Source organism: Ambystoma mexicanum, chromosome 1p (assembly GCF_040938575.1).
Source record: "Ambystoma mexicanum isolate Mex_15411 chromosome 1p, UKY_AmexF1_1, whole genome shotgun sequence".
Classification (NCBI taxonomy): domain Eukaryota; kingdom Metazoa; phylum Chordata; class Amphibia; order Caudata; family Ambystomatidae; genus Ambystoma; species Ambystoma mexicanum.
In genome coordinates, this window is record NC_090921.1 from 1,054,883,164 (window position 1) to 1,055,171,521 (window position 288,358).

The following is a 288,358-nucleotide window of genomic DNA, read 5'->3' on the forward strand; positions in this document are numbered from 1 at the left end:
GTCTCAGCTTCCTGCAGAAAACACACTGCAGCATCTCCAAATGGTAAATTCCTCTTCTGACCCGTGACGAGGGGTCAGGAGACAAAGTTACAGTCCCTTTGTTGCCTGTGGGCAGAATCATGCCCGCACCCCCTCCCCAGAGCCCACATTTGAACAGACCCGGTTTATTTATTTATTTATGTATGCATTGTTTGTCTGATACTTGTATCTGAAAACAATGCATACATAAATAAATAAGCCGGGTCGTGGCCTGTTCCCGCTCTGCGTACAACGGGGTTAATTTATTTATGCATTGTTTGTTGGATACACGTATCCAACAATGCATAAATAAATAAACCATGTCTGTTCAAGGTGCAAAACCAAAGGTGCGAGAACAGAGAAAGGAACAAGGGGATAGCAGTGAATTAAGGTGAGGGGGCAGGCGGGAAAAGAAGTAGAGTAACAAGTGAGACTGAAGACCAGTGGGAAAAGTAAAAGAAAACAAGAGAGTGAGAAAGAAAAGTGATGAAAAGAAGTGATGCAAAGAGGGGAACAAAGAGAGAGGGAGATAAAAGAGGAAAGGAAACTGGGAAGGAGAGAAAAGAGCAGATTGGTGAAAAAGAGTAATAAATCTGGGAAAGCTATGGTATGCAGAGAAAGAAAGAGGAGAGGGAGGTAGGGGATACAGAAAAACATAAGTTAAACAGAGAGGAAGAAAGGCAAGCAAAGGGAATGAAGGAATTAAAAAATCAAGGCACAAAGGGAGGGAAAAGAACGAAAGGAACTCTGGGGTGAGAGAAAGTTAGAGCATGGAAAATACTTGAGAGAAAAGGGCCCAGGAATGACTAACAAGGTAGAAGAGCAGATTAATGGTGAACGGTGAGGGGCGAAAAGGGGAGAGGCAAAGTAAGGAGAAAACTGGGAGGCAATGGAATGTGGTAAGGAGAGGGAAAACGGGAGAGCAATATTCAAATGAAATAGAGAAAAGGAAACGTGAGAAAGAAAATAAGATGAGGAAAGATAGGGACACAACAGAGTCGAGGGGTGCATACATTAGGGAGAAAATTATTGAAAGACAATAAAAAGGAGGAAAAAAACAAGACAGGGACAGAAAACGATGATGTTACGGAAGAAAGAATGAGAGAAATTAGGTAAGAGAAAAAGAGTAGAGGAAAGTCAAAGGTTAGACTGGAGAAGAGGGGTTAAGGAATGAGAGCAGAGGAGCAGAGGAAAAAAAGATGAGTGCGAATAGAGAAGAAGGGGAAGAGAAGAAGGAGATGAGAAATGGAAGGAGTGGAAATATAGGGGTGAGACTGGTGAAGAGGGGTGAAGGATTGAAAGAGGAGAGGAAAGGAAAGACAGCATGAGAATGGAGCAGAGGAGTGAAGCAATGAGAGCAAAGAAAGAAAGGAAAGGCAAGAAGAAAGGGCTGACAGGGAGCCTGGAGAAGAGTTAACTGACAAAGCGCTCATCGTAAGACTCTTCTTGAAATAAAGTAAAATGACCTAACAGCAGTCTGACCTCATACAGGCATAGACAGACTCATTGCACTGGCATTCAAGCACTACATGCCGGTTTCTTTTCGGTTTTCCTTGAATCTTGATTGTCCCTGGAACCGTGTTAGTATTTTGATTGGCTGAAGTGTTTGGTCGCACACATTTCCTCTACAGCCTATAGTCTCAAAATGTGCCACCTGTTCATTCCTCTTCCGATGTGCATAGCATTCATGACACAGAGCAACAGCCAGGCATGAGGGATAACGCCAGCAACACATTGAGAGTTGAGTTACACAGCATAGCCATCCTCAGTCACTGAGCCCATGCTGCCACCCCCAGGGCCTCCGGCTCCAGTTTACCTCCACTGTGGTCCTTTGTTAGGTAAGTGAGGCCCACTTTAAAGGTTCTGCATGATTGCTCTTGCTGGGCTACCTGAACAACTACTCCAAAGAATTTTGCGAGGTGTTGGCAGGTGTATCTCACAAACAATGCATACATAAATAAACCTGGTCGTGTGCTGAGCAGAACAGTTCTTGGGTCACAAGACCTCACCTGCATACACGACGCGGTCCATTTATTTATTTATGTATGCATTGTGTGCCGGGTGCACCTGCTGATGTATCTATTTAGTTGTGTACCATGCAGACTGTGTTATGGTATCTACTTACAGTTATATAGGTCAGACCAGTTTTACTTGTTCGTCTTTAGGCCATGCCCATCAAGCCATGGACCACACCATAATGCAAACTACGCCCCTAAATGAGAGTCCTGAAGCTCTGGGGCCTGTTCTCTTCATACAGCAGGCAAAGAAAACGTCCAACCTGGAAGGACTGCAGCTGGGAGCTGGGTGCGCAGTTGACCGGCGCGGTGACCTTACGCTGTTATTTAAAACAAGCACGCAGGTTTTTGCGCGGTGACCTTACGCTGTTATTTAAGACAAGCAGGCAGGTTTGAGCTCCTTCCTGCCTCCAGCTTGGCTTCAGTGTACTCCTGCACCGGCGCGAGAGAGACGAGAATGGCGGACCTGCAGGTTGGCAGTGTGCTCGTGACCGGGTCGAACCGTGGCATCGGCTTGGAACTGGTCAAGAAGTTTTTGGAGAGCCCCGTTCCTCCAGACTGGGTCTTTGCCACCTGCCGGGACCCGGAAGGACCGAAAGCACAGGTTCGGGGGAAACTGCTTCTGTTCATAGAAATGTCATTTCAAGATAAGATGTCTAGCATTTCCGTAGAGATAAACAGGTGCAGAGACTTCTCTTTGCCAGTGTGCCCTCAATAGCCCTACAAATGCTGGACCGGTCCAGTTCTTTCCACAAGATGCACGGGCTTATTCCCAGAGAAAAAACTGCCCTGCAGGTTAGACGGACCCTCGGAAACTGTTAGCAATATTACTGGCCGACTATCTATCGCCCCCTCCACAGCGAGGCTACGCCACTTCATTTCTCCAGACAGTGTCTGACTCTGAGGGGGAACATTTTGAACTTGGAGGCGGGCTAAATAAGGTGGGTAGCGGGACCCTCTGCTCTCAGTCATAGGGTCACACCTTCTGGGGAGTGGGGTACAGGGTGGCGGCGAGGGATACGTGAAGAGGGTCAGGACGGGATCTGGCACCGGACACGTAGAGAGAGGGCAGTGAGAATTGGGGCGCACAGGTGTTACAGGAAGAAAAGTAGGCATCGTGGCTGGAATTAGTGGACTTTTTCTGCAGCTACACCTGTATTTCTTTTTCTAGAGAGAATCAATTGCATAAGTAAAATTATGCCTCGCAATAAATGGAGAGTTACAATAAACACATAAAAGGTGCAGATTCTGGCTCAACATGCAAGTTTTGTTTTACTAATTAACATAATTGATCTAAGTGTAATTTGTTACTAAACGTGTAATTCATATCGGTTCTTTGCAATTAGATCCCTATATATATTTCTCGTTTGCATATTATCTATCAATCGTTGATGAACCGCTGCATTGTCTTCGGTGTCATGAATTTCAGTTTTTTTGTTAATTTCAAGCTATATATTCTGCTGGCAGCGTTGGATAACATGTTGCCATTGCTTCCATCCTGCTCTGGCAGCCTCACGACATCATTCAAATGATCTTTCCTTTAGTGTATATGGGCTTCATTATGAGTATGGCAGCATCAGCAAAACAGCCAGTATTTGCAAATGCCGCCTGTTCTACCACTCTGCCTGCTTATGAGTTGAGAAACCCACAGGTGTGAAAACCCTTTGCTTGTGAGTTAAGTTACTACTGCCACAAAAAGTGGTGATCATTGTGCTGGCGGTGTTACAGGGTCCGCTAATACTGCTACTGCCCAGTGAAGTTATATGGGATTGCGCAACGAGGATTGGGTGTTGGGGGGGAGGGAGGCTCTTTCAAGGATGTGTGGTGCTTGAGAGAGGGAGAGGTATAGTGGTAGCCGAGCAGGAGGGGTGGGGCACATTGTTGTGCCATCTCATTTTGTTTTTTAATCATCAGCTCTGACCCCCTCAGGCACCCACTGGAGGGGGTCGGACCCTGTGATTAAGAAAGAAAAGCAGAGGGCACATCAAAAGAATTGATGATGTGTTTGGAGCCTCTGGGGCTAGTCGGGGGTGGGGGCGAGGGGGATCCCAGCAGAGTCCTGGCTCAGGAGCACTTTTTGAAGACTGCCAGGGCTCTGACTGACTCCCACAACTAGCCCTATGGGCACTAAACACCTCATGCAGCACTTTAGCTCAACAGAGCCTCATGGCTAAAGGGCTGCCTGCAGGATTGGAGCTTCTGATTACTTCCGGTTAGAAAAAACAGAGATGCCCGACCATGCAGGCAACCCTTTAACCACACTGCTATTTTGAGCTAAAGGGCTGCCTGAGGGTTTTGGTACCTCTCACATAGAAACAAAAGGAGGAGCGGTGGGTTGCCATCAGTTCTTTTAGTGCACCCTCTCCTTTTGCTTCTTAATAACCACCTTCTGCCCTGCGTGTGTCGGAGTCGGTGATTAAGAACAAAAGGAGAGCACACCAGTGTGCCCTGCCCCTCCTGACTCCTTGACTCCCACTATCCCCTTATCTTTTTCAAACCCCCCACACTTAGGCCATGCCCCCTTGTAAGAGCCCCGCGCTCAAACCCTTCGAGCGCTGGGTTTAGCGTTACCCCTTCATTTAACGGTAATGCAGTTTTTGCAGTATGAGCAATGCTAATATCGTCAAAATCGTAATAAGAACCTTATTACGAGTCTTTTTTGAGTATGCATGGGAACATTTAGGTGCCATCTTCAGATGGTGCAATATGGCGATTCGTTGCACAATTTCATTTTGAAGGATGGCAGTTTGAAAACACAACACTGGAAAACTACATTTAATTTTGATCCAGAAAAAAACAAGTTAAAATATTGCCTTTTCATTTGGCTGAGGGTCAAGAAAGTTGAAATCCTTTTTTATACGAACCCAATATTTCTGATAGTTTACAATGCGAAATTGTGGTATTTTATTTGCACTTCATGAATTGTGGACTGTTTTGGGATTCGGGCAGTGAATGCGACAGAAGGCTGACAGAGGGGCTGGTGGCACACCTCCTCTCTTCTCTGCTCAAAATACTTGTTTTGGATTTGGTGTATAAAGTTGAGCACCTTATGACCGAAACCAATGGTTCAGAGATGAGAAAGGGGTGCTGGGAAGCAACGTATCCCATTGGCATAGCAACTGGCAATGCTTGTAGCATGCATTCCCCAAAGTACTTATTGTTTTTAATCAGCGTTCCCTGCCATATGAGCCAATGAGTGCTTGTTTAACAACAGTCCCGTAAGCATCACGCCATGCTTGTCTAATTTCCGGGCAGCTTGGTGACCTGCTTTGTTCCTCGCTCACTCTTGCTGCAGAGTGACATTTCGACACCATGCAGAGATATGAAGTGCTCCCTCTCCCTCACGCATTAATTACTCCTGCTCACTCTCCCTCCCCAGGCCAGCAAATGGAGCAGGGACTGGACTGGTGCTGGCATGACGGTCTCCCAGCAGTGCCTGGAGGAGCTGCAGACCTTCCTACCCCCTAAACCCGTAGCCACCTACCTCGGGATGGCATGTAGGGCAGACCTACCGCTGTTACTGTGCATGCTGCCACTTACCTTCATCTTCTTCACGGAGGAGGTGGTGATTAGCTGTGTGACCACCTCCCCACGCTCGGAGACTCATTCCACATGCACTCTGATTTCATGGACTTGTGGTGGCTCTCAGCGTCTTGCGAGCTGCACGTAGGCCATGGTCAAGAAGACTTGTGGCTGAATCCACATGGATGTGAGGGCCTCCTAGTCAACCCTATCTTCCTCCTCATGGCGTTCTACTTCACCATCAGGATGAAGGCCATTTATCGCTTTAGCGAGGTGCACACGTTTGAACAGCCGTACCTCGACATCTGAGTCATTGCATTTGTCAACCTGGTGAGATTATGCCTGTTCCACAGTGGCAAGAAGGCACAGGAAGTGGACACGGGCACTCGCATAGCCTCAAAAGTGGGAGAAGACACGTAGCGGCACTGTGGCCACTGTACAGGAGGAGAGAAACTTGCTTTTCTGGAAAATATGCAGTGATTCTTTTATTTTTTTTATTATACATATAGCCAGGATAGGCTTTATATAAAGCAAACGATTTACAAACACATCACATTTTATCAAAACAATTAAGCTATAACCACAAAATATTTAAACTAGACATCCATTCAAATGTTGACCTTCTTTACACACAATTCATTATTCAGTTAATATTTTTTAAATCTTCATAGTTTCTACATGCAACTTCATCATGAGATATATCCGGTTAGCATTGTTTCCTTCCATCAATTTTCGCCACAGTGTTATCTGGATCTTCCCAGTTACTATATTGGAGTATGCTGGCATAGTACATGTTCTTAAAGTTGCTAGCCTCTCACATACACACAGTATATGCTCCGTAGATGAGCGCCCTGAGGCCCATGGCCGAGTGGCGCAATAAAATAAATAGATAAATAGGTTGATTCAATTGTGTTCACCCCACATAAATGACAATTGCGCTCATTGCACGGTTTTCGCGCTCGTGCTCCCACTATTTCCAACACTTCAGAGCGGTTAAATTTGCATAGCAAGTAATTGCATATGCTGTCACTATCAATGTAAGCATCAATGTAATTATACCTAGTAGTGCGGTTCAACCAATATGCTATAAAGGGACCACTGTTTACCTGCGATCCAAGCTTAACCAAATCTCTTTCTTGGTATAGATCTTTTAGATTTGCATTTAAGCAGCGTTTTAATAACATCTGGGAACAGGGAACACTTAATCTTGGATCATCAATTATCCAACTCTTATGTTTTGCATACAAACAGCCAAGAGCACCAAAATGTGTGTGGTTATCAATGCCACTAAAGGCATGCATGAATATGCTCATTATTGTACCGTTGTCAAACCACTGCAATTTCTCATAGATCATCACCAATTTATGTTCTATAACTCCAGTTAGTTTTGAGATGTCAAGCTCTAGGCGGAGGAATTCATTTGGTAGCGTGTTTGGCATTCTGAACAGCAGTGTCAAGATCTTAGCTTCTAGATTAGCAAATTCAGTTATCAAATTATGACCCCATACCTCGACTCCATATAGTATACAGGGAACGATCTTGGAGCATTAAAACCATAGGATGGTTTTAATGGAGATGCCACTTTGCCTGCTGATGAAATTACTCAGGGTAAATGCAATGTTCTTGCAGTTAGTTTGATTTGCTTTCCATTGCTGGGCCCAACTCAACTTGTTGTGAATTATGATGCTAAGATATTTATAGCATTCCACACATTATATCTCTTTCTCATTGAGTTTCCATTTAAGACACGCTGGCGTTTTACGCTTGGTTTTACTCGAAAACGCCACTATCTTCGCTTTCTTGATGTTAATACGAAGACCAATGCTGTTGGCATACACTCGCAGCGCATCCAATAGGGCTTGCTGGCCCTTAGGAGTTTAGTCAACCAGCAAAAGGTCATCGGCATACCTGAGCCAGCTATAGCTTAGTGAGCCACATTTTACTGGACGGGCTTCCATCAGATTTAATGTTGCGACCAAGTCAGTCAGGTATAGGTTAACACAGCCAAAATACAACCCTGTTTTACAACACGGGCTGTGGGATGGTTCAGTGACATGGCCCACGCTGTTAGTTCTCACTCGGACTTTAGTGTCCGCGTACAGCAACTGAATCATTTGCAACAGGCCATGAGGAATATTCCATTTCACTAGTTTGTACCATAGTTTATTCCTCCTGACTGTGTCGAAGGCGGCACTAAAATCAATAAAAGCAGCGTTACTGGCAGTTGATGTCTTTCCCAAGTGTATTCTATGGTGGAAGTTAGGCAAATCAGGTTGTGACTAGTACTGGATTTGTCCCGGAAGCCAGTCTGGTTAATGGGTAGGATGCCATGTTAGTTTATCCACTGATTCAGCTCATTTAAAAGTACATGAGCAAACATTTTAGCAGGGATGTCTAACATCGCTAACATATGATAATTTGCTGGTGACTTCCAACAGCCTTGTTTGTATACTGGTAGAATGGTACTCTCCCTCCATGAATCAGGTATTCAGCCACTAGTACCTATTGCATTAAACAATGGACGAAGAGCTTTGTCCCAGGTGCATGGGGATAAATCCATTTTTGGACCATCTTACTTTTTCTTCTGGTGGGAGTGTGCTTAGGAGAAAGTTGTGTGGTTTTGTGGATTCCAATAAGGTGTCGAGTTCCGCTGTGTTGAGGGATTTCAGTTTCTTTTCTTGACTGGAGCTACATTTTTGTGGGTGGCACATACCAAACGGTTGGCACCTTCTTGTTTTGCTGCCCTTCCCCCTACTTAAACAGCCCTCCAGCCTCTTTTCCTTTGCAGTTGGTGAGCAAATGCAAATGGATTTAGGTTACCTGGTTTAAGCCCCATCCACCTTCTAGCCTGTCTCTTCCTTTCTGTCCTTAATTCCTAGATCAAGGATGTCTTTCGCCTGGGGGTCCGAAGTGAAGGGCAGACGAAGAAAAGGGCAATTCCTGTTTGGAACCGGGGGGACCTAGGACCAGAACCCCTGCATCCCTTGACATCAGGTAAGCTATCTGAAGGTGTTTCACCCCTCTCTCCCAACTTCCCATTCCTTCCATCACCACTCAACGCCAACCACGCTGTTCACCAGCAACATCATGGAAACTGCATCGCAGCAACCTCATCCATGTCACCATACACCTCATCACACTCCATCATTAAAATAAATGGATGCTCACCAATGTCCGCTCAGCAATCATACATTCAGCTGACATTGCCGACCTCATCACCACAAATTACTTGGATGTCATCTTTATTACTGAGACCTGGATGACATCCACCTCTGCCCACATCCTAGATGTCCTCATCACCAACGGTTACAGAATTCTACAACAAGACTGTCCAACCAAGATCGGCAGAGGCCTCGCCATCATTCACAAGGCATCATAGCCATGCACCCAACTGGATGTCTCCAACCTTAGCTCTTTCAAAAATCTATCCAGCCACAGCATGCTCTCCCCAACATACCCAGTCCCTTTTCATCTGATCTACAGACTATCCAAGCCCAACACCTCCTGCATCAAAGACTTCCCTATTCTGTTCCAGGAATTAAGTGATCAGTCAATTCAAAAATGAGTACTGCTACTTGTAAACCACTTTAGGTGCTCCCAGAGAGTAAAGTGCTACCTTTACTAGAGAATATGTATACTGGGAAGATTCACTGCACAATCACGGTGAATAAAATGGGGCACAGCAACTGGCAAATAAATTGCAATATCTTGTTTCAATGTAAAAAGCATTTGAATTCATTTAATAATACAAAAAATGACAACTTTCAGTTTTTCAGATTGAGTAAATCATATCTGTGTATTGTTCCACATCATACACAAATTGAATTAATAGTACAAATTCAATCGGTTCTTATAAACACAAATAATTTTTTCAAACAAAATGTATGGTAAACATGCACTTTGTGTGTGTAACACTTTCAATAAAAATACACATTTGTCATAATATTCATAGATGAGTCCCAATATTTGAGTTGCCACAAGTTGTTCAATATTAGTGTAACCATGGTGCCCTCTTAACTACGCGTTTCGGGCATTCAACGCCCTTCTTCAGGTTTTAAATATTGGGTGACTGTTCTTTTTATTTAACCTGCAATTAATTATAAAGAAAACAAAGTGAATATTTAAAAATTCATATCCATAATTTCAAATACTAGGGAACATTAAGGTACTATGTAGCACTAAACTTTTAGTTGGACTTGGAGTGTAGTCCAAATGTTTATTCATGTGGATTAGGTAACCACTAAAAAATATATATGTATCAGTGTCAAATAATCAAAATACAAGGTGTGGCTCAGGGGGAGTAAGCGCCATGTCATAGCGCTGGGTCCCCCTGTCGCCACAGACCATTAAATGTATACTGCAATAAATTACAAAAAATCAACTTCTTGCTTACCCAAAACAAATGACAGTAACAAGACTGTACGGGATAGTAGTGAATAACCAATGGCGTCCCATCTTCAGGGGCGGTTATGGCGGTGCTGTCCTATAAGATGTATTACACGTGCAATTAGGTAATGACTGAAGCTATACACTATCTAGGAGATTCATTATTTTGAGTGGAATTGCCTACCTGTAGTTAACGGTAGCACTCCACGCGTGTTGTGTCTAAAATCGTTTCAATGTGTGCTCGATCACTCGCTGGTGCTGCTGCTTTCGGCAGGGTGTCTATACAGCAATAATAAGACAAAACAAAGTTTCAGGTGTTGAATTTTCCTGATGCTAATTATTTGGTACTATGAGGCCCATGTAGGACATGTACCTTAGTTGCTTTCTACAATCATCACGCCGCTCAAACAACTCTTCCTCCGTCTGTGCTTCTCTGCCGTCTCGGGTAGAGATGCTGTATTACCGCGAGACTACTAACTTAAGTTATCCTTCTATTGTGTTGATGGCGTCTCAAACATGGACGCCATCTTAGATTGGCTTCAGAAGTGGATATATGTATTAGATAAATCCCGCTTTTAAGATCGTCCCCAATAATACAGACTCAGATGTTTAAGCCAAGTAGGTGCTTTACAACGATCTAACGGGGCATCTCATATGACTTGAAAGACTTTTTAATTTTCATTAAACAAAGCCTGCACTTTTACCTATTGCCAGTAACTCGAATTTAGATCAGATATCTAATTTGATATTTTATATTGCTGTTCATTCGAGGCGAAACCTTACACCGCATAATACACATTGTGTCTCCTTACGAAGTGCATAAAGTTGTTACTATGGTAACATATTTTGAAAGTTCAACCATACACAACTACGTTTTAAATACATAACATGGGGTGTCACCCCTTTTGTATGAAATATGTTGAGAAATTACACGAAAACAAAACCTTCTTAAATATGCAAATGATACCATTGACATTTTGAAAATATAAATAACACGTCTACCAATCTGGATAAGCTCAAGCTAACATGTTGATTCTCACATTATTTTACAAAATTAAATTTCACAAAAAGCAATTCAAATCCCAATCGATGTTCATTCCCCGAGGATACATAGTGTCTCATTTTTCAATCTAAAAGATCTCTTTGTTGTAGCAGTTTTGTCAAACCCCCCGCCCCCTTCTGGGAAGTTTAACAGATTCAAGAAAAACAAATTTCATTTGTGCAATCGTATGTCTTTCTGCAACAAAATGTTGGGCAACAGATTTTGTGGAAAGGTTCCTTATATTTGACTTGTGTTCCCCCCCCATCTCACTTTGGCTTTCCTACTGGTAAGTCCCACATAGTACATGCCACAGGGGCATTTTATACCGTATATCACATTTTTTGTATCACAAGTAGATGGATGCATCAATGGAATTTTTCTGCCATTGTATGGATGTTAGATGGAGTTCTCCTTTCAATACATTATTGCAACAGTTACAGTTATTACATGTCAGCGTGCCTTTGTCTTTTTCACTTGTGTTTTTTTTGTGAAATCAGATTTTATTAAATGATCTTTCAAGGACCTACTTTTGCTGTACGCAAAAAGTGGAGGATTTGGGAATAGTTCCTCTAATGTGGAATCCAATGCTAGTACTTCCCAATTTTTCTTGATGATATTTTTAATTTTGCCACTCTGTTGGGAATAAGTAGGTACATAAACCATCTCATCCTATTTCTGTTTCACTTTCAGTTTTAATGCCTCTGGTCTTGGAATATCTCTCACTGTGGAGTAATGCTCTGACAGTATTTGTTCACTATAACCTCTCTCGATAAATTTCCTTTCAACTCACTCGATTTGGTCACAAATTCTTCTTCTTCAGATATAATCCTCTTATAACGTAAAAACTGACTCAGTGGTATGCTGGTAATGGTTTTCCTTGGGTGAAATTGTGGCTAGAAGTGAACTATTTCTGTCAGTTTCCTTCGTGTAGACTGTGGTTGCCAATTTATCAATATTCCAATATATTTTGACATCCAAGAAATCAATATCTGTCTTGCTGGTCTTATACGTAAATTTGATCCTTGGTGCTAGTTCATTCATATATTCAAAAAAATCTGTGATTTCATCTTCGGTCCCGTGCCATACACCGAATAGATCATCCTCATAAAGCATTTCAACTTGTTCCTCCATCTTGGGTTATTTATAACTTTCGTTTCCTCCAAATGGCGCCAGGCTCATCAGTAAGGAAAGACATCTGCTTGAGGAACTACTTTATTTAGGCTTTTAGCCAACATGGAGGCATCCATATAGCTTGGTTCCTAGAACCAAGCTATGCGGTGTAGTGTTTTGGGTGTGGTGGCCTAGGGACTACTTTACCTGGACTATTTTACAGTGGCTATTTAAACCACACCCGAACAAGACAGCACGCTTCGCGTTACTTTGCTTCTAGCAACGTGACGCTCACCGTGTCCAGCTTTCTCACGAGCCTGGTGAATTCTGGATCTGCAGAAAAACCAACAACATCGTTAGAAGCAGAATCTTACCTGCATTCATCATCCTTCACTGCTCGCAGGTCCTGGGCAGCTCTGTTGGTGGAGTTTGCCGCCCGGATCGAAGGACCTGAGAAAAGGAGAAAGACATCATTAAAGGAGGTAGTGGAGACATTACAACCATAAAGCACTTAAAGACTTACCTGGTTGGTTGCTTTTCGGCTGGCATAGCTCCGGAACTCCATCTGCGCTGGGAACTCACCGCAACCTATGAAAAGAGAAAACCACAGGTCAGTGAGGACAAGACATCACTGCGCTATGCAAAGCGTCTCCTTACTGCATCATAGCGCTATAGCGCACCATCATCTTCCGGTGAGAACCAGCATATCCAGTTCTCCAAGCGGGCTAAGGAGATAAAAAAAGAGACATTTAGAACAGAGAAAAGGCATGCAAGAATTACGACGACATTAATCGCAATAAGACTTACCTAAAAGACACTACAAGGGCAGTAGTCGGTGAAGTAACTGGACCGTCCGCGCCCACAAAAGACAACGCGCCCCTGCCCAGAGAGCAGGACGGAGAACCCACTGATTCCGACAACCAGGTGAGAAGAGAACCTGGAGGGACTGGGAACACAAGGGAGGTGGGGGAAAACTTACCTTGGTCGCCCAGTCCTAATATAGTCTTCATTTCCAGGCGGAATCCCATCGACACCGAGACCACACCAGGGAATCATAGGGAAGGGCACCAACGACCAACTGGCTGGGTGGCGTCACCGTGGGTACCAGGTGAGCGGAACACCTTGGCAACCCAGCAACCAAGCCAATGAAGAAAGACCTCTACTGCCTAGTAAACTCATAGCACCTCTCACAGCACATGAAAGAACCAACTCACAGAAAAGGTAATATCCTCAACCTCATCACTGCACTGCCCAACCTCTATCAAAGCTCTCATATTCCACTCCACTGGTCAGACCATCTGGCAATCCCCTTTGAGATTAGTCAAACCACACCTCTCAAGCAAATCAAGCAATCAATTCTTCAGATCCATCAAGAACTTCCCAGTGGAGGCTCCCAGGAGACCTCACCAAACTCCACCCCACATGGGCTGATGTACATTTGATGAACCAGGATTTCGATTTGCTTCTCCAGGAACTCAACACAACCCTCACAAGCATCAACCACCATGCCCCAGTGAAACGGCACACCTTCAAGCCTAAACCTTCAGCATCCTGGTACACTCAAGAACTCACAACGAGCCATCAGAAAACAAGAAAATAATTGGATAAAATCTTGCAGTGCATTCGACCTTGCCATGCTCAAGGAACTCTGTGCTACAGGCAGGTGATTGATCAACACTGCCAAGGTCAACTACTACTAAAACACCATAGCCAAGGCCAACAATGAAAGCAGGGCCCTGTTCAAAACCATCAAGCACTATATCGACCCTCTGCCTGACCCACCTCTAGCACATTCCATCAAAAAATCCACCACCATCAGCTCTTTATTGTCAATAATATCAACATGATCCACCAACACATAGACACCGATGCCACAACTGATAGCACACTACACATCTCATCTTGCAAAACCACAACCACCTGGACAACTTTCAAGACAATAGGCCTTATTACAACCCTGGCGGTAGCCGTGCCTGTAAAACCGGCACGGCTGCCGCCGTAGTTGCATTTTTTCCGGCCCCTGGCAATGGGGAAGTCCAGGGCCATTCCGACCTTGGCGGACCCTGTATGTCCCCAATGCCAGGGGCCGGAATCCATTACTTTCCATGGGGAGGTCGGATGCACCGGCACAGTTTATAACGGTGCCGGTGCATCTGACAGGCTGTGCTCGCGGGTGCCTTTCTGCTCGCCAGGTCCTCCCTGGTGGACATAAACGCACCTGCGAGCACAACTCGTAGTTTGCCGGTCCGGGAACTACGTTACCGGCATGCTTACCGGTACCATAGTTCCCAGACCGGCAAACTTATAATGGGGCCCATTAACTATGGAAGACCTCACTGCCACCTTACCATCCCTAAAGGCCACATCTTATGCGGACAACGTTCTCCCTGCTTCGGTACTCAAGAACCTTCCTACTGAAGCACTCCCCCTTACTTGACAATCAACAGCTCCCTTACTCAAGGCACCTTCCTCTCAACCCTTAACACTGGACAAAGCTTCATGTTTCTTCAGAAACCAACACTGGACCCTGATGATCTCAGCAACAAAGGCCCCATCACCCATCTTCCCTTCCTAGGTAGGATCCTTGAGAAAGCAGTAGCCACACAACTCCTCCAATACATCAAGGCCACTAACCTCCTTCAGTCCTACTAATCTGGCTTCAGACCCAGATGCAGCACAAAACCGGATACTATCAAGGTGATCGATGATGCCCTTGAAATCCTCAATGATGGCCATCCTTGCCTCCTAGTTCTCCTTGACCTCTCAGAAGCATTTGACACAGTAGACCACCAGACACTCACTGACAATCTACATTGCTGCATGGGGAACAGTGAGATCTTTCTCAGCTGGCTCAAATCCTAACTTGCGAATTGCCAACATTTCATACAAATGGATTCATCACCTCTGGAGTCACGCAAGGATTCATCCTTTCCCCCGTGATCTTCAATCTTGTCATGGAACCTCTTGGAACCCTCCTCACTCCACACAATATCCACATTCACCAATACGCAGATGACATGCAGATCTACCTCACAATATCATCCATCGAAGACATCCACAGGCTGAAGGCCTGACTCACATTGATCCAGTCCTGGATGTCCAGTCCTTACTAAGTTCCATCCCTCTAAGACTGAATTCCTACTGCTGACCAACAACACCAAACACCCTGACATCCAGACCTGTCTCTTGGCTATGAACCTGGAGGGATTCACACGCCAGCTGGCCACCTGTGCCAAGTCCCTTAGGTTCAACATCAACAGACACTTTGCTTTGAAAGACACAAACCGCCTGGTACCAACATTCTCTCCTGCAAAAAAATCAAGCCCTTCAGCCCAGAAAACAACTTCAGATCTGCTGTCGAAGCCTTGGTCCTCTCCCACCTCAATGGTGGTAAAGCCCTTTTGGAAGGCATTCTGGCAACTACGCTGGCACCCATGAAATGTGTCTTGCATGCTTCAGCAAGACTCATTAAAGGGCTCAGCAAATTCAACCACTTCACCCCCATCCTCATAGAATTGCACTGGCTCCCGCTGCATGCATGTATCCTCTTCAAATCCTGTTGCTTCAGTGACAAGGCTGTCATCCTGAAATCCCCAAGCTACCTTACTAAGAACACGGTATCTCCAGAGGCCTGCGATCCACCAGAAGTAAGGACATGTGCAGACTTGAATTATGACAGTGCAGGAAAGAAAGAACCAGAAGACAGGCCTCCTGTCTATGCTCCAATGTTCTGGAGCCTCCTCTCATTCAACATCTGCCTTGCCCCATCCCTACTACATTTCAGGAAAGAGCCGAAGACCTTTGTCTTCACGGAATGGCTCCTCCTTAGCACTTAGGTCCACATACACCTGCACTCACCACCCTACCTGAGACCACCATGATTGCTTGTAGATCCCTTGCTGCCAATTGCTCACTCTCGCCCTCCCCTTTTATCTCCCCGCTCCTTTTTTCACTACTTCCATCTCTGTGTTCTTCCCCTATAATTGAAAAGTGCTCTGTTGCATCCTAAAGCTAAGGCTGTGCCCAATAAATACCCTAATGATAATGCTCACACTGAAGCATGAATCACAAGGGGAATCATAAGGTGGTCACTCCAGAGAATGTGAACTGGAGGAGCAGTTGTAATTATATATATATATATATATAGTTGATGCAGAAAATTGCTTCCAATGTCTATCCAGCAACACAGGTTGCCCCCTTCACCATTTGTTGTAGGTACATGCTGGCTAGGTGGGAGGGTAGGGATTAGCTAGAGTTGCTAATCTTCTCTTAGAGCCAGATGTTAAAGTCTTCTAGCAAGAAGGATCAGGTGCTCAGGTTCTACAGCAATACTGGCTATGCTGTCTGCAAATTTCTCTGTAGGGGTCGGTTTTATGTGAGTGGTCTGTAAATGAGTAGCAAGGATAGGTTGGTTTGGTGGTCCAGTTCTAGGTGGAGGAAGAGTGATTTACACTCTGGGATGTTTAGCGACATGCCTCTATGAATATTGGGTGTTCTACATAAGCTATGGCTGGGTGGCCTCCACCAATTTTTCCTTCTCAGTTGGCTTGACTGAGTTTGAAGTTGCCAAGACGGGATTTGTGTGTAACTACAGTGAGAAACCTGAGGGTATTCTGACTCCTACTCCCCTTGGATCCTCTACGCAGGTGGCCAGGGAAAGGCCATCACTTTTGGTTCCTGCTCCTGGGGTGGAGGAGCGAAGGAGGATAACTTGGGTGGAGGGTCCCTGCTGGCTGGGGTAGATATGCTCTTGGGCGAGACGTGGTATCACATATTTTCCCTTCAGGAAGAAACCCCTATTCCAGAAGCAGTTATGGGATACTGTCCCATAAACTGATAGGAGATATAATCCTAGACGTAGCAGAAGGAGTAGGAACAGCACTAAAGATAAGTTAGGAAATACCTGTTTTTCCCCTTTCCCTAGTAACAGCCAATCCAAGTCCTCCCCAACCTTTATGGGCTGTTACAAGCCATGTCCCCCTCATTATTGCACACTCTGACAGTACTGAGATGAAGAAGAGGAAACTGAGTAATGAAGATTACCCCTCTTGACCACTTAGATACTGAGACGAGGATGCTGAATCCCAAACATTGGGAAAGTCAGGGATGTTTGCCTAACTATGGTCAGGTAGATCTAGTTAACTTGACACACCTGCAGCCTGTTAGAGGGCTGCAGGAAGAGAGGCCAACGAGATCTGAGGAGGAGAACCCACGAGGAGAGACGTAAAGGAGAAGCAGGAAGACCGGCATGGCAGAGACCAGCAGGGGACCCACTCTTCGTGGGTCTGCCGTGGTGGGGCTGGATGCCAAACCAGGACGCCCCAGAGCTCAAAGGAAGCTGGCTGTGTTCATAAAGAAGTAGCAAGGCGGGTAATGCTCACATTGGCGGTGTGCCCCGCTCCAGAAGAGGAGCAGAGATCACAGTAGAAGCCATTGGTAGAAGTAGAAGGCCACTGGTGAGTGTCAAAGGAACACACAGGCACTGGGGAGCTCCCAATAGGAACACAGGCAATGCCTGTCCATATATTGAATGCCGAACTATATGAAAACTTAACATTGCAAGAAACCTAGGTATACTGAATATCGAACTACATGACCCAAATCCTGTGATATGATATGACATTTGTAACGCGCCTATACACAAGTGTTTCAAGGCGCGACGAGGCAGGGAGGGGGGGACAAAGGGAAGACAGACAACAATCCTACTAGGCCAGGTGTCATTCAGATCGCGCAAGTGCATGGGTGAGGGGAAGGGAAAAGTGCAAGGGGAAAGGGGGAGGGAAAAGTGCAGTACAGGGGTAGTAGAATAACAAGATAAATAATAAGAGCCAGCTGGTGGCAAGTGCAAGGTAAGTGTAGAAAAGTGCTGGGAAGGGGGGCTGTAGGGATATAGAGACAGTCCCGCAGTGCAGGGGTTGCCAGGGAGGCAGTGCAAAGGGAGAGTGGCAGGGCCAAGGACTGAGATCGGTGAGAGTAGCCCTGTTGCAGAATCAGTGCAAATTCATTCAGGAATTTAGCAGGGGAGAGGGGGAGAGAAAGCAGAAGCAAAGAGGAAGGTTTTGAGGTGCTTCCGGAACCGGAGATGGTTCTCAAGTTTCAGGGAGGTAGGAAGGCTGTTCCAGAGGGAGGCCCCTGCCGCAGAGAGAGATCTACCCCCAACTCGTTGCTTGGAGAAGCAGCTGACTCTGAGGGAGTTGGAAGCGGATGAGCGAAGAGCTTGAGAGGGAAGATATTTAGGAAGAGTTGAAGGTATTTTGGCCCCAGGCCCCAGAAGGCTTTGTGGACAATGCAGAGGGTTTTGAACTTAATCCCCGTAGCCACTGGGAGCCAGTGTAGAGATTTCAGTCCTGGAGAGATACGGTCCCTGGGCTTGAGGCCAATGACAAGTCTCTTTCTGGATGAGTTGCAGAGGGCGGAGAGTAGAAGCAGGCAGATTTAGGTAGAGGCTGTTACAGTAGTCGAGTTTAGAGAGAACCAGGGCTCTGGAGACAGTGAGCTTCTGGGGGAAGGAGAGGAAAGGAAGAATACCTCTGAGGAGGTGCAGCTGGTAGTGTGACTTCTTGGACACGTCAGATATGTGCGGAGAGAAGGAGAGTGTGGAGTCGAAGATGACACCGTGGTTTTTTGCCTTGCAGGTAGGAGCAGGAAGAGGACCAAGAGAGGCTGGCCAGAGAGCTGCGGGGAAGGATGGAGTGGGTGTGCCGATGAGTAGAATCTCAGTCTTACTGGCATTAAGGCAGAGGTCATTGGCGGCACACCATTCCTGGATAGCAGACAGGCAGTCCGAGATGAGGGAAGGAGAGGAGGAGGCCGAGGGTAGCCTGAAAATGAGCTGGGTATCATCCGCATAGCACTGAAAGTTGGGGCAGAGAGCGGCGATGCGGTGGGCAAGGAGTGCCAGATACTGGTTGAACAGCCAAAGAGAGAGGTTAGATCCCTGGGGGACACCACAGGTAGAGAAAACGATGTCAGAGAGGAAGGACCCCAGTTGGACCTGGGAGGGTCGATTGGAGAGGAAAGAGGTCAGCCACGCCAGAGCCTGACCAGTGATGCCCAGGTTATCACGGAGACGGTCGAGCAGGATGGCATGGTTGACAGTGTCAAAGGCAGAAGAGAGATCAAGTAAAATGAGAACACACAGAATGTTAGAGTCAAGGTTGGAGAGCAGGTCTTCACGGATGTTCAGGAGAGCAGTTTCTGTGCCTCTGGCAGCTCTGAAGCCAGACTGATGGTCATGAAGACTACCAACAGAATCAGCGTGGAGATTAAGCTGGGAGATGGCCAGTTTCTCCAGTAGCTAGCTTGCCCAGGAAGGGAGTAATGGAGATTGGGCGGTAGTTAGCCGGACAGGAGGGGTCGGAAGAGGGTTTCTTAAGAAGAGGATGCACAAGGGAGTGCTTAAGGGGGGATGGGAAGACTCCAGTGGCGAAGGAGTGATTGCAGAAGTCAGCCAGGGCAGGAGCCAGGGCAGGAGCCAGGGAGTCGATGTGGTCCTTGATAGTTTTGGAGGAACAGGGGTGCACCTGATTTGACAAGACTTTCATAGATCGGACTTGTCTGGAAACCTCGTCAGCAGAGTAAAGGGGAAAGGCAGAGAAGGAGAGAGGAGGGGTGGCTGCAGAAGGGCCAGAGGAAGAGCAAGGAATAGAGGGAGGGAGGTGAAAGGAGGAGAGTGAGGACAGGATGTCCTGAGTTTTAGAAATGAAGTGTGAGGCCAGTGCCGTGCAGAGGGCCTGGGAGGGGACAGGAGAGGTAGAGACTGCAGCAGGGTTGGCCAGTTCCTTGCAGATTTTAAAGAGTTCAGGAGAATTGTTTGATGCCGCAGAGATGCGGGCTTGGATAAGGGCTCTCTTCTTGGTGAGAACGGAGAGCCGGTATTGCCTTTGGAGCAGGCGGCAGGCCAGTTTGTCAGAGGATGAACATGAAGCACACCATTTCCTCTGTGCCACCCTGCACTTGCGTTTTAGGGTGACGAGATCAGTCATACCAGGAATTACATTTGGCTTTGGGCTTCAGGCGGATTCTCAAGACAGGGGCAAGGATATCAGATATAACGAGAGTGGAGAGGGCTGTGTCAGGGTGGGAGTCAGCCGAAGGGGGAGGGGGAGGTGCGAAGGTGGCGGCGAAAGCCTCACTGACACGCGCTTCATGGGTCGGATGACCGAGAAGGAGAGTGGCAGTGATGAAGATGGCTTTGCCTGAGGGGTAGGGAGGGTGAGGTGTGAGGATAGGAGAAAGTGATCACTCCAGGAGAGAGGAGTGGAGACAGGGACAGAGAGGGGAAGGTCAGAAGAGATCACAGCATCAAGAGTGTGCCCTGCAGAATGCGTCGGCGCAAACGGGAGAATAGAGAGTTAGAGAGAGTCGCAGATGTCGCGAAAGTGTCCAGAGGTGGGACAGGAGGCATCCAGGTGGATGTTGAAGTCTCCAAGAAAGAGGAGTTGAGTGGTAAAGGACAGGAGTGAGGAGGAGAGATCTGCCCACTCGGAGAGGAAAGAGGAAATTTGACCGGGTGGCCGATAGATAGTAGCCACAGTAAGGGAATGGCTAGGAGAGAGAGAGTCGGCAGACAAGGCATTCAAAAGAGGAGTAGGTCTGTGTAGCAGTGACAGTGGCAGGAATCCACTCCGGGAAGATAAGGGCAACACCCCCCTCTCCCCGCAGCACGGTTGGGCCTAGGCACGGAGATGATCTTGTAGCCGTCAGGTAGGAGTGTGTCAAAGCTGGTGACAGAGCTGGCCGGGAACCATGTCTCAGTGAGACCGAGGACATCAAGGTCCAGTTCCTCAAGAAGGCGACAGATATTGCTGTCCCCTTCCTTCTGCTGTGCAAGCCCCCAACATACACAATTCCCCTATTCTTGTTTATTTTTTTGCCATGCAGTGGCACCTGCTCCCCGAACACAAAGCTGCCCTCCCGCAAACAATCCAACAGAGAAACCGTAGCGCTCTCAAAACCCCCTCAACAGCACCAGGTACAATCCCTTACAATAAGTCTTCCCCCGTTTTCTGACAGTATTTATTTACTGTCTCACCTAATGTAGTTATCCTTGTTACTGTTCCTCCACCTGAACAATTCTAGCACCTGCGACTTTCTGACAATCGGGGACATGGCACTGAGTGTGGTGTTATGGGGCGTGGTAAAAGACATCAGACAAAAACATATAGGGAATGCTGAGTCCTCTGCGGTTCTCGTCTAACCGATAAGGAAGGGACAGTGCTGATTTTCAGATCTTTAATTGGCATGTTTATTTTACTTATTTGTTTCACTTGTGCATCCATTGGGTCCATTGTTTCCAAATCTTAAATATTTAGCTCCTTGTCTTTATTACACAAATATCCCTCTTTTTAACTGTAATGTCAGGAGGAATATTTCTGCTGATACAGACTGCTGCATTTTGGTTAAAACTAATATAGCCACCCTCTTTAGTAAAATCTGTCACTTTTTCTCAACTCAAAGAGCCATCTTACTTGCTTTATAACCTTGGCCTACATGCGAAATACAGTTCTTTGCTGCAGACACACTACCTCCTGAGCTATTTTACTCAGGGTTTGGAACTTACTGGGAACTCTGCAACAGTTACATTAATCCAGTTAATTATATTATTTGGATTGGGTGGGATTGGAATCTGTAACTTTCAGATCTTAAACAAGTAATTAACAAATTAATAAGCGCTTAAAGAAGATACCATTTCCCAAAAGTGACTTCATAAACTATTGTTCCAGCTCAATGGGTTTCAACTTCAAAATACAGGGGAGACCAGAGACACATCAAATAAATTCTGAGTTTTGCTTCAGCTCACTCCTCCCCAGCAAACCAGCAGATGAACGTCTGTCCAGGACATAAAGGGCAGGGACTTGGTTTGCACTTTCACACCTTTGCTCTCTGTGCACTCAATCAAATAAGTGACCGCAGCATTTGTTTTATGATCCTTTTAAAGGATAAACTGAATGATTACAGGCACAGTCAAAGCAATACTTCATGTATTTTGTAGGGTAAACTATTCTGCTTTGAGTGATAATTAAACTATTTGGCCGAATATCTCATTTTCAGCTGAAATTAAGCTGAATACTTGCTCGAAGCCGAATTTCAGTATGCCCCTACTTATGAAAGAATTGTGCTGTTTAAATAACGCAGGCATGTAGCAGCAAAATAGAGCTTTGATATTTTCATCAAGTCTTTTGGAAAGCTGTTTTCAGATCACTTTGTGCTGGAGGAACAACAAGACCAGGTACAGCAAGTTGTTTTTTTAATTTTTGTTTTTTATGTTTTTTTTCACAGTCGGGGTTCGCCAATTGCAATCCTCTAGTTTTTGTTCGGTTGGTGGTGTGTGCTTTTTGAGTCTACTTGATGACGTATCTGTTAATCTTGGGTCGGGGTCACAAAACAGTTTGTTTCAGTGCCACTCGAACCTGCTTGGGTGCGTCGAGGTTTGTTAGTTCCAGGGGCACCTCATTCCAGAGCCCAGAGCAAATGCCTGTCTTCCCATCACCTGCCTTTTCAGTGCAGAACTGTTAGGTTAGTGTTGGCTGATCTTAGGGGTGGGTGAAGTGCTAGCGAAAGATGATTTTCTGGAGATACCAGGGGGCTCTGCTTTTTTTAACTTTTGTGTATGAGGCATAGCAACTTGATACTGATGATTAAACATGCTGATGGTGTGCGCACCTTAGTTGGGTTTCCTGAGGTTGATGGTCTTTCAGGTCAGAGAGTTGGGGTTCGGATGCAACCATTGGCGTCTTTGGAGTTGGTACTTTGGGATGCCTAAAAACAGAGCATGCCTACCACAAGACTGCCATACCACATCATCCATCGAAGGGGGGCATCTTAAAGGATGTATTAGAGTATGTTTTGAAGTTGATGCAATTCTACACTGACCTTTGATTCTAGGGTCATGCCGGCATTACATGTGCATGGCATGTGACGCCCAGGTTTTATCACATTCTTCTGTATTTCGATTTTTCTCCTGAGAAGGAGAGGGCTGGCCTTGGAGGGGGAGAGGTTGTGGGATTGGGGGGAGGGGTTGAATTTTCTACAAAAATGATTGGGACCGGATTTCAGAATTGGAAGTGTAGTTGCTTCCTATCACCTGTAAAAAATGAAATTGTGGAAGCACAGTGTGGGTCGGTTTAATGTGAGGGGCGGGGGTGAAAGGGTCTCTCTGGTCTATGGCGGGTGGGACCTTGTGACAGAGGGCCTCATTACAAGTCCGGCGGTAGCTGTGCCGGCAAAACCCGAAAGGCTGCCGCCGGATTTGTGATTTTTACCGGGGCCTGGCTTGCCGGAAACACTGGGGGATTGCAACCCCGGTGTTCCTGTAAGTCAGACTCAGACGCTGGTTAAATGTTACTCCCCATTTCCATTGAGTGCCATAGGACTCAATAGGAATTGGGAGCGCGGAAGCACCGGCACCATTAATGACGGTGCTTCCATGAAACTCTGTGGGCAGGTGCTGTTCCGCCTGCCAGGTCTACCCTGGCGGGTAGGACAGCACTCGCACACAGAGTTGTACTATGCCGGTCTGGTAACAACGGTGACGGTAGGCTTACCGGCAGCGTTGTTACCAGACCGGCATGGTTGTAATGACCCCCAGAATCTTTAATTTTCTCGATCTTCTCAATGAAGAATGTGGAGAGGCTGAGCTCCTTAGTCGGGGAAATACAGGATGGTGTGCATTGGAGGGATATTAATGAATGCACACTTTTGAAGTGTTCTTGGGTCGTCTGGCGGCTTCCAATGCCTTAAGTACAGTAATGCTCCTGTTTGGCTGTGAAGGTGGCCCGTGGTAGGCCATGAGGGTTATTTTTAGGCCAGCTTTGATGGCGGGGTCTCTGGATTTGTTCCAGGCTGTTTCTGATTTTAATAACTGAACACTGTGATCTATTGTATCTTTTAACTTAACACACATGTCACCTGTGCACAGTAACTGAGAATGTATACAATTTGTGTCCAATAAATGACCATCAACAACCCTGAGTTCCAATAAACAAACTCTCATACCCTTGTGTATTCTTTCTGGGCACTTATAGCGGTCACTCTTCAAAAGCAGCTCTGATCCCCAGGACCTGTTTCTGAATCTCAGAACGAGGCTTTGCATTCCCTAAGCATGCACCATGTTCTTTTGGTTACAGGAATTGAAGGCCCTGGCTTCAGAACATTCCAACCTGATGGTGCTTCAGCTAGGTAAGTCCTACATCCAAGATGTTTTGTGTGCGGGGGGAATGGAGTACGGATAAGGGGGGAGATCATTTAGGGGAAAACGGGAGAAAGCTGCAGCTCAATCTATAAGGAGTTTTGGTGAGATTTCCGACATGTGATGTTGTCATTGGTCTTTCATTCTGAAGCAGCGTTAGTTCTGTAATGTGTAGCTCTGCATGAGGTCCTTCATACTGTCAGACTCCGAGCACTCTAGTGTCCTGTTGGAAGGGGAGAGCAATCTGTGCTATGTACGTCTGCATGTTGGCATTGTCCGTTTTGGCGCTGCACCTTCAGCGCAGCTCCCATTCCGGTGTGCGCCTTTGGCAGTGCCAAACAGGAAGCTGGGAGCTATCCACACTGAGATAGCAGGGATAGCTCTTCAAACAGTTATATCCCAGCACAGAGACCTATCCGCGCCGGGATGTTACTGTTTGCTTAAATATGTCATCCTCAGTACTAATAAATGCATTGCTTTGGATGACAGTATATTTAAACCAAACACCACACCCTCTCTACACAGAGATGTAAATGATTCCATGTTTGTAGTGTAGTGCTTTTTCCTGCACTACCGCGTGGGCACCCTGTGCGTGCATCCCTCAGCTGACAACGAAGATTCCGGGAGAGAACGCAGAGGGGGAGCGTAAACGGTTGGAGACGACTGGGAGAAGAAAGAAGGCTGGCGTGGCTCCATACCATATTTACTTATTAAATCTCATTTTAAATATATATATATATATATATATATATATATATATATATATATTTAAAGTCTCGGGCCTCATTACGAGTTTGGAGGTAGCCATGCTGTTTTTAGCAGCATGGCTACCTCCAAACCTGGGTCCAGGTCCGGGTCCCGCAATAGGGACCTTAACTGGGCCATTCCGACCTTGGAGGGCCCGGTAATTTCCTTTCGCGGGACCCAGCCCCTATGCGTCCCCGTTCCCGTTTGAGCCCACATAGGGCTCAATGGGAATGGGGAGGATGCTAACATCGGGCCCGTTAATACACAAACAAGAAAACATCACCAAGAAGTTATCTTAGTTCTTCTTACAAACATTTATTTTAGTTTTAACTCAATGGAGCAGGAGGTCCAATTTTACTTTGTAAACCAATACAACCTTTTTAGAAGTTTAACTAAAGAAGTAGGAGGCCAAGACGTATATGACCATAGGGTCTCAAGTATGATAGCTGGAAGGTTTTAAAATCAATCAACTGCAGGCATAGTTATGCCAAACCTTTTGGTTTGCTGAATTATGTTTTAGCAACAATACCAAGGTAAAACTGTCAAAAGGATCATATATCTGCTTACATTCAAAGTCTGAAAAGATTTTAAGTATTAGAACGCAAGTCTGAGTAAGCAGCAAACAAACTTTTTTTTAGAAAAATAAAAAAATTCACAAATTATGATGCAGAAATACCAGCATGTTTACATGTTCTGTAGATAGCCTGCTCCTAAAAGGTGATAATATGTAGCCACTGCTACTAAAAACACATTCAGAAGGAACACTAGTTGCTGGGATGCAAAGTACTGCCTAGCACCAGCAACTGCATTCTGCCATTCGAGACTGAGGAGCAGTGCCTGGCCACACACTGGACGACAACACTTTTTGTCATACAACATAATTGAAATTAGAACGTACTATTTATTGCACAGGCTTGTTACTGCCTTGCAAGGCCACACACGGCAATCACTTAACCACCAAAAGTGACCATGATGCTCATTCAAAAACAAATCACTTATATAAATACAGGTCTCTAAACGAAAACCATTCCCAAGAGACAAGTAAGGGAGGATGGATCATTGGTCGAAGTGTGCGAAAAGAAGTAGTGGAGCTATGCTTCCTGCTGACTTGAACCACGCTCCCCTAAACCCCATCGTCCCACTCCCTCCCACACGCAATTCAAAACCCCAAACAAGACACCTGCTGTTTAAGGGAATGTTGAGTGCAGTGCATTCATGCATTGAGGTGCAAATTTCAACTTCTACCTACACATTTATTTTAAGATGAAACCATTCCGGATTGGTTTCTTTTTAAAATAAAAGCATGGGAAAAGTAAAACGTTTAAAATAAAGTATAGGAGCACCGCTCCCGCCCACCACAGCAACACAACTGAATTGAAACACGGGTTTTCAAGGAATAGAAAAAAAAAAAACACATATAAACTGAGCTTTTAACTTTTGTATTTCATGACCGTAGTATTAGCATTGGCAACGCAAAGATCTCTGTTCATATAACATGTGGGACCCAACGGTAATGAAATACAAAAATAAAAATTAACATTTGTGTGTTTGCTGACAGATTGCCATAGAACTTGGCCAGGCCCAGGGATGAAACGACTGGTTAATTATAAGGCAGGCTTACCTTTAGGTGTGAGGTGCCCTGGGGTGTGCTGAAATCGCACACTAGCAGCAGAATCTTAAGAGGTTCTGTGTCACTCTGCAGACTTCAGGGAAACTCAGGCACATAAAGTGAGCGCTTTACTCCAACACGACCTGCGCACTAGTGGTCGCATGCATTTAATGTAGAAAAGCACAGGCACAGCTGAGACATCACGACCCTTACCCGGGTCAGACAGCAGACGCAGACTTTCTAATAGTTTCTATACTTTTATTTAAAAAAGAAACCATTCCGGAGCGGTTTCTTTATAAAGTAAAAGTATAGGAACAGTGAAATGCAAAAAAGAAAAGCATGGGAGCACTGCTCCTGCACACTTCGACCACTGCATGTGGTACAGACAACAGGTCTCAGAACCTGACAGACTGTCAGTCACCCCAACTATTGGGAACATTGGTGAATGTACGAACCCTAAAATAGGAAGTCCACCCTCGTACCACTTAATTGCAACTCAATAGGCACATCTCCTTTAGCTCAGTTTGGGACACTATCACACACACCCCTTCTCGTGCTTCCAACTGCATTGCCATTCTTTTTTCTCCCGCAGCACTAGTAGAACCCTCCTCTATTTACGACCTGCTCATTAAACATGTCCTTCATTATCAGTCTATGGAGCGTGCAGCTCAGGGGACAGTTTGTTACGAGCTGGTGCTGACAACTTAGTGTGACAGCCAAATTTCCTTGCGTGATGCACCCAAATCGGTTCAATTGTTTAAAAATATAGAATTTCAAATAATAGTAGATAGATAATAACAACACATTTAAGTAGCAATCACACGTATTAAGGGGGCATTAATCATACAGCACTAGATTTGAACAAAGGGGGAGAAGCAGGACAGAGGGAAAGAAGGCCATGAGAAGGGAGGGAAGAAAAAGAGGATAGCGGTCCTGGTTTGGGGGCTGCTTACCTTCCTGGAACCTTGGAAATCCGTGGCACAGGCAGTCACAGCACGTAGAGTTTGGAAGTGTGACAGCAGGGTATGCAGCCCAAACAGTGACACGTGCACGATTCAGGAATGTTCCAGCCTGGGCCCGGGCAAACTCCACCTCCTTCACTCCCAGGCTGCTAAGGCCAGCCCAGCCCAGCCTGGGCCTGGGCAAACTCCACCTCCTCCCACTCCCATGCTTGCTGAAGCCAGCCCAGCCCAGCCTGGGCCCGGGCAAACTCCACCTCCTCCAGTCCCCCAGGTTCAGTGAACAACACAGCCAGCCCAGCCCTATTTGCAATGCATTAATTGAAGTGCACTGCAGTACACGTGGAAAACAAAAACAGGCTTGCTGAAGCCAGCCTGGGCCCAGGCAAACTCCACCACCTCCAGTCCCCCAGGTTCAGTGAACAACACAGCCAGCCCAGCCCTATTTGCAATGCATTAATTGAAGTGCACTGCAGTACACGTGGAAAACAAAAACAGGCTTGCTGAAGCCAGCCCAGCCTGGGCCCGGGCAAACTCCACCTCCTCCAGTCCCCCAGGGTCAGTGAACAACACACATCCAGCCCAGCCCTATTTGCAATGCATTAATTGAAGTGTATTTACTCGGTTTACCGTTACAAACACAGTAACGGTTATTGAAGCAAAATGAAATTAAACGGTGTTTATACCGGTATACCGGTTTACCGTTACAACCTTATCCCCATGGGCTCCCTGGAATGTTGATGATCCTGGTTCTGTTCGGGGATTAGATCGGGGATTTGTATATCCTGTGGCAGGTTTGACTGGATAAGTGCCAGTTAAGGACAGATATATCATCTGCATGGGTGCAGAAGCCAGTGCCAACTTTGTGTTTTCTTGGTCTAGGAGCGGGACTGACTGCACAGGCATTGCAGCCTGTCTCATGATTGTGCTGTCGCTGGATAATGGAGGGGCGGATGCTACAACGTGTTTTCCCTTTGGTTTCATCCCCTCTGTCTGACTCCACTCCTACTTAATCTTAGAGCTTCCAGAGCTCTAATATACTCTGTCTCCTTTTCAGCTGTTTACCTTTATAAGTCGATTGCTAGTGCATGTACATGTGCTCAATGATATTCTTACTGTGTGTACCTTCTGCTGGCCAAGGTGTAAAGATGTTCCCTTTGGTCCCGTCGGACCATTCCAAATTATATTTCAAGATCGTTTCCCGATGTCGGAAGATCCCTGCACATGTGTTTGATTGGTGTACACATTTATGGCACGGTCAGTGTCACAATGCAATACTGAACAACAACTAATAACCACAATAAAGAGAGCATGGTCAATTAACAAAACAGATCTCCTGAGGTGGCCCCCTATGGCGCACGACAACCAAGAAAGTGATGGGTGGAAGGTTTTGAATAGACCTGAACCACTGGCAATGCTCTGGGCAACCTTCCACACCACTGTTTTTTGGCCTGTCTGCGCCATTACAAAAGGGGTCCAGCCAAATGCAAATCAGTCAGGTTCTGTCACCAGTGGAAGTAGCCCAGCCTGAACTGCTAGTCCAGGTCCCCTCTGCACAGAAGCACAAGCAACCCCAGACATGTTCCGGCCTTGTTGGGCCTCCTCATTGAGGGCAGCTTGGTTCCCTGTGGTGCACCGAGCAAGGGACCCACGTCTGGGCATACCCTATTTCACATAGTGAGACAAACGACAACTAAAAAAGTGATGGGTCTTGTTGGGCCTCCTCAGTGAGGTGGAGCTTGGCTCGCTTTGGCGCGCACCCCAGAGTTACCACAAAAACACAGAATGAACAAAAAACTAAATTCACTGTGCTTCTTTGCACCAAGTCAAAACGCAATACAATTCTACCCAACACAATCTTCTGCTCCACACCCTATGCCCACTCTCCACACTCGCACTACTCCGCTCTCACCTCTGATCAAATACACCTATTTATATTTACAATTATATTTACACTTTTTACAACAAAATGAAAATGCAACACTTTCATACATATTTCTTTATTTTTCCTGCCGCATTCCCTTACCCGTGGAACAAAGGGTTGCAGTCCTCGCTAGTGTGGGCCTTCCCACTCTTAGTTAAACAGGACTCAACGAGAAGCTTTAAAACTTCAATAACCACAATTACTACTTCTGTGATGTCACCGCTTCCGCTCACGGAAGCCCTCTTCTATTTCTGCTAAAATCAAAAAGTTTATACTACGTGGTTCACTCCTAACACACTGTAATTTGACACATATACTCACTATCTCGATCATCATTCTTGCGTCAGGTGCATTTCATTTTCTATGTTCTCCCAAAGCCCTCCGATGCCATCTCTCCCGTCAGGTAGTCCTGCACACCAGGGGGCATCACTACCGCCTTCAGTGATTGGTCAAGCAGATGGATAACGCTGCCACTTTCTGGCCTCCTAGTGATATGCGCAGTTCCTGCTCCCTGCAGGAAGGCACATCATACCCAGGGAATGCGGCAGAGGGGCTTTGAGGCCAGCGAATCCTTAGGGTCACCAAATGTAGGGTAAGACCCAAAAATCAATAATAAAAGTAATCCATAGAGTCAATAAAGTACACAGAAGCAAGAAATAAAATGATTTACATGCAACCGCCAGTCAGGAATAATTGAAAAATCCTTCAAAGCACACTACAAAAGGGTGGTGTTTTATAGTAGAAAGTAGAGTGACATCGCAAAACATTATTTCAGAATGCTTTGAAAATATTGTTTGCTGATTGGTCAGTCAAGACTGCTCTAAAGGGGAATCTATACAAGGCCTAGCCCTATTGGTTTATCCTACTCTCGTGACCAGTCTGTTAGTTACTTCATAATGATTACATGGTGAGGCCATCTAGTTTCCCAGACTTATGATGGGACAATCATTATTTTATTATGCTGCACTTGATATTTGGCTTTTAATTGGTGGAGCGCCTCAGGCCCTTTTGGGGTATGCAGCTTTGGTCACTATTGACCAATGAATTTGTGAGGTGTGCCAACAATTGTGTTTTTCGCATCCTGTTCTCATGTCAATTAAACATTGGCACCATCTTACCATTCTCACCCTTCGAGCTGCCTCAACGGGCACCATATTATTGCTACCTCTGATTGGAAACATGCAGCTTCTCCCATTCCTTTCTCATGGTTATGTGCATGACCTCATGTAATGCTCATAGGACCCCTGCTCCCGCACAGTGCCTCCGTTAGAATTATGTGAGTTTTTATCTTTGTATAGACATGCAGCCTGGTAGCTAAAAGATTTCTGTAATTCTTTGAGGTGTCCCAATCGACGAGCAACCTGTACTGCATCGTCTGTCCCAAGCTATGGCCGTAGGACCAACCATAGCGCTGGATGTTGAATTCTCTTTGGGCCGAGGACTCATGGTATTTATTGTATGTGTTTCCACTCCCAGGTGGATGTTCTCCTACAGGGGGTGATGTGCTTCTTCTGTTTGAATGACTTTGTCCTGTGCATGTCTCTGCACATTTTCTTGTTCTCTCCAGGTCTGTGACCTTGTATTTTGTTAGTTTTAAGCACATGGCAAAACCTTTATCATTTGTTTCACTTGCTGAATGTGTTAGACCGGATTGAGCTTTCTCCTTTGCAGCCAATCCCTGCACTGAATTCTACCATCCCCCTGCTGACCCTGCTTCTGGTAGCAACATCTGATTAGGTCATGTTTTCTTGTGCTGCTCCTGGGAAAGCGTTTGACCTACTTCTTAACCAATTGCTGCGTGACTTTACACCGTGCTCAAGGCTGCTGATCTATTAACGCTTGCTTTATTCAATACATGCCTACTCTATCATCTGTTGCACACCCTGTCTCTTGGCCTACTCGCTTGTATCTACAAATGGGTGTGTGTATCAAGTTGACTCCTGGCATATCATTGCTGGTTGACGGTGTCTGTCATCTTTCTGTGCAGCTACGCTCAGAATGTACGTGGGTGATGTGGTTCTCCATTTATTTCACAGTGAAGGATATGGTGGGAATGACAGGGCAATCTGCTTGTGACCTTGACCTTTGGTCTGGAAAGTGTACTCTGCCTTGTGCTTTCTGTTTTTTTAGTTTATATTTCCTCTCATGTGTGGGATGTAAGACGTTCATCCCAACACACAGTGCAACGCCACCACAGGGAATTTCTCCCTTCCCCTTGTCTTTCTTTCACTTTGATTTCACAATTTAACAGTTTCAGTCTTTCTTTTTGAGGGTCCTAGACCCAGGGTTCCCCATCTCCAGACTTGGGAAGACTTGGTTCACTCGCCTGTCGTGTACTGCCATGAGGAACATGACTTGTGTTACTCTTTTCTCATGGGTGTGGGTCCCAGACCCATATTTCTCTACTGTTGGAATCTGGCAGACCTGGTTCACTCTCCTGCCAGGTACTGCCACGAAGAAGATGACTTGTCTTTTAATACTGATGGGGGTCCCAGACCCTTCCCTGGTGGTCAGTAGGGGCTTCTCTGCTACTGTGATGAAGAGGAGTGAATGCTTCCTGCTCCTGTCATAATACCCTGGCATTTTATTGAAGGTTTCTAGGGACAACACTCTGTGCTCGACTATTGCTGGGCTGTGCATCCCCTCTGGATTTCCTGGCCACCTCTTACCTGGTCTGGGGTTTCAGCATGTTATCGGGACTTCCTGGGATGACACACACACTGTTCGGCTGTCTCAGCAGTCTGCCTCCAGCACAGCTGAGGAACAGCATTCCCAGCTGACATCCTACTTTGATCGCATCTCCCTACTCCTTGGGATGGCTGAATTCCCACAAGCGCTCTGTTGGGCGAATGCGGCCGACTGGCATAATTCCCAGACCTTCATTTCCCATGCGAACATCCAACAGAAAACCATCCATACACACACCCCCACCCACAACACCCCCACAACACACCCCCACCACCCTACTTACCTTTCCTTCCTTCGCGTTGTGTCCCTGCAGCGCCGGTTCCCTTTCAGTTCCGTGATCGGGAATCGCAGCCCCGGCTTTTGTTTTTTTTTGGGGTTTTTTTTTGCTCGGGTGAGCTGCGGGGGTGACCCCCGCAGCCCCTGGCTTTTTTTTTTCTTTTGACAGGGGTTTGGAGGTGTCCCCCACAACCCCTGCTCACTCTAGTGAATGGGGGTGTTGTGGGGGACAACCCCCCCCAGCCCCATACCGACCCCACCTAAAAACCTACCACAAAAAGTTTGAACCTTTGGTAGTTAGAACTTTTTGTGGTTTGTGTTTTTTAGGTCTTTTGGTGGGGTCGGTAATTTTTATTCTGACATTTCTTCTGAAACTGACACGGCTACCCGTTATTTGCTCCTCAGAGTTAATCCTTTGTTACTTTTTATAAAATGTTGCCAGCCTCGTCCGTCTTCGCAGTATGAGTCTGTTGGTCCTTTCCGCTGCCTTGTCTTCATGGCTCTGCAGGGTCTACTTGTCTCAATACTTAGTTGACTTGTAGTTTGGCTGATCTTCTTCATCCCAGTTCTTGGGTCTCTTGAACTGTCTACTAGACTGGTGGCCCTACACACATACATGGGGTGGTGAGGTATTGTGTTGGACTGGATTATGTGTGGTGGTCTATGAGGAGAAGATTGAAGGTGATCATACTGTGTTCTCCCTAGATGTCCGCCTCTGTCCCTAGAGGGGGCGTCTCTCCACATTAGATCCTACTGCTGTGCACCACCCCCAAGGGGACTATCGGGTACTGGTCTCACCTCTCTGGCCTCATGGGAAGGGGCTCCCCCTTGGGGAGAAGTGACAACAACTAAGGATTCATCACAATAGATTCAGAGGATCCAGAGGAAGAGCTGAGAGAGCGGATGGACTTAAGAATAGGGAGCAAACCAGTGCAAACAAGGAGACCACGAATGAGGTCAGAGTACAAAACCCAGAACATGTCATGTCCACAACACAAACGTTGGATACGTTTGAGACAAATGTACTCAATAAGGGTTTATCCTTTGCACCTACAACGACTTTAGATTTTTGCACAAGTACAGATTGATCTGTACAAGTTTGTAAGGAAATTAAAACTAAAGAAACCTTTCCACAATGTTGACAAAGAGCATGCCTACACATCTAGTATGAAGATTACACCAAGCACATTCACTATAAGCGATATAGAGGACACCAGGTTGCTCCTGTCCCTTGATGATGGTACTAGTGTTCCAGGCTCATAAATAATTTTGCGACTTTGAGATTGATTCAGATACTATATCGGATTCCAATCTTAAGATGAGAGATAGATTTACACCGACAACTGCACCTGACTGCATCATTGAGACGTTTTAAAGGCAAAACTCTCAGGCCTACATCAACTTATGGATAGAAACACCTTCAAGCATACATCTAGGGTACAAGACAACCTATCCACACATGAACGTGTAGCATTAAATAATGTATCCAATGATCAGTCAACTGTCATAAAAGAGACTGATAAATCTGGAAACTTGTTATCCTCAACAGGGAAGACAATATCAAAATGGGGCTGAGGCATCTTAACACGCCTAATTGTTACAAAAAACTAAATAGGAACCCTACCACAGAGATTCTAGAAGAGTATAACAAGATTGTTTTACAGTGGCATAGGCCTATTGGATGAAGATAGAACATACGTTTTGGCAAGATAAACCAATTGTACCAACAAACTATTTCCTTCTGAAAATGCATAAACCATTTCATGATCTACCAGATGAAAGGCCTTAGTGGAGCGGGCTGGTTAACAGAGAATGCTTCAAAATATATATAGTTCAGTATCTACAACAATTAGTGGTCAACCTGCTATCATATGTGCGAGATTCCAAACATATAATTCAAATACTATAGAATGGAAATCCACCTATTATTTAGCTAGCTTTGATATCAAGGCTCCTTAGGTATCCATTGATTAGCAATTAAAGTTTTTGAATATCACATCAAAGACGTGTCTGACACTTTATATTTACATCTGCAATGCATGAAAGATATTTTGACTTTTACAATGAATAACATTGATGGGTAGTTTTACACATCCTTGGCCAATTTGTTTATGGCACAATTTGAGCTAACACACGTGTTATCAGAGAATCAATTTGTACAGAATGTCTGTAGATGATGCCGATACAAAGATGTTTTCGTGATTTGGCTCATTTGCAGAATTTACTGAATTCATGCAATACATTAATGATAATAAATTTGGAGTAGAACTGGTGGGACACATATGAGACAGCATTTTGGATTTGAACATCTATATAAAGGATAATCATATTCATACATACACCTTCCACAAAGCAACCGAAGTGAATTCAACTCTCATTTATAGCAGTTGTCGTCAGAGACATGCCATTAAGAATATTCCTGCTGGGGAAATAAGGGCCAGGCGCAACTGCAGTGAGCATTTTGTTTTTTAACAGGAGTTAGATGTGGTAAAAAAACAGATTCAAAAGAAGGGGCTATAATGATACATGCATCAAACAAGCTGCACAAAAATTAAATAACAAATTAAGAGATCTCTCAGTGGACAGCAAGAATAGGAGACTTCAAAACGGATACTGTGAGAATCGTCACAGAATAGTAATGGAAGCAGTCCACTCTTTGTATCTTAAATAAACATTGGCACTCGCTGTTTATGGATGATAATTTGAAAGAGTATTTAGGTAGAAAACCTACCATTACTTTCAGCAAAGCACCAACCATCAGGAATATGCTATGTCCCAGTTACCTACAGCTTCTTAAATTTTGTTCGATGTTTATATATATATATATATATATATATATATATGCTATGGACAATACTTTCAGATTTTCTAATAAATGCTTGGATATCCATATCAACCCAATTTTTTAAGCTGTCAAAGCAAATGTGTTGTATGCTATTGTTTGCTTATGTCAGAAACTAGATCTGGGTAGCACAATTTGTGAATTACGGTTTCGAGTTGATTGATACGAAGCAATTGACATTTCTGGATATTGATCAAGCTAAACGGTCTGTAATTTGCAAATTAAGATACATTGTCCATGGGCTTAACACTGATACAGAATTCGAAGTGCTTTTGTGAAGAGCCGTCCAGTATGCAATATGCTTAGAAATGTATTGACATAGAAGCATTGTATGGAGACATAAGAGAACATCAATAGGAACAATTGACATAAGATTGGCAGTATTCACTTTTAAGTAGCAATGGCATTGGTTTGATTTCACATATGTTAACTCTAATGGCAATGAATGACAGATGGAGATTAGAGGCACCAGTAGTAGTATTGGAACACAGGAGATTATGATTGTACAATTGAACACGATTAGCAGTCACTCAGGGAGACTGATACTATTTAAGTTGCACTAGTTGGCAGGTATAATTCATGTTTACAGCATATGGAAACTTAATAATTACTGTCTGGCATTCCATCTAGTGTAGCTCTCAATAGCTTTATTTTTATTGGCCATAAGATTGTTTTTTTTTTACATATAAGTATTAGTCATCAAAGATTACTCGGATATATCTCACATAAAATTGAGTTTGTTTACATCAGACGTGAATTGTGGGACACTTCAAGATGTAATGCTGTCATCCAGGTACTAATTAATGAGAAACAATATTATCACAGCAGTTGCAATATGACGGCATGACACTCTGATTGTACAATTGTACTCAATTAGTAATTGTTCAAGGAGACTGATACTACCAACGCTGCGTTAGTTGGCAGGTATAATTCATGCACAGGGCATATAAGGATTAAATAGCCACTATTTGGTATTCCTTCTATGGTAATGGCCACCGGCTTTAATTGGGCACACACTCATTTTTGAGATTAGCCATCAAGGATCACTCAGATATATTTCATATAAAATGGAGTTTGTTTACAACAGTTGTTAATTTTGGGACACGTCAAGACAAATGACGTCATCGAGTTCCTATATTTTCAGAAGTAATATAATCATAGCTGCAATGCAATAGATCATGACGACATGACACTATCTATCAATATTGCTTGCACCACAATACACAATGATTGCGTATGTCATGTGGAGATTATCATGATTCATGTTTAATTATACATTATGAGTAGAGCCAAATAGTTTATTCCACTGGGCACTATGATATGTGTATGTATCATCATGGGGAAAGGATTATTTTATCACAATATGGAGTTTATTTACATCATATGTCCACTGTGGGACATGTTAATACATGGGGCCTCATTACGAGGTTGGAGGCAGCCATGGCGCTATCAGCGCCATGGCTGCCTCCAAAATCGTTCCGACTCCGGTCTGGTGGATGGAGCAATTACCGGATCATTCCGAGGTCGGTGGGACCGGTAATTCCCCATTCACCAGAGCCATTCCCCATTCGAGCCCCCACAGGGCTCAATGGGAAGGTGGCAATAACGGTACCGCAAATTGCGGTACCGTTATTGACCCTGGTATCCCTTTGCGGGTCCCAACCTTAACACCTGGTAAAACCAGGCGTTAAGGAAGGACCTGCAAAGGAAACTTGTAGTAGGGCGGTAAGGGATTACCGGCACCGGCCCACCCGTAATGAGGCCCATGATGATGTCATCGAGGTCCTAAATAATGGGAGGCAATATGGTGGCACCACGTGGAATGCAAGAACTTATATTGTTTTTGCTGAAGGGATCTATCCTGAAAATAGCAGGTATTACTTACGTTTGCCACCTACAAATATATTCCCACCTTCAGTTATTAAGATTCAGTTTGTAGGAATGGAGGGTCAATGATTGTCCTATCCGCTTGCTTCCTTTAGGTTGGGTACAGGACATAATGGGCTATTGAAGCCTTTACGCAATCTATCAAATACATGCAGTGCCACGGGGCATTAATGGAATCATTGGAGCTACTTGATTTTGGCACCATATTAAGATTTCTCTAAAAAAGAATATTCATATTTACAGGTGATATTGGGCCAGAAGAATAGATATTTGAATGAAGCTTGGGAATGTGTTTTAGACCAGTATTCTGGAATTGTACCATTACATATCCCAGTCGTGTGGGGTCGATCTATCAGATTAACATTTGTCACTTGTTTATGTTCTTGAGTGTCTGGTCCTTAATTGTATTACATTATAAACTTCTAATGATTGTTTGTTCTTTTTCTTGTTTTTTAAAATTTAATTTGGTATGGCAATTCACATGGTATTGTCCACTTCATTGTCAATTGTTGTCTTCCTTTCTCTTTACTCTTCTGGAGAAATTACCAGGAACCATTGAGATGATCAAGAATATAGACACTAGAATATGAATGTTTGTACAATCTGCCTTGAAAGGGCATGAGTTAGAGCGAAACTGATGGCCATACAGTCAACATGTTTACCTTGGCTTTTGTTCACTTTACTAACAATCTTCAAGAACATATATCTTGTGTTGTATTGTGGCAACAAGTACTCGCTCGGCCGCTTCTGGACTGTGGACTGTGCCTGTGGACTTGGCAGCTTTTGTTGGCTTTCGTTGGTGCCCGTAGTGTGTGGATTCTTTGGAGCTGTTTCCAGTGCCGTGACAAACATTGTGGCTCCTTTAAGAGACTCATAGTGGATTGAGCAGGAAGTAAGCAGGAGGTTGTTGGCCGGTGGCAACTTTTGCGGCAACTTGAATAATTGGCCGTGTTCCAACTGGTTTTTTCCTCTTTCCTAGGTCCTGCCCTCGTATTGTGCACCAAACAAATTCCTTCCCCATATATACGAGTATGCACGCGCACTGCACGCGCGCACTAGCAACAAGTACTCACTCTAAGTACTGCTTGCCTGCTTCTGGACTGTGGACTTGGCGGCTTTCGTTGGCGCCTGGAGTGTGTGGATTCTTTGGAGCTGTTTCCAGTGCCGTGACAAACATTGTGGCTCCTTTAAGAGACTCATAGTGGATTGAGCAGGAAGTAAGCAGGAGGTTGTTGGCCAGTGGCAACTTTTGTGGCAACTTGAATATTTGTCCGTGATCCAACTGTTTTTTTTCTCTTTCCTAGGTCCTGTCCTCGTATTGTCCACCAACCAAATTTGTTCCCCATATATACGAGCACACACGAGCATCGCGCGCGCAGACTCGCAACAAGTACTCGCTCTAAGTACCGCTTGGCCACTTAGCCGAGTGGCCGGTGAAATAAAATGTGTTCAGGTGAAGATTGTGATATACGTGTTGCATTTGACAGCATGAATCTACGTGGAAGATTATATTCTTTAAAATCCGACATGCCGAAAGCAGTGGGAGTATGTAACAGCGTGGAAAAAATGGCAAATCGTAAGAAATTACACATGACTCATAAATCGATTGTTCTCAATCCTTCACCTGTTTTGCTTCATGGTGGAGGTGATGCTATCTTTAAACCTCAAGGGCTGTCTACCCCAAAACCCACTAATACGTGTAAGAGGCAAACTGCCAATAGTCACAGTGCGACCTGATGTTGATTCATCAAAATACCAGTGTTTTTCAGGGGGAGTAGGAGGGCCCAGGGTTCTCCAAGTGTTATCGGATAACACCATTTTAGCTTCTCCCCGTCCTATCCCGACCCGTAATTGGGGACACCAGCCAACTAGTCTACAGACAACAGTCTCATCAATTGAAAGTATAGACAAACAGGAGGTTTCATTGGATGCAAGTCAATGTGAATCTCCTATTTCTATTCGTAGCTCACAAAATAACCACAGAAATGTGTCCACAATAGATTCTTATTTTAAAGATCAATCTATATCTTCAGTATCCTTTGTGCAGCCTACACCGCGACGCACAATAGTGAGACCTTTGGGTGAGAGTATAGAAACACAATCTCCGTTGATCCAAACAGCATTGACTGCTATCAATACCACCTTATTGACGCTTTTCAAATTATTTGAAACTTTTGATACAAAAATGTCTAACCAAGAATCAAAAGTAGATTTTTTGCTAAATTGTTTTCAAAGTAAGGACAACTGGCCCAAATGTTCTAACCAAATCCCACCTCAAGTTGAATGCACTAAGGTAAATGCGCCTTTTGTGGCGCAAACTGATTTGGGACTGGATGTGATGGATAAGGTGATGCTGACTGCATTACCGGTGATTAATCATGCTGCCAATGGATGGCGTAAATTTATCGTCCCCTCCCGTGACTAATGCATCCTGGACCAGTGTGCTGGATTCGCCAGCAAAAGGTGATGAGACAGACTGTGGCCTGCCGTATCCACCGGTAGGGGACGGACCACGACACAGTGGTGACACTCAATTAATTAAAAAAAAGAAGGGTGTCCGAATGATGGCAAAAAAATCAAAGAATATGCCGTCTGTAAGAAATGCTAAAGCCTCGCTAAATTCCTTTTTTTCTTAAAATAACTCTAAATAAAACTAAAATGCGTGATATACAAATGTGCAACAATCCAATAGTAGAACAAGTGACCGTTGCTCCACAGGCAACTAAATGTTTAGCTGCTTCCATTCCCCCCGCCGGCTCATGAGCCGCTGGACAACTTGGTATACGAGCTTAAACGTGCTGCAAATCCGAGCACTCATATGGATTTACATCATCAGGCAGCACCGGTGCCTAAAACCTGATCTAATGAGGCGTTACGCGCCAAAGAGTCAAATAATCAAAGATCAGTAATGTTGATTTAACTGCGTAAAGCAGTTGATTCCTATTTGGACGAACGCGTGCTAGGTGTGAATGTCGAACAAAATAAGCATGGGTCTGGAATACATGCCAAATCGGTATAGTGGGCTAGTACAGTGGCTGAGTGTGTGAGTTCGCCAAGTAGAATACACAACAATCGTCAAAGCTTAATGCAGCACATTGCCGCTCAGAAGGTTAATAGTCTAAAGTACAGATCTAAGGCACATATAAATTCCTCTATAAACAGCAACATACCAAATTTCAGTTCCAGTGTGCCACGACATTCATTCTCTCTATAGTCGGACTGTCATTCTCTAATTTTGAAATGTCGGGTGGGTCCTTATGACTCATATAATTTAAACAGACAAAGTGTCCTTAATATCTTTGGTGATGTTATGGATCTTGAAGATTTAGTAGCTCGCGACATTGCCCAAGTTGAATACCTTTCAGACACTGTCACCTCTATCGTGAGACTGTGGATACCCTCGGGAGTAGTGTTAAATGCTATATGGAAAGCTAAAATGTCTTTATTTGAAATGGGGTTTTTAATTGCTCAGGACCCAGAACATGTGGCATTGAGAGCAGAGTCACATAAGTTACAAGATAAGATCTATGTGGGCTCTCGCAATGAGGATCACTCTGGATTGGATCCGACATCCAAAATATAACCATTAACAGCCCTTCGGCCGTCCTCATTTAGGGTGCCTAGTTGGAACTCACGAGGACACTGCCGTCTGCAAGCCTCTATTAAAAAGTTTCCGGAACAATATGACATAATTGCTTTACAAGAGACACGGTACACTAAGACTCCAACATGGGACAATTATGATCTGGCCCTTCTGCCGGCAAGAGCGAGCTTCCGAGGTCGCCCCTCCTCGGGGCTCTTAGTAGCTGTAAATATAAACCATGGCCTTGAAATTGAAGCATGGAGAAACATCAGAATCTATATACAACTGGTGAAAACTACATGTCCACAAACACATTATTGCATTTGTAAATGTAAATCGTAACCCTGGGTTTGACAGATGAAGCCTTTTACCAGGGTTTGGCAAAATTATTGGACTTGACAACTATGACAGTGGGAATCACGGACACTATTTTAGTCGGGGATTTAAATCTAGATTGCCTATCCACCAGTTCTAAACCTAAGATCAAAGATGTTTCTACTTGGTCCAATTTTATGAATGATAGGAATTTTTGTATGGTAAATGGTGCAGTGGAGGGAGATATGCCACCAAAACACACATGGCATCGTGAATCGAGTAGAAGCACGATTGTCTACATGAACTCAAATCGCGAATGGATGAAGCAACAGGTAGTTGTCAATAATACAAAAACTCGACTTAAATGGTCACAAAATAACTTGCTGAAATTCTCACTTTCAGTCAACATGTCTGCAAATTCACATATGTTAATTCACTATACAGATCTTTTCGAACCTTTTAAGAACACATTTCTTCCTAACCAAAATAAGAGTTCATATTCACTCCTTTGATCCCGAAATTAAACTGCGCAAAAGTGAGTATCATAAAGAAAGAAGGTCAATAGTGGCTGTGAATTTAAACAACCCCATTCAAGCTTTAAGGACAGCCAAATACAAATATCTAAATTGGATATGCAGCCGATGCTCCCTGTTCTTTCAACATGACAGTGAACAAATACTAAATGCCTTAAATTCTAAAAACTCAACAGAAATTTGGAGACTCCTTAACCATCGAGTGGACTTGAACCAAGCATATGTTCAAACTAGTGCAGTACTGGAAGAGGTATAGATAGCCCAGTATACAGCCTTGTATAAGGATTCTGAATTTAAAGCAGACGAGTACACTAGACAAACAACATCAAAATAGTCAATTGAATGCTCCCCAGCAATTCTGGAAGAGCTAATAAAAAAACTAAGCTTTTCAAGAGCGGAGGGCCCTGATGGGTTGCGCAATGTTTTATTTAAAGAAGACCCAAGATATTGGGCAAATATCCTCTACGCAATCTTCAAAGAAATCATGGCAAGATGCATGCTACCAGCGTCTTGGAAAACATCAATCATTGTGCCCATATATAAAAAAGGCGATCGCACTGACCCGAAAAATTACCGCCCAATTAAATTACTAGATGCACCTGGTAAACTTTTTACTAAATTAATTCTAGGTGAATTTAATGCTTGGACAAAGTCACTTGGCCTGAGGGACCCACAACAAACTGGGTTTGTGGCAGGACTAGGAACAAATGTCAACCTTTTATCACTTAATGTGATAAAAGCACACTGTCACTCTACCAAGCAGCCAGCATTCTTTGCCTTTGTGGATTTACATGCGGCTTTTGATTGCTCATGGACAAGTTGAAAAAAAATGGGTCCCCCCCAGCCCTACAGGACATCGTCAATGCATTTCATTCAGATACATCTATCTGCATCCGTCTCACATTGGAAGGATTATTATCTGCCCCAATTTCGACAGCTTGTGGGCTTAAGCAAGACTGTTTACTAGCATCCGAAATTTTTAACTACTTCATACAAGATCTCCGATACTCCTTTTTGCATATAATGTCCGATTCTCTGATTCTTAATGGGGGAAAAAATCACAAATCTAAATTATGTGGATGATATTGTTCTTATCTTCAAAACCCTGGTAGGTTTGCAAAATTAGCTTTGTGCTTTCAACTCATATTTGGAGTCGAACCAATTACTTATCAATACAAACAAAACTCAAATAGTGACATACCTAGCAAATAGGAATAAGAGGAATACATATAGTTGGACTATAAATCAATCCATACCTGAACTTGTTAATAAATATACTTATCTGGGCATGGTTTTTGAAGGTGTAAGCAATCCAAAGGGCAAGTGGAAAGCATGGAGCAGAAATTAAACACAGCTATATCACAAGTAAAGATTTTATTGCATCGATATGGCAAATTTACGGTAAAACCAGCTATCATTTTCTGGAACATGAACACTATTCCAACAATCTTATATGGCACGGAAACTCTACCGAGTTGGCAAATACCAAAATTGGACAGAATGGAAGCTAAATTTTGGAGGTTGGTGTTGTCTTTGCCACAGTGTGTACCGGGGGTGTGACTGCGCTATGAATTGGGTTTGATTTCCCTGCATGCTCTTCACTTGTGGCGACTCTGTGCTTTGTTTTGCAAATGTTTGGTTGTAAGCCAAGTGATTGCTAAATATATGTTCTCTTCAAGCAGCAAATTTTCGAAAAGATGGATAGAGAAAACTCTTATATGTCTGTCTGATGCAAATGTATCAATTGACGTGCTGGTGACAAACCTGGACAAAGCTAAAGCTCTAATTGATCCATTTGATTGGATAACTACGAGAAACGTGTGCTTAAAGTATCGTCAGATCTGTAAGTTTAAATTTTTGGCATAAAAAAGTTAAAATGACAATCATACCTCTTGAAGTCTCCATCTGTGGCATTCAGATCAGCATTCTTAAGATTGCGTTTTGACTTATGGGCCACTAGACAAGTCCAAGCCAGAAGGCATCAGATACCCCTCAATACAAATTTCTGTAGATTTTGCATCATTTCGGATACAGTTGAATCATTGGAACATCTAGTATGCCATTGTCCAGCATTAAATGATGCAAGAACAACACATTTTGCAAATGCAACTCCAATTTAAAAAAATGTCGAACAGGAGTTACGTTGGTCTTTTCTAATATGTTCTAATAAAAACATAATACAGATAGCGTTGGTAAACTTTCTAGAATCGTTGAATTTAGAAAACTATAACAATTTTGGTGACAAAAAAACAAGTATAGTGTAAATGTTGCCAGTAAAAGCAAATAATGGACTGTAGTATCTCCAGCTAATCATAACACCATATAAACTGCTATATATGACCTTTTTAGTATTATAAAGGATACTAACAATGAACTGTTTTATAATAGGGTAATAACACAGATTGGAATGTTATACACATGTACATGCTTATTTTATTAATTTTCTATTCTTATCTATTGTATTTTACTTTCTTTTTGCTATTATTTCATTGATGTACATTTTTGTATTGAAAAGCTGATTAATTTTAGCTAACACAATAATAATAAAAAAAAAGTATTGTGGCTTTTACATGTGTATAAAGATTACCTTTTTGCAAACAAGATATTCAATTAAACATATACAATGATAGCGATTTCCATATTGTAGATGCATGTCAGTGACCTGTGGTCAGTAACCACAGTGAACAGGTGCTCTGTAAACTCACAAGTGAAATTGGCGGCAATCCACACTATTTCAAGGGACACTTACTCCGTCAGAGTTATCTTGTTCAGTTTCCTGTCACATTTGCACAATACGTCTGCCGTTAGAATGCAGCTATCCCCACGATAGAATTCTGTCTAGCTGCACACATCACTTCTCTCTCACATACTCTCAAGACTACCCTCAGAGCCCACAGACTACTATAAGATGCTGCACAACACCTCTGCCATTAGAATGCAGCTATACCCCACAATAGAAATTTGGTCTAGCTGCACACATCTCTCCCTGCATACTTCCCTGACTACCGCGCTGCACCCACCCATATGCCTGCTCAACATGGGTGACTAGCGGGGACTTGGCAACCCCTGCCTACCTTCGTAATTGGCTAAAATGCACACACGCATTTTATAACTCTCTGATGAATTTCCCATGCTTGTACTTTGGTCCCTGTGTGTGTTCAACCTACAGCGTGTTGAGACCATACCAATGATGAAAGGCACTATACATTTGTCGAAATAGAAAGTATATTGTGCCACCTATTGTAATAAATATATTGATATTGGCCTACGCCAAGCTGCTCGAAAGTTGCTTGCGAAAGAAATCTGTGATGCAAGGTCCTGACCTTAAATCCATGTAAGCCGCCATTTTAGGTCAAACCGCCATTTTAGGATTCGTTGTGTAAAAGTCACCCTGTGAGCTAAAATGGTGGACGATGTCATTGCAGAATATAACATGACCGTCTTGACCTCTGTACATAGCTAATGTATAATTTGCCTGCAGGCCACTTGTTGAGGTCGTGAACTGAGACCTTGTCCTTCGTTGACCTATGTGTAGAAGGATTACTCGTGCAATGAAACTAATCCACGAGCATATGTTCAGACAATGTATTCAAATACTGAACGAAGAACATCTGTTTAACTACATTGTATTAATGTTTAAGAAGGCCTGCATGGAAACCTTTAGAATACACAGTTAATGCATACGCTTGTTGATACATGTATTAAAGGCAAACCAGTTATATGCGGTTATTTGAGACTTGGCACAAACCCTAGATCGGTGATGTATTAAAAGAAATATTAACCCGAAGTGGGGCTGGACATCGCGCCCACCAAATGTATAAAAAGCTAATGCATTCTAATGTACAGGCTCTCACTGAACACACTGAACCACGCAGGAGTTCGTTGTGTTGTACTGAGGGCCGATAGCTATCTGATTTTGCTCTGTTTTTGTAACTGGATTCAGTATAAAATAAAGTACTTTGTATGTTCCTTGTAACCCGTGTTCGGTGTATTTCCTTTTGGGGTATTTTGGGGTACTTGGCCTCGATATTTTATTTCTGTTGTCACACATTAAGCTAATGATCAACTAGAGCTCGCCACCATCACCATTGCACCATCCTTGTTTTGCATTCTACACATCGATTCTTTCACCAGGTTCCAAATACGCCTGTGTTACACGCATGCTGCGGGATTGTTTGACTGCTTGCAAAGCCTTTTCATCACATATGGTCCCTCTAGATTCCACTGTTTTACTTGTTAGCTGTCCTAATGGTTCAGTGAATGTCCCTAGGTTCTTTCTAAATCCTCTGCAGTATTCCACTAGACCTAGTAACCTCCCCCTTTCGGCCATTGTCAGGGTTGGCGCATTATGTGCAGAATGACATTTTGCTGGTTCTGGGGACCACCTTGTTTTGACAAATCGTAGCCAAAGAATTCCATATGCAGTTGTCATTTTGCTTCATTCAGCACTATGCATATTTTCTCGAGCATATGCTGTACTGCATATACGCGTTTTCGGTGATCTTCCTCCGTTGATGCTTCTACCAAGGTTTCATCACTAATGATTAATGTCACTTGACATCCTTATGATAGGTCTCCGATCGTATCCTGGGAAACAGCGTCCACTCATGCAGTTCTGAAGGTCTAATATTTTACAGGCCTTACTTCATTATGGGTGCTGAATGTGGTTACATATCTTGATGCATCTGCGTCATGGAGCTCCATTAATAGCCCGCTCGTCGATCAAAACTCGGAAACATGCAAGCCCTGTTGCGGTCCACCACTGTGTCTTTAAATGTTGGGGGTTATGTGTCTGTATTCTATTGGCACAATTTGGCATATTAACACAGAGCCATATTCCTCACTGTTTGTTTGGCTTGGTAGTGACAACATTTGGGGCACCCATGGTGTCGGCACTGCCACTTTCTTTATATGATAGCCATGCCTTCCAACCGTTGAGACTCTGCCCCCTCCTAAGCACGGAGTGTATTCAATGATGGGCAATGGCTACCAGTTGTACTGTTGAATCAATATGTCGGGTCACCCGTTTACCTCTCAGCTTGGCAATGCCTGGGTACAGATTTGGGTAGTGAGCTTTGATCGCCCACAGGACACTTTTTCCTATGTTCCCCATTACGTCTATCAGATGCAGTACTTTGCCGGTGGTGTGGTCAACACAGCGACAAGGGCTTCTTGCTCCCCTTTATGTGTCTAGTTGGGCTGTTCTTCAGCACTCTCAGTGGTGGTCTTCACAGCCCAGTGTATAGGTGTCTGTTCACCATCAGCTGCATTTGTGGCTGTGCTCTTGAAGGGGCTGCCTGACTCAGTATCGTGGTAATGATAAGCAGGTAAGTGTCGTCATCTATCTCCATTTCTGCTGCCACATGCTTTACTGTCCCTCAGCCCGGGGACCACCAGGGCCAGGAGTCAGGGTCAGCAGGCTGTCATGCCCAACACCGCAATAAAGACGTGAAGGCAGAACGACGGTTCAACACGTCTTTCTTTCACCTTCAACATCGGGCAATTCCCCTTCCTCTTTCACGTCAGTTCCCTCCCCGCTCCTGACGTCCCGCCCACCTCCCAGGACTACATTTCCCAACATGACACATGGAGCGTCAGGTTCTCGTGATTTTCTTCACTTGCATCATAATTAATCATCCTCTTCACTACACAGTGGACTCTCCCTCATGGTCTCCATTGCTGCCGGCCGTTCCCCTCCAACAGTGTACCTGTTATGATGCCTACCCCCGGGGACCCAGACCAGGTCCAGCAACCCCGGAAGCAGGCATCAAGTTATTCCAAGCAAGCCCAACAACCCCTGCTAGGGGCTATTTGGGTGCCGTCCTGGCGTCTATGGCGCCAGGCTCATATGGAGAGTCAGTCCTGACGCTATAGGCGCCAGGCTCATAGATTAAAACTTACCTAATGCAGACCATGCTGCAAGAGCTCCAAGCCAAAAGAGGCTTCGAAGGGACTACTTTACCTAGGGACTATATTTTACTCGGGTGGGGCTGGGGAGGAATACTTACCTGGGACTACTTTGTAGGCTATTTAAACCACGCCCGAAGAGCAGCACACGCTTCGCGTTATTCTGCATCCAGCAGCATAACGCTCACTGTGCCTGCAAGTCTGCATCCAGTCTTCTGCCACGCCCGCCTCGAGCCTGGAGCTCCTAGAAAGAAGGAGAAAAGGTTAGAACAAGCAAACCCTTTGATCCTTACCTGAATTCCGGATCCATCGCGCCTTCGAGCTGGAAGAAAGAAGTTATTTTATGCACGTCGCCTCGCCTGCTGCAGTGCCGCGCTGAACTCACCGGCCTTTGCAGCATCTTCACATTCCACCGCATCCTTCTGCATGTTCCCGCCGCACTCCGGCACCTAAGTGGAAGACAAGAACAGCAAGGTGAGCCAAGGGGATACACAGAGGCAATATAGTTACCCCCCATAGACTTACCTGATTTTACCACCGGGGTACTATTCCTCTTCACAGGCCGGCGCAGCTTCCACTGCATCCTCGCCGAACCCCGGCCCCTAAGGGGAAACAAAAGGACAGCAAGGTGAAACAAAGGGACAAACAAGGGAAACCTCCTCACCACAATAGACTTTCCTGATTTTACCGCCGGAGGCATTATTCCCCGAGACTTCATACTTTCTCTCAGCGCCTGAATAAGGGAGAAAGCAACAGGTTACATATTGACATTATTTTATCGAACTGTGTTGGATAATACAAATCCTTACCTGAATATTACCAGTTGCCACGAGGAATTCTTCGCTAGGGTCAAGCTGCAACCTGCAAGGAATCGGACAAGAGTGAAAGTCAGACATTTGAACTCTTAGGAACTACATACTTACGGCGTCTTGCCGGGAATCTCAGAGTCAATACTGTTCTGGAACTCACCAATTCCTTCGAGCCAGTGAGGCAACTGGTTATCTACGTGCCCCTGTGCTAAATGCAGGATGGAGAGCTCATCTTTCCAAACCATCAGGTGAGACTATAAGAGGGGACATCAAAGGTGATCAGTGGGGAGAACAGCAGGAGTGGGGGGGTTAACGCTCAACTCCACAGGTGGTTAATTCCCTTTCTCCATTTGCAGAAGAATATTCCTACGGGCCAAGCAAACGAAGCTAGGTGGGCCAGTCCAGTCCGTCATCTCGGCACTACGCATCACATTGGTGGAGACCGCAGCTGTCCAGTTCAGATCGATGCCCCTGTGGGAGCCAGGTGAGCGTAACACTACCACAGACCACCAATACAAAATGGTGTCATTTCTCAACCCTGCAACAGTGATGATTGTAGGCAGGACATTGTCCTTGACGTGGGTGCTGACAGCTGCAATGTAGCCATGCGCATAGTCTTACTCGGTTGTCTGTGACCTTCCTGGTTCCGGGCAATTACTGTTTGTTCTGACATTTCGTTCCCTGGTTTACTGTTTTCTCTAGGTCTGTTTTGTACCACATTTCCTTGCCATGGGCATAGGGCATGACGGGCCAGGGGGGACAAATCCCCCCCACAGTTTTAAACAGTGGGATATATTAGCAATTATCCCCCACAATCTCTTGCTAAAACCGAGCGTTCAGATGTTAAATTAATCACTTCTAGTTGCTTTGTTTGCATCCAAATTGTTCTGTGTTTCACTCAGCATGCTTCATGAAAAATAATCACATTGCTGCCTACAGCGCTACTACATTTTTACCGAGACAAACATCCTCGGCTGGCCACAACAGCTTCTGTGTGAATGAGATGTGCCACCACGTGTGCAGCTGCAAGCTGGCTGGCTCCATTACATGATGCCATTGATGCCAGTTCTGCTTGCGCCTGCGCATTGTACTTGGGGCCACCCAGGGAACAAACTGCACTTGCCCTGCTTGCATCATCATGCCGGTGACAAGTGCGTCACAAGTCTGCTGCTGCTGACTTGCTTGTTGTCGTCGACAAGGCAGCGAGGAGGCAGCGATGTGTGCTAGACTGTGGCTTTCACTGTGTGTTGTTTTGTACAGTCGGCACCCAACGTATCTGGATAAGGGCGTTCCCTGCTGCACCCCAATCAGCTGGTCGCAACCATTACACAGGTATGCTTGGAATAAAAGGCTTACTTTAATTGTAATGGCCCTTTCCATATCTGTGGTTTCCTAGTAAATGAAACTGGCGCTCCAGCTCTTCCAGGGCATCCATGCTCCGTCTCATGACGTTCAGCCTCAGCCAACTCCCAGGGAAACCGAACCGGAACCGTTCCCACCTCAGATGTACATCGGGTAAAGCGGCACTGACACACTGACGTTTGTTTACAGCTAAACCTAAACGACAGAAGGAAATGCCCAGTTTGTGAACGGCGCTTCTTATACGCTCGCTCTGGTGAAGTGCTCTTAATTCAAAAGCACAACTCTCAGACACAGATCTTAATTGCCATGATACAGGCTCTTTTCAGAAATGCCAACATCGGCATATAGATAGATCGATGCTGTTTCTTCGGCTAAGCTCCACAGACAATATTTTAGCCACATGCACCCTCCCCCTTCATCCTTCTTATAAGGGTAAAACAGAAATGGATTGCAAGTTTCCATGGTCACCTGCTGCTTATCATTTGCACCTGTTTGCCAACCTGCGCCACCAATCATCCAACATGCCCTAAAAAGTGACATATACTGATGGCAGGCCATTGGCTGAAGATGTGTCCGGGCTCGTGGACTGTGCTGAGAGTCGGGCTGGATCGTTTTGTTTGTCTCACGTCGCGTTTGTCTGATTTTCCGAGACTCGAGCTGCGAGACGAGCTAAAGATTAGTGTGGGATTGGGAAAACAAAAACATAGACCGTTCCCTTCCCTTGGAATTCAAAGTGACCCAGATTGAGGGCAGTGACCACGCACGCAAACGGAACCTATGGGCAGTTTTGACATAATAGCACGCAGGAGTGTGAAAATCCTTGGTATTACTCCCCTGGGCTGGTCTGGATCAGGAGAGAATCTCTCGCAAGATAGGGCTGTATATCTCATGAGGAGCTCTGTGGGAAGCCAACAGGGTCTTGATAGCTTCATGTACAACGCACTCCACAGGAAATCCACTTGTTTTTCCTTTTTTTGTTTTATTTGACATGCAAAATGAGCGGATATTCCTGGCAGCTCACAGAATCTTTTCTCCTCCAACCACACCACCTGGAATGCTTCACACCTTTATAAAATTACACTATTGTTTCGCTCTCAAAAGGTAGGCCCTCTCGCGCTCGTGCTGGCTCTTGGTGGAATTCAGAGCTATTTTACGAGTTAATCTCGTTCTCTGGACTGTTAAAAATCAGTTTATAATAGCTTCAAAGAAAGCATGTAAAATAAAGGCACACATTCACAAGAAAAGCACCGGAACAGACATACTGCCATCCAATCCATCCAACATTTTTAATCGCTAGATAATCTCAAACTAGGAAAGGACAGTACAACTACTTTACATTGTAAGATTAATGTTTCATATCTCATCACCACCATACCACTGACTGCATTACAGAAAAATCGTTCAAAGCCTGGCATTTAAAAAAAACATAATTGCAACCTAAAATGCAACCCACGACTGCCTCAGCGGCCCCCAGGGTAGTCACTGGACTGATCGCCATTAAAGCATCTGCACGAGGCAGGCCATGCTTGATCATTCAGTGCATGCGTGTTGTGCATATTTTTTTAATGAAGTATATCATACTTATTGGTTAACCAGCTAGAGACAGGATGAGGGCGCTATTGTAGAGTTACACTTGTGTGGTTTATAGGTTGAGCGTCACCTGCTGGCAGCAGAATAGAACTGTATTTTAGTCTTACTCAATGCAGCAAAGGTTGCACACCATGGATCAGCGCCATTTTTGTTTCAATGCTTGTGTCCATACTGTACCACAGTTCACTGCAGCCTAGTGTGACATGGCATGGTCATGTGCAGCGCCAGATGACTCTTGAATTGATCATGCATGCAATGGTGCATTATCAGGCATATTGTAGTGAGGTGTGTTTGGGGGATTCTTGCAGATCTTGTCATGGTCTAACTCAAGAGGAAGCAAGCGGTGATAATGTCAGATGCAAAAAAAAAAAGTATGGCGCTGTGACTGGTATTCAACTTGTGAACAAAGAAGTAACGCTAGAATGATGACGGAGGTGCCGGGAGAGGAAAGAGCTTACGGGAACTCTCTAGCGTACCTGACTCAATTTCCCGATTTTTCAACAAGATCTTTATACTTGAGATTCAGACTAAATTTAATGGACACCAAGGAACGTAGAAGCCTGTACAATTCTAATACAGAGTTAATGTGTGGCTTTTGTAAATCTTGTAAAGAAACACTAAAACATCTAACTCTGTTTTGTCCGAACTTACGCTCATTGAGAACACGTACACTCGGTTCTGTATTTGTGAAAGTTCAGACGGCTTGTGCGGATGATTGGTGGCAGTGTATGTTTGAGGGCTCCAATCGCACACTTCTGTTCGCTCTAGTAACATTTCTTGAAGATCTGAAAAATCGTTTGAAAGAATGCGATCCTGACTGAGCACATTACCCCCCTGAAATTCGTATCCATGGAGTGTTGGAATTGAGAATCCCGGTGGCCATAAGAGGAATGTGATTATGTATATGTGGGCGATAGGATGTCTAATAAGTTAAGAAGGGGGGATTGTGGAATTGGTTTTGCGTTCTGTGTCTTGATTTTATTTTTTTATTTTTAAAGGTTGTAAAAACCGTATAAAAATAAATAAATAATGTTAGATGTAGGCTCGAACAACTTTTACATGTAATTGCATTACACTTACTGGTGCAGCTCTCTAATTGCTGTCAGATGTGGACGACTTTTTCCCCTCTACTTTACGTGCACTATGTTTGTTGTAGCTACTTTTCTAAGTTTGGCCCAGGTGTCCACTTGGTAGATTTGTTTGTCTTAGTATTGCCTATCCAGAGTGCTGAGCTGTGATTTACATAGACAGGAATGTCACCTCCTGGCGAGGCAGCACACCTTCTGGCATATGTTAATGGCGATAAGCCAGAGGTACGTTGATCTCATCACCAGAAAATGTGTAGAAGATTAGGTTGCTTGAAAGGGAGACATTTGAGAGAGTAAAAGAGAGAAATGGAAGCTTAACACAAAGGAAGTGGCTCCAAGAAAATTACAAGATAGCCGAAGGGTAGGAGGGGCCATTTTTCATCATCATTATAATTTGTATAGCGCCTTTCCCCATTGGTATGGACCCAATGCGCTGTAGGTTGAACGCCCTCGTGGGGCCGGAGTTCAGGCATGGAAACATTCATCAGAGGAGTTTCAAATGCGTGTGTGCATTTTAGCCAAAGCGAAGTTGGGTAGTGGCCGGCCAACACCCTAACAGCTACCCATGCCAAGAAACAGCTGAGGCCCGTGCCATACCAGGCAGGGATTTATCCACGCTTCTAAATTATTATTATGCCATAAAAGATAACCAATGTGGAAGTTCTCCATGAGGATGGGGCTCGGGTAATTTCATATGCAGGGCATCTGTTACAGCAGGCCACAAATGGGCGATGGACAACCCCTCCCCCACACCCATAATAACTGCTGTGGTTTGTGTCTGTAGTAGTTTCCCCTGCTCCCCTCCACCCCCTGATTTTATGGGTCTCCTACGTCCATGTTCTTTGCCCATGCCGTGTCCATTAATTTCCGTAAACCCAGTGTAGGGTAGCTCGGTATAAATGGTCTCTCAGCTGTTGGGAATAGGCACACATATGATTTGTGCACGAATTTCATGCTGTGGGACATGAAGCTGCTTGGTGTCGTAAATGGCCCACCTTCTCATTTTCCGCTCCTTTGGCATTAGTGAATTGGAATCACTCAGTCTCCGGATTACTTTATGGTTAAAAATAATTTGTTGGTGTGTTGTAATGCATTATACTGGCATCCAGGATAATCTGGCAGGCGTACAGGTCGCTACACCCATAATGCAAAAGGTATTTTTCTCTTCTTGATTGGAGCAACCATGTCTGCTGCTTTTAAAAACATGTTTTAATTTATTTTGCCACAATCTCCAGCAATGCCCTACTGAAGACATTTTTGCAGAAGGAATACATTATGGTAAAGTTGTGGGATTCAACTTAATTTGAGCACTCTCTTTTAGGAAAATAATCACAAGAGTCAATGCTAAGGCAGGCTAGAGCCCCGGCCAGCCCCTGGCAGAACTGCACCTCTCAAGCACCAAGAAGTGAAGTCTATCCATGTGGCAAAACTGCAGACAGGAACATCCCAGGAGCCAAGAATGGGGTGGCAGTTGGTACAAAGGAGACATGACAGCTGGGTGGAAGGCCGGGTGCGGTGGAGCATGGTTAGCGGGCTAGTGGGGCTGTGAAAACAAGAAAGATACTGTTGAGACCGTGCCACACGTAAGGGTTAACCCCTCTGCCCTTCCCAAGACTGGAGGATCCCCTGTACCCCAGCACCTACCAAAGAGGGAGCTCCCGAAGGCGGCTCCACTAACAGTAGAGAAGCACGAGCTTCCAGGCTAACGGACACTTTGGGTCTTGTAAGGAGGAGGGTCTTTTATGACTGCGCGCACAGGTAAGAGGAGAAGCAGAGAAACTGAGTCCAACTTTGAGGTCACAAAGTTGGTCATCATAGAGGACAGTATGTACACACACACACACGCGCGCACGCACGCGCCATGGGAATCAGAAGTAGAATCCCATGAGTGGGGCTAGGCAGAACAAGCCTAAGGTGTGTGGTTTGGGCGGTGGCTTTGTACTCCAGAGGCATCCATCCACTAAAAAGAAGCAAGGCAAAGGCAGAAGTAACTAATAAAGGCGGCGGCTCATGCCAGAAGCAGCTGCCACTAAGAATGGGAACAGCACTGGCCGCTGGACCAAAGAGTGACTGAAGCATATGCTAGAAGAGGACATCCGCGACCGGTTAGGCGGGCCCTGACAGGGAGGCAAGAAGATGGCGGCCTTGCATGCCAGAAGCGGCCGCTTAGGAAATGACGTGGAAGAAGGCTACAGGACGGCTGCAGCAGCCACGGAACCCAGGAGCAGCCACTGGTGAGGTGGAGCAGGAGTTCGAGAGCAGCGTAGTGCAACTAGTTGATGGGAATAAGCGCATTGCGAGGCGCATGCAGGTAGGCACGCGCAGCTTAGTCTCACCAGCCACAGAGCCACTCACATATGTGCCTCATCCTCAGCTATGCAGCTACTCACTTCACTGTTCCCGTGTTTACTTCTTTACTTTCAATATTTCCCTTATGCTTTCTTTCTCCCCCTAATATGGCACCCATAGTTATTTCTGATGTTTATCTGTCCTCAAGCTTGTTATTAATTATGGGTGCTACGCCTGACATGCTCTTGCTTCATTGTCTGGGGTCCCCATTGTTCTGGTTCTGTTCTCAAACACAAAATGGCCCCTCTTCTCTATTAGCCACTAATATGCCGAAGTTATTGCATTAGAGTACAGTGCCAAGCCTGTAGGGGAGTATCCATACTCCTTCCCTAACCATGGAAGCCGAATGGAGTACGACCCTCTCACCCTGGTTAGCACAGGTTCCTGAAAGTCAGCCAATGGGGTGGGGGAAGAGGATTAGGGAGAGGTTGTGGATAGGTAATGGGAACACCGGGAAGAGGACTAGGGATTCTTGTTTGGATGGAAAGGGGGAACCAAGGTAAAACACTGTTGTGTACACCACCCTTACCAGTGTACTCTGAAGTCATATACCGTAAGTCGTAATCCTTTCCTAGAATAACCGCTCTTAATTGTGGTCCTACTGTCCTGTTCCTCCTAATACCAAGCATTAGACCACAACATAACACATTAGCTGCTGAACTAATCAGCTAGAATTGGCAAAGCATGACACTTGCATTCACTTAGTACTGACACAATCATGGCACATAGGCTTACGGACCGCAACACTGAGATCTTCAGCTAGCATTAACAAAAGCATAACAGGTAGACCTGCACACAGAATTGATGAAGCACTCCCCAAGACACGTGTATGCACCAAGGAAAACAAACCTAGGTAACGTAATGTTCTGTTTTAGGCTGGACACTAAAGCAGTCTGTTGCTTCAGAGTTTTGGGCCACCTTATCCGCCATAGACATTGGTTATTCATATGAGCACTGTGTTGTCTTGTTACTTAGCTATTGCCCTGGCACCCTCAGGAGAATTCCCGGGTGTAGTAGATCATTCGGTGGACTGGATCTGTGTCTTTGCACGCTTCCGCGCAGTCCATGAGCCGTTCTCTGCGAGTAGTGGGTCACCAACCCTTACGCTGCCCAATACGTCCTCCAAGCGGTGGGAAGGCAGCTCCGCCTGATCCCAAGTTCAGCAAACGCCAATACGCTTCCTTGCCCATAACGTGTGCAGCAATAATCAGCACCCGGCGGGGGCGGGCTGAGAAGGATTTCCTGGCGGCGTGTACGTTGCAGCCAGGGATCGTGGTCTGTGGTCCTGGGCGCCAACAAGGGCTAACATGCCCTGGAAGTGCGGACACTTCTAGGGCATGTTAGCCCGTTCTTGATGGCTCCTGCAACAGAGATCCCCATGTGTGTCCAAACCCCCACAATCCTGATATACAGAGAGGGAGAAATGGCACATAAGGAGGGACACACAGCTTGTAGGTGTTTGGGTATTTGGCCATCCATTGACTGTGCATGGCCATGCCACTCCCTATGGGCATTATCACCCAGTTCCTGCCCATCTCTGCCCAAAACACCTTTTCATGGGAACTTTGAGCTCGCTTTATTCAAGCCTTACCATCAAACGTTGCCCTCCAATTGCCTGTCAGTGTTTTTTCATAAAGCAGTCTTCTGAGAGTTAATGGCTTAATTGAAGCTGTAAACTCACCATCTGAGATTGGGGCACACTTAATGATTACAGTTAAGGTCGCTCAGCGAATTTAATTGTTGCAACTGCAACACATGGGGAGTTTAAGGTCATTAGTTTGTAGTGTGTTTCTCGAAGCTACGAGCTGGGGTAGATCTCTCTCCGCGGCAGGGGCCTCCCTCTGGAACAGCCTTCCTGCCTCCCTGAAACTTGAGGAGAACCATCTCCGGTTCTGGAAGCACCTCAAAACCTTCCTCTTTGCTTCTGCTTTCTCTCTCCCTCTCCCCTGCTAATTCTTCGCTGAAACTGCACTGAATCTGCAACTGGGCAACTCTCACCGACCCCAGTCCTGGGCCCAGCCACTCTCCACTTGCACTGCCTCCCTGGCAACCCCTGCACTGCGGGACTGTCTCTGTATCCCAACAGCCCCCCCTTCCCAGCACTTGTCTGCACTTACCTTGCACTTGCCACCAGCTGGCCCTCTTTATTTATTTATTTTATTCTACTTACCTTGTACTGCACTCCCCCCCCCCCCTCCCCTTCCCCATGCACTTTCTCCCTTCCCCCTACACGTGCACTTGCGCGATCTGAATGACACCTGGCATATTAGGATCGTTGTCTGTCTTCCCCTTGTTCCCCCCCCCCTCCCTGCCTCGTCGTGCCTTGAAACACTTGTGTATAGGCGCGTTACAAATGCCATATCATATCATATTAGGCACAGCTGACTCAGCCTTGCATTTTCCAAGATGGATAATAAAGACCAATTTTGGTTGTATACTTGTCATTGTTAAGAGACCTGGGATCCATGCCTTTGGCAAGGAGTGTTATGTAAGTGATATCATTAAAGGAATAACAAGAACTTGGCGGCAATGAAAGGGCGGCGGTCAGGGCAGCAGGTTCCCCTGTACCGAAGGTTCGGGGGCGCAGAAGTGTGACGATAATGCGCTCGTGTTTTTTCTCAACTGGGTAACTTGGCATAGGGACCGTACCAGTCCAGCTACTGGTTGATGGTGGTGTCAAGGTGAGTTTTGTGAAGTTAGGTAGCGTGCCCCCCGTTTAAATAATTGAATAGCAACTTAACCTGGTCATTTGGGATTGATGTTTTGAATGTAATGACTAAACGGCTATGTTATGTCACAGGAACAAAAGCCTGGCAAAAGGGTCGCCAGTTTAAGGTTCTGTATCAGGTGACAGCCATGTTGATGATGGAGGAGAACAAGCACCGAGTGGTACTGGTGGGTGGGTTCGTGCATGCACGGAGACAGGGCCCAGTAAGGGGCACGGTTGTATCTAATACAAAAAGAAGTGAGGGATAAGAAGATGAAAAGAAAGCCGAGAGAGAGAGAGGGAGAAGAAAGAAAATGGAACCGTGGGGCTGCCAGTTAGTAGGGGGTGGCCAGAGCAAGGTAGGTTGTAATGGCAGGTTGCATTAGTATAGCCGCATGGTCCAGGTAAACCAGGTGCACCATTAAGAAGGGTGTATTTGCTGACCCATGTAAGACATGCGTATTGGAAAGAGAAGTTCGAAAGGCTTATCAGTTGGGATCGGGAGACAAAGGATCAGTCCAAGATGGAATGGGGGCAGTTGGTGATGTCGACAAGACATTCTGGGACCTCTGGGTAGTGTGTGCTCATGCCAGGAGTTAGGTCCAGGTGCCAGCATGGCCGCATGACCAATACCCTAGGGTGAGAGGGGCCAGGGGTGTCCCAACACCATGGGCAGTTGGACAGAGGCCTCCCCTGCGCAGTGGCCTTGGGCAGCGCTCCATACAGGGTAAGGGGGAGTGTATTACCATAGAGTGGCAAAGGGCCACTCGTATGATGACCGACAATGGCCACCTTATGCCATGCATTGTCTCTAACGCTTTCCCTCTGTAACCTGTAACACCTTCTCTACAATGTCATATACTGTTGTATACATCTACTCCTGTAATAATGTTATAACCTGCACCGAATGTATACCCTGTACAACCTGTATAACATGCATGCACCAAGTGAATATCCTGTAACAGCACCACAATGCCTCCGGGCCGCTGGACGCTTTATAAATCCTAAATAAATAAATGGCGAAAGGCCACCTAGAATTGCTGTGACGGACCAATGGCCACCCGGAAGTGAGTACGGGATATTGGACAGGCACTGTCAATAATGGGGGAGGGGGGCAGTTGGACCGCGCATTGACTAAGAAGTGGCACAAGGGTATGTTCCATAAAAGTTATGGGAGTTACTTCCCGGGAATGGTAATGGACCACCGGGAAGCTAGGTAAAGCTGGCAGAGACAGGTGTCCCAGCGGTTGATGAATGGGAATGGCAAAGGGCCACCCGGGAGCAATGGCTTACAGCCGGTCCATGGGTAACAGGTGGTTCTGCAATAACCCGTTAGTTGAGTATTAGATGTAGTGACTGTTTTTATGGCAGGTGGGTGACCATTGTTACGGCAGGTATTTGGTGTGACATACGGAAGAGGAGCGCCAATGTGGTCTGGCTGTATACTCCGGCCATGCAATGGCATCATTGCTGCATTGTGCGCGCAGGCGGGTAGGGAGGACGGCTGCACTAAGTATAAGGCTAGTACACCCCAGAAGGGATCAAGATCTTGGGGCAGACACTCCCAAACAACTGACATTGCGTGGCGGCACACAAAAAGGGCAAGATGTGCTTAAGGAGCTATGGTAAGTAGTTTGGCCTGAAATTGGTGGGGGCATTGTTATGGGAGTGACTGACCTGGCACTCTGATACCTGAGGTGTGGTGTTCTCGTAAAAACGCAAACAGAAGTGATCCATGCAAAGGTTATGGGAGTGACTGATCTGGCAGTCAGATACCAGAGGATCTCAGGGCAGGAATGTTTGGTAACATACGGCACAAGGTTTTCCTCTTGGATGTGTTTACAGCTCTAAAAGGGGCATGAGGTGCGAAAGAAGCCACAGTGAGTGTAGGTGCATGTGGATACGGTCTGAAGTAGGTGGGGGCATTGGGGCCAGCGGTGGGGCCACCCCCCCCCAAAGCGTGGCAATGATACCGGGCGGCCCTAGCCAGGGAGGAGTTTTCGTTGCAGTTCTGGCTGCGAGCGGGAACCAATGGCCGCGCACAAGCCAGGTTCGGGGTTCGACGGACACTGACCCCCTTGAAGGCAGTTGAGACTCCTTGTCAACTGAATGCAGTGGTCCTGGGTTTATTTTCTTCAGGTAAGGGCGTCGGAGTTACTGCCTGGCAGTTGGCAACCAGAGGCAGTCGTCTGCTATGTAGCAACCAGAAGTGACACGGGTCACCGAGGACAATAACATACTGATGAAAGCCTGGGAATTGGAAAGGGCCACCAAAAAGGTGCTGTAGGCCAGTATGCTAAAGGAGGCTGGGACCGCCCCCATTTTGTTTGCTGACTCCAATAAAATGTGATCTGTTTGTTCCAAAAATATAATTCTCTGTGGTTTCTTTTGTAAGTGCTTAGTGCCTGTGGGTCTGTGTTAGAGGACCAAAGTAGGGGATGGCTTGTCATTTTTCAGTTTGCATTTCAAGCACAAAGCGAGAAGCAGGGGAGCACAGGGCAGTGCACTTTGGTCTGTCACATCTTGTCATGTCTGTTTGTTATTAACAGACAATTTGAAACGGGAAGTGATTAATGGTTGATGTTTGCAGACACCACAAGGATTGGAAGATTGCGAGTTACCGTTGTCTGTGGAAAGTTCACTGAGAACTGTGCAAAAGTTGGGTGTTTAGAAATGAGGGGTACAAAACAAGCTTCCGATTGTGTTGAAATAATGATTGAAAGAACTGACTTTACCATGCGACTTCTTTCTCTGTGTTTCTTTAAGTCTCAAACGTACTGTTGTAATACCATAAGGATATTTTAAAGCTTATATTATGTTGAATACTGGTACTAGTAGGCTACTATTCAGAGCCGGGAAAATCAAGTTATATTTGCTCAACCTGTTTCCATAACCATGTATATGTTGACACTGAATGATGTGATTTGTATGTAGGCTTCAATTCATTGTCTCTAGAAGGAGTCTTAGTATTTTCACTTTTAACACCCACATCTTAACAAATTGGTGTACCAATTTGAGCTAGGAAGAAATGTGGACCTGTGCCTAAACAGCGAAATCCAGGGGTTCGTTAATTAACCAAAGTTTGGGCTCCTGGGCAAATCGTATAATCTCACTCTGCCTTCTCTTCTGCTAATGGTTTACTAGACTCTAGTGTTGCTCCTTGGATGATAATAATAGTGACCAATTCATATATTGCACACAAGAATGTTATTTGCGCTTGACTTATTCATGTCACTATCAAACACTGAGATGACTGTCCCTGTAATATCAGTTTCTGTGATGTTGCTTCTAATGATGTCAAGGAATTTTCAAAATAGGGGCCCACTCACACAACCCTTCCCTCTAACCCCACTTGCGCAATGCGCAAAAGCCAAAATGTAAACCATTTACGGTATGCCTGTACACTTCTATTTCAGGACTATTAATCACCCAGAAGATATATTAATAGTTATATTTCGAACACCTGGCCCAGTTATACAACAGTGTAAATGTACTTCCTCAGAATTGTATTCCATCGAAAGAGAGCAAGAAGAGAAATGTTACATGTCTTCTTTTTATTATACACAAATAGATATACACATCTTTTTGAATTCCACCATCAACCATATGTGCACTGTGATGAGGTCCTCTGCTTGGATGTAGATGCCAAAAGAGCCTTGATCTTGGGGGCCTTGAACACCCCTATGCTCTTAGATGGCAGCCCCAGGGAGGCATATGGGGGATCCCTGGGAGCTTGCACTGTGATTTGTTCACTTAGCAGAGGACTGTCACAAGAGAACTTCCCAATCCACAATCCCCCTGTTTCCAGATAAACCCATACACATTAGCAGAACACCTACTTTTCCCTCCTGGGACCTGAACCCCTTTAAAGTCAGGACTAGAGAAACTGAGGAATACAGCCAAGTCCTTCAGGGAATTCATCTGGGTCCCTTTAAATCTGGAAGAAAATAACACAGACACAAGAATCCTGTGGAAGCCAGCTCTATGACGACCATGTGTCTTCCTACACCAAGAGGCCTTCACGGACCTGCTGCTGCATCTGCAAACTTTCAATTTGAGAAACCGATAAAGTTTGAGCCCCACGATATCGGCAAACCAGATGACAGGTCTGTGGACCACGGCGCTCCAGAATGCTATTGCGAAGATCAGACAAGGCCAACAATAGCCTCCTAACATCTGAAGGAGAAACTTCAGAGTCCCCAAAGGATTTTCACATAGGACGCTTACCCATTAACCTTACTGCCAGGGACGGAAATGTACAAACAGTCGGGGCAACCCAAGCAATCCCGTTGGAATCTGAGATAGTGTACACCCTTATTGTGACCCTGCCACACGAGCAGGATCAAAGGGAAGGAACCAGAGACTAGCCAATCACAACCAAGCGCCATCACGAGGAATCAGGTCAATGGGCAGAGACAACGCGGTGAAGGGCCAAGAAACTATGAAGAGGCATACCACACAGCCCAACTTGTGGGTTGTTGAAGCAGAGGAAGAACATTCTTTGGAGAGAGTTGCCGAGTAGACAGGGGAAGAGGTGCAGAGACTGGAGAGGGAGACCAGGGAAGCAAGGGTTGTAGAAGAGGGGGTGAGGAGCTATAGGAGAGAAGGAGCTGGAAGAGGTTGTGAAACATCAAATGTAAAAAGTTGGAGAACGATTGGAAGGGAGATGTGGATTATTGGAGGTAGTTGGGAGACAGAAGGTGGAGGTTGGAGATTTGCCGAAGGAGAGTGGAGGATTTTGGACAAAGTTGGAAAACCTGAGAAGGTGGAAGGCGGAGAGTTATTGGAGGAGAGTGGAGGATTGTTAGGGGCAGTTAGGAGACATTAGAAGAAGGAAGGCTAGGAGAGTTGTTGGAAGGAACTAGAAAGTTATTGGATGAGGTTGGGAAAGATCAAGAGGAGAAGATTGGGAATTTTCTGGAGGAGGTTGGAATGATATTGTTGGTGAATCAACAGAGGAGGCAGTGTTGGTGGCAAAGAGGTGGGGCAATATCAAGACAGGAGGATGTGAGACTAAGCGGACATAAGGAGCTGGAGAAGGAGTGGAACCCAGGAAAGGTGGTTCTGAATCAAGGGTGAGACCCTGATCTGAAGGGGTGAATCCCAGATAGGGTGGAGGAAGGAGCACATCACGTCATAAATCTTTCCAATTTGGGGCACTCCAAACCCCACCTCACCACCAGAATGGCTCAGATTTCTATCAAACGCTCCTCAGACATCTGCCGTCTCCATGAAGAGCTTGATTTGGATGTACTCAGTCTCACCGAGACTTGGCTCATGGCCAGCTCTGTCACAAGTTTTGATCTTCCTGGAGTGGTTCCCTGCTTCTGTCATTCCTACGAAGGCCTACTCCTCCTTTGAATGCCTGGTCTGCAGGCTCTCTATCTTGGCTGGCCTCTCTCTCACTGTGGCCACCATCAACAGGCTGCCTGGCCATGTGACCCTCTTCCTCTCCGAGTGGGCTGACCTCTACTCCTCTCTCCTTGCCTCGAACTCACAACTTCTTCTCCTGGGAGACCTCAGAATCCACTTGGATGCTTCTAGCCCATCCTCTGGGCTCTTTCGCAACCTCTGCAGCACTCTCTCTCCCTATATTCTTCCCTCTGGCCCGACTCGCTCTGCAGGACACACCCTGGAGGTTCTGATCTCGTCAGACCTCCCCCTCTCCAACCCTCTAACTACTGCTCTCTCTTGAGCTGACCACTCTTGCTTCCTCTCACTTGTCGCTCTCTGCCCCTCAGGCTAAGCTGACCCCAGCACTGCCACCCACCTTCTTGGTAATTGGCCCATGAAGCATTTGTCATGGGAGGCTTTCACTGCTACTTTCTCTCATCCTCCTACACCTTTGGCTGACATGCACTCTGACACAGCCCTCTCCAACCTTCACCTCTCAATCTCTAACACTCTGGATATCCTTGCACCTGTCATGAGAATTCATTTGAAGCCTGCATCCAAGTGAAACTCTTCCGACCTCACCACCCTTAAGCGCAAGTGTAGGGTGGATGAGAGGAAGTGGAGGAGGGCATCAGGACAAGCTGGCCTGCCACCTGCTCCAAAGGCAATACAGACTCTCTGTCCTAGCTAAGAAGAAAGCGTACATCCAAGCCCATGTCTCGGTGGCCTCAAACAACTCGGCTGAACTTTTCAAAGTCTGCAAGGAGCTGGCCAATCCTGCTGCAGCCTCCACCTCTCCATTTCCCTCCTAGGCCTTCAGCATGGCTCAGGCATCTCATTTCACCACTAAAACTCAGGACATCCTGTCCACTCTCTCCTCTTCCTCTTCCTCTACCTCCTCTCCGTCTCTCTCTACCATTTCAGGCCCCTCCCCAGCTGTATCTCCTCTTCCTTTCTCCTCCTTCTCCCTGTTCACTCCCAACAAGGTTTCTAGACATGTCCAATCTATTAAAGTCTCATCAAAGCAGATGCTCCCCTGCTCCTCCAGAACCATAAAGGACCACATCGACACCCTTGCTCCACTCTTGGCCGATTTCTGCAATCACTCTTTTGCCACTTTATCCTTCCCCTCCCCCCTTAAGCACTCCTTTATGCACCCCCTTCTTAAGAAGCCTTCTGCCAATCCTTCCTCTCCAGCAAACTATCGCCCGATCTCTATCTATTTTTCTGGGCAAACACCTTGAAAAGCTGGTCATCTCCCAGCTTAATCTTCATACTGAATCTGTTGGTTGCCTCCATGACCACCAGTCCGGCTTTAGAGCAGCCAGAAACACGGAAACCGCTCTCCTGAACTCCAGTGAAGACTTGCTCTATAATCTAGACTCTAACCTTCCTTCTGTCCTCATTCTCCTCGATCTATTCTCTGCTTTCGACAGTCAACCGCGCCATCCTGCTCAGTCTTCTCTGTGATAACCTGGGCATCTCTGGTCAGACCATAGCCTGGTTGACCTCTTTTCTCTCAGATCTGCCCTCCCAGGTCCAGCTTGGGTATTTAATTTCTTCTATCTCTCTCTCTCTCTCTACATGTGGTGTCCCCATGGGTCTAACCTCTCTCCCTGCCTCTTTAACCACTACCTGGCACCTCTGGCCTACTGCATCTCTACCTTCTGTTTTAACTTTCAGTGTTACGCGCATGACACCCAGCTCTCCTTCAGGCTCCTCTCAGCCTCCTCTGCTCCTTCTCTCATACTGTCTGTCCGCAATACAGGAATGGTGTGCTTCCAACGATCTCTGCCTTAATGCCAGTAACACTGAGATCCTCCTCATTTGGACCCCTGCTCCCGCCTTCCCTCTCACTCTGGCCACTCACCCTGCGCCCTCTACCTGCACCTTCATGTGAGGCTAAGAACCTTGGTCTCATCTTCAACTCCACCCTCTCCTTCTCTCCTCACATCGCTGATGTCAATCAGAAGTCACACTACCAGCTGCACATATTCAGAGGTATTCTTCCTTTTCTCACTTTCCCCCAGAAGCTCACTGTCTCCAGAGCCCTGGTCCTGTCTAGGCTGGACTACTGCAAGAGCCTTTTTCTAAATCTGCCTACCTCGACTCTGCGCCCTCTGCAACTCATCCAAAACGGGCACTGCAAGATTTGTCCTTGGCCTCAAGCCCAGGGATCATATCTCTCGTATTTCTCCAGCCCTGAAATCTCTCCACTGGCTCCCTGTGGCTGCAAGGATCATGTTCAAGACCCTCTGCATTGTCCACAAGGCTTTCTGGGGCTGGGGACCACACTACATCCAACTTTCTCTCCCGTAGCATCTTCCACCTCAAGACCTCCACTCGTCCACCTCCAACTCCCTGAGGGTCCGATGTTTCTCCAAGCAGAGAGGGGACGGGGTAGATCTGTGCCATTGGCTGGAGCCTCCCTCTGGAACAGCCTTCGTGCTTCTCTCAATCTTGAACCGGACCATCTAAAGTTAAGGAAGCAAATCAAGACCTTCCTTTTCGTTTCCACGTTCTCTCTCTCTCTCCCTTGCTAATGCTCCTGTCTGCTGTGCATCGTGGTAACCTGGCCACCAACTGAATGTACGGGCCCAGGCTCCTGCACAACCAGTTGTCCTTGCACTGCCTCCAGGCCTCCCAACCACTTAGGAACCGTATCTGCAGCCCTACACTCCCCAGACTATCTGCTCTTATGAGCCACCTCCCTGGCAGCACTTATTAATTCCTTTACATCTCCCCTCCCCCTCGCACTTCTCCCCATCCCTCCCCCATACTTGCATGATCTGAATGACCCAAGGCCTAGTAAGATCATTGTTTTTTCTTCTTTTGTCTCCCCTTCCTTGTCTTGTAATGCCTAAACACACTTGTGTACAGGCGCATTATAAATGACTTATCATATCATATCCACAACGAAAGGTCTTCTGTTAGAGTTCGTGGAGCACACTTGTAACCAAGTTGTCTAGACTGAGTGGAGCGAAAGCTCCCATGAACCGCCCACCAGAAGAAATATCTGAGGGGGCTCTGACTATATACTAAACTCCCTTGAGTAGCAACAATGGTATATTAGAGAACTGGAACTTTTGTATGTTTTTACTAAACCACCCATAAAGCACATTCCTTGGTGTCTGTGCCTTTTGTGTGTATACCTTGCCTTCATATTACTACACATAAAAGCCTTAAGCAATGTAAGGACACTACATAATTCACTCTTTTCTGCAACTCCAATTCTGTAAATACCTGGTGTTACCCGATTCTGTGAATACCATAAAAAGAGGTGCTCTTCTTCCCCAGTAATCCAGGTGGTTGGAACGCCATCAATCTTGTGCATGTCTCCAACAGGACCCAGGTTACATGGTAAACCTCATTGCATCTACACGATTGTGTTTCGACATTATTGAATTTTCTCCCTTCAGCATCCAACACAGGTTTTGACAATCCCCAATATATTAATGTATCAGCCTATTCGCTGCCAATTCCACTGTAGAGGATATGTTCAATCTTTAATATCTTAATTCTGTAGGGAATAATATTAAAATTCTCACAATGTCACACTATCTACACAAGAAACCATTCCCCCACAAGACCTCAAACACTACCCAAAATTTTTCTAAATGAATTAACGGTTTGTAAATAGAGATACTTGTAACAGCATCCGTCATAGTTATCTATAATTCGTTCACAATACCTTTATTGCAAACTGCAGTGCAACTACCGCTACCATTTTTCAGTTTTTTCATGGATGAGCCTTCTGGTTTATATCTGACATACTGGGCCTCATTACGTGTCCGGCGGTAGCCGTGCCAGAAAAACCGGGAGGCTGCCGCCGGACCGGTAATACATTCCACCTCCATGATTGCCGTAATCACCGGGGCATTACGACCCCGGTGACCCGGTAATTCTGGAGGCGTAAATCCCCATTCCCATGGGCACCATGGAAACACTGATTCCGTCTATGACGGAGCCAGTGTTTCCATGTCCGCCTGCAGGTGGGTGGTGTTACTTCCGCCAGGTCAGACCTGGTGGGAGTGACACCTCCCGCCTGCAGGTCTCGGGATCAGCCGGTCCGGAAACAACGGTGGCGGCGGATTTACCGCCACCGTTGTTTCTGGACCGGCTGACTCATAATGAGGCCCACTGTCTAGCTCACTAATTGAAACCTACTCTGATCACATCCCAATATACCAAAAATATCTTCAAACAAAATGTCACTAACAATATTCAACACAATTCCATTTTTGTCTACAGGTGTAATATCTACTTACTTTCACCATCGAAGTATGAATCACATCCTGTTAAATATTCCTCATTGTACACTATGAATCAGTCAGCTAAAGATCCAATCCTGTATCAATCAAATAGCGAATCTCATTGTCCTCTCGCATAATAAGTACATTAATCCTCTATGTATACTGGACAGCATATTAACCATGCACACAAACAACATGCACAGACAATAGTGGAGGAATGATTTTGTGAACCATATCTTCACAAACACACACACCAAAAGGACACATACCCCACACACATACCTCCTGCATCCCCCCACGCACATAATGACCCCAGACCTCGCACTGCCCACATACACACAGAAGTGTGATGGTGCAAAATCAACAAAACACTCAAGAATTGGTTCTAGTTTGGCCCATTTTATTTCACACTTGGAAGGTTTGACTCATGGCCTAATGAGTTGGAGTTTATTCAAAAGGGACTGCTGGGGAAAATATTGTCAGGATTGAGGAATAGCACAGTAGAAGAAAAACGGTTTTACAGTACCAAATGTATGAGTCTAAAATAGGATCTAACAGCCAAGTCCTGGAGTACAGCATCCGGCTCTTCCTTGTAGCACTTTCCAGATTTCTTGCTGAGTTAAATATTGTTACCTTCTCACTGTGGCTCACCTTTCTAGGCTTATTGTAGTCATTACATTATGTGCCTACCAGCAGGAATGTTTTATTCCCCCTTACCTTGTGGAATACCCAATACTGAAATGTCTCAACCTGCTGGGGACTGCTTGTCCGACTGAAGTTGTTCTACCACAGGAGCCCAGGGTTACTCTCCTGGAGTTGAGCTCACAACAGTCTCAGTCTTCTTCGTCTCTGGTTCATTAGCTTCTGCCAGTTATGGATTATAGACCCCTCCCTTGAGATGGTAAGCAACAAATCTAGTAGTCTCTGGCCTTGGCAGGATCTCTGCAGCACGATCTCCTTGCTGTCTGTACTGGCTCAGTAAATGAGATGTAGCTCTCAGTAAGTTGCATTTCCTCTCAGCCTGCTTCACTTTCCCGCCTCCTACACCCTCTCTTTAGCACACCATCCTAACTCCCATAGGGTCTGTCATTCTCTGTCCCTTTCTATACTCCTTTTCATACCCAAAGTGCCTAAAAAGATGAGGGATTGGACACACAAGCTCTGGAATTTGAGGCACCTATATTTCAGTGAACAGTGTGGCATTCTTCATGAAAATTAATCCAAAACATGTATGTACATTTCATACCCGCATTTACAAATTCATAATGAAGATGATGATACATCCTTCAAAATTGCCTTAAGGAAAGAATAAGGTTATGTGTAATGTGTTACAGAACCAACATGATTATAAGACTTTAATAGATAGTATATTCGTTCCAATCCATCATCAAAAAATAGATAAAGCTTTGAATTATTAGTTTTGATACAGCTCCTATCTGTGAAATTGAATTCACATTCATTGAATTTTCAAATGTATTTTACAATATCAAATTTCCTGTGAAATTTAATACTTTGTGTTTTTTCAGGTGCAATTCACCCTTTTTCAAGAGACAGCATTCCAAAATCATTCTAATAAAACAATTATAGAATAAAATGTGTAATTTGTATAATGTTAAAATAACCTTGTATACGTGTATAGCCATATGAGTAGAACATATTCCAGTAACCTCAACAATTCTAATATGCCTTTCAGCCGATATATCACAATACGTCAGCAAGTAATGGTATATATGAACAAGTACTCCAAGTTGGAATCTACAAAAGTCATCAAAACATAAAATCTGTATACATTCCACATCTTAATCCATCATCACTCATAATCTACATAATATATGTACCAAATAACCTGTACATAATGCCCCAGAGTCACAGAACATTTCTGGAGATTCTGTCTTGATGCTTTCCAATGATTTCTACCAAACCCCATATATCTGTGAAAACACAACGCTGAGTCACTCAAACTCTCCTTCGGTACTTAACAATAGAAATAGAGGTTCCAGGACTCCACAATCTCTTTTGCCTCAACTGAGAAGTAATTCTAGTCGACCCAAGACAAAGAAAGTTCCACAGTCCAACCGTCTCCAAGTTTCACTTGCTCTAAATATGTATCCTGGAAGTACGTCACAGGTCATGTATCTACACTATTGAATTATATGTTGGAATGCATCAGACGTCCTTCCAAAGAGAATTGTGTCATATTTTTTACCATGCACACTTTTGATAACTTCAGACTTAATCTCATTAGGTATGAACATTCATATGTTTTACCGCAATTAAATATGGTATCTCCTAGAATTAACTACTAATTGAACTCTGGATCCTGGGAATATCATAAGCCATTTTAGATAATAGTGTGATAAGAAAACCTCTGAACACTGAATCTCATTATTGTCATAGTCCAATAAGCTCTTACGCACAAGAGATGACATTTTGTATATATTCAGCATTGTAATTCAACATCCTGTATACAATACCATATCAAATAATGTATCATACAAATATATGTAAGTCACTACTATGAATAAATGTAGAAGAATTATACAGTCTGCCAAATAGCCTCATAAAAACAGGTAAAGTCCCATTCTTATTTGTGCCTTTAGGTATCAGTGAAGATAATCGATCTATCCAAAACATTTCACATTGAGAGAAGGTCTTTGGATATTTTTCCCTCTTCTTAGTACTTTTACTTGTTCCAAAATTGCATTAGCCTCATATTATGGTGGAATAAATGAAAATGAATCGCCACTGGCGATTTCTCCTTATTTGTCTGGGCATTAGATTTGTGCTCAGATCGCCTCAGTTTCGCCTTCCTTGTGGTGAGACCCACATAATAAATCCCACAGGGGCATTTAATGGCATAGATCACTTTGCTTGATTCACAAGTCATTGCCTAGCATAAGTAAATGATTTTGCCTGTATAAGGATGTTGAATTTTCTCACCTTTAATCAAATGATGGCAATATTGATAATTTAAACATAGAAAAGTACCTCTACGTATCTCTGTCTTCTCTTACCAACACATTTTAATATAAATGCTTCTAATAAGAAAACATTGGAAGTTCAGAAAAGCCTTTCATTTAAGTTATGAAGTCGGAGAATGTTCCAATGTTTTTTGATGATCCATTTCATTTTAAATCACTTCTACTAATATGCTATAAAGCATATTAGTAGAAGGTCTAGATGGTTTTGGATTGTAAAAGGGACATTCTCGACTTCCTTATAGCATTGTTTTGAGCTTTAATCAAAATATCTCCTTTGTCCTCTCTGTCTCTGAATGTATTCAGAAAAAGTTAATTCTGTGATTGTAAATCTTAATTTATGGAAACTATTATTTTGACCCGAACTAACTGACTGTATGGTTTGTTTAGGATGGAAACTCATGGCATGCATTATGTTATTTCTATCTGTAGGTTTGACATGTAAGTGTGGTCCAGGGGGATTACTGAAAGACTTTACATTAACATCAAGAAAGTTAATCACATGCTTACTACAAAGGTTAATTTAAGGCGTTCATGAACTAGATTTAAATCCTCAAAAGCTGATTTAGGGAATCCACTGATCCATGCCAAATTATAAAGATGCCATCTGTGTATCTTTTATACAATTTAAGGTGAGGTTTACATAGTGTTACCTAAAATACGGAACGTTTCAAAACAATACATAAAAATGTTGGCATAGTTTGGAGCTAGTTTCGTTGTCATAGATGTTCCAGAAAGTTTAATGTAGGGTTGGTCCTTTAAACAAAAACATGTTTTTTAAGATGAACTTCAATAAAGTAATCACAAACACTTTATTAGCTCCTATATTTAGCAATTCCAGTTAAACCATTCAACTGTGTCTAAGCCAGCTTTGTGATGAATAGATGTATTTAAATTGGTGACATCTAAGATCACCGGAATATCTGTGGAAGAGTCGATTTCAATCTTGCCTTATTCTCTCAGTAAGTGCCCTGTATCTTTCAAATATGTATCTGTATTCTGAATAAAAGGATAGATAATAACATCAGTGTAAGGAGCCATAGGTTCACGGCAAGTCTCAGTATCAGCAATAAATGGTTGCCCATCAGGTTCTGTGGCATGTTTATTGATCTTGGCCAAAATATAAAAAACTGGCATAAGAGTATGTGAATTATACAGAAATGTTTGTCTTGGTTTCTGATAACCAAGCCAATTCTACGGCCTCATCTAGTGCAGTTTTTATTAATTCAGAACCCTCTCTTGTGGGATCATTTTCATCTGGAAGATGTGTGATTGTCTTTTAATTGTCTCAAAAACCCTTGATCATATTTCTCTGTGTCCATTATAACTAGTGGCTCATCCCTTCCTAAATTCTGAGACCAATCTAAAATTATTTGTTGTTGATTTCCTGTAAGAAGGTAGCCAGGTTGATTGTAGACAGAACATTCTACAGCCAAACTGTCTCACAGTTTGGCTTGCTTTTAATATGGTTCCAGGAAGTACATCATAGGTTATTTTGATTCAGAATAAAACAATTTAGAATGGTAGTAGTATCTACATGCCGCCATGTTGAAAGTATCTAAGCAATTGAGCTGTATGTTATATTACTTCAGATTTCCATGCAGAAAGGTCTGTCACGTATTTCAACTTGCACAAAAAAGACATTTTCCAAGAAAAGCATGTTTCTTTAACTTAGATCTACCCATTTCTTGAAACCACATTTCAGCTTTTGTGAAGGACAACCCTAACAAATACCCAGTGAACTTTGTACCCCTTTATCACAAGGTATACTTTTAAAGATGCTATTTGCTTGTCCAACAACTCATTTTAAAGCCGAAGCTTCGATTGTGCTGACATCAGTGATTGGCAACCTGAGTGGCCAGTTCATGTGTGCCAACTTTTGATTTTTACTATGGGGGCAGAAATTCCCACACCCTTGCGGTGAATTTGAGCAAGCAACCCGTCCAAACCATCCTCTAGCTGAAAGTGTACATTTCACAGCACCTATTTTTTTTATGTAAGGAGTTGTAGAAAGCCATACGATTTACAGCCAGGTTTAGGCATATATCATTTCAACAAGAAAATCACACAACCTACTAAGCTACCCTGGTAGCGTTCTACTTTAGGATATGCCACACTTCGTTCAAATAATTCAAGATAAGATATGAATGCCTGATTGTGGTCACCATTACTGCATTGCTAGTAGTAGTAGCAATAGTTTGACATTTATATAACGCCTTTATCCCGTTAGCATGGCCTCAATGAGCTCGTGGTGGGGACGCCCTCAGGGGACAGAAGTCCAAGGTATGGGAAATTGTCAGATAGATTACAATGTGTGCGTGTGTGCATGCATTTGGCCAACATATAGGGAGTTAGGAGGGCTAGCCGAGCTCCAGTTAGCTACCCTTCAAGGTCAGGCATGTGGATGCATGTTGAGGTGGTCAGGCGAATGCGCAAGTGCAAGAGACTCCTTCTGTGTCCAGCTAGACCATATTATGTCGTAGGCCGCCTTTGCATTCTGATGGCAGAGATGTTGTGCTTTGTGTTTTAGTCTGGTATATGAAGACGAAACATTGTGTGTCCAGGTAGACCCCAATTTCTGTCGTGGGTCATCACTGTATTCTGATGCACGCAAGTGGGTATCTGTGTCTGTGGCAGAAGGCCACCAAAGTGGCCCATGAATACATACCTTGATGCTCAGGTGGAGCTTTGTTTTTGAAGTAGCTGTGTGATCATATCTTCTGTATAATAAACAGCCACACATTGAAAAGGGTGAACATCTCTATGGGTCAAAATCAGATTCCTGCCCCATCACTAAAGAACTAATGGGGCAGTTTCCCTCGCCCTCATACACAGTGACTTTGAGTGATAGGTCATCTGTTAAACTGACTTTCTTTAACTGCATATTATTTTAAGCCAGTTCTTATCACATTGAGTTGTGGTACTTATAAACCTGGCTTTACAGTCTGAAACTAAAAGTGCAGTCACTGTACAGGAATACTGAATGAAGTGTATTTATAGGAAGGACTTCAACATCTGAGCACTTGAAGGGCACAACTCAAGAGCTGCTTGCTTTCTGAATATTATACATGGTGTAACGAAGCAGAGGGTCAATCCTGTTCCTCTATAGCCATTCTGCCATCCTGGAAGGGGTTGGAAAAAAGGTGTCTCTGTGACATGTAGCAATTTGGCCACACTAGTCAACACCCCTCGACTGACACACAACTATGCTATTTAAAAAAGAATATGCACTAAAAAGTGAGCTTAAACTTTAAAGTGCATGCTGGGGGTAGAATGGCAGGGCTAAGAAAAGATAATATTAATTGCTGGATTATTGGAAGGCCATGTGCCCCACAATCTCTAATCGAGAACATTTGGTTTCGGGATGCACACATGCATGGGCATTAGCAGTGAAAGATTTGCTCCTGTAGAATTGGTACAGACATTGGAAGCTACACCTAAACCTACACCATTTCCTTCTCGCCGTCTCCCTCCCTCCCCTCCCTTCACCCACCAGTATTGTAATTTCAATATTTGGCAAAGTTTTACCTCCATGTACCTAACCCATCTACACCCAAGACTTAACATCCTAAACCTTTTATACTTGAATGATGCCTTCCCAGGTGGGCTTAAGATTCTGAGACAGGTTGTAGCTTCTATGGGTACTGGGGCTGTAAGTGCAGTGTTTCCTGTGAGTTCTTCAAGCCCAAAGTTTGAAAGATGACCCTTCACTTAGGAGGCGGTATAGGGATTGCATAGAAAGGGGTTAGTGTGGGCAGATTCTTTCAAACCAAGGATGTATGGATGCATGGTTTATGACTAATTGAGCATTGGACTCTGACATCTGTGTGCACCCTGAAATCGCACATTTGAATTCTGAGTCCACTTGGCCCTTTGTCCTTCGAAGTTGATAAACTGAGTACCTTGAAGATCCTTCTCTTTCTTATCGATCAACCTGTGGAACTCAATACCCAGTCGACTTTGCACAGAGGAGGACCACCTAGTCTTCAGAAAATCTCTCTAAACCTTACTTTTCACTAGAATGCAAGAGACAAACTGTCATGGCACCGACTAAAGACCATTCGAGGGAGAATGTTCAATTTGTAGGGTGGGACTCGCAGACTAACCAGAATGACTCAAAAGAACCAGCATGGTCCTACAACTCCCAAGGGATGGACCACTCAGATTATAACAACATAATAGCCATACAAAATCTGCACCAAAGACTAATCAGAGCACATCCCCCACCCCCCTCAAACTAGTATTAAAGGAAACTGACCCATTTGGGTCAGCCTCACTGACATGTGCAATACGTTTCTGCAGAACACTTAAATCAAGAACATCTTGGAGATTGGAACCCATTCCGTTCTATCGCCCCAACTTTATCTCCTCCTCAGACATAAAACACGGACACCACACCACAATCATCATAAAATGGAATCTAGAAGAGTAATAACACCCCATCAAAATGGATATCAGCACAATTCACTTAAAGAGTTATCTATTAAATATTGACTTTAACAGCCTTCTCTTTTTAAGCACAACTGGAATTATACAGAACATTACTGAACTTTTCAGGATGTGTTATAGGGTTAACCTGTTCACTGTAAAACAAAAAAGCTTGGTGCTTTTAGAAAATGCATTTATTTATATGTGGAAAGCGCAAGAGGTGAGATGGCTTGAGCAACAAGCCTATCTTCTAAAGCTTCTGCTTGCAAAATTGTTTTTCAAAACAAATGATCTCCCAGCATTGCTATGATAAGTACCTAGCAATGTTCTTGCATTACTATGGAAACATAGCAGTAAAGAGTGCAATAATTTAACATAAATGCAAGAGAATTATTTTGAAAACATTGATTTAATTGCAAACTACAGAGTATGCAAAACATAGGCTGCAAACATATCTGATGTTTATGTAAACAAAATAGACAGGCTAGTATAGATAAAACACTAACCAATGTTGAATGCTTAATTAGGACACACTTACTGCCGAAAATGTTATGGATGAAGTACTGATGTCCTATTTGGCAAAGGCCATCTGGTTCAGACATGCCAGATAATGCGCAAGCAACCGATAACAAGACTGGCTTCATTTTAAATGTAAACAAAAAAGATTGTCAGTGCTACTGTTTCTACTGAATACATGAATGGTATCATGTGTTAGAATTAGGATTGGGAAACAGGAGTGGGATTTATCCTTTTTAAGCCAGCTGTTTCAGAAAGTGCAGGGGGTTCCTGACATTTCACCAAAGGCTACGACACTGTGGACCAGAAAGCAGGGCCTGAAGGACACTGCTGATCCGCAGGATCTTGACCAGCCTGAGGAAGGAAGCAATCAGAAAACTTAATGATTAGTCCAAGGTTGTAATTCTAGTCTTATGGCTTCAAAAGCGTCACTTTGCCAAGCTTTCGGAATTCTTATTTGTAATGCTTCCTTTAATAATTAGAAGGCAGAGCTAAATTACGAAGCTGAACTGCTGTGAAAATAAGAAGCAAATTGCTTTCAGTTGCCTTCACCGGCAGAAAGTAAACTGCTCATGGCTAAAAATGTGCACTTTGCCAATTCTTTCACAATTCTAATGTTTTACTGTTTCACTATGTTGGGGGCTGAACTAAGCAATCTTTACCTACTTTTTCCAACATACACTTTTGGTGCTCAAAGTATGGACTTGTATTCAGCCATTCTATGTGTGGCTATCGTGTATATATGTTATGGGGGATGTGCAAGTGCAAAGAATATCACCGACCCTACTCTTTATTAGATAGGGGTGGATGCATTGGGCCTTCCAGGGCAAGCAGTGCCCTTCTCTTGCTATACACTGTGGTGTTGTCATATGTGGAATGCTCACCAAATGTGCATGTAGAGTATTGCAAAGCCCTCAAATGCATTCACTTACTCTAGGGTGAGATATCTGCATCTATAGGCATTGCTGGTTCCATCTGCAATGCATTGTTCCATTTATTAATTATGGTCTGACCTCAGCAGCGAACCGTTGAAACATGTAATGTTGACCACATGTTATGCAGATGTAATGTTTAGTCTACGGGACTGCAGTGTGCATGTAATGTAAATGTATATTGTTATAGAGCCCTCACCTGCTGCAATCAGTTGCTCTAGGGTTAGTCACGTTTATACAATTTGCTCACTTCACTTTTTAGTGCAGCGTCCCCAGATTAATTGGAGGAGTACTACAACAAAAATCCAGGGGGGCTCTAAATGTCCATCAGCTCCATTGATATTGTCCTCATTGAAAGAATACTTTATAAAGCCACACAAAAGGAAATTAGAACAAGATCCGGAGCTGTCGGATGCTGAAATCTTGCAGGCTATCCAAGACCCCTCCCCGCTGAGTAAAGCTCGGAAAATGGACCTGAACTCCCAGAGGCCCAATGCAAGACTGAAATGGCATGCTCACATTGGAACTAATACAGACCTGACTACAGAGACAGAGAGCCCAGCGACCCTACGTGATAGTATGCCGAAAGTAATAGCAAATCCTTAGGCTGCACGGGGCTCAAGAGATAAAGTCAGCGAAGAACCCAAAGACCCCCAGTCCTTAAACCAGTGAATGAGCCAGTGATCGGCCAAAACTCAGACACAGCAGCGCGAGACAGGACCAAATCTATCCGTAGACAAGCACAAGCTGAAGACCCTTACGCATGGACCCGACCGCACATTCAAAGTAACAACAGTAGAATCTGGGGAGAAGTCCCTGTGATAACACAAGACCCAGTGACACCAGCGGAGAAAAGATCGGACAGACTATCACAGCACCAAACCGAAAAAGCTCCAAACACCCAGCATAAAAACAGACGGCAAAGTGACATCTCAGGTCTCTCAGAAAAAGAGACCCCTTCAACAAAAAAAAAACAGACTTGCTATCAATTATGTCTGCATTTACGATAGCAATAAACCCATCTGGAAAACTCTACAAACAAAACAAATCTATTAACGAGGCATTGAAAGGCTACATTGAAGGCTACCTAACGGCAGTAGATCGCAATTCAAACAATATACAAGTGAATTTGGAAGAAAAAATCGTAAATCTAGGGGAAGATCTCATGAATAGAGGCAAATTGACCCAAGCCGTCAAAGTCTCGCACTCCATTGCCACACAGACCGCAGAGGTTGAAAAGCAAAAGGACTTGGCACCAATCTTCTCAAAAATTCTATCAAAGCCCTCAGCTCCTCCAACATCTTTGAACCCAGTACTTGTGCCCACATGGAATCCTAAGCAGCAGAAGAAGTGCTCTCCACTCAGCACCCCATGCAATATTCAAGCATGCCCACCTGAAAAACCATCCAGAGGTGTACAGGCGCGTCTTACCAGCCCCTCGGTTGACATACCAACGAAGTCAAAGGAAAAAAAAAACATACCTCAAACGGAAAATATCCAGCCTCGGCCTGTTCCGTCACTCGTTCTAAAAGGGAGCGATGACTTGGCCCCCCCCCTCGGATCTGCTGAACTTGTCGCTGATTCCGGATCCTTTAGAAGTGTTTTTCCACCAACTACAAGACCAGTGGCTGAACTCTCAAAAACGCTCAACGCTCCCCCCGAGCAAGTGGCGCAGCCCTCACAGACAGAGAAAAATCAAAAGGCTGAAGCCTCTCTTCGCCGTGACCAAAGGCCTCACTCAAATACGGCAAGTGCTATCACTGAGGCAATAAAAACCCTAAAGCAAACATAGCAGGCTTCTAACCACAGAGTGGAGCTGGATAGTGACTCAAGACACAAGCGGAAGGTTCAGTTGGGTAGATTCTGAATATCATCGTACAAGGAGGCCCACAGACTCAAAAAGGCTGAATCCAAGAAAGAGGCAAAGCTTGCAGGAACGTCACTCTTCAAGCTTGAACAAATTTCTTCAAGAGACAGCTATACGGTCCTGAACAGACGGACGGTGTTAAAAATAATGGAGAAAATCGATAAGCTCCACCACCTATCGACGGACGACGTTGCTCTTGTAGAACCTTACCATAGGGAGCACAGAGCCAAGGCATACCTGCATATAAGAACAAAGGTGCTAAGAGAACTGCCCCAAGAAGTGTCGAAAGACCTGCACCGTCTAGGGTTTAAACTACAACAACTACAGACCCGCGCCTCTGCTACAGTAGAGTCTGGAAGAGAAAAGAGGGGTACATCGAGAATACGCAAGGATCACTCAAGATCAGAGGTTGCCCCAAAAGATTGCAGATGGGAAGAATCCCGGAGGAGAAGAGATAGAGAGTGGAGGGACCAGCCAGCCGATCGTTCCCAAAATTGGATCTACAGAAATCACTCAACTGCGACTACTCCAAAAAGACCGGTGGAACGACCCCAGGATGGCCAATGTAGGAGAGCTGAGGTGACACCCCCCAAGACAGAAATAAATGAAGCAGGGGCAAATAAACTATGAAAGTGGATCGCTGATACCTTCGGTTGCAAGCAGAAGAGCTAGCAGCGAGCGCATGATGCCGTCAACTAAAACAGGCAGACGGAGAACCCGTTGGTTCACTGCAGCAAGAGCGCTCTGCAGATGGCATCATGGAATACAAGGGGCCACCACCATCTTACCAGACTGAGTGACGTAAACCTAGGCTCATTTGATCTGATCTGTTTCCAAGAAAAATGGTTACTGGAAAAACCAGCATTGGATGGTTTCATAATCGAAGTTTCGCCAGCAACCAGGCCCATGTTGGGCAGACCATCAGCGGGATTACTGACCGCTATACGCATGGGCTCAGGGATTTCCCCAAAGGAAATAATTAAAGAAGAGTACGGCATGCTGGCTATCCTAACCACATGGCATCACCAAGATCTGGGCCAAGACTCCTGGGCTAGTTCTGATCTAGCCATAATCAACTTGTATTGGAATCCAGTTAGAACATCCACCAAAGACTTCTGTAACTTAGTAGCCAATGCCATTGACGAAATCAGAATCGACCGTGATGTGCCCAATATCATCGTCTGTGGAGACCTAAATGCAAAATGTGGGGTAGCTGTAACAGATGACGGTGCCCCTCCCAAACTGGCGATGATTGATGAAAGAGGTTGTGCTTGGTCAAACCTAATGAACCCGAGAAAGCTATACAATGTGGCAACACTGCAGGATTGGCCATCCAAATTCCAACTTGGTAAAGGGCGAAATCGTCTTCTAATTTGGATTACATTTTCATCACAGAAGGCCTGATTCCGTTCTTCCTCTCCTTCAAAGTCCAAAAAACCAACGAAAGAGACCACAACCTCTTAAACATGTCATGGGGCATAGCATCTCGAGAACGACTCCACTATTTTCCCGACATTGAGTCCAACAAACAGCAAAACCGACTACGGTTAACGTCCGAAAACATAAGAACTTTCAAGGACAAATTATGCAGGAAACAAGGACTCTTAATTAGAGGCATGGCAGAGACAAGACCTGAATACGTCTCCATACTGGCCCCCCACAAAGTGAGTTTTGCCGGAAACAAACAGAGCCAACAAAAACACATCCACACATATAATATCACGGTGGTCGTAAAGTGGAAAGAATTAAGAAATCTAAAAAGACTGGCACTGAAAATTAATACCAAAGAATCTTGGGATGCCTACCACATCGGAGCAGCAGTCTACAAAATGTGGCTAAAGCAACAATGCCAGACTTTATATCAGAATGATGCCGAAGCCATGCAAAACGCCTGGGCCTCAAGGAATACGATAGACTTTTGGTCACTCCTGAAGAGTGTAAATGGCCAGAATGCACAACCGCTTTCCAACTCGGTCGCCGAACAAAAGTGGATTTCGTATTTCACTGAACTCTATCGCTAGCCTTCTACTGCTGTGCCGCAGCTGCTACCTATGAATGGCGAACCCTGGATCGACTTATCAAACGTGGCAAACATCCTCAGAGTAATTACCAACTTAAAATCATCAAGAGCCCCGGGCCCCGACGGTCTGACAAATATAGACCTGAAAAAACATCTGAGTGCTTGGGCCGGAGCGATTGGTGAGCTATTCAATTACTGTGTCAAACAGAAACAAATCCCCAAGACTTGGACGGAAGCAGTTCTGCTACCGATTTTCAAAAAGGGGACAAGAGACAGTGCAGCCAATTACAGACCAATTGTCTTATTCAACATCATGGGGAAGATTTTTGCGTCTCTTCTGTTGCGGCACTTCAAAGATTGGGACAGGAAATCTCCAGCCGCAGACATGTTCCAAACTGGCTTTCAAAAAGGCGCCGGAACATCGATCAACCTCCTAATCCTCAACATCCTTAAAGCCAATGTGAAGGGAGGGTCGCCCAAAGTCCATATGGCTATGGTGGACCTGTCTCAGGCTTTCGACACGGAGGACCACATCAAACTATGGACTAAGCTAACAACTTGGAAGTGCCCTGGCCCGATGTTAGAACCGATAATAGCTCTCCATACAACAACGTCCCTCCGAGTTCGCCTAAACAAACAAGGAATCCTCTCTGACCAGATTTACACGTAACGACGAATCAAACAAGGCTGTCCCTTGGCCCCAGCTCTGTTCATAGCCTTCATCAGTGACTTTCAGGAGTCAGAAAAAATGGTTTGTTCCTTCCCGCCGAAAGTGTCAAGACTGTGGTACGCCAATGACTTGATCCTTATGGATCAGACGGCAATAGGTCTGCAAAGACAACTGACCAATTTAACCACAAACATGGAAAGGAACAACCTGCAAATCAACAAAAAAAAAACCAACATTTTGTTATTCACCAAATCGGCCAAGGAAACCCAGAACATCCCGTCCTGGTTTCTCTAAAAGACTAAAATTGAAGTAGTAAAGGACTTCAAATACTTGGGCGTCCTGTTCGCCAACTCTCTGAACGACAATTCCCTCCAGGGCTCACTATGGGGAAAAATAAGAAACTTGACGGCCCAAACCAGTGCAGTGGATAAAAAATTTCGGTAAATTTTCATGGATACCAGCACTTCAGTTCTACAAGGCTAAAGTAGTGCCAGCGATAACCTATGGTATGGCGGCTAACCTAAATCTGCCATCAGAGATCTGGGCAAAGTTGGAGGGCTTTCTGTGGAAATCAGTGCTTGCCCAAATCCGCCCCTATGCCAGCAATTCGGCGCAACCTAGGCCTTCCATCATGCGTGCATGATTGAATCTGCTCCACACAAGGGAAATCGTGGCTATTCGAGCACGTTCGACTATATCAAATTGTCGGCTGTGTGGAACTACAGACCAGGTGGAAACCATTCGACATGTTCTTATGTCATGTCCAGCACTAACAGCTGAAAGACAATTGTACCTGGCACCACTTACTTCTGATGTCTCCGTACTAGATGAAGAAACTGGTTGGTTTCGACTGATGGCAGGCGATTCTGCTAGATGGTCCCGGATGGCAGCTACATTTTTATTAGTGGCACTAAAAAGAGCCAACTCGTCAGATACCATCTTGCCCCCTGTGAGCCTAGGACTCACAGCATGCACTTAGTCATGCTGAACCCGCACAACCAAAAGTGGTGCCTCGAGTACTCCGCAAGTACTAATAATGAAAGCGTCGAATTTCTTTTGTAAAAAACAATATGGTTAAAAAAAATAATAAAACATTACAGCACTTGTCATTTCTGCCAAAGAATTGCCATTTGCAGGCAATTGTAAATACATCATATAATGTCCTTCTCCTGTAGCGCAATGTACTATGTATCATGTATGTACAGACAGGGTTCGGCAGAACTCCCAGACTACCTAAAGAGGCCATGACAATGGCAATTTGTGTCACAGATGGGCTCAAGAGAACACATGTCTTCCTCTTGCTCCCACTTTCTCCCTTTTTCTTCCCCTCACTTTCTCTTTCTCTATCTTCTAAATCCCAGGTTGGTCTCTAGAGATACTACTATCTAAAGTTCTGTGTGCCGGGTTTTGATGGCCTACGGGTGAACGGCCTTTCCAGCTGTCACCCTCTGGGAACAATCTTGGCCGTCCCTAAACCAGGTCCACCAACGCAATTCAGTATAAGAATAGATGCTTTACAGACACTCCGGCACCAATTGGTCCTTCCCTTTTGCGCGCTTGTACTCTTCACCATCTTCTGCCCACTCTCCTTCATCTCTCGTTTTCTAGCACTCTTCCTGTATCTCCCGCCAATGTTATCTCTCTCACTTTACTCCCCCTGATTCTCAACCACTACTCTCCCCTCTCCGCTCCACCGACACTCACCCTCCACACTACTACTCTCCCCTCTCCACTCCACCAACACTCACCCTCCACACTACTACTCTCCCCTGTCCTCACTCCAACTACCCCTCTCTCCAGACTACTGCTCCTCTCTCAAAACTACCACTACTCTCTGCTCTCCACACTACTACTATACTCCCCCACCCACACCATCTCCTACAGCCATTCTCCTTTCACTCTCCCAGTCACATTCTCATTCACTCCCTACTCTACTAATCTTACTCCTGGCATGCACACTCACATCCAGGTATCACTTTCTCCCACCAACCACTACCTCACCTTGCACACACCTCCAGCAATCCTCCTCCAGGCTCCTCTGCACCATCCTTCCTCTGCTTGGTCTGTTGGTCCTCCATTTCATTCCTTCAGCTCACCTGAAAACTCCACACCTTCCTGTTTCCAGTTCCCCTTTGTATCCTCCCTTTTTCCCCTCAAATTGCTCTCTCCCTCACCTGGATCCCTGGGCCAACTACTAGCTTTCTGTTCGCAGGGGAGGTGTTACAGGTAGGCAGACCCATAATGCAGAGTTTAAGCCACTCATTTCTCGTGCGCAGATCCGTCTGCATTTGGAGATGGTGGCCCGCGACAAATGCAGTCAATATCGCTGTTCATGTTATGGCTTTCTGAAGCGTTTGGTATTCTGGTTTGATATGGGGCCCGCTCTGCGGCCCTGCTGCAGTTAAAAAACTGTCCCTGAGCTGGGATTGCTGGTTGCTGTGTGGGCCGCTCTGCATGTTTGTTGACATTAAAGTTACTGTCACACTGGTCCATGTCGTTTAGAGTGTTTGGTTTGCCATTCCGCTGTGCGGTTTGGTCTGCAGTGTGTCACTGCTTCACTGTCTCTTTCTCAGGAAGGTAGGTCACCCGTTTATCCATCACTAGGCATGCTGGATGGTGAAGCCCTACGGGACAAGAAAGAGACTGACGAACATTGTGCAGTACAGGCATGGGGCAAGAAAAGGTGGTACTCATTTCATGCAAGCAGTCACAAGTCACAGGGACTGGAGCCCTCCCAACTTCCACAACGCCCCTCTGGGGCAGGACTGGCTGCCGCCCCAGATTGAGATGAGCCCCCATCCCCTCTTGACAGGATCACGGTCCTGACCCTGTCGCACAAGGCACTGCACAAATATCACATTCCATATTTGGGTGGAATTCTCAGCATCTTAGTCCGAGCATATTTTTATAGGTGGACTTGGATTCTGTGCCGTTGTCTTTGGCTTTTGTGCAGAATTTTATTTCATGCCTCATGATCCTGTTGTGAGCTGGTATGCACATTCGTTAGCCTCATAAGTGTGTATGATTTGCACAATGCTCGTACTGGACATGTATGAAGAGATCAACTATATTTTTTCCTAAACTGTGAATATCTTTAATTTGGCAGATCTGATTTTTTAATATATGTGGTGTGCACAAGTTCCAGGTAAGGAATCGGTGTCTATCAAATATTTGGAAACCTTTCTGAGATGTGTCCAGAAAGTCAGTTTTCTGTGGGTCTATGAAACACCCAAAGCAAATCATTACCTTCAACATTTATTTTCTTTAAAAAAAAAATGGATGGTGTGCAACATGTTTGGTATGAGCGTCCGGATCTGGTCGGATCAGTTTCTGTCCAAACGTAGTGAACTTTCATGAACAAGAACAAAAGTACACAACAAAATGAAGTGCTTCACTATACTCACTTTAACTATGCATGTATGTGAGCTACCTAATGTTTAAAGGCAGACGTATGAAGTAGTTGTATGGTGTGATTTATGGTGACATTTGTGTGTAATGGATATATAGGAAATTGTTAATTTGCTCAGACTGGTACCAACGTTTGTAGAGTTGGCCTATTTTAACTCTTTTGTAAAGATGATTTGTGGAGAGAGAGAGAGAGAGAGAGAGAGAGAGATAATTGTTTTAATGTTGTCTACTTTGCTGTGGCTCCCTATTTTTAGGTACTTGAATTACAAGTTAATAAAACTGCCTTTTGCTCATATGACTGACTTTATAAAGGTGGAGCGGGGTTGCAGTATGGGGGGATGTGTCCAGGGTGCTATGCATTCTAGTGTTTCACCCTGGGTGCATATTCTCTAGAAAGTGCACTGGAGGTTACCACTAACTGTACATTAGTAATCAACTGATGTCTAGGGGCTTTTCTCTCTCCTACAGATTTGCTCCTTTGATGATTAGCCATGAAAACCTGCAGAAGCTTTCCTGTTACAGGATGCAAAGGGGATACCACCACACACGTCATAGCATAAGTCCCACACCTCATTTTGAAAAAGAATTGGGAGTCTGGATGACAAATAGGTCCGAAGAATACCTGGTCGATTGGATTTCAGTACAAGTAGCACAGGTGGATTTTCAATGGGGATTATTCAAAACCTTGACATTTTGGACAGCTAGGTTTTGCCATCTTAACTGGTTTGGTTGGTTGTTCGAGGGTATGTTAGTTCGAGGGCTGGGTTGGGTCAAACAAATAGTATCCAGTTAGGCACAAGAAGGCTATAACATTTTTTCTTTGTGGTAAGCCATGTTGTAAATTGTGGTAAGCCACGTTGTAAATTGTGGTTAGGTCCACATTCATAATGCAGGGCATCCAGACCTTCCTTTTTGCTTCCGCTTTCTCTCTTCCTCTTCCCTGCTCATGCACCTGACTGCTCCGCGCACAGGTCACCTAGTCACCCTCTGGACGCGTGCCCAGTCTCCTGTTTATCCAGTTACCCTCGCACTGCCTCCGGGCTCCCCAGCAAGGGCCTTTATCTGCAACCCTACAGTCCCTTCTCTCTGCACTTATGAGCCACCCACTGGCTGCACTTGTGAGTTAACAGCACTTCCATCTTCCCCTCCCCCCCCTGGCACTTCTCCCCTTCGCTCTTCCCCGCACTTGCACAATTTGAATGACACAAAGCCTAGTACGATTGTTATTTCCTCCTTCTTTTGTCCCCACCGTTGTCTTGTCGCGCCTAGAAACACTTGTGTACAGGCGCATTATACATGCCACATCATATCATATCATTGCAGGAAATCAGTTCGTGGAACGTATAGGGCTTTTGATTTTCTATGATTTTTGAGACAGGCTGGGGTAAACTCAAGTTTGACACCGAACAGCAGTGGTTGTGGGTTGTGCCTGTATTACACAGTTTCTCTCGGAGGTAGTGTGGCAGGAATGTTCATTTCGCCCTACCTGCTACCCAACATCCCCGAACAGCAAACATTAATGCAGCAAGTAGAAAGGGTGCAGTAGAGCTATGTGTAGCCCACCAAGCACCACAAATCCTTATTCGATTGGTGGGGTTCCAGCGGCGACTTTCACCCACCCATATTTCATTATAGGAAGTTTAGCCATCACTAAAACATTTTTTTTAGGTGTTGAGGAGATCAACCTACAGTGAGTGGGTGTACAGGGTAATCCGGTGGGTGTATGAAATAGCAGAGATATCACATTGATGGGGCATGGGATGAGCGTGATGACACATTCACACAAGGAACAGTTGAGCTGCACTGGACAACTGGGGAGCTGCCCAGTAAACATCAAGTCAATGGAGGGTGGAAATGAGATCTGAACCTTTTGATGATAGATGGAAATCCTCTGTAAGAAAATCTGGAATGTTAACTAATGGACCTGTAGACTTTTTAGGCTGCATGACAAGTGTGGATTCATATAATATGCTATAAGTGTTGCCATTGGGAGTTATCCAATTATCGTTGCCAATTGAGGGAGTTTTCTTCGCGACTTCCTAATGAATCTGAGAGGTGCACACTAGGATATAGTTAGTAAAGGGATGGAGGTGAAGACTAAATGGTCAAATTCCCAAGTCGTCCGCCATTGGCCAATGGAAGAGCCATGTTGTTATGCACTTTGTTGACCATTTTGCACTTGCCTCCAGTAAAGTGCTGATCCCTTTGATGTTACCTTAGTTGACGTAGCAAGGGGTTGGGGACAATGAGTCTGGAAGCAGAACAAGCTTGCGAAGGCTTTGCACTCACATTGCATCTCTGTGTATCATTAGATGTCACCAACCACAGCAGCATACTGGAGGCAGCGAAGAAGGTGGAGAGCAAGCTGGACGGATCTGGGTTGAACTTGGTGATAAATAATGCGGCCATGATGCATCGTACCATGCTACATGACTCCACCCGTGAAGACCTGATGGAATCATACGACAACAATGTGATTGGGCCCCTGCTGGTGAGCCAGGTAATTTCATGGCATCATCAGTCTGTCTTAAAAAGCCAGTTTCAGCCTCACCGGACAAGTCATATTTTCATGGAGTAAAAGGGAACTAATTCTGAGCAAGATTAGAGCGGGAAGTGCAACAAGTATGCCCCTTATAGCCACAATGTGGAATTCTCTGCATTATTCAACAAATTAATCAGTTAGTAATTAATTGCAAAAACTATGGTCACTGATTACTAATTATGATCCTGCTAATGCTCTTGAATATCTCGGTTTTTTCCACAAAATGCCATTAAAATTGAAAGGTTAAGCTGTATTGATGAGTAGCCAGAAGGCCTGGGTCCTTGTGTCTTGTAGATTGGACCAGCAAGTTCCCCCTCACATAGCTACAATTTTCCTGGTTTGGGCTGAGGCAGACTTTGAGGTCATAAGGCATCAGGTGGGAGTCCTAGCATTGGGAGGGCCCCAAATCCAAGCTCTCATAACTTTGAATGCAAAGTGGTCTTCTATAGTTCAATTCTGCCATTTAGGTGGTGTTGCCGTGTCTGGCTCTGCGAGGGAAGGGGAGTGTTATCAATTAGACAGGCAAGGCAGATGGAAATCCTGTGGTAGGGATGCCTGCAAGCCAGAAGTACCCAAATCTTGAGTGCTGGTGTGGATTGAGGTAGGTATTGGTCTCATGAACCTTGAGTATGTGGTTTACCCAGATGGGAGAACCCACGGTCGATCACTTGCAATGAGTTCTGTAAGGAATTAATAAGCTGCTGGTTTGGAGATGTGATGGCTGGAGCAATGAGCAGCGGTGTTCAGTGTGCTGTCTGTGTGTGATAGTTGATTGTGTGACTAGTGGAAGGTGGAGAGAGATGTAGTTGAGATTTGGTGAGGGGGGGATGGGTAAGCAAGAGGAATCCTTTTGGGATCATGGCTGTTGGTACAGAGCTGTTGGAGTGTTTGTTTATGGTATCTGTTAGTGATAAATATGTCTGTTCCTTTTTGTTTTAGGGTGAGGGGAGAACAAACTAAATGAGTATTATCTCTGGTAATTCATATCTGGTGCCTTGTGTGCTGGCCTGTTTGTGAAAGTAAGAGCAAATTCCATTTAGAGGTTGAAAGGAAATCAATCAGATAGTCTGATCTCCCATAGTCCTTGGCTGACGAGTAGTAGTTGGATTTATGGCCTGTTCTGTAATTCAGTGTAGGCGAGGGTTCTGTCTAATTGAGGCTCTAGAGACACTGGGTTACGGTGGACTGAGGACGTTGTGGCCTTTGTGGCACTACTGGCTAAGGCTTGGCACCTTCACAAGGGCAGCGTTTCTGGGTCGGTGCGTTCTCAAGAGTTTGCAGTGAATACATTTGCATGTGGTGGATTCTGAGGCTGCACTGTGGAAGGATATGTGGGCAGTTTTGAAGTGCATCTTCCACCTGATCGGGAGCCAGTGTGATGTTTGCACGGCTGCAGTGATGTGCTTGTCTCTTTAAAGTCGCAGAAGTCTAGCTGCTGTGTTTGGTTCTCTTTATAGACTGTTGAATATGTAATCTAGGAGGCCGAGGTGGAGGCTATTAGTCTAGTATAGTGTACTTTTTTTCTCTGCATTCGTATGAGGTAGGGAATGATTTGTTGGATCATTCAGAGTTTAAAGAAGTTTCTCCTTGCCATGGCTTTAACGTGTGGTTCGCGTGTGGTCAATGTCCATCAGGAGTCTGAGGTTTCTGACCATGATCATAGGCAAAGATCCCACTTCTTCAGGCCAGGGGAATGGTGTGGGGTTTGGTGGTTTGACGACACAAATCGTACATTTGGTTGGATTAAGTTTATTTGTCATCATCCAGAAGTTTATGGTGCAGTGATTTTGATGCAGGTTTGTTGGGAGCTTCTAGAAGATTTGGATATCATGCAATTATTTATTTTTATTTTATTTATTACATTTGTTACTCGCCCAGACCCTAGGGTATCACGGCGAAAGATACAGGAGAGTTAACTCATTATTATACAATGTTGCAGTTACAATACAAATAATACATTTTTCTTTATACATAGGTTACAAGATATCATGTAGTCATATACCAGATTCCAATTGGTCAGTTAGCCCTTCCCATTTTGTTTCAGCCTTATTTGCAGATGTTGTTGAAGCATGTGAAGCCTGAGTTATGGACAAGTTCCAGGATGGGGGCTTGAAGAGGTTAAAACACCTAGACAACAGACTGTATGCTTGGGGCGCTCCACCTATGAGTTTCGGGGAAATGTCCTGAAGGGGGCCATGTGCGTTTGTCCTGTCAGTGATGAATTAGGTCATGCAGTGCAATTGCAGTTCCATTTAGTCATTTTGATCTTTTTAGGTGGCCCTCGTTGATGATGGTATTGAAAAATGGCTGAGATGTCCAGTAAGATAAGTGCATTGTACAAATTGCCATCCAGGTTGTTTTTTATGGGACCCTGCATAGAGCAGTGTGGATGATGTTCCTCTTGTTGGACTAAATCTCTTTGTGATTCATGGATGAGGTTGTTGCTATTGATATTACTATTCTCGTGAACGATGTATTGGAGATTGGTCAGTAGTTGGATGGGATGTTGGCATTTGCAATGGGTTTCTGAGGCAAAGCTTGATGCAGTATGCTAAGAAAGCACAAATGATGATGCCTTGTTCAATGGAAGTGTTAAGGGCCGTTTGGAAGGTGGGCTCTAGTGTGAGTTTTTTTTAAATTTATTGTGGATGTGGGTGACTTGTCTTCCAGACAGCCTGCTGGATTGCTAGCATTGACTGTGGTTAAGAATTATTGAGCTGAGATGGGACACATGGCTGACTGTGCTGGAGTGGGTGACCTTGGTGCTCTTTCTATTTTTAAGGCTGGTGGTGTTTGTCCTTTCTTATCTAGGTATTCCTCGGGTGGTTGAAAGTGTGCTACAATGGAGTTGCAGATCTCTTGCAATGGTGTCAATCATGTCACTGGCTCAAGTGTTTTAGAACTTGTGGATCATTTTGAAAAAATCCTTCTGGCCCTGTTGCACTGACTCTATTTTTGTACCCATAATGAGCCTTTTTGGCCTAGAACATTCCCATCTAAATTTGGAGCTGTCAGTGGTAGGCTACTTTCTTAATGAGTGGTTTTCCCTACAGAATTTCTTGAATATCCAGATTTCTGTTTTGAGAAGATTACATTTGGAGGTGAACCATTTGTTGACTTGTCTCTTTTGAAAGACGCCTGTCCATCTCAGTTTCATTCAATGGCCTGATTGATGTTGGGAGGGCTTAATTGACTTGGGAGTGGTGGTGCTTGAGTAAAGATGCTGAAAACGGTGGCGCGGTGGTCTCCCTTGGGTAAGAAAACTGGGTAGGATACCGTGGTGAAGACTAATTGCAAAAAATATCATGCAGTGTGTGTCCAGCTTTGTATAAGGGTCCTTTAATTTGCTTGTGGTGTGAGGTGTCAAAGTAGAAGAGAATGATTATGTAGCTCTGTCGTCCCTTTTCATACATAGATTGATGTCTCCTAATATGGTGAGGTGATGGCAGTCTTCCAAAAGATTAACAACCACATCAGCCAACTGTGAGGGGCCAGGAATGCGAGGCAGACAATTGCTTGTAGTTTTCACAGTATTAAACATTTTATTTTAGATAGAAAATGCAAAGAAAACCTAACTAAGCCTGCTCTACCAAGGAGTTCACTACCTAGTCTAGGATCTAAGGGGAAATCTCCTAGCATACACAAACATGGACCTCACACTAAACAACAAAACATTCAAAGAAAAGGACAAACAACATAAATATAAGATTGCCGAAAAACCAGTGACTTGGATACCTTCCACTTGTCCTGGGTAGATCTCGTTGCCAGGAATGTCCAAAGTCAATTTCTCCCAAAGCAAAGTTAAGTCTCAAGTCAAAGACACAAAGGTACACCCAAACAAAAATTCACTGGTAACAGCTTTAAAAGTTCCCTTTCCAATCTTCACAAAGAAAACTGCACCAATGGTAATCGTGGATAACTTCCTTCCAGGATAGACTTGACAAAGTTCAAAACAAAAGTACCACTTCTGCTTCAACAACTGTCCTTTTTGTAATCTCTGCACCGGCTTTGGTATAGCTTGTCAGGATGATTCTTCTAAGATGTTTGCTTGCTTTCTCTTCGACAACTCCCTTCTGCAAATAGCACTGTGAAAGCAAACTCCTTGGCTTCAGTCTACTACTGCGTCAACTAAATTCAACATAAGGTGCTCAGAACATATTAGACAACCACAGTTCTATTGGATGTACTGCAACTTGCTACTTTCAGAATGTTGTCAAGCAACTTAGACAATACTCTTCGACCTCTACAGGTAGGCAAGCCACTCTTCTTTCCAATGCCATAAGAAAGAGCAGCCTCTTTGCCTCTTCTCTCTGTCTTAGCTACCACTAGAATCTGTCTTGGCTTCGAGACTGCTTCTCTTTCTCAGCTTCAACAGTTTCAGCTTCACAGATTGTTGATCAGCTCTTCTACCAAGCACCCAGCTCCCTTCCCCAGATTTATACACACCTTCTTGTTTCCAGTATTTATCCCAAAGCTATATCGCCACTCTTCCTGCGTTGGATAACCTTGTCACCCTTGTATCAGAGGCCACTGGGTTTGTAACCGCGTCAACAACTTAAAAACATCTGTGGTTAGGTCTTAATAGGGCTGGTTTCTCATTAGAAAGGGTCTGTCTACTGGCCTGGGTAATGCGTGTTCTTCTCGTGACATCAGCAATTTCCGCAACTACAAAGTATTTGCTGTGAATGTTACAAGAGTCAGGTTTCGCTAGAAAAACAAAATTAGGTACACATGACCACTCTTTGATGATGAATATCAACTTAAAGACTTGCATTCCCTTTATTTCATAGAGAGTTCTGCTTTAACAGGGATCTGGAATCACAATCACTTATACTTGATCCGTCTTTGATGTAAGTGTTCTTGTAACAATTCAGGAAGGTCAGCTGCTACCTCTCGAGTGATTACCGGCAACGTTCTCTGTCTTGATGGGAGACGTGCGACCACTCCAGTAAGGGTTTTTATACAACAATGCAAAATGAGGCTTTCCTTCAATGCGAGCACTTTAACTTGTGCTAAACTCTCGTGGGATACATTTCCTTTATTGTGGTGAAGATTTCCTATGGCAACAAACAACTGTTACTCGCTCCGACTTCTACGTGAGTGTTAATTTAGCTGGTTACAGTTACCGGCAAGGAGTTTCTTGTGAATTGGAATACGGAGCTTCACTTCAGCCTCGACCACAGAGGTTTTTCCTTCTCTCCTACTTCCCTCGACTTGCTTCTGCACACGGGCCTTGGGTAGCTGCACGACCTCGGCTCTGCATTCACAGCAATTAGGCTTACCTGGAAAGACTTAACTTCTTCCAGTCTCTTCCAATGCAGCCACAGCCAAACAGGATTTGGAAGCACAGCACCAACTAGTAACCTACAGGTGAAATCTGCTCTTCTCTCGTTCTGGCGTCCCTTAAGTGGTCACACTTCCTTGTGAATTGCCAGCCTTGTGCCCTGCTCCTTCGGGTGCTAGTACTGCTAATCTTCCATCTCTTGCTTCTTTTTACTGCTCCTTCCTCCTGCAGCCTTTTATGCTTCTCAACTGGGGCAATTGGCTTCAGCTGCAGGCCCTTGGTGTTAAATACCTGACTTGCCTGTCCTTTACCTCTGCATGCTTCTTCAGCCCTCTTCCTCGTCAGTCAGTGAGGGATTCTGGGACATGAAGTCTATTTTTAAACAACTTTATTTTTGAATCAAGAGGGATTACAGGATTTAACCTTATCAGAGACAGATGGCATAGAAAAGGTCACATTTCCATCATTCCTTTTGGTATACCTTTGGCACTGGGGAGGATATTTGATTGTAGGGGTACAAAAAGCTTGTTCTTTGGATACAACACTTTGTTGGGTTACACCCTTGGAGTTTACCCTTTCATCCTTACTAGGGGGTCGAGATATATCAAAGTGACAATACGCCAGTTCCTCCTTTAACCCATTGGTAAGAGTATCTCTGAGGAGAAATACATTGTCTCACCCTGTGAAATCTGCCCACTACCCTGGGCCTTGTCTCCACCCAGGTGATCCTCCCACAGTACACCACCCCCAGGATTGGGATCAGGAAGTGTCTGCCCTCTCCTGGCCCTCTGGGAGGAGACTTTAGGCAGGGTTTTGGTGGGGGATCTGCAGGATTCCCCACACAACCTTTTTTGCAAAGGATAGGTTTATACAGGTGGTCTTCCCATGAAAGCAGCTCAGCCTCAATGTGTAGGAGTAGTGTTTCACAGTCTGGGTGTTGCCAGGCGATTACATTTTAAGGTTAATGCAGTATTTGTAAACAGGTGCAATTCTCTCTTGGTCATTATACTGACAAGTATAACTGCTGCATAGTCCTAGGTGAGCCAGGTCTCTGTGTTGAATAATGGATCTTTTCTGTCCTCGCAAAGAATATCATAGATGTCTGAGGAGTTATAGAAGGGATGTTGAAGAGAAGGCATTGGGTTCTGATATTTTCCTTGTCACTTCCGCTTGTCTAGTTTGCCTAGGTTGTTCCTTGCTTGTAGTAAAGGATTCCGAAGTGTTTGGGGTGTTGACTTTGTACTTTAACAGACTAAGCAATTCTTCTTCGGATCAGGTCAGTCATTTTAGTTTCAGTGATTGCTGGTGGCAGACTAATGTTTTATGATACATGGTGTAATTTGCAAAGATTCTTGGTGGGACAGTGTTTTGGGCTGTTTGTCCATACAGTGGCAGTGGTCCAAAGGTCGCTTCTGTACATTTTTGCAGGGCTAGTGTTGTTTCTCTGGAGGTCAACAGGCTTGCATTGTGTTGATGGCTTTGTTATGAATCTGTTCCTGGTGCTCTATGCTCTCTGAGGACGTATCCGGAGATGATAAGTCTGAAGTCTTGTAGGTGGGTTATTAGGGCTACAGGTACTGCTTTTCGTTGATTGATTTATTGATGTCTTGAAAGAAGACTCCATAGCTTTCCTGTTTCTCGCTTCAGGTCGTACTGTGTAATTTTTTCACCCATTGGCCATGTTTTGAATTTCTCGTGTTAGCCTGGGAGCTTCCAAATGAAACTGTTATGATTCTGCAAGGTTAGTTGGTTGTTTGCATGCTTTGGGTGGTTTGGTCAGCATGATAGAAGAGGGCCCGTGCTCATTGTAGGGCACGAGGGGGCAAGGTTACAGTAGGATATCAGGACAGAAAAGCACAGTAAATAAATGTGGGATACCAAAGAGCAAAGTCACAATAGGGTAGCAAGAAGCACGATAACTGTGGGGCAAACAATGAACGTGGGACAAAGGGAGCAGAGTCACAGCAGGCAACAATTAATTAGCGTCACCAGGGAACACAATCAAGTGAGCAAACAGTCAATACACACAACAGGGAGCAATCTCATGGAGGGACAACAGTTCAATATGAAACCCGGGAACAATATCACAGTGGCACAATACTTAATAAGGGCAATCGGGGTCATAATCAACATAATGGTTAGCAATTCACAGACAACAGAAAGCAATATAACAGTGAGGAACAAATTCATTTGACAACGGGGAGAAATGGCAAAGCAGGGCAAGCAATTAATTGCAGTGGCAAACCAATGAGCAAAATCACAGAAAAGGCAACAGTAACAGTGATGCAATTATTGATAGGAGGCTGAATATCATGGCATTTTAGAAAGACGTGGGACAGAGGACGGGTCTGGACCCACAGGGAAGGGCCAAAACAGTGTGTTGACAGTATTTGTTTGAGGATGTTATTGTGAAACATCAGTACAAGGATAGGTTTTCGGATGCAGAAACATACTTGCACCCAGATGTGGACTTGGTAGATTACAAAAACTGTAAGAGAAATTAGCTACGGGGTTCTGTATTATGAATGTGGCGGTATCACCGTGTTGGTTTTTAGTCAGTTCAGCAGTTACTAATCCACATGCGCTTTATGGCGGTAATGGTTTTTATTTGATAGATCGCTATTATCCAGTCTATTTTTGTAAAGTTGAACAATGTTTTGTGGTATGCAAATAAGATATAATAATGTGATGGCCTTTTTCTGACACGCTATATAGAATGAGATCGGGTGGTCTTCAGGGTCGTGATATTGAGTTCCTTTTCACCCAGTAGAGGAGCCAATTAGTTCGAAAGGATAGGATCAATTCCTAAACTGGTCCCACCACTTTGGGTTTTTGACATGTGTTTATTCATTAATGGGATTTATGAAGCACAAACCCAGCTGGGAACCAACCGAGCGCTCTACAAAGGGGGCGCACCCACGAGGTTACAAGTAGGGTGCAGAGGAGCTGGGATAGGTGGGGAGGACAGGGCAGATTTGGCAAAAATAGCATTGGGGAAGAACATGCTGGTAGAACCGGGGGCCTTATTGACCAAGAACAGAGTGGGGCATAACTGTGCACTGAGGGGTAACAGGGGCAGAGCTCTGCACTGTGAGCCAGATTGGGGCAGAACTCGACTCTGAGGGGAACATTTGGACACATCACATATCAGCACTGATCGTTGACTGGGGCAGGAGACTCTGGTGCAGATTATGGGATAGCTCATTAATAAGGGGTAAATTGGAGCAGAACTGGACACTGGAGCGGTACTGGGCAATAGGATGCAAATTGCCACCATTTGTGCACAGTAGGGGCAAAACTGGGCTTAACTCTGCACTGAGGGGAGAATTGAGTCTGACCGCCGCATTGAGGGCCAAATGGGGGCAGAACCAAGCAATGTGGTGGCAATTAAGGCAGAACTAGGCACTGAGGGGAAGGTTAATCCAGAATATAGTGCTGAGTGTACAATTGGGGCATAACCGAGCCCCGAGGGACGAACTGAGGTAGAACAATTCAATGAATGGCAATTGGGGCACAACTGATGAGGTGCAATGAGGATGATGAAGAGGAAAATAAGGAGGATGAGTAAGTAATGAGAAGGAATAGATCTAAAGGTAATGTGCTATGAATGAGAAGGAGTGAGGCGTGAAGAGTATGAGTGAGGAGTAGAACCAGTGAGCAGTTAGGAGCATGGTAACATTATAATGTCCTAGTTTGAACTCTGCAAATAGCAGTCCATCAACATCGATAGCTACTGGTGTGCATGCAGCCTGTCAGTTCCTTGATTAACCCTGTGTTTCATTTTAGAATCAGTGTTTAGTTTTTGATAACATCAACCACATTTTAGATACGTTATGGTCATTTCTCTCTAATGATGTTTTAGTGCAATAGGACCAAATGCAAGTGTGCATGTAGCCGATGAACAGCAGTAAGCAATAGGGTGGCCAGCGAAATGCAGCAACTCTAGCTTTGCTGATGTACCATAAACCAGCGGTGCAATGACATCTCAGTCATGTGTGCACAGCGCCTTAGCATGATAGGCATTCATATTCCCAAGGACACCAAGAATGGAAGCGTGTGACATGCCACATGCCTTTCTTCAGATCGAGGGTGCCAGAGGACCATACACCGTGCTCAGATAGCCCGCAGATGCACCATTATGTCTCCAGTGCACAAAAGAGTCTGTACTTTAGTCTAGACTTTCAATAGGAAGATTTCCGCTGTCACGCCAACAATAGAAAGTGATGCGGTAAGGTTTCATCCTAGCAAATCTGTGCTAACATCTCGTCTCGCTCTTTCTCTGTTCTCTTCCCCTCTACCAGGTGTTCCTACCTCTGTTAAAGAAGGCTGCTCAGGGAAACCCTGCAGCAGCATTGAGCTGCAAAAAGGCTGCTGTGATCAACATCTCTGCTGTGCTGGGATCCATTGAACTTGTGCCTGAGCTACTGGACTTTTGTCCGGTGATCCCTTACAGGCTCAGCAAGATATGGGGCATCCAGAGCAGCTCGCTCTGCTCAAGACACTGGATCTCTTCCAGAGAACAGCAATGTTTATGTTTCACATGTTTATGTTGTTTCAAATCATGTACCCTGTTTCTTGACTGCTGTGTACCACTTCCGCACCTGCGCCTTCTGACTGTTGCATTTCAGACTGCCACCAAACACTACTCCACCCACAATAAGAGAAGTTGTCACAATGTGGATCTCCCCACTTCAGCTTTGTGGGATGAATGGGTCCTTGTCTAAACCTCTGGTGCCCGACACCTCAATTGCTCCCACAAGTCGACTTTTGGGTATTGTGAAGATTCATCTTGTCACTTCTGCCCAGGGGGAGCCCTTTTCCATGAGGCTAGGGAGGTGAGGCTGCTACACAATAGTCCCCCTAGAAGTGGTAATATTTGGGAGGACCTCATAGGGAGGGACTCCCCTCCCGGGGATAAGGACATCCACCTGGGGAAAAGCCTCCCTAATGCCCTTCGACATAACCCCCTACCCTCATGGTCACCCTTTTCTCCCACCATTGATAGTGGAACCATAATTGTAAAGACATGACTGTGGCAAATATAAAACATACTGGGAAGAAGAAGAACATGAGAAGCATATAGGAATAACCGTATGCAAAGCTAGCTAAGTACTCTAACAAGGTGGCTCACTGGAGGCATGCAGAGTGGCAAAGAGACTTTCCAAGATGGTGTTGCTGTTACGCCACAGTGGAGTCAACACTATTAAGTAGAAATCAAGAACGGACTAAAGAGATCTCACTGCGGAAGCCAGGAGTATACAAATGAGACTGGGGAAGTTCAAACTCGGAATACTGTAGAGAAAGCAGTTGTGTCTCTACAGGCAGGGACAAGAAGAACAGGACGTTGCTGGAGCGTCCTGGGAGCCAGCAGGGAACTGGCTCACTAGGTGGTGGCATGACCTCAAAAAGGTGGACTGTCGGGTCTAGAAACAGATCTGTGTGATCCGACCGTGGCTTCTTTTACTGCAACGGAAAAGTTTGCATGGGAAATGCACGAACACAAAATGTTCGTACATTTCCATTGTGGACCTTATTATTATTAAAAACACTATAAAACACACCCCCACCCACACGCACACCCTACTTACCTTGCGCCAGTTCCCTTTCACTTTTGTGAACGGGAACCGGTGCCACAGTGTCCTTTTTTTTTTTTGCAGGTTTCCCCCTTCTACCTCTGCTCACTATACTCTGTAGTATAGTGAGCAGTGTGTTGCGGGGAAACTTTTGGTGTTCAAACCTTTGGTGTCATGCATTTAGTATAGGTCGAACTTTTGTTTTCGGTAATTTCTACTGGTACCCTAGAAACAACGTAGAGACCACCAGCCTGCCACAGAGCCACGCAGTAAGAGGACACAGCTCCTGTGAAGAACCAGAGCTGTGTCTCCAAGGTACCACAGGTAATAAGAATGGCGGGAAGACTGGGTGGGGTCCGGGAAGAGGCCCAACTCAAACAGAGTGCATCGTGAGTCATCTCCCTTGTTACAGTGGTCAGCCCAATACCGCCACTGCTCATGCAGAGTGCATCAGGAATCATCTCCCTTGTTGCAGGGGCCTGCCCAATACCGCCACCGCTCATGCAAAGTGCATCAGTAGCCCTCTCCCTCGTTACAGTGGTTCATCCAATACCACTGATCAAGCAGACTGTGTCGGGAGAAATATTGATCTACTGCTGGATTTTTGTCCTGGAACTTATTGTTCTGTTTTAACAGCCTTGATAAAGACCTGAAGTAAGGTTGTAACACGTGTCGGCTGTCCACTGTCCATTGTCACACATTTCTTCTCATGCAGGTTGATTTACATGGATGTTACACCTACACTGTGTATTTGTCTGGGGTATTTAATTATTACTACACATAAACGTGCCCATCCGCAACAGTCCAGCGCATTAACAGGTCTACATTACACTTGTATAGATGCAATGTCTTGATCACATTTCATTGGTACGTCTCAACTTATCCTCAAACACTTTTAAAAATCAAGAGGGCCTTCATACGTCGATCAAATATCTTCTGCTGTTGTTTGCAAAGCTTTTCTGGAATTAGAAACTGTCATTCAGTACAAACCATAAGCAAACCACAACACAGCTAGTGGCTCAAAGCACACTTGGGCAACTAGACTGTACAATGGCAGAATTCTTTCAGGCTCTGGAGCAAAAACAAATCGTCTACATTACTAAATTACAGAAGTCAATATGCACCATTAAAAGCTGTTCCAACACAATACTCAGAAAATGACTAAACTGGAGATGCACCAGAAACAATTTGAAACTAGAAGCCCTTGTAACAATGTTCATTTTATTGGGGTACTGGAAATTGGTGAGTGATCAGCTAAGAACGTATGAATTTATTTATTGGGAATTTATAAATCACAAACCATGGACAAGGCCTTTTCATAGCGTTAAAGGTAAGAGGAATCCGATGTTCACACCTATTGGCAACATTCATAGTTGCAAATGTTGGTGTCTCAGCAATTCTCCATACACACGTGTAGATCCCTGCATGGCGTTTGATTCCAGGAGGTACACTGACTATGCACTTCCAGGGATCAGAAAAGCAAAACACCTTGCTCCTTTGCAACTACCGTCCTAGCCAAGCAGATCAAGGAGTCCCTGCTTGACATCTTTTGAAAGAAAACCACTGTTGGAACCCAGAGACTTACCTACTGCCTGCTACCCACCGCATGAGAGCAGCTGGAACCATACATCAGAAATGGGATCTGAAACAGCCACGTGAGTCAATCTTAACAGACGGTTGCCGAGGACCAGGTCTCAACATGTGCTATAACATGGAATCTCTTTTTGTCAAACAGCTAACAAGTTGTCGCTTGGAGGAAGGGGGGTTGGTGGCTCAAACCCAACAGAATCACTATTCATGTTTTTCCCACTCTAGATAGGGACGATGCACGAAAGGCTATAAAAACTGAATACCTAAAACCAATGATTATTAGATTTAGAATCTTATGAATTTATATTAGTAGAAGGAATCACAAGGGGTGTATGGGACTTGGAGAGGGGTGGGTTTTCTCCCACTGACTCTCCCCTACCTATGCAGTGTGGAAGACTTGCTGAGAGGTGGAAGCTAAGGGGTGATCACCAGCTTGAGCGGCAATTGGAGACCGCAGCAAAACCTGAGCAAGGTACAAAAAGTAGTTCTCAGAGTAGATCTTCATCAGTGCTATGGTCTTTTCTCGTCTTGATTAATCTCTGCTCTTTTGATTGGCCTTACTGCCTACCAACTTGCCCCTCTGCATTCCACCTTCAACTCTTCTTTCCACACTCTGTTCACTCTCTGCTTCTACATCTAGTTCTCTTCCATCTATTTCCTTTCTTCCTTTTGAATCACGCCCTCTGTTTCACTTCTTGTGCATTATCTCTAAATGCATACATGGGGCCTCATTACACGGTAGGCGGTAAACCATTTATTAGCACCATGGTTGCCGCCGGTACCATACCGGTACCACCATGTAGGAAAAGGGAATTACCACCCCATTCCAAGGTTGGCGGGGCAGTAATTCCCCCTTTCTCCATGGCCCTTCCCCATTCCCATTTTTGCCCCATAAGGCATAATGGGAATGGGGAAGGAGCTAATTACGGTACCGCAAATTGCGGTACCGTAATTAGCACCAAGGTCCCTTTGCGGGTCCCAACTTTAACGGCTGGTTTACACCAGCCGTTAATGTCGGGTCCCGCAAAGGGATCTCGTAGTAAGGTGGTAAGGGTTAACAGTCACCGGTACCCTTACCGGTGACCGTTAACCCTTACCGCCTTCCGTGTAATGAGGCCCATGGTCTTCCTTCCCCCTATCTTTCTTCTCTTGTGTCCTAAATTCCCACACGTTCACTACACTTTCAATCTCTTCCTCTTCTAACAGTCTGTTACCATCTCCCCCCTCCCCCTCGATCCCCCAATACCCACTTTGTGGCCTACCCTTTTTGCTCCTTTTCTTCAGTGGCCCCTAAATACTGGAATACATTACCATTCACTATTCTCTCTTCTCCTTCTTTGGGCTCATTCAGATCGTCTCTGAAAATTAATCAGCTGTCCTTATGATGTTTCCTTTGTCTTTCATTTAATCTTTCTCATGTTATGGTACTTTTTTTTTTTCTCGTTCATCGGTTTTGTCATATGTTCTCTATGAACTCAATACATACTAACCAATATACTAAAGATGGTGAAATGGGTAAATGCAGTCATCAAATTCAATGCTCAAACTTCTTGCCTCCCATAAGCCTTAGCAGGTTATGGTAATGCCTGAGTTCCACTCCACCCCTTTCCCTCATCTGCCAAATTGCAGATGCTCGTTTTCTTCCTCAAGGAGTACAGTCATCTATTTTTGAGAGAGGGCGCGAGAGAGAGACAGTGATAAAGAGAGGTGGCATTGCAAGCGAGAAAAATGTAACTGGTCTGCAAATGGCCACGGGTAGGAGTGCATGGTTGCGGGTAGTTCTGCCTTGTAAGGCCTACTCCCACCCTCCCCTGACTATCCGACTTCCCTCTAAGACCTTTTACCACCTTATTCACCACACAAACCTGCCTAGTTTGTCCCTGCATGCCTAGCTATTACCACATCAACACTAACTGAGCCACGACTAAGTTCTCCACTTTATCCCTGTCGCACTCTTCTACATCAGCGGCTTATCAGACCCAAAGCACTGTAGTCTACCAGTTCCTGGGCTCTTCCCTATGGATAGCATAATCCCACGTTTCTCTGTTAAACCCTTAGAAAGCACATTGGCACACGTACTTCCGACCTGCACCCATCAGTGCACCACAGGTTTCGCATCTGACTTTCCCACTCTTCCACTAATGAACACTAACCCATATTTCTTACAGTGCCAACCATAGCGAGGCCACCAATAGTGGCAGCCAGTTTGTAGAGGAGCATCTGTGTGCATCGGCAGGAGGTCCCGCCCCATACCTCCCGTGTATTGGAAACATGAGATTGTGCCATGTCTAACACCAGCCTTAATACCAATACTGCAGCGAATGTTTGAAAGAAGATACTCATAGAGGCAACCCTATCGAATGTACCCTGGACGTGATGATAACCTACAGGAGGAACATCCTGAAGGAGCATGAAAGGAAGCCATGCAACCAATAAATGACATCATAAAGAAGTGTACACGACGTCCCGAGATATTGGCTGAAGATGATGTATGGATCTTCAAAAAAATGATTAACGAAGTAAAGAATCGAGTGAGCTTTTCAGTGTAATGAATGACGATTACACGTGCACAAAGTGCCGAAGAAAGACAACTGTTCAATAAATGTACAGACGCTGAAACGCAAGGTAGATTAAGTCATCATAGAAGCTGGCTATAAGTAGTAAATAGAATGCAGGCAAAGCTGCCATTGTACAGAAACTGGACATTGGTATCATGAATTTAATAAGCCAGAACCATGAAGCAGGAATGGAAAACTATGTTGCAATAAGAAAAGCGGGATTGTGGAGCTGCGTGGTGAGGCTGTCTGGCCTGAAGTCAAGATTCTAGGAAACAAGGTCAGCTATCTACAATGAAAAAGAACAAGTGCGTAGAGGATGAATCTTCTCACAGCAAGGTGCAATCAAAGATACAGGAGATGCCAAGTTTTAATTCATTTAGAGGATTTAAGTGCTGCAAAATGTACCGGATTGTGGTCTTCTGTCACGTGAGTGAGCAAAGGATGGAAATAGAGTTGAACTTGAAGTTCCAGACATGATAAAGCGAGTGCCTTTATTCCCGTCCCGTACATTCTCAAAGTAACGGATACTTTACAAGGCCAAGTACAAAGACCATTTCATGGCAGAAGGCATGGGCGATGAGAGATGTTGGGTTAATTGCGTGGTTTAGGTAGCTTCATGACCTACCTCCCTGCACCTGGGTCTTGGCTTACGTGCTGCTAAATGAACCCTATGTTCCAGGCATGGCACACGCGTGTCAACCAATTATATTAGTCCATATAACGAAGAACCTTATAGTTTTAAAACCAATGAGAAACTGTGTATTTAATGTTTCATAAATAACGTATTTGTTAGTGGTAGGCATAAGTTGTCCACCTGATAATGGGCAGCCAATAACAATCCTACCTCTTATAGAAAATTATACTTAGATGTTTCCCTTAACCAGTCCCAACCTCCGATAGGTTTTCTATTATTGCCACATAGTATGATGTCACTCTGACTAATTATTGTTATAAAAAGTATGTTTTTGCTGAGATCTTTGAGAGACTGAGCGTACGTCTGTTGATGTTCGTTGTAGCCTCCCTGTTTTAGATAATTGTTAATAAAACAGTACTTTGCCCTCTTCCTGAGTTGGTTCCATTATTTGGATTCAGAATTATTCTGGTGTGATCCCAACCATTTCATATGCACGTTCATAAAGGGCCTTAAACTCATGTTCCTGTTAAGATATTTCTTAACAGGAACACTCACATTACATTACAACGTATGTTCTGAGTTTCATAAAACTACTGACTTTATTGATCCCAGGAATATACACGTGAATTATTGTAAATACAACAAGGCCTAATAGCACTGTCATCACCCACATCTGCATATATGTTTCAAGTCGTGATTATCGCGTGGAGTATGAATACCTCCGTCCCTAAGTACCACTCAGGGAGAGTGAATACACTCACTAACAAATCTTTGGGGCCACAGGTGGCTGGAACAATGGCACCGGGTCTCCAAGGCTGAAAAGGAAACGGAGTAGGTAAGTACTTAAGCAGAATGTGTCAATTTGCAATGAACAAATAACCAACTTTAACCTACCCAATAAGAGACTGTAACTGGCGCTGAAGTGGGAAAAGATAACCAAAGCTCCCGCAGTGCAGGAGGCATTTACACACCCAACGTGGTGCAAGGGAGATGACAAATGGTTCCAGCAGCCAGTGGGGCCCTTCAGATTTTAATGCAGGGCGACCCACCAGCAGAGCAGCGAAACTAGTTCCAGAAAGGCGTTGCAAATCCAAATGCGTGATGTTCAAGAGGAAAGTTCAAAAAGAAGTCTGTGGAGCGTTCCGAGTTCAAAACCGGGGAAGCAGTCCGAGGGCAAATCCAATCACGTGATCCAAGGTGCAGAGAACAAGGGTCCAGAAAGCCAGGATATCCAAGAAGCAAACGAAGCAAGTAACCTGGAACGTCACACGCTGGCAAAAGCACAACTGAGAAGCAGCGTGTATGGCATCGTGAACATATTTATACTTGTTACCCAGGTAACAGATCACATGACCGCTTGCATTTCCTGAACGTAACTGCAGGCGCTCTCCGAGCATCCTGCAGTCGCAAGGGCAACCACCACTGAGACCGCAACTTGAACCACACTGTAATGGTCTCTGCTGCGTCGTCCGACGCCTCTTGTGACTCAAGGTACCAGTAGTAGGCGTGACGGGGCCATCATGTAAACGGAGTCGGCAAACAGCGAGTGACTGGGGGTAAGCCGACTCCCTGATTGTGATGTGGATACATGCATGACAGAGCCCCCCTCAATGACCCACGTCCACGTGGGAACAAGGGATGATCGCGATGAAAACGAGCAACTAGAACCGGGGCATGCACATTAGCAGTAGGCTCGCAGGACCGTGCCTCGGGACCATACCCCTTCCAATCAACAAGATACTTTTGCTGACCCCTGCAGATGTGGGAGCCCATGATGGCATTGACCTCAAACTCGTCAGGGCAGAACCCTGCAACAAGGGCGTAGGGGGTAGCAACAAACGAGTGGAAGGAGGGCAGGGCTTCAGAAGGGAATTGTGAAAAACGGGATGGACCCGCCAAGAGTCGGGTAAGGCCAGACGATAGGAGACAGCATTAATAACTCTGGTGACCTTATAGGGACCAACATATCTGGGCAACAGCTTATGACAACCAGGGATGCTAAAATGTTTTGCAGATAGCCATACCATATCGCCGACCACATAGACCGGAGCTGGGCTCCGTTTCTTGTCGGCCAAATGACACATTGCCTCCTGGGCTTCTTGTAGATGGGCGAGGGTTGAACACGACATGTCTGTGTTCTCAGTTGTTTCTAGATGGGCAATGGCAACAAGAGTTTAACATAGAGAGAGAAGTGCTTGGTCTACTTTTATTTTCACATTTGTTTATTGGCATTTTCAATAATGTCAAACAAGTTGTGTGCGATAGTGCCTTTTTTAAATAGCAATAGTCATATGTTTAACTTAACGTCAAGAAAATACAAATACAAAACAAAACAACTGTAACTGTCTCCATATTCTATCAGTTTCATATATTGTCGTCCGCTTCGGGGGAGGGTGGGAGCGAGGGGGAACCATCAAGCGACTACAAAAGGGGGAGGCCTTGCGACCCCGAGACCAATCGATGTGGGGATTGTGTTCCCGTAACCAGGGAACACCAAGGAGGATCCCGAACTGAGGGGTGGTGATTAAATCAAATGTCACCATTTCCCTGTGGATTTCGTGGATGATCAATGTGAGCGGTATTGTTTGTTGTTTGATTGGACCTGAAACCAACTGGGTACCGTCCATCGCTTGCACAGGCTTGGGTTGGCTTTTGTTTTGCAAGGGCAAGTTCAAGGAGGTGGCCAAGGCTATGGGCCTCATTACACAGACGGCGGTAAGGGTTAACGGTCACCGTTAATGGTACCGGTGACCGTTAAACCTTACCGCCTTACTACGAGATCCCTTTGCGGGTTGGAGACTTTAAAGCCTGCTTTTTGCAGGTGTTAAAAACCAACCCGCAAAAGGGACCAGGGAGCTAATTACGGTACCGCAATTTGCGGTGTGTAATTAGCACCTTCCCCATTCCCATTATGCCCTATGGGGCAAAAATGGGAATGGGGAAGGGGGAATTACCGCCCCACCAACCTTGGAATAGGGTGGTAATTCCCCTTTGCTCCAAGGGGGTGACGGTATTTTACCGGCATGGACGTGTAATGAGGCCCCATGTCTATGTAATTGCCAGTGGCTCCTGAGTCCAGCACTAGACAGACTGTGTGTTTGGTACCATCAGAAGACAGAAGGAGGCATGTAACACTAATGAGACAGTATTCTTGGGATTCGGGGGCGTCCTGATTGAGCTCATCCGTGCCCCCTTCTCTAGGGATGAGCTTTCTGAAAACCCATGGGTCTTTTGGGCCGTTTGGGACATTCGTTCACATAGTGACCGTTCAGGCCACAATAGAAACAGGCGTTGGACAAACAGCGTTGTTCCCGTTCAGTGGGAGTCAGGGGACCACGCATGCCTCCTATTTGCATGGGTTCCCCTGATGCTTCAGCCAAAGGGAAATGTGCCGGAAACAGGAGAAAAGGGGACCTACTACACACTGGACTTCATTACGAGGCTTGCGCTCTCGTAATGAAGGGTGCCGGTACGGGACAGGCACCGTTCATTACGGGATGCGCAATTAGGAGGTTCTCTCGCGGGACCCGGAACAGACGTCTGGTCAAACCAGATATCCTTTCCGTGTCCCGCAAGGGGACCAAGGAGCAAATAAAGGGCCCGTTATTCACGGGCACATTATTAGCTCCATCCCCATTCCGATTGAGCCCTATGGGGGCTCAAATGGGAATGGGGAATGGTTCTGTGCATGAGGAACTACCGGGTCCTCCAAGGTCGGAATGACCCGGTAATTCCTCATTCACAGAACCTGATATTGGAGCCCGGTATGGAGGCAGCCATGGCTAATAGCACCATGGCTACCTCCATACTCGTAATGAGGCCCTCTGACTTCCGTTCCGCTCTACCGGTGTCTACCCATAGGGCTAAATACACTCATTCTGGATATTGGACGGGTAACGTGGGTACTAGGGCATCCTTCATTGCGTCACTAAGGTCTCTCTAAAAAACCACAGCCTTTTTTTTCAGGCCAGGCAGTTTCAACAGATAATTGATTAAACCGTGTTATGTTTTCGATTAGACTATTCTTTCCTTGTGCTAGGTCCAGTAGCTCAAGGTCCTAGGTTTGCACTTTATAGCGTGTGACAAAAACCCAGGTCATCTCGGCCACCAGTTGGTCAAAATCGTACAGAACTGGGTTATTACTTTCAAGGAGGGGGTTAGCCCATGCTGCTGCTAGGCCACTTAGATGCAATAGGGTAAATGCAGTCGTGGTGGTAGAATTAGGGAAAGCCTGGAGCAGACACAAAAGGGGCCTCATTACGAGTTTGGAGGCAGCCATGCCCTTAATAAGGGCATGGCTGCCTCCAAACTGGTGTCCGGGTTCCTTGAATGGGGAATTACCGGGCCGTTCCGACTTTGGAGGGCCCGGTATTTCCCCATTCAGGGAACCCGGACCCAGACGATCCCCATTCCCATTTGAGCCCCCATAGGGCTTAATGGGAATGGGGAGCATGCTAACAACGGCCCTGTTAATGACGGGCCCGTTGTTAGCATGCTAGTTCCCTCGTGGGACCCGCAAAGGACATCTGGTCTGACCAGACGTCCAGAGCGGGTCCCACGAGGGAAACTCGTAATAGGGCGGAATTGGTTTAACAGTGCCGGCACCATTACCGACGCCGTTAAACCCATTCCGCCAGGGTCGTAATGAGGCCCAAAATGCAGCTTACATTGATTGTGGAATGTACATAATTTCCTGGGGTCTCCATGAAATTTTTCTGGGGTGGTCAAGGGGAACGGGGTAGTGACATAGATCAGAATTTGGGGTTATACGGTCCCAGGTGCAGCTGGTTGGGCAGGTGTTTTCCTGAACTCTGGGTCAGGAGGAAGGGCATGGCGTTCACTTTCTATGCCGTCTAACCGCTGATGTATGGCAGTGGTGGTGGCGGCGGACATATCCGCCCTTAACACCGTGATAGCCTGAACCAGAGCAGCCACTCCATCCCCTGATGCCATATCCATAGTCCACACGATAGTATCAGCTTCTCAGTCTGTCAAGTCGTGATTATCGTGTGGAGTATGAATACCAGTCAGCGAGAGTGAATACACTCACTAACCGATCTTTGGGGTCACAGGTGGCTGGAACCATGGCACTGGGTCTCCAAAGCTGAAAAGGAAACAGAGCAGATAAGTACTTAAGCAGAATGGTTTCATTTGGAATGAACAAATAACCAACTTTAACCTACCCAATAGGAGAATGTAACTGGCACTGAAGTGGGAAAAGATAACGAAAGCTCCTGCAGTGCAGGAAGCATTTACACACCCTACGTGGTGTAAGGGAGATGACAAATGGTTCCAGCAGCCAGTGGGGCCCTTCAGATTTGAATGCAGGGCGACCCACCAGCAGAGCAGCGAAACTAGTTCCAGAAAGGCGTTGCAAATCCAGATGTGTGACGTTCAAGAGGAAAGTTCAAAAAGAAGTCTGTGGAGCGTTCCGAGTTCAAAACAGGGGAAGCAGTCCAAAAACCAAGCCTGAGGGCAAATCTAATCACGTGATCCAAGGTGCAGAGAAAAAGGGTCCAGAAAGCCAGGATATCCAATAAGCAAACGAAGCAAGTAACCTGGAACGTCACACGCCAGAAAAAGCACAGCTGAGAAGCAGCGTGTATGGCGTCGTGAACGTATTTATACTTGTTACCCAGGTAACAGATCACATGACTGCTTGCGTTTCCTGAACGTAACTGCAGGCGCTCTCCGAGCATCCTGCAGTCGCAAGGGCAACCGCCACTGAGACTGCGGCTTGAACCGCAACTGTAATGGTCTCTGCTGCATCGTGCAACGCCTCTTGTGTCTCAAGGTACCAATGGTAGGCGTGACAGGGCCAACATGTAAACAGAGCGGCAAACAGCTGAGTGACTGGGGGTAATCCGACGCTGTAATCGTGATGCGGATGCATGCATGACAATATGGGCCACAGCAAGGACTACTCCAACACTGCCAAACCCACATTCACCCCACTGGTAACTCCAACATACCTAGGCCTCACCACTGACAGTGCCACCATTGTCATCCCTCCCTGGGCCCATCAAAGAAAATGACAACCCTAACAGTACCATGGGTCTCACCAATGTCTATATCCACTACACCAACCAACATATGCCCCACAAAGAAGCACACAAGCACACTATAAAGCCATGTTGGTCACAACAACTTACCAGAACAACAGCAAGGAAGCTACCACACTGTGAATCCACTGTGAATCCATGTGAACCTGACTAAATATTGTACTAATAATGTCAACCTATCAAAGAACTTCCCACAAATATCGATTCAAATGGGTCCCACCAAGGAAATCATCCAAAACCTGTTTAATCCCCCAAGGCTTTACCCCAGACATCACCAACTACTTGTGCCAGGTAATCCTCTACAGAGAGTCCTATTAAGGACTCAATCAATTACTTCGACCTCACCTTCTCAGTCTGTTCGTCCTAGCATATTGGGGAAAATCCTAACACAGAAATGCTCATGAGCCGCAAGCCTCCTGCTGTTGTATTCTTCTTGAACTCTGTTTGGTGTGATAGTATTCACAAGCCCATTACATGCTCTTTGGATGAGCCAACCTCCATCTGGTTGCACTGACTGCACTAGTCGCCCTAAGTGAGTTGTGTCTTGAGTTTTCCTGTCAGACACTGAACGTGTGATGTATTATTGCTGCTTCGGTCCTTTTCACACCAGTGTATTTCAATTTCTTTCAAGAAGCATGCGCACACCTGATATTAAATACATAAATAATAACTATTGGTGTCCCCCATGCAGGTTGCCTTGAACATGCTCACCCGGTGCCAAGCTGAGACCTACAGGAAAGATGGTATCTTGAGCGTGGCTATCCACCCCGGCTGGGTGCAGACTGATATGGGAAGCATGGCGGTAAGTGGTCATTTCATTTAACAGCATGTCATCCTGCCCACCTCCGCCTTGACACCAAGGCTGAGTGTGCAAGGGGAGGAGCTAGCAAATGAGGGTGACTGAGATGTTGGCCAGCCCCTCCTTGTGAAACAAACAATGTCTAACCAATTGAACCACTTACTGAGAGGGGTCTTGCTCTTTATGTCATTGCTGAGCCTGGAAAAGGTATTCAGTGAGAGCATGATATTGACCTTCTTTTAACTTAATTTAGATAAATTCGGTGTGTGGGTTCATAAATTATCTGCCTCAATGTTTGTGCCATTTTCTGGGAGATTTATGCTCTCAATCAGCTTAGGAAGCATGATCAACAAGTTGTCCTGACAGCGAGGATCGCTTGTTGCTGTAAAACTGTCAGGTATCTGTGATGAATAACGAGGATCACAGGCACACTTTTGGAAATGTGCCATACATCTCCCTGAATGTTCAGGAGACTCCTTTGCAGTCTGACAGTCCTTTATTTGTCTCCAATTCTCCTGAGAGCATTCATGTCTGAAGATTTAGCAAGTCAACTACTCCCTACAGTACTTTCAGATTTTATTAATGTCTTAACAGTTGTGAGTCAGAGTAGACTCTGAGGAAATTGGGGGATCCTAGTTAGATAGAGCTTGACAAGGGGTGCATGTTTCAAAGCCCTGCCAGCCTTTCTGTGGCTCTGACCTGCTTGACCCTCATCGAAGAACAGGTCCTCATCAGGAAAAAAGTGAAATCCTTTAGTCGACCCTGGCATGCTGCTCTCTTGCCCCAACACCCAAGTTATTCCAGTGGCTGAGCACATTTGCATAATCCTACCCAACTAGATAACGACTTTCAGTCACAGACATATGAAAATGGTAAATGGGACCCCTAATTTTCTATATTTAGGCAGTGACCCATGTGGCATGTTCTTTCGATCCAATGTCAAGTCATTGGCATGTGATGTCCATCTATTTCTGGCATTCACTAGTTTTCAGCAGAACATTTTGCTCATGGTTTGCATAAATGGGATTAGGTATTTTACTTACCGAGCCAGGGTGCTCTCAAGCAGAATTGATTAGAATTTATGAGGATTCTTCATGGCACAGCATAGTGCCTTATTAGCCACTGAGCACAGTGAGTATACGGTTATAGTGGCCAGTAAGTCATTCCCTCTTTGGCAAGGCCATTGTATGTGGCACTCATTGAAATAATTTAAAAACAGTGATTTCTGACTAGTGATTTCTGACTAGTGTATTGAAATGTAAGTACAGAACCTTCAATGGCACATTCGCGGTCAGTGGTTTCTGAATGGATGGGCCTTCTTACCCTTGGGGTGTGTAAGTGAATAACTGACATCCAATTAAATGCAGCAGGACAAATCTGCACATGCAGCGCTGGATAGCATCTTCCATGGTGTTTTCTTTAAAAGCCTATTGACATTAGGAAAGTGAGCTAATATTATACAGTTGTCAATTGGCATTCCTGACTTTTTCATCAGAAAAGCTATTAATCAGAAAACATACAATATTACCCAATTCAGTGCTTAATTTGTGCTGGTGTTTGCCGGTGGGCAACACCGGCTCAGTTTTTTCGGCACCGGCACTCTTTCTGGCCCTTCATCACGGCTCGCTGAGCAGCAGTGCCCAGGGGATGAAGGCATTCATCAAAGAAAGTTAACACGTAGAATTTTCTTTGATGAATGCAATTGCCGATCCAAAATCCTTAGAGGCGAGCGAGGGGCCGGGTTTCAAGCCCAAGCCTGGGCCGTCTCACGTCTCAGGGCTGCCTGTAGGCCCTTTCTACTCTGATCTGCTCTTCATGATCAGGGTCTGCAGGCAGCGAGTCGACGCGAAATACCAGGGTGCCAAGTGAACTGATAGTGAAGGAAGATGTTACTTTTTTACAAAACATTGGGAGCGGGCCTCAGCCGGCCTCGCTTCCAGTGTTTTGTAAATAAAAGGAACATCCTGCAACTGCTCGACCGCCCTTGACGGGCGGTGCCGAGCACAGAGCTGCAGAGAGACAGGGAGAGAAAGTCAGAGACAAGCAGAGCAGGCTGCAGCCCTGCTTCATGAAGGAGACTGGCTATTGGGAGCCCATCTATGTGAGTGGGGAGGTTTGCCATTTGACCTCAGCTCTGTTCGTGACGAGGTCCCGTCGATGAAGTGTCCGGCATCGATGCGTTCCAGCGAAGGAAGGGTTTTCGTTCCAGACCGTGATGAGGGAGCGTTGTGTGTCGCAGGTCTGTTTTTTTTTTCTCTAGAAATAATTTGCAATGGTAATAAATGCTAAATTAATGTGATGCACATTCTGTGAAACATATTACAGTTTAATTTTCATAAGGTATGTGTTTCAGAATATCTCTTGGCTAACACTGCAGTTAAACTGCAGATAGTCATCTAACAAAAGCTCCCATCTATTTTTGCTTAATTAGTAAGTGGTTCTGGATGCAACATTTCTGCACTTCATGAAAATGCCACAGGCAATTGGCTCACTATGGAGGAGGCTGTGTGCGCAGGCTGCGGCAGGAGGGTGGATGGATGAAGCGAAGGGCACTTTACCCTCACCCCCATGTGCACTGATCCAGTGCTTTGCTTTGCTATTCGTTTAGGCATGTGGCTTTTCTAAAGCGCTGCTTAGCGGGTGGGCGCTTCACGGTGTGCGACAGACGCACATTGTTTGCAGCCTGGAGTACAGTATTCCTTGATTGTTTTAAGAGCACCCCAGCGCCCCCAAAACACATCTACGTGCATATGAGATGCTTGGCCTTCTGGGGTTTCGCTGCAGCATTTCTAAAGAAAAATATGCACGGATGAGAATAGCGATAAACGAATAAACAGAAATATGTTAATTGAATAGCATTGTGCCAAGTACGTTCTCAACCTCAAACGCATGAATATTATGTACACGGACATGCTTTAGGGAGAAAAAAAATGTCTTTAAAACATTGAGCTGATGTCGAAATGCAACATGCACACAGTCTAGAATAGATGCTGACACTGGATTACCCCCGTAACCTTCGATGGATGTAAATGATGAGATGCCATGGCAGGCCATAGTCTGACATTTAGTGGTAGTCGCAGGGTATAACAAGATTTGTTTTCGAAAGTCGAAAACGGATGTCGACAGGGTGTGTTAGTAGTATCCCTAGTGTGACGTGTACTGTACCCATGGTCCTTCACGCGCCGAGGTCCCTCAGATTTTTTCTTTCTGCCATCGTGGTCGGTGGCAAATTGCAGAGTTCTTTTCCAGGCTGATGCCTTTGACTAGTTAAAAGTTTATTCGTAGAGTTCTTGTTCTTTCTTAACTGTCCGCTTTTGCCGCAGCGTCATCCAACTGCTCGACGGAAAACTCCATCATCAATGATTTCATCGACTACCAGACATGCCCTTCACAGGCTTGTTCGGGCTCGGCCCTTACAGTAGGGAGAGAGGGGGAAGGTCTTTTCATACGGACACCTTTTAGAGAATGCATATTCTGCCACCCTTTTTCCCTTGTTTTCGCCTAACTGCCCTTTCTATTTATAATGGACAAAGCACCTTTTAAATGTTGCCCTACATGCCATAGAAAATTCCTGTGGAAGGACACACACTGAGTGTGCAATTACTGTCTCCCTATGGACCACCCCAAAAAGCTTTGCAAAGCCTTCAAATATTTCTGCCCGAAAACTCTCAAAGACCGGCGGACCAAGCGCTGGGCTGTCCATGCAATACAGGCCAAAGCCTCTATCGATGTGACAGAGGATTTCAGCTAGGGCAGTATCGGTGTCCTTAGTGACGCTGAAGGCGACGAGGGTTCGTCAGAACCCCATGTGCGGGCCCCCGACTCCAATAAGCAGGCCTGCGGCTCTGTGACGGTGACGACACCTGGCAGCCATGGCACACACACACACACGTCCAAACACACAAAGCACATAGCCCACGCATTACATTCGACAAAATCGTCGAATGTCGAGGCCCACGCGATGTCTGCAGAAATAGCCTCTAAATCTTCCATGTCCTCTGGGCCATCGCTTACGCCTTCGCCTCATGAAAGGCCTCAAAAACATTTAAAAATAATGCAGGACTTGCCGGGGTGTTCAAACCTTTGGTGGCATGCATTTATGACCTTTTTGATAGGTCGGAACTTTTTATTCGGTCATTTCTTCCGATTCCACCAGTGCGAGAGGATCATCTAGATGGGGGTCCTCGGGGAGGGGAAGTGGGACACCGAAGGTTCAGACGCTGTATCCGCTGCCTAGTGGCACCTTTTCTCCATCCTGCCTGTTAGGATACTTAAAAACTCTACCACCCCTTTTCCAACATGAACACTTTCTCACAGCGTGAACAACAACGGACTAATACCCGAGCCATTTACCTGACATTTCCCAACACAAGGGTCAGGTAGAGTCAGACAATTGCCGACAACTACACACTCCTGACTACCCTTTCCCTTCCCCATTGGGTTAAAAGGCAGAGCACAAGAGCACACTCTGAGCATGGCCGAACGCACGAGGAAGCAGCTATTCCAGGACGGCAGTTCAAACAGAGAAGAAAGGCGGCGAGAACTGAAAGGACATCAAGGAGGGAGTTTCCCTTGCCCTTTTCAACCCAAGCCTGCGAAACCTCAGATGAAAGAAACATAAGACCGGAAATCGCAGCTGGCCCATGGTGTGACGGATGTCAGCGGTACTTGGCACGCTCCCACACTGATAGCCAGGGCAGGGAGACGAGGTTGCTATCATGGTACCATCCTTGAATCCCGTGGCAAAAGGAATCACCAACAAGTTTAGCACAGCCGGTGAGTTGGAAGAAGCTGATAGTCACCCGAACTGTGTTGAGCTCAAGGTTGCAATGGCAACAGTAAGAAGATAAGTAGACAAGAGGTCTTTTGTTTGTGAACACATTGGTACCAGAGACAGAGTGGTCCGGCGCAACATGGGCACCCAGTCGAAGGTCTCTGACTGGTACCCCTCTTATGAACAAAGAAACTGTATTGAATATTGGGAAGAAAGAAAACTACAAGTACCGAGAGGCCATAGGGAAGGCTGGTATAGAGAGTTAAGGTGTTTATACAAGGGTTGGAACAAATCCCTTGTACAATCGAAAGTCCTCAACCCATTATCAAAGTTTTGACATTGTGAAACAGGCGTTTGGGCCCGGCTGAGGGAAATGCTGTGCGAACTGTGAATGTGTATAACCCACGCTTGCCGTATACAAATAGAGTGACCCACTGAGATGAAATCACCCTTCGGAAATCTCTATTTGAATTGGCAAAATGCGTTGGAAGGTCTGAGCCCGGACGAGCGGGACCTTACTAAAACCAAAGGGGTTGTTTAAAAAAACATTAAGACTGGTGAATAAGCAAATAAAGGTGATTGTTATAGAAAGGCGATAGTAAACCCGACTGAGGGAATCAAGAGCCAAATTGTGAAGAAGCTTGGTGAATAGCATTGTGATGACAAGTATGAACCCGACAGAGGGATGTCCACAGTGACTGCTTGGTCTGAGCCTGACTGATGGAGACTGACTACTGAGTGAAGGATCAGAGCCCGGCTGAGGGGTATCCAAGGGTGAAGGGTAATCACCTAATGCAAAAGGATAACGGAAGGAACTTTTAAAAAAAATTGTTTCATTATTTTGAAGTACCAGGCCCTCTGAAGCAAGAGACTTTGCATGAGAAGAGACTTGGACGCAGAAGGCCCTGATACTGAGAAAAGGGACTGTAAGCTAATGGTGGAGAAGCCTAGGAGTGTGCTGTGCTCGAGAGTCCCGCCTTGTCCTGTGCTACAAATGTGGAGAAGGGAGACCCGGTCATAGTATCCTGACTCATAATTTTGCAAACACTTCTTTCTTTTCTTGGTAACATTATCCCACACTCTTTTGTAACATAACGGTAAGGATTGGCAATAGGTTTCTTAGTATAGACGCTTTTATTTGACTAGACTCCACTTGGATGGTATTATTATTATTTGATCATCGTAGCTTGCTCACATCTTAGATTTAGGTTTAGATTAGGCGTTTATGAAACTGTAAAGTGGGTGAGATAAACACCCTTGAACTGTGATCACTTCTGTCTGTCTTACTTTGATGCCATGCCTTTCTTACAGATGACTTGGAACAACATGTTGAAGTGGTTCCAGAACCCCTAAAATCACAATTGCTAAACACCATTTCAGAATACAAGCAGGTATCTAACTGCATACTCAAAATAATCTTGATGCATCAGACAATGCAGGCCGCATCATCGCAGAGGGCACACTCATCAAACACTGCACCTGGCTCAGACAGTCTGGTTTTAAATTCGAGGCTCGGACAACACTCCTTAACATGCCGGTGGAACCTAATGTCCTTTTCGGTAAGGCTGTGGGAGACACCTTCAAGAGCGTGAAGGAAGTGTATGACACTCTTAAATCCCTCTGCCAATTAACTAACAAGCCCTACGTACAACGGGGCTCCTGAAACTCCAGAAGGTTTTGGGTCAGGATTCACGGATACACTCAGGGCGGACAGTCTTCATCTTGGGGCCCATAGCAAGGACAATCTTCCTCTTCTGGTTTTCAAAGAGGAAATAGAAGTTCCAGAGGAAGACGCAGAACATCAGCTGGGAGGGGCTGCCCCCCTCCCAAACAATGACGCACCGCTGCAGGTCACCTCCCATGCCACCCCAGTAGGTGGTCGAATTTCACACTTCACCCACGCATGGGAGGGGATAACGTCAGACAAGTGGGTGTTGTCCAGTGTGGCGGGCGGGTATTACATCAACCTTTTACAAAAGCCACCCAACCGCCCACAAGACACAGAAATCTGATGCCAGAGGTGAGGCGGCACACTATTAGAAGAAGTAAAGGCACTGCTGGAGAATGACACCATAGAGATCGTCCCAGCAAACCAGGTAAACAAGGGTATTTAGATCTGCACCCTGCGAACAAATATGTCAAGTCACAAATGTTTTGCATGGTCACGCTTCAAGAGATAATCCCGCTCCTAAAACAGGGGCACTATATGGCAATATTGGATATGAAACATGCATACTTTCATATTTCAATGTTCCCTGCGCACAGAAAATATCTGCAATTGAAAATAGCAGGAGTACACTACCAGTTCAAGGTACTCCCCTTCGGCATTGCTCCAGCGCCAAGAGTATTCCCAAAGGTGCTTGCAGTAGTGGCAGCACACCTGCGCAGACAGTCAATCCCCGTATTCCCTTATCTGGATGACTGGCTATCACCAGGGAATCTCCTCAAATGTGCAGACAAAACACACAAAAGACGATGGACCTTCCTTTCAATTTGGGTTTCTCCATCATCAAAAAGAAATAAAGTCTAGTCCCTGACCAAATAAAACAATTTCTGGGAGCAATTCTAAAGACAAAAAAGGAGCTGGCTTTCCCATCAAATGAGAGAGTACAAAACATTCTGTTGCAAGTACCTCACTTCAAGGCCGGTCGCCAGATAACTGTACGCAAAGCAATGCGCTTGCTTCGGATGATGGCCTCATGCATTCACTTGGTTCCACACGCACGCCTGCGCATGCTCCCAATGCAGGAATGGTTTGCGGAACAATGGTCTCAGGCAAGCGGTCAGTGGGACGATCTTGTGGTTGTTTCGCTAACCCATGTACACCCTCTTCGCTGGTGGTCCAGCGACAACCTGCTAAAAGGAAAACCCTTTTGAGTTCTACCAACACAAGTGATTCTAACTACAGACGCCTCATTTTCCGGATTGGTGGCCCACTTCCTTCAACACACAGCCCACGGCCATTAGACACACTCTACAGCGCAAAAACACATTAACTTCCTAGAACTTCTGTCAGTTCTCAAGGCTCTTCAAGCTTTTCAGCAGCATCTTTCAAATCAAACAGTGCAAGTCCTCACAGACAGCACCACTGCCATGTTCTGAATAAACAAGCAGGAAGGAACACGCTCTCAAGTCTGTCCAAACTATCCTTTTGGAAGTGGGCACTCAAGCGGAACATGTCCCGGGAGGATAGCTCAGCGGCAACGTGCGCGCCTTGGAAGGCAGACGACACGAAGCAACACAGGTTCGATCCCCGGGTCTGCGCTTAAAAACCTCTGGGTGTTTAAGCGCATTATAAATACGCAACTAAGACAAAAAAAAAAACAATTACGCATCCAAAAAACAAACAATTCCTGTAACAGCGCCTCGATGCCTGTGGGCTGTGTGAGCGCTTTAAAAATGTAAAATAAATAAATAAATGAAATGTTCCTAACCTCTCAACACGTTCCAGCTGGAAGACTCTCTAAGCAGATACCCTCTACCAGAAGAACACCAGAGCAACATGAGTGGCAACTCCACAAAGATATCCTAGATGGAGTCTTCACCCAATGGGGTCATCCCCCGTTAGAATTGTTCGCCACCAGCCTAAACGCGCAATGCCCAGACTTTGCATTCAGGTTTCCCCAACCAGGATCCAAAGAGAATGCCCTATGGATGAACTGATCAGGGAAATTTGCTTATGATTTCCCTCCAATGCCACTCCTCAGCAGGATTGTGCACAAGATGCACCAGGAACAAGCGACTCTAATCAGGGTTGCTTCTATGTAGGCGAGACAACCTTGGTTTCCACATCTGCTCAAACTCGCAATGTGCGACCCAATTAAGCTCCTATGCCCCTACAACATTCTAACACAACACGACACAAGGGAGCATCCCTCCACCCTCAATCTTTGAACTTGGCAGCTTGGCTCCTGAAGTCATAGAATTTGGCCACTTAGATCTTCCACAAAGGTGTATGGATATCCTGAAGGAGGCACGGAAACCCAACACCAGGCACTGCTATTTCAAAAGATGGAAGAGATTTGTGATATGGTGCAGGTCACAAACCCAAAACCCAACAGAATGTTCCCCTGCCAACATTCTACATTACATGCTTTACCTACTAGACTCCGGCCTAGTAATCCACTCCATCAAAATACACCACTTCACAAAACAAGTTGTCCTGGCGGAATGTTCCTGTCATTAAAGCATTCATGGAAGGGGTAAAGAGGCTATACCCTCCCATCTCTAACCCTCCACCGGATTGGGACCTTAATGTCGTGCTCTCCAAGCTCCTGGGTCCGCCCTTTAAGCCTATGCACAAGGCCAGCCTAAAACATTTCACTTACAAAACTGCATTCCTAGTAGCCATCACCTCTATAAGACGAGTCAGTGAGCTACAGGATTTGTTCGTGCAAGACCTTTTCTTCATAATACACAAAGGCAAAGTTGTCCTCAGAACACATCCTAGGTTTTCACCTAAAGTTCATTTCAAGGTTCGTTCCATGTTAATCAATCCATAGAACTTCCTACCTTCTTTCAAAATCCATCTAACTCAGCTGAAAGAAGCCTCCACACACTTGATGTATGGAGAGCGGTCTTGTTCTATGTGAACAAAACTAAACCCCTAAGGAAAACAGACCATCTCTTTCTTTCCATAGCACCTGCGGGAGAGGGCGATCACATATCAAAAAACACCATCTCCAAATGGATAGTCAAGTGCATACAGCTGTGCTATTCCCTATCCAAAAGAATTTTACCTTTCACTCCCAGGGCTCACTCTACCAGAGGTACCAGAGCTACCTTAGCCTTCATTGCAAATATCCCTCTAGACACCATTTGCAAAGCTGCTAAATGGAGTTCCATGCATACTTGCACACAGTATTATTGCATTGACACTCACTCTAAAGCAGATTCACAGGTGGGACAAGCAGTTCTAAAACATCTATTTTCTGCTGTACCTTCTCGCATCCCACCTCCTTCTCCAGAAACTGCTCGCTAATCTATGCAGAGCATGTGATCTAAGCAGATCCACGAGCCTCAAAAGGTATACATTACTCACTGTAATCGTATTTCTGATGCTTGTATCTGCTTAGATTCAGATGCGCCACCCTTCCTCCCCTACTGGAGTTGAAGGTGCATAGATGTTTTCTGGTTTATCACTGTTTCTGCTTTATCACATCTGTACTCGCGCTACTCTTCATGCAACCTCTTGTCAGAAACAATCTGAGGGACCTCGACGCGTGAAGGGCCATTGGTACAGTACACGTCACACTAGGGATAGTATTACTGACACGCCCTGTTGACGTCCATTTTCAACTTTTAAAAACAAATCTTGTAATACTTTGCGACTACTACAAGATGTCGGACTATGCAGAGCATGTGAATCGAAGCAGGTACAAGCATCAGAAATACAATTACGGGGAGTAATGTATCCTACATATATATGTAGCCATAAAATGCCAAAAAGCTTGAAATTGGTTGCTCAGCCTCGGCTGCAGCGGATGCCCCGAGCATGGAGAAGCTGCTTTACTGTAACAAGAAACCACACAGTGTCTCGTAGTATCAGAAAGATTTTGTGATACGGTTGACAGGTGCACCTGTGCAAAAGTTTATTCAATCCAAAAAATCATGTATCCCAACATCACGGAAATACATAACGGCAGAGCATTGGCACTGCTCCCTCTGACTCCGTAATGCAATGCATTTGACCCACGCATCACGGCTTCGTCAGGAAAGTTATCACAACAGTAAAAACAGCACAGAGCATTAAAAAAGTCTCAGTCACTTTATCTGATGTGCAACGAACATAACTCCAATAACAGAGATTTAAAAAAGTACTAATAATTGTAAATGAATTAGCCCAAATGCAAACCTTTTCTCCAGGAAGTTGTCTTTGTCTTAAAGGGTATTGCTACTTTTTACACAACTTAATCAACCCAAGGCAGACATTTTGCAAGCCTGGCAGGACAACTACAAACCTGGTTTCACCCTTATTATGGATCATCAGTGCAGTATAGTCCTCACAGCCTTGTGGGTGGAGCGCTTAGCCATGTTTTCACAAGGCTAAGAAAGTTATGGTGGGTTTAAAAAGGTTTGAAAAAAACCCTTTCACCTGAAATGTGAAAGTAGGAAAGTCCTTTTGAGCCAAATCACATATTCCACAACGCCTCCTAGTAGCCATAGCTGGAAGTTCACCTCCAGTTCTGAACCACAACAGCAAGACTTTATGGGTATTCAAAGGAGCCCAAATGCAAACTCTTTCTCCAGGGAATTGTGTTTGTTTTAGCACTGAAAATCTTCCACGAGCTGGCGCAGTGACTGCGGCCTGTTCAAGGGAAAAACTCCCTGAATGGGGCGCTTTCCAATCAAATAGGACGCCGCCACCGCACCAGCTCACTAGCATGGCTACAGTGGTGCTCTATTCAAGTGTAAAACTCCCTGCTGGCATGCCCGCATGGGGTGGGGAGTTTTTCACTGAAATAGGGCACCAGCTTGGGGAAGCTTTTCAAAGGCTTCCCCATGCTAGCTAGCATGGCGGTGCTCCATACAAGTGTAAAGCGCCCAACTCTGTGTTTGCGTGGCAAGCCTTTCACTAAAAAGGATGCCACCAACACGCAAGCTGGCTTGATGGCGAAGCCCCATTTAAGATAAAAGCTCCCCTCCTTATTTGTATATTTTGTATTTTTATTACAATTATAGAGCCCTTTTCACCAAAAGCACTAGTACAGTTCAATAAAAAACAATTGGGGGTCATTCCGACCCTGGCGTTAAGGGTTTAACGGCGCTGTAAAAGGTGTTGGCGCCGTTAAACCCTTAACGCCTGATTACGTGGTCCCTTTGCGGGACCCGACCTTAAAGGCTGGTTTTAGCAGCCGTTAAAGTAGGGTGCCGCAAAGGGACCTCGGTGCTAATTACGTTACCGCAATTTGCAGTACCGTACTTAGTGCCTTCCCCAGTCCCATTGAGCCCTATGGGGCAAAAATGGGAATGAGGAAGGGCCATGGTGAAATGGGGAAATACCGCCCCGCCAACCTTGGAATGGGGCGGTATTTCCCCATTCCACCATGGCGGACTCGTTACAACACTGGCACTAACCATGGTGCTAATAGCGCCATGGTTTAGCGCCGGGGTTGTAATGAGGGCCATATGAGCAAAATTAATGAAACATTCCAGATGAAACACAGAAAAGGGGAGAAAGATACATTTTAATTGTTAGAAAGAGCAGATAGAAGGTGGGCTTCAAGATTAGACTGTGAAGGGAGGAGGAGGAATGAATAGAGAGGAAGGGAGTTCCATTGTTTCGGGAGAAGAAGAACAAAAGAGCAGAAGGAAGAAGATGCACATGGAGGTTTACGAACCGAGAGAAGGAACTGACCCTGAGAGCGAAGGGGAATAGAATAAGATAAGTGAAGAAAGATACGAGAAGCAAGACCATGGATACACTTAAAAACAATCGAAAGAAAGTGATACACAAGACGAGACTCGAAAGAAGAAGAGATATCGAAAGTAAGGAAGATGTGATCAAAGATCTAGGAGGAGGAGGGAAGAGAAGGCGGGCAGAAGAATTATAAAAAAGAATGAAGAGGAGCAAGATGGGAAGCAGGAAGACAGAAAAGAAGAGATGAAAAATAGTCAATACGAGAAAAGACCAGACAAGAAAGAAGAAGCTTAGTAGCATGAAAAGTAAGATAAAGTTGAGCATGACGAATATTAAAAAGAGCATAACAACAAGATCGAGCAGTGGAAGAAATGTGTAAGGAAAAAGACAGTGAGGGGTCAAGATTACACGCAAGTTGCGTGCAGAAGTAGAAAAGAGAAGAAAGGAAGGGGGAAGGGAAAGAGGATGAAGAGTAGGGGAACCGCAGTGGCAGTGAAAAACAAGATTTCAGTTTTTGAGGGATTAAGATGAAGAAATTGTGAGGACATCCAATTTTAAACAGCGGGGAGACAGAGACAATAGAATGTAGAGTATCATCACTAGAAACACAGAAAGCGAGAGCGAGTACCGGACGAGTACTGTCAGCTGTCCTGCTGCTGACTCTGCCCAGATTGCTTGCTGACTATATCCCTACTAATCGACTTGGGTATATCATTCTTCAACAGACTTCACTTCAAAGGACTTTGATTGAACTTTCATCTTGGTGTGTTACGCTAAAAGTTAATATTTTTTGTTGTAGTCACGCCCACTTAGCATCTGACGCTACATATTCAACTTCTGCGCGCGCACCGAGAGCGAGTACCGAGAGCGTACTGTCAGCTGTCCATTGACCGCTGCTCTGCCGTGTTACTCGCCCTTTTTTTCTTTCTTTTTAATTTTTCCTTCTATCTTTCATTTTGCTCTTTACTTGATACCCATGCGTGCATGCGTGGCTTTCATGGTTTAAAGCATGTAGGTCTGATAGCAAGACTTAACCTAGCGTATCTACGCAGCAAAACTGGGAGTGGGCGGGCCTTCTGCGTTTCCTCTTTTTTCTAATCTAGTTCTCCTTCAAACGCTTGCACAGGCATTTGTGCAACATTTAGTGGCCACGCCTTTATCTTGAATATTGTGTTGTGGATATTCGAACACGCTCAATCGTTATCAATTGAAGCGTGTGCCCTTTCCTGACCTCGGCACTGTGCCTTCGTGTTCTCACCCACAAGAAACTTCAATTGAAGTAACATAATTACTGGTTCAAATAACAGACTTCAAAATGATGCGGTTAACAACTGGCATGCCGCCTCCTCCCTTATGCTGTTCTTACTGCATGCCTCTAAACATACGCCCGGGGTTCCAACTGTCCTCCCTAGGTGGTGGGCCCCTGAGGCATTCAGGTCCTATAACCCAGCAAGGAAATGGGCATTCACCTCCAATACCCCAGCAAGGAAATTGAGATGCAAACAACCCTTCCATTAACATTAAACAACTTCCAGTTAATGTGCTGCAATCGGCTCGTTCTGTAGTTGAATCTAATCAAGTGCATTTTCTTTCGGATAACACTATGCATGAGCATGTTGCTGAGCATATGACTACTCATGATGAGGCCAGTCTGTATATTTCTAATTCTGTTCCAGTTTATGCAAACGTTTCACTCTGAGGCATCCCAATCCATCATACCTCCCTTCACTTATTCTCTCTATTCTCATGTTCTAAAAGACTCTTCCAACTTGGCTGAAGCTGCTGCTTTTGCGGATAAGCTTGAATCTCGATTCCAGGGTTTGGCCCCTAATTTGTCACTTCCTGTGGCTCAGTCAACTCAAGCTCCCACTATTTCTACCAATGAGGTAGCCGCTGTGCCTGACCCCATGGAAACCAGACTATCTATAGCACCAGAATTATAGCTTACTGATTGTCCCAATGACATCATTTCTCCATCAGACTCAGCTGCATCTGCTGCTCCTTCCTTTGCTAAGCCGATCCTGCGACCTTCATTCAGCTTCCCATCGGTCTCCAACCCAGTATTGGATGCGGCTCTCATGGCCATTAACACTACCATCTTTACGCTAACTAAGTTTTTTGAAGCTCTTGAAAGTAGAGCTACTTCTCAAGAAGCCATGTTATCCTCTCTTACTAATAAATTAGACTGGCTAGTTCTGAATTTACCGAGTATGTTAAAAAGTGTTTTGCCCGACTCGATACCTTATACATTGACTCAAGTCCTTCCAATGTCTAGGCTGAACGATACGCCATCTCCTGAGATCGCGCTCTCTCCTCTGAGACCAGTTGAAATGTTACCTGATGATAACTTGCCTTCATCCAATGATGAATGTATCTATGTCGACACTCCTGATCAATCCAAAGTGGAGTTACCACTTTATGATGTTTTTTGCCGACCATCTCAGAATAAGCACAGAAAACGAAAGCGGAATAGGAAGCGTACCTCTGTTCTTGGTTTTGATCAAGACTCGTCTATTGAGCAGACGAAAAGGAAAAAATTAAAAATCTTCCCATTTCGAAAAAAAAAAATTAAAAATGTAATCTAAAACTAAAGCTTTTGTGGCAAATCTTTCCATTGCGGAGCCTCAACAAGATCCGAGTCCTCAGTCGACAAAGAAATGTTGACTGATGTTTCTCCGGCCGATCCACGCCCCTGCATTCCTGGTCTGGCGTTATATGAAGGTAAGATACTGTAAAATCCTACATGTAACCTTGTTAAGGCTACTATGCCGTCAATTGAATGTAGCATTGCTAATAATACCATGACTCATGAACAATTGATGAACTTTTCTGTTTACTCAAACAATATTGTATCTTTCTATGATGCTATTCATCAGACTCTGCACAAAACTAATTTGCCTCCTGCTGTTCAAAGCCCTATGTTATGTGTGAACTTAAATTATGATGGTACATCTTTCAGAACTCTTGAACAAAAACGGAATGACCTTATTAAACTATTACCTTTTGCTAAAGGTTCTCCGGCCAAGTCTGAAAAAGATGACAAAATTGAACGTCCTCAGTCATCTTTGACAATACAAGACCAGGTTGCAGAAGTGCATGGTAGCCTTTCACCCTCCGCAAATGAGGAGGGGAGTCTTTTGGATAATTTGAGGGACGAAACTTTGAGAATTACCATGATAGACAGGGTTTATTCTGATCCCTTCCCAAATTGAGCCTCCCTGCTGGCTATCTTCCATGTTATTCCTGCCTTACGGCATGTTAACTCAAATGACATTCAACGGGTATCTTACCCAAAACCAGCTCATCAGGATATTGTCGATATCGTCATTCCTTCGCTAATAATTAAAAATGATGTGTGGCATCAAATACATCTCTTGCTTGATAAAGGCTTAGCTTTAGAGGTGGTCCCTACATTGGTACCTGCACAAGGCAATCCAAATAAAGCTATTCACTCACAGTCTGGCGCAAACAACAATCCTAGTACCAATTCTATTATTGGTACACATACGTGCTGTAACTGCAAGATTGCCCCGACTAATCCTCCTCAAACCGTGATTCCAAATGGGCTTGGCTTTCTCATACTCGTAACAAGGAAGTAAAAAACCATTAGCAAACTGACTTGTACCCTCTCCATGAGTACTCACTAGCTTCATGGAATACAAGAGTGTTTTCTCATCTAATGACATCTAAACCAGTATTATTGAACCAATATGATCTAGCCCTGTTACAAGAAACTTGAATGATGTCCCCTCTAGTGTGGCAAGATCATCAGGTTGCCCTAATACCAGCCTCTAAAGCAGCTAAAGGTAGACCTGCTGCCGGTCTCCTAATAGCAGTGTGCTACGATTCGCAATTAACCATTGAGTCATTGTATTCCCCTGATCATGGTATTCAACCAGTTATCATACACACATTAAATAAGAATCATCCTTTCTATCCTATGATGATGCTAATAAACATATATTGGAACCCATTATCACCAGGTGAAGCACAATTTATTGACATAATTGAAGAGATCTTAGATCAGACTCTATTGAAACATAATATCTCAACAACAATTATTGCTGGTGATTTCAATATGAACCTCTTTACAAATTATAAGCCCGGCTCTACATCAACGATAGAAAAATTGTTAACTTTGATGGAAATAAGACAATTCTACAGTTTAAATGGCTCCTTTAAGACTGATACTCCACCCCACGCTACCTGGTCAAGAGGCTCTTCTTATTCCAGGCTTGATTATGTTTTTATCTCAAATAACACAAACAAGCTAGTGTGCTCCTTCCAAGTTGTCCCAACGCAAGTAAGTGACCGCAATCTACTTCAAGTTCGTTGGTTTCCCCATTCCACAAAAACAGCTACATATTTTAAAGGGGAATTTGAGACGAACAATGCGAACAATCGGATTAAATGGAATCCCAAACTCATCACGTGGTTGCACCAGAAAGTAATACACTCATTAAAAAACAAAGAAACACGTGAAAACAATTTTTATAGTGAGTTTATCCAGATGATTTCACAAACAGAGTTGGCAATAAGCCAATGTTTAATCATAAACATATATGGAATACATCTATACCTAACCTTAAAAAAGAATTATGAAGAGCAATAAGAGTGCTTCCCCCTAGTGGGAATAATTCAAACAAACTTTCACTAAAAACCAATTACAGACATAAAATTAAACAGATGTTATGTATACAAAAACAAAACGATGCTGAAGTTATGCTCCAAACTCTATTTACAAAATCTACAAGTGAGATATGGCAGATAATAAATATTACCTCTGGAAACGCTCAGCGATCCACACAATTAAATGGTATTGATGAAATGACCTGGAGAACACATTATCAAAATTTACTTTTTAAAATTGCAATACCATCTCAAACTATTAATTGTAACTTATGTGATCTAGATAATTTTAAATTTGACTCTACAGATATATTGATAATAATCAAAAAACTTAGCATGTCAAGAGCTCCTGGGCCTGATATGCTCACTAATTTTATAATCGAATCAAATCCAGAGGCTTGGGCTGAACTTCGTAATAAAATATTTTAAAAAATTGTTAAAACTATGAAGATACCGCTTTCCTGGCAGGCAGCTATAGTAATTCCTATTTTTAAACAGGGAGATTGAGCCAATCCTTTTAATTATCATCCCATTGCGCTTTTAGATGCTCCAGGCAAGATTTTAGCTAGGCTTTTAATACGTGATTTTACCAAATGGCTTATTGAAAAGGATCTCATGGACATACAGCAATCTGGAGTTGTCCCGGGAATTGCCACAGGTCTAAACCTTATAATAATATCAGCCATTGAAACACAAGCAATAAAAAAAAATAACTAGTATATGTGGCTCTAGTCGATTTTAAACAAGCCTTTCACTCTGTTTCGAGGCATATTCTATGGAATAAACTTATAAAGGCAAAGTGTCCATTGTATATTATTTATTTAATACATCAGTTTTATTCTAACACGACAATAAAAATAAAACTTTCAACTGATGGACTCTTATCAGAGTCTATTCAAACCAATGTAGGTCTGAAACAAGGTTGCCCTTTCGCCTCTATACTATTTAATTTTTATATCAATGATTTTTATCAGGCTTTGAAGACTGTTCGATCCTTTTCCCCAAAGTTAGGCACTTATCACATACCATATCTATTATATGCGGACGATCTTGTGCTCTTTGATAGGACACCGATCGGTCTCCAGAGAAAGCTCACAGCCCTTACAATATATGCTGAAGACAATAATCTGGAGATAAGAAATCTAACATTCTAGTGTTTAATCATTCCACTAAAAAAGACAAGTATACATTTAATTGGAAATTGGCCAATAAATCTCTATCCCAAATACTCCACTATAAATATCTACGAGTTAACATAAATGCACATTTCTCTGGGAGGCCGTACAAAGAAGAGCTTACATTAAGAATGAGATTACTTGCAACTCAAGCCAAGGCACTCCAGAGAAAATATGGGAGATTTTCATTATTACCTGCACGCATGTTTTACTTACAAAAAGTCATTCCGGTCATTACCTATGGCAGTCAAACCAAAACAATGGATAAACCGGTTAGATGGGACTTACTAGAAGGGATATATTGGAACGCCATTTTACCAGTGCCCATCTGTACTCCAATAGCCCTCATTCGATATAAAATGGGTCTGATTTCTCTAAATGTAGCTGTTTCTTGGGCAATGATATCCCTATACAGGAAAGCTCGATTGTCTACAAGTCTATCAAAAAATCTATTTCCGGTTATAAAAAATCTTCTAGAAACCCTAACCCCCACTCCAATAACAAAATGGAAAACTACTTGTGAAGAAATCCCAAGGGCAGCAACCGTTTCCAGTGAATTGCTAATGGAATTTCCTGACAAAGCAAAGTTGAAACTCTACAGGAAAGACTGGATTGAAACAAGCGAAAGATGCTCCGGTTATCAAGCATATAACGCAGATCTTTTTTAATTAAAGCATTAAATGAGGTACTGCCCTATATTAGAATTTTTCCTGATCGGTTATATGCAGATACATTCCTATGCTTTAGATTGAATTCATTCCCAACAAAAACAAGAATTGCATTATATTCAAAAGAAGTCAGGTTGTCTACTTGGTGTAGATTTTGCAAATTGCCTGATAAGCAAGAAACCACTGCGCATTTAATCCCTGAATGTAAAGAACTAGATGAATTGAGGAAGACTCACTTTTTAAAATATTTTAAACAGAGAGTTACTTTGACAAAAGAACAAATGTGGAATGAAGTTGTTAATCCTACCAACACTTCTCTCATTATTGTCACAATGAAATTTCTCTTACAGTTGAACTTATAGTGTGCTTTGTAATATTTAAGTTACAGGCATAGGCTTGATTAATGTAACTCGAATTTAATTTCGTATATTATTGTCATTGGTCACTATTATAGCTCCAATTACTTCTGTCATTTTATTACCTCTCGGTTTTATGATGATTTTAAAACATTTTATTATTCCTTGATAAATGCATTGAACAATTTCTGTTGTTTTATGACACGAACACTACGATCTAATAGTTATTTTCTCAAACACTAATGTGAACGTATAATCGTTTTAATTTGATGTTGATGGTCTTATTTGTAATTGAAAAAGTTGTTTAACAACTAAATCTATTTTTCAATAAAAAAAGAAAAAAATCTGGGTATCATTGGCATAAAGATGAAAGATTAAAAGAGGAATTGAGAGCAGAAGGGGCAGCAGTGTGAAGTGAAAAGAGCAAAGGATCAAGACCACATCCTTGAGGAAGACCATAAAGAATAAACCCTGTGCTAGTGCATCTGCACAAGGGCGGGGAGATTTTCACACCATCTCTTCTCGGAGGTAGAATGCTGGTGGCCACCTGTCTAAGAGAAATGCTCCTCCCCCTTTGCTTGGGAGAGCCTTCATTTTGCAAAGAAGTCCACTACTACTACTGCGGCTGGCGTGGCGGCGGCTACTGCTCCATTAGTAAATGGCATGAGTTTGTCGTCATGAACGACCGGCCACGTCGGCCCTGCCTATTGCCGGCCCTGATGCCTATGCAGGAGTCCCTGTAATAAGACTAGCTCCTTGAGCTGCCACTGACCCACAAGTTGAACCATCCTATCCCCATGCAAGAAACTACCTCTGAGCCATTGAGCAGAGCTTTGATCCATCAAACCACTAATTGAGTCATTCGAGCCAGCCACATGAAGGACATATTCTCTTGTCTCCTATGTTACTGCGCATTCACTGCGCTCTCAATCTCTTCCTCTTATAACGGTCCTTTACACTCCTGTGTGGGCTACCCTTTTCGCTCCTTTTCTTCTGTGACCCCTAAATATTGGAATACATTATCTCTCACTTTGCTCTTTTCCTTCTTTGGTCCCGTTCAGATCCTCTGTGAAGACTCATTTGCTGTTCTTGTGATGTTTCCTTTGTCTTTTATTTAATCTTTCTCATATTATGGTACCTTTTCTTGCTCAGCCGTTTTGGCAAAGTGCTCTACAAATTCAATACATACTAACCAACAGGCTCAACCATTTAGATCCCCTCCCTCCATCCCCGCTTCCCTACTCTGAATCTGTTATATGAACAGGCTAGTTTGCGGGCCTACCTCTGGTGCAGTTATGCAGGGACAGATAGGGGAACGCAGTGGTCGGCTTCCTCTATTCTTTGCTCTTATAACAGAGACTGGATCCAGTCTGCTCCAGACAACAGTACCATTCACTGGCACCGGTGCCAGGGTCAATTGCACCACATGTTGAGTGGGGATCCACCATGATCTCTGCAGGTAGCCACGTGCTTTTTAGAAACCACATCATTCTATGCTCTTCCCCTGCTTACCATGGACATAGAAGACAGCCCACCAGTACACATCCATAGAGGTAGTGACATAGTGTTGCAAATACATTTATTGTTTTTTTGAGGATGGAATGTTGAAAAGATGGGCATTCTAAAATTAGGGGAAACGGTTCGAATGCATTAATAAAAGGATGGGTATGAATTGATGACTCTGACAATTACAAGATGGCTCTGTGTGGTGCAATTGAACATCAAGTTAAATACTAAGGAGAACTTTGGAATTCTAAGAGAGAAAGGAATAGCAATGTAATATAATAATCCTGATGAATGCTATTTAATGGTAACTGTGGAAAAGCTCAGTAAGAGCAAAACAATAAAGAGAATGGTGTTTTTTTTTTACAGAGCAGAGTCCTGAACCCCCTTTTTTGGGTATGATGTATGTGCACAGAGATGTGCATTTGTTGTAGCAGATATAATGGTTTGCATAGTCATAATGTTGGCACCCATGTCCCAGGTCATTTCTTTTTCTTCTTGCTTGAATGGGCAAGCGTAGAGCGCGTAATATGGAAGGCAAAACAACTCACTGTTGGCGATGGCATAGTACAGACAAAAACAGTGTTACATTTGCCTTAGTTTTGTTTTTGCACCATTGCAGTGAAAACTACACATTGTGCCCTAATACTAATTATGTGCAAAGTTGCACTCGAGCAGAATTTCCATAATGAGGTCCCAGAAGCATCTTCGGACACCAGTGCAATACCTCATCCAGCCAGAGGTGAAAGGGTTTACTTGGGCTCCTCCCCTCAGCTGTCCCTTGTTCCCCAAAGATCTGCTCCAAGACAGTGAGATCCCCTACAGCAGATAGGGGGCTTCTGTGGCGCAAGTCAGAGGTTAAAGGGGATGCCGTCCCCGCTCCAAAAATAGTAGGATATGTGGTCAGCTTGCTCTCCATTTCTGCTCCGGTTTTATTTGATCTTTTGGAAAAGCATGTAAGCTATGTGTTATAGGCCAGTGCCAGGGCCATTGCAGGAGCTCAGACAACCAGCCTCTGCCTTCCTCTTGACTCAGGAATCAGAGCCTCACTCACACAGCTAGAGCATTGCATGCCACAGAGAGAGCGAATAACTGGTAAGGTGGCGTAGTGCTATGTTCTCTGTAAACCAGAGAACGCTGCTGATGTGTACTGCTCGTGACGCAGCCACCTGCTGGAGAGCGCAGTAAATGACAGCGGGCGTCCCCTCTTAAACCATAATTAACTTTCTTCACACACTAAACATATTACATATACTTATTAAGGAGTCTTGTCATTTTTGAGGGAGCTTTCCGTTTTCTCTGCTAGGATACCTCTTTGCAGTAAACAAACAGATATCCACGCTGTTAACAACTCAGGCGGCTGTATGTTATTTCAATTATTTATAGAGCTTCATATTGTACAAAGGAAGTCACAGAGCGTAGCTCAAACATGAATAAAATCTTTATAAATGCAACACAAAGACAAAGTGTTGAGCATATAAGTGAAACACAAAGAAAACAATTGGGTTGAGTGACGGTTACAAAATTCCAAACAGTAATGACAAATGTGTATGATCTTAGTACAATCACGTAAATGACCAGCGAAGGAAAAGCCAAGGTTGACTAAAGCCAAAATTATTTTTAAAAAATCAAACATAAATTATTGACAATACTAATTGTGTAATCCTTCAGGGTATATAATACCTTGAAGATTGAAGCAGGATTAATTCAAAATCATGCCTCTAGTCTACCTATGTGAACGTATAGAATCTAAGATTCAACAATGCTACTTCTAATCACATGGGCATTGATACATGTTTCGGCGTGCCAGTAGTAATGGCATCCACACACGCCTTCCTCAGGGCAGGAATAAAAGTACCCTAGGGGATGGCGGGGGGGGGGGGGAGAGAGGTTAGTTTTAGAATGGTAAGGACTAAGAAGTTTGAGATACTAAACAGTTTATTGATTTAACTGCCCTTAAAATTCATAGAAACCCCACATATCACTTACCCTGTACTTCGCACAGGGTTGTGTAGTGGTAGGTCCAAAAATGCAGATTCCTCCTGTATGGGGGACCACTCTTCTCTGAGAGTTCGCCTGATAGTTCAAAAGAGTTCTGGTCTAGGGTTAAACAAATCGACGTATGATTTTAATGTTTGCCCCTACCAAAAACGCGCATCATGTGTGAAACAACTGCAGAGTGCGCACGGAAACGTGAGTCACTGTATACGGTGTAGGCATTTGAGGCAAAGAACAAAAATGTACCACGGTTATGTTGGGGGTGGTTGTTAAAAATTCCCAAAGTTGTGTGTTTGGTTGTAGCGAATTTGATCGTCCGAATCGCTGCTTGAATTCGAAAAAGTAACCCATCTCCTTCGACCTTGTCCCTGCTTCTGAGATGTTTGCTGCAGTATCATTTGACTGTAAAAACAAAAGTGGCCTGGCAGCAGTGGTCGAAGTGAGCGGGAGCGGTCAGGAGCGGTGCTCCTATACTTTTTTTAATTACCTTTTACAGCTCCTATACTTTTATTTTAAAAAGAAACCGTTCCGGGAAGGTTTTGTTTTAAAAGAAAAGTGTAGGAAGAAGTTGAAACCTTCACTTTCAGTGCACTGCACTGAGCGTTCCCTTAAACTGCAGGTGCAAGTGTTTGGGGGGGTGTATTGTGAGTGGGAGGGGTTGTGGCAATGGGGTTTGTGAGGAGCAGGGGCAGCCCAGCAGGGAACATAGTTCCACTACTTCTTTTCGTACACTTCGACCACTGCCTGGCAGCATTGTAATTAAACTGCCAGGCCGCATATGGTGCGATGTTGCGGCGGTCTCTTACTTTACACAGAGACTGGGACACAAATACTTGTGTTTCAGAAAGCAGCAGACGCGAGCTGGGCTCAAAACATGAATTATGCAAGGACGTGTCTCACTCGTTCGCAAGCATGTTGCTTGCCTTGCAAAACCGACAGAGGGTTTCCATGGTTACACGGCAAACAACGGGAACAACCCCCGTGCTACCTTTTATGTTGTTGTCTGACCCATTTTTTTTCTTCTTCTTGAAAATCTGGTGACCCCCATCTCCACCTCGTCTCCAGATGTGTTCCCCGTGAACTGGAGAACATGGCGGATGTGCGCCTCTCGTGACGCAGCTAGCGCTGGAGAGAGCAGCGAATGAGAAACACGCTGGGTGTTAGTGGATTACTGCTGTGTCCTAATGAGTTGGCTTCCTTTATTTTGCTCACAACATATGCCATGCAATGACGGCAGACGTCCTGTGTCGCAACACTTGGGGCCTGATTGCAAGAGTGGCGGGGGCTGAAAACCACCTGGTAATTAGTATATCGGGGTGTTTACCATTCTGCCCACATCCAAGTTTCGTTACTGAGGTTTTTCTTTCCAGCTGCTATTGTGTGGAGGTAAATAGCACTAAGTGTGTTACTGCACCTACAGTAGAGAGACGCTTACAACCTGCAGATAACAGGTTTAATTCTTGGTGGGAAGACTGAGCTGCCTGAAATTGGCCTCTGAAAGTAGTTTCATTGAGTTGGGGTCAGTGCTTTAAGTGGGGTAAGAAATTGAGGGGGGGCCCTCGTTTGGGGGCGTGGTTTTCATTGTGGGCGTGGCCTAAAAGTGCACAAATCATAGTAAGGTGCGCAAACAAATATATAAATGTATGTGAGCATTTATATGTTTGTATGCGTACTACTATGGTGTGTGTACTTTTCAAGCCATATTTTATAAACATAGCAATGTTACATATTTCTATGTTTATAAAAGGTGGCTTGAAAAGTGCACAAACCATAGTAAGTTACGCACACTTGTGTGCTTACCTTACTATGGTTTGTGTACTTTTCAAGCCACCTTTTATAAACATAGATATTTGTAACATGTTTCTATGTTTCTAAAAGATGGCTTGACCGTAAACAATTCAAGGCATCTTTTATGAAGCGTTGATGACGGATAAAACAAACCGCAAGGTGGCTTTGTCCGTCGACAAAGCTTTATAAAAGATGCCTTGAATTGTGCACGTTTCAAGCCGTCTTTTATAAACATAGAAATATTTCTACCTTTATAAAAGATGGCTTGAAACGTACACAGTTCAAGGCATCTTTTATAAAGCTTTGCCGACGGAGAAAGCACCTCGGGCTCTGTGATCTATCTGCTCAGAGCACATAGATCACTGAGCCCGAGGCTTCTTTCACCCTCTGCGAACCCGCGGGCTCCGTGATTTAATCTGCATATTAGATCACGGAGCCCGCGGGGGTCAGTGACCTGGGGAGGGAAAACAAAGGGACAGTAACTCCCTCTGATGACCCTGATGAGGGGTCATCAGAGGGAGTTACACTAACTGACAGAAGTGCCGCCAGCCTCAGCATCGCTCTGGCTGGCTGGCACTTCTGTCAGCTTGGCCGACATAATGAAGGGCGCATCTCCCGTCGCGGCCCGCGGCCGTGGCGGGATAATGCATCCCGCCAATGTTGTGTGGGACGGGGGGCCCCGGCTCAGCCCCACTTTCTGGAGACTGCCGGGGCCCGGCCCCGGCAGGCCCCGGCCCACTTAAAGCACTGGTTGGGGTAATAATTATGCCTGCTATTTTCAATGCTGCAAAGCCACGAGGCGGCTCCATGGTTGTGTAACATAGGAGATGAACGTGTGGTTTTCTCACTCTTGCTCTTGCAGGCGCCACTCACCAAAGACGCCAGCGTGCGGGGAATGCTACGGGTGCTTGCCTCGCTCTCGGAGAAGAACACTGGAACCATGATGGACTGGGAAGGGAACACTCTCCCTTGGTGAAGAAATGTGGGGCGCAGTAACTTTGTAGTGACATCCGGAAGAAGGACTGATGCATCAACTGCATTGTGTTTAGGGGTGCACCGAAAAGTACATTTTGTATTTGGCTGAATATCGACTTGTTGAGAAGTTGGCCATAGCTGTTTTTTTTACGAATAAAGTTGCAACATGATCAACTCACTTGATGAACTAAAAGCGCTTGTTTAAATATGAATACCCATTCTGTTTCATTGCCCCCCTTGTAATCCAGAGCATGTGTTTGTCGGTTCATTAGAATAAAACATGTTTATGGCAGTGCAGTTAGTTTTCCTTTCTTTGTATCCAGGGATGTGGATTCAGAGGGGCGTGAAAGCACAACTCTGGGCATTAATTCAATTAACACCCTACTGACTTCCCAGGCGCTACTACTGCATGCAATCTTTTTGTATGCTTATTTCCTCTTAAATATTGCAGGAGAGTGTCATTTGTGATGACAACTGCAGTCCTAGAAGGTTAGGGGGGCGAGACTTTTTATAGTGCTCCGGCGCTGCTTTCCACCTGTGGTACTGAGAGGAGAAGGGGAGTGTGTTGTTTATGAACAGTGAGAGGACAGTCACACACACTCACACTCACACAGACACCTACAGACCTCGTGTTCATTCTGGTCGTAGGAGCAAGACGAACTAATTGTGTAGTTTTCTTATTTCTCGGTTGAGCCTCCTTGGGAGGGGCAGTGTCCAGACCTATATATAATACGCACACACATGCATATAGACCTATATATAATACGCACACACATGCATATAGACCTATATATAATACGCACACACATGCATATAGACCTATATATAATACGCACACACATGCATATAGACCTATAATACGCACACACATGCATATAGACCTATATATAATACGCACACACATGCATATAGACCTATATATAATACGCACACACATGCATATAGACCTATATATAATACGCACACACATGCATATAGACCTATAATACGCACACACATGCATATAGACCTATATATAATACGCACACACATGCATATAGACCTATAATACGCACACACATGCATATAGACCTATAATACGCACACACATGCATATTTTATTTATTTGACTTGCTTGTAACTGTATTCAGCCAAATGCATTAAAGTTGATGACTGGAAAGTGTTAGTCTGTATTGCTCAAAAGTACACCTTTTTAACTCTCTAAATGTGGGCACTTCTTTCCTGCTATTAACGTTACATTTTGACACTGCTTATTTTTTTGGGGGGGGGGAGCAGGGCTCAGCCCTGGCAATTATTTCAGAGCCCCAGCACTTATTGTGCCAGTCTCAGTTTGATTATGTTGTAATGTTTTGGCAAGTTTATTATTTTAACTGTCAGTCAATTGTAGTCACACAATAAGCAACAGCCGTGTGCATTCGCATGGGTCTCTGCATCCTGGGGTGATCCATTGCTGTTCATGAACCCGATGACCTAGGTGTGCAGGGCAGGACTAGTTACCCATTTTTATGGATAACAATAAGTTGGAGGGTGACAATGCTCATGCTGGCCATGCCCGCACACCTCTCCAGTCATCCTGCATGGCATCGGTGCACCTTCTCCACCTTAATGACCAGCAGCACTGCCACAGCAGCGTGGAGCTGACAGCATGCCAGTCACCAGCCAGTAGCCCCAGTACAGGGGAAAGGTAACGTAAAAGGCCCCTGTTCAAGAGGAGTGCCTTTCACAAGTGCCAATCTATCTAAGATCTTGCTGCAGTGTTTTACAAACAAGTTCATCAGTTCAACAATCGTTTTGCCTGCATGTGTCCATCATTGTATCATGCCAACACGTCTGCTCTTCTTTCTGTAGACAGATGGTCAACGTGTTCCACCTGCCAGCGATAGAATCCGAGCAAAATGTCACCGATGATGTGTTTGAAGAAACCCTAAACATGTATCTTACTTCGAGAGACAACTCGTATGCTATGCCGATTGGTGTCTGTACATTTAACATATGCTGTAGTCAGTGCACCCATCGCCCTCTAAGAACAGGTGGAAATTGCAGCTTTAACCCGAAGTATATTGACACTGTCGGGAGCAGCTGTAGGTGGTGTGAACAGTGGACAGGGAGCAGTGCGCTCTGATGTGTCACATGGATTCCAGAAAATATGTGGGCCCTGTTATGTCCTATTTTACAAATTAAGCACTGGTTGCAAATCATTGCAATATATGTCTTAAGTGCTGAAGATACTGTTATTGCCAGCATCGGAAGTGTGATAGTTTGAGGTGGTGTTACGGGAACGTTCATCTTTATCAGGGAGCTACATAGTCTGCAGGAGGCACACTCCCCCACTGAACTGTCTTACATGGTTTGGTCATTTTTGGCCTTCTGGTAGCAACACATCTCTGCAGCAGGCGCATTACCCCCTAAGCCTTTCGGCTGGGTTTGGAACTGAAGTCTCAGCAGCAGCAGCCGACACATTAGGTCCCTTAATCATTGAACTGGGATTGGGATCTGTAACTTGCAGGTTATGTAAAGTTATGAATTAAACCTTGTGGAAAAAAGGCAATTTTCCTGTTACGGGTTCCCCAACTTTTCTTCTAGCTCACTTTCCCCATGGCCTTCCTGGGGCCAACTAAAAGAGCACTCACTGCAGTCTGTGTGTACTTACTCATGTTATGTTATTAAGTATTTGTAATGCGACTGTCGCCACCTTGTGGTTTTACAGTGCCTAGCCATGTCCGAATTTAGTATTTTTAAAATGTTTTAATTTATTTATAATGTTAGTATATTGTGACCCCTAAAGGACGTTAACATCATACACTAAAAGGTTCAAAATAAATTTTAAAAAACAGGTGCGGGTAAGCACACATTCTTTTGACAGGGAGGAGGGGACAGGAGTACACCAAATCGAAGTACAAACAATTATATTTTTTATGTTTTATTATTTCATGATGAATAGCAATTAAAAAAACATATACCAACATTACAGCTTAAACCAAATCACAATAACATACACATTACACATAGACCCAACACATGTATACAAGGTGCAAGCTAATTGCACCTAATAATAATTCTGAAATTTAAAAGACCGTTGTGAACCACACTTAATGACCTCAACACATAAAACATATATCTATATAACTCTGTGATTGCATCAACCTAACCCTGCATGTTTCAGTCCATAGTCCTGTGAATGGGGGACCTTCCCCAGGGCTACCAGAAGTCAAATGTAACGTGGAGCTGGACAATAGTACACCCAACACCCCAACTCCACGAGCTCCAATAGAAGGGGGAGCTCGGGTCTGAGATTGCAGAAATATGTAGCTTCGATGCAAGCATCTTCAAGCGCAATTGCAGGCAAACAATCTACCATGCATGTCAGTTTATGTGGGTATCACACATCAGTTATGATAGGCTTTGTCAATTCAATTGCTACCTCCAGAGTAGGTCATTCCATAAAACATCAGGGACCAATTTGACTCTTAGAATCTTGCACACATTAATGGCCGAAGAATGTAAATCTATAAATGTTAAAGACCGCAGTTGCCCTTCCAGTACATTGTATCCAGCCAGTCTCCTATTTATTAATTCTCATAGTGCAGTCTCTCCTCCATTGCTGTTTCTAGTAGGCGGACCTACTAAAACCCACGACTTTCCGCGGAGCGGAACACGGAGTAGGGCGCAGAGTAAAAGCAGTCTGCAGTCCGCGAGGCCGCAGGGGCCGTGGGGGTGTGGGCGCCATGGACACAGACCCAGACGTCTCTGCCCCCTCTGCCTCCCCCTCTCCCTCGGACACTGAGTCAAAGCGAATTCTCCGTAGCAGCAGCAGCGTGTTACAAGCTTCACGGCCAAGAAAACAAATCCCTTTCCTCGCCTCACCGTCAAAGAAGATGAAAGGCAAAGTCATAAAAAACATCTTACTCACAAACAGCGCGGGCGGTGTGGCCTCCTCGATGAAGCCGAATTGTCCTCCTAGCCTGCTCGCTGCAGGCACGCCAAACACCTCGCTTCCACCTCCTCCACCGCCATTGCCGCCGGCGATATGGGACGCGTCAGCAGCCGCGGCCGCTGACTGCTTGAAGGAGACACCCGGTGTGGATCATGGCGGTGCCGGTCTCCAACTCCACAATAAAGGAGATCGCTGTCGGACTGGCCTGCAATGGCAGCAGGTCGGAACAAAGCCAACGACGCCCCTCCCACCCGCAGATTCTGTGTGCCTGCTACCCTGCTCCTCGCAGTCATCGCGGGAAATGGACTGGAGCTCGGGCCGGAGTCCCACTTCGGCGAGAGGGACCACCTCTGAGGCCATCAGAGGACGGCCCGGGAGGGCCCTTTCTCCGGCCCTTTCTTCAGACCTCCATGGGCACACAGGCGACGAAACCACAGTCAGGATATTCTCTCGAAACAAAAACGCAAACACTGCAAATACATTAGCCATAATGTAACCGACTATCCATTACAAGACTGCGGAACCTCTTATGAGGGTTTGGCTGATCAGCATCTAAACAAAATCCAGGCAACGGCAATGATACACGCCGAATCCACTATGGAAGATGTCTTACCCCCCAGGGGTAACAACAGTGACAGAGTGATAGAGTCTTTTTCAACGAACTTAGATCACCAACAACAAGACACCAGCCATCCTATGTTTACCCTATCCACGCAGGGTGCGACAATCACTTCAACAAGCACAATCCTGGGCTCTATCCCAAACAGGGGACTAGAAGACCAAGGACAAAAACACATCTTTCTTCTACCCTGCTTTCAAGGAAAATCCCCTACAATAAAAATCAAACTGGCAAAAAAAAGGGGCTAAGCCAAATGAAACTTTACAACTGAGAGCAGAGCCTGGAATGAAAGCTAAAAGAAAAAAAAATCCAAACCAAAATTCAGCAAAAAAATATGATACTGCAAACCAAAATCTCTCTAAGCCATCCATTTCAAAGGCCCTCTTCAACCTTTTTAAAAAACAACAATGCAAACGCAAACTTAATGTAGAAATGGAACTTTCGGACGTGGAAATTCTGGAGGTCTTGGAAAAATCCTTTCAGGCCCCGAAGTCAAGAAAAACAACTGTCACTGACACGGGAACATTACTGAAATTTCCGATGCAATCACCTGTAGCTCCCGTCAAGAGCCCACAAGCAAGCAATTTGTTTTGCCCTACCCAGCCCCCTATAGCAGGCAATCTGGGTTCAGGGGACCAGCAGCAAAAAACTCAAAGCTCAGGGACATTGACAGAAACCATCTCTTTGGAACAGGACAAGACTTTTGAGCAGCCCAAAAATCTCCAGCATCCAGTCCATCAGGAACAACAAACAAATGAACAAATTTCGCTACTGTGTCCAGCTACCGCCAAAGAACCAACTTTCATCAACATCATAAGACCCCCTGGGGGTATAGATGCCAAGACGCCAGCTATTTCAGCCCAGAGCTCATTGGACAAACGGCATTATGATGAGAGACCAATTCCCCAAATGAGCTCACAACCATGGGCTTGTATCCATCTGGACAGCTATCATTCAGGCAGGCAGTCACTACCAGCGTACTCTTAATCTGATTCCTTTAACTCAAGCTGCGATGACCAGTTAATGTCACCAAGAGTTCGAAAATCACTACATTGTTATCCTCTTCCATCAGAAAAGGCACCTGACTTCCAATCTCAACTGAGGGATCCAAGAGCCGCAGCATCAAAAAAAAGACTATCGTCCGAGACATCAGGAGACTCAAGCAAAGGGTCGCCTAAAAAGAAGCCTGACTTGACCACAATAATGTCGGCAATCACCATTGCCCTATCGCCTTTTTGTAATCTTTACGAAGCCATAAATGACACTGCCAAAGACAACACCTCAATTTTGGTGACAATCCAGTCAAAATTGATCTTTCTGAAAGGGTACATAACTGCAGTCGAAGCCAAAGAGGTTCAGCTAGCAAAAGGCACGCCTGCTAATCAGGCAAAACCAACGACGTCAGAAAAGGCATCCCAGACAAGAGAATCTGGTAATCATGGAAAAGTGGCACCAATCTTTAACAAACATCCAAGTAGAGATCTGAGTGATATTCTAACAGCTCTGTCAAGTTCGATGGAATCAAAAACAGGTACTGGTCCTTCAAGAAAACTAAATCCGGCATTTCAACTGGCAAGCACGAAGCCAACATCTCCTGTGAAACCAAAGTCAACAGGGTTCAGCAAATAGGCCAGTAAAGAGAATTCAGCAGTGTTCAAAAATCAAGAAGCAAAACCCCTGCAATCAGGGGATCCTACTGAATCCCAAGTATTCATTGATCTAAGCAATTCACCAAAGTCAACGGCTGAATTTCAGGCTTCAAGCAGCCTCATGGATCTAACTCAACACTTAGATGCAGAAGATTCCCCCATGAGCAACATGATACAGAGAAACCCAAAGACACCCACAAGCACAAACAGGGAAAACCGCCAAGAATTGAGGCCCTTACCAGGAATAAAACCCGAAGCCCCAGAGGATCCATCGATGAGGGACGGATAAACATTGCGTCAGATAAAGCACAAGATCACAAGCACCCAACAGCCAAAGCTCATCAAACACACATGTCGAACGGAACATCGCAGAAAAAGCAGCAGAAATTTCATTCAGAGGCAAACTCGCCAAAAGAACAAGGTGTTCCTCGCAAAAGCAATTCAGAGAATGTTTCCAAAGGGACCAGAATTTTCAAGCTGGAACAAGCTTCACACATCTGGATACATGATCCTGAATAGAAAAACGGTGTTAAAAATCTTGAGCAAAACAAAATCATTAAGATTGCTAACTACGAGAGACTTCCGGCTAATTGAGCCATACCATAGAGAACAGAGGGCAAAGGCATTTTTACATATAAAAGCTCGGGCGTTGCAAACAGGCATGGAAGAAGCATACAAAGAGCTCAGTCAAATTGGCCTCATACAGGCCCTACAAGCCACTCTTCCTTTTGAAAACCAAAGACTTGCACAACAAAAACAACATCAGAAAGAAATCAACTAGCGAAAGCAATCATCCAAGATCGTACAGAGACCACCCTGAGAGGTATACATCATCCAACTTCCCAGCAAAGTCTCTGCAGGATCTGCTTCACATAGAGCAGGCCAAAACTAAATACAATCAACGCCTCCAATCAGATACTACACCACCAAGAAAGACCAACAATGACAATATTCGCCGCAAAGACATGTCTCCAAAACGTGACAAACCCTGTTACCCGAAAGGTCCATGGGAATGGCTAAAGACTGCAGTTAATGGGAAGTCCAGTAGATAGCAACCAGGTTGGGCTAACACTACACTAACCCAGGATACATCGGAGACCCCCACGCTATCTATGGCCTCATGGAACACCAGGGGACAGCTACATCTGACAAACAGAAACAACCAGATCCTGGTGGGGTTTGATATCATATGCCTCCAGGAAACCTGGTTGTCCGAGAAGCCTTCCCTAGACGGGTATGAGATCGAACTCTCAGCGGCCAAAAGAGGTTTATTTGGGCGTCCGTCATCCGGCCTCCTGCTTGCAGTGAGAATCGGGTCAGGCATCAAGATCTTGAAAAAATTGACAGAGACTTACAGAATGCTAGCAGTCCTTACATCATGGTCGTCCCAAGACCCCTGGTCCAAAAAAAACAACACAGTTGAACTGGCGATAGTAAACTTGTATTGGAATCCCCAACAAACATCAATCACAACCTTTTGTAATCAAGTGACAGAGGCGATCGACAACATCAGAAATGACTCAAACACAGATCACATAATCATTTGTGAGGACCTAAATGCAAAATGCGCACAGGAAAACGCCAGCCAGACCAAAAATAAACCCAAATTGTCATCAGAAGAGAGTGGCATAGCTTGGATGACCTTTATGAATTCAAGAAACTTCCATAACCTGGCATGGCTAAAACCTTGGGAAAACATTGTACCAAAGTGGGAACGAGAAAACTCACTGGCTACACTCGATTACATCTTTGCATCCAAAAACCTACTACCTCTGGTCAAATCATTCAAAGTCACACGGACAAAAGAAAGTGATCACAATCTACTTGCAATAACTTGGTCATCAATACACCATGAGAGCAATATTTTTCTCCCGTTACTGGAAGCTAACACCCAACGAACCACACTTCATCTAACTGCCATGAACATCAAGACAATCACCGATAAATACGGAAAAACCATAGCAAGCAATTCAAAGGATTGCGATCGACCAGATTACCTCCCTTTCCTACTACAGTTCAGGTCAGATTCTAAGAACTGTAAGGGCCCAGGCTGAAAGCACTTGCATGAGTTCGACCGAGCACTAGTGGAAAGAAGAAAAATCCTGAGAAAAGCTAAAAGAAGAGCAACAACTGAACAATCTGCCTCGGCCAAGGCTGACTGCCTAGCAGAAGTTAACAGCTACAAATCCTGGCTAGACAGTCGCAGGAGGTTAATGTACCAAAATGATGCGGAAAAGATGTTTAGGACATTAAGCACTAAAGAATCTAGCGACTTCTAGGCACTTATTAAGACTGCAACAAACCGACAGGAAACAGAAATTGCAAACTCTGTTACGGAGGAAAAATGGACCAAATTTTTCAAAGCCATGTTTGCTCCACCTATTGGCCAGCTCGAAACGCCATCAGAAAAGACCGGTGACCCATGGATCAGTGTATCAGACGAAGAAGACATCATCAACGTCATTAAACACCTAAAAACTTTGAGAGCTCCTAGTCCTGACGGTCTCAGCAACATCGACCTTAAGCAACACCGGAAGCCTGGGCCAGATTTATAAGCACTATATTCCAGCATTGCGAATCAGTAAGAGCCATACCAACATCATGGACTCACTCGACAATTGTCCCTCTGTTCAAACGCGGTAACAGGGAAGAACCGCAGAATTACAGGCCAATAGCCCTGTTGGACATCATTGGCAAAATATTTGCAACGTTATTGCTCAAACATTTCCAAGCCTGGGCAAAAGCTTCACCACCAAACGACCCATTTCAGATGGGCTTCCTAAAAAACGGCGGAACATCCGTAAACATCTTGTTGCTAAATTTAATCAAAGCAAAAGTCAAGTAGGGCTCGCCACCAGTGTTCCTGGCCTTCATAGACCTCTCGCAGGCCTTTGATAGAGTGGACAGGAGCCTGCTCTGGTCCAAACTCCACAAATGGAAATGCCCAAATGAAATATTGAATCCAATTAAAGCACTCCACACAGCTACCAAACTGTGAGCTCGACTTAACAACCAAGGAGCACTGTCTGAGGAGATTCCGGCAGAGCATGGGGTGAAACAGGGCAGTCCTTTAGCCCTGGCCTTCTTTATCAGCTTCCTCAGCGATTTTAAGGACACAGAAGCCTCAGTCCGAGCATTTCCACCAAAAATAGGAAACATCAATACGTCTTGCCTCCTATATGCAGATGATCTAATTTTGTTAGACCAGACAGAGATTTGGCATACTACATAAATGCAAATAATCTGGAAATCAACAAATCCAAAACAAAAGTCATGATTCTATCAAAAAACCACTCCTACAACAGACGCAATAGAGGTTGGTTCCTGGAAAACACCAAGATTGAAATAGTTGAGTACTACAAATATCTGGTTATAACGATTGACAGCTCAGTACAGTAAACAACCATGCAAACCATTCTATGGGGCAAAACCAGGAACCTAGCCGCACAGATGAGATCCATTGATAAACAATATGGAAAATTCTCGCTGGAGCCCGTAATCCAATTCTACAGAGGCAACGTTGTCCCGGCTTTAACTTATGGAATGGGTGCGACCCTGTCTATGCCGACTTCAATCTGGGCTAAATTTGAAGGTCTACTATGGCGCTCAGTCCTGGGCTTACCAAACTCAGCTGCAATTGCAAATATTAGGCGTGACCTAGGGCTTCAGTCCTTACTCGCATCTGTCGAACAGAACTCCATGCAAATCTATAGAAAAATCCTTCTTCCTGACACTCTCCCGATATACAAATCGATTGCTGCAGAGCTCTCAACCGGCCATATAAACATCTTTAAAAAATGGTCACTAAAGCAGAAAACAAAACTCAAAGAAACAGCCTGCACCGAAGAAGAACTGGTTGGGAACCCTCAGAGAATAAAACGCAAAATGGAACTCATGGACTAGATCGGTACAATCGATAAAGCCCAAGCAAATAAACTGACCACACACCTGCCTCCAACTTTTTAACAAACCAAAAGTTCCCCTGCTATACTGTTCCAAATTTCCAGATAAAAGGTTAATGAAGATCTTTTTGATAGCACGTTTGAACTTAATGCCCACACGTGAAATCCTCTGTATTAGGCTTCAGTCCGCGTCCAAAGAATGTAGACTATGCAGGTCAGCTGAGGAACCGGAAAACCTGAAGCATCTACTGTTGAATTGCAAAGCGCTAAATCAAGAAAGAAGGGCCTACCTTTCGCCTCTTGGGATGCCTGCCACACCAAATGGACCATTACAACAGCAACACTTCTGACTATCGCTTTTGATAAAATGAAAGCACAAGAAACATAGAGGAGGGTAGGTTGTAGAGCATAGAAACTCTCATTTTTACTTTTACGAAGAAAACCCCTAAATTCAACTCGTCTTTGTAGAAATCACGAGTTGATTATATACAAGTAATAAAAAGAAAATTCTAAAAAAAATAGTGCTCAATGGTCAGCATCTAGAAAGATACTCCAAACGGCACAAGGTTGCCAGAGCGCAAAATCGCCAATAGATCCCCGTCATGGGGAGAGGTCCACAAGCCGTGCTCCATATATTGCAGCCGGTGGCTTGAAACGTATCACGTGTGAAAAGTCACGTGATTGTGGCTTACGGGTGGTGCCAGACCTTGGTCTGTGCATAAGGAAGGATAAGGTTGGGGGAGGCGGTGAAGGGAAAAGGTGAGGTTGGGGTGGGAGGTGATGGTGTAGTGGAAGACTACAATAAAATGAATGGCAGAGACAAAAGGGATGAGGATAATGGGGTATGGTTGTGGTTGGAGGGCTGCGTGATTAATAAGTGATAGGTTGTGGTACTCATGAGACGAGGAGTGAACTATGCGCAGTTGGTTTTTACTACTGTGGTGGTATTGTCTAGACCAGCCAAAGCATGGGACCAGATGATGTTGGTGATTGGTTGTGTTATGGGCATGAGAAAAGGGGTCACGCGGGCCCTAGTATTGTGGAGGATTTCATCAGGTCAGTTTGAAAGAAATCCCCCTGCCTCCATATCAGGGGAGAGAAGTGGGGTTTGCCAAGACAGCTGACAGAAGTGTTGGCACCAATGATTGGACGTGTAAAAGTGTATTCCTGTGGCCAAATGAAGGGTGTGGGGCGACAGCCATTATAAAGCCGCTTCTCTTTTATGTCGGTCTATTCCGTCTCCCATTGCAATTCTCTCGGTGTCCTGGCTGTTACAAGAGAATTTATTTGCCTTCGAGTGACAACACAACACAAGTTTAATCTCCCGAATATCTCTTCCAAATGCTTATTAGAAGCAGAATTTTACAGTACACCCCTATGTGTGAAGACGGCACTGTTATCTTTTTTGGGTAAAGAAACCTTAAAAACGTGCAGAATGCTTTTGAAAATTGTCTTTCTTTCATACTACCAAGATCACACGAGATCATGCTCAACAACCACAGCAAAGCTATGTGTCACGTGAGCTGTGTGCCATGGATCAGTGCTTAACAGAGCAGTATAATGCTTTAAGTGACACAGGTGCCATACGAGGGTGCTCAGCATGGCAGGACTATGTCTCGTCCGGCCAAGGTGCCATAGGTCTGGGCCTAACACATCAGAGCTTTGCCTCATGTTTCCCAGCTTCCATAGGTAGCTTTAAGGCAGTGCTTCGGTTCACCTAATCCAGGTGCCATAGGCTGGTGTCTTACAGAGGCCCGGGGGCCCGGGGCCCCTCTGTAGGCAGAAGAAGGCCTGCCAATTTTAAAATTGTGGACATTCTTATGTTACCGAAAGGCTCTTTGCTTTTATGAAAATTGCCAGGCTTGGGTTCCGTGAAGGCATACTGTGTTGCGTGACTTGGCCTGGGGCCACTCCCTCAGCGCTGCCCCATGCTCCAGTCATCCCCGCTTCCCCAAGCCTCCCACCTCAAGGAGGAGAGAGTTCCCAGAGTACATTTCTTCAGGTACCAGGACACTATTTTCTTCCATCTCCCTCTAATGAGTGTCTTGGAAGGAACCCTCCCACCAAAGCCACCTGCGGCAGAGCGGGAAAAAAGAACGCGGCATGCATGATCTCGAGAGACACACCACGGACACAACCCAGAAGATTGAATATTTTCAGTTTTGGGGTCCCATTTTGTTGTTTTTATTTTTCAGGAAGCAATGGAGATGCCATGGGTTCCAAAGAGCAATTTGTGTGGGATAATACTCGGCTGCACTTTTTGTACAAGAAGATAATGTCATGGAGTTTCTAGGGTGATCAGTGTGGCATGAAGTTCTCTTTTTTGTGGGGGCGGGGGGAGGCCTAGCTTCAGGTAGAATCAGAGCTCAAAGCCCATTGCATTTGAAGTTTGGAGTGCATACATTTTACGAACCTGCCAACCATCATTTTTGTTTGGGCACGAGCCTCTGGTTTCTAAGATGAAAATATACAGAGGTCCACTTTTTCGGGATTTTAAGTAACTACTGGTGTTGGGATGTTTTCGGGGCAGACTTTTTTTATTCCAGCAACTACCCCTCCTATTTTCCAGGGACATGTTGGTAGCCCATTTTAATGTTGCAGGTTCTCTATAATGTGTGCTTTTTTCTGCCTGCGATCACCCTCTCGGTAAAGAGATCCGGGAGTGGGACACAATTCTTGTGGCGTTGTCTCATGCGCACTAGTGATCTTTTACAAGTTGCTTATTACGTGTTTCCTTTACAGTAGCCACAGGGTCCACCTTTCCAGCGCTGGTCCCTCCCTCCCCCAATCATAGGGTTTGAGTTCACTCTCATAGCCGCTTAGAAGCACTTAGCGCCTACCCCTCTTTGTGTCTACCCGGTTGGACTTATGCTGACACATGACCCAGCAGAGCAATGATCACAGTATTTTGGGCTTCAGCTTTACAAAGCAGATGTAAGTCTCATGTGACTCTGGTGTCCCATACTGGTAGCATTCACAGTTACCCCTGATGCCTTACACACCAGAACTGTGTCTCCTGTAACCCAGGGGTCATGGCTGGGATGGCTGCTTACTAAGAGCCAAGTCTCATGAGCCGAGGTGGCACAGGGTACCACCTTACACAGTCAAGCTATGCACAATGCTGCAGGCTGTTGCATGACACTGAGCGGCTCCGTCACCCAGGAGACATGGGCTGGTTCCTTTCCCAGCAGGCCCTTGTCTGATGTCAGCTGGTGTCACAGGTGTTCCTTACACTGCAGAGCACTGCTTTATTTGATCCATTGGCCATAGGCTGCAGCTTAGACAGCAGATCCTTGCCTTGTATTATGATAAAGCTGCTATAAGGTCCTCCTTTACACAGCAGGGTTTAGCTGGTGAATCGCGTTCGGAGGTAGGTTTTATGCTATGGTGCTATGGTTTATAGTGATTGTTTCGAAAAAAAAGTTTCGAATCACTAACCTCTCGAAACAGAAGTTTCGAAAACAAAAGCTTTGACAAGCTATATTTAACATGAAAAATGCATTTCTTTTGAAACCAATCCATCGACAATAGACATGGACTAGTTTCAATTGAAATGCTCTTTCACATGTTAAAAGTAGCATTTCAATGCTTTTTTTGTAACTTTAAAACGTTACATGGAGCTGTCCAGTGCTGAAATTTCAGCACTGGGCAGACCCTTGTCACGGTTTAAAGTTTCTGTCTATATTGGGAGGGTTCCCCCAGACCCCGCAACCCCCATGCCACCCCTAACCCAAGCCCCAACACTAACCCTAATGTAACCCTTAAACTAACCAAAACCCCAACCCTAACCCCATTTTAACACTTAAACTAACCCTAGCCCCAACCCTAACCCTAATTTAACCCCTAAACTAACCCAAGCCCCAACCCTAACCCTATTTAACACTTAAACTAACCCTAGCCCCAACCCTAACCCTAAACCCTAACCTAATTTAACCCCCTAATGTAACCCTTAAACTAACCCAAACCCCAACCCTAACCCTGGCCCCAACCCTGCACTAATACTTACCTTCATTTAGATATCATATTCAATTGTTTTTCGGAAGAATGACTATTCGAAAGGGTGTATCCTCAGGATTTGCATTTGAAAGGTTGTGCTTCGAAAAAATGACTGGATACCTATGGTATCATTTGTCAAATGATTTGCCTTTAACTGCAGAGCTATGCCCCCGCACTATCCCTGAATCATAGACTAGTGACGTAAAGAGCCGACCAATGTCTTATGTTGTTCTGGTGTCAAGCACTTGCCCCTCACACAATGGGGCTGTGTTTCGAGTCATCTACTTGTAAATGGCTGCCCTCTTAAGGCTAAAACACACCTAGGGCAAAACTAAAGACCAGACGGTCCAGAGTACATTCCTACCATTAAACAACAGTTATGTATCACTATAGGACGGTGCAGGAGGGCATCATTAAAGCAACACAATGATTCCACATATTTCTCATAAGCACATGTAGGCTGTCCCTACAGGAAGAACACCCTGCCCCTTATCCTATGCTTCTCTCCCTAGGACGCGGATGGTGCAACGCCTCCCTAAAAGGGCTAGCACAAGGAATCGCCCGATCCACTTCAACATCCAAACGATAAAAAACAGATACAGGTCATAAATCTCCCTATTCCAATTTAACAAGCCCACAAACAAAATAAATGTGTCTTGTGCACAAGTGGCATGAACATATCCTCACATCTGAAATTTGACTCTTTGTTTTAATCACCAGTAGGTTGAGGAATGTTCTGTCAACTGTTAACCTGATTCTGCTATTAAAATTTACTCATAAGCTCTCTATCACGAGCTACGACCTCTAGAAGTAAGTCCAACTTTCTGGAGGTAACAACACTAATTATCTGACGTGTACAAAGGTGTTGGTTTTGTCATCGTCCTCTGCATGAGCTCACTCGTGCTTGTTATGGTCGACTGGTTTTGATAATCTTGGCTGTTTGAACCATCTTCTTCAGGCCCTTATATGCTTTACTATGAATCTCAGGGATACGTGGAAAAGGATCAAGCACCCGCGTAGACACAGCTGGAAGATTTGTGACATGTGGCATGTGTGTATGAGAAATATGTGAAATTATTGTGTTGCTTTAATGATGCCCTCCTGCACCGGTCTATAGTGATACATGCCCTCTTAAGGCATCAGTGCTTTGACTCATGTTGGCCAGCTGGCATTTATTGGTTCCTTAAACATAAGAGGTGTGGCTCACACAACTCGGGTGTCGTAGACTGCTGACCTACACAGCAAAGCTAGGTCTCATGTAACCCAGGTATAATGTGTTGGTTACCTGCACAGGTGTATGTTGCGTACTCAAGTGCCATAACCTGCTGCCCTACACAGCAGTACTAAGTGTCATATTACAAATCACATCACAATGTTCCATTCACATAAGTATCCTTGTACCTTACACCGTAGAGTGATGTCTCAGCTGGCCCTATTGATGCAGACTGACGATTTACAGGCCGATTCATGGAATAAATAGCGCGGCGCAAGTGGGCAAAAACGTGCGAATCGCAGTGGAATTGCAAAAATCGCAGTGCAATTGCGAAAATCGCACGAAAAGCAGCGCACATCAATTTATGGAAGGGCGTGCGCGAAAAAACCATCTGATGTGCACTAAAAAAGTGCGCGGCGCACGTTGGCGCACAGGCCATCTAACGGCGTGCGCCAGGTCACAGCGAAAATCGCACAGGCCACAGCGAAAATCGCACATAGCGCGGCGCACGCTACAAAAGTAGGCGGAACACAGGGCGTAACACTCGGAATGGGGAACAACTTGCCAAAATGTGGGCGTCACGGGGGAAGTACAGGGTGCAAGTGCGCGGAACACCCACACGCTCGCCTACAACACGTATTCATGGAATCGAATAGGGCAAAACAGCGCACGGTCAAACCAGCGCACAGGCACAAACACGACCACAAGAAAGCAGGCGGTAGCGTCCCTGCGCCTGTAAAAAGTGTGCGCCAAAAGGTGCGCCAACAAATAGCACCTATATACAGCTATGATGAATGTACAATACTGTGGCCCTCCAGGACAAATGACGTGCAAAGGGGTACCCACAAACACGGACACCCGCTGACTGAAAAATAACGTGTGCATGTATTTCGGGGTGCGTGGGAAGTTTCACACGCGAATTGGCTGGGTACGTGGATTCCAGGGTTGCGCGGGAAGTTCCACACGCGATTTGGCTGGGTACGTGGATTACAGGGGTGCGTGGAAAGTTCCACACGCGATTTGGCCGGGTACGTGGATTTCAGGGGTGCGCGTGAAGTCCAACACGCGATTTGGCTGTGTACATGATTTCAGGGGTGCGCGGGAAGTTCCACACGCGATTTGGCCGGGTACGTGGATTTCAGGGGTGCGCGGGAAGTTCAACACGCGATTTGGCTGGGTACGTCGATTCCAGGGGTGCGCGGGAAGTTTCACACGCGATTTGGCTGGGTACATGTATTTCGGTGTTGCAGGGGAATGCTACACGTGATATGGCCATGTGGGTCCCCCCAGGTGTTCCCTCTACACCCTCCACGGCCCCTGCAGGCAGCCCACACCACAGGGTACTACCCTGCACCCCTGCTCATGTCCCACAGGCAACCCATCCACCATGGCCATGCCCACCAGCCAACCCACATGGTTTCTTGCACCACTGATCACCAACACATGTCTCCCACCACCCCCAGCCACCAGGGGCAGCCTCCGCCAGGCCCCCACTCATGTCCCTCTGCACTCGCACCCCCCAGCCACCAGGGGCAGCCTCCACCAGGCCCCCACCCATGTCTACCACCACCCCCACCCCCCAGCAGTGCAGAGGCAGCCTCCACCAGGCCCCCACCCATGTCTACCCCCACCCCCCAGCCACCAGGGGCAGCCTCCACCAGGCCCCCACTCATGTCTCCCACCACCCCCACCCCCCAGCAGTGCAGGGGCAGCCTCCAGCAGGCCCCCACCCATGTCTACCACCACCCCCACCCCCCAGCCACCAGGGACAGCCTCCACCAGGCCCCCACTCATGTCTCCCACCACCCCCACCCCACAGCAGTGCAGGGGCAGCCTCCACCAGGCCCCCACCCATGTCTACCACCACCCCCACCCCCAGCAGTGCAGGGGCAGCCTCCAACAGGCCCCCACTCATGTCCCCCTATTACCCCCACCCCCCAGCAGTGCAGAGGCAGCCTCCACCAGGCCCCCACTCATGTCCCCCTGCACCTCCACCCCCAGCCACCAGGGGCAGCCTCCACCAGGCCCCCACTCATGTCCCCCTGCACCCCCACCCCCCAGCCACCAGGGGCAGCCTCCACCAGGCCCCCACCCATGTCTACCACCACCCCACCCCCCAGCCACCAGGGGCAGCCTCCACCAGGCCCCCACTCATGTCTCCCAGCACCCCCACCCCCCAGCAGTGCAGGGGCAGCCTCCACCAGGCCCCCACCCATGTCTACCACCACCCCCAGCCACCAGGGGCAGCCTCCGCCAGGCCCCCACTCATGTCCCCCTGCACCCCCAGCCACCAGGGGCAGCCTTCACCAGGCCCCCACCCATGTCTACCACCACCCCCACCCCCCAGCCACCAGGGGCAGCCTCCACCAGGCCCCCACTCATGTCTCCCACCACCCCCACCCCCCAGCAGTGCAGGGGCAGCCTCCACCAGGCCCCACCCATGTCTACCACCACCCCCACCCCCCAGCAGTGCAGGGGCAGCCTCCAACAGGCCCCCACTCATGTCCCCTATTACCCCCACCCCCCAGCAGTGTAGGGGCAGCCTCCACCAGGCCCCCACTCATGTCTCCCACCACCCCCACCCCCCAGCAGTGCAGGGGCAGCCTCCACCAGGCCCCCACTCATGTCCCCCTGCACCCCCACCCCCCAGCCACCAGGGGCAGCCTCCACCAGGCCCCCATTTATGTCCCCCTGCACCCCCACCCCCCAGCCACCAGGGGCAGCCTCCACCAGGCCCCCACCCAGGTCTACCACCACCCCAACCCCCAGCCACCAGGGGCAGCCTCCACCAGGCCCCCACTCATGTCTCCCACCACCCCCACCACCCGGCAGTGCAGGGGCAGCCTCCACCAGGCCCCCACCCATGTCTACCACCACCCCCACCCCCCAGCCACCAGGGGCAGCCTCCACCAGGCCCCCACTCATGTCTCCCACCACCCCCACCCCCCAGCAGTGCAGGGGCAGCCTCCACCAGGCCCCCACTCATGTCCCCCTGCACCCCCACCCCCCAGCCACCAGGGGCAGCCTCCACCAGGCCCCCACCCATGTCTACCACCCCCCAGGCACCAAGGGCAGCCTCCACCAGGCCCCCACTCATGTCTCCCACCACCCCCACCCCCCAGCAGTGCAGGGGCAGCCTCCACCAGGCCCCCACCCATGTCTACCACCGCCCCCACCCCCCAGCCACCAGGGGCAGCCTCCACCAGGCCCCCACTCATGTCTCCCCCCACCCCCCAGCAGTGCAGGGGCAGCCTCCACCAGGCCCCCACTCATGTCCCCCTGCACCCCCACCCCCCAGCCACCAGGGGCAGCCTCCACCAGGCCCCCACTCATTTCCCCCTGCACCCCCAGCCACCAGGGGCAGCCTCCACCAGGCCCCCACCCATGTCTACCACCTCCCCCAGCCACCAGGGGCAGCCTCCACCAGGCCCCCACTCATGTCTCCCACCACCCCCACCCCCCAGCAGTGCAGGGGCAGCCTCCACCAGGCCCCACCCATGTCTACCAACACCCCCACCCCCCAGCAGTGCAGGGGCAGCCTCCAACAGGCCCCCACTCATGTCCCCTATTACCCCCACCCCCCAGCAGTGTAGGGGCAGCCTCCACCAGGCACCCACTCATGTCTCCCACCACCCCCACCCCCCAGCAGTGCAGGGGCAGCCTCCACCAGGCCCCCACTCATGTCCCCCTGTACCCCCACGCCCCAACCACCAGGGGCAGCCTCCACCAGGCCCCCACTCATGTCCCCCTGCACCCCCACCCCCCAGCCACCAGGGGCAGCCTCCACCAGGCCCCCACCCATGTCTACCACCACCCCCACCCCCCAGCCACCAGGGGCAGCCTCCACCAGGCCCCCACTCATGTCTCCCACCACCCCCACCCCCCAGCAGTGCAGGGGCAGCCTCCACCAGGCCCCCACTCATGTCCCCCTGTACCCCCACCCCCCAGCCACCAGGGGCAGCCTCCACCAGGCCCCCACTCATGTCCCCCTGCACCCCCACCCCCCAGCCACCAGGGGCAGCCTCCACCAGGCCCCCACTCATTTCCCCCTGCACCCCCAGCCACCAGGGGCAGCCTCCACCAGGCCCCCACCCATGTCTACCACCTCCCCCAGCCACCAGGGCAGCCTGCACCAGGCCCCCACTCATGTCTCCCACCACCCCCACCCCCCAGCAGTGCAGGGGCAGCCTCCACCAGGCCCCACCCATGTCTACCACCCCCCCCACCCCCCAGCAGTGCAGGGGCAGCCTCCAACAGGCCCCCACTCATGTCCCCTATTACCCCCACCCCCCAGCAGTGTAGGGGCAGCCTCCACCAGGCACCCACTCATGTCTCCCACCACCCCCACCCCCCAGCAGTGCAGGGGCAGCCTCCACCAGGCCCCCACTCATGTCCCCCTGTACCCCCACGCCCCAGCCACCAGGGGCAGCCTCCACCAGGCCCCCACTCATGTCCCCCTGCACCCCCACCCCCCAGCCACCAGGGGCAGCCTCCACCAGGCCCCCACCCATGTCTACCACCACCCCCACCCCCCAGCCACCAGGGGCAGCCTCCACCAGGCCCCCACTCATGTCTCCCACCACCCCCACACCCCAGCAGTGCAGGGGCAGCCTCCACCAGGCCCCCACCCATGTCTCCCACCACCCCCACCCCCCAGCAGTGCAGGGGCAGCCTCCACCAGGCCCCCACACATGTCCCCCTGTACCCCCACCCCCCAGCCACCAGGGGCAGCCTCCACCAGGCCCCCACTCATGTCCCCCTGCACCCCCACCCCCCAGCCACCAGGGGCAGCCTCCACCAGGCCCCCACTCATGTCCCCCTGCACCCCCACCCCCCAGCCACCAGGGGCAGCCTCCACCAGGCCCCCACCCATGTCTACCACCACCCCCACCCCCCAGCCACCAGGGGCAGCCTCCACCAGGCCCCCACTCATGTCTCCCACCACCCCCACCCCCCAGCAGTGCAGGGGCATCCTCCACCAGGCCCCCACCCATGTATACCACCACCCCCACCCCCCAGCCACCAGGGGCAGCCTCCACCAGGCCCCCACTCATGTCTCCCACCACCCCCACCCCCCAGCAGTGCAGGGGCAACCTCCACCAGGCCCCCACTCATGTCCCCCTGCACCCCCACCCCCCAGCCACCAGGGGCAGCCTCCACCAGGCCCCCACTCATGTCCCCCTGCACCCCCACCCCCCAGCCACCAGGGGCAGCCTCCACCAGGCCCCCACCCATGTCTACCACCACCCCCAGCCACCAGGGGCAGCCTCCACCAGGCCCCCACTCATGTCTCCCACCACCCCCACCCCCCAGCAGTGCAGGGGCAGCCTCCACCAGGCCCCCACTCATGTCCCCCTGCACCCCCAGCCACCAGGGGCAGCCTCCACCAGGCCCCCACTCATGTCCCCCTGCACCCCCACCCCCCAGCCACCAGGGGCAGCCTCCACCAGGCCCCCACCCATGTCTACCACCACCCCCAGCCACCAGGGGCAGCCTCCACCAGGCCCCCACTCATGTCTCCCACCACCCCCACCCCCCAGCAGTGCAGGGGCAGCCTCCACCAGGCCCCCACCCATGTCTACCACCACCCCCACGCCCCAGCAGTGCAGGGGCAGCCTCCACCAGGCCCCCACCCATGTCTACCACCACCCCCAACCCCCAGCAGTGCAGGGGCAGCCTCCACCAGGCCCCCTGTACCCCCACCCCCAGCCACCAGGGGCAGCCTCCACCAGGCCCCCACTCATGTGCCCCTGCACCCCCACCCCCCAGCCACCAGGGGCAGCCTCCAGCAGGCCCCCACCCATGTCTACCCCCACCCCCCAGCCACCAGGGGCAGCCTCCACCAGGCCCCTACTCATGTCTCCCACCACCCCCACCCCCCAGCAGTGCAGGGGCAGCCTCCACCAGGCCCCCACCCATGTCTACCACCACCCCCACCCCCCCAGGGGCAGCCTCCACCAGGCCCCCACTCATGTCTCCCACCGCCCCCACCCCCCAGCAGTGCAGGGGCAGCCTCCACCAGGCCACCACTCATGTCCCCCTGCACCCCCACCCCCCAGCCACCAGGGGCAGCCTCCACCAGGCCCCCACTCATGTCTCCCACCACCCCCACCCCCCAGCAGTACAGGGGCAGCCTCCACCAGGCCCCCACCCATGTCTACCACCACCCCCACCCCCCAGCAGTGCAGGGGCAGCCTCCAACAGGCCCCCACTCATGTCACCTATTACCCCCACCCTCCAGCAGTGCAGGGGCAGCCTCCACCAGGCCCCCACTCATGTCCCCCACCACCCCCACCCCCCAGCAGTGCCGGGGCAGCCTCCACCAGGCCCCCACCCATGGCTACCACCGCCCCCACCCCCCAGCCACCAGGGGCAGCCTCCACCAAGCCCCCACCCATGTCTACCACCACGCCCACCCCTCAGCCACCAGGGGCAACCTCCACCAGGCCCCTACTCATGTCTCCCACCACCCCCACCCCCCAGCAGTGCAGGGGCAGCCTCCACCAGGCCCCCACCCATGTCTACCACCACCCCCACCCCCCAGCAGTGCAGTGGCAGCCTCCAACAGGCCCCCACTCATGTCCCCTATTACCCCCACCCCCCAGCAGTGCAGGGGCAGCCTCCACCAGGCCCCCACACATGTCTCCCACCATCCCCACCCTCCAGCAGTGCAGGGGCAGCCTCCACCAGGCCCCCACTCATGTCCCCCTGCAGCCCCACCCCCCAGCCACCAGGGGCAGCCTCCACCAGGCCCCCACTCATGTCCCCCTGCACCTCCACCCCCCAGCCACCAGGGGCAGCCTCCACCAGGCCCCCACCTATGTCTACCACCACCCCCACCCCCACCCCCCAGCCACCAGGGGCAGCCTCCACCAGGCCCCCACTCATGTCTCCCACCACCCCCACCCCCCAGCAGTGCAGGGGCAGCCTCCACCAGGCCCCCACTCATGTCCCCCTGCACCCCCACCCCCCAGCCACCAGGGCAGCCTCCACCAGGCCCCCACTCATGTCCCCCTGCACCCCCACCCCCCAGCCACCAGGGGCAGCCTCCACCAGGCCTCCACCCATGTCTACCGCCACCCCCACCCCCCAGCCACCAGGGGCAGCCTCCACCAGGCCCCCACTCATGTCTCCCACCACCCCCACCCCCCAGCAGTGCAGGGGCAGCCTCCACCAGGCCCCCACCCATGTACCACCACCCCCACCCCCCAGCAGTGCAGGGGCAGCCTCCACCAGGCCCCACTCATGTCTCCCACCACCCCCACCCCCCACCAGTGCAGGGGCAGCCTCCACCAGGCCCCCACTCATGTCCCCCTGCACCCCCAGCCACCAGGGGCAGCCTCCAACAGGCCCCCACTCATGTCCCCTATTACCCCCACCCCCCAGCCACCAGGGGCAGCCTCCACCAGGCCCCCACCCATGTCTACCACCACCCCCACCCCCCAGCCACCAGGGGCAGCCTCCAGCAGGCCCCCACTCATGTCTCCCACCACCCCCACCCCCCAGCAGTGCAGGGGCAGCCTCCACCAGGCCCCCACCCATGTCTACCACCACCCCCACCCCCCAGGGGCAGCCTCCACCAGGCCCCCACTCATGTCTCCCACCACCCCCACCCCCCAGCAGTGCAGGGGCAGCCTCCACCAGGCCCCCACTCATGTCTCCCACCACCCCCACCCCCCAGCAGTGCAGGGGCAGCCTCCACCAGGCCCCCACCCATGTCTACCACCACCCCCACCCCCAAGCCACCAGGGGCAGCCTCCACCAGGCCCCCACTCATGTCTCCCACCACCCCCACCCCCCAGCAGTGCAGGGGCAGCCTCCACCAGGCCCCCACTCATGTCTCCCACCACCCCCACCCCCCAGCAGTGCAGGGGCAGCCTCCACCAGGCCCCCACCCATGTCTACCACCACCTCCACCCCCCAGCCACCAGGGGCAGCCTCCACCAGGCCCCCACTCATGTCTCCCACCACCCCCACCCCCCAGCCGTGCAATTTGCCTGGGTACGTGTACTTTGTGGTGCGCGTGAAGTTCCACACGCGATTGTACGTGTACTTCGGGGTGCGCGTGAACTTCCACACGCGATTTGCCTGGGTACGTGTATTACTGTGGGTGCGCGTGAACTTCCACACGCGATTTGCCTGGGTACGTGTATTACTGTGGGTGCGCGTGAACTTCCACACGCGATTGGGCCTGTGAGAGTGGGTCACATGTACTCCAGGAATATTTACCCACGACTAAGCCTGTGAGAGCGTGCTACGTGTATTCCTGGTGTGGGCGGGAAGATTCACACGTTCGCCTACGACGTGCCGAAAAAGTGTCCAATCCTGACACACGTACGCCAGCATGAAGCAGGCGTACGTCGACCCGCGCAGCATAAAAGTGTGCGAAAACCACAAACAAGCTCATACGCCAGGATGAATATACCATTCCTAGCAGCAGTGGCCGTGTGTTACCAAAGGAGGAGGAAGAGGATAGTGAGGGCCCGAATTTTCACTCCCAGAAACAGCCTTTTTGGGATGCCTGATGACTAGGTGTATGGGAGGTACAGGTTTCCCCCACACATGATACTTGACCTGGTCAGTGAGTGGGAGGATGACCTCACATCACCCACCCTGTGCTCCCAAGCACTCAGCCCCCTGGAGAAGGTCCTCAATGTACTGCACCTCTTGGCCACAGGATCATTTCAGCGGACAAGTGCCATAGTGGGTGGGGTGTCACAGGCCACGCAGTCACGCTGCCTACACCAGGTCTTGAACATCATCACTGCACGCCCATCAGTCCGTAGGCACATATACCTGCCCAGGACACCTGCAGAAAGGCAGGCTGCCACCCTCGATTTCTACGGTGTGGCACAATTTCCAAAAGTGCTAGGTGCCATTGACTGCACCCATGTGGCACTACGTCCCCCCAGGGCATCTGAGCACATCTATAGGAACCGCAAGCACTGGCATTCCATCAACGTGCAGGTAGTATGTAATGCTAAGGGAATCATCACCTCAGTATATGCAAACTATCCAGGGTCCACCCACGACAGCTTCATTTACCAAATGTCTACCCTAAGCCGGGACCTCGAAGCTGGGCGGCATGGTGATACATGGCTGCTTGGTGAGTATGAATGCCACTGCACATGCATGCATGTCAGATGCAGAGTAATGTCACTACCCCACTAATGATACCCATCACCTCCTCACCAGGGGACAGTGCCTACCCTCTGAGCACCCACATGATGACACCAATTCGGAACCCCATCACGCCTCCAGAGGTGAGATACAACACAGCCCATATAGCAACCCGGGGCATAGTGGAGCGCACATTCGGAGTGCTCAAGTCACGCTTTCGCTCCCTTGACCGGTCTGGCAGGCAGCTGTTATATGCGCCCCCAGTAGTGTGCAGGATCATAGTGGCAGCATGTGTCCTGCACAATGTTGCAACACGCCGGGGTCTGGCCGTGGACATGGTGGTGCCCCCACATCCCCAACCACATGCACGCCTGCTGCGCATGGGAGGGGAGAGGGCACGGGGTGAGGCAGCCCCTACGCAGCTGGTGGCTAATTACTTCACATAGAAATCACACCCCAGTGGAGTGCACACAGGCCTGGCACATACCATCTGATTAGCAATGATGACTCGGCCTGACAATTAAGACGAACAAAGGGACTGTCAACTGTCAGAACCATAGCAGCCTGAGATTGTTCATGTGGAAGTGTCACAATGTGTGCATCCCTACCTACACAAACACCACCAATGCAGTGTCATGAAAATACACTTCCATGCTGCATAAATGAATACCCACTTGCAAAATACTACATGAAAACAGTGCCATGTCACCCACCCCCTCCACGGCACGGCCACACAACACACCATGGCATGTCATGCAATGTGAGAGGAAAGAAATGAATCCCCACAACATGCCCCAAGTGTCAGCAGCTACAGTGTCCCTAATGAAAACCTGTCCACACATGAAATGCTCACAGTAATGCAGGACCTACAGCCCACATTACCAAATACTTACCAATAAAACCAATCACATACACAACCTCCAACCCACCTTAAACATGACATTACAGACTTAAAAATTAGCTAGCCTCACCACCTGATGATGACAGCCCTCCGAACACTTGCAAGTATACAGTGTTGGTGCCACGCAAGAGTGTAGGTGCACTGCTTACAACATGCATTGTGAAGACATGAGGAATGGACCTGCAAATATGGAGGATGAGATGGATGCAGAGGCACATATGAATACACCACGCAGTGTACAATACAACAACAATATGCACTATGAATGTATCACAGTATTGACTACAGACTGCCCACACAGCTCATGGAAGTCCAATGTCACCATGTACGTCAATGTCACTTGGGCACACCCTTTGCAAGCCCATGGAAACGGGAAGCAGGAGGGGTGTGTGTGACAAAAACCCAAGCATCTGAACCAAATCCATGACAAGCCTGCATGTGCCCAGCCCCAATGCAGCGTATGCCCACGGGAGCCACACAAGGCAACACACTGTCCCAAAAAAAAAAAATAAATAAAAAAAAAAATTAAAAAAAATAAAATAAAAATGTCCATTAATGGGCCTGGGGGGGTTTGGGAGGCCACCCAGGAGGTCCGAGGACAGGGTGCACACCAAAACCCACCTGTGTGGATCTTGGGAAAAAAAACACCTCCATGGGCTCATGGCCCACACGGCTACCCTATTGTGGGAGTATCACTGCTGTCGCTATTCTCACCCTGTGCAGCTGCATCCAGAGGTGGTGGCACTATGGGAGGCAGCCCACGCAAGGCCCTAGTCTGTTCCTCCATGGCTGCAAGCATGCGGGTGTGGTAGGTCTCGTTCTGGAGGATGAGTGTGCGGAGGTCCCCATGCAACAACTCACGGGATGCCCGGACCTCCGCCCTAGTTGCCTGCATCTCAGCTGAGAGCGTACGGGTAAGACGCTCCAGCTGCTGTTCTGTCCTTCGGTCTGTTGAAGCCTCAAGCTCAACAAGAGTCGTCCTGAGGTGAAGGAGTTCCAGCCTCAGGGCTTCCCTGTGGCCCTGGGACTCTATGGAGATGGCTTCCTGCAGAGTCGCCAGTGCCGCCCGCCTGTCCCTGTTGGACGCCAACATGTCCTCTCTGTGTGACTGACAGATGGAGTCGGTTGCCTGCTGTAGTCGCTCCATCAGCCTCTCGGGGGGGACAATGGAAGTGGCCACCCTATCCATGGCCTGAGCCATCATCTCTGATGATGCTGCCTGTTGGGTTGCCATACCGTATATGGATTGCTCCCATGCAGTATTGCCAGGTGGCTGACGGCCACCACGTCGGCGGGCACCACACCTGTCTGGGGCAAGGCGAACTGCGCCTTGCTGTGCCGGCACTGCCTGAGGCTGCAGGACTGCATTCCCCCTCTGATCTGCTGGCCCAGGAACAGGATCAGATGTCACGGAGTGTGACCCTGCATCCGCAACCACCAAAGGCGTACCTGCCAACACTGACATCCCCATTGAGGGTTCTAACCCTGGTGCAGGTGGGTCGGACAGAACAGAATCCCTCCCAGGAACACTCACCTGCGACGGCACGTAGGTCTCATCATCCGAATCAACACCTGAGTACAGCTCGGGGGAGGTGCAGCCAGAGACACCCATTGAGAGCACGACCTGCAGCAGTTGTGGGTTCTCACCCACCACCACACCACGTCCCTCACTGGTGGTCGGTCGGCCCTCAGACCCTCCCTGGGTCTGCACCATCTCCACAACTCCAGCAGTATCAGGTGCGTCTTCCCCTGCAAAGACATAAAAGAAAACAAATGGAAACAGGCATTAGCACCGTGGCACACAATGAGGGCTGAGAGGCTACAGAAACAGTACTTGATTGAAACATGTCCCACATGACTAAAACACTCCCATGCATGCACCGTCACTGCGTGTGATGGGGAGGCAGATGCCACACATTGATGACACCAAGATGGAAGATGAACACATTTGCTGCATGCTGCCTAGCAGTGCCATCACACATTGGCCAGTGATTGGCAGGTCAAATACACATACCATCACACAGATGGCATGTACCCTAGCCATGAAGTGAAGAGGGAGAGGAGGTCACCAATTGTTCATTCAGTCCAGTTTGTTCATATGATTGATCATTTTCATTGTAATGGTTCTAATGTTTAACATGCAGCTGCCAGTCAAAAATGGGCCTATAGCACAGGGACACGTCCAAACTAATCATGTCCACGAAACTGAGCCAGTCCACTGTACCATAGCCATGTCAGACATGTGACAATAGGACTGAGAAATCCTGAGTAAAAGTGGTGGTATGCAAACAATCTGCCTGAAAAAGCAGAGGTAAATAAGCAACAGTGTAGTGGCAAGATGACACTCCAAGGGCAACTGGCGTGCTGTTGGGCTGGATGTCTAATGTTGGCCGAAGGGATGCTGCTATACCCAAATGCTGGTGCAAAGAATGTTTTGGAAGAGGCACATGGGTGAGCCAAACCACTCAGGCACACACACCCTCCCCTGGCACCCAAACAGAAGCCCTCCCACACACAGAATGCACATGGATGACACACACATGCATGTGCACTCACCGGACAATGCCTCGTAATCTGCCACTACTCCCACGCCTTGGATCTGTTCCTCCGTGACGTAGGTCCCAGCAACCTGCTCATGTGGAGTGAGTTCTATGTCGTCTGCTGCAGACCCACCTCCAGTCACTAGAGTTGCGGCATGACTTGAGGCCAGCTTATTCTTTGCCCTGCGCTTCAGGTCATTCCAGCGCTTGTAGCAATCATTAGCTGTGCGCCTCACGATTCCAAGGGCACTTATGATGTCCGCAATGGTCTGCCAGTGTGCCTGACGTTGTGCAGGTGTGGTCTTGGATCCTGCAACAATCACCATTTTGCGGTCATGTGCGGACACATACTCTACAAGTGCATTCAGTTCGGCCTCATTGAAGCTGGGCTTCCTTGACGGGCCGGACTGTGTAGCCGTGTCTGGGGCATCAGCCTCTACTGGACGAGCACTCTTCCTCTTCCACTTGGAAGGTGGTGGGGATCCGGAGTGTCCTGCGCCGCTCTAGACACTAGGGGCAGGAGCGTGGGATTGCACACTCAGCATGGGAGTTGGTGCAGGCATTATCTCAAGTGTGATGGTGTCAGGGGGAATGTCAGCATGATGGACTTGGATTGACACTGTCCTGGCTGGGTGTGTGAGAGGAGGGGTGGATGGAGCCGCAGCTGCCCCTGCAGCCTCCCCAGCCTGCCTACGCGGGGCAGCAGATGACCTGGCTGCCCCTGATCCACGTGGCCTGATGATACCAACGTTCACCGGCGCACGTGGCCTAGACCTGCTGACCTGGAAGTCAGCCATGGAGTCACCCTGTGCCAGGTCTGGTTCCACTGTGGGCTGGTCCAACAAGGGCTGAGCATGGATGGTGTCAGCCACGGTAACCTCAACCACGGGGGCGGGGGGGACATGGGTGTCCCTGACTGCTCCTCCACACATGGGGGGCTAGGGGCACCCTGCAAGTCACGGCCACGTCCCTTCCCGGATCCACCACGGCCACCACTTGGGGCTCGGCCACCTTTGCCACCCTTATGGCTTGTTCGCCTCACAGCCATGGCACTGATGTTATTGTGCGTATGGGAGTTGATGTGAACTATTGTCCTGGGCAATTGGGGGTCAAAGGGCTTGGGTACCAGATGATAATCGTACCCTAGTGCTCTAGCAAGGCTGTATGTCACCCCTGGGGAAAGATGACGGGTCACGCAACGCACAGGCAGCCCAAAAAAGGGAAGTTAGGTGCATGCAACCCCTCTTAGACCATGTGCGTGGAAAAAAAACCTGCACCACGCTGTGGCACCCAGGAACACAAAAATGAACGTATGCGTGTCACACGCAGCCTAGAATGACCTCTGAAGGGGTACGCGACACACGGGGCAAGCACAGATGTTAGATACGTGCGCGACTCACCGTCTGCCAGGAACAAAAGCGTGAAAAATATGCGCGTGTGCGCGTTGGCAAAACCCCCGCCAAAAGAAGAATTGTACGCTGTTTGAGGAAACAGGCCAAGGGAAAAGAGGAAAAGAGAAAAAACTGTCAGAGGTAACAGGGAGTACGAACTGGAAACGCTGTGAAGTAAATCGCATGTGAACCGACAAGAAGTACAGATTTCACCCACTCGCTCTCCACGAAAAGCACGTACAAGGAAATGGCGTCCTACACGTACCTTTTATACACACATCACAGACGCGCATACGCGATGAGGCCATTTCCACCAATTACGCGCTTTGACACTCGGACGTGTATCTCTTCATTTTTACACGCGCCATTCTCTACGGCCATGCGCGTGACGTCACAGCTGCGCATGGTGGCCTTTGGGCCAATGAAATGAAACTGCACGTCCGAGTGTCATCGCGTGTATTCGGAGGGATGTGAGCGTACACGCGATTGGCCTGGGTACGTGTATTTCTGGGGTGCGCAGGAAGTTCCACACGTGATTGGTGGAAATCCACGTGTGCTCTGTCATCACGTGTAATGAGGGAAACACCCGCGCGCCTCACGTCAGAGACGCGCTCACGCACTAAGGGCCTTTGGTCCAATGAAATCGCATATGCGTGCTGACGTGCATACGCGCTAAGGGCCTTTCCTCGATTTACACGCAGACGTGCAGGATTTTCACGTGCCAAATGACTCCGTATCAAGCTGGCCACGCATAAGCACACGGAAGACCACGCTCCTGCCCAAAAGGCCGAATTACTGCCCCCCAGAGCCCCGAGCAGCCTCCCACGAGCCATCTGCTGCTGCCTGCCTACCTGCCTGCTGCCACCGTGCCCTGCCATTTGGTGCCTGCACATCAGCCATCTGCAGGGGTCCATTTGCTGTGTCCACCCCTGCTGGAACAGAGTACTCCCGACTGGGATACCATCGCTCCACAGCCCAGCCCCTGGACCCAGTTGCCCACCCACTCCTGCCTCTGGGGTTGCCATGTCGGGCACTGCTACATCTGGCACCACTGGCAACCCCCGGCCAGAGAGGCAGAGGGGCACCAGCTTCAGTGCCACCGAAGTTGGTGTCCTGGTGGAGCAAGTCCTGGGGCAGTATGATGCCCTCTTCGGAAGTAAGCGCGCCAACAAGGAAGGACGGACTCGGATCTGGACGGACATCGTGACTGCCATCAACGCGGAGGGGGTGGCAGTCCGCGACAACCAACATGTCAAGAAGCGCTGGGATGACTGCAGGTCCAGGACCCTCTTGAAGGCCCGGCGCCTCGTGGAGGGGGGCCGGGGCCGCAGGAGTACCATCCAGATGAGGGTCCTGGAACGCGTAGGCCCAGCGCTCCATGGCCAGATCCTTGAGAGGCAGACCCGTCTGGAGTTGAGCGGTAAGTGGCCAAGCATTGCTGTGTGAGACAGGGCATGTCGCAGTGTGCTGGTTGTTTGATACCTGCCTGTATGTGTGACATAGCCCATGTATGCATGTGTGTGTGCAGGGACGTCATGCATGTGAGACCAGTAATGTGTGAACCACACGGTTGGTGCATGTGTTCAAATGCAACATGGGTTGCCCTATGCGGAATGGCCACATGAAAGCATGCCAGTCTCTGTTCCTGGACATGGGTGAGGGATGGGTGCTGATGCCATGTACATATATGCTGTCCATGTCTGTGTGTCTGACCAGCGTGTCTGTGACTTGTGAATGCCTGGGATGCATGACACATGTCTGTGGCAATGTTCCGGTTCACTGATGCAGCCTAGTCATCCTTGTATCCACTGTGTCTGTGGTGTACGAGGCCAGATGGATGAAACTAGGGTGAAGTGTGTGCATGTGATATGCATGGCACATGATGCATGTGAGTTCCAAAACAACAGTGTATGTTTAAAGAATAACTTGGACATGTATGCTAATGTCCATAGCATGCGCCATGCCTGTTACCGCATGTGTTTTACCTGCACTGAGCCATGTGTTGTGGAGGGACATGATGGAAGTGATCTTTGACAGTGCCACTCATCTGCTATTGCTTCCTGTCTAGGGGACCATTGTACAGTACCCTGATGCTTGTGTTCTATGTCTCCCTCTACACAGCGCCACCTGAAGAAGAGGGCGGAGACGGCTCTGTGGGGCAAAGCGGCGGGGACGCCCCCACGGCTGCAGCGGAAGGGGTGGGTGAGCCCCCACAGGGGCTTGCAATGGCGGAAGACGGGGTGGAGCCATCCAGGTTGGTAGTTTCCACAGAGGAGGAGGAGGCCTCTACTGAGGCGCACATGGGGCCTGGTGGGGGCATCCCTGCTGGTGCAAGTGTTGCAGTCCAGGGGCAGGGGCAAGAGGCAGCACAGGTCACCGTGGAGGGGCCTGTGCATGTCACTGTCCCTGACACTGTGACTGCACCACCATGCACCAGCAGGGATGCCCCATCCCAGGCCCGTCCGCAGGTAGGGGGGGATGTCCATGTCATCTGACTCCCCTCCACCTGCGTACGAGGGGACCCCTGGCCGTATGGAGAAGGTCCTGATTGGTGTCGCGTTGCGCACAGGTGCAATTCGTGATGAGGTGCGTGCTACCCGGGAGGAGCATGCACGTCATCACGGAGAGCACCGTGCCGACGTGGCCCAGTTGGGAACGGCCATGGTCGGGGGTTTCCTACATGTGTCGGCCAATCTGGCAACCCTCTCCTCCTCTGTGGAGACTATGCACCAGTCGTTCTCCATGCCGTCTTCCGGCCCAGATGCCACCGGGGCCCCCTGTGGACCTGCCCCGACCAATGCAGCGGGTCGGTGGGGATCCCATCCCTGCCACAGTCGGGAGTCGGAGGTCCAGCAGGAGTGGACACACCAGCAACTGGACCCCAGCAGATAGAGGATGTGACGGCATCATCGGGCAGGGCACGTGCACGACAGCGTCGGTGGATACCATCAGCCTGGATGTCGTCGTGCTGGCACAGGCAGTTGCGTCGGAGGCAGCGGCAGGCTCGACGTGGGAGGCATCATGGCTCGGGGCCATCAACATCAGGGGTGCAGGCATCGGCCAGAGGGCAGGAGAACCCTGGAATGGGAGTGGCTTCCGTGTGGGAGCGGTTGGGCCAGCGGATAGGTGCGGAGCAGCAGCGGGCAGAGGAGGAACGGCTCACAATGGTCAGGGCAGAGCACTCCATGCGGAGGGCGCTGAGGCGGGCTGAGTGCCTCGAGGGTCTTCGCAGGGAGTTGGAGCTGGACACTGCTTTATCCCTGCGAGACCTCGGTGCCAGGGAACATGCCCGCCTCCAAGCCATTGAACAGGAGTTCGATGATGCCCTGGCCCATGACAACATCCAGTGAGCCGTTGGACTAGCCCACTGCCCATGTAAATAGTTATGTAGTTAGTGTTAGGTTTCCTTTGTTTTTGCTTTTTCTTTGGACCTTTTGGACAATGGGCCACATTTTTGTATATAGTTATTTTTTATTAGGTAGTGTTGTTAGATAGGTTTCATTTCTTTTGTTGGGATCATGGACCCTGGCTTGTTCACCTGTACATAGTTATCTGTTGGATTTTCGTTTCTTTTTACCATTTACCCATGGAGCAATGGCTTTCTATTATAATTTCACATTGGATTTTCTTTTATGGACTGTGACTTTGGACACCATTCCTTTGGATTCTGATTTTTGGTTTAGCGTTTTTTCATGGACATGCTTCTTTTTACTTTTTTTAAATTCCCATTTCTGTTAGTTTATTTTTGATTCAATTCTTGTTTTCTTTAATACATATTTTTAGATCAAACTTCAATGTGTAGTATCATCTCATTGGTTTCATACATATCATGATACGGGTTTGGAGATTCACTGACACCCATTGGGTGTATGTGAGGGACATGTGTTCGTTTCCAAACTTGCAATTGCAGTTCTATCATGTTATTTCCATTTCTTAGTGGGTGGATGCAATACTCTGGTGGGTGTTTTGCATTTGGAGGCTGCCCATGGGGACCGGGGATCTAGATTGTGATGACATGTGGGCTGGGGTACATGAGTTGGACATGAGTGGGGGCCTGCTGGCAGGTGCCCCACGGTGCTGGGGGGTGGGGGTGCAGGGGAACATGAGTTGGACATGAGTGGGGGCCTGCTGGCAGGTGCCCCACGGTGCTGGGGGTGGGGGTGCAGGGGAACATTAGTTCGACATGAGTGGGGGCCTGCTGCCAGGTGCCCCACGGTGCTGGGGGGTGGGGGTGCAGGGGAACATTAGTTGGACATGAGTGGGGGCCTGCTGGCAGGTGCCCCACGGTGCTGGGGGGTGGGGGTGCAGGGGAACATGAGTTGGACATGAGTGGGGGCCTGGTGGAGGCTGCCCCTGCACTGCTGGGGGGTGGGGGTGGTGGGAGACATGAGTGGGGGCCTGGTGGAGGCTGTCCCTGCACTGCTGGGGGGTGGGGGTGGTGGGAGACATGAGTGGGGGCCTGGTGGAGGCTGCCCCTGGTGGCTGGGGGGTGGGGGTAATAGGGGACATGAGTGGGGGCCTGTTGGAGGCTGCCCCTGCACTGCTGGTGGGTGGGGGTAATAGGGGACATGAGTGGGGGCCTGTTGGAGGCTGCCCCTGCACTGCTGGGGGGTGGGGGTGGTGGGAGACATGAGTGGGGGCCTGGTGGAGGCTGCCCCTGGTGGATGGGGGGTGGGGGTGGTGGTAGACATGGGTGGGGGCCTGGTGGAGGCTGCCCCTGGTGGCTGGGGGGTGGGGGTAATAGGGGACATGAGTGGGGGCCTGTTGGAGGCTGCCCCTGCACTGCTGGTGGGTGGGGGTAATAGGGGACATGAGTGGGGGCCTGTTGGAGGCTGCCCCTGCACTGCTGGGGGGTGAGGGTGGTGGGAGACATGAGTGGGGGCCTGGTGGAGGCTGCCCCTGGTGGCTGGGGGGTGGGGGTGGTGGTAGACATGAGTGGGGGCCTGGTGGAGGCTGCCCCTGGTGGCTGGGGGGTGGGGGTGGTGGCAGACATGGGTGGGGGCCTGGTGGAGGCTGCCCCTGCACTGCTGGGGGGTGGGGGTGGTGGGAGACATGAGTGGGGGCCTGGTGGAGGCCGCCCCTGGTGGCTGGGGGGTGGGGGTGGTGGTAGACATGGGTGGGGGCCTGGTAGAGGCTGCCCCTACACTGCTGGGGGGTGGGGGTGGTGGGAGACATGAGTGGGGGCCTGTTGGAGGCTGCCCCTGCACTGCTGGGGGGTGGGGGTGGTGGGAGACATGAGTGGGGGCCTGGTGGAGGCTTCCCCTGGTGGCTGGGGGGTGGGGGTGGTGGTGGACATGGGTGGGGGCCTGGTGGTGGCTGCCCCTGCACTGCTGGGGGGTGGGGGTGGTGGGAGACATGCATTGTTGATCAGTAGTGCAAGGTGACGTGGGTTGGCTGGGGGGCATGCCCATGGTGGATGGGCTGCGTGCGGGACATGAGCAGGGGTGCAGGGTAGTCCCCCGTGGTGTGGGCTGCCTGCAGGGGCCGTGGAGGTTGTAGAACGAACACCTGGGAGGACCCACACGGCCAATTCACTTGTAGTACTCCCCAGAACCCCTGAAATACACGTACCCTGCTGAAATCGCGTGTGGAACTTCCCGCGCACCCCTGAAATACACGTACCCTGCTCGCACGGGGCCAATCGCATGTGGAACTTCCCTCGCTCCCCTGAAATACACGTACCCTGCTGTAATCGCGTGTGGAACTTCCCGCGCACCCCTGGAATACACGTACTCTGCTCGCACGGGGCCAATCGCGTGTGGAACTTCCTGCGCACCCATGAAATACACATGCCCTGCTGAAATCGCGTGTGGAACTTCCCGCGCACCCCTGGAATACACGTACCCTGCTCGCACAGGGCCAATCGCGTGTGGAACTTCCCGCGCACCCCTGAAATACACATACCCTGCTGAAATCGCGTGTGGAACTTCCCGCGCACCCCTGAAATACACGGACCCTGCTGGAATTGCGTGTGATACTTCCCACGAACCCCTGTTATACACATTCCCCGCTTGGCGTTTGCTGTTTGCCAGCCCTGTGAACTGGTCCAGGGTTAGCGCAGCCCTTTGCGATTATTTGGGGATTTTGAAGGCTTTTCCTTGCGCGAGGGCGTTCTTGGGGGCGTAACTGGCGCTGCTGCAGGGTCGCTGCGCCACGGCTGGTTTTGGATGCGAAAATCCATGAATACGCTGTGCGCGGAAATCGATTTTAGCGCACGTGGCTGGCGCAGACATTCGCACAGGCATGCCGTGTGCCAGTCGCGTGCGCCACTTTTGTGCGATTTTCTATGAATTACCCTCTTAGAATAGAGCTGCACCTGTTGTTGATTTTCGTGTCAGAGCCAATCAATTTCCCTTGGCACTCGAGTGTCCCGCACTGGTTACTTACACAAGCTGTTTAATGAGCCCCCAATTATAAAGGCTGGATCCTAACACGGCAGAACCATGATTCATGTTACTAATATGTCACAGACTGCTGCCTTACACCACAGTGTTATGCGTCATATTAACCATTTGTTGAAGAATGATGATGGACCCGGGCACCTGCATGCACTCTACCCAATATCTCTGTTCCCACTCTCCCAAATAACTGTCCCTGCTCTACCCAGGATCAATGTTCCCTCTAAGTTGTGAGCATGTGCGCTTGCCCAGCTTCCTTCTGGGTGCCGCTCAGAAGAATTTTAGCAGAGCACACAGACAATTCCCAGCTATTCAAATAAGATTTTATAAGTCACAAGCCACAGCAGGTACCTACTATTTGCTTTCTCTCAAAGCAAAGCTAAATTATACTAACTATTCTTGATATTCGTGTGTACCTATTGACATTGCCCTACTATGCAACCTTGACATTGAAAACCTAAAATAATCTAAAAATAGAATACGTCCACATGAAGTTAAAAATGAATATGACAAAGTGGCTCCATGAACAGAAGATATAACTAAGATATGCCAACACACATTAACTAAATCATCTTCCCTCCCCACCCAGGATCCTCTTCTTGACTCTACCACACTTAGACTGTATGACTCGAACTCCGCCCAGGCCACATTGACAACCTTGACTCTGCCTACTTTAGCTCAGCAAAAGGTTACCAGACTTAGATACAAGTCTTGGTTTATGTTATAATATGAATAAGGTTGAAGCACAAGAATTTCTGTTACTCATAGTGCCTTACTAAAAGCATTACCCACATTATATAACCTGAGTGTCAGCTCAAATATCTGGTACTGACTGTAAGTAAGCAGGCTACTAGGATATTTAACCTCATCCCATGCTTCCTATTCTTTGTACATGTGTCACACAGGAACTTTGAAGAGCCCCCCCCTTGCAAGTAAACACATTATAAAACTCAAATATGAATTTGCCCTCTAAGGATTTGGAGTAGGCAAATGTCATGCTCAGCGTCTCCTACTTTAGCATTGCTAACATTACCCTACGAGTGGAGAGCAACGTTGCAATATCATTTACTTGGCCTGTAAGGGATAATTGGTATGGACTCTGCCTATCATTATTCATATATAAAATTAGGGCAACAATATTCAGATAACTAGAATGCTTTTCACACAATCTGCAACCTTTCAAAATTTTCAGAATTCCATGGGGGATAGACCTTAACAAATTCTAGGTTACCTCACTCTTATACAGAAATGGTTTCCCTGAGCACTTGTCGAAATCTACTGAACAATTGAAAGGTGGGGTATGTTGCAAGCAATCTTGTATGCAATTCATAGCAATTGTGCACATGCATATTTATGAAATTTTCTTAAACTGCACATAATATCTGCTCTTTACTTATGTTTTGTTATTTTATGTTATGGTACTGGGTTTTTATACTACTCCTCACTGTCATTTGCCTGGCTTCTTGGTGGTCTAAAACATTTGAAAGGGAGGGAGAATAGGTTTGGTTAGTGGAGAAAGAAGGAAAAAGCAAGATAGCTTTGCTCTTGTGTGGTTGTGTGCAGTTTGGAAGTACCTCGGTGCTTTGTCTGTGTTTGCTTCTAGAATGTTTGTGTCGAGAGCACTTGAGGTACGTGTGTCCTACTGTATGTGGAAATGAAGACTTTGAGTATGTAAGCGTGGGGAACAGTCATTGGAGAGACCTTGATTGGTATTTGGGCATTCGTTCCCTGTAGCAATGCCACCATCTTGTTAGTGGTGCACCCTTGAGACGATGATTGTGTGGAGCAGTCCAGAGGCACCCAGCAAAGCGATGGTGTTCCTAGCAGTGGCCAGCTTGCAGTGCCCGCTCCTAAATCACTTTAAGTGATAACATACAAGAGGAGATCGCAGTATGTACCATACGAATACTGGAGTGAAATCGCTCCAAAGGAAAATCCCAACGGGAAATCTAGGAGTAGAATAGAAGTGGAGCAACTGGGAGAAAAATCACAGTGGGCAAAACTAAAGTGGGACACTGAGGGGCAAAATTACAATAGGGCAGAGGCAATCCTGCGTGGGTTGGTAGCGTTCCAGGACAGTAGAACCGGGATGAACAGCTGACCAGTGCTCCCGTCACCTATCCCTTCTCATAGTAGACTTCTGGAGGCAACTGCATCAGTGGTTCGGTATGTCTTCAAGCTCCCCTCATGTTTCTGTTAGCATATGGTAAATGGAAAAGCAGTGTTAGCCCTATTGTCTGCTGCATCGACATCTTTGTTTCCAGGAAGGCCCGAACATCAGCGGTGACAAAAGCCTGCGGCAGCCGCAAAGTACTGCAAAATGTGGCAAAGTGCAGTATTGCAGGAGCAGGACTATTTGTCTCTCTGTACCGACATTTCTGAGCATGCAAGGAGTAAAGGCCTGGTTCCATGGAGTGCTTGGAAACAGAAAACCAGCGTTAGCCCTATTGTCTGCTGTATCAGCATCATTATGTCCAGGAAGGCCCGATCACCAGCTAACGCCAATACAAATGCCTGCGTTCGCCGCAAAGCACCATGAAGCGCGGTAAAGTGCAGTCGTGCAAACAAGCGGGCAACCAAACTACGACTTATTGTGTTTGCGGCTCCAGGTCTAAGGTAAGTTTTTGAAGGGATCGGGCTGACAGTATTACAAGTGACAAAGCTGCCTTAACAGGCTCCTCTAGAGTGGTTAAGTGTTCTCTGTAAAAGGGAATAAGGGGAGTAATTCTCTTTTCCTTCTTTTCCTTGTAAAATCCCAGACTTCTTTCTTCGGATGAAGCCCAGGGAGAATGTGGGCGCATCTTTGGACAGAATCAACTCCGCCACTCATTTGGCTGCAGACGTTTATGGCCCTATTTCCCTTAGGGGGTGTCGCCAGGAATCTCATTTCTGCAAACATGTCAGAGCCTGAATCGAAGCCACAACAACAAGGAGACAGATGCAGTACATGGGGGAAGCATTCTCTGAGCCTTAACTTCAATGCAACCAACGTTGAAAATGATCCTTTTCTATCTCCGAGCATACAGGGAAATGCACAAACTCTGGTGGCTAATATGGCCAAGTGTTTGAATACTGCCACCCCTCCCCCTCTTGGAGCTGTGCATTTTTTTTTGTTTTTCTTTTATTGTGCATTTGTAAGGCACTTATACATCAAGTGAATTGTGTTTCAAAGCACCCACAGGGCAACAGGGAGGGAACATGGGAATGGAAATCAAATAAAGCAATGAAAGATAGAGGTGGACCTACTAGGCCTTGTGAGCAATCAGAACGTGCACGTGCAGAGAGAGAGAGAGAAGGGACGAGGGAGGGCTAGGTTCTCTGGTGGCACTACATGAAAACACCAAAAAAGAGTCGGAACTGCAGAGAGTGGTCTTGGACAAGATTTCTGATGTCTCTTGTAGACTGTAAACGCACATATCCGGCTCACCTCCTAAAACTACAGATGCACCCGTGAAAAACCTACTGGTGGACACTCGTTCTGATCTGCAAATTCAAACTGTCCAACTGTCTCTTAGTATGGACTCTCGGCCTTGTTGAGTGCGACACCAGTGTTAATAAAAATAACCTCCTCTCCCCTGGTTCTTGAGTCCGGGCAGGGGATTGCCCCCACAATCTTGTCTTGTCATTCTTTCTCTCCCATGCCCTTACATAGCCAGAAATGTACCAAGAGAAAAATTAAACAAAAACTGACGCATTGCAGGAGACACAAAAGGTCAAATAAAGGTAAAAGGGAGGTACCATTTCCGATCCCTTGTGACGGTGTATCAGTGAGGGTCACGAAGCTTGGACGGTAGATCTGGAAGTTGCTTCTGAAACATCGAGGGTGTGCCAGATACCACAGGAGCAGCTAGTCCTCAAGCAGGCGGCCCGGCAGAAAACAACCAAGAGTAAAAACAAGGGAGCTCAAACTCCCAATGTTCAGGTGATCAAGAATAGACAAGAGGACATTAGAGTTTTCTTTTTTTTTTAAACAACTAGCCAAAGACAAATAGATGTGAACTCTTGAATAACGAAAGTTTTTGTGTAAATAAGATACCTTCTAAAATAGACTCGAGCTTGGTTTTGTTGGATTCTACAAAGATAATGGGTGAAATTTACTAATCACGGTGTTTATCCTCTACAGACCGGCCAGAAGGCTTCAGATATTTTTCCTCTTGAAAAGCGTACCCGCCACAAACACGAAGAAGAGAATTAACCAGGTGTGGTAACATTTTGAGCAAATCTTGGACACAAATTCGGGTTGGTTAAATGGAGCTAAGATTTTATCATTATTTAAGGAAATTCCAAGACTGTGGGCCACATTATGACCCTTGTGGCCACTGCATGAACGGTGCCGGTAAGGTACCGGAACCGTTCATACCGGGCCACCACATTACGAGTTTGCTCGCAGGTGGTGGTATGCACATCTGGTCTGGCCAGACGTGCATACCAGCACCCGCGAGCAGACCAGGATGCTAACAACGGACCTGTCATTAACAGCTCCGTTGTTAGCATCCTCCCCATTCCCATTGAGCCCTATAGGGGTTCAAATGGGAATGGGGACGTACCGGGTCTGGGTCCCAAAAATGAGAATTACCGGGCCCGCAAAAGTCAGAATGGCCCGATAATTCCCTTTTTTCGGGATCCGTACATGAGTTTGGAGGTAGCCATGCCAGTAATGACGGCATGGCTACCTCCAAACACGTAATGAGGCCCTGTGTGTTCGCAATTCCTCAGATATTGAATGGGCAGATCTGGAGCAGGGTAACTAGGGGGGATTCTGCTATTTTACATTTGAGAAACAGTTTCACAACTCAGTTGCTATTATATGAATAGGATTCATTTCTAACGCTGGGGACCGATGTCTTGGCAGTTCCACTTAGTGAGTGTAAATTTAATCTCGCAGGGGAAAAAGAGAGGTTTGACGTAATGACAGGTAGGTCCAATTTCTAGCTCCCAAGATGACATGATGGGTGCTTGTTCCGACGTGAAGATATGTATTTCTAATGGCGACAGCTCTGGTCGGAAGGTTCTGTTGTCAAAAGATAGAGCCACGCTACCAACCAACAGTCCTGTCTACCAAATGGGTTACCGGTGTTGTCAGAATTAAATCCATGAATTCTACTCCAGGTCATTGCCAGAATCATTTGACAATATTATCATGGAATACCAGAGGCTACAACATTTCTTTTACAAAATTCGGAATTGGCAAACTTGCAGAGATTTTGATTTTAGTTGCATTCAGGAGGCTTGGTTGTGTGATGAATTAATTGTTGATGATTTTGTGTGTTTATTTTTTTAATCCAGCCTTCTAGGGCCCTAGAGGACGCCTGGCAGGGATTTAGCCATAATGATAAACAATTCTTTCATTTTAGCATGAAAAGGCTTGCCTCAAAATGAGAGAAATACTTGGTGGTGTAGCTATAAGGCCTTCTGGGCCGATATTTATCATCAATATCTATAATCCCTGTCCAAGGGGCTTTGGCCCTTAGAATAAAACAGTTCATAAATCATTATTTCAAAGAGTTTGAAGGTAGCAGAACCATGTTTAATGTAATTGTTGTTGCTGACTTTAATGCCCTATGCCCCGATCTCTACAGCACCAACACTAATAACTGGGACACTTACTGTCCGGTCACAACAAACAAATGTTCTCTCTTTACATTATTGACATTAGTCAATAGCAATCCGCGGGCTGAATTCTTTCAGTCATAGGATATGCTGCTGTTGAACGGGCGCAGAAATAGTGATTATCCCGAGGCATGGATCTGGTCCAAAGGCAACATTAAGTGCACACTGGATTATGTATTTGTTTAGATTTATATGTGAGAAAAAGCAGAAGAACTAAATATTTTAGATGTAGGGACAAGCGATCATAAACAATTAAGGATGGGGCTTGAGTGGGCTCAGAACAGTGGGTCAAGGGATCTCTTCAAAGGGACGTTTGATTAAAATATGGGTAAAAATTGGTTAGAATCGTCAAAGATCAACAATTGGCATTTCAATTTGACATTAAACGCAGCCCTGTGTCATGCAAATATCAAGTTCCATAGCAACGTAAGGGACCCGTGTTCCTTCTCACAGCTCAAGAGGAGCACGGTGCTTTATTGAAAATGTAGGAAAGAAGAAGGGGGAGTTCAGGAAATTAATTTGAGAAAGGAAAAAGATTACAAGGAAGAATATAAAGTGCCTTTATCCAAAAGGACATAAGGGTCATAGTACACAGCGCAAATATATAAAACCATGAATTCTTCAAGCTTGTAAAAACTGTCTGATTGCACATAAGAAATCTCAATATTCTAACAATAGTAGAGTAGGGAGTTGCTACGGATAATGGCCATAAAGGATCATCAATTATTTTGGAAATCTGTTTCTGATAACTTAGAAGAACTCAAGACTCTTTAATAATACCCATTGAGGAAAAAAGATGGGTGTAGTAGTTCAAGGCTAAATTCAGTGCATTAAAGCAAAAGGATAATCCTAATGACATAGTCAGTTTACCTAGGGTGGTGGAAACCTTTTCACAGGAGGAGGTTAGTTTGGCAATTGAGCATATTAACAATTCTAGGTCTGTAGCACCGGATGGTCTGCCACCTTGGATTGTAAAAAGTAGTCCTGTCTCCTGCATTCCTATGGACTCCCATCTTGATCGCCCTGTTTGAAAACTGTTTGACCAAGTCAGTTATTCCAGAGTCCTGGAAGAGGAGACTATTAGTTTCTATCTAGGGAAGAAATAAATAATGACAGACCCATCTTACTACTAGATACTGTGGGAAAAATGTTTGCTTTCTGTATTCTGCAAACGTTAAATAGATGGTCCAGACAAGAACATACTCTACACATTTTCCAAATTGGGTTTAGGAAGGGGCTATGTAGGCAGTGTTGCAGCTTCATAGTTAATAGTCTGATTGAAGAACTTGGCCCTCTAAAGAGGAGGCCTCTGGGTGTTGCCTTTATGGATTTTAAGTCTGCTTTTAACACTGTGAACAGAGAGAGACTATGGAAGAAACTGATTTCCACAAAGGTGCCAGTAGGGCTCTTAAAATTGGTAATAAGGCTTTATGATAAAATGTGTAAAGATTTGCCTAAATGATAAAGGTTTTCTCTTGGTCGGGTATACCTTTGGAAAGAAGCGTTAAGCAGAGGTGAATCTTAACTCGATTTCTGTTTAACCACTAATTTGCCGATTTTTCTAGGATAGTAGTTTTATCAATGAATTTTCCTCCAAGGCTAGGCACCTTGAGAATTGCAGGGTTTGCCTATGCCAAAGACTTGATTCTGTTGGATACAATGCACTTCGACCTGTAGTGTAGTTTAGCTGCGGTCAGTAACTACACGCAGGAGACCTCACTGATATTGAACGTGGAGCAACACAAATCATGGTTATGCAAGAAAAAAGACAGACTCTGAAACCCTTTAAGTGGGAACTCAATGATAAAGTTGTGGAGGTGGTTCAAGAGATATTTGGGCTTCCACATAGCTAAGAACTTGGGTTCTACAAATGTACAGAAAAAGCCTAAAACAGAAAACCTTCCCTTCAATTTCCAAAGCAAAAACACTGTGATGGAAGGTATGGCCTTTACTCATGGAAGGATTTCAGAGTAGAAGGGTTCATATTAAGACCATTATGGGGGTTACCTAAGGACACGCTGGTCCAAGCTATTAGACTTGAACTAGTACTAAATTCTCTGTGTTCAGGTTATGCAGAGGAGATAAATTAATATTGGTAAGATGTATTATGAAGGTCAGAATTGCTCCTCTTCCTTATATGGTACCCTGAATAGCATCAGAATTCAGGGATCTTGTTTAACCTTAATAATTTGATAATAAAATGAAAGGAGTTTATAAAATCTCTGGATATCGTTCTAGAACAACTTGATATGATATGATAAGTCATTTATAACGCGACTGTACACAAGTGATTCTAGGCATGATAAGACCCAGAAGGAGAAGACAAAGAGGAACAAAACAAACAATCATACTAGGCCTTATGTCATTCAGATCGCGCAAGGGGAAGGGAGAGGAGAAGTGCCAGGGGGAGGGAAAGGGAGAGTGCAAGCAATGCTCAAGTAAGTGCCACCGGGGTGGCCGGTTCTAAGTGCAGAGATGCAGGGGACTGGAGAGTTGCAGATACAGTCCCTAGTGCGCGTTAGGCCTGGAGGCAGTGCATGGGGCTACTGGTTGTGAAGGAGCCTGGTCCCCATAAGTTTCTGAGGGAGGCCAGGTAACCAGTATTGCAGTACACAGGAACATCAGCAGGAGAGAGAAAGCAGAAGCAAAAAGGAAGGTTTTCAGTTGCTTCCGGAAGCGGAGGTAGTTCTGCTCAATTTATGAGAGGCAGGGAGGCTGTTCCAGAGGGAGGCACCAGCTGAGGCGAGAGATCTACCCCCCACTCTCTGCCTGGAGAAGCGCCCAACCCTAAGAGAGTTGGAGGTGGATGAGCAGAGGGCTCGAGAAGGGAAGTGCTTAGGAAGAGAGAGTTGGATATGGTGTGGTTCCCAGACCCAGAAAGCCTTGTGGACAATGCAGAGGGTCTTGAACTTGATCCTTGCAGTCACCGGGAGCCAGTGGAGAGATCTCAGGGCTGTAGAAATACAATCCCTGGGTTTGAGGCTATGGAAAAGTCTTTCAGTCCTGTTCTGGATTAGTTGCAGAGGGTGAAGAGTAGAGGCAGGCAGATTTAGAACAAGGCTGTTGCAGCAATCCAGCCCAGAGAGAACCAGGGCTCTGGAAACAGTGAGACTCTGGGGGAAAGTGAGAAAGGGAAGAATACCTCTGAGGAAGTACAGCTGATAGTTGACTTCCCAGAGACCTCCATGATGTGAGGAGAGAAGGAGACGGTGGAAACGAAGATGACACCAAGGTTTTTTGCTTCACAGAAAGGTGCAGGTAGAGGGCTCAAGGAGAGTGGACAGAGTGAAAGAGGGAGCAGGAGTTCAAATGAGAAGTACCTCAGTCTTTCTGGCATTCAGGCAGAGATCATTAGAGGCACACTGTTGTAATGCGATGGACCTTGGACATAGCCTGACTTTTTAGTAACGTCCAAGGTTCCACATTCTGGCAAGGGTCAGTTGGCAGAGTTACCTGCTGGGGCCGGGGTTTGCCCACAATAAATCTCTAGCGGAACTTCATCTGCCTCTCTTGTATTTTCACACTGGCGCCAAGGATTTGGGCAAACCCCATGGGAAGCCACATGTGCGGTTCCCCTGTTGCTCCTTTGCGGGTGCGGTTCTGTCATGGAGGCAGTGACGGCAGCAGAGCCCAGCAGCGTCGGAGTTCCGCCGCCCATCCGCCAACCCTGCAGCACCTCTGTGTGCCTGGCGGAGTGTGAGGGCGGGGTAGCACTGACTCGGTGCCGCGAAATGAACGGCACAGCAGGACCTCAGTGGGCTGGTCTGAGCATTTCCCCAACACGCTCAGGGAGGTAAGCGGTCCTCCCAGCGCAAGTGTCTCCGCGCTGTGCACCAGAGGTTGGAGGAAGCGAAGAAAGCACGTCAGCATGATTCCCATTGGCAGTGGTCAAAAGGGGGCCAACCCAAACAGACGAGGAGGTGGCACGTGCCAGCAACGTGGCCCTGGGCGCATGCAGCTGTTGCTAGGCAACACGCAGCTGGTCGCAGCTGGTCTGGCAATGGCGTACATTCCAGCGAGCCCGGGGGGAGAGCTGAAATAATTGAGGTGCACAGAACAGTGAGTCCAGGTGCTCGATCAGGTGCGCAGCCCAATTAGTGCAGTGTTGGCTGGAGATCAGGAAGAAAGAAAAAAAAAAAGGCGGAAATTAGAGACTGCAGGAAGAATTTCCTGCAAAGACAGCTCGGTGGGGAGATGCAACTGGAGACACTATGGGCACTGGAGAGGTGGTACCAAGAAAAGTCACTGCAAGGAGGAGTTACTGTACAGACAATCCTTGGAGAAGGACCCTCATTGGGTTTGGACCGACTATAAAGGTGAAGGGCATTACAGTGCACATCCAAGATGCAGCAAAGCAACGCCGTCCACCTCCTGCCTTCCTTCCCAATCCGGGGGAACCTCCCATCCTTTGGGACCTCTGGGTGGACACATTCAAGGTTTATCTGAGAGCAGCGGATGGTGCAAGGTACAGCGACAACGACAAGGAAGCTGCACTTCTGAACTGCGAAAGCACCGCGGGTGTAAGGGTATTCAGGCACCTTCCAGGTGATGACGTGCGAGTGCCTGGCGATGGCGAAGGTGAAAGCAGTGAGTGCACTGTGAGGGCGTACGAGACGGCCCTCAAGAAATTGGAGGAGCGGTTTGGAAAAAGGCTGAATATAGTGCTGCCGAGGTACCATTTCTTTTCCAGAGCTCAGGTGGTAGGCGAAGGGATAGACGCCTATGTGACTGTTTTGCGGACGCTCATTTCCTCCTGCAAATTTATGGGGGTCCTGGATGAGTATATCCGTGATCAAGTAATGATGAAGACCAGCAACTCCAGGGTCACAGAAAGACTGTGGATCGAAAAGGATCCCCTGTTGCACAAATTGATAGAAATAGCAAGAGCCATCGAGGAGTCCAAAATAAGTGTCCAAGAGGTGACCGGGAAAAGTGATACAGTGCAGGCCATAGTGGCCAAGAAGGGACCTGGAGAATACAGAGGAAGACTAGATGAATTCACACCTTAAAATACTCTAGCCAAAGCTACCAGGTGAAAAGAATAATCAATAAGAACTGGGACCTTATAAAATCAGACCCCAACCTGAACAAACTATTCCCTGACCCACAAATGCTGGCCTACAAACGGGGTAAGAATCTGAAAGATAGACTTATTAGGGCAGAAAGACCAAAAAAAGCCACACAAACCACATTGAAAAAACAAAAGACAGGAACCCATGCGTGTCTAAATTGCCAACATTGCTCCAATTTAATCAAAGGTGACCACATAAGACACCCCAACAGTGGCAAGAAAATTATGTTGAAAGACTTCGCGACTTGCGAAAGCAAGAACGTCATCTACAGACTGAAATGCCCTTGTGGCAAGTACTACGTAGGGAGGACCATACAAAAAGTACGGGATAGATGGACAGAAGTCCAACATACGGACGGGCAACATCAAATCCCCAGTAGCAAGACATTTTAAGGAAAATGGACACAATATCTCCCAACTCAGAGTAGTTGTACTAGAAGTGATTCAACCAGCACCCAGAGGAGGAGATATGGCCAAAAGATTGGCACAAAGAGAATTATATTGGATCCATACTCTGGACGCAATGACCCCATTAGGTCTCAACAAAGATTTCTACTTGGGTGCATACTTATAGAACAACCAAAAAACCAATAGATAACAATTTCTGGAATGGTCACGATTAGTTTGTTCTTCAGATATAGGGTGCTCATTGTTTTAGGCACCACAGAGTATTTAATACATATATCATATGGGGGAGAAAATGGACAAGGTCCCTCAAACCACAATATAGATGTCATAACAGGACCAAGTTGTGTTTCCCATTAGAATGTAAGTCACAATGACAAGGTCATTTTTGTTGAATAGTACATCATATTGTACATAAAATGTGTATAACCTGACAGAATGTAAGTCTCCTACAGGAAATCATTGTACAAGTTTGAAACGATTTATCACTTGTGAGACCATGCTTTACCTAGACATCTCACAATGTAAAGTATCCTACAGGTTATCAATTTGTTATACTTGATTATTCACCATCAGACATCTATACCAGGAAATTCTTCCCTTACCATCCCAGTACCCTAAACCCATAAACCCATTTAACCTTCTGTCTCTGTCTAGTAACCGCGTTACTTTCTCTTCTACGGCATGGTAATTTACTCCGTGATCACGGATAACAAACTCCTCGTGTCCAAGCGGACCACTATCAAAATCTTTTTGTTTATTACACATGAGCATCTTCTGTCGTATTTAGAACAAAAAATTCTTTTGTTTATATCCGTGACGTCACATCACGCCACAATGTAATGACGCCATTACTTAGCGCCGTAATATATACGGCCATTTTGATCTTTACTAACATCACGCTACGGACGCGCAGAGAACCTCCACACTCTTGGGATCATAGCCAGAGGTAAGCAGCATTCAACCTTTGCTGACAAGACCCTACCCTACCCTTTATCCTCACTTACCTGTTCTTCTATCACTTAAGCTAACGGTACGAAAAACTCACCTTTTCCCTAGCAAAAGGAACGCCATAAGAACGCATTGACTTACCTGGTATCTCTCACCTTAAATTGTACACCGCACACAACAGCGATTTCTGGAACCTTACCTAGGGTAAGAACTTACTGACTCTCACTACCAACAGGCACTTCATCAGTGTTTACCAACATCCAATCTGACCTATGTATAAACTCTCTCGGGCACAAATGCCATTAAGACCACGCACTTCTATACTCCATAGCAAACTTTTGTAAGACTATTGGGGTACTATGCCCTCACACGAGACTATCCCCTTGACCAAGTATGATACAGTACCTACAGATAATCCATAGCCTTTTGTTTGATGATTTCATTTTGGTTTTTAGACTAAACGGTCTGCTTTGGACCATATTTTGCTTAGACAAGTATGTTGACAAGTACTCTATTTGAGATTAGCAGAGTCAATGTTGAAAATAAGTTGAAAAAATAAGTTACAATTATTAGAATGACTAGACAGCTGTATATAGTATCACAAGAACCACTTTTTTCTATTTTTTCCTTTTGAACATAAAAATGTAACCATTATATATGCAAAACAGTAACAAAAAGTACTCTACTATAAATGTAATTATGTTTTTTTTAAATGTATCTATAGATGTGTTGCATAATGTTGAATATACCCCTGAAGAAGAGATGTTTATCTTGAAACGCGTTGGGCCTTCTATGAACTTTTGAACAATAAAAATACCTTTGAAGAAATAGCCTCATCTTTGAGATCTATCATTGGAAACTACAATATGCTTGTATGCCAGCAATCATAATTGAATGTATGAATTGAAATGTACTTCATAAATTTTCCTAAATGTTTAGCTCATTTATGAGCTTGGGATAGTGTGCAGGGGACAGGAGTTCCTTAATCAGGAACTTATCTTGTTCACGAATACAGAGGAAGAGTCAGGGGCAACAAATGGACATTTTGCCAAAGAGAAATGTGCAGGAAATGCAGCTGGAGGGGGCACGTCACGGGTGCAAGAGAATGTCCAGCAATGAATGCGGAATGTAGGAAATGCAGAGGAAAGGGGCATTTTGCCTTTATGTGCAAGAGCAACACCGAGAACAGACAAACTGTCAAGATGTTAGAACCGGTTGGAAGTTCTGAAACTGTTGTGAGTTATATGGGCGGTAAAGCACGTGGCGCATGGTACAAAGGTTCCCACGAAGGGGTGTTGTTGAGTGTGGCTGGAGCACAGGAAAAGAAAGGGCCGTGGGCCGTGTTATCTGTGAATGGGGTGCAGATGTGAATGATGGTGGACACTGCATCTCCGTACACCATGATTTCCCCAGAATTGAATGTAGAGAGTTATGGCAAGGATGTGGCCACTCTGTTACCAGCTGACATAAATCCCTACACGTACGGTCGTTTTCCCATCAAGGTGTTGGGTTATGAGTGGGCAAGAATTGAATTTGAAGGGTGCACAACCCAAGGAAAGTTATATGTTGCACATAAGGGTGATGCTGTTCTAGGCTGGGATTAACAAGCTGCCCTTGAAATGGAAATACGCCCGGGGAAACCCGTGCCTGTACTGAGTGTTGGGGTTGTGGAGGGAGTGAGAACTGAGGGTGCGATAACGGCTGAATACCTCAAAGAGGCTTTTCCCCACTATATTTTCAGAAGAGTTGGGGAAGCTTAAAGGGTTCTCACATAAGATTGCGCTTAAGAGAAGGGCTATACCTAGAGTGCACATGGTAGGGAGGGTGCCCGCGATGGCCCGGGATGGGTTGAAGGATGAACTTGCCAAGCTCCAGGCAGCGTGGATTATAAAGGGGATAGAGAGTTCCGAATGGTTATCACCTGTTGTGTTGGCGCGCAAGGCTGATGGGGGGGATGAGAATGTGCATAGATTTCAGAGAGTTAAACGGCAATATCTGGATAGACCGGCATCCTTTACCCAATATAAATGAGTTGTTGGCATATGTGGGAAAAACTAAGTGTTTTTCCAATTTTGATTTATCGTCCGCATACCACCAGATAGTGTTGCATGAGGATTCACATGCATTCACATAATTTGTCACGCCCTTCGGGGCATTTTGTTTTTGCTGCATGCCTTTCGGCTTAGCCTCAGCAGTTTTTCAAACGCTTATGCAAGGTTTGTTCGGTGGAAAGTCTGGGGTAGAGTACTTCCAAGATTATATTTCAGTGTGGGGAAGGGACCGTAGAGAGCACAACAGTAGGGTGTTAAGTGTAATGAAGATGTTGAAGGAGAGTGGTTTAACAGTTAAATGGGCCAAGTGTCATGTGGGTGTGCCGAGTGTGACCTCTTTGGACGTGATGGGCATACATCCCATGGAGGGTTTAGTGAAGGTAAAGAAGGATGAGCCTGCTCCTGTTAACAAGGAGCAGCTCAGGTCATTCCTGATAATGACAGAATACTATGAGAGGTTTATTGCTTCTTATGCTGAGAAGACAGTTAATATGAGAACCTTATTAGAGAAAAATGTTCTTTTTGTGTGGACAGAGAGTTGTCAAGAGGAATTTGAGAGACTTAAGGGTGACTTGACTCACTCCCCATCTTTGGGATAATTTTCTCCTAAAAACTAAATTGTGTTAACAGTTGATGCTATTGAGGTGGGCATAGGGGCAGTGCTTGAACAGTGGGACAATGGTAGTTATCATCGCATAGCCTTTGCCTCGAGAGTTTTGAGGGACGCCGAAAGGAGATATGCAGTAATAGAAAGAGAGGTTTTGGCCGTTGTGTGGGCATCCAAACACTTTAAGACATTTTTGTGGGGTGTTCCTTATACTATACGAATGGACCACAAACCCCTTATGTATGTTTTGACCACTAAGGGGTTGTCTACTGCCTCCCATAGGATCGCCAAGTTGATGGTTGATATGCAAGAATATAATATCACGGTGGAATACATTCTGGGCACCAAGAATGCTGTTGCTGATTGCATGGCGTGTTTACCCAGCCCTGAGAGCGAAGGGAAGGATGTGCAAGAGGTTTGGGATGAGTGTACGAGGGTGGCAAGCATATTTCCAGCAATTGACAAGGAGGATTGGGACAAGGAGTGTGCCGTGGATACTACTTTGGCAAACATTAAAGAGTGTCTGAGGTGCGGAGTGGCAGAAGTTGGTGACAAGGAGTTGGACAAAGGGTACGAGCATGTGTGGAACGAAATCTCGGAGGGTCCATGGGTGTTGTGAGAGGTCAAAGGTTGGTACCGCCACACAGTTTGAGGTGCAGGTTGGTAAATCTTTTTTTTTAAAATGTTTTTACTTAATTGTTTTAATCAAGAAACTTGATTTTTCAACTTCCAAAACACAATATAAAATACAATATAAATCAAATTACACAATTTGTTACAATTCATCAAAAAGGAAAAAAAAAATGAGAGGAAAGAAATTAAAATAAAACATAAATCAATCGGATACAGTTCTTGTAAAATTTCTTTCAGTGATAAGTCATCATGTGTCTTGTTAAAATACATTAATTGTCGATGCATATACTTATTGATCAGACATGTCTTTCAAGGATCACAATTTACTCTCAGCTGTTATTTTTCCCGACAATTTTAAGCCAAGTAAGAAATTTAAAATGGCATATCTAACTGATTTTCTTGTAGAGTGAAATAACAGCTCCCACACATTTGCGCTAGTTATAATACAGGAACCCTGAAACAGAGGCTTGAAAGTTAAGATCCTCTGAGGAAGCAATGTTAAACATTCGGTGCACAGATGTTTCAGTGTTTCACAGGTGGACTTGCAAAAACGACATAGTAGTTCATTTGCTGGTAACATTCTTCATCTAAATAGAACTTCATGTGTTGGCAAAATGTTTAAACGAAAGCGCAAGAAATCATCTCTCTGACGTGAGTTAGGAAATATTGTTAAGTAAGATTCTGTTGAACCGTACCGTTTCAAGATAAAGGGATTATCAATAAAAGCACGATATCTGGAGCATGCACTCCTTGTTTGTATCCAATCGTGTTCCCATAAATGTTTTTTAGCTTTATCTCAATTTTCGAACAACAATGAAATTGATGTGTCTATGTCACTGATAATTTTTTGCGCTTTTTTCCTTCAAGCTGCTGGAAAAACATCTGTTGAGTATAGTAGATAGTTTGCAACAGTATTTAGTATGACAGTGCTATTAGAAGCCATTACATATTTCCGGTAAAGTAAACAGATTTTCCACTTATAGGAGCCGTACAGGGACAACAAGCCTAACTCATGCCTGAGTATGCATATGGGTTCAGATAATGGTAAGTTCAAGATCCATTTCCAGTAGCATCCCTCTATGGGTGCCCAATATTCATATGATTTGACAGTAAATGATTCTGCACCATACGTGATGACCGGAATACATTTTTGTTTGTAATATGTAATGATAGGTATCAATGAAAATGTACAATATTTAGCTTTATTTAGGCGAGCTTGGGACACAGCCGTTAAAACCTCTTGTTTCAAATAATGATCATTAGCATTAGAACCCACTTGATTGGTTATAAGTGTACCTAAGTAGAAATACTATGGGACTGAATTCAGGGTCATTGATTGCAGAGGCCACCGATGAACTTTGGCCCGCAGTTTCGGTGTACCCAATTGGATCACTTTGGTTTTTGCAATATTAATTGTTATGCAATTGCTCCTGGAATATAAGTCCAGAGCATTCAGTAGCGCTCGTAGGCCATTAGGGGTCTTGGGAAATAATACCATATCATCCGCGTATAGTAGATATTTAATTTGCACACCGTAAATTTTTGGTGAGTCGGTCACAACTGATTCGAATTGGGAGCCTATATCCGAAATAAAGAAGTTGAACATTGCGGATACTAACAGACATCCCTATTTTAGGACTCGTGCAGTGTCAATGAATTCTGAAAGAAGACCATCGTTATCTAACCTAATTCAAATGGTGGTACCAGTATGTGAGTCAATGATCCATTTCAGTATGAACCATGGACAACCCTTATCCATCCATTTTTTATACAATAGCTCTCACGGAACGGCATCAAACGCCATGCGAAAGTCAATGAAAGCGGTATAGATGGCCTGTTTCCGCTGACGTGCATAATGGATGACGCTATTTAGGGTAATGATGTTTATTGCTGTGCCTATTCCTGGTAAAAAAAAACCTGTTTGGAATGGATCTCGTAGACCATTTGTATTTAGCAATTGATTGAATTGCTTCAGGATCAGGCAAGCAAATATTTTGCCTGGGCAGTCCAACAAGGGAATAGGGCGATAAGCTTTTGGATCAGCCCTATTGCCTTTCTTAAAGATTGGAAGTATTATCGACTGCTTCCAGGACTTTGGTAGGTGTCCTACCGCAAATATATGTTTGAAGATCTGACAAAGAATGGACACCCATTCTTCGGGATAATCCTTAAGCATCCCATTACGCAACCCATCTGGGCCACTTGCTCAAGAGCGGCTTAGTGTCCTGATACAGTACAATATATCCTTGTTACCTATTGGGAACGAGTGAGACATTGCTGATGTATTGAGATTCCAAATTAAGTCAGGAAAGGGAGAGCAATACAGGTCTCTGAAATACACTTTCTAGTCTTCGTTTGATATCACATTGATTAGTACTGCTTCTTCGGTCTTCAGAGTGGCTTCATTCAGGCAAGCCCCAATGCCACTCGTAGATTTGCTCATTATTTGTTTCAACATTTGCTCGCCATCTCTCTGTTATAGGCAGGTTTTCCAGCCTTTCAGCCATTTTTTATAAGTGATTTTCAAGTGCCTTTTCATTTGTGGTCTAACATCTGCAGGATAGTACATCAGGTTCCGTAAGGCACGTCTCAAAACAGCCTTTGCCTGTTGAATGTCTAGATCAAAGGAATGCTGGTGCTTATGCCTGATGCTTAGATCAGGCATGTTAATTTGTTTTAAGATTTGCATTTTCTGGACATAGCAGTCTGAAGCATTGGTTGTTGGAGAGTTAAACAGTTTACTAAGGCTATTTTCATATTGGGTTAACTTCTGTAGATTCTATCTTAGGCGAGTGCCACTGTTATTTATCTTTATATGTGACAGGTGTAAACTTTTATGTATTGGTTGCCATCTTTATGGAAATTTGAAGGACATAATTAATTTATTATGATCACTAGCGCAAGATGGGGCCACCTTCATGGATTGTACCTGGGTTAGAAATTTGTTATCCACATAGATATAATCTAGTATGGCGCACTGTGTACCTCTTTGCCAGGTGAAGAGAGCTAAGACTTCACCAGTTCGTGCATTGTTTATCATAACAAAACCTCTTTCTTCCATGATTCTGGTCCAGGTACTTTCATCACTCGTCTGGTTTGTGTTGTCCTAAGGAAGCAGGTGTAAATTTAGATCACCTAGTATGGGTGTGCTCGTAATTTGCCGGTCTAAAGCCGCATTATCCAAGTGCCATTATAGATATATGAAGAACAAATCAGATGTTAAGATTTGTTTACTCCAGTATATGTTAATGATAGTGATGCTTAAACTGGCTCTAGTGAGCTTCACAGCTTGAAAGTAAGGGGGAGGAGATAGATATTTCTCGCCTACAAAGCCACAGGCTTTTTTAATTGCTAGTAAGAGTCCACCTGATGGACGGCCCATTCATTTTTTGCTTGCCAAAGTTGTGAAGATTGTATGGGATGCCCAAATTGTTACTTCGGTGAGCCACGTCTCCTGTAATGCAATAATGTCAAAATGCTCGAAGTCACTACCACCTGAATGTATAAAGTGGCTGTGGCCTCTGGTATTCCAGGAGACAAGGCTAATCGTATCTTCTGCCGCTATCTGTTATGATCTCATTCCAAAAGTCTGCAACATTGGTGCATGTGTTTGCTTAGCTTCCGAGCCCATGGACGGATCACCCAGACTAGATCTATATATCTTTATTTGGGGTTTCTCAACTTGACGATTGTTCTAGTGGATATCCTGTAATAGTATAAAGCCTAGATCGAACAGGGTCATTCTGGCCTGCCATAGCATGTTATATACCAGGCCGGACCGCACATATATGTTCGCTTCAGAAACATCATCTTGATTTGCAAACTCGACTAATTCGATATCAGTTGTGGCCAGCTCCCTCAGAGTTGGAACCTTGTTGCAAATATTAAGCACACTTGTTCTGTTGAGAACATATTTTGGAAAAGGCACAGCCCGACACTTAAGATTTAGGCAATAGGGGCCTGGTTGTTTATCTATGGTGCTATAAGCCAGATGATTTGAGTTCTGCGGAACCAATAAAGATTGCTGCACTTGATTAGAGGAATGAGGATTTGCATCTTGTTGAATCTGTGGGCTATTCATGGCTACGGGCCCTTGTAACAATGGCCTCACGTCAGGGAATGCCATGTTTGATGCTATGTTAGCATTTATGGTGCCACTTTGGGATTCCATTAGGTAAGAGTCAATTGACGATTTTATCATTTCTCTCAGGTCTTGCTTGAGCAGAATTGTTTGAACTGATGGCTCACTAATACTTATGCAAGCGTCTGTGTCCTTCTGTGCTGGTTGTGTTTGAAATTGTACAGTTCCTGAGGAATTCTGTTGCGAAGCTTTCCTATGACATGTTTCTTTCTCAAATAGCATAGATGGGCATATCATTGAAGAGGATGGGCCAGTAACTGGCCTATCGGTCATGGTAGTGAGATGTGATGTATGGGTTGGCTCAGGTGGAGAAGAAAGTCTAGCAACCTCTATTTGAGAGGGATCACATGTTTGAGGTGTTAGTGTGTTCTGTGACTGATAAGCATTGATAGAAGCTCTAATCTCCTCTCAGAGGTCTGAAATGATTGCATGGACTGAATTGATTCCTACATCAGAGGAACCCAGGGGGCCTAGAGATTTCAAATGGTCTGTCTCGTTGGAGTCAGATGAAATAACCAAAGGCACTGCAATTTGACCCTGAATTAGGGAAGGAAGCTCAACATTTTGAGAGGCTGCTTGTGTACTAAGAGGCACCAATTCATCAAGTGGTTTGTAAGTCATTACTGAGAGGCTTGTTGAGGCTGATGTTTCATCGGTAACAGTTAGTCTTTCCCTCTCTAGTCTGGTATGAGCCTTTAAATATTTTCGCCTTTTGCCTTTGGGCTTTGCGCATCGATATTTTAGAATCGGTCTTTTAGATCTCTTTCCACCATTCGTCGAAGGACGAGGTGGTAGCAATTTGGTTGTCGAGATGTTAGTGACCGAGGCAAAAAGCTCGAAAACATTCTTTGATTTGGGCAAGACGGGGCTGTTAGTTAGTTCGAGAGAGGCGAGTTTGGGTTGTGAGTCGCTCGTCAAATGTTCAATGCCACTCATCATCTGGGCATTCGCATTGGCAACAACTTGGGACTCAGTCATATTCTGATTATCCATTGAACCATGGATGTGGCTTGCTGGATCATTTACATGCTGAAGGGTGTCTTCAATTTGGATTGGCTCCAATACTCGAAGGGACTCCCCTACATTTCTGCTCTCGTCTTGGATTAAATCAATAACATTAGGTAAGATGTCGCTGTCAACTTGGACAGTAGCTCTTTCTTTGATGAGCTCTTCTAACAGCTTGGTTTGGTAGATCATTTGATTATCCAAGACTTCATACAATTTTTCTACGGTCAACAGTGCAGTATTCATGGCACTCAGTGTTTTATTGAGGGCGGGAGCTTCTGGAAATGAGAAGCGCTTAGATTGACTTTTTTGGATAAAAAATTCAGAGTCTTGAGCTGCTTCTTGAAATCTTGTGTGCCGTGGAGTGGCCGCTATAAATGAGAGAGACTCATCAACCACTTGATTATAAGATCTTTCTAAGACTTCTGGTGTTTGCAATTTTTTTTTGAAAGTCTTGGGCGGAAGAGATGTTTTCATAATGGGTGGAAGTTCAATTGGCTCATCTACAATGTTGTACATGTGTTCCTCCTGCAATTGTATTAGATCGCCGGAGTTCGAGCAGATATATAGAATGTCAGGCGCAGGAGATTCAGATTTGCTCGACATATCCATAAAGTCCAGGGCGCCCTCGTCTATTTCACCCGCCAACGTTAAAAGCTCATGAGCTCTGCAGAGTTTTACTTGGGCTGCCACGGAGCATCCAATGGGCTCCATGATTTGAGGTGGGTTCATATTACCCTCCAGCACTGGGCGGTTTTTAGACTGAGATTCACCATCTGTGCGAGCTGGTTTCATCACAGTGCTTGGGTTCGAATGCGATTGATCTATAAGTTGCAGCTCGCCCGCAATACAGACTGACTCTAGGGTTGTATCTGTAACTTCACCTGCTAGGGAGATACAGTCTAGATTTTTAATACAAGATGTATCAGTCACGGTCAATGGGGGGGGTTTGTATTGCTGGTGCAGCGGATGTTTCAGATAGAATCAATTTAGAATGGTGATAAGAATGTACAGGCAACGCTATATCAACAGCTAATGGTGAAATTATGACAGGTCCACAGTTCTGCGAATTTGTTATTTTGCTTAGGCCTTGTGGACCTGTAACTCCAATGGGTAAGTCATTGGAGTAATAAGAATGGATGTCTAAAGTAAGAGAAAGCGAGCGCTGTAGTCTGGTGCTTGCTAAACTCGCTGGGAAAAACATTGATTTTTTCGCAAGGCATTTAGCTGGCACCATTTGTAATTGTACTGGGGAGGACAGCTGCCCGGCAACTCGCGGCGTGCCCATTTTCAAAGTGTATTTTCGCGACACCATTATTTCAAGTACACTTGCAAAAGATAATTACAAAATAAATACAATGTAAAGGCCTATGAGTGGGCAACAATTATTAAAATGAACTGCCCACCTTGAGAGCGCATGGCTAGCGTGGATAGGGCTGCCTTTGCCGTAAGCTAGTACGCTAGACAGCCAGACAGCACCACACTTCACCACTGCACTTCCTCCACTGCATGGGTACGTTTAGCTATATGGAACTCTTGGAGGAGAGGCGGAGCATGGGCGGAACGTGTCCTCTACGATAAACAAACAATGAATCAGTAACCAAGAGTTTCTCAGCCTCTGCTTTACAAGAGTTTCTCAGTCAGTAGGGCAGAATAGTTTGTACCACGTTCAAACAGCCAATGGGCTCGCAGCTTGAAGCATGTCACTCAAGGGATCACGGAACTGGAGTCCGGCCAAAACAACACAGCGGAGGGCAACGGGAGAGCAGTCAGATAGCACCACACTTCACCACTGCACTTCCTCCACTGTGTGCGCACTAATTTTTTGGGTAAATTTAGCACACAAGGGGCATTTGGGCAGGTCATTGACCAAAAGGAGACTGAGAGAATCGCATTGGTGGACCGGCATGGATGGAGGTGTGGAGGATGTTGTGAAGGAATGTGCCATGTGTGTGCTGAGCGACAAAAGCAAGTCGCCTAGGGTGCAGCCAGTTTATCCAGTGGAAGTGCCTGGAGAAGTGTGGACAAAGGTAGCTGTGGACATTATGGGTCAAATGGATACACTGGGTAATAGTCTCAGGTTCATAGTGGTTCTGGTTGATTACACCTCGTGGTGGGTGGAAGCAACTGCGTTAGAGATGGTAACTGCTGAAAGGGTGGTGGCATTTCTTAGCACAGTATTCGATAGGGAAGGGGTACCAGCAAGTATAGTGACAGACAAGGGAGTACAGTTTGTTTCTAAGTGTATGCAGGAGTTCATGAGAGGTTTGGGCATACGTCATCACAGAACCGCGTTGTATAACCCTGCTGCAAACGGGTTGGTAGAGAGAATGAATAGGTTTGTGAAGGGTGCCAAACAGCTGGCTTTGTCCAATGGTTTGAGTTGGAGTGATGTTTTGTCACACACCTTCACTTGTTACGGGATGTTCGCCATTTGAGCTTATGAGGGGCAGGAAGCCAGGATCTAAGCTGAGAGTTGTTCTTTGGGTGGAGGAGTGCGCACTGAGGTGGACATGCAGGCGGTATTGACGAGAGGCCGGTTGAGACAGGAGAAAGTCAGTGGGGTGAATGTGGGGAGGAAGCCCCTTGTGGTGTCTCTGGGTGACCATGTGCAGGTAAAGAATCCTAGATTTGTGCCCAAGGGGGCCAGTGTATATATGGATCCCCGTCTGGTAATGAAGGTAGGAAGAGGATATGTGGTGTTAGACGATGGTTCCAGGTGGAGTAACAGGTGGGTGGTGGTGATAGATAGAGCGGTACAGAGAGGACCCCTAATTCCTGAAGGCATGGGCAATCTTTGCGATATCTCTGGGCATGCTGGCAGAAAGACAGACCGGGGTGGTGCGGCTGCTAAAAGTGTAGAAGCAGGTGGTGTCGGTGGTGGTGCAAGTGATTGTGTTGTGGCACCAAGAAGGAAAGGGTTAAATGACGTTCAGGTCGCATCGGAGAGTGATGAGGTCCAGGTCGTGCCTGAGAATGTGGATGAGGTCCCTCCCATGTGTGTCGAGGATGGTGTTAGGGGTCACCCCGCACAAAGTAAGGTACTTCCTGTTAAGTACAAGGATTGCGTGATGGGAAGTTCCAAGACGTGAACTGCCCACGTGGTTTTGGGAGTGTGTACTGTCCGGATGGCAGGTGTGTGGGGGGGGGTGTAGTGTGTGCATGTGTGAATGAGTGGTGTTGGCTGATATTTGGTCAATTGCTAATTTTAAACTTATTGCTATTTTAAGTGTTTAAGTGTTTGTGTTATTGTGGTTTCTATGGGGGGAAGACGTGTTGTAATGCGATGGAACCTTGGACGTAGCCTATCTCGTAAGCTCTAGCAGGACTTCATCTGCCTCTCTCGTATTTTCACACACACCATTCATGAATTGTGTATAGACAATCAGGAATGAGGAGAGGAGGCAGAACAGAACCTTAAGGAAAGCTGGGTGTCATCTGCATAACACTGAAAGTTAGGAGAGAAGGTAGAATGAGGTGGACCAAAGGTGCCAAGTAAAGTTTGAAGAGCCAGGGTGAGGGGCTAGAGCCCTGCAGAACACCACATGTGGAGAGAGGTGGTGGAGAGAAAGGACCTCAGTTGCACCTGGGAGGGTCGATTGGAGAGGAAGGAAGTCAACCAGGCTAGGGGCAGATCCATGATGCCCAGCTTGTCACAGAGATGATTGATCAGGATGGCGTGGTTGACTGTGTCGAAAAGAGAGGAAAGATTGAGCATGATGAGGACAGAAGGAAGGCTAAAATCTAGATTTGAGAGCAGGTCTTCACGTCTGTTCAGGAGAGGAGTTTTACTTACTTCTGACTGCTCTAAAGCCAGACTGATGGTCATGGAGACAACCAACAGATTTGGTATGGTGAGTAAGCTGCCCAGCTTTTCCAGAATTTTGACCAGGAAAGGAGTGATAGAGACCGGGTGGTAGTTTGCAAGAGAGGAAGGATCAGCAGAGTCTTGGGATCTTTAGAAGGGTGGTTTTTCAAAAGATAGAATTATGGTATCGGGAATGCGATTACAAGCATTTGAAAGTTAAAGGTTGTTGTCATATCTTATATGGATGTGCACCTAAACAATAAATTGCAAGTATACTGTAAAACATGTCCTAGCAAAGCGGGTTTGTATGCGTTTTAGACTAAATGTTCTTCTCACAAGGGAAAGACTGTGGGCTGGAGAAAATAATTGCCTGCAATTTTGGAACATGCAGGTCTTTTGGTAGTAAAGAGGTAATTGAAACGTTAAGGCATTTATACATTGAATGTGACAAATTAGAACCTCTAAGAGCACATATTTTCCACTGCTTTATGAGTGATATGAGTATTCAAGACAAGGACGTTTTCTGGCAAGGATTATATAATGGTAATCAAATATCCATCATTGCTAATTTGAATTATTGGAAGATTTTAGAGGAAAATAATTTCTTTATGCAGTGAAATAAAATGCATGGAATGAAAATGTCTATTTTGTTTTGTATACTTTAACTACAGGAAGATTTGAAGTAAATGATTTCTTTATGGAACTAAATGAAACGTATGAAATGATAATGTCTATTTTGTACTGGGAATTGGGGGGTGTCTGTTTTTCTGCCTGTTTTTCTGTCTGTATTTCTGCTTTTCTCTTTGTTTTTGGTCTTTGTACTTGGTCGATTTATTGCAGTTTTGTATGTGTATATAGTAGAAGGTTTGATTTCAACCAAAATTGATGAATAAATACATGGAAAAAAATTACAGTCACCCAGAAGTAAAACGACAGAGGTGCAAAATTGTAGTAGGTCACCAAGAAGTAAACTCCCATGGGGGCACCATTACACTTGTGATGTCATCTTTGATGTCCTGGGTGTTAGTCTTAGCAGTGCACGGTGGTGGCACGAGTTATGGTTGCTTAGCTTACCATAACTAGCGAATTTCTAGGGTTTTTCGGTCCTACGTGTAACCATAATGTGTATAGTTTGTTATTAGTGCAAAGTAACTAAAATGTCCCTTTCAAATAGTTGTGGCACTGAAGTTGATAGGTTTTTCTTAGGGCACCTGAACCATAACGTCCCTTTAACAACGTTTTTTTGTCAGTGAATTTCATAGGGTTTTAGTAGGGCACTGTAACCAGAACGTTAGAACATTCCTTTAGCATATTTTTCTCAGTAAAGGTGATATGTTTTTAGTATCGCAACTTAACCATAACGTCCCTTTAACAATGTTTTTTAACTGTGAATTTCATACGTTTTTAGTAGCGCAACTTAACCATAACGTCCCTTTAACAACATTTTTTTCACTTTATATATATATATGTATATCAATACTGTCAGAGAAAAGAAGTTTCACCTTGCACTAGAGGCGTCTTCATTACTAAGAGATTAAGACGTTTCTCTGACCCTCTATACAGAAATCCATTAAATTGTAAAAAAGAGTTTATCTCTTAGTCTGTAATCGGGTCAATCCTAATAATAAACTAGGCTGTACAGCTCCTTCCAGAGGTGAGGTAGTCTTGGCGGTTGTACAGGTGTAGACCTTAGCTTGGCCTCAACTCTTAGTCTCGGGGTCAATAATCTTTTGGTGGCACAGCCAATCTAGCAAGCCTCCCCCTCATCATGAAGCTCTCTGTCTGGCCCAGGAGATGGCTTTCGGATGTTCTCGTTGCCACTACACACATGTTCATTTCTCCTCCTCCTTCTCCCAGACAATGTGTGAGTTTACATTGCCTCTTGCCCTATCTGGTGTTCTCCCGACCATTGCAAAGAAGTTTGCCATTTTTCTCTCTCTTGCTCTTAGCTTTTCTCTCTGCAAACTTCTCCTTCGACCTTGCTTTCTCTTCAACACCTTCTCTTCCTCAGTTCCTAGGTCTTTTAATGTCACACACCTGTCCTCCTGCACATGGATTTTGTCCACCCTCTACTGCACCTTCAGCCCTTCAATGTATTCTGCTTCAGCACCACTCCATGCAGTTGCACTTCCTCCAGCCACTCCTGCTTCATGACTGCCTCTCCCCTCCTCCAACCTCTCCTTCACCACCTCCTCCTACACATTCCTCTGGAGAACCTCTCTGCTTCATGCCACTATGCTGCTCCATACTACCCCATTACTACTCTCCCTGATTGGGTTCTTGTACCATGTCATTACCTCCTCTGGGCCTGGCTTTTACTAATACTACGCAGCTGGGTTTCATAAATGGCTATCAGGGGTAGGGGGTCATGGCAGGGGTTGCAAGCCGTAGCAGTTTTAAGAATTCAGGCATGCTTTATTCATTTGGAGCAGTGTGTTCTGTGACATGGGCCGTGCCTCTAAGAGGCTGCGTCACCATTTTGGATTTGTTAGAATCACGGAAACAGGATGTGAGTGGAGCCGGCAGGATCTGCCTCTGCTTCATATTCTCCTACTCCATCACCACGGCAGTGACGAACCTGTTTGGAGCTGCTCCACAGTCAATAAACTTTGTAATATCTTGGAAATAATGTGAACTCGGTGGGTCCCGGCTGAAAGGACTTGTGGATTTGCATACAGTGTTTTAGGTCTGCTGTTTTAAAGGTGCAGTTGCGGCAGTTTGCACAGGGTGCTGGACTATTGCTCCATGCCTCCGATATTCACTACTTGATTCGTTGTATTCCTCTGACTATTAAAGGCAGGAACAGATGTGCATACATTTTGATATGTGGGTGAGAATTCCAGTCTCTTTTTAATGAGATGGGTTCCTCTATTTTAAAAGGTCACGAACCCACAGGTTAACTGCTTGTTAAGTTACTCTCCCCCGACTATTAATGCCACCGATTTCCAGAAGCTGGAACAATGGATGCTCGACTTTCCATGGGCAGGTGCCATGCCTAGAAAGAAGACAGCAGAGCTATACAGCGACTGCTCCCAAGGAGGCATCAGACTCCCTCCCTCATCTTCTCCAGACTCTTCTACTGCTCTACTCTTTTCTTTGGACTCCCTTCTACTCACCTTTCCCCCATCAAATCTGTCTACCACTCTGCCATCCACTCCCTCTGCCTTCTCTCACCTCACGACTCCATCTCCTCTTCTCTTAAAGGCATGGTCTAGTAAAAATTGTTATTGTGCCTACGGGTCGGCCATGTTTTTTTAAGCCTAAGTGGCTCGATTTAAAAAAAAATTCCTATGGACCTTACCCGAGTTTTCGTCCATTAAACGCACGCGAAAACAAGCACCAGGGAGCCGCCATTTTCTGATAATCCTATCTTTTCCCCGATCGCCCTGGCTGACCTGCTTTTGCGGCACTAAATCAATTCCCCCGCCCCTGAGCCTGACATTATCAAAATATTCATATTCCCCGCCTCTCTCCGTGACGTTACTGTGCTGCGTAGGCAAACGCGCCCATTCGTCTTCTACGCGACTCCACACAGAACCCGGAAACCAACACAGACCATCTCACAACACAGCGCGCCACAATTCGGAATATGAAACTGTACTTTAAAATCAAACAGCAACACGGTACATTTGGTAAAGTACATTTATTTTACATTAAATGTTTAGAGAATATTCAGCAATTGCCATATGAACTCCGAGAGCCATTTATTTTCTTTTATCTGTATCCGCCATGGTACACAGGGTGTTGCTTTTCGTTAAAAGAAGCACTTTGGAAGCACGGTGAACCGCAAGGCTGTTCCATCAACTAGGCACTAGTCCATCGTAAAGGTTGATATGTTGCTTCTAGCCACTAGTACAGCGTAAGGGCATGTGGGCCCTTGGCGATCGTCCCATAAAATTGTCAGTGTGCTCCAGTTGTTCACACGAAGCTGCAGGTGTCTACTGTAAAAGCCATCTGCTGGTGTCTCAAACCGATGGCAGTAGCAGAAGGGGAGCAAATACCTGTTATGAAAACAAAAAAATTATAATTAGTCTCACCAGCCGATCTTCATTAATATTACTTATTTTATTTATTACAGCCGATCAGAAACTATTTGCTTGCAAGGATAGTTCAATGGAGTATGTTCGGCTTTAAAATCAATGCGAAAAGTAACGAAATAAATCGAGGCCAACACACAATGATAAATGACAGTTAGTCTACATGCGTGAGGAATGATATGATATATGATATGGCATTTGTAACGCGCTTATACTCAAGTGTTTCTAGGCGCGACGAGGCAGGTGGCGAACAAGGGCAGACAGACAACGATCCTACTAGGCCAGGTGTCTTTCTGATCGTGCATGGGGAGGGGGGGTGGGGGGGTAAAAGTGCTGTACATGGTTAGTTGAATACAAATTAAATAATAGGGCCAGCTGGTGGCAAGTGCAAGGTAAATGCCGGGAGAAGGGGCTGAAGGATACAGAGACAGTCCCGTAGTGCAGGTAGGCAGTGCAGGGAAAAGTGGCTGGGCCAAGGACCGAGATCAGTGAGACCAGTGGGCCTGCATGCCCATGTGCCCACTACGAACACGTTTTACTTGATTTTCCTAGCTCTTCATTCATTCATTTATAAATGCATCCATTCATTAAATCTTCATTCTGGTATAAAAGCATGTAAAGATTTACTTACATTATATTTGAAATTTCCATTGTGTCTCTTCGTAATGCAGTCTGTAAAACGGACCGTGCTCTTGACAACGATTTTTCGTATACTGAACTAAAATGAAACTCGGTCTAGTTTCTGAATTTTCTGCCTTATCGTCCCTTACGTTATTGCGCACCCCCTTCAAATGTAGTTCTTTCGGCATGGTCCCTGTCTCAAGGTCAAAAAACAATAGACCCTTATACTTCCAGTGCGACTTGTGGGCCTCATCTGGGTGCTGTCCTTCGCATTCTTTATTTGCAACATCACGTAGTATAGGCATCTGTGAGAACTTGAAGTTTAGAATCCGTCTATGTAGTGCGCCTCAATGTGCAAATGCGAACTGGCTTCTCTCCCAAATGCCACGTCCCGCTTGGCTGGCGCATTCTAAGTGCCCCAATTTTGTCCCCGTTGTCTGCGAGCTTTGCAGCCCAAATTGAGACATTTAATTTTTGGCGGAAGGTCAGGGAAAGTATAAAGTACCACAGGAGTTGAGTTAAAAGTGAGATTTATTGTTTGTTTGTTTGTTTGTTTTATTATTTGCAATACGTAAGCCTCCCCTCCGTTAACAGTGCGCAGCATTTACATTTACATGAGATGAGACATGACAAAAATATATACATACACATATGTGAGGTGAATAGAGAGAATTCAAAGATGACACCCAGCTTGTTCGCCACCCATGATGGTGAAGGTAGGGGTTAGGTTACAGGTACACTGTACAATAACATTTATTTACAAAAAGACAATCGTATTGCAATTATTTAAACCGGGATTTGTACTTCACAATCAGCTGTGCTTCGGGTGGGCATGGCACAGTCGCAATGGATCACTGCTTTGCACAGAAACGTCCAAAATTCCATATCTGTGCTTCTCTAACACAGTAACAATAAGGCCTTTCACAAAGTCGAACTGCATTTCATCATAGACTGGTTTGATCACCCATTGCTTACTTCGTTTTGAAAACACCTTAGTGTAGCGAGGCATCCTTACTTTACCCCTAGTCCTAGATTGTTCACGTCCGACATTTCTGTTATGGGCCAAGACTGCTAGTAGAGTGCGATGTTTCATGCCCCGAAAGCTAAAATGCAAGCGCTTTGGCCTGTACTTTAGGCACATATTGTGGAACACCTCCAAATCTCCTGTGTGACAGAATTCTGTCAGTCCTCTCAAATCTCTTGATAGAGTTTTTTCGAAAACAATCTTCTCAATGGCTTTGTGTGTCAGTGAAGATGGAATCAACCACTTCTTCTTCCTTGCCTCCTCTGGGGATAAAGGGCCATGTTCACATTGGTGGAAATGTTGATTTGCTGTCCAGCGGTGAACGTTGGTACAGTGGTGCATCAGTGACCGCCATTTTTCAAGTAGTATTTCCACTGACCCCTCACAAGTTTTTGAGCTCCACCAAAGATGCTTGGTGATAGAATGTGACCACTGCAAAATACTTTCAAAACCTTTTTTTTTCCCTGCAGCCGAGATTTTCTTATTGATTGATTAAGCAAGATGCCATACGTCAAATTGATGTTTAATATGTGGGAACTGCTCTCTCATTGTCTTGGCAATTGAAACGTGTCTATCCGTGGCTATGAGGTCGATGTGCATTCCCCTTGATTGTAGATATTCCACTGTTTTTTTAAATCCTAGTTTCTCCATGGCCACTGACGATGTACATTGTGTTACCTGCACGACCACCGAACTCACAATTTTCTTACTATCCATGTCCTGAAAGTGCTAGGTGCAGTACTTGGCAGAAAATCCAGGGCTGTCGCACTTCCATCGCCAGCTAGCCTGAATCGTTTGCCTTCGAATGTACTTGCTAGAGACAATTGTTCAATTTTCCAAGCATCACTAATGGCCGGAAACAGATAATCACGTTGGTATATGTAGTACAGCGCTTTAGAAATGAAATGGAGTCCCACAAACTGAAAGAAAGCCTCTAACTTTCTAAAACTGGTGCCACTAAAAAGTGATGCAGCTGCACACAGTAGATAGCCTGCTGGCAGTTTCCCCAGCATCGGTTGTGCAGACCATGAGAACCTATGATTTAATCTACAGGCGGCATTTATTTTGACGTTACTGCCTTTTATTTGACGAGTCACATTAATCAATGGCTTCCCACATACTTTCCCTCTAATGGAATGCACACATTTCAGCATACTTATAATTTCCATCAAACAACTGTCGAATACAATGTATTTGCTCTCTTTCATTAGACTGTCATCCTGCGTCAACATTGTTTCGGCCTGTGACGTTATGGAGATTTCAACACATTGGAAAGTAATATCGCTGATATCAAGTTCTGATGCATCTATGGATGCTGCGGCTGGTTCATTCTCTGTCATTTTGACATCTATTACTTCAACATTGATGGGAGAACACAACAATGTCGACAGGTTTTTTGGTGGCAAATTTTTGGCGGGTGTAGATTGTGTGAATTGATCTGCAACTACTTCAGAGCTATCTTCAATACATTCAATAACATCTTCTTGTGGTGGTGCGGTCGCACTGTAGCTATGGTCCAATGCAACTTTGCTGTAGTCTCCAAACACAGTTAATTCATGTTCTGGCCATTGGACATGAGCATCTCGAGCCCGAACACGCCTCGCCTCAATTAATAGTTCCTCCATAGTGTACACGGTCTGGCAAGCCACATCTCTCATTCGCTTCACTGTCTGTGTATGTATAGTTCTGACACCCACGGGTAACTGGAGGAGGGATTGGAAAAGGGATGTTCAGTTTAAACACAAGATGGAGTGTAGTAGAATTGACTGGAAAAAAACATAAAATAGTCCCCAGCACAAACATTTTTTTAAAGTTATGAACTGTTTGTAACTAACCTTTTTTTGTTTTTTTTTCTTTGCAACTTTTTTGACTCGACCTTCAACATCTGCACGCTGTAGCTCCGATTAGTTTCCGCATGCCCTCCCTTCCTCTTGCGCTGCAACGACTATATTTTCTGTATCCGCATAGACAGCACGGAATGAGGCTCCATCGTCTCCCTGAAACATAGTACTTTCATTACTATGTATCAAAATATTGTTAGCATAAAACACACGTGAGGACGAACACACAGGTACATCTCAATAGCCAAACACGATTTAAACATTGTGTGCAACAATCAAACGACAAGTATTCGACCAGTGATGATCTATTTTGATGGAACTGTCAGTATCCATACCTCTGGCTCTGCATGGACTGCCATGAATGGTTGTACTGGAGAGGAGGCATCCGCATCTCCCTGAAACACAGTACTTGCATTAGTATGCTTTTCAATATTGGAAACACAACACACACTTGGGGTCGACGGCACTGGTACATATAAAGAGATAACCGCAAATGATGCATTGTCCAAAAGAATCAAGGAAAATCTAAATATGATCACATTTCATCAACTTATTTCTCCGATTTATTTACATCTGCATCATCTAAATTGGATGTTGTGATTGTAGTGGAAGCTTTGTCGTCTCCCTGAAACACAGCACTTGCGTTAATAGGGAAGAAAGTATAGCAAATGGAATCACGTTATATGATCACGCATGATGGAGCTCTCATTATCCATACCTCGTGCTGCTGAAGAATATCTATGAATGTTGCAAATGTAGTGCGCATTTCCGAAAGCTGTTGCGCCGATTCGTATACGCATGGTTCCGCTTCCACTTCCCCTGGAATTACTTGAATGTCAAGCTCTGCATCAAGTGCAGGGGTTGACGCTCCATCAACTGCCTGAAACATAGTACTTGCATTAGTGAGGATTACAATAGTGAAAACATAACACACACCTGGGGTCGACAGCACAGGTACATAACAACGGCTAACCACGAATGAAAAATTGTGTAGAACAATCAAACGACAAGAATTCCAGCTCTGATAATGACGTTCGATGGAGCTGTCAGTATCCATACCTCCTGCTGGTGAAGAACATCTAGAAATGTTGTAGATGTGGCGGACGCTTCAGCATCTCCCTGAAAGACAGTACTTGCATTAGTATGGATAACACTAATTATAACTGAAAACAAACAACAGTGGACGATTACTAAGGTGTATATCAATTGGAAAGCACTAACCAAACATTCAGTAAAATAATTACACGATGAAATAAAACTATTACTTGACATGCATAAAACAAGTCTGTAGCGGATTAGCCTAGTAAGATTACCTGATACGCGCTAGAAGTGGTTGATAACTGCGACCATGTCAAGGATGTAGAATGTTCTTGCTTCAGATTCAAGGGATAGTCAAGAAGTTGTAAAGGTAAATTAATGATTGATAATGAAATGCCAATATTAAAAATAGCCATGTAAGGCGCCAGAATACTTGAAAAATGCTCAATACAGCACAGTTCCCTGTTCCCATATATATACATTGCGTTTGTGGGTTATGAAATCGAAAAAGAATATATTGATAAATGTCATTATTCAAAAAACTATACACAAATATCAATATCGAAATTATTACAAGGGATAGCACACCTACAATATCAATTAATCCGTTCGGCTACCTACACACTACCGCAAGTCCTAAAGCTAAATCTGGACACTTGGCTCACCGGTGGCGGAATGTGGACGAATAGAGTGGGAATAGCGTTTTCGAGCAATTTCCGTGTCGTTCGCCGTTTATTCTTCTTTGTTACCCAAGATGTTGTGTACATGTCCAAGGAAAAGTGCCGGCTGCAGATGCGGTATCGATCACCCCTCTTGTCCTGTAAGACTTGTTGGACACTACTTTCCAGCTCATCCAGTGGATATCCGCAATGTCTGACCCATTCTCTTATTCGATCAGCAGTTTTCGGGAATACATGCATTGTAGTGCCTTCAGAGTTCGCATGGGTCTTCGAAGGGCAACCGCTAATCGAACAGGCAGGCATTGTTGATAAATCTGAAAAGTAAATATCGACATTATTATACAATCTTCAAGAATAAAGATTTGATACAAAAGTAAATGAATCATACAATGATCAATGCAAGGTTTGTTTTGGTCGCAGGAACTATACCAGTTCATTATGTGCGGCTTAGTATTTGCATAAGTTGCAGAAATGTATAAATGATGTGTCTAAAATCTGAACATGTGACTCGTCCCTTGGATGTTCTGTCTTGCACGAGAATAAAACATGCTTACATTATAGACTGGACCCCCAAAGGATGCAATTCGATGACAATAGACACAGATGAAAATAAATAGATCTATTGATAGCATAGCAGTGGAAACTCAAGTCAATAGCAATGAGACCAATGAACATAGCACTATTGTGTACTCTACTCGCAAATAGATAGAAATTTAAAAATCTGCGAAATATGACTAGGATACATGGCCTTACCTTGACCAACAAACAGTTGGATTCAGCAAGCAGAGCAGTATGTTGCAGGAGAATAGGTGGGTGGCCACAGGTAGCACACTGATGGATTTGCTCTAAGCGGTCACAGAAGTTCACGGATAGCACGACGACGAGCAGATTAGCGTAGATCTCAGTGGTTGCCAGGTAACACATTCAGGAGTTGACTTGCAAAGCACAAAGATGTTCTCATGAGACATATCAAGTGGTTTATAAAGTATTAGAAACAGGGGTGTGTTTGTGAATGAATGACGTATGTATGTCGTGGACTTAGGGGGCGGCCTGCTTGAAGGGGAGGCCTGGCTGGAGACACGGGGTCTGAGGAGGCCATGCGACCGATGGACTCTTAGCGTGGGATACTGTCGTAATGTGCACGGGCTCGTGCAGGGACACGCGTGGAATGTTAGGATTGTTCGGAAGAGAACATTCCACGGTGGCCGTTGGATGGAGGTGGCAGAGAGAGAGGCTTGTGGGGTCGCAGGAGGAGCACTGGTATAGCGGTACGTGGTACGGAGGGCTGGATCCCAGTGTTGTGTTCGGCACAAGAGATTGTATGTCGGCGGATAGCTCCGCCCACGGCAACGCATGCGCAAATGCCCAGATCACTGCTGCCTGCTTGAGGGAGGAAGGAGGGGCTGTGGTGGCGCTGCGCGGCGTATAATAAGGATCAGCTGATTTCTGCTGGCAAGAGCCTCATACAAACGCTGCATATGGGCATCTGGAGCTTGAGTTCTTCTACGTGCCATCAGTCAGGATATTGGTGGTAAGGTGGGGCATATGACTGCTGTGGAACACTGTGCATACGGCTTGGGCTGCGATCTGGAAGTGGAAGTTAAATATTTTGCTTGTGACTCACCCGGGGCATTGTGACGGTTGTACTGCAATTACGTGTGGGTGCACGTGCACAAGGTGCCACTGACGGATCATCTCAAGGGAACAAGGGGTCTGGAGCGTCTCACTAGCGTGGGGGAAAGATTCTTGGTGGGGGTTTAAAGAACAAGGATTTTCTTCAGCAATGTTGCATACGGCTGCAAGGCCTCCGCCAGCCTTTCTGCCAAATCCTGGAGAGCCTGTTGCTCCTTGGGAGCAGTGGGTGGATGCCTTCAAAGTATATTTGAGGGCTGCTGGCGGGGCAAAGTTCAACCTTCTGAAGTGTACATGTACTTTGGCACCTTGGCCTTTCGCGCCCCTGACAGCCCCCATGCCAGCGCGCATCCACTGGCGCGAACCACCTTTATATCAATATATAGTATATCGCCTTTATATCAATGATAGTATATCGTTGCTTAACAATAACAAATGCCACATACCGGAGATTCTTGTAAGCACAGTCCCACACTTCAACCGGTGTATTATAGTGGTCAAGACTCTAAGGCCTGTATGATCCAATGGTAATTGTTAGTATAGTTATATGTGTGACATTTATAGAGACATAACCTACTGAAAGACTTTGAACAAGTGTTATTTAGTGCATGCATTATCGAGAATATGTTATGTTAGCTTAGATAGATAGTGACCACCCTGCTTCACAGCGACCAGACCTTCACCCATTCGGAGCACAGATGTCTGACGTCCATCCTTGAACGGAGACACACTTGATTCATTTAAAAAATCGAAACAACCGTTGTTAAAATATATGTGGTGTTTTATTTTGTATCTTATTTTCATGACACAAAAATACAAGACTTTAAAGATTATACAGGTCAGGCTGCAGCACAGCGAGAGAAATATCCTATACTGACCGCTGTCACTCGGGAACGTTTCTCTAATGGCACGAAAGGCACAGGCGGGTATCACTCTTCGAACGCGGTGTCCAAGCCTCCTGTGGAGCCACCATTTAAAGGAACGATAGGCCACCAGCCTGTACCACCTGTGAAAATTAATGAAACAAACTGTTTTTTAAATGACCAAGATAAGTTTAATAAACGTTTGTTGTCAATGACAATTCTTGTAACTAATGGCATTCTGCACGGACAAATGCTATCTAGACAATGCACACTATTGAACGAATTACATGCGTTACAATGATATGTAGATGTAATTTTGGATATAGTAGAAGAACATGAAATAGGAGTGGCATGACAAGCAGAGTATACTTACTCGTTACTCGGATTACGAGGACGAACAGTTGCGCGAAGTTCGTGCATAAGCACCATCATTATTCTCAACACGGCCCGTGTGAGGCAGGCTGCCCTGAAGTCTGGCAGCTCGGTGATGCATTGCGGTCGTGGCTCGCCTTCCGAAATGTAGGCCAGGCATCCCGAGTTTTCTCGGCAGCAGCAGTTCTCATCCTCAGTTGGCATTAGCTCGCACCGATTGCATGTGCACCAGGTGGAGACGCCGTCCATTCGACTAGGCCCAGGCTCTTCATCTGTTGATTCGTCCTGCCAACTGCCGTCCGAATCCCCATCGTTTTCGCGTGCTTCCCTTTCCAGTAGTTCCTCCTCGGTATACTCGGGCTCGTACATGTAGGGCATTATTGTAGCCATTGTGTGTTAAACAAACTAAAATAACTTATAGCGGTGGTACTGGTATCTGTTCACACGGGCTACAAGCGGTGAAGGTAGCTGACCAGAGCACTGAAACGAGTCACAGAATACTCAAAGTAACACAGAGAGAGGAATGGAATCGAAAATCTGCTGCTGTGTGTTGTGAAACGGTCTGTTTATACTTATTGAGGAAAGAGGCGTCCTGCCATTTCCATGACGACACGTCATTAGCTGAAGCGCAGCGAATGTTGACACAAGACGTGCTTTGGCGTTGGGAAATGGGCGGTACAAGTCTGCTGATGACAGGCTCAGGGGAATTGATTTAGTGCCACAAAAGCAGGTCAGCCAGGGCGATCGGGGAAAAGATCGGATTATCAGAAAATGGCGGCTCCCCGGTGCTTGTTTTCACGTGCGTTTAATGGACGAAAACTCGGGTAAGGTCCATAGGAAAGTTTTCTAAAATCGAGCCACTTAGGCTTAAAAAAACATGGCCGACACGTAGTGACAATAAAATAATTTACTAGACCATGCCTTTAACTCACAAGGCTGGCTCTCATTTCACTCCCAGATCAAATTGAATTTCCTCTCTCTAATCTTCAAATCCCTCTTTGGTCTTGCCCCTCCCTACCTATCCTCCCTTCTCACCTTCTATACTCCTTCTCATTCACTGCGTTCTGCTGATCTTTTCCTTCTCTCTCCTCCTCCTCCACTCTGCGCCCCTTCTCGCTTCCACTCCTTTCACCTTCTCGCTCCTTTCCATTGGAACCGCCTTCCCCTCCACATCCGCTATACTACCTCCTACCCTTCATTCCGCATGTCTCTAAAATCTTATCTCTTCTATTCACCCCCATAGCTTCTCTTTGCTTCCTCTCTTACTTCTGATTCTACCTCTACCCACTCCTCGTACTCCCTCTCTAACTTTGGTCCCTCTCCAATAGCGCTTAACCTCATCAAAAATGAAAATTGTTCCTTGTACTGTTTTCTGGTTTTGATTCAATTGTTATGTAATGCTTGATGTATCTTGCTTGTTCCTCTTGTAGAGCGCTTTGGCTTAAAGCGCTATATAAATTAAAATAAATACAAAATACTACCCCATCTCAGATTACATGTGATTGCTGGCTACTCATTTGGCTCAGCTGCCAAGAGTACACATTCACAGGATTTAAACACCTATATGAGAACAGTTTGAGAAATATATTCCCACTCTGCACTGGGTCAGTCAAGCCTCAAACCTCTCTAGGACAATCTGATTCTTGCACATAAGGAAAAGGTCCGGAAGCAGATTGAGAAAAAATATATTACTAAATCCAGCGCTGTCTCCCCGTTGCCCTCACTTGGCATGACACTGACCGTCGCATAGACCGGAAGATCATTGAACGGAAGTCTTGGGATTTTGCAATCTGTATCGTTTGCTCAACTGAAGCAGACGTTTGGCATTAATAATAAGGATATTTAGAGATGTTTATAACTCTGCCACTGTGTTTGCACTTAGTTTGCCAATCCTGACGTCGCTGTCATGTTGGACCAGGCTCACTAGAATACAAGCATTGCCTCAAGCCATGTTTAATAGGACATCGAAACAAAAAGCCTGCTGGGAAAGGAAAGCAATGGTAGAGAAAGCCTTGGTTAGTGTGGTGCAGCAGAGCGTGGTGTTTGGGAGTAGCCAAACGATTGTATTCATTCGATTTTTATTTTCTGTATTTGACCAACTGACACCTTGGTGGATAAATACGCATTTCCAGACTCCAGAACCACAGAAGAAGATCTGTTGGTTTATCTAAAGAAAAGAACACAAGGGGAGCGATTTGGGCCTGGAAAATAACCCCGGAGGAATGGACACCTGATCTGTTGGAAAGGCACGCATGCGCGAGAGACTCCCGTACAACATGGATCTCTGTCCGCCTCTTGCATAGAGCACACAGGCACCCTTCTAGACTTGCACACTTCAACAGTTTGTCTCCTGCAGCCTGTGGGAGGCAGCACAACAAGGTGGGATCCTTTTTGCACACAGTGTGCATAGCTCTCAATGATTTGTGTCGCAAAGGTGGGTGAAATCACACGATTTTGTTTTTGGCGGGTGAAACGCCCATTGGAATGAATGGGCGTGCAGGAGGCTTGGCGGGTGAGTCAGCCCTTTACAAGGCGGGTGACACCCGCCAAAAGCGTGTGAGTTGAGAGCTATGAGTGTAGGCGTGCTCCAAAATGGCGTCTTTTCTGTCCGAGGTTTCAGATTGGATTAAGGGGTTCCTGTGTACAAGAGCCACTCTTTCCCTGGAGTTGGCTGCACAGTCGTGGAAGGGGCATTATGGAGGGCCACGGCTTTGGCCATAGCAAGTAGGATATCGCTACACCCTTGGAAACAGGACACTTGGGGAATGGAATGACTTAATGTCACTGGTTTCTACATATGAGGAATTATGTTGCAGAAACTTGGGCAGACAAAATAAGTCTATAGATATGGAGGCTTGGTACCCAGAAGATGGTTGATAAGACCATGCAGGTTCGAACTGGCCTATGGGGCAATAGGCCCATGGCAAAGCCAAAAACGCAAAATGCTTGTGTGGGCCCGTTTTTTGGGTCAAAGTGGGGCACTCTTTTCCCAATTTGGGCCAATTGGATGAGTTACTTCACTATTCGGCTAATCGTTTTGACCACTGCTGCTGAATAAATGTTGTTTAAAATGTACAATTTGCACCACGTTTTATTAAAAAAAAACCCTCCCCCTTGGTTACTATTTAAAGAGTGTCACAAAAGGAAGGAATTCCCATTTGTAACTTTGGGCCGCTTTTTTGTTGGTGCCCGAGACAATTTTATGCCCCAGTCCGACCCTGGGTCAGTATTTCTATGCCATTTCAATTGGGACCACGGTTCTGTTTCATAATGCAATAAGATTAAAGCCACGGAGTAGCCGGGGGGCCAGCTTGGGGTGTTGCGAGATGGGGATGGGCAGCGGGGGTTATGTTCTGGGTTAAATCTGTTCAAGGTGCTTCTGTGATATTATAAAAGCAAAAAATAAAGATTGTAAAAAAAAAGAGTGACAACAGCTCATTGCTGCTACATTCTATGGCAAGGTTATCAGAAACAGAACAATTAGAACACAATGAGGTATCTAATATGGGGACACCAAAACCATCTCGAGCTGCGCTTAAGGGGGTACATATGCAATCTGAGCCGGAACAGAGAAGGTAGAAGTCCATGCGAGACACTTAAGGTAAATGAGACTGATAGATGTATCCCCGAAGATGAAGTACCTCCTCCACATCGTACCGCAATCGTGACATTTCATTTCATTTTGTACCAGACTACGCGTCACTACAGCAACTCACTTAGACTTAGTGGAGCTCTTAGAGGAGGGCTTGAGTTTAGTTTCTAGGATTCATTTCTCTGATCTCTTAAATGATATCATTCGCTCTTTTGACCACTTGAGGGGCATTCGTTCTGATTGTGTGCTGGAGGCAGAGACCGCAATAAGCATGTACATGTGTGCATGGGAGAATATTATTTCTGAGAGGGATACCTGGAAAGGTAATCTGTGTATTGCCGGGCTGTCCGCGTTCGCGGCTGCTACCTGATGTCTTATGGCTTCTTCAGGATGCTTGAACATTAGACATTTTAAGCAAAACATTATAATGAAACCTCAACCTAATATAACAAGACCGAACCAGCTAGTATAAAGAAAACCAACATTATAGCCCCCCCCGACCCAAAACAAAAAATGGGATGCAGGCACAGCATGCAGGTTAAGAAAGCTTGGATTTGAGTATCGGCACTTGGTTATAGCAGACTGCCTACCTTACCTAAGGATAAACACTGGGGGTCTATTTTGACCAACAAATGAATATGAAGGCACAGGTAAATAAATAATCTTGTGCCTGACTACATCAGCCTACTTTATTAAACTGCTCACTCAATTACGCCCCTTTGATACCAAAGAGAACTGTGCCAGTATTGCAAGGGCCATTATTGACACCAAGCTAGACTATTGTGGTAGTCTTCTTGATGGCATTGGTAACGGAGACATTTCCATGTTACAAGTCATTCAAAACAGCGCAGGTCGGGGGTAGAAGGACTAGGCCGGCGTGAACATGTGTCACAAGCCAGAAGGGAATTGCATTGGCTCCCAATTGAAGGGAGAATTTCATATCGGCTTTTGACTGGCTCACACATGCCTATTTGGCTATAGTACTGACTGTCTGAAAGGATTTCATGGCTACCCAGCTGAACGACCTTCAGATCGAATCGTTCCATTTTACTATCCGTGCCCAGGTCAAAATGGTCCTTGGTCAGTCGGGCTGTGTTTTAATGTGCAGCATCCAAGTTGTAGAATACACTGCCCCAAGGGGACCTCCGGGCTTGTGCCTCTGTGGGTATCTTCAGACGGACCTTGGAAACCTATTTATTTGCTTGAGCTCTGACTACGGTTCATGGCAGAATTGGTACTTCTGGACTGGGTGTTTGGCGTCTGTGTTGGGTTAGCTATTCGGGTCAATGTGTTTATGTGTTCTTTGTCTGTTTTGTAGCACCCTGATGCCTCTGTGCTTGTGTGCTTGAATGTCTTACCTGGTGCTTTACAAATAATAAATAAATAAATGCAAGTAAAAAAACAGCAGCGCTCAGGTAGGATTATAGTTAACTTGCATTTAGCTTTGAGAAAATTGATCCCAACAGAAGAAGACATTGTGCAACATGTTTCCACAACCTAAAAACATGACATGGCATAGCATAGCATAACACGGTGTAGCATACCAAACCTAACTGAGTGTAGTATTTCAAAACACGTCAGAGTATGACAATATAGCCTAGTACTGGCACATAGCAAAACACGGCACTGCTGGGCATCTCAAACAATTGATGATGCACCTAACAGAAACAGCACCCCTAAGGTAGCGTGTAGCCAGAAAGGTTTTAAAGATATTGGAGTGTGTGGACCTGTGGCATACTTACCCGTCCTACGCCAACCCAAACAGATCAGGCTGAGCTTGCGACCAAGAAATGGTGTCCATGTTTTCAACCTATACATCACTGTGTGCTTGACTTTGTCACGAACATGATCCTTACCACCAAGTTTAGGAGGTACACCTATACAGTGGCTGGGCTTGGTGGATGTAAGTATAATATAGCATTAACTGCCACCTTGGTGGGTGGGCTTAGCCTTTAACAGCCTGCCAGCCTGAGCCAAAGTAGGCACGAGCAAAGCGAGGGCCTTGGCAAGTGCTCAGGGGTGTTAATAGCCAAACCTGCATGCCAAGCCGGCAATTAACGCTATTAGCACACAACATGGGTCCCAGGCGCCAATAGGGGGCTTGCGTTTATAGGTAATATTTCCGACATAGAAATGAAAGCTAGGGTTCCACGCAGAGCTGCTCTTTCATTTCTGTGGTGAGAGGAGGCGTGTGCGCAGGGCATTGAGGCTGGCCAAGGACAGAAGGGAAAGACAGCGCCCTGCCGGGTGTAGGGAAGCAGGTACAGAGCTATGCAGTGGGAAAGAGGCAGAGAGAAGGGGGTGGTTAGGGTGGTGGGAGGTTGCAGGAATGGGCAGGAGGGCAGGGTGGGTCAAGGGCAAATAGAGCTGACAGGAGCGGACATGGGCATACATACACTTTCCATGCACGCCCACGTTGTAATGCCCTGAATGGCCGGCGCCACCTCGGAGAGTGGTCATTTTTGATACAACCCTGCTAGATTTGTAGCAAACCCTCACAGTACACAGGAATTCTCTGTTGACTGTGATCTTGAATTAAATCTGTCTAAGACTAAAATAATGTGGTTTAGCTAAAGAAATGTCAGTACATTTAAATGGACCATACATATCACAGGTATGGAGGTGGCTAGACCTTGCCAATGCTTGTGTTTAATATTCGCTGACGAGCTGAACTAGGCCATGCACTGGGAAACTCTGTAAAGCAAGGGCCGCAGCACGAGTGAGGCGGTGCCGCACTTTTCTGGGTGATAAATGCAGTACTGCCACTTTTACTGCACCGCTGAATTCAGAGTTTGGAGGTTAAGTAGAAGATTCACCTTCAGCAAAATCGGCGGACGTAAAGCGGTAAATCCAAAAAAATCCCTGATGGGGTCCTACGGACTCCAAAAATGGGTATTTGCAACACCCTAACACCACCATGGCAATGCCATGGGAGCGAGAGGGCTATCGATAAACGAGTTTCACTGTACATTGGCCAATTTAGCACCGATCTACTGCCAAACATGTAATGAGGCCCCAAATGTTCAAATGCAATGATGGTCCTGCAAAGGTTCGATAATTGCCGCGGGGGATACAGCCTGCCACCATTGGTCCACAGGTACACAGGTAAAATGACAGCACTTGAGTTATTCGAATCAAAGGTATGTGCAGCACAGGATTTGAGCTGGCATTAATGGCTAGAAGGGAACACATTGGAAAAGGTGCTAGGGCTGTTCAGGGAAGTACCAATGGATGTGTCTGGTCACACGTGGGCCTGGCTTCACTGGCCACACAGGGGACAGTATGGGGGACAGTATGGGCAGGACCTTATTATCTAAACATCCACTAATAGGGCGTGTACTGACTGGGGGGAGTGAATGGAAAATGCTTGTGAAGCTGTAGGATTTACAACAGCAGCAGGGCTAACGAAATTGACTTGGAGCCAACATAGACAGGAGCTGAAATGCACAACGGCAGACATAGATCTACAATTACATCTAATGTATCTGCAGACTCAGGGCCTGATCCCGGTTGGGATACCCCCCGACTTTATTAGCATTAGCGCCCTCCGGTCTGGCAGTATTACCTGGTTAACAGTGAGCCCTGAGTGATGCAAAGCCCAGGCGGATCCATGAGGCGTCTGGGGCAGACAGTTTGCGTGTGTGTGAAAAAGAGGTTTTCAGAAAAGCCTTAGAGGCGTCCAAAGGACTTAAGAGGAGAAACACCCCTTCAATGTGTTGTGGAGCTGTACCAAAGAATATTTTCTTCTTACAGTTGAAACCCAAATAACATCCGGACTCTAAGCAGTGAAACTTGTGTCCCAAGACCGACTTTGGGCCTCATTACGGGTCCAATGGTTACCCTGCCGGTGCTACCGGCGGGTTGCCCCCAGACCTGTAAAAGATTACCAGTGCCTGACTTCCCGGTGCCACCGGGCTATTACAAGTCCCCAGTAATTTTCAAGCGCCAATAGTTTTGCTCCAGAAATCAAGCGCCAGTAATTTTGTTAACTCCCATGGGACTCCATGGGAGTGGGGACACGGAAGCACCGGCACCGTGCTTCTGTGATCAGTCTGCCTACCGTGACTGCTGTGCCCGGCAGGGTCAGACCTGTCGGGCGCAGAGACCATGGCAGGCAGATTCGGAATGTGGCAGTACGGAAACAAGGCTGCCGGTAGTCTTACTGGCACCCTTGTTTCCGGACAACCACTGTTATAATGAGGCCCTTTATCACATGCCCTCAGCATCCCTTTTCTCGAGTGACGAAAACATGGGCACTATCTCCAAAGGCCATCTACAGGTGCAAGGCCACTAGAAATGCGGCGACACCTTTGGGAATAGGGTAACCATTGAGTGCATCTCATCTCTTGCGCCAGGAAAAGTCCCCTTTGAAAAAAAGGCATCTGTCTGTATGATAGGTGTGCACTTTCAGGTGCTCTCTACCCCCTTTGCGCATTTGCACAAATAACGGGGCGTTATTGGCAACTGCTCCTTTCAATGTGCATTGACATGTGCAGAAAGGAAACACATTCCCCATGTGTCCACTGCGACCAGGCACAGAGGTATGTGCTTGTCATAAGAGGGCCATTTTCTCACCCTTTTGTGTATTTTCTCTCTGTGGCAGCAATGGTTTCAAACGTTGCCGCCACCCTTGAATTTCTATCCCCCAAACAGGGATTCAAATGCTTCGATATTACAGGATCCATCAATGTGAAATGCCCTCCCACCACTCACGTGGGTGCTTGGAGCCAGTCTGATATTAGTGTATGGAGCCTGCTGCGGGGCTGGACAGCACATCTTTTCCACTGCCGTGGTGTCCTCCTGAAATAAACCGGTTGCCTTTGAGAATAAAGCGAGCTGTGTATTTCTCAAGCAAGCACAAATGAAAAGAGTGCATCCTCCGCGCTTTATTTATTTGCATTTCTTTCAGAGAATCTGGTCCATTGTGGTTTCTCCATGCAAACAGTTCCTACTATTACCACACGAGGGCAGCATTAGCATGACTAACCGATATACCGTCCCTGACAGCCCGGAGCAGGACGTTTCGGCGTCTCCAGTTTGGTGCAGGATGTTTTGGCGCGCCCAGCTGGTTGCAGGTCCCGTTTTGGCGCAACCTGTTCGCAGCAGCCAGCAGGGCGTGGGGACCTTTGGCGTCCGGGACGTTTTGGCACACCTGAACCTGTGACAAGAATGAGTTACAGGTGCAGATTCTTGAAAAATAAAGTCGCACGGAATGCCTTTTTTTACCTCTTACGGCGAAGGCCCACAAACGCCCTTCTTTTGAAGTGCATCCTCGTACGAAGCTGACATTACTCAGTGTAGCCCAAATGTGCATGGTACAGTGTCCGCAAATACAATATTTGTAGACAGTCCATTTGAAAAATAACTATATGCTAACTCATTCTTCATGCCTGTTATATGTACTTATAATGATGGATCATTCCTTGCAAATGCAACACGTTAACATGCACTGTACCTGTCAACTTGCAGCATTTGCAAAGAATGATGCTTTCAAATTTGTCATGAGGGCGTATAGACGTGGCTGCAATGTCAGCCACGTCCAAGCGTCTCTCGCGCCAAATCAACATCGTCAGACAGGCTTCTTTGCCTGAAATCGGTGCACCAAATCAGCCGCTGCAGCGAAGTAGCTGCGCCGAGCCAGCCTGTGCCGAAACGGCTGCGCCAAAAGACGGTGTACCGCTGTCAGCCTAAGCCTGAGCATGACCTGTGAAACAGACACTACTGTTTGCCACTGTGCCTGGAACCCTTGAAAGGAACAATAATGCAATTTATTTAGCGGACTGTCCTCACCACTGGTGTTATGGCACAGTAGGAAAAAGGCAATGAAGCAGTAAACACTTGGAACTTCTTCCAAATTATTCCTAACATTTTAACTCCAGTTATTTACTCCTCAACCTTCTGTTATATAAACTGCCGTCAGTCAGAAGTGCATAAAAGTATATTGAGACTAAAATAAAAGGTCGGCTCTCTTCATGTTTCCATTTCTTTCCGGTCCCGCGCAAACTTCAGTCAATGCAGAGGCAGATCTAACGGTCGTCAGCCAGACAAATGGCGAGCGGGCCCTGTGCTAGGGCCCGCCCCTTCCACACAGCACAGGGCCCTTTCTGCTGTGGCGGGCTTGCTTTCCGACGGCAAGTTCTCTGCTCGCTTTCCCCCTGACTGCTGCCAGAGAGCACACGATGATCGCTGTGTGGCTCAGTGTGGATCTTAACACTGTTTGTCAGCCCTGAAAGAACAAGGGCAGGCTTTCAAAGCCAAACAAGGTTGGTGCGAAATGAAGAGGGGTTTGGTCACTGAAAAAAGAAAAAAAAACAACGCAGTTCTAGTGGCGGGTTTTGCATGTTGGTTGTCACAGGGTTAGTGCTTTGTTATACATGTCAGCATCTCCTTCAAAATACATGCTGCAAAGCAAAGGTTTTTAAATATTACGACAATCCACATCAGCACGTTGTGGTGTTTTTTTTATTTTTATTTTACTTTTCCTTTACTTAGGAAGTTTACAGAGCACAGCCCTACCCTATAAGGCGGCATATGGCCTGATTTACAAAAGCACTTTTCAATGGAAAAATCCCATTGGAAACGTTTTGTAAATCGGACACATAGGCGTGTGGTATGGTGGGGAGTGTCACAGCATTCTATCATCTTTGGGGAAAAAATGTAATGCAGCGATCACGAGCAGCTCATCACACTATTGTCACAAACATCAATTATCTTCTTGTTTGTTTTTTAACACCGTCCGCATTGATCTGTTTTGCATCTAAAGTACACGCGGATACAAAATATTGTCAAGGGCTCTGAAATTCCATACTAGTACACCCTTATACAGATCCGAGGTTTTCACTCTCCAACCCGTGCAGCAAAAGCTGAACACTATGCAATCCTGCCATTTTGCAATGCATGGCTGCAGCAACGCCAGCACAAACAGAATGACATCACTTTTCTGCTACAAGTACGCGTATGTTCTCTAGGTTTACAATATTTAGCATTAATAGCAAAGCCTGCTGAGGAGGCCCAGCTGTTTCCAGTTAGTCAGACCCCTAGGTAACTGTAATGAAGACAACTTAAAGGCATAGTCCAGTAAAAAAATGTATTGTCCGTACGGGTCGGCCATGTTTTTTTAAGCCTAAGTGGCTCGATTTTAGAAAACTTTCCTATGGACCTTACCCGAGTTTTCGTCCATTAAACGCACGCGAAAACAGGCACCAGGGAGCCGCCATTTTGTGGTAATCCTATCACTTGCCGCATCGCCCTGGCTGACCTGCTTCTGCAGCACTAAATCAATTCCCCCGCCCCTGAGCCTGTCATCAGCAGACTCGTACCGCCCATTTCCCAACGCCAAAGCACGTCTTGTGTCAACATTCGCTGCGCTTCAGCTAATGACATGTCGCCATGGAAATGGCAGGACGCCTCTTTCCTCAATAAGTATAAACAGACCGTTTCACAACACACAGCAGCATATTTTCGATTCAATTCCTCTCTCTGTGTTACTTAGAGTATTTTGTGACTCGTTTCTGTGCTCTGGTCAGCTACCTTCGCCGCTTGTAGCCCGTGTGAACACCTGTACCATCTCGGTAAATTATTTTACTTTGTTTACCACACAATGGCTACAATAATGCCCTACATGTACGAGCCAGAGTATACCGAGGAGGAACTACTGGAAAGGGAAACACGCGAAAACGATGGGGATTCGGACAGCAGTTGGCAGGACGAATCAACAGATGAAGAGCCTGGGCCTAGTCGCATGGACGGCGTCTCCACCTGGTGCACATGCAATCGGTGCGAGCTAATGCCAACCGAGGAGGAGAACTGCTGCTGCCGAGAAAACTCGGGATGCCTGGCCTACATTTCGGGCCGTGTTGAGAATAATGATGGTGCTTATGCACGAACTTCGCGCAACTGTTCGTCCTCGTAATCCGAGTACCGAGTAAGTATACTCTGCTTGTCATGCCACTCCTATTTCATGGTCTTCTACTATATCCAAAATTATATATTCATATCATAGTAACGCATGAAAGTCGTTCAATAGTGTGCATTGTCTAGATAGCATTTGTCCGTGCAGAATGCCATTAGTTACAAGAATTGTCGGTGACAACAAACGTTTATTAAACTTATCTTGGTCATTTAAAAACAGTTTGTTTCATTCCTTTTCACAGGTGGTACAGGCTGGTGGCCTATCGTTCCTTTAAATGGTGGCTCCACGGGAGACTTGGACACCGCATTCGAAGAGTGATACCCACCTGTGCCGTTCGTGCCATAAGAGAAACGTTCCCGAGTGACAGCGGTCAGTACAGGGGATTTTCTCTCGCTGTGCTGCAACCTGACCTGTATAATCTTTAAAGTCTTGTATTCTTGTGTCATGAAAATAAGATACAAAATAAAACACCACATATATTTTAACAACGGTTGTTTCGATTTTTTAAATGAATCAAGTGTGTCTCCATTCAAGGATGGACGTCAGACATCTGTGCTCCGAATGGGTGAAGGTCGGATCGCTGTGAAGCAGGGTGGTCACTATCTATCTAAGCTAACATAACATATTCTCGATAATGCATGCACTAAATAACACTTGTTCAAAGTCTTTCAGTAGGTTATGTCTCTATAAAAGTCACACATATATCTATACTAACAATTACCATTGGATTATACAGACCTTAGGGTCTTGACCACTATAATACACCGGTTGAAGTGTGGGTCTGTGCTCACAAGAATCTCCGGTATGTGGCATTTGTTATTGATAAGCAACGATATACTATCAAAGGCGGTTCGCGCCAGTGGATGAGCGCTGGCATGGGGGGCTGTCACGGGCGTGAAAGGCCAAGGTGCCAAACTGCATGTACACTTCAAAAGGTATCCCACGCCAAGGGGCCATCGGTCACATGGTCTCCTCAGACCCCGTGTCTCCAGCCAGGCCTCCCCTTGAAGCAGGCCGCCCCCCTGCAATCCACATAAGTGTGTCTCCATTCAGCAGTCTTCCTGTGCCTTATCTGCACGCCCCAGGCCCCTCCATCCCACCCACCCTCTATCAAAGGCGGTTCGCGCCAGTGCATGCGCGCTGTCAGGGGCGCGAAAGGCCAAGGTGCCAAACTACATGTACACTTCAAAAGGTATCCCACGCCAAGGGGCCATCGGTCACATGGTCTCCTCAGACCCCGTGTCTCCAGCCAGGCCTCCCCTTGAAGCAGGCCGCCCCCCTGCAATCCACATAAGTGTGTCTCCATTCAGCAGTCTTCCGGTGCCTTATCTGCACGCCCCAGGCCCCTCCATCCCACCCACCCTCTATCAAAGGCGGTTCGCGCCAGTGGATGCGTGCTGTCAGGGGCGCGAAAGGCCAAGGTGCCAAACTACATGTACACTTCAAAAGGTATCCCACACCAAGGGGCCATCGGTCACACGAACTTCGCGCAACTGTTCGTCCTCGTAATCCGAGTACCGAGTAAGTATACTCTGCTTGTCATGCCACTCCTATTTCATGGTCTTCTACTATATCCAAAATTATATATTCATATCATAGTAACGCATGAAAGTCGTTCAATAGTGTGCATTGTCTAGATAGCATTTGTCCGTGCAGAATGCCATTAGTTACAAGAATTGTCAGTGACAACAAACGTTTATTAAACTTATCTTGGTCATTTAAAAACAGTTTGTTTCATTCCTTTTCACAGGTGGTACAGGCTGGTGGCCTATCGTTCCTTTAAATGGTGGCTCCACGGGAGACTTGGACACCGCATTCGAAGAGTGATACCCACCTGTGCCGTTCGTGCCATAAGAGAAACGTTCCCGAGTGACAGCGGTCAGTACAGGGGATTTTCTCTCGCTGTGCTGCAACCTGACCTGTATAATCTTTAAAGTCTTGTATTCTTGTGTCATGAAAATAAGATACAAAATAAAACACCACATATATTTTAACAACGGTTGTTTCGATTTTTTAAATGAATCAAGTGTGTCTCCATTCAAGGATGGACGTCAGACATCTGTGCTCCGAATGGGTGAAGGTCGGATCGCTGTGAAGCAGGGTGGTCACTATCTATCTAAGCTAACATAACATATTCTCGATAATGCATGCACTAAATAACACTTGTTCAAAGTCTTTCAGTAGGTTATGTCTCTATAAAAGTCACACATATATCTATACTAACAATTACCATTGTATTATACAGACCTTAGGGTCTTGACCACTATAATACACCGGTTGAAGTGTGGGTCTGTGCTCACAAGAATCTCCGGTATGTGGCATTTGTTATTGATAAGCAACGATATACTATCAAAGGCGGTTCGCGCCAGTGGATGAGCGCTGGCATGGGGGGCTGTCACGGGCGTGAAAGGCCAAGGTGCCAAACTGCATGTACACTTCAAAAGGTATCCCACGCCAAGGGGCCATCGGTCACATGGTCTCCTCAGACCCCGTGTCTCCAGCCAGGCCTCCCCTTGAAGCAGGTCGCCCCCCTGCAATCCACATAAGTGTGTCTCCATTCAGCAGTCTTCCTGTGCCTTATCTGCACGCCCCAGGCCCCTCCATCCCACCCACCCTCTATCAAAAGCGGTTAGCGCCAGTGCATGCGCGCTGTCAGGGGCGCGAAAGGCCAAGGTGCCAAACTACATGTACACTTCAAAAGGTATCCCACGCCAAGGGGCCATCGGTCACATGGTCTCCTCAGACCCCGTGTCTCCAGCCAGGCCTCCCCTTGAAGCAGGCCGCCCCCCTGCAATCCACATAAGTGTGTCTCCATTCAGCAGTCTTCCGGTGCCTTATCTGCACGCCCCAGGCCCCTCCATCCCACCCACCCTCTATCAAAGGCGGTTCGCGCCAGTGGATGCGTGCTGTCAGGGGCGCGAAAGGCCAAGGTGCCAAACTACATGTACACTTCAAAAGGTATCCCACACCAAGGGGCCATCGGTCACATGGCCTCCTCAGACCCCGTGTCTCCAGCCAGGCCTCCCCTTGAAGCAGGCCGCCCCCCTAATACCACGACATACATACGTCATTCATTCACAAACACACCCCTGTTTCTAATACTTTATAAACCACTTGATATGTCTCATGAGAACATCTTTGTGCTTTGCAAGTCAACTCCTGAACGTGCTACCTGGCAACCACTGAGATCTACGCTAATCTGCTCGTCGTCGTGCTATCCGTGAACGTCTGTGACCGCTTAGAGCAAACCCATCAGTGGCCACCCACCTATTCTCCTGCAACATACTGCTCTGCCTGCTGAATCCAACTGTTTGTTGGTCAAGGTAAGGCCATTTATCCTAGTCATATTTCGCAGATTTTTAAATTTCTATCTATTTGCGAGTAGAGTACACAATAGTGCTATGTTCATTGGTCTCATTGCTATTGACTTGAGTTTCCATTGCTATGCTATCAATAGATCTATTTATTTTCATCTGTGTCTATTGTCATCGAATTGCATCCTTCGGTGGTCCAGTCTATAATGTAAGCATGTTTCCTTCTCGTGCAAGACAGAACATCCAAGGGACGAGTCACATGTTCAGATTTTAGTCACATCATTTAAACATTTCTGCAACTTATGCAAATACTAAGCCGCACATAATGAACTGGTATAGTTCCTGCGACCAAAACAAACCTTGCATTGATCATTGTATGATTCATTTACTTTTGTATCAAATCTTTATTCTTGAAGATTGTATAATAATGTCGATATTTACTTTTCAGATGTATCAACAATGCCTGCCTGCTCGATTAGCGGTTGCCCTTCGAAGACCCACGCGAAATCTGAAGGCACTACAATGCATGTATTCCTGAAAACTGTTGATCGAATAAGAGAATGGGTCAGACATTGCGGATATCCACTGGATGAGCTGGAAAGTAGAGTCCAACAAGTCTTACAGGACAAGAGGGGTGATCGATACCGCATCTGCAGCCGGCACTTTTCCTTGGACATGTACACAACATCTTGGGTAACAAAGAAGAATAAACGGCGAGCGACACGGAAATTGCTCGAAAACGCTATTCCCACTCTATTCGTCCACATTCCGCCACCGGTGAGTCAAGTGTCCAGATTTAGCTTTAGGCCTTGCGGTAGTGTGTAGGTAGCCGAATGGATTAATTGATATTGTAGGTGTTCTATCCCTTGTAATAATTTCGATATTGATATGAGTGTATAGTTTTATAGTTTTTTGAATAATGACATTTATCAATATATTCTTTTTCGATTTCATAACCCACAAACGCAATGTATATATATGGGAACAGGGAACTGTGCTGTATTGAGCATTTTTCAAGTATCCTGTTCCCTTACATGGCTATTTTTAATATTGGCATTTCATTATCAATCATTAATTTACCTTTACAACTTCTTGACTATCCCTTGAATCTGAAGCAAGAACATTCTACATCCTTGACGTGGTCGCAGTTATCAACCACTTCTAGCGCGTATCAGGTAATCTTACTAGGTTAATCCGCTACAGACTTGTTTTATGCATGTCAAGTAATAGTTTTATTCTATCGTGTAATGATTTTACCGAATGTTTGGTTAGTGCTTTCCAATTGATATACACCTTAGTTATTGTCCACTGGTGTTTGTTTTCAGTTATAATTAGTGTTATCCATACTAATGGAAGTACTGTCTTTCAGGGAGATGCTGAAGCGTCCGCCACATCTACAACATTTTTAGATGTTCTTCACCAGCAGGAGGTATGGATACTGACAGCTCCATCGAGCGTCATCATCAGAGCTGGAATTCTTGTCGTTTGATTGTTCTACACAATGTTTCATTCGTGGTTAGCCGTTGATATGTACCTGTGCTGTCGACCCCAGGTGTGTGTTATGTTTTCACTATTGTAATCCTCACTAATGCAAGTACTATGTTTCAGGAAGTTGATGGAGCGTCAACCCCTGCACTTGATGCAGAGCCTGACATTCAAGTAATTCCAGGGGAAGTGGAAGCGGGACCATGCGTATACGAATCGGCGCAACAGCTTTCGGAAGTACGCACTACATTTGCAACATCCATAGATATTCTTCAGCAGCACGAGGTAAGGATACTGACAGCTCCATCATGCGTGATCATATAACGTGATTCCATTTGCTATACTTTCTTCCCTATTAACGCAAGTGCTGTGTTTCAGGGAGACGACGGAGCTTCCACTACAATCACAACATCCCATTTAGATGATGCAGATGTAAATAAATCGGAGAAATAAGTCGATGAAATGTGATCATATTTAGATTTTCCTTGATTCTTTTAGACAATGCATCATTTGTGGTTATCTCTTTATATGTACCTGTGCCGTCGACCCCAAGTGTGTGTTATGTTTCCAATATTGAAAACCATACTAATGCAAGTACTGTGTTTCAGGGAGACGACAGAGCTTCCACTACAATCACAACATCCCATTTTGATGATGCAGATGTAAAGGAATCAGAGAAATAAGTCGATGAAATCTGCATATTTATATTTTCCTTGATTGTTTTAGACAATGCATCATTTGTGGTTATCTCTTTATATGTACCTGTGCCGTCGACCCCAAGTGTGTGTTATGTTTCCAATATTGAAAACCATACTAATGCAAGTACTGTGTTTCAGGGAGATGCTGATGCCTCCTCCCCAATACAACCATTCATGGCAGTCCATGCAGAGCCAGAGGTATGGATACTGACAGCTCCATCGAAATAGATCACCACTGGTCGAATACTTGTCGTTTGATTGTTGCACACAATGTTTAAATCGTGTTTGGCTATTGAGATGTACCTGTGTGTTCGTCCTCACGTGTGTTTTATGCTAACAATATTTTGATACATAGTAATGAAAGTACTATGTTTCAGGGAGACGATGGAGCCTCATTCCGTGCTGTCTATGCGGATACAGAAAATATAGTCGTTGCAGCGCAAGAGGAAGGGAGGACATGCGGAAACTAATCAGAGCTACAGCGTGCAGATGTTGAAGGTCGAGTCAAAAAAGTTGCAAAGAAAAAAAACCAAAAAAGGTTAGTTACAAACAGTTCATAACTTTAAAAAATGTTTGTGCTGGGGACTATTTTATGTTTTTTTCCAGTCAATTGCACTACACTTTATCTTGTGTTTAAACTGAACATCCCTTTTCCAATCTCTCCTCTATTTACCCGTGGGTGTCAGAACTATACATACACAGACAGTGAAGCGAACGAGAGATGTTGCTTGCCAGACCATGTACACTTTGGAGGAACTATTAATTGAGGCGAGGCGTGTTCAGGCTCGAGATGCTCATGTCCAATGGCCAGAACATGAATTAACTGTGTTTGGAGAATACAGCAAAGTTGCATTGGACCATTGCTACAGTGCGACCGCACCACCACAAGAAGATGATATTGACTGTATTGAAGATAGCTCTGAAGTAGTTGCAGATCAATTCACACAATCTACACCCGCCAAAAAATTGACACCAAAAAACCTGTCGACATTGTTGTGTTCTCCCATCAATGTTGAAGTAACAGATGTCGAAATGACAGAGAATGAACCAGCCGCAGCATCCATAGACGCATCAGAACTTGATATCAGCGATATTACTTTCCAATGTGTTGAAATCTCCGCAACGTCACAGGCCGAAACAATGTTGACGCAGGATGACAGTCTAATGAAAGAGAGCAAATACATTGTATTCGACAGTTGTTTGATGGAAATTATAAGTATGCTGAAATGTGTGCATTCCGTTAGAGGGAAAGTATGTGGGAAGCCATTGATTAATGTGACTCGTCAAATAAAAGGCAGTAATGTCAAAATAAATGCCGCCTGTAGATTAAATCATAGGTTCTCATGGTCTGCACAAACGATGCTGGGGAAAATGCCAGCAGGCAATCTACTGTGTGTAGCTGCATCACTTTTTAGTGGCTCCAGTTTTAGAAGGTTAGAGGCTTTCTTTCAGTTTGTGGGACTCCATTTCATTTCTAAATCGCTGTACTACATATACCAACGTGATTATCTGTTTCCGGCCATTAGTGATGCTTGGAAAATTGAACAATTGTCTCTAGTAAGTACATTTGAAGGGAAACGTTTCAGGCTAGCCGGCGATGGACAGTGCGACAGCCCTGGATTTTCTGCCAAGTACTGCACCTACCATTTTCAGGACATGGATAGTAAGAAAATTGTGAGTTCGGTGGTCGTGCAGGTAACACAATGTACATCCTCAGTGGCCATGGAGAAACTAGGATTTATAAAATCAGTGGAATATCTACAATCAAGGGGAATGCACATCGACCTCATAGCCACGGACAGACACGTTTCAATTGCCAAGACAATGAGAGAGCAGTTCCCACATATTAATCATCAACTTGACGTATGGCATCTTGCTAAATCAATCAGTAAGAAAATCTCGGCTGCAGGAAAAAAAAAAGGATTTGAAAGTATTTTGCAGTGGTCCCAGTCTATCACCAACCATCTTTGGTGGAGCTCAAAAACTTGTGAAGGGTCAGTGGAAATACTACTTGAAAAATGGCGGTCACTGATGCACCACTGTACCAACGTTCACCGCTGGTCAGAAAACCTACATTTCCACCATTGTGAACATGGCCCTTTGTCCCCAGAGGAGGCAAGGAAGAAGAAGTGGTTGATTCCATCTTCACCGACACACAAAGCCATTGAGAAGATTGTTTTCGACAAAACTCTATCAAGAGATTTGAGAGGACTGACATAATTCTGTCACACAGGAGATTTGGAGGTGTTCCACAATATGTGCCTAAGGTACAGGCCAAAGCGATTGCATTTTACCTTTCGGGGCATGAAACATCGCACTCTACTAGCGGTCTTGGCCCATAACAGCAATGTCGGATGTGAATAATCTAGGACTAGGGGTAAAGTAAGGATGCCTCGCTACACTAAGGTGTTTTCAAAACGAAGTAAGCAATGGGTGATCAAACCAGTCTATGATGAAATCCAGTTCGACTTTGTGAAAGGCCTTATTGTTGCTGTGTTAGAGAAGTACAGATATGGAATTTTTGACGTTTCTGTGCAGAGCAGTGATCCATTGCCACCGAACATTGCAACTGTGCCATGTCCACCAGAAGCACAGCTGGTTGTGAAGTACAAATCCCGGTTTAAATAATTGCAATCCGATTGTCTTTTTGTAAATAAATGTTATTGTACAGTGTACCTGTAACCCTAACCCCTACCTTCACCATCATGGGTGGCGAACAAGCTGGGTGTCATCTTTGAATTCTCTCTATTCACCTCATATATGTGTATGTATATATGTAAATGTAAATGCTGCGCACTGTTGCGCACTGTTAACGGAGGGGAGGCTTGCGTATTGCAAATAATAAAACAAACAAACAAACAATAAATCTCACTTTTAACGCATCTCCTGTGGTACTTTATACTTTCCCTGACCTTCCGCCAAAAATTAAATGTCTCCATAGTTATGATTTTTTGGGGCTGCAAAGCTCGCAGACAACGGGGACAAAATTGGGGGCCTTAGAACGCGCCAAGCGGGCCGTGGCATTTGGGAGAGAAGCCAGTTCGCATTTGCACATTGAGGCGCACTACATAGAGGGATTCTAAACTTCAAGTTCTCACAGATGCCTTTACTACGTGATGTTGCAAATAAAGAATGCGAAGGACAGCGGCTTTGATTTTCAGCTCGCGCCCAGAAGAGGCCCACAAGTCGCACTGGAAGAATAAGGGTCTATTGTTTTTTGACCTTGAGACAGGGACCATGCCGAAAGAACTTCATTTGAAGGGGGTGCGCAATAACGTAAGAGACGATAAGGCAGAAAATTCAGAAACTAGACCGAGTTTCATTTTAGTTCAGTATACGAAAAATCGTTGTCAAGAGCACGGTCCGTTTTACAAACTGCATTACGAAGAGACACAATGGAAATTTCAAATATAATGTGAGTAAATCTTAAGACGCTTTTATACCGGAATGAAGAATTAATGAATGGATGCATGAATAAATGAATGAATGAAGAGCTAGGAAAAGCAAGGAAAATGTGTTCGTAGTGGGCACATGGTCATGCAGGTCCACTGGTCTCACCGATCTCTGTCCTTGGCCCAGCCACTTTTCCCTGCACTACCTACCTGCACTACGGGACTGTCTCTGTATCCTTTAGGCCCTTTCTCCCGGCATTTACCTTGCACTTGCCACCAACTGGCCCTATTATTTATCTTGTATTCTACTAACCATGTACAGCACTTTTACCCCCCTCTCCCTTTCACCATGCGCGATCTGAAAGACACCTGGCCTAGTAGGATCGTTGTCTGTCTGCCCTTGTTCCCCCCCTGCCTCGTCGCGCCTTGAAACACTTGTGTATAGGCGCGTTACAAATGCCATATCATATATCATATCATATCATTCCACACGCATGTAGACTAACTGTCGTTTCTCATTGTGTGCTGGCCTCGATTTATTTCGTTACTTTTCGCATTGATTTTAGAGCCGAACATACTCCATTGAACTATCCTTGCAAGCAAATAGTTTCTGATCGGCCGTAATAAATAAAATGAGTAATATTAATGAAGATCGGCTGGCGAGACTAATTATAATTTTTTTGTTTTCATAACAGGTATTTGCTCCCCTTCTGCTACTGTCATCGGTTTGAGACACCGGCAGACGTTTTTTTCGTCAGACACCTGCAGCTTTGTGTGAACAACTGGAGCACACTGACAATTTCATGGGACAATCGCCAAGGGCCCACATGCCCTTACGCTGTACTAGTGGCTTGAAGCAACATATCAACCTTTACGATGGACTAGTGCCTAGTTGATGGAACAGCCTTGAGGTTCACCGTGCTTCCAAAGTGCTTCTTTTAACGAAAAGCAACACCCTGTGTACCATTGCGGATACAGATAAAAGAAAATAAATGGCTTTCGGAGTTCATATGGCAATTGCTGAATATTCTCTAAACATTTAATGTCAAATAAATGTACTTTACCAAATGTGCCGTGTTGCTGTTTGATTTTAAAGTACAGTTTCATATTCCGAATTGTGGCGCGCTGTGTTGTGAGATGGTCTGTGTTGGTTTCCGGGTTCTGTGGAGTTGCGTAGAAGACGACTGGGCGCGTTTGCCTACGCAGCACAGTAACGTCACGGAGAGAGGCAGGGAATATGAATGTTTTGATAATGTCAGGCTCAGGGGCGGGGGAATTGATTTAGTGCCGCAGAAGCAGGTCAGCCAGGGTGATGCAGCAAGTGATAGGATTATCACAAAATGGCGGCTCCCTGGTGCCTGTTTTCGCGTGCGTTTAATGGACGAAAACTCGGGTAAGGTCCATAGAAAAGTTTTCTAAAATCGAGCCACTTAGGCTTAAAAAAACATGGCCGACCCGTAGGGACAATAACATTTTTTACTGGACTATGCCTTTAATAAAAAATTGCTTTTGTCCCTAAAGTTTGCCATTGTGCACTGTGACCACAATTAACTCCGCCCACCCAAAGCTCTGCCTCCATGACCCGCTCCACCTAGGGCCCTGTGACAGGTGCTGCCCACGGGGCCCTTTGCCTTAAATCTGCCACTGAGTCAATGGTGCCTTTGCTTCAGCGACTTCAATGCTTTTCAACATGTGCATTTTGCATTTTTTTCAGCCGTGTGATCCTGTACAAACTGATACTAATTTACATAACGGACAGAGACCCTCTCAGTTCCCTCGAAGCCTGAAAACAGTTTCCCGAAATGGACTCCAGTAAAAGCCGTTAAGCAGTCCCTACCCAAGTACTTCCGGCCCATACTCCACGTGGTCATTTCTTTTGCATTCCCAATTACATGGCCAGATTATCCATTTTTTCAAATATTTCACCTGTACGTATTTTATAATAAATGTAATCTTTATTTTTCCTGAATTGCCTGATTAATTTGTCTTTATTTCGCTGGGGATATCTAGTTCATATGTTTTTCAATAATTTACGGGTGACTCGCCCAAGCATCCTTAGCTCCCCCTCCCCGCCGCTCCTGCTCTGGGAACAGCTTTTTCAGGTCAATACTTGGATGTATGTGGGAGCGCCCTCGCATAGCAGCCGGGACAGGTTGCCTCCAGCATCCCAATGCTGTAATACACTTCCCTGCTCACTCTTGTGTGGCAATCAGCAATGCATTCTCCACTGAAAGGTCATCACACTGATAAGCAACAGAGCGAAATTAAGACAGCCTGGGTGCAAAATGCGAGGACTTGTTTCAAAGTGGCTTTTTGTCAACACTGGGCAGGCCCTGCTGTTTCCTCAGTCTTTCCAGAAAGTACTTTCTATCCTGGCTGGCCAATCCCAGTCCGCGATTTTCCTGAAGTCATTACCTCCACGTCCACTCTTCCTCGTCACAGTACTTACTTCATGAGGCCCCTGCCTCCGACACAGGACCTTCTTCTATTTCTTTAAATTCCTATAACTCCTCCCCCACATCCACGTCACTCAGTTTAATTTTTCCTGCCTCTGGCAGGTTGGACTTTTTCTTCCCGGTGCGGGGCACTGGGGAGCACCGATTGCTGGCCCCCTGGGGGGGGCTGTGTGGCGGGGCCCTCGGCTCCCTCAGGTGCGGCGCTGCTCCTGGGCCACCTGCGGGGCATGGGGTCACAGTTGAGCGGGATTGCCTTGCTCGGTTCTTTGCTGGGCTCCGGACCGCAGCGTGAGCATTGTGTCCCGGGTCCTGCATGGCCCGGGGGAAGGTAAGGAGAGGGGAGGACTGGGCTTGATGTTTTTCCCCTCTCCTGCTGGTATGGCCATCTTGACTCCTTCAACATGCCGTTTCCTTGTGCTCTGTATACACATCTTTATTGGAAATGATGGCAAGCACTTGGCAGTATGGGCTAGCCTTCCCTTTTGTTGTGTGGCCTCTCTGCTTCTTGTCGTGGGGTGACAGTGGCAGAGAGTCTTTGAAAGTGCAGGGGCTCTGTTCTGTCGCAGGCATGTCACATACCACCCGCTCCTCAGACACACACAGCACAGGATGCACCGGATGTTAGCTGCATTCTCTGGGGGAAGGTAAGGAGAGGGGAGGACTGGGCTTGATGTTTTTCCCCTCTCCTGCTGGTATGGCCATCTTGACTCCTTCAACATGCCGTTTCCTCGTGCTTTATGTACACATCTTTGTTGGAAATGATGGCAAGCACTTGGCAGTATGGGCTAGCCTTCCCTTTTGTTGTGTGGCCTCTCTGCTTCTTGTGGGGTGACAGTGGCAGAGAGTCTTTGAAAGTGCGGGGGCTCTGTTCTGTCGCAGGCATGTCACATACCACCCGCTCCTCAGACACACACAGCACAGGATCCACCGGATGTTAGCTGCATTCTCTGGGGGAAGGTAAGGAGAGGGGAGGACTGTGCTTGATATTTTTCCCCTCTCCTGCTGGTATGGCCATCTTGACTCCTTCAACATGCCGTTTCCTTGTGCTCTGTATACACATCTTTATTGGAAATAATGGCAAGCACTTGGCAGTATGGCCTAGCCTTCCCTTTTTGTTGTGAGGCCTCTCTGCTTCTTGTCGTGGGTTGACAGTGGCAGAGAGTCTTTGAAAGTGCTGGGGCTCTGTTCTGTCACAGGCATCTCACATACTACCCGCTCCTCAGACACACGCAGCCCAGGATGCACCGGATGTTGGCTGCATTCTTTGCGTGCAACCTGTGAAAACGGCGCAGATTTGGACGCGTCTGCAAGCGGCCTGAAGGGTACCGGCTTGGCATAGTCTACACTTCGGGTTCGAGTCTCTGCGGTGCTGACTCGGCATTTCATCCTTCCTAGACCGACGCATTGGAACGATTTAGAGCTTGGGGCTACCAGCTACTGGATACAGGGCTCAAGCCACCTCTCAGTAATGTGGCGAGTTAGTGGTGTGTTTGGGTCTGTGCTAGCTATGGACGCAGACTCCTTGTCCTGTCCTCTTCCTCTGAACTGCACGAGGGAAGGTCAAAGGAGATGATTTTCTTTTCCCTTGTCCGGCATGGAATTATAGAAAATGCATCATGGAAGTAATGGCCATTCAGAGGGTTCCCAGTGTCTCTTCTTTTAGGGCCTAGGTCCTCCGGTGCTGACGTGTTGCTTTCACGCCTCCTCTCAGACTTGTGGGAAGTGATATGGCACATGGTGGCACATGTCTGTGCTTAGAGGGGTTCTCAGAGCCCCTGGTGCCGGTGGAGGGGGATGTCACTTCAGTGGGTTTTTCCAGTGTAGGAATACCCCAGGTGGGGGGTTGCCTTTGATGTCTGCTATCCGGGATGGATTGCTTTGCCCTGCTTTGTGACAGTACTCTGCCCTTTTTGACGCCAGCCTGGTGGCTCCTCTGTCGGCTGGGGGGGGCCTGGTCTGCTGGACTTCTGGGCTGTCCTGTATCTTCCTTTTGATAAGTGGGATCTTTTTGTGGGCTGACAAGCATGCTGTTATATTGTGGCGCAGGCATGCTTCAACGTCCTGTGATTTTCCTCTGGTGCAAGTGCAGTGACTGGCGGTTTTCCCTGGCTCCTCGTCTCTATCTTCTCTGAGGTGTATGGGACCGGTGGGGTTCGGCTTCCTGGGTAATGGGCTCCTTCCAGAGGGGGGTATCGGTTGCAGTTCCTGTCTCCTCCTGTCCAGGTTTGCATGGTTAGGACTTTGGTACCCAGCTCACGGTCCAAGTAGTTGGCCATGGGATCCGTTCTCTAGGAAGGATTGTTGTGGGTTACCGTCTTGCCCGTTCCTCTCCCTGTTCAGGGTCAAGTTTTCTACTTGCGGGTGTTCCTGGTCCCTATGCCTTCTAGGATGAGTCAACTGCATATGGGTCTCAAGACCCTGCACTGCTTGTCTGGGGAGAGTGTACTCTGGATGTTGTGCAGGGGGGGCGCTTGCTGGCTGGTCTGGGCTGGGTTCTCAGAAGGCAGTGTGTCTCGGCTCGCCTGTTGCTGAAGTTACGGGGCACGTGGCGTCTTGTGTTTTTTCGGTTCCTTGAGCCCGTCTTCGGTTATGTCCCCTGGTGTCTTATACTCTCTCCCACTGGTTTCCGACGTCTCGGCTTTCGTAGTTGTGTTTTCAGTGTCCCCAGCGCTGCGAGTCTCCCTGCTGTGGTGGCGGGGGGTTTCAGGTCTACAGGCTGAGGTGTGCATGGTCCATCCTCCTGTGGCCTCTCTTACTACCGACGCCAGCAGAAAGGGTCTACATTAGGGGTCCTCTCAGCTCAAGGGTTGTGAGATCTAGGGAGAGCCGGCGATCATCCAATTGGCAAGAGTTGTGCCATTGTCCAAGCTCTGGTGTACTACAAGGAGTTGCTGGACGGTCGGCGGTTTTGATCCGATCGGACAATACGACGGCCTTTGCATATGTCAACTGCAAAAGGGGTTCCGGCTGTTCCTTAAATGCTCTGGCAGCGCTGATAGGCACCTGGGAGAAATCTCACCTGGTGTCTCTGGTGGCCTCACGTATCAGAAGGGTGGACAATGTTCAAGCGGATCTTCTCAGATGCCGGTTTTCACTCCTTGGCGGAACTGGTCCTGTTGGCCCAGGTCTTTGCAGTGACCTGTGTCAGATTAGGGTCCCCGGTTCTAGACCTGTTTGCATCCCCGGCCTCAGCAGAAGTTCGCCTCTTCTGCTCTCGGTTTCAGGCCGGGGGGATTGGGGAATGGACGCCCTCTCTGTACAGTGGCCTTGGGGTTTTCCTTTATGCCTTTCCGCCTATTCCCCTTCTGCCCCGTGTGGTTTGGCGCATCAGAGTGTCCTGGGTGACTGTGTTGTTGTTAGCTCAGTTCTGGTCCCGCCAGAGTTGGCTCCCCTCTCTGTTGGAGCTTCGGTCCTAGGAACCTTGGCTGATTCCGAGGTGGCCGTGTCCCCTTCAAGGGGATCTGCGGTTGGAATTCCACTGGATGCAATGGGCAGTGTGGCTATTGCTCAGTCTAGGTTGATATCTCAGGGGTTCTCAGATCCTGCAGTTGAGTACATAATGGATGCTCTTAGACCCTCCACTCTGAAGGTGTTCTTATAAAGGGCTTCCCCCTTGGGATCTCCCTCTTGTATTACGGTTCCTTCAAGGGCCTCCTTTTGAGCCCTTTTTCCGAGATTGATATCAAACATCTTACACTGAAATCTGCTTTTCTTATTGCCTTCGCTTCTGCCCGTAGGCTTGGGGAGATTGGGGCTCTCTTATGTCACCCTCCTTTCCTGAGGGGGCTGCCAGACTCGGTGCTGCTGAGGTGTGGTCCGAAGTTCCTCCCTTAAGTTGTATCTCGGTTTTCATACCTCTCAGGATCTGGTTCTCCCTGACTTCTTTCATGATCCGAGAATGCATGAGGAGGTGGCTTGGCTTAACATTATGTCCGGCGGGACGTGTTGGAGTATTTGGCTAGGTTTGCTTTTTCCCACCAATCTGATAGTCTTCTGATTGTTTGTGGTCCGGCTGGGGCTGGGCAAAACGCATCTGTGGTTTCCATTTTCCGATGGTTCCGGGTTGTGATCCCAGTGCCTATATGGCTTTTGGCCTGCCTGTGCCTGTGCACGATCAGGAGCGGTCCGCCAGGGGTTTGGCGGCTTCCTGGGCCGATGCAAGGAGGGTTTTTCTCTGCAAGAGATTTGTATGGCTGCCGCCTTGGCTGGTCTAGGGATTTCCATCAACCGCTATGGGTTGAGTTTCTCCCACTCGGGGGGTTGGTTCCTTCGTGGTTGGAGTTTTATCTGTGGGGATGTGAATTAAGAGTTATTGTGGGTGTGTTTGCTGCACTGTTTTTAGCTCTGTTTCTCATTGGGACCTTTTTCCCCGTTGCTGCTTTGGTATACCTCATGAAGTAAGTACTAGGACGAGGAAGAGTGGACGTGGAGGTAATGCTCTGATTACTTACCAGTAATCTTCATTACTCCTAGTCCTACTCTTCCTCGTCACAGTACTGACGACCCTCCTCACCCTCCCTGCGGGGAAGGTCCCATGCTCTGGCTTGGTAATATGAAACTGAGTGACGTGGATGTGAGGGAGGAGTTATAGGAATTTAAAGAAATAGAAGAAGGTCCTGTGTCGGAGGCAGGGGCCTCATGAAGTAAGTACTGTGACGAGGAAGAGTAGGACTAGGAGTAATGAAGATTACTGGTAAGTAATCAGAGCATGAACCACACTGGGGCTTCGGTTATGTTTGTCAGAGCATGTTTACATCCTGCACCCACCTGGGGATGTATAAATAGTTGCTGTTACAGCCTGTGGCCGCTAGAGGGTAGCAGACAATAAGCTAGCAAAGTTCCTCTGTCAAAGGCTGCAATACAGACAGGACGTAAAACACCAACCCTCTGAACTGTTACTTTAATTAGCGGCGTACCCTGCTGTGTTTTTAAAACCGTGGCAAAGTGGATGCTAAATGCTCTGTAAAATCCGGACTTGAAGCCCTGTCCGCATATTAAACGACCCTCTTTTCAGATCTTATGAGAAGTCATGACCAACGTGTTTGGTGGGTTGCTTTGTGCAATCCTAATATTTGTAAGATTATTTGTTGTGAAAACTATTCTTGGTGTACACATATAGGTGCTCATTTTCATCTCACCCGTAGAAGGCGTAAAAAAAAAAGCTTTTGCGTAAGGCCTTTACTGCACCTTGCATTAACGTCACGACTCATTTTCCTGCATGTTCCTGCACTTTCGTTTCCGCCGCTCTCTTCCTCCCTGCCATACAAATATTCCATAATTTGCACTGTCGTGCATGTGCATGCCAGCGCAAATGCTGAGGAGACCTATGGAGTCTGCCAAACGTTTGTGCAAACAAAAAGCCGGCGGACTCCATATGGATGCATTGTGAATGTGGCCGGCCAAGCGTACATGGCAAGCAGCGTGTACTTACTTGCACGGCAGAGTGCAAAAGGGGAGGCCAAAAGATGGCGTACAAACGTGTGCGCCACCTTTTGCACTTCGCTGCGCAAACAACAAGAATTTGGCGGCGGGATCCATTTACGTTGTAGTGTTTTGTAGTGGGTATGGGCGGGGCCAGCCTAGGGTGGGGGAGGGCTAAAGTACACTTAGATGCAGAAGGCATACCTCTGCCATTAAACCCAGCCCAGGGAAGAGCTTTCCAAATTGATCACCTCAGAGCGGTGTATTTACTTACCTACGGCATCAGCAAACAAAAGCCTGCCCAGGTGATATCAATACCCCCCTATGATGAAGCTAAAGGCTTCATTGCTGGCAGGGGCGTTGCTAGGGGGGAGGGGGGGCTAAGGGGGCTATAGCCCCTGATCTTCTGGTTGTAGCCCCGGATAGAATCTCAGGAGCTACAGGCAAAAGACTAGCTAGCCCCCAGTCCCAACAGTTCCGACATCAGCTTAGCCCCGGGTCTTTTCAAGACCTAGCAACTCCCCTGATTGCTGGGCTCAGCTGTGAGATGGCCCACGCCTCCAATCATTAGTATTGCTTTGCTTCACTAAAAAGTCTGCGGGGGGGGGGGGGGGGGGTGGAAGAGGCGTCTGATGGGTCAAAGGAAGGCGTAATAGCTTTTCAGCCTCATTGGGGGGGAAGGTACGGGTGGGGCGTCAACAGCTTGTTGAGAGGCAGATGAACACGTCATCTATTTATTTATTTATTTGTAAATCTCCAAAAGCCTGCAAGCATCAGGGCGCTATATATACACAAGGGGCTTTGAAGTACAAGACCAAACACAGATGTCCAGGAAGACTAGGTAAATAATCGGCTGTCAGTCAAAGAATGGTCAGTCAAATAAGTACGTTTTTAGATGTTTCTGAAACACTAAGGAACGTGTTTCCAAGCGAAGGGCCAGAGGTGATGTATTCCAAGCTTCAGCAGTGAGGACAGGAAAAGAGCGTGCAAGCCCTCTGGCTTTGTTGGATCTGGGAACAGTTAGCAGTCCACCTGAACTGGAACCAAGTTGCCTGGGCGGGGCATAAGATCTCATTTGTTTCTGTAAGTAAGCAAGAGCGCTATCATAAACCCATCTGTGAGCCACGGAGGGGTCCTTGTATCGTATTCTTGCCGACACAGTCAGCCAATGGAGTGTCTTCCTAGCGTGAGAAACGTGCTCTCTCATACGGATTATCATAGATGAAACAAACCGCGTTGTTTTGAAGTTTGAAGTCTCCTTACACAGCTGTTACTTGCATCAATCAGGAGGGCATTACAGTGGTCTAGGCGGGGCATAAAGATTGCCCTAACCAGAACAACACCATTTTTAAGAGATAGAAGAGGTTTAACATGTCTTAACATCTTCAGACGGTACTATGAGCTACCACCTACTCCATCAAAGTGAGCGTCGGACCTAAGGGAGGCATCCATGAGCACACCAAGCGTTTTTACTTTATCCATGATCTTTATTCGATTATTTTCGATGTTCATGTGTGAATTTTCCAAACCTAGCTTGGATCTGGCATGCATAGAGCCAAAGATCATTAGTTCAGTCTTGGCTGTATTTAGACTCATCCGGAGGACATCCAACCCTTCACAAGGCCATAGATGTTGTTAAACCGGGTTGCGTCAAACTCATAATGCATAAGGAGTTGAGTGTCGTCCGCATAATTAGTGAAGTGGATGTCCAGGTTGGTAAGAAGGTCATAGAGAGGCCTGATGTACAGATGAAACATTGTTGGAGACAGGCAAGCTCCCTGAGGGACGCCACAGCGTGTGTGCTCAGTAGTTGAGCTAGCGTTGCCCCTGCACACCCATGATTTCCTGTTGCTCGGAAAAGAGCAGATCCAGTTGGCTGCTTCTCTGGAGCACTCCCCAAAGGTAGACAGGCAGTCCAAAACGCGCTTGTGATCAAGCAGATCAAACGCAGCCGACAAGTCTAAAAGTATTAGCAGCCCGGCTTTGCTTTCATCCATGATATGAAACATCTGTGTCTGAAGGTCTAGCAAAGCCCTGGCTGTGCCATGGAGAGCACGGAAGTCGGATTGTTTTGGATGGAAAGTGTTGGAGTTTTCCAAGTGTTGTTGGAGCTGCAATGTTACTATTTTATCAATGCAGTGATTTTCAATAGGAAAAGCATGTTGGTAATGAGGCGCAGATTACTTGGATCTTTTGGGGCGAGGGCCTGATTTTTTTGGCATCGGAGTGACCATTTCATGTTTCATAATGTCTGGGACGTTACCATGGCTAAAGGAGGAATTTTCAAAGCGTACCAGGAAGGGTACTAAGATATTGGGATTACATAAAATAAGAATGTTAACATGGCATCCATAAAGACATGAAAAATACTAACATAAGCAATGTATTAGCCAAATGCAACATGAACGGCACGTGAATATAGCTAACTAACCTAGAAACGCAATAGGAATGGGCAGCCACCTTTTCCAAAATGGAAGCCACAGCACACTTTCAAATTCATAAAAGCCCTCAAGACTTCATGAGAATTTGAGCTGCTTAGATCATAGAAATACAGGTTCATCCAGCGCTCAGACTGTAGCTAGCAACCCAAGCCAAGGTTACTGAGACATTAGTGAGGGTCTGAATGCTGCAGAAAAGGCACAATATAATTATTCCTAGGGTAAGAAGAATACTCCTGTCTAAATAAAGTTTGGAAGAGGACAACCAATCATTGTGGGTCTGGTGCAAGTGAATCATCAACTCAAGGAGACCCCATATTGAGTAACTCAACAGTGGCAAAAGGAACCATAACATTTGCACTAATATTAGCTCAAATCTGTATACAATGCAGGGTGAGATAAATCCAACTGCGGTCTCATCACACGTGACTCATAATTGAAAAACACTGTCTATTCATTAACAATGTACGCAGATAGGACACCTGCCTCACTCCTCACGCATATTCTCTGACACAAGACGGTGCACAAGGCCAACTACAAAGAAATTGTTCTGGCTAATTGTGCCGGACCGAGTTGCGGCAACGCTATTAGCATTGGGTGGTATTCCGGCGCATCTACCGCCGGGATACGGTCCAACTTATGATGAGGCCCGGTATCTTTTTTAATTGAAAAGAAAGCAGTCCATTGACCTCTCTCCCCCTACTCCTGTCTGGCTCATGTCTTGATGACCTGTCAGTTGCCCAAGGTTCATCAGTACAAAGCCAACCAATCAAAACCCCCCAATGTTAGGCCACTCAGTGTGTATTAGACAAACCAATAATATATTGTAGAAGTGATGTCTTTTTATTATTATCAATTTCGAGGTGGTCTCAGGAGGAGCCATCAGATTGTTGTGACCCCATCAGAAGTTTAACCTTTACAGAATGTACATGTAGTCAATCCCCTTAACCAATCCCCTTACCCCACAGGTTTTGGTGTTGTGTGATGCTAATTATGATGAAAGATTGACTTAAAAGCTGTTGTTTATGATAAGCATGCAGAGAGCCTCGAGACTTGAATGTGTGTATGCCGTTGCTGCTTTATTTTTCTGTCAATTAATCTGGGTTCTGTCAGGGATGTCATTTCACCAAAATGCTAGGGGTAGCGGAAGTGACGTCACATGACCCTTGACCTCTGGTGACATCACAGAAAGTGATGTCATCTAACACGACCCCGAAGTGACATCACAGGAAGCAATGGAGCACGACCTTTCACCCCTTGACAAAACAAGAAGTGGCATCACAGAGCATTGTTTCTAAGTAGACTATGAAAAATATGGCTACGGTATCACTAGAAAGTGATATACATTGCATAGAAGAATGGCTCGCCATATCTATCATTAATATCAGTGCTTATAGGCCCATATTACCAAATAACTGTGAATTCAAGCAGACGTCTAAGGCCAAACGATAATGTGTTATTACATAGCACTTACGCTTAAGCGATTCACATAGAACAAATATACATACATTATTAACCAACCTGTGTTGGTCCTCATGTATTAACCTCAGCAGGAAGAAAGGCTGAGTTGACCTTGTCAGAAGTCGAACCTGCAACCTGCACATCACACACACATTGCAGCAGCGAGCGCTCTACCTACTGACCTATCTTACCGGCTATAGCTAACAGAAAAACAGCCACTCCAGAAACAAAGAGCCACGTGCTGCTGGCCACAGGCAAGGAAAGGAGCCTCCCAAAAAACGTTTTCCCACTTGATTTTTAGGGGTAGTAAGGGAGACCACAGGGGTAGCAAGGCAGACATCAGGGGTGGCGACCACTAAATGACATCCCTGGGTTCTGCCTTGAACTTTGTCTATTTTCGCTGTTGTGTTTAGCTAGATCTAACTCCAGATGTAACACCAGAACCTCTGTGTAATTTTGGAGGCTTTCCCAAGCCGTCTTCACAAGCTCCATAGTTTTAATGGCCCCCACTTACTACCAGTTTTCAAAACTGCCATCCAGCCCCCTCCCCCAAATGCTGAGGCTGGCTCCTACCCTGATAGTGGGCCTGATGTTAAAAGTCCCAGCTAAGGCTCAGGGCATGAAGCAGACTCCATCACACTGGTGACTTATCTGACAGAGCTTACAGCCAGGGGAGCTTACAGCAGAACCCCGCCTAGCCTACTGTAAGCCCAGCACTGCCAGTCTTATCAGTTTCCCATTATTAAGCGATGCTGTTCGTTCAATGACAATTTCTAGTGCCATCACAATTGATATCGTCTTGCCCCTGAAATGCCTCACTGCTATTTCACGCGACTCGATCTCCCCCACATTCCTTGCTCCTGTTCCAACATTTAGTCGATAAAAAAGGATCTGAAAAGGGCTCTGGAGAAGTGTATGATAACCTTTTGACGTGCAGATAATGGGGCTCGTATTGTCGTGATATTTGCAGGACCACTTTAGTACAGGGTGGTTGGAAAACTGGAAATCTGGCAAGACTTACTCTGATTGTGGTCCCATGATTACCCAGGCCCTTGTCCAAATTCATTGATAAGTATTACTCTTACTTGTAGGGTTGGATATGACTCATTCAGTGAAAATGCTGCTTTTAATGTGTCATAGTCTTGGGCGTGCAGTGCGCGTATGAGTGAGGATTCACCCGCTGCTTTTGGGCACTTGGGTTTCCATTTGGGCACATCATGGGCATGGTGCACAGCAAGGTTCTCCTCCGGGTAGGCTTTTCCTGTAGGCACGACGTGCATGGTTTAGCTACAGGAAAGGACCATTGCAGGTTGCACGCACGCCTATGCCTGTTCTCCATGTCTCCCTGTCACTGCAAGAGGCCAATGTGGGCTTTGGTTTTCTCATTTCATGTATGTATATCTTTAGATCTACGGCTATTTTTTCCATTAAAATGTGTTCAGGGCAGGGGGTGTCCTTCAAATCGGCTAACATATTTTTCTTTTGGATAATTTCACACCCTAAGTGTCAGGAGTGTGTTTACTCAGGGCTGGACTGGCCTATAGGGAACACTGGAGATTTCCCGGTGGGCCTCTGCACCCTGGGCCTCTTTTGTGTGGTATTTCCAAATGTTCTCATAGGAAAAGCATTGGGCTTGCTGAAAATGTGTCATGTGGGGCCACATTGAACTTTATTTCCAGGGCCTCTTTTGGTCCCCAGTACTTATTTCCAGGGCCTCTTTTAGTTCCCAGTCCACCCCTGTGTTTACTTCCCTAACACCCAAGTTCTTTTAACCTCTGGGAATTTTCGATCATTGAATATTTAAATTTAAATGTAGGCGTGCATAAGAATACATTGTTCTTCAGTCATGTTTCAGAGGTCAGGGTTGATGATATGGGATCATGCTCCTCCGTGGTAGAGCCGCTGCAAAGAGGAAGTTTTCTGAGCAGGTGGCCTCCTGTAGTGATTATGCGCGCTTTGGGAATCCAAGCCTTGGGAGGTACTTGGACTGTCCACAGTGGACCCTCTAAAGACACTCTGGAGAACCTCAGGCCTACAGTAGTACTCGAAAACAGGCCAAGAGAGCCAAGCTTATTGAGGCTCCAGGCCTATTGCCAGGGCAACCGGTGTTAGGTTCCACTCCCTGTCTTGCCGAGATGGGCTCCTGAATACCTTGGGTACCTTGGTGAAAATATTGGATTTAGAGGAGGAAGCCAAGGCTAAAGATGTTACATTGGATCCTGTGAAAATTAGCAATTGAGCCCAGTGGGCACATTGTTTCCTGTGAGATGCCAGTGCTTCAGTTATGCAAGAGACAAGAAAAAACATCTTGCTTTAGATCAGCTCCAAATTAGGGGGTCTGGCAGAGGGCAGGTTTGTAGAAGACGCAGTGCCCTACTTATTTGTAGGGAGATATGTTAATGGCTTCACCTAGCCAGAGAACACTCTGTCATCATTAAAGAAGATCTTCACCCCACAGGTCTCCACCAAGGACAGCGGCCATAGGGGCCATTCAGCCGGATGCTCCTCAGGTCCCATCTCATGAAGACAGTTTGGGGCTGAGCGCAATCCACAGAGATCCATGATGTCCTTCTTCCCTAGAGATCCCAAGGGGGCAGAGCCTGTGGATTCAAAGGTGACCTGGGCAGAGGAGCCTTCAACCAGGGTAGGTGATCTTCCTCTCCCCCTGGACGATCCAGTGTGAGGCACTTAAGAACTCCAAATTGGTGTCTTGTTTCTCAAGATCTTTGGATTCTCCAAGCCATGCTGGGGGTTTTCAGGTTGGCATTCATGGCCTTTTCTCATCAGACACTCCCCAGGAAGGGGGCTAATTATTCCAGGTAGAATCCTTGGTTAATCTCTCAGAAGGTGCAGGAGCTCCTCCTAAAGAAGGGAGTGGAAAGCTATGGCACCACAGAGGGTTCCATCAGGAATATCTTTCTGGTGGAAAATAAGAAGGGTTTCTGAATTGTCATTAATCTGAGGGAACTCAATATCCTCTTGCTCTAGTGTCACTTAAAGATGGAGATGATTGTCACGAGTGTCACATTGAAAGACAAGATGCCAGGAGGTTGGATCCTGAGAATGGATTTCAAAGATACACATCTGAAGGTCGTGATTTTCAATTATTGCAGTTTCTGTGGTAAGGAAAGTGCTGTTATCTGTGCTCCCTCTAGGTCTTTCTAAGGCCCCTTGGTGTTTCATGCAAATATTTGGACCGGTGGCAGAGTTCTTCAGGCCAGGGGCATGGGGGGACAGGTTAATCATTTACTTGGACGGAATCCTCATTATGAGTGAATTCCGTTAAGGTTGCATGTTGTCATGTCCAGATGACGGTGCAATTGCTACAGTCTCTGGAGTTCATCATAAACTTTAAGAAATTGGAGCTGACACCATCTCAAACAATGTCATTTCTGGGTTTTGTGATAAATTGCAGGTTGGAGACCCTTTGCTAGCCTTAAAACACTCGTTTGGTCTTCAGGAAGGAGCTAAGGCGGGCCCTGCAGTTGTCAGGCATCTTGTCAGGCTGATATCCATTTATTTATTTATTTGTATTTATAAAGCGCACAACGGCCCTTAGGCATCGTGGCGCTTTTACAGAATGCTTACTTAGTTGAGATGAATACAGTTAGAATAGAGACAATATTGACAACAGGAGAAGGACATTACAGGTTCCTTGGTTACAGTGGAACATGATGACAATACAGGTCCAGGGTCACAGTGGCGCCGGGACAAATAACAGTGACAGTTATTAGTACAACATTATTAACATTACATAGGAGGCCCGGAGCTGTTTAACATTGCAGACGGGTGGTGGTAGGTTTAACAAGTGGTTAGTTGAAGAGTTTAGTTTTCAGTCCTTTATGGGAGACTGAATATGAGGTTTCATTTCTGAGTGCTGTGGGCAGCGCATACCTATTTTTGGGTGCTAGATGTTGGAAGCTGGCGCCTCCTGCTTTACTTCTTTTGAAGGAGGGGACGTAGATCTGGTTGGAGTGGTGCATTGTAATAGGTCTGGATGATGTGATGGGAGTGGTCTTTTCAGATAGATAGGGGGGCTGCGCGAAAGAGGCACTTGTGTGTGATAGCCATGGTTTTGAATAGGATGCACTCTTTGACTGGAAGCCAATGCAACTCTCTTCTGGCCTGAGGGATGTGTTCCCTTTCAGGGATGCTCAGGGCAGCCCTAAGGGTGTTGTTTTGTGTGACTTGGAGCTTATTAAGGTTTTTAGCTATTACGAGGCAGTTTTTGGTTGAGAGTTACGGTTTGACTGCATTGATGATCTTAGTAGTGAGTGTGCTGCCGTGGAGGCGGTGGCACTGGCTTGGCGCGACAAGGACAAGGCGGAGTCTAGGAATACCCCTATGGTTTTGACTGAGGGTGATACAGTGATAAGTGTATTGTCAATGAAGAAAGTACTGTATTGGGGTCGAGTTTATTGAGTATCTCTTTGGTGACTACCAGGGGGATATCTGTTTTTTTGCCATTAAGACAACAACCATTTGCTACCATCCATGTCTGTATGGCTGCATAAATGCTGGCTGGGGCAGCTGAGTCTTGTTCGTAGGAGCCTGTAAGGGGGAGTAGGACTTGGGTGTCATTGGCATAGTTTGTGTATGCTATGCTGCGATTGGTCAAATCATTAAAGAGTGGTAAGGTGAAGATATTATATAGGGTGGGTGCAGTGCAGGAGCCCTGCAGGACTCCACAGTGTATGGTGGTGGGTGGTGGGTTCTGCGCAAACAGTATCCGAAAAGACCCTTATTAGTCTCCCTTTAAGAAAAGACGAGATCCAGGCTATGGAGTCAGGGGAGAAATGGGCAGCGTTTCTAAGTTGTATACAGAGAGTATCATGGTTATCGAGATCAAACGCAGCAGATAGATCTAACAAGAGGAGAAGTGCCGGCTTCCCTTTGTCCATAATTTCACTGAGTTGTATTTTGAGATCAAGTTGGGCAGATTCTTTCCCATGGCCCGGCCAGAAGCTGGATTCCCTCTTGCCTAGGATGCTGTTTACTTCCAGACACTGCTGGTTTTGGGTATAAGCAACTTCGTCCAGAATTTCCAGCAGGAATGGGACGTTGGTGATGGGTCTTTAGTTGTTGGCTATCAAAGCGTCTGGTGATGGTTTTTTCAGAAGTGGGCGAAACCATGCTTCTTTTAGGCATGCAGGGACTGTGTTAAAAGAGGCATTAATTAAAGTTTTGATGAAAGGGGCTAAGGTGTCTGCACTTTCCTTGACCAATTTGGCTGGGAAGGCATCGCCTTTGCAATTGGATGGTTTGATTTTCCATAGGATATCTCAGTTACTTCCGTGAACGAGAAGCGAGTTTTCTCTTTTAAGTCCCTGCTATCTTTTGAGTCCTTGCTAGTCATGTGAGACATTTTCATGTTGTATTTGGAGAGGATCTTGTGATGATCATTGATCTTCTTCTGTAGGAGTTCAATTTTATTAATAAGGGCTGTTACACAGGTGGACCAGGCTTTGTCTTTAACGACTTCTTGTGAGTTGGTGATTGGTGTGGACAGTTCTTTAAAGATAGCAATAATTCTTTGGATTCTGAAGTAGCGTCAGTAATCCTGTCGTTGTAGGATGAGGATTTAGCTACTAATATCACTTTTTTGTATTGAGTAGCTAGTGTTCTGTAAGCGACTAGCATGGAGTCCTGTAGGGATCTTTGCCATTTTACTCAGAGCTTTGTTTTTGAGGGCACGTAGTTCTTTCAGTTCGGAGGAAAACCAAGAATTAGAGTGTTTCCTTTTTTTCGCTGTTTTGTTCTCTAGCGGTGCAATGGTGTCAACAGCTGCTTTGAGTGTGGTATTGTAGATATCAGCCAGCACAGAAGGGTCTGATGAAAGTGGGTGCTTGAGCGCTGGAGTATCTAGATAAGGAAAGATCCTTTCTTTGGTTAGGTTATGTACACATCTAGCTACGGCAGGTGGAACAGGCCTGAGTGTTTTTAGTGTGCTGGCGCTGGTCGGGATGAGGAAGTGGATGAGGTGGTGGTCAGCCCGAGGGGTAGGAGTATTGGAGCTGATGTTGACACTGCAGTTATGGTCTACTACCCAATCTACGGTGTGCCCTTTACAGTGGGTGCGATTGAAGGATTTTTGGTGGTAGCCAAGTTCCTGTTGAGCTTTAGCTAGGGCCTTGGAAGGTTTATCGTTCTGATCGTTGAAACCCAGATTGAAATCCCTCAAAAGAACAGATTTGGAGGTGGCTTTCAAATTTTCCCCAATGAGATGGATTAGGTTATCATGGAAGTCCGCTATTGGTCCTGCCGGGCGATAAGCTATGTCAATAGAAATGGTGGTGTTGGGAGAAATAGTGATTTTGACTGCGAGGGAGTCCACGTTCTCTCCGAGATGTGATGTGATTTGTCTAACTGCTAGAGGGTCCTTAACTATGAGGGCTTCTCCCCCACCTTTAGCAGTTGGCCTATCTTGTGGGAATATGGTTTAACCTGGTGGCAGGGCTAGGGAGATGGGCGATCCAGAGGCTTCATGGAGCCATGTTTCCGTAATGGCTATGGCATCAAGATCCAAATTGGTGATAAGGTTGTGAATTTCGGTGGCATGTGCTGGGAGCGATCTAGCATTAATCAAGGCACATTGCAGTGGATTGTGAGCACAATTGGATTTTGCATAGCCTTCGTCTGACTGGGTGGTAATAGAGCTTTATTCGCGTCAGTCGTGGCAGGTGTCTTGACCTTAATAGACCCATGTGCGGCTGGTGTCATTGCCACATTGTGGTGTGAACATAGTAGGCTAGAAACAGGTAAATTGGCAGCAGAGGCATGATGGGGCCGCTGTCGTAGGAGTTTGCGTCTGGTGCCTATTGATCTAGGACGCATGTGGGGAGAGATGGTTTTGGCGAGGCTACCAGGCCTGTTGATCCTAGTATCTGATGAGTTATGGTAACGCAGTGTGGACCTGCGAGGTAGATCATTAGAGTTGAGAGGTTTGGAGAAAAAAGAAGGTAGGAAGGGGGTGGGGGGAATGTCTGCTGATTTGGGAGGTTCCATGACCGCTGTGATATGCTTGTGACACAGCATATTCAAGTTACCGTACCTGGTTAAGGTAAAAGGTCTATTCTCAATGGGGGCAGTACAGTTAAAAATGCCAGTGTTTTGCCCGTGGACAATAGATATAGAGTATTGTAGTAGGCTGAAACAGCAGTGCAGAGGTAATGTGGGGTGGTGGGGCGGCAATACATGGCAAATAAGGGCTCCGTATAAGGAATGGGGGTATAGCAGCGGCAGGAGTTGCACGTGCTACGAGTTAATGGATGCTGTTTAGGAGGGGCGATTGTGTGGTCACATAACAATCAGAGCATTGCCTAGTATTCTTACCGTGCGCAGTTACAGGTGCACTTGGAGTTACCCAGTGTACAAACGTGTTTAGTTGGGTTTGCTGGAGCCGTGACTTCCCTCGTCTTCCATTCAGGGGATATCCCAGGCCCTCTTCAGAACCAGGCTCCTCATCGGTTAAAGCTTCAGGCTCTGGGTCATAGACTTGTTTCTTTTATTTATATTTATGTTTCCAAATGTTCTTATCATCAAGCAGTAGTTAATACAGTTAACATTTTCAACAGGATGCAGTATCCTGACCCGTATCCCTATAGGAACCATGCTTTCAGTGAATAACCATTTCCCCAACAAACACCCCACCCTCCATCCTTCTCTGTTACCCCTCTGCCCACCCTCCAATATTCCTTTATACCTTTGCTGTAAATCCAACTGTCCTTGTTCAAGGTGGTCATATGTTTGGCGTCGAAATTAGTTCATTAAAAATTTGTTCCTGATCCAAGGTCCCCTCTTCGCCCTCCCCGGATCTGCCCTCCCTCTCAGAATCTCCGCCTCGGCCATCCCCCAACATTGTGCATCCCTGGCCCAAGATTGCACTCTAGGTCTTTCTGGGCATTTCCAGGCTACCGCTATCCCGTGTTTTGCCAATATAAGCAGGAATGTCACTACTTTCTTCTTCACTTTTCCCTTTTTCCCACCTGGCACCAAACCCCCACAAACATATACCTGGAGTACTCTCATGCGTACTATGTGTCCAAGTGTTCAGCTTTCCCATAACTTCTCCCCAATAGGCCTGGATCATCCTGCAGCCCCAGATCATGTGGGCTACGGCCTATGTAATTCAAGCTGGGTCCCACTTTCCACAGAGACAAGAGAAGAGTTGCTTTGGGGGCTGGCGCGTATAGAGGAATGGTATGGAAGAGATATCTTCACTACTTCCCCAATTTTCAAATAGGATCCAACGTAAGTAATAGGGAATGGCACATCAGATGAGGCACGTCCTTGGCTGGGGGGATGAGCAGTGGAGTAACTTTGCTGAAAATGTTGGGGGGGACATCATGACAACTGAAAGAAAGGGGCGGGTGGAGAGGGCAGACGTTTAGCACCGAGGAATAACTAAGACTAAACTAGTACACGACAGGAATCCATTGCCAACGCGTTCTGTTACAACTTTCATAAGACTGGTGGATATCTTTAAAATTCAATTCTAAAGACAAGCCAGTATTCTGAAATGTATAACACAACAGTTGGTCTTTAGAGTTCAGTGCATTGACCACAGTAAAAAAAAACCTGAGCCCCCTCTACCTAAAGAGGGCCTGCAAGCAGGGTGGAGAGTATTGTGAGAGAATGGAATATTGTGTGAGTAAAGTAGAGACTGTGTGACAAAAATAGAGACTGGTAGGGCGAGCATTGTGTAAAGGGGCACTTTGTGAAAGAAAGGGGCCAGTGTCAGGTTTTAATAGCTCAGACCGCACTTGTTTTTTTACATTTTTGTTCAAAAAAGCAAAAGAAAGACAATATGCAATCTTGCAGAGTATATCCTTATTATATGCCAAGTCAATTTGCTGGCTTTAAGCACTAAAGTCCTTGCTTTAAGCAGTCCTAGTGCAATTGATACAGCCTTTATGGGATGCAGCAAGCTATTTACAAACCTTACCACCTTGCATGCCAGCAGCAAGGGGGACACGTCTAAATCCACACTTTTACCTGTGGTGGCTGATCCCAGGGGCTGCTTCCCTGATATCACTATGCTGCAGGGGCCTGGGCTGAGTGCGATCAAGTGGGCTCGGGCTGACCTATATTACAATAGGCCCATGGCTGAAACAAAAACGTCAAAGGCTGGTGTGGGCCAGTTTCTTTGGTCAAAGTGGGCCAGTTTGATTACCTACTTCTCTGTGCGTTTAATAGTTTTGATCAGTGTTGCTGAATAAATAATATTTAAAATGCACAATTTGCATCCTATTTTATCAACCCCCCCTCCACAAAAATAACAATTGGAATGCTGCAGCTCGTATTTTTGCTGCCACCGTTAATAAGAAGCATTTTCACATGGAGAAGTCGTATGCGTAAACATTGAAGTAAATTGCTGTTATGATGCAGAGTATTCTGGAAGTCCTTCATCTCACAAGGGCTCAGCATAGTGGCAGTGCCCTCTTAGAGTTGGAGTTCCCCCACAGCATGTTCATGCAAAAGGAAAGTTTATAAATAAAAGGGGAGTCTTTTTGAAATCCTATATTTATAGAGAAACTCGTTTTGAAAACTAAAAGGGAATTAAACAGCAGCCATGTGCCTTTGGTGCCACCCGTTACAGTTGCACCATAAAAGGAAACAGCTGAACATGCTGAATGTGCAAACAGCCAGTAAGGTGGGCAAGACCATGACACATGATTGTGCACACTACGAAAGATTGACACACGACTACAGTCCTGTGCAACAGTGCCCTACCAGGTTACATTGCCACGCACAGGGGACAAATGACGCGGCTCCTAAGTAAGCAAACAGGGAGTAGTCAGTGGGACGAAAGTGGTGATCCACTGGGTAGTGTTAAGCACAGGGATTGCCAGCAATTCTACGGGTGTGAGTAAAGGGCCTGCTACATCATGCACCCTACAATAACAAGAGATGCAAATCAAAATATTTACAAACTGTACATTTTAACATAGCATGAACTATCAGCATGCTAAAAGTGACAGGTCACTCCTGGCCTCAAAATGCGACTCATCAGTTGTTATTGGCAAGATATCGGAGTATCGGCGAGGCAGAAATGGTGTGCTGTGTGCCTGTTGAGAATTGGGAGGTCAGTGACTATGCCTGGCTACTAACTTGAAATGTTTACCCTTGGGTCACCGGATGGATACAGAGGAAGCAGGCTACCCACTCCTGCCCCCGCTGACTGCTCCATTCCCTAACCCCATGAAGAGAGGAGAAACAATGCTCCACAGATACACACAAGAGCCGTCCCTGAGAAAGCCGTCCTGGCATGTTGAAAGCCTGGATCCAATGCCTACAGAGGGCTAATGGTCCCCTATGCCTACCTCTCAGAAGCTTGGTCATATCATGAAGCTGCACAACTGGTCCATATGCTGCAATATGGTCCTACACCTAGACACCTGCAAGAAGCCAATCCTGTAGATCCCTGGTAAGTGTCCCCACCCCTCAAGTTAGTAGAGTGAGCTACCTCTTCTATGCAGAGAAGGGTGAAAAGAAATTAAATAATGTGTGCAGCAATGCTTGTTTGGACTGGAGCCGTGCACTTTACTGCGTGTTTGCAGTAAGTAAAGCATTTCGTTAAAAATAAAACAGTTTGCACACATGGAATTTACACTTTTTAATGAAAGCCTGAAATCCCAACTCTCTGGGCTCTGTTTAGCCAAACAAATCTCACCCGTGCTGTACTGTGCTGTACAACCCCCAAATAAAAACAAGCACCGGCAAGCACTGGCAATGACAGCAGTATTTGCTTTTTTGTAGGCATGGGAAAAGGGCAGGCATTTGACAGTCACTGCCATAATGGTAATAACAGGCCATCAATGGTATCCGCTGCAAAATCGTTGGAGCACCTGGGCATATAATAGCAGTCCCTGGCAAATGGATAATACTTATTTACAAGCTGAACCTGTTGGCTTTGCCAATGCGTGGTTTTGCACGACTTTAACTTCAATGAAGGTGATGCATATGCTTATAAATCGAGTGGCTGAAGGCAGACCTGGTTTATTATGTGGTAAAACTACAGTTGTACATCACACCTTTCAGTGTTTGGGTCGAGGTGACACACAATAAGTACCTGGGGCATGCAGATTCTGCAGCACAATGATTCACCAGAAGACGAACCACAGGAGGAAGAGAACGCTAGTTTCATAGGGCTGTCGGGTTGGGGGCAGTTAACCTCAAGAAACATGGGACAGGTGGCCGTGAGAGTTCGAGGTACTGAACAGCTTGTGTAGAGTACAGTAAAAGGGTGTAAGCGTTCAGGATATTTCATTTAGCAGAAACCGCCCAAGGAGCAGACGCTCCTAGGGCAACAAGGAGGGGGGCATTGAGGCGGACAACAAGGCAGAGGACATAGTGGGGGGCAACAAGGACGGCTGTAGGGTATGCAGCAGGATAGGGCAGCAAGGCAGGATGCACGTGGGGAGATGTAGGGGGCAGCAGCAGCGGGGGCCACAAGACGAAGAATGGCAGCAAAGCAAAACATTGTGTATTGAAAAGGTGACGTGTGCGCATATACTGCGACGGTCAGTGCGGGCTGGTGAGCGTGAGTACCGAAAAGGGCAGTAGACAACATGGTAATATACATGTAAGGCCCTGCATTCCACAATGTTGCTTCAACGTTGTGGAAAACAGGCTGCAATAAAACAGAGTCAGAAACAGTAAAAGTAAAAGACCTGGAATGCAAGGATGCATTGCTCTCTCCGGTGCCGTTGCCTTCCACAAGTGTGGAATGTGCTTTACCCATCACAAATAAAATTCATAAAGCACTAATCATCATAAAGACAGAAATCCTTGATTTATGAGCCACTGAAATGCAAGTCACATATTAAAAACATGCACTAATGTTAACACGCTTCACTCCTCTCGTTATCTGGGATGCTTGTTATTAACATGACATGCACTGGGCCAATTAAATGGGAATATCCGTATAACAGACATCTCATTGAGATGTAAAGTAAGCTTGGCTTTCGGAGCAGAGGGGAGTGCCATTATTGCCCGCTGCCATGGTCGTATAAGGAATTTAGTGGGTGAGGGCCACAGCCGGAGGTGCATCACAATCTTCTCTTACCTGCTGTGTGATTGAATCTTCGTTCCTTCGGGCGCCTGCACGGCCACAACTTAGGCAAAGCAGAGGTACGTGACCAGTGGGGAAACACAGCGTTCACAATGCGGCCCTCCTGCCAAAAGATGGGGGGGACAAAATGGCATGCCACAAAAGTTGGGGGGAACAAAAATCTCTGTCCCCCCTCTATAATTACACCCATGAGGGTTAAGGTCCCCACAAGAGTGATTAGGGCACATACATTGTTTGGCAATGTCCGCGGGCCCTTTTATGATCTGGTGCCTCACACACAGATCCTCACATTGCATGGTGTGTCTTATGTACAACAGGACAGCAGTGCGCTGTATAAAAACAACTAGAAAGGACTTGCTTGTGACCCCTGGCAGACCTTTGCGTGAGTCTTTGGGTATTTCTGCATTCGGTTGCGCATCAAGGTTCAGGGGTGGCACCTTCCGGGTATCTCAGCCTGGTGATCGACTGGTGTTTTTATCGCTCATTGTTTCTTCAGCTTCCGGATTTTAGGGGGCCTTTTCATATGGCTCTGTTTGCATCCTGACTCAGTAACCTCTCCCAAAATGTGTCAGTTGGAGGCTGCTTTAGCTTGCGCATGTGGATTCTTCCAACTCTGTTTGTTCTGGTAATGTGTACCCTTCTTCAGGCCCAGTTGCAGAGCACAACATTGGTACTGGTGACTCCACTTTGGAGGGCTCAGCCCTGGTACTCATTGGTACTCAATGAATCTGCAAATGACTATAGAGCTTTCAAATCTTCGATTTAATGGTATGGCCAGTTTGAGGATCACTGGTCCCCTGAAGGAATTTCAGAGGCAGAATTACTGCGTATCTGGCAATCCTGGACCCTAGTTCAATTTAATCTTATGACTGGAGAGGGTGGATTTGCTACTGGATTTGAGTGGGTTTGGATCCTTCTCATGTCGGATTGTCTCAGGTGGTAAATTATTTGCCTGGGTTGACCCCTTCACTTTCATACCGTACCATTAACACCTGCATATCTGCTATTTCAGCCACGCATGCACTGGCTGAGGGGTTTCTGTTTGGGGAGCACACACCTCTTTGTAGATTGTTGAAGGGCATTGAACTTTCTCATTCTCTTTCCTTTTCCAAGTATTCTTGTCTTTGGGATGTGAACCAGTTCTGGTCTATGTTCAGAGGTTGGCTGGCTAATTCAGATTGGTTTATTCAAGCCTTGGCCCCTAAACTAGTTATGGTAATGTGCCCAGTCTCCTTTAGCTTGGCGTTGGATGTTAGGTCTTTGGACCTCTCAGGGAGATGTTATTTACACCAGATGGGGTCAGGTGCCATGCCCATCGTAGGATAAAGAAAGGTTCCACTGTTATTTCATGCCCTTGCTTTCTGAACCTCCCTTAACTCTGTGTGGTCAAGTGCTTCTGTGCATATGAAGCCGGAATGGCCGGCCTACGAGGGATCAATTGTTCATTTATTTTCGCAAACCCTTCGACCCGGTTTCCTCTACCACTTTGGGTCAGTGGGTTTGTTGGGCTATGGATCAGACGGGGGTGCACATTTCCCACGTTGGAGCCCATAATGTCAGGGGTGCCATGGCATCCCAAGCTTTGCCAAACTTAAGGACATTCTTCAGTCAGCCAACTGGTCTAACCCTAATACTTTACCTCGGTTGCACTGTAATCCTATTGTAAATGCCTTTCCTTCTGTTTTAGACAGGCTTTGAAGGGACATAATGGGAAGCCTCTCGGCCATGATAGAGAATGTTGATTATTCCCAGCTTGTGAAGAAGAGCGTATCATCCCTCCCTCACCTTAATAGGTCTTCGGGTGTGGTCCCCAGCAGATGGAATCTTTGCAAGGCAGCCATTTTAGAGCACCCGGGGACCACTCCGGTGGTGATAGTGCATGGTATAAATATCCTTTAACATTAACATTCTACTCAGGTTGAATGCCGTGTCTCCTGGTGGTCTCATTCGATTTGGGTGTATCTGGCTGCATCCAGGTGTGTTCCACAAGGTGTCGTGGAAGAGGGTTGACAGGCTTGTCTATGAAAAGAGGACAAACTTGGGGGGCAAGGACCTATTATGGGGGCACATGAATGAGGACTGGTCAGACCGCATCATGTGAAGGGGAGGGGAGTTAAGGGATGAACAGTTTTCCTTTGTTCAATTTTCTTACTGCTGTTTGGAGCCAATAAAGAAAGGAGGCTGCATTAATACTCATCTTCGTGCCATTATTACAATCCCGGCACTGCGTCACAAGCTAGAAATAACCGCCAATGGAATAACTATTGTTGGTTTTTCTCCAGAACTGCTCTTAGAATCAAGTGCAAGCCAGTGGGGGAGAAGGAGGGGAACGGGTGTGGAGGTACCTCCATGGGAGGTGGATGGTCTCATTGAGACCCAAAAGCGCACATCGACAATTTAGAACTTCTTGCCGGTCCCTTTGCTATGCATAGTTTTACAAATAAACACTTTCAACGTTCCATCCCTCACTGTATGGGCGCCATTGCAGCCATTCATTGCATCAACTGTGTAGGGGACATATTGCCAATATATTTTGGGGATATTGCCGTCCTTGAAACATGAGTATACAAGCTACATCCTGCCATGGGCTCACAATGGAGTGATCAGTAAACTTTCTCCCAACCTCATGGTCAAGAAGATTTGGGGCACAATGGACCCCCAAAGGCATTTCAGGGGAGGCTGTTGGATGTGTCCCAGCTCGGGTCGTAGTCATTTGCCAAGGAATCTGGAGCCCATCGCAGGAGATGTAGAAGAGAGGATGGGCCTGGCACTTTGACAATCTTTCCGAATGGTGAATGGGTACAGGTCAGCCATTCTAGCTCAACACAATAGGGCGAGCACCCGGACAATTGGGAACCCTCCATTGATGTGCCACCTCTTGAGGGGGTGCCTTTTAGATGCCCCTAAACCAAGCTATGCCTGCTTGTGGGACATGGACTTTATGATATTGCTTTTTTTAGGATGGGCAGACAGTCAGTATTTCTCATGATAAGGTCCACCAGTGAAGCTGGCCACCCTTCCGTGTCTCTTGGAGGATACATCATGTCAGGGCTTTAGCTCTGAATGGGCGGGTGATCCTCCCCACGAGCCCCCCTGTGTGCATTTTACTATTTCCCAAAACCAATTCCAGGAACAATTCAAGATCCAGCTTTTCTGGGGTTCGCTCTACTGTGTGTAGTTCGTTTCCTGAAAGTTTAGGAGGACTGCACCAAAGAGCTTCACTTCACAGCTGTATATATCCTTCAACTGCGCCGTTAGTTCGGTTTCTTCTCCGACCTTAGACAGATGGGTCAGTTCATTCCTGTCTCAGCCACGGGTGGAGACTTCAGTATATGCGGATCATTCCACTATCTGGTGTAGGGAATCTAAGGCTTTTGAAGGATATCCTCAGGTCAACAAACTGGTCAAACGAGAGAGTTTTCAGAGACTTCGATGGTAAAATGATTTCTGGTTCTTCGACTGCAGTATAAGGCCAGCTCTGAACGTGCATAGTGGGAAGCCTCCGGGGCCTGCCCCACAGTTACCAATTTGCCAGTAGCATGACATAAAGTTGAGATTTCAGACACATTTTAAATCCACTTTAAATGGTGCGTCATTTGCAGCCTTGGCTGTGGTGGCGGGATCTCTCTTGCTGACGCTGATGTCCTGGTGGCTGTGGTTTCCGGATCAGACGTGATGGGTTCCTTTCGAGATGAGCTGCTTCCCAGATCCCAGGGTGTTCAGGAAGAGCACTTGGTGGGGAAAGACTTCCTCTCTCTTTGATGCTGTTCAGAATTTTGGGAATTGTAGTCTTACACATGAAAATACGTTGTATTTGCTGCTGCTATGTACAAATAAGAAATGGAGTGATGCATAATGCTTGCCTCTGTCCCCTTAATAAAATCTCAATCTCACATCAGTCTACCAACAACACCGTTAACGTGTCCTATTCACCTAAAATAATAGACACAGTTATAACTTCCAAAAAATCTATTTGACATGCTGGTTTAAATTACATCTAAGGGCATAGGGAGAGGGTCGTTCTGGAACCCCTCGCACCAGCCATCTTTTAGGCCTCACCAAAAGGCCTAAACAAAAAGGCCCCAGCAAAAATGAACATCTGTGAGTATTTTCTTTCCTTGAGTGTTAGCATCTGGTTTCGAAAATCTGTGCAGACGCAGAGGCTTAGCGAATTTACAGGAAATGCCAAGGAACATCAGCTCGCAGGGAGGAGCGTGGAGTGGTGGTGGAGCCATGGGGGTAAAGGCGACAGCCGCCCCCCCTGGTTACCTCCTGCTGCCCAGTGTGTCCCCCAGCTTCCCGCTGGCACCTTATTATCCGCCCCACCTGGCACCAAAAGCTGCCTCAGCTACCGGCGTGGAGAGTGACAGGGCAAAAGACGGCACAGCAGTTATGTACTAGTCCAGGCAGGGTCTGGGATGAGGATGGGCTCTACTGTTACTTCAACTCTGGATGGAGTATGGAGGCGCAGGGCACAGAAAAGTTTTCAGTGGGATCAAAAACGAGGGGGGCCTAAATCTCCAGGAAAGGGGCAAGGCATAAACAGTGTAGGGGCTTGGTCTAGTCGTCATTAGAATCCTTACTAGAACGTTCCGATCAGCTCATCCAATCAAGAAGGAGATTTGAGAGCAAATTCTGGGCACTATCCACCCTTTTGATTCCACCACAAAGAGTGGTCATAACCGCATCTGAGTTCGGTGGATTTAGCTTAGGTAAATGCACCAAACTCAGAATGAGGCCTTCAGTTCTTACAGTGGCCACTGTTTTATGCAGTCACAATGTTGTCCGATGAAGTGGAGGGAGTCACCATGGCATAACGTGATTTGCCCAGGATCAAACAACTTGGGGAAGCTGGGAATTCGAGCACAGGTCTTCCAGTTACAAATTGCACATCCCCTCCTATAACAGTTGGCTGAAAAACATGTTGGCACAGCAAGTAGACTCAATGCCTGTCCCATCCAACATATCTGTTAGTTTTTTCTTTAGATGGTCTTTGGTGTACCTTGTAGGGTACCTTTCGGGGGTTGGTCCTTTTCGGCCTTTTACAGTCATCATTCTGCTATGCCAGTCCAGCATACAACTTATATATGACTGCAAACACCAGAAATGTGCGACATCAGAGTCAACATAATAATAAAATAATTCCAGATATGAGAAGTCAGAGAGTTTAAATAAGTAAATAATGATATGATTGGTTATTTATAACGCACTTAATATCCAAGGCGAGCACGTTGCCCCTGAGCTATCCTCCCTAGACTGTCCCTGAGCTATCCTCCTGAGACTCACTGGTAAATCGACCTTTGCGTAGTGCCTTGTTGTGGCAGTTTTAATGTTGACTGATTGAAATTAACCTATTTGGCACATATCTAGTTCAGCCACTGCCTGGGCCCCAAACTGCAATCTTTTTAATGTCTTGTTCCAATGTAATAAAACCATATAGATAATACAATCCATAGATATATAAAAGATTGCCCGAAGCTCTCTAGAAAGTGTGATGATAGAGGCACTCCCCATCCTCTACTATGAGGTTGGTCCGGACATTACCTGAAGTGCCTCCCACAGGGTGAATGGAGTGGGATTCCCTGGGCTCATAGCCTCCTATGAGATGCAGTGTTATATTTTCTCTTGAGAGAACGCCAGCGCCGCCAACATCACAACAGATCTAAAAGTGCCGGCCAGCCCTGTCCCGGACTAGAGAGTAGACAGAGCAGGGTAAAGTGCCCACTGTGAGCGCTTAGAGAAACAAGCGCACCCATGTACCAAGGAAGTAGCAAGATTCCAGGCCACCCTCAGATCACGTGGTCTTGCAAGAACGCTGCATCGATTTGCCCAGAGAACAAAGGCAGCCCCGGAGCACTGAAGAAACACACCCAGAGAATTCCAAGATGGCGCCACTGGCATGTTGTACATTAAAAGCAGTGGAGCCAACAATTAAGAACTGTACACCAGCAACAACAAAAAAGAATATTAATAACAATGAAGGCAATTACCTGTTATCCAATATGAAGGGAATAGTAATAACAGTGTTAAGTTCAATTTAAGCAATCAATCAAGAAGGAGCCAATCACTGGTGTGGAAATAGAAGTCTCCATGTGTCGGCATCTGACAGTCTTCACTTGTGTTTCATATACATGTCACTTGAGTTTACTGTGGGTTTCTGTATTTTTAATTTTTTCAACATATTGTGTGACTTTTATTTTTCCCTAATGTATTTTCCATCTTGCATTATATGTGACTGTACATTTCCTTTTCCCTGCCCGTGAATCTACACAACTCGCCCCTGACTACAGTTTCTGTGTTTGTGTTTATTTTAGCAGTATGGCCATGTTTCCCTGTATTTTATTTCAGTTTATTACACGCTCTGATGGCATTTCCTGTGCTTGTGGTTTAATTCTGCCAAGTGCTTGTGTGTTCCCCTGTATTTTGTCCATGACAGAAGCCTGGCCACTATAGCTTGACTCTCCTTGCCATTTGTTACTTCATGCCAGAATTTGTATTTAGTTACTGCATTGATGTTTGGTTTTACCAGCCGTTAAGGAATGGACCCGCAAAGGGACCTTGGTGCTAATTACGGTACCGCAATTTGCGGCAACGTAATTACCGCCTTCCCCATTCCCATTATGCCCTATAGGGCAAAATTGGGAAGGGCCATGGAGGAAGGGGGAATTACCGCCCCGCCAACCTTGTAATGGGGTGGTAATTCCCCCTTTCTCCATGGCGGAGTAGGTAAGTTACCGGCATCACCATGGTTTTCCGCCTGGGTCGTAATGAGGACCATTGTATCTTTAGTGTGTGTATATGTGTGCCCCTGCCTTGATATGTGCACCTGTGTTGCATGCTATTATGTTTAGTCTTATGTTCTTCCACTCTGTGTCCCCTGCACTGTCTGTATTCGTGTATGTAAGTATGGGTATGTGTGGGGAGCTGTTGAACTCCAGCCATGCTCCTGCCCAGAGACATTGGGCCTCATTACACGGACGGCGGTAAGGGTTTACCGGTACCGGTAGGGCACCGGTACCGGTAAACCCTCACCGCCTTACTACGAGGTCCCTTTGCGGGTAGGTACTTTAACGCCTGCTGTTTAGCAGGCGTAAAAAACCAACCCGCAAAGGGACCAGGGTGCTAATTACGGTACCGCAATTTGCGGCACCGTAATTAGTGCCTTCCCCATTCCATAGAGCCCTATGGGGCAAAAATGGGGAAGGGCAATGGGGGAAGGGGGAATTACCGCCCCGCCAACCTTGGAATAGAGCGGTAATTCCCCTTTCCACCAAGGCGGTGCCGGTATTTTATTATTTCCAGAGGGGTTGGGGTTGTTCCCCTGCATACACAACACTTCGTCCCCAGGTATGTAAATCCCTGGCCCAAAACTGTAACTCTGCCTGGGGTCTCCCACACATCCTTCCCCATTTTGGCCTGCCTCCCAAGTCCGCAGGGGATCTAAGACTAGCCACCCATGGCAAAGGCCAATCCCAGTCCAGCTTACATAGACATCAGTTGCAGCAGGTGTATAAAAGAGGGAGGATATAGAAAGCCAGTGAGGGACACAAGCTGGTCGGAACCAGAAGTGTTACTCACCACTCCCTGAGAAAACAGAGATTGCAACTTGGATGGAGGCAGCCTACCTACTGGCGGCAGAGAGCACACTGCAAAGACCAGTGCTGTGAAGGAGGTCGGAGCCCACCACAGGGTTCTACCACAGAAACCTGAAGATGGAGGAAGGCCTGAGGACTGAGCCCTTCTAAAAGAATCCTGAACCAAGAGATCCCTAAGAATTGAAGACCCATGGAAGGAGGGTGATAATGTTGTCTACCTGACAAGGACCCAGATTGAGGGTGGAAAAGTACTCTTTCATCCACAGAAGGCTGATCTGGAGTGGCAGAGAAAAGGAATCCGACAACCCCAAACCGAAGGAAGGGAAAGAGTATGTACACAGGCCAAGGAGAAAGTGAAGTTTTGAGAAGAAACAGAGGACCATGGAAAAGGTCTGGATAAAGTGAGAAGAGTCAAGAGACTTTGAACAAGTTTGAATGATGAGTACTACCTGGGTGGGATTGCCCAGGGAAGCATCTTTTGCAGGAGAGTAACAATATCCTCCTGGGAGGATAGCTCAGCGGCAAACTGCTCGCCTTGGAAGCAAGACGACACGAAGCAACACAGGTTCGATTGCCGGGTCCGCGCTTAGAAACCTCTGGGTATTTAAGCATGTTATAAATACGCAACTGAGACCAAAAAAAACTACGCAACTAAAAAAAATTACTATTCCTGTAACAGCACCTCGATGCCCGTGGGCTGTGTGAGCGCTTTAAAAATGCAAAAAATAAATAAAAATTAAATGAATAAATAAATATTGGCTGGCTGACAGGGATCTAGATTGAGGGGGAAGAAATACTCTTTCCATCCAGATAAGGTGACTTTGGGGTGACAGATTAAAGGGAGACACTACCTAGAAATCCCAAATACAGGATATGATATGATATGACATTTATAATGCGCCTGTACATAAGTGTTTCTAGGCACCACAAGACAGGGGGGGGACATAGGGAGCCGATTGGGATCCCATTCGGGATTGTGTAAGGGCGACAATAGAAGTGCAAGGCAAGGAGAGGGGGAAGTGCAAGGCAGACGAAAGGGGGTAGTGCTAACAGGGCAGCAAGGCTCTCAGTAAGTGCAGTCAGGGCAGCGCGGCTCTAGGTAGTGCAGGAGGCAGAAGAAGCTGTAGGCGCTAGAGTTACAGACCCTAAGTGTGAGTTAGGCCAGGAGGCAGTGCAAGGAAGACTGGTCGTGGAAGAGCTTGGTACCCATTGAGACTCTGAGGGAACCAAGCCACTGGTCAGCTCAGCAGACAGGTAAGTTAGTAAGGGAGCGAGAGAGAGAGAAGGCAGAGGAAAAAAGAAGGGTCTTGAGCTGCTTCCGGAAACTTCAGGTGGTCCGGCTCAAGTCTGAGAGGGGCAGGTAGGCCATTCCAGAGGGAGGAATCTGCGTAGGAGCGAGATCTATCCCCACCCCAGGTAGCTGAGTGAAGGGCCCTAGAAGGAAGGTATTTCGGAAGAGAGAGTTGGATGTAGTGCGGGTTCCAGGCACAAAAAGCCTTTTGGATGATGCAGAGGGTCTTAACTTGATCCTTGCAGCCATCGGGAGCCAGTGGAGAGATTTCAGGGCTGGACAGATACGGTCCCTGGGCTTGAAGCCAATGATAAGTGTTGCAGTCCTGTTCTGGATTAGTTGCAGGGGGCGAAGAGAAGAGGTAGGCAGGTTGAGAAAGAGGCTGTTGTAGTAGTCCATCCTGGAGAGAACCAGGACTCTGTAGACAGTGAGCTTCTGGGGAAAGGTGAGGAAAGTTACAATAAATATGAGGAGGTATAGCTGGAAGTGGGCCTTTTTGGCAAGGTCCGTGATGTGAGGATAGAAGGAGAGGGTGGAGTCGAAGATGATGCCAAGGTTTTTTGCCTCACAGGAAGGTTAGAGTAGAGGTCCCAAGGAGAGCAGCCAGAGTGAGAGAGGGAAAGTGGGAACAGGGGTCCCAATGCGAAGGATCTCCATCTTACTGGCATTAAGGCAAAGATCATTGGAGGTGCACCAAGCCTGAATCGCGGCTAAACAATCAGGAATGAGTAAGAGAGCAGACGAGGCTGAGGGAAGCCTGAAAGAGAGCTGAGTGTCATCGCTATAACACTGAAAGATAGAAGAGAAAGTGGAGATCAGGTGGGCCAAAGGGGCCAGATAGACATTGAAGAGCCAAGGTGAGAGAATAGAGCCCTGAGGGACATCACGTGTGGACAGAGAGGCTGTGGAGAGAAAGGACCCAAGTTGGACCTGGGAGGTACAGTCCAGGAGGAAGGAGGTCAGTCACTCAAGGGCCTGATCCGTGATGCCAGGTTCACATGGAGTCTGTTGATCAGGGTGGCATGATTGACCGTGTCGAAAGCAGAGGAAAGTGTCAAATTCACCAGGTGAGTAACCTCCTTTCCCAACCTCCTCCTCACCTGACCCTTCTGAGATGTTGTCCTTGGTTTCTGTGGTGGGTCTTCTCCTAGCTTTCTTGTCTTCGGCAGGCAACTGTCTTTGGGATGTTTTCTTCTTCTTATCGCGTAAATAAGGCCTGGCTCCCTCAGAGGCCACCTTGACAGGGAAGGAACACCTGCCCAAGGGGAACCCCGAGGAGCCAAACCTCCAATGGCAGGGAAAAAGCCAAAAAGGCACAAAAAACCCTGGTAGGATGTATTTCTTCCTTGAGATGGATAGTCAAAGACTGTAGATAAATCGGAGTCTTTTCTGAGCAACTTCCGGTGTAGATGCGGAAAACAGTATAAGGAAGCTTGGACTTCGATGGGAGTCTGAAGAAGGGAATATATATATAGAAACAGTTCCCACTTACCGAGAGCTCTGGCAGAACCCAGAGAGTGAAGGTACCCAAGTCGTGATCGCGGACGCCAAAATAAACAGCTCCGCGACCGCAAACAAGACGGGAGTGCCGCGGCGCTGTGAAATGAAAAGGGAAAACAGTGCCGCGGTCAAGGAAAGAAAACAGAAACAATACCGCTGCAAAAACACCGAGTACGTGCGAAACGAGCGGACAGGACAGAAAGAATATAACAGGGGAAGGCAGAAACTGGAACACAGGCGAGAAGGGAGAGAATACAAGATATGAAGGACAGAGTGAACGGAAGGAAGGGAAGCCAAGGGCTAAGCGGGAAACTCTAAGAAGAACTGTGGAAGGACGATCCGTAGCTCGCAGCGTTGAAGAGTCTGAAGGAAACACAGATACAACGCGCCGGAAAGGGGGCGTGGTTGTGTCTTATAGCCCAGCGACGCCATGTTGGGTGAGGACTACACCGAAGTATACTATTATTGGCGACGCCATGAGCTCCACAGCTTCCATGGACGAATCCTGACAGTATACCCCTTTCCCTTCGGGGGCCCTCCGGGCTTCCCCGGGTGGAGCCGGTGGAAACGTTGAATGAGCCTAGGAGCATGGAGATGACCTCTAGGTTCCCACGTTCTCTCTTCCGGAGGATAACCCTTCCAGTGTACCAGATATTGAAGTCTTCCCTTACGGTATCGTGAGTCCACCAGATAAGCCACCTCATACTCCTCTTGAACAGGTGGGTGTAAAGGTTTCTTGTTAGACAGTCTTCGTGCATACGGGTCCGTCTGGTATTCTTTGAGCAAAGAGGTATGGAAGACTGGATGCACCCTTCGGAGTCTGTCCGGTAGTTTAAGTCTGTAAGCCACCGGGTTAATCTGAGCGAGAATGGAGAAAGGCCCTATATATCGTGGTGCAAATTTGCCAGCATGGACCCATTTTGGCAAAAACCTTGTGGACAACCAGACTAACTGGTTGGGCTTCCAGGCCGGATTACTACTACTCCTCCGGTCTGCCCATTTCTTGTGCATCTGTCTGCTCGACTCCAGGGCCCTTTTGGCAGTCTTCTGAACTTCTAGGAGTTCCACCAACAAGCTATCAATAGCAGGTGTCCTGGTGGAAGGCAAACCTAACCATGGCAAGGGGTTAGGATGGTACCCGTAAGTACAGAGGAATGGGCTCATCTTGATGGATGTATGAAGAGCATTGTTATAGGCGAATTCCGCCTGAGGGAGAAAGGAAACCCAATCTTCTTGCTTATTAGAGCAAAAACATCGAAGGTACTGTTCAAGAGTAGAGTTTAGCCTCTCGGTCTGACCATTGCTCTGCGGATGGTAACCTGATGACAACGCTCTGTCGATGCCTAGCTGTTGGCATAAGGTGGTCCAGAATCTAGAGGTGTATTTGGATCCTCTGTCCGAGACTATAGTCCTAGGCAGGCCATGTAGTCTGACAATGTCCCTTAGGAATACTGCTGCCATCTCTGGAGCCGATGGTAGATGGGATAAGGCTGAAAAATGTGCCAGTTTGCTAAAGGAATCGATAGTTACCATGATGGTATTCATTCCCTTTGAGAAGGGTAGCTCCACGATAAAGTCTGTGGAGATATGTTCCCAAGCCCTTCCTGGTACTTTTGGCTGTTGTAGCAAGCCAATCGGTCTCCCTGTAGGATTTTTGCTACTGGCACACACCGGGCACGATGAGACGTATTTGTCTACGTCCTTGCGGAGAGTGGGCCACCAAAATTGTCGACATATGAGATCCCGTGTCTTGCGTATGCCAGGATGACCCGACAACTGAGAGTCATGGCACCACTTGAGTATCTGGCTCTGCAGGGTCTTAGAAGGGATATAGAGAGCCTTCCCTAGGTAGTACAAACCGTTCGGGTCTTGAATGACTGACCCGGGCAGTGCTTCTTCCTCTTTATATTGCTCCATAAGTTCATGCAAGCAAGGGATCACGGTGGACACTCCCAGTGCCTTAGAAAGCAGTAATTCATGACCCTGGATCTTGGTGGGTTCTTCACCTTGGCTTCGGGATAGGGCATCGGCAACATGATTTTCGGTACCAGGTATGTAGGTAAGACAAAAATCGAACTGTAAGAAATAATATGCCCAGCGGGCATGGCGGGAATTGGTGCATTCCATTTGTTGGAGTACCTTTAAATTCCTGTGGTCAGTGCGAATAAGGAACTTATGGTTTGCCCCTTGCAGCAAATGGCGCCATTCTTGACATGCCAGCTTCATGGCCAATAGTTCCTTTTCGAGGACTGAGTAGTTCTGCTCACTGCTAGACAACGTCTTTGAATAGTAGGCAACTGGATGTTCCAGTCCATCCTCTGCCTCTTGTAATAGCACCGCTCCTACTGCTCCAGCTGAGGCATCGGTCTCAAGGACAAAGGGTCGGTTCTGATCTGGCTGGACTAGAATAGGGGCTGTAGAGAAATGTTCCTTTAAACGCTTGAAGGCCTCCCTCTGGTCTTGATCAAATGAAAACTTGACGCCCTTCTTAAGCAAATGAGTGATGGGTTGTACTAGCTGGGAAAAATTTGGAATGAATTGTCTATAAAAGTTCGCCAACCCTAGGAATCTCTGTATCTCCTTGACATTTTGGGGTTCTTTCCAGTCTTGGATAGCACGTATCTTACTTGAGTCCATCTGTACTCCTGCTGCAGAGAGAATAAAGCCCAGATAAGATACTGACCTGGCTTCAAAAGTACACTTCTCGGGCTTGACTAATAGTTGGTTGGCCTGTAAACGGAATAATACTTCCTTGACCTGATCCCTGTGTTCTGGAAGGCTGCGTGAGTACACCAAAATATCATCCAAGTAAACCACTACTGACACGAACAATAAGTCTGAAAATATCCTGTCCATAAACCGCTGGAATATGGCGGGAGCGTTCACAAGCCCGAACGGCATCACCCTATATTCGAAGAGACCTAAAGGTGTCCGAAATGCAGTCTTCCACTCATCACCCTTACGGATCCTCAAAAGATGATAGGCTCCTCTGAGATCCAATTTGGTATAGAATTGTGCTCCTTGAACCGCTTCCAGAACGTCCCTTATCAAGGGCATGGGGTAGCGGTCTCTAACCGTTACCTGATTAAGCCCCCGGTAATCTATGCAGGGTCTGAGTTCTGCTGAGTCCTTTTTTGGTATAAAGAACAGTGAAGCTCCGCAAGATGACCTGGATTCTTGGATAAGGCCGTTCTGGAGGTGAGCGTCTAGGTAATCTCTTAAAGCCTTCTTTTCAGGCAAAGACAAAGGGTACATCCGACCAAACGGAACTTGAGAGGAAGGCTCGATGTTGATGGCGCAATCTTCCGACCTGTGGGGAGGAAGTACTCTTGGCAATATATCCTTGAAGACTTCAGCGTATTCCTGGTACTGGAGTGGGATAGAAGATACTGTCTTCTTTATTGGATTGCTTAACACTTCTACTCCAATCTGGAGGTTAGGGACCTCCATGCAATGTACTTGACAATCATCCGAATCAAAACACACCTTGTTAGTGTACCAGTCAATTGAAGGGTTGTGCCTTCGAAGCCAGGGAATTCCGATGACCAACGGAAAGTGTGCCGCCTTAATCATATCAAATACCATGTCTTCGGTATGCTGTTCCATCTTCATCCGTAAGGGAACGGACTCCTTGACTATGGGCCCTGAGGACAGAGGAGTACCGTCCACTCCTTCCACTGGAATAGGTTTGTTCTTGAGGCGCTCTGGCACCTTGTTCTTCCTGGCCCAGTCTATGTCAATAAAATTCCCTGCGGCCCGCAGTCCAGCATGGCCAACACCTCGATGGGCTCAGGACTCGTTATCCAGAGTTGGACCTTGAATACCATGAGTCTATTGTCTTCGCCCCCTGTTATTGGTCTTGTAATGAAGCAAGGGCTGTAGCTGGTTCCCCCGACACCTCCCTTGCATAGGTTCGGGGGCTGGAGTTTTCCTTTCGACGAGGTGGTACTTCTGGACAGTTGCGAAGTAGATGCTTAGAAGAGCCACAGTACATACACAGTCCTGCTTCGCGACGTCTTCTTCGTTCTTCTGGAGTTAAAGGCCCCCTGGTTGTTCCGATCTGCATGGGTTCATCCCTTTCGGTGTTTTCTCGGGAAGGTTGGAAAAGAGGTGGGGTAGTCAGTGGACGAGGTCTTCTCCTTTCTTTTCGTCGTTCGTTAAGACGGAATTCAATCTGTAAGGCTATAGTAGTGAGTTCCTGAAAAGACGACGGGCGAGCAATCCGAGCCAGCTCGTCCTTGATATCCTCATGAAGACCTCTTCGGAATATAGTCTGTTTGGCAGAGTCCGGCCAGTCTGCCTTTGTGGCAAGCCGGATAAAACGGGATAAGTAGGTTTGGACATCTGTAGTGCCCTGTATCACATCCAAAATGGCCTCAAAAGAAGTGCACAGGACCTCCGGGCGATCAAATCTCTCCTTGAACAGTTGTGTGAAGCGGTCGTAATCCTGTAGTGCAAGGTCATTATTTGTGACCAACGGAGTGGCCCAAGCCAGGGCGTTACCAATCAGGTTAGCTATGATGAATCCCACTCTGGCCCGGGCTGTCTGGTAGGCATAGGGACGGAATGCGAAATACACCTGGCAGGCATCCAAGAACTCCTTGAGACCTCCAGGATGCCCATCATATTTCCCAAACGACAGGGCCATAGGGGGTAGATCTCCCCGGTCATCTCTGTGCAGGACTACCTGCTGTCTTAAAGCTACATTCTCTGCTTTCAATGCCTGTACTTCAACCGTAAGGTTCTGCATCGCCACCACCAACTCCTGATACTGCTCCAAGGACGCCATGGGGGACCTTGGGCGTTGTATGCTGTCAAATTCACCAGGTGAGTAACCTCCTTTCCCAACCTCCTCCTCACCTGACCCTTCTGAGATGTTGTCCTTGGTTTCTGTGGTGGGTCTTCTCCTAGCTTTCTTGTCTTCGGCAGGCAACTGTCTTTGGGATGTCTTCTTCTTCTTATCGCGTAAATAAGGCCTGGCTCCCTCAGAGGCCACCTTGACAGGGAAGGAACACCTGCCCAAGGGGAACCCCGAGGAGCCAAACCTCCAATGGCAGGGAAAAAGCCAAAAAGGCACAAAAAACCCTGGTAGGATGTATTTCTTCCTTGAGGTGGATAGTCAAAGACTGTAGATAAATCGGAGTCTTTTCTGAGCAACTTCCGGTGTAGATGCGGAAAACAGTATAAGGAAGCTTGGACTTCGATGGGAGTCTGAAGAAGGGAATATATATATAGAAACAGTTCCCACTTACCGAGAGCTCTGGCAGAACCCAGAGAGTGAAGGTACCCAAGTAGTGATCGCGGACGCCAAAATAAACAGCTCCGCGACCGCAAACAAGACGGGAGTGCCGCGGCGCTGTGAAATGAAAAGGGAAAACAGTGCCGCGGTCAAGGAAAGAAAACAGAAACAATACCGCTGCAAAAACACCGAGTACGTGCGAAACGAGCGGACAGGACAGAAAGAATATAACAGGGGAAGGCAGAAACTGGAACACAGGCGAGAAGGGAGAGAATACAAGATATGAAGGACAGAGTGAACGGAAGGAAGGGAAGCCAAGGGCTAAGCGGGAAACTCTAAGAAGAACTGTGGAAGGACGATCCGTAGCTCGCAGCGTTGAAGAGTCTGAAGGAAACACAGATACAACGCGCCGGAAAGGGGGCGTGGCTGTGTCTTATAGCCCAGCGACGCCATGTTGGGTGAGGACTAGACCGAAGTATACTATTATTGGAGACGCCATGAGCTCCACAGCTTCCATGGACGAATCCTGACAGAAAGGTCCAGGAGGATGAGGACAGAAGGAGAGGTGGAATCAAGGTTAGAGAGCAGATCTTCACAGGTGTTCAGGAGAGCAGTTTCCATGCCTCTGGCTGCTCTGAAGCCAGACTGATGGTCATGGAGACAGCCAAAAGATTCAGTGTGGGGGGTAAGCTGGGAGATGGCCAACTTTTCCAGGAGTTTGCCCAGGAAAGGAGTGATAGAGATTGGGCAATAGTTTGGTGGAGATGTAGGATCGGCAGAAGTCTTTTTAGGAGGTGGGTGCACAAGGGAGTACTTGAGGGAAGAGGGGAAGGATCCAGTAGTGGAAGAATGATTGCAGAAATCAGCACAGGCTGGAGCAAATGTGGCAATGTGGTCCTTGATGGTTCTGGAGGAGCAGGGGAGTACCTGTTTGGATGACACTTTCATAGATTGGATTTCTCTAGAGAGATCATCAGGTGTAGACTGAGCAAAGGAGGAAAAGGAAGAGGAGAGGGAGGGGCATCCAAAGGGGGCTTGAGAGAGGTAGAGGGAGAGCGAGAGGAAGAGGAAAGCAAGGACAGGATGTCCTGAGTTTTAGTGGTGAAATGAGAGTCCAGAGCCATGCAGAGGGCCTGCGAGGGAACAGGAGAGGTGGAGACTGCAGTAGGATTCCTAGTTTGGCCGTGTTGTTAGAGGCCGTAGAGATGCGGGCTGGATATTGACCCTCTTCTTGGAGAGGACAGAGAGTCTGTATTTTCTTTGGAGCAGGCGGCAGGCCAGTTTGTCAGAGGATGCACCCAAAGCCCTTCACTTCCTCTCAGCTATCCTGAACTTGCGTTTCAGGGCGGCGAGGTCGGAGTCACACCAAGAGTTGCACTTGGAGGTAGGCTTCAGGCGGAATTCTCATGACAGGGGCAAGGATGTCCAGAATGTTGGAGATAGAAAGATGCAAGAGGACTGTGTCAGAGTGCAAGTGGGCTGCAGGAGGGGGAGGAGCAGAGAAAGTAGAGACAAAGGCGTCCACTGACACTCGCTTCATGTGTCGAATGACCGAGAAGGAAGGTGGCAGTGCTGGGGTAGGCTTTGCTTGAGGGTCAAGAAGTTTCAGGTGAGAGGAGAGCAGAAGGCGGTCAGTCCAAGAGAGAGGAGTGGTGAGAGGGTTAGAGAGGGGGATGACAAAGGAGATGAGAACATCCAAGGTGTGTCCAGCAGAGTGTGTCGGCCAGAGGGTAGAATAAACAGGAAAAGAGAGTCGCATATGTTGCAGAAGTGCCCAGAGGAAGGATTAGAAGCATCCAGGTAGATGCTGAGGTCTCTTAGGAGGAGATGTTGAGAGGGTGAGGCCAGGAGAGATGGAGAGCCTGCAAACTAGGCATTCAAATGAGGAGTAAGCCTGCATAGCAATGACAGAAGCAGGGACCCATTCCGGAAAGTTCAGGGCCACTTCACCCCCGGGCCGGTTGGTTCTGGGCTCGGAGAAAATCGTGTAGCACTCAGGGAGGAGAATGTCAACACTCATGACAGAGCTGGCTGAGAACCATATCTTGGTGAGAGCGAGGACATCCATGTCAAGGTCTTCGAGGAGGTGGAAGATATCAGAGGAATGTTTGACTGCACAGTGAGAGTTGAGAGTAGCTACGTGGAGCAGGTTGCCACATTTTAAAGATTTCTGGGGTGGGTGTAGGAGTGGGTTTCACCCAGCAGAGGTGGTAGAAAGCCCTGTGAGTGGGCAGAGGCAGTAGATACAGGTGGCAAAGAGGCCAGAGAGATGTTAGATGGAGTGGAAGGAGAAGGGAGGAAATTGATGAGACGCAGGAGATGCCTATCAAGAAGTAGGAGATTTGGCTGAGAGCCCTGAACCATGATGCTACCATTTAAATAGACATTGATGATAGTCTTGGAGGAATGGAAGGGGGCCACAAGGACCTCCCACTGTGCACCCGCATTAATGGGAGAGGAGGAGAAATGAGAGAGAACAGAGACTATATGAGGGATCAATAGGTCTGGAGAGGGAACGACAAAGAGAATGTCGGTGAAAGTCTGTCTGGAGGAAGCGCTGATATGGTTTTCAGCGATAGGGAGACCTGAGCAGGGGACCAGGATATCCCTCTTGAACCTTTTCCTTCCAGACTTAGTGAGAGGGATAGGATAGGAGATAGAGTAGCAATTTCAGAAGATGGGAGAGATTGAGAGCACCATAGAGGGTGCAAAGGGGCAGGAAGGGAGAATGAGGGAGGAAAGAAGCACAGCCCACAGCCAAGCAACACAGGAAGCACCACAGGGGGAGGGTTCACACAGAAGGAGGCACACAGAAGGCAACAAGCATGCAGCAATGTGGACGGAAGACTGGGGGGGCAGCGTACTACAAAACACCTAGTTTTGACTTTCCTAAAAAGCAGGAATAGGAAATAGTTCTAGTTTCAACTCAAACAGTAATATAAAAGGTAAAATGGCTTTCCTAGAGAGATGCAAGGGATGGCCAGGCAATACAGTGCACAGAGATGCTTATGAGTGGAGCAAAAAAGAAAATAGAGTATTTAGAGGGGTGGGTCAGTTTAGTGGGGTGCAGTGATTGCTGCCCCCCTGACCAACTGCACTTATTTTTGCAGTCGCATCAGGTTGACGGCTGCAGGCTTTTTGGTTCCTCGGCTGACACTGGCAGACACCATCTGGATCTGCTTCGGGATCTGCCCTTTGCCTTTGCGGCCCTTAGCCACAGGACTGCACGGGCAGTAGGGCTACCCTGGGTGGAAGTCCAAAGTAGGTCACAAGACCCAGTAGGATGGAGGGGGGCAACGGGCAGGAGCAACAAACCAGGAAGCAGACCACGGGCACGACACACAGAGCGCACAGCACTCAGACAAAGCAATTTTTCTTTTACAATTTACAAAAAACACAAGTGGATGGACAGTGGAATATAGGGATGCCTCACCTCAGTGCCTGGGACCCAAGTGGCGTTTGCGAGGTGGCGAGTGGAGGAATAGGTCCTCGTTGGAGCTGGAACTCTGTTATCCAATGGGGTGGATGGGACAACGGGCAGGAGCAACATACCAGGAAGCAGTCCACAGGCACAGCTACACAGAGCGCACAACGCTCAGACAAAGCATAAAATAAATGCACAATTTACAAAAAACACAAGTGGATGGGCAGTGGAAGGTAGGGATGCCTCACCTCAGCGCCTGGGACCCAAATAAGGAGCAAATGCCCTGGCCTAATAAGAGAGAGAGAGAGAGTTAATGGGACTAAACGGCAGGTAGAGGCCTGGAGGAGTTGGCGTGTCAAAACCAACCCGGAATCACTCTGAAGAAGAGAGAGACTATCTGACCAAAGACCCAAGTACTAGGCCATTCACAAGCCCTTCTAAGGCTCCTCCTCTTAGGAGCAGAGAGCCGGCGGCATGACTGAGGAAGGGGTGAAAGAGGCACCAACACAAACTGGATTTCACGGGAAGGAGAGAGCGCTTTTTTCCTAAGAAAAGAGGGTAATGGGGGGGTAGAGGGTGGACGAGAGAGAGTGAGAAAGAGAGAGAGTGCACGCAAGAGACAGAGAAACAGAAGAGAAAGACTTTTTGTCACCGAGGAGAGGGGCTTTAGGTGCCCTTTTGCCCGTTTGAGAGTAACAAGCCGATCCATAGTTGGAGGAACCCAAATCTAAGGTTGATTGGAGGGAATGAAGCCTGAACATTGCTTTATTATAGGTGATCCATGCTTAACAACTGTATGCAGAATGATTCCAAAGGGTTTATACTGTATTACCTGATGCTTGGAAGGGACACCTTGCCTATGTGAAGTAGCTCAAACATCAGCTTGAGCAAGCCCATCAGGCTGCCCTTGCTGCTGCGGAGGAGACTGCAGAAGGTAACAAATGCTGCAACGAAGCCAAGATCAAGTTCCACACTCTTCAGCTTGGCGATTGTATGTTGTTCCATGGCCTAGGATAGAGAAGATGGAGGGTTATAAGAGGGAGTAACAGCCGTTTATCCTAGAGCATCGGTTAGGAGAGCTACCTGTCTACAGTCTGCGAGAGGAAGGACGGCCAAGGAACACCAAGACCTTACACCGGAACCACCTGCTCCAGGTCAGAGAAATTGTTGAGTTAGTAGCAGCATTGACAGAAGGGGCATCAGTGAAGGGGATGGCAACCAGACAGCAGCAACTCTGTGCCGGCAGGCCCGAAAAGGAAGACGCTTCATTGGTTCAATCCCAGGGAGCTCCTGAAGCTAACAAGACTGTGAGGCCATTGAAAGCCACCCCGAAACCAGTGAAAATGCAGAGGGTGATGAGTTTGACCCTTTTCTTGATCAGACGCTAGTGTGGGTTCCTACACCTATTGGTTCAGATCCTGCTAGGGAACCAGATCCCCAACCCGAAGGTCTTCCTCCTGGGATGCATACTGATCCTGCTCCCATCATTCCATTTATGCTGGAGGTGGAAGAGAAACCCTAGCCCATTCCTCCACTGGCAGATGGGGACCCGGAATCAGCATAGGGTAGACTGCCGGCTCAGGGGGAAAACCAAAATGAGGCCCCGGCTGCTCTCTTTGTTCAGCTAAAGAGAGCAGGCTTGTTTTGCAATTAACAAGTGGGAGGTTCCCATTGCCCATACCTTGCAGTTTCTGTTCCTCCTTCTTAATAGCAGGTTCCTGGGAGTTCGGGCGTACTGTGGGAGGGGCCAGAGAATCAGGTTAATGGGTGGCTACCGATGGCCTGCAAATCATAATCATGGTTGGAGTCATTCCAGGGCTATCCTCAAGGGCCGAGGATAGTTCAAAGTGGGGGAGCATGTAACCCCCTACCAATGTTCCCTCTAATTATTTTTCTCTAAGTGTGGAACTGGTTACCTTTTGTGTGCACTTTATTTTCCATGTGCGCAACTGACTAACGAGGCACTTTGTGAGCATGCATAGTTAGTGAGCTGCCATCTCTGAAGAGAGTTTGGAAAGGAATTGCCCCTTCGAAACCAGTGCAATTCTCTACAAATCTGCATGAAATGTGCATTTTACAGCACTTTTTCCAAACACATAGGCTAAAAAAAATATATATATTTTATATGTGATTATAAAGCAAACTGATCAACCAGATCGAGACCACGAGATATGACACAGTAGCTAGCAAAAGTACTCCTGGGCATAGAAAAGGGTGTGCTTCATACCACGGGAAAAACACTCATGTGTACTAGAAAAAAACAAATATTGCTTTTCATAACTGATGTGGCTATCAAAAGATCAGACCGGATACAATATTTGCAGATGGAATAAAAGCATATAAAAGGAATGTGTCAGAAAACATGCCAATAGGGGTTAATGTGCCACTTTAATGAAGTAATTCAAGGGCCAGCAGAACATGCCTCTCATAATTTGTGTAAGGATGATAATTGCGTCAGTATAACTGCACCATGGAATATGATGATCAGAATTCCCTGGCTTCTGCTTACTTTCCATATTATGTTGTTCTGTGAGTCGCTCACAACCAGCATTACAGCTAGGAAACATATACACCGTCCATTTTTTATCCCTGAACACAGAGAAATGTGCCCAATAAAAATGGGAAACAATGAACATGTAGGAACCAACCCTTGGCTTTTGCCCACAAAGCTCCACTGAGATTTTTTCGAATCAGTGACCAGCAGAGCAGTGGCATAGGAAGGAACTCTAATAACATTTCTGACCGATTTCAAGACAAATTATTAGCGCAAAGGGTTCCATGTCTTTAAATCGTGGCAAAAATGGCCGTGAATACAAAATATCATGGCAAAAATGCCGTTGTTTTGCCGTCACAATCATGTAAAGGATGCAGGGTACACCCCCACAACCCCTGGACCGATTATAATATTTAAGAGGAGCGTGGGACACCCCCACAGCCCCCAGCCTCCTTAAACAGCATAATGGGGTACACCTTTACCGGGTCAAACCACAGCATTTTTGCAGCAATTTATTTTACCAGCGACATTTTTGCCGCGATTTTATTACCTGATACCGTGCAAAGAGCATCTTTTAATGAGCATAAAGTATCCCTTTTGGCAAATCAAATTACTTCTTTTTACTCCCTGAAAAATCATTTCACTCTAAGTACGAAGTGAATTCTTATCAGAGCCTTGCTTGTAACCCTGATGTAGGAAGTAAAATGACAAGGCACATAATACAGCCTATCGTTTTGCCCAGCCTTCTTCACCACAGCCTAGACAAAATTCAACAAGAGACTTACTGAGGTTTCGTATAGAGCCCTGTTGGAGTAAATCACATATTTATGCCTTTTGGGTTAATAACATCGATGATCAGAAGTACAACAGCTTGAGAGCCTTCTTCTGTAAACAGGAATCCCTCTGTAATTTAATGTTATCAGTTAAACAAGATGCAGGGGGATGCTACAGTCAATAAACACGGAACACAGGTTTATATTGAAATGCCTTCAACGGCTAAGCATAGAAAGAAACAGAAAGTGCAGTTCTCTAGACTTGTTACTAAAGTTTCCTTTCCTTCAACAAACAAACATATTTTCTACACAGTACTGTACTGCCGAAACTACTGACTTGGTTTTTCAAAGTTACTGATTTGTTCTTCACCCACAAGGAGTGTTCTCCTGTGCCCTTTCACCCATACCCCTCTCCGGCTCCTGTGCTCTCCTCCAATACTAGTTGACAGGGCACTATAAAACATGAGAGATTGTAGCAGTGAAATACTTGCTGGGATATTTGCATAGCCATAGTACTTTGCAAGCAAAACATATTTAGTGCCTCGCCATGATATTATATGCATTTTAAGAAAATGTCATGAATCTGCAGGTACACAATTATTTTTCAGTGCATACATGATCGTTTGCAACTTATTCCACCCTTATATTGTTGGGTAGGATTATACAACTGAAAAGTGAAACTGTTTTTGTATAGCAGTGAGTTACAATATAATTTGTTACGGTCTATGCCCAATGCAACTTTGAAAACTTAGAAAGGAAGCAGACTGTGTGAAGAGCATTCTACTGTCTGAATATCCATTGCCCTAATACGGTAAATGAGTAATCCCTGCTGTAGCCCATACCCATTATGCTTTGCAGGCCATGTAAATTATATCGCAATGTTTCTCTCCACTTATACGGTGCTAAAGTAGGAGATTCTGAGCATGACATTTGTCTGCTCAAAATTCTTAGGAGCAAATTAATATTTGAGTTTTATAATGCGTTAACTTGCAAGGGACCCCTTCAAAGCGCTTGTGTGACATATGTATGACATATGTACTAAGAATGGGAAGCATGGCATGAGTTTGCACATCCAAGTAGCCTGTTCACCTACAGTCAGTATCTGATATTTGAGATGATAATTGGGTTACATAGTGTGGTTCATGTTTTTATTATTAATATTACTAGTCTATTTGTTGAGAGCGGGCCTGGCTTCAGGAATCAATGGAGTGCTTTACAAGAGTACGGGGAAGAACACAGTGAGGGAAGCAGAAAAAAGGGGAGTGGGACCTCAGAAGGGAGGGCAACGGCTGGCCAATTTGTATCAAGGGATCTACAAGCAACCAGGGGAGGAGACAGTGGGGGGCAGATCAGAATCTTGGGTACGGTGGGGAGTGAAGGGTGTGTGGAGCTATGTGTTATGTAGGAGCCATTCCTTGATGAGGAAGATCTTGAGCTCTTCCCTGAACTGTAGCAGCCATGGGGTAAGTCTGAGGATGTTCCAGCGTCTTGGAGCACAGACAGAGAAGGCTGTTCTTCTCGTTCTTTCCTTCCTGCACCATCGGAGTTCAATCCTTCGCATTTACTTACTTCTGGTGGATTGCAGGCCTCTGGAGATGCAGGATGACAGCCAGCTAAATGATGCAACAGGATTTGAAGATGATACGGGTTTCCGGCGGGAGCCAATACCAGTAAGAGGAGGGTCAGGGTTGAATTTCCAGAGTCCTTTCATGAGTCGTGCTGCAAAATGCAGAACACATCTGAAGGGCGCCCGGGTAGTCTGTGGAAGGCCTTCCAAAAAGGAACTTTTTATAAGGCACCATGAATAACAGAAGTTCTGGTGCTTGAACATTATTCAAATTACAACAAACATAAAATAAGTGGATGTAGGTACAATTCTGATAACCTTTCGCAAAGCCAAGAGAGGAAGCGTCAAGGTTGTCTGGTAATATCTGGTAATATCTAAATATATTAGTTTTTACCTCTTGTGGCTGTATTCTGTTTTTAGGGTTTTTAGGTTTTTAAGGTCATGCTTGCATCGTAGGGTTATGTAAATCAGCTACAACAGAATATCATGACTAGTTAGTTATTTTAAGAGAAAGCAAATGTCAGGTAATTACTTTGGCTTGTGCCTTATTAAATCTTTTTTCATAGGTGAGAAATGCCTGTGTGTGCTGCTAAAAATCTTCTGAGCGGCACCCAGAAGGAAGCTGGGCAATCACACAGCTTAGAGCGAACATTGCGGCCCCTACCCGTGTCAATAAAATAAAATGAATGAAGGTTCTCCCTGCACGCGTGCGCACAGGGGACCCTTCATACACATTTGAATGCATTTCAATGCATTTGCAATGGCGCGAGTCGAGAGCCATTGGAGACAGAGACTGCCCGGCAGTCACTTTGGAGGGTCATGGCCAGCGCTCCACTCAGCTCATACCTGTTGGATCCTGCCTTATTCATGCGGCACCCCATTGTCATAAGGGGCCCCACTCCAGTTTCACTGCCACGGCCTGACTCACTACTTGGCACTCCCTGTGGTGACGGGGGGCCCAACATCACTGCCACCTCCCTGGTCTGCCTGAACTACTGTGCTCCCCAGCCAGGAAGGGGAGCACTGTGACTGGCTGGTGTTGGGCTTGCCCTCTGCCACGGTGGGCCCGCAATGACTCTCAGGGCCGCTGCTGGCAGATGCAATCAATGCAGGGCTCCACCTGACATATACAGGCCCAGCCAGGAATCCCTGCCAGGCTCCCCCACACTGCTGCTGTTGTGCCGGACTCCCCCTGGCATACGCAGCCCGGCTTAAGAGACCTCCGAGGCCCCTTCACACTGCTGCTTCCCTGCCTGTCTTTTATAAGACCCAGGAGCACCATGCACCACTTGATGCAGCACAAAGGACCATACTTCAGAGAGCCTGCAATTTATAAGAACCTTCCAAATATTTTCAGAGTACACTTTTTTAAAAAGATTTTTAGTGCAGGTGCTTATGACTAGAATTACTGTTTTACAATGTGGAATGTGTTAACCTCTTTTTAAATAATAAACTAGAAAACTGCTGGTTCACGCAGGCTGAGCCAAGATATCTATATTCTAACCAATAGCTAAACAAGCCTGTGCACCAGCATTTTGTTGTCTGTCTTTCCTTGGTATGAATTTAATGTAAGCTAGTGTTTTTTACCTAGGGGCTTGGGGAATCGTCATACCTACTGCCCTTTCTGACCAAGTCCTTCACCTAGAGCGGTACACACAGAGTGATCCAAAAACGCAGGTAATCGGGGGGGGGTTGCAGGAGACATGTTAGCGGCGGGTTGAGTACTTATAAGCCAAGAAAGAGTATATTGCCATGCCCACTTACACTTATCTCCCACCAAGTGTGATAGATCCATACCCCATTAGAACAATCTGCTGGAGTTCCCCGACTAGATGACCTCTTTCTTTAGATCCTATAACACTGAGGGCCTGATTCTGAGCTTGTGCTAATTATAGTGTGGAAAGCCGACATTCTCCCCTGCAGTTTCCAGCACCACCATTCTGGGGAGGGTGGAAATATTGGAGTGGAAATGTTGTGCTTTCCAAGGAAACATGTGCTCCAGTCGCATTACAAGCATTTCTTTAAAGACTGCCACTTTTTTAGTTTAAGAACGTTTTCATAAGCTTTTATTAAACTAGAAAAGTGGTGCTGCAGCCTCTGAAATGGCATTTTTATAAGGGAAAAAGTGTGAAGCACCGTTTAACGGCACCTCACTGGTGTTGTATTTTAACTCCTCTTAATGACATGCTAAAGCTGTGCTTTTGAGAGCAGAATCCCCTCACGGTGCCAGCCCTGCATTTCTCATGGTTGCTAAGGCTGTTGTCAAGCAGTAAATCAGGCGCATGCTAAAGTCATGGCTTTGATGCCAGACCACCACAGTAGCACTTCATCAGAATATGGTGCTTTTAAAAAAAAAGTGTTCATCCTTCATGGATGAACACTTTCTTGTTTTTGCATGCACCTCAGAATCAGGCCCCAAGTCACAGTATTCCCTTTTGTACTTCAGAAAATTCTTAAATTGCTGCTTTGATTTTTAATAACTGAGCTACGATCAATTGAGGGCGAGGAGGAAGAACCATCTTTCCAAATGATTTCCCACTACAAAGGTGGGAATAACCCATCTTGTCACTCCAAGTTCTCCTCTATTCTTATTTTCTTGACTTTTACGCAGCGTTGGACACTGTTGATCACTCTCTTCTTATCTCTTCTTTTTCTACTTTGGGTATTTCTGGGTCTGTTCTTGAATGGTACCCTTCCTATCTTTCCTAATAGTTCTACACTGTAACTTGGGCTGGGCACTCTTCTCCTTCACTCCATCTTCTAAATGGTGTCCCTCAAGGTTCGATACTTTGTCCTCTTCTCTTTTTATACTGCTCGTCTTTCTACCCTCAACTCCTCTTTCCATCTTTCTTTTCATCTATACACCAATGACACTCAGATCTTTTTCTCTTTTTCTTCCTTTGATTTTGTTCACATGCCATTGTCTCAAACTGTCTTTCTGCTGTTCAAAACTGGATGTCCTCTCATTTTCTTCATCTGAACCTGTCTAAAACTGAGGTTTTGTTCTTTCCTGCTTCCACTATTCCACCTAGTTTTCACCCTACATCTCTCTCATTTCCTCCCTCTCTCTCTCTTTATCACCACCTGCGCGTGACCTAGGCGTTATCTTTGATCCCTCTCTCTCATTTTCTCTTCACATTTCTTCTATTGCTCGCTCTTGTCGTTATGCACCTTTTAACATCCTTCGTGCTCGCCCCATCTCTCTTTTCATGCCACGAAACTTCTTATTTTTTCTCGTGTCTTTTCCTGCATTGAATACAGCTCATCTCTATTGCCCGGTCTTCCTGCCTCCCATCTTCTCCCTCTTCGCTGAGTCTATAATACCTCCATTCATCTCCTCTTTTCCTTATCCGTTCATTCTTGTGTTACACCCTCCTTACTTTCTATTTTATTACTCCCTTTTTAATCTCTTCTCTATCACTTTATCTCAATTGTTTTCAAATGTATCGATGGCCTGGCCCCCCCTTATCTCTCTGCTTTGCTTTCATTTTACATCCCATCTCGCCCTCTAAAATCACAGAATGTATTTCTTTTAACTGTTCACATACCTCCTTATGCTTCTTCTCGTTTCCGCTCCTTTGCTCTCCTGGCCCCCAAAAATTGGTACTCCCTTCCCCTCTCACTTTGCTTCGTTCTGCTTCATCTCTCTGTATCTTCCCATCAAACCTTAAAACTCATTTTTTATCTTCTCTTCTTCCCTAGTCCTCTGACTTTTCCCTCTTCTGTTTTACCTATGGTTACATTTTATCACCATTGTACCACTTTTTGATGTATTTTGATCAGCGCCTTTGGCGAAAGGTGCTCTGTAAATCCTATAAAATGAAAATGAAATGAGCGCCCAGATGCCTGCGGTCTTTCGGCGCTTTATAAATATATAAATAAAAATAAATAAATGAATTGTAGGGCTCGTTCCAGCTTTGCTTGGTCCAGATAAAGGTAGACTTGGGCCACTTAAATGACTGGGGTGGGAGTAATGGAAAGGGGATGGGGGGTTCTAGGCAGGATATTGTAGGAGACAATGAAATTCTGAGGGGTGGGTGGCAAGAAAATCTGGGAACATTGCTACTTCCACGTCGCACCCAAACCCCAACATTATAGATGCAGGACCCAGAATCGAGCCACCAAGCACCCATAAAAGAGTTTGGTGCCACATTCACCAAAATAAACACTGAATTATGAAACAGTTTCAAACATGGTAACAATCTCTAAACATAGTTTTGAACCCATGTTCTTCCTTACCCCTGGTATTTCTATACTTAAGACATCACAAAAGCTCCCCTACCCACCCCATCATATCAGAGCTATGGCAAAGCCATTCTCATCCAGGGGGGCCAACGTTTGTTTTTCAGAAGGGGGCGGGGGCAAAAATCCACTCCCAAATATGAACAAACGACCAAGCAAAGAGAGTGGGCCTGACCCCGACATGGGCGGGAGAGTGGGGGTCAAGGTTCGGGGCCTCCCCTGAATTCTTTTTTTTTTTTTTTTCGATTTATTTTGTTCAGAAAAGAAAATCTGAAAAATGTATCGAACAGTTTGACACTTCTTCTTTATCTTTCCCTTTGTTTCCTTCTGTCGTTCTTTCTTTGTCTCTATATCTCGCCTCGGATATAAGGACCCTGGCTATGTGGCCCTGTTCACAGTGTGCGTGCTCAAAGTTGTTAGATATTGTTTGTTGGTTGTTTGTTTGTTGATCCTTGGGACCGGAGTCTCCCTATCATCTGTGCCCGAATCTTCTACTACACTTGGAGTCACTGTTGCAGGGCTTTCTCTTAGCTGCTTAAAAGTTGACTCAATTAAGTTCGCCATGGCCATCGACCACCTTGTAGATTCTCCCGAAATCAGTCTATTCCATATCTCTATTTCTTCAAATATCCATGGATTTTCGGCCAAGGGAAGTAGGTACGTATTTCTGTTCTGTTTGTTATTTTCACAGGTGAGTATCAGGTGCTTTAAGGTTTCTTTTGTATCTGGTTTGTTGCATAATCGACAGTTTGCCTCCTCTGAAGTCGAGCTAATCGAAAGTATTTCTTTGGTAGGTAGCAGGTTTAATCTTGCTTTTATGAGCAGGTTTCGTTTCCTTTTATCTGGAAATTTTTTGCAGTATTTGATTGGCGATTTTACTTTATTGAAAGTTGGGGGGAGGTGGGTGAGAAGTTTATTTTTTGTTGCGAGATCTAGCGTTCTGATCCAGTCCATCATGACTACTTTTTTCTTTATTCTGTCAGGGTTTTCTTTCAGTTCTTTCTCTGAGCACGCACTTTCTAGTAATTTTGCTCTTCTTTTTTCCTTCCATACTTCCAAGGCTGCACATTTGGCTAAATCCATCTCCTCTTTGATCATAGCGATGGCTGGAGAGCGCTCCTCCAGGATGATTTTCCTGAAAAAGTTCATTGCTGCTTGATCCACCATGGATTCGAGTGATACCAAACCCAGCTCCCTTCTTATCGCTGCTATTGAGGTAGAATTTGGGACTCCCAAAACTGATTTCCATATTAGGCCTTCCAGTTTTGTCCAGATGTTTGTTGGCATTGAGAGTGATACTTCCATTCGATAAGTCAGAGCGGGGATCACTTTTCCTTTATAGAAGTTAATTGCAGGTGTCAGGGAGAATTTCCCAAACTTTTTATCGACCAGTCGGGTCTGTGATGCTAGCCGCTTTGCTTTATCCCATAGAGTCCGCTGCATTGTTTGGTGCTGTCCAGGTCGACTCCCAAGTATTTGATCGATTTAACTGTTTCTAGCTTTTCTTTTTCCAAGTAGAGTATTCGTTGTTTGGATTTTGAACTCTGTGTTTTTTCGAGAACCAACACTTTTGTTTTGTTCTTATTAATGATCAGGCGGTTTTGGTTGATCTACTTCGCCAGGTTATCTAGTTTCCACTGGAGACCTATTTGTGTCTGGTCTATCAGGATAATATCATCGGCGTATAGTAATCTTGGTACCGTGGTGTTGCCTATTTTTGGTGGAAAACACCTGATTTCTTTTTCGGCGTGTTGGAAATCGCTCAGAAATGAAATGAAGAGGGTTGGAGCTAGGGGGCAACCCTGTTTAACCCCACGTGTTATCTTGATTTCTTCTGACAGAATTCCTTCCTGGCTGAGTTTGATTCTGACAGTGTTGTCTGTGTGCAGCGCTTTTATAGGTTCCAGGACTGACGATGGACAGTTCCAGCTCTGGAGTTTTGCCCACAGAAGGTTTCTATCTATTTTGTCGAAAGCCTTAGATAGGTCGATAAAAGCTAAATAGAGCTTTGGGGCCCCTTCTTTTATCTTGGCCGTTAGGATGTTGATAATCATGATGTTTATTCCAGTGGATCGGTTTTTTTGAAAGCCCACTTGTAGGTTGTCTTTGAAATTGGCGTTTTTTTCCCAGACCCTGAAGCTGTCTAGCAGGAGAGATGCATAGATTTTGCCGATGACGTCTAAAAGGGTGATTGGTCTGTAGTTTGCCGGGTCTTCGCGGGCTCCCTTTTTGTAGATCGGGACTATAACCACTTTGAGCCACGATTCTGGGATTTTCTTAGTATGTTCACACTCTTCAAAAATTTCGCTTATTACCTCTGACCATTGTGTGGGAAATTGTTTTAGCATTGCGTTGCTGAGCCCGTCCGGTCCCGGGGCTCTGAAGGCCTTTAGCTTCATGATCTTTGCTTTTATATCTTCCTGACTTGTTACATTTATCCAGTTTGTGCAGATGTTTTCTGGTACGAGCGATGTTGGATTTTCAGCCTCTTCGAATTCTGATGAGATATGGGCTATCCATTTCTCCTCCGATACTGCATTACACAGAGGTGCAGATTTCGCAATGGTCGATTTGTTAAGAAGGGACCAAAATGCGCTTGAGTTTTTTTACTCCAAAATTTCATCATCGCCTCTGCATCTATCTGGTATTGAAGTGCCTTATGTTGTTTTAGCCAGTTTGCATATTTCTTCCTCTCTTTATGCCAAAGGTGCCAGTCTGACTTGGCATTTGATTTTTTGGCTCTTCTCTTTAGAGTACGGCTCAGTTTTCTTTGGTTCACCAGTTCAATGTTGAAAGCATGTTGGTGGTTGAAAACCTGATTGGATTTTCCCCTTTGTTTTCTGTAGAGTACTAGGAAAGGTGTGTAGTCCGGTCTTTCTTTTATATCTTCCTTTTTGTTTGACTTAAGTTTGTTTCCCCATGCAAGCCTAAATTTGCTTTATATCCTTTTCTGTGAGCTTTAGTCTGGTGCTCTGGTTATTGGCTTCTGTTTCTAGAGGGTATCTTAGTTTTGTTGTTTTCGTACCTTTCCACGAGCAGGTGACCAGGTTGTGATCACTGTTGCTAGTTTTTTCAACTCTGAAACTCGTCATCGAGTCAATCATGCCTGCAGACATGCAAATATGGTCTATTGAGGCTTTTGACTCTCCACATTCCCAGGTCGGAATATTGATTTGGTTTGGGAATAGCGTTGTGATGTTTTGGATGTCTCTTCCAGAAATCAGTTCGTTCCACGCATCCCTCGGTTTTGAGAGTGGTCTGAACGTTTTGGGGTTGTGCTGTTTGTCTCGCTGCAGTTCGCGTTTAGGTCACCGCATATGATGATATTGATGTCCTTGAATGCTTCATATAACTGATCTATCGTGCCCCCCATGTTTAGACAGAAGGTTTCGGTTGACATCCGCTGGGGATTCCAATAGCAATTGATAATGGGGAGTTTTTTTTTGCACTTTCCTCTTTGTTTGTTGTTTTGAGCGGGCCAAGTGGTCAGCGATACCAGCATCTCGTATGCTTCCTTCCATTTCTTTGGCTCATCCATGCCCCGGCCTGTTTTAACCGCTGTCAAAAGGCCCGCTGAGGGTCTTCCCAGAAGGCCTTTGACCGCCGGAGAAATCTGAACCGTGAAGCCATCAAGTGTTGGTTTGGCTGATAGCCAGGTTTCCTGTTGGCATAATATGTCATAACGACCCAGATTTACGTCGCTTGTCTGCGTAAGATGGTTATGTCCTCGGGTGTTCCATGACCCCAGGCTGTAAATCTCGTTTGCGGGCCGTTCCTCTTTTCCCACTGGGCTCTGGCTGTTTTGGAGGACTGGCCCTTGTCGTTGCTATTTGGTATGGTTTTGCGTTTATCGTTGAGCGTAACCAGTTCCATGGACCTTGTAGTTTGCGCACTGGCGGCGTTGATTCTCTCTGTTTCCTTACTTCTGGGTGTTCTGCCACGTCTTTATTCCCTTGTAGGCATAGGTCCTGACGGTTCTGGCTATTTTCTTTTATATGATTTTTCTTGTTTGGATTTTGTTTTTGTCTGTTAGATAGTATCTGCTGATTTCCTTCATTTTTCGTTTTCTGGTTATTTAGATCTGTTAGCAGAAAGCCCATCTCTTTCAGTTCTTGATAGGCTTTTAATCCTATTTTCTTGCTATCTGCTTCAATGTGTATGTATGCTTTCGGTCTGTCTTGCCTGTGGTAGGGTTCGACTAATTTGATGTCTTCCGTCGTCAGGTGTCTCAACTCCTTTGCACTGTTCATTATCTGAAGTATCTTTGGACGATTTAACGGTGCTCTCTCCTTCGCTGCGTTGCATCGTTCCAGCTTGAATAGGCCATACCATTTGGTTTTTGCCAGGACTTCGTCGGCTTGATCTACCGATTTCTTTTTTGTTATGTCTTTCTCTGCTTTTCCCTCTCTGGCTCCATGGTCAGGTGCTTGGTAGCGCTCCTTCACCATTTTGTAAGGCTTATTCCCGTCAGTGTCTTCTGTGTGGTTCTGTAGGTCAGGAGTCTGTATTTTCGTTGATGTATTTTTCAATCTTGCTTTCTCTCCTTGTCTTGGGTCATTGCCTTCAGTTTCTTCTTTTTTTTCCACAGTTGCCACTTCTATTAGTTTAAAACCCATTTTCTCCATTTCTTCAAAGGCTGTACCGTCAAGTTTTTCCACTGCTTCGCTTTTGACATGTAAATATGCTTTAGCTAACTTTTTTCTGTGATAGGGTTCCACCCGCTTTATGTCTTCTGTTACCATGTTCCTCAGAGATTTCGTTTTCTTCATCAGGTACATTACCGTCGAACGGTTTAGGATCAGGTGATTTCTTCCCTCTTCTTTTTGCTCCAATTTGAAAAGGCGTATTTTGTTCTTATTATGTTGAATCTGAGAGGTTGCCTTACTTCTCCATTTCGTCCTTGGTTTTACTTGGGAACTCCCTGGGACTGGTCTTGGCTCTCTAGGCGATGTTGCTCCCAACTGTTCTTTCGTTTTTGCTCCATTTGATTTAACTTGTTCAGTCCCTTGTGTTATTTTGTAACGGCTTGCTCTATTTGGTGATGATTTTCCCGTGTTTAGGGGGGAGTTGTCCTCGTCTGAGCTAATTGAAATGTTCGCATGTTGAGACATATTCATTAGGACGTTATCTAGCAGGAAGTCTTCTATTGTTCGTGGTGAGCTTATAGTAATCCGGTCCGCTTTCTGTGTTTCTTTCTGCTGTACTGTTTGTTTTATGCTAGTGTGCCTAAGATGAACAACTTCCTCTCTGACTCTGCCTGACGCCATGCTCGAGCCAGGGCAAGTGCTTACTTGGAGTTGTTTTGTCCCATGGTTTGTAAGCGCTGGCGGCCTTTTTTCTTCCCTTTTTTCTCCCGCCGGCTGTGATCTTGTTGCCTCGTCTCCCGACCTCCTCTGGTCGACTATGCGTCCTTCTAGGTTAACGATCTTTCTTTCCAGCTCTTCGATTTTCTTAGTCCTGAGATGTTTTGCACATATTTCCTGGTCTTCGATTGCCGTTATGTAACTCTCCACGTGTGTGATCTTTGCGATTGTATTCATCAGAACCGCTGTGTTGTCTCTGATATCTTCTTTCATTGCCTCGTATAGCTTGCAGAAAGGAGCTAAGACCACTGACATTGCCGACATGATTGCGATCATATCAGGTTTGTCATTTGTGGTAGCTTTTTGCAAACCTGCTGCGATGTCGCTGAGGCGGCGGTTTTTTGGCGTAAAGGGAGTGTTCTCCGTCCTTTTTTGTAGGATCTCATGGTCACGGTTTCCAAGATCAATGGATCTGTTTTGATCTTGTTCGACTCTGTTTTGTTTCTTTGTCGACTATTGTTTTTCACCTGCCCAGCTCGGTTGTAAGGACTCTGTTTCCCTAGTTGTTTCTGAGGGGTTTATTGGAGACGTTGTTGGTAGATGCGGTAAGGTCCATGCGTATCGTTGTTCTATTGGGCCTGTTTGCCCGTTTGCTGGTTGCTCAGTTGTAGGGCTCTTCGGTGTTGTGGTCCTGTTTCCTGCTTGCGCTGACCCCATTAGTTTGTCTTGCCCCGGCGTATTTTGAGTTGGTAGACTTGGCGGTTTATCGTTGTTCGTGGTTTCGCCCTCGCGTCCCCTTACGGTTGAGGGTACACTAGCTTGTAGGTGATTGTACGTCCAAATTGATTCTGTGTGTTTCTGTTCGGAGCTCTTTGTTTGTTCAAGAGTTAGTTCCAACATTTCGGCGTCGGAGACTTCTAATTCAGCAGTTAACTTTCTTTTGTATTGTTTAGTGAAGAAAGACTGCAGTGGACGTGAGAAGAGCAGATTTGGTAAGTTTTCCTTTATTTTTCTACTTCTTTTAATGATCTTTACAATTTCATGCTCATTTGGGGGGAGTTTCTGTTCCTCCCCTACGGTTCATGGACCTTTTTTGGCTCCTTTCCTTGTTGGTATGGTTCTTTTTCTCGGCTGTTTTTTGTTTAGTTTTCTGCACTTTGTTTGTGTGGTTTTTCGAGCTGCTACTTGAAGTTTTTCCCCAGAGTTTCTTGCCGGAACTGGTTCGTTTTTCTCCTGATCCTCTGTGGCGATTTCTTCCGCCTCGCTTTGCGAGACTGCGCAGTTATTTGTTGATTTTGATGTCTGCTTTTTTGCCGTTTTCGAGGGGGTCGTCTTTGTGTTGAGCACTTGGTTTTCCAGTGTTATAGGTAGCCTGGGGTCGCCTATGTCCAGCCCATGGCATTGTGCTATTGTTAAATGTCCCTTTCTGGACTGGTCTGTGCCCGTTGGTCTCGGCGCTGAGTCGTTTCTTTTTTCGTTTAGCTTCTCCGTGAGCCCTAAATCTTCGGTACTCTGCGGACTTGGCTTTTTACTGGGTTTTACTCCGCTTTCTTGTATAATGATTATCCCGGGCGTTACCTCTTGAGAGTCCTGTTTGACACCGGCTTCTGTGATGGTTTTAGCCGGCTCCGGACTTTCCCGGTCCATGGCTGGGAGGTCGCCCGCCCCGCCTGCGACGCTCTGGCTAGCCTCGAGCATGGGCTGTCCTCCGACCACTCCCACGTTCAGGGCACTCGCCTCTAGGGCGGTACACAGATCTCTGCTGGATGCGGGCGGGCAGCCTCGAATCTCTGCAAATACGTCGTCAGCGTCATCATCGGTCTCGGCGGGCCTCGCTTCTCTGGCTCCGTCTCCCCTAGGTGTCTGAGGCGGGGTCCGGGAGCTAGTAGGTGCTTGCTCCCTCTCACCGGGTAATTTTGCAGGGTCCGTGGGGAGAGTGTTGTCCATCTGGGCCGCACTGGTTTCGATAAGGTTTGCTTTGTTTGGACCTGTTTCACCCTTTTGCTTGCGGGGTGGGATTACCCCCGGCTTCAAACTGTTTTGCTGCGTTTTGTTAACCATAACCAAGTTCGTCTCCTGCACTTTCTCCTCCATACGTAGGCGTTCAGGCTCGACGTGCAGCTCCTCCTCGATGGTTATTTTGGTTATTTTGTTACCTCTTACGGTGTTAGTGGGAGGCATGTTCGAAGCTCTGCCTGATTTCTTCCCCGGCCGGACCTCGGGTTCCATGCCGGTCCTGCTCCGGGTCTGCAGCGGACTGCTGCAGACTGCTCCACAAACTCGGCTCCCGAACTCCGCTCCCCGCTACGCGGGTTTGTTCGGGTTAATAAGGATCTGCTTCCGCAAAAGGACGTCGAAAGGCAGTGACTGCTGCAGACTGCTCCACAAACTCGGCTCCCGAACTCCGCTCCCCGCTCCGCGGGTTTGTTCGGGTTAATAAGGGTCTGCTTCCGCAAAAGGACGTCGAAAGGCAGTGACTGCTGCAGACTGCTCCACAAACTCGGCTCCCGAACTCCGCTCCCCTCTCCGTGGGTTTGTTCGGGTTAATAAGGATCTGCTTCCGCAAAAGGACGTCGAAAGGCAGTGACTGCTTATTTATTGTATTTGGTTTATTTAAACCTTTACAAAACAGAACATCAATAAAATCCCCTGCGCTGCAGGCTGCCTTTAGGCTTAGATAGGCGTCGGCTCCCCCTTTTGTTTTAATAATGGAGCAAAATGGAGCATTTTACAGCACAGTATCCAGAAAAAATTGCTAAAACAGGGTAGGATTCGCAGACAGTCAGGACAGCATGAGATATTCCCAATACTTTAGATGCTAAAAGTGGCAGGGAAGCTGCTGAGAGAAGAAAGCGGAAGCAACCCTACTGCGGCCGTCATCCGGGATGTCAGGAGAGAAAACACACATCAAAGAGTTGAATGCGCGTCCATTTATTTATTTATGTGTATTGTTGTCATAGAAGGTGCCAACCGGTTCGAGGCATCTATATAGATACATTTAGAAAACATGATGCTATTAACCGTGGTAACACATAGTTTATTTAACTTTTCTGTGGTAGACCCGTGACTCTCAAGTAAACCATAGTGAGGTTAAGGGATACGCTCAGGATCATATAATGTGTCCAGTAGGAAGCCAGGATTTGAACATTGGGTTCCGGGTTCCACAGTTTACATCTAAGATGCAGAGCTGACTACGCCTTCTCTTGTTCCATCTTTAGTTTTAGAATCAACATGTCATGTTTTCTACAGTGTTGTCTTTCAAGGCCCAAATTAGCACTTTCTCCAATAAATCTGACCTGCAAAGCACAAAATCATATGGTAAATCAATTTGACAATATAAAAGAAATCTTAATAGAAAAAGGTTGCAAAAATAATTATGAACCCATGTCTTGATTAAGGGAAAGTCAACCATAAAAGAATTCAAACCGGTGCAGCGATATGGAGGTTACACACAGTCACCCAACCTCTTGAGCTACCGTTCAGGCTTAGTGACTCATGATGATTCAACATTTAAAGAATACAACATCAGTTGCTGTTAATACAACTGGATTAGTACAGTTCCTTTCAATGACTTAAAATCCAAATGATGTCAGGCAACAACGGCAGAGTGCAGTCTCATTTAGGATTTAGAGTTGGGAAATGAAAAATGTAAACATCTCTACCGGGCAAAATTAGGTTCTTGCCCCTGTTGCTAAAGAGCCAGGGGAGCAGTTGTGCCCTTTGCAGCCCCGTTCTTGGCACCCAGGGCCTTATCCGTGCAGAAAAGGATCAGCATAGGACTGACTGAGAGGAGCTTCATACCTGGCTGAGTTTGAGCACAGAAATTCAAAGGTACATGTTGGTCAATTTGCCAGCATGTGTACCTAAAAAGGTGTCCCTCTTGCACGCTCTACTGTTCCCTTCTCTCAGATAGGTCAATGCTAACTGTTAGCGACACAGATGGATAGTCATTGCCTCTCAGTGACTGTTAGCTGGGACGGCACGTGTGAAAAGTAATACCCACAGTTCTGTGCCCTGCTCCTTGTGTATCCCCCACTCAGCAAAGTGTGGCTGGGGATGGGTCCCAAAGCACCCCTCTTACGTAGGATAGTGGGAGGGATATGTACACTCTCTCTGTCCTCCTCCCTCCCAGCTAGTAGGCATAGTGTAGATGAGAAGGTGCAAGCGTTTTCGTAGGTGTTCGTGGGAAGCCGTGGGGAGCCATGGGAAGCCGTGGGGAGCCGTGGGAAGCCGTGGGGAAAGGGCGTCCGAAGGTAGGAGCGCTAGGGCGAAAATTACCTGAATCCAGGGCACAAGTCCTACACAAATAAGTGGGAGGACTAATTAGAATACAGGATGTGCAACATACAGGACGTGACGTCAGAGGACGTGAAGTCACAGCAAAGCAATGCCAGCTCCACTATGACAGTAGAACGTGTTCCCTTTATGATATGATATGATATG

The 288,358-nt window shown here is 46.3% G+C and overlaps 1 protein-coding gene across 3 annotated transcripts; it reads left to right on the plus strand.

Annotated features, from left to right (window-relative positions):
- The first annotated feature begins 2,312 nt into the window (after positions 1 to 2,312).
- On the plus strand, positions 2,313 to 134,370 carry LOC138447946 (uncharacterized). 3 transcript variants are annotated; one of them, XM_069604475.1, is made up of 5 exons: positions 2,324 to 2,637; positions 24,222 to 24,273; positions 86,237 to 86,424; positions 108,859 to 108,969; positions 134,080 to 134,370. In XM_069604475.1, the coding sequence occupies exons 1-5, from the start codon at positions 2,491 to 2,493 to the stop codon at positions 134,191 to 134,193; spliced, it is 612 nt and encodes a 203-aa protein (XP_069460576.1). In that variant the 5' UTR covers positions 2,324 to 2,490; the 3' UTR covers positions 134,194 to 134,370. The 3 variants fall into 3 exon arrangements, with proteins under 3 accessions (XP_069460574.1, XP_069460576.1, XP_069460578.1); XM_069604477.1 differs by having other exon boundaries at positions 2,325 to 2,637; positions 86,237 to 86,415; XM_069604473.1 differs by lacking the exons at positions 108,859 to 108,969; positions 134,080 to 134,370 and adding an exon at positions 96,052 to 102,532 and having other exon boundaries at positions 2,313 to 2,637.
- The last annotated feature ends 153,988 nt before the right edge of the window (positions 134,371 to 288,358 follow it).

Bases quoted from the DNA above. Each gene is read 5' to 3' on its own strand.
- LOC138447946 (XM_069604473.1), top strand. From the start codon at position 2,491: ATGGCGGACCTGCAGGTTGGCAGTGTGCTCGTGACCGGGTCGAACCGT. The intron at 2,638-24,221 runs GTTCGGGGGAAA...TTTTGGTTACAG, and splicing joins CGGAAGGACCGAAAGCACAG to GAATTGAAGGCCCTGGCTTC. The intron at 86,425-96,051 runs GTAATTTCATGG...CCCCTCTACCAG, and splicing joins GGCCCCTGCTGGTGAGCCAG to GTGTTCCTACCTCTGTTAAA.